The 233,490-nt window shown below is 35.6% G+C and overlaps 6 protein-coding genes, 2 long non-coding RNA genes and 1 other non-coding gene across 24 annotated transcripts in view; 7 read left to right on the top strand and 2 right to left on the bottom strand.

Moving 5' to 3' along the window:
* Window positions 1-1,026: 1,026 nt before the first annotated feature.
* Window positions 1,027-19,088, top strand: LOC125672245 (RWD domain-containing protein 3-like). Its single transcript, XM_048908427.2, has 7 exons — window positions 1,027-1,138; window positions 4,222-4,335; window positions 4,786-4,889; window positions 7,861-8,121; window positions 11,136-11,365; window positions 16,260-16,369; window positions 18,690-19,088. Exons 3-7 carry the CDS (start codon window positions 4,814-4,816, stop codon window positions 18,817-18,819), a joined length of 807 nt encoding a protein of 268 aa, XP_048764384.1. The 5' UTR covers window positions 1,027-1,138; window positions 4,222-4,335; window positions 4,786-4,813; the 3' UTR covers window positions 18,820-19,088.
* A 1,891-nt stretch (window positions 19,089-20,979) lies between these two features.
* Window positions 20,980-133,487, top strand: LOC125672244 (cAMP-specific 3',5'-cyclic phosphodiesterase 4B-like). Of its 12 annotated transcripts, none has more exons than XM_056164008.1 (15): window positions 20,980-21,118; window positions 38,878-39,845; window positions 93,450-93,626; window positions 116,862-116,963; window positions 120,019-120,086; window positions 122,619-122,731; window positions 123,224-123,317; window positions 125,086-125,261; window positions 125,993-126,091; window positions 126,750-126,914; window positions 128,020-128,119; window positions 128,506-128,660; window positions 129,308-129,430; window positions 131,284-131,466; window positions 131,980-133,487. In XM_056164008.1, the coding sequence occupies exons 2-15, from the start codon at window positions 39,760-39,762 to the stop codon at window positions 132,226-132,228; spliced, it is 1,890 nt and encodes a 629-aa protein (XP_056019983.1). In that variant the 5' UTR covers window positions 20,980-21,118; window positions 38,878-39,759; the 3' UTR covers window positions 132,229-133,487. The 12 variants fall into 12 exon arrangements, 11 of the variants coding, with proteins under 11 accessions (XP_056019983.1, XP_056019982.1, XP_048764379.1 ...); XM_056164007.1 differs by lacking the exon at window positions 20,980-21,118 and adding an exon at window positions 23,846-24,185; XM_048908422.2 differs by lacking the exons at window positions 20,980-21,118; window positions 38,878-39,845 and adding an exon at window positions 46,570-60,117.
* On the top strand, window positions 44,631-48,746 carry LOC130054402 (uncharacterized). Its single transcript, XR_008802711.1, has 2 exons — window positions 44,631-44,978; window positions 48,154-48,746. It is a non-coding gene; the product is annotated as an uncharacterized LOC130054402 (long non-coding RNA).
* Window positions 133,488-144,397: 10,910 nt separating the features above from the next.
* LOC125669780 (digestive cysteine proteinase 1-like) lies at window positions 144,398-163,618 on the top strand. The gene is made up of 10 exons (XM_056164006.1): window positions 144,398-144,465; window positions 147,097-147,237; window positions 152,843-152,994; window positions 155,504-155,744; window positions 156,279-156,474; window positions 157,481-157,674; window positions 158,035-158,126; window positions 158,417-158,578; window positions 160,422-160,608; window positions 162,745-163,618. The coding sequence occupies exons 1-10, from the start codon at window positions 144,420-144,422 to the stop codon at window positions 162,927-162,929; spliced, it is 1,596 nt and encodes a 531-aa protein (XP_056019981.1). The 5' UTR covers window positions 144,398-144,419; the 3' UTR covers window positions 162,930-163,618.
* Window positions 163,619-169,254: 5,636 nt separating this feature from the next.
* On the bottom strand, window positions 169,255-185,881 carry LOC125669779 (digestive cysteine proteinase 1-like). Its single transcript, XM_048904538.2, has 10 exons — window positions 185,739-185,881; window positions 179,994-180,134; window positions 178,010-178,161; window positions 177,262-177,502; window positions 176,191-176,386; window positions 175,411-175,604; window positions 173,329-173,420; window positions 172,658-172,819; window positions 172,016-172,202; window positions 169,255-170,069 (listed from the first exon to the last, which is right to left on the bottom strand). The coding sequence occupies exons 1-10, from the start codon at window positions 185,782-185,784 to the stop codon at window positions 169,885-169,887; spliced, it is 1,596 nt and encodes a 531-aa protein (XP_048760495.2). The 5' UTR covers window positions 185,785-185,881; the 3' UTR covers window positions 169,255-169,884.
* Window positions 185,882-187,625: 1,744 nt separating this feature from the next.
* LOC125670925 (uncharacterized) lies at window positions 187,626-189,903 on the top strand. Its single transcript, XR_008802710.1, has 2 exons — window positions 187,626-189,534; window positions 189,811-189,903. It is a non-coding gene; the product is annotated as an uncharacterized LOC125670925 (long non-coding RNA).
* A 12,047-nt stretch (window positions 189,904-201,950) lies between these two features.
* LOC125670923 (D-amino-acid oxidase-like) lies at window positions 201,951-211,575 on the bottom strand. Of its 5 annotated transcripts, XM_048906362.2 has the most exons (13): window positions 211,524-211,575; window positions 209,062-209,149; window positions 208,927-208,954; window positions 206,621-206,818; window positions 206,441-206,552; window positions 205,894-205,973; window positions 205,240-205,305; window positions 205,060-205,114; window positions 204,884-204,985; window positions 204,704-204,780; window positions 203,772-203,889; window positions 203,317-203,409; window positions 201,951-202,564 (listed from the first exon to the last, which is right to left on the bottom strand). In XM_048906362.2, exons 3-13 carry the CDS (start codon window positions 208,941-208,943, stop codon window positions 202,451-202,453), a joined length of 1,032 nt encoding a protein of 343 aa, XP_048762319.2. In that variant the 5' UTR covers window positions 208,944-208,954; window positions 209,062-209,149; window positions 211,524-211,575; the 3' UTR covers window positions 201,951-202,450. The 5 variants fall into 5 exon arrangements, with proteins under 5 accessions (XP_048762319.2, XP_048762325.1, XP_048762321.2 ...); XM_048906368.2 differs by lacking the exons at window positions 205,894-205,973; window positions 206,441-206,552; XM_048906364.2 differs by lacking the exons at window positions 208,927-208,954; window positions 209,062-209,149 and having other exon boundaries at window positions 211,524-211,572.
* Trnas-gga (transfer RNA serine (anticodon GGA)) lies at window positions 204,000-204,073 on the top strand. Its single transcript has one exon. It is a non-coding gene; the product is annotated as a tRNA-Ser (tRNA).
* Window positions 211,576-213,735: 2,160 nt separating the features above from the next.
* The window catches only part of LOC125669698 (receptor-type tyrosine-protein phosphatase kappa-like), a 34,148-nt gene continuing 14,393 nt past the window's right edge, over window positions 213,736-233,490 (top strand). The window contains exons 1-14 of the mRNA XM_056164005.1: window positions 213,736-213,879; window positions 215,134-215,271; window positions 216,522-216,803; window positions 217,708-217,839; window positions 218,735-218,869; window positions 221,674-221,808; window positions 223,753-223,887; window positions 224,315-224,449; window positions 226,822-226,933; window positions 229,501-229,610; window positions 232,056-232,216; window positions 232,689-232,776; window positions 232,977-233,053; window positions 233,225-233,261. Coding sequence (XP_056019980.1) covers window positions 213,813-213,879; window positions 215,134-215,271; window positions 216,522-216,803; window positions 217,708-217,839; window positions 218,735-218,869; window positions 221,674-221,808; window positions 223,753-223,887; window positions 224,315-224,449; window positions 226,822-226,933; window positions 229,501-229,610; window positions 232,056-232,216; window positions 232,689-232,776; window positions 232,977-233,053; window positions 233,225-233,261 — 1,744 coding nt within the window. The 5' untranslated portion in view covers window positions 213,736-213,812. The remainder of the gene's footprint in view (window positions 213,880-215,133; window positions 215,272-216,521; window positions 216,804-217,707; window positions 217,840-218,734; window positions 218,870-221,673; window positions 221,809-223,752; window positions 223,888-224,314; window positions 224,450-226,821; window positions 226,934-229,500; window positions 229,611-232,055; window positions 232,217-232,688; window positions 232,777-232,976; window positions 233,054-233,224; window positions 233,262-233,490) is intronic.

Here is a 233,490-nt window from a genome sequence, read left to right as displayed (position 1 = left end):
GATATAGCTACACATGAACCGGTAATTTTGTCTGTAAAAATAATAGTAGCGGTATATACTATACCATCCCCTAATAAATAAAAAAGGGGGTGGTATAGTATAGATCCCTACTATTATCATTACAGATGAAATTACCGGTTCATGTAATGGCTAAGACTTCCAGAAAATATAACACGAAGAACTGGAGTAGTGGGCGACACATAACTGATTGGTATACACAGTACAGTCCAAAATACACACAAACTCTCGGAAATAACTGACAAAGATACACTCTAAAATTATTGGAATAAAATGGGTGAGATCACTAACAATAGAAATGAAAAATTATACAATACTTATGAAAAATTATACTCTGTTAATGAAAAATTATACAATACTTACGAAAAATAATACTCTGTTAATGAAAAATTATACAATACTTACGAAAAATTATACTCTGTTAATGAAAAATTATACAATACTTACGAAAAATTAGACTCTGTTAATGAAAAATTATACAATACTTACGAAAAATTACACAATACTAATAAAAAATTATAGTAATAAAAAATTATACAATACTAGGTCTAATGAAAAATATATAATTCTAATGAAAAATATGCAGTGCTAATGATTTTTTTCTTCAGTACTTTTAAATGAATGAAAAATTATACAATGCAAAAAAGATGCAAAAGAGATGATTAATATACACCACAAATGAAATATATATAATACAAATAATTCTTGCAATACAAATGAAAAATTCAATTGCACATGGAAGAAGAAATATTACATCCAAGGGCCGCTTTTCTCAACTTGACGGAAATGGCCGAGCGATGCTCCGATTGTTTTTTCCGGTGCCATCAAACAATAGATAAAGAAATCGTTCCCGATTAAATCATTTTTCATTAGATTTTACAAAATTATTTTTGTTTGTTTTTATAATTCCCCATTTTGTAATAAGTAATTCTTTGAAAAATCACATATCTCCGGAAATCCGTTGCTTTTCTGACTGTTTTTATTTTTATTTCACATTGGTGAATTTCCAGTTACGGTTTCTGACATATGCTGTCAAGTGATATCAGATATGTACACAACACAGTTACCGTGAAGCTGCTAACTTTTAGTGGAAGTAGATCTTGAAATGATTAATCATGAGGTAATACGTAATCACCGCTTGTTTAGACCTTGTTTACCGAAATTAAACACCATTTAGTATCTGCCATAAAATCGCTAGCTATCTAGACTTTATTTACTAATAGCTTAAAAAATTTGCCATACAATCGTTATCAGCTGTATATAGCGGCCTAATGTCAGCCCAACTTATTCACGCATACTACTGTTTAATTTTTTCGTCTTTTCGTACAACGTGTGACATTTGAATGAAATTAACAGCTGATTAAGTGTTGACAACATCGTGATGTTATTAATCAGCTGTTAATGAAAATATATAGAATTAGAAATTATTATTTAAACAGGACCTATTCAAAGACTATTTCTACCTCCGTAGCTAATATGTATACGGTGTGACCATTGAGACGAGCAAAGATCCATGGCATCTTACAACACGACTTTAGGCATTTCATTTAACGCAGGAAATATAACGCGTTTGATGTAAACAGTGCATTGTGACGTCATCATTAGCTGTGTTATTTTTCTTCTTTCAAACCAATCAATCATTCACAACAAAACGTACGAAGATATGGGAAAACTTGTTTGGAATTTAAAATCATTTGTGGTACTTTCCAAACTATTTATTTGTTTTATCTACGGGGTTGTCAATGAAGTATACCGCATTGACGGCGACATTTTTCCGGAGGCATTATGGGATAGTCCCCATCATTTTTCAGCTGATGAAGAGCAAACCACGTGACTCAATTGCGTAATCATTGGAGCGAGCTTCGCTCGCTATTAATAGCTACCTAGGTATTTAAACCTACTTAAAGTAGCTACCTCTACCTACTTTTACCTGATTTAAAAATATAAATAAATAATAATTAAGGTGCATCTTTTAAACAGGTCAGTCGTTAAAAATATGCATCATGTTGTGCATGTGCACGGCAAAATTCGGAGTGTAAGTTTGAATACTTTACGAGTGTGGAGAATGTAGAGGAAATGTATGAAAAATTGCCCCAAAAACCTTTATTGTAAAATTGCATGAAGGTAAACTTAAACTTGAATACAGATTTGTAAGACATTCTAGACTTCTTATCACGTAGCTTTGATCCCAAGCTCCTACAAAATGGAACTGTGTGCAGTCAATGCAAATTTAAAAGGTTAGAAAGTAATCTTTTTTTTTGTGCAACACTTTTATGGTATTCATTGTGAGTGTAAGTGAATCAAGAAATTTGGTACACACCATATTGCGCCGTTTCTGCGTTTGGCCACAAAATTCAAGTAAAGGAAAAAGTAGGTAAAAATAGCTACCTGTAGTAGGTTTAAATACCTAGGTAGCTGTATAAGTAGCTACGTAGGTAGAAATAGTCTTTGGACTGGACCTGTTAAAGTCAATATGCAGTAGGCCCTATTTTTAATGCAATTTTTTTTATGAAGAATGAGTCTTATTTGTAATGTACATCAGTAGTTCTGTATTTTACTTAATCAATTTATGGAAACAGTGCATTAATATTCACTTCGTAATAAAATTTGCAGTGTGGATATGTCTGCTCTTTATTTGAATTGTAATCAGGTAATGTAAAGGAGATGTGTGACATTAAACAATCACAGACCTCAGTATGGTCATTGCCAAACCATGAAGGGATGTAGGCTGTGATATTGATACCTGTTATCTGTCATAATTAAATTACACTTATTAATTGATCATCTAATTATTTGACCATGCTTTATGTGATGGATTGCTTGGACAGAGCACCAACATCACATATCACATGAATATCACATATTAAAGTTTTATGTGGTTCATTTTTACACTCAATGGTCAAAAGTATTTCTGCACTGCTAATTTTCACTATATATTCATTACAACTTCCATATTTTAAAAAATTCACCAAAATTTGATTATCAATGTTATCATTATGAAATTTTCAGAATATATGTAGAATTTACTAAAGATTCATGACAAATGTTACTTTAAGTATTATTTTATATATAGAAAAAATTGCAATAGCAGATTTAAGTGGTTATGCATGATTTGTGAATTTTTTTATAGTGATAGCTGTAGCAGAATTAGTTTTATCAGTGCTTTTGAAGTTGTATTATGGAATGAATTGTATAATGAAAATTAGCAGTGCGGAAATACTTTTGACCCTTGGGTGTAGTTCCAATCACCATGCTAAAAAAGACAAAAACTGGAAAAAAGATACTTTAAAACTTATTTTCTTACTTATTCAGTGTATTTGACATGAGGTTAGTAAATACATGTACACAACAAAGAAATACAACTCTTGCTAGAAAATAGGTATTAAGTTGACGGACAGTCTGATAAAAAAGTCTGTCCAACTTAGAAAAGGCCTAGAAAATTCTTCAAAAAAAAGGGGCACTTGTATGTGAGTCGACTTTTATGCGGTATCTATGTTACTGACATTGCAAGCTCCTGTGGAAGGTAGGGGGTGTGTCTCTGTGTGACTGACACAGCGATGAATGCATTGATTGGACTATAAAGTCGAGTGCGAACCTTTGCAACAAACTACCACAACACATGACACTTTTTCAGTCTCCACATATTTTTGAAAATGATGTAGAGAAATACATTATCAGTTGCCATACCACTATTTTAACATGCTTTTTTTCTTCTCGTATTCATTTATGTCAATTAATTGCAATCTGGAATATTAGATTTTGTGATTGTTTGTTACTGATATTTGATAATAATAAATGATGTAGACTGAATCTTGTTACATAATCTTGTATTCATGCTTTTGAGACTCTGTTTTAAATGATTATTTGTGTATATATTAATTTTGAATGTATCAATTGGAAGGCCATAGGGAAGAATAGTGTGTGGACTAATCAGATCATCTTCTTAAAATAAAGTATTATTATTATTATTAAACAGACTACAAAATAAGGGTGTGGGGACAGTTGCTTTTCACAATTTCAGCATTTTAATTTCGTTGTTTGATGTCATGTCAGAATAAATATGTGTATTGCAAAACATTGACGTTTTATATTAATGTGTAGCTATGCCTTCATTGAGATGCTCTGAAGGTATTTTTTCCTTCATAAATAATAAGGATAAACATTGTCAGACACTATGTTCAATATATTTTGCATTTCTTTCAGATGTTGCTGACATGACCAAAAATTTTTCATTACACTACGAGGAAGCAGATGGTACAATACAACAGGCATTGATAGTTTTGGAACATTCCTAAACTCACAAGATTACAGAATCAGGTATTCAGTCTGTGTATTTTGTAGAAACTATTGTAAGTAACGTTGGTTTTATTTAATTTCTTGTTCATTGTTAATCTTGCAGAAGGAAAAAAATTGTAAAAATGATATACCGTACTATAACCGCATCATTTACAAAAGTTGGAAATGGATTGAAAATGGATTGAACCTGAAGATAACCTGGAAACACACAGTAGTACTTATCTCTTGTATACTGTGGAAGCATTTTAATTCAGGGGGGTCAATGTTCGTGGGTAAGCAAAATTTTGCTGGTTCGTGGGGGCGTAATTTCATGGGTAAGCGATATGATGTTACTAGGAGAGATAACTCTACTTGGTTTCAAAAAAAAGTTCAAGGACATGTAAATTCGTGGGTAAGAGTGACCCACGAAATCCACGAACATCAATCCCCCACGAACGATGATGATTCTACAGTAGTTATTCTTTTTTCAAGCTTTCTCCTTATTCACTGAAACCTTAGTATGGCAGAAGATCTACAGGAGGAACTGGAGGTTGTTCAGTCTATTTACTGCCGGGAAGGAGAGTGTGTCATCACTGGTAGGGAGTATAAATTTATTATTTACTGCTGGGAAGGAGAATGTGTCATCACTGGTAGGGAGTATAAATCTATTATTTACTGCCGGGAAGGAAAGTGTGTCATCGCTGGTAGGGAGTATAAATTTATTATTTACTGCCGGGAAGGAGAATGTGTCATCACTGGTAGGGAGTATAAATTTATTATTTACTGCTGTAAGGAGAGTGTGTCATCACTGGTAGGGAATATAAATTTATTATTTACTGCCAGGAAGGAGAATGTGTCATCACTTGTTGGGAATATAAATTTATTATTTACTGCAGGGAAGGAGAGTGTGTCATCACTTGTTGGGAATGTAAATTTATTATTTACTGCCGGGAAGGAGAGTGTGTCATCACTGGTAGGGAGTATAAATTTATTATTTACTGCCGGGAAGGAGAGTGTGTCATTGCTGGTAGGGAGTATAAATTTATTATTTACCGCTGGGAAGGAGAGTGTGTCATCACTTGTTGGGAATATAAATTTATCATTTACTGCCGGGAAGGAGAGTGTGTCATTGCTGGTAGGAGTATAAATTTATTATTTACTGCCGGGAAGGAGAGTGTGTCATTGCTGGTAGGGAGTATAAATTTAGACATTTGTATGATTGATCTTTGGTAGTGCAGAGTCAAGTTTGTATGAACCATGGTCCCAAGAGATAAGATGGGGTCACAATAAGAGATTAAAATTTTACATGGGAAATATATACATGTACATGTATTTAAAAATTTTCAAAAAATCTTTCTCTTCAGAACTACTGGCCATGATTAGTCATATTTATATGTAAGCATACCAATGAAGTACAAATTTATATTTGATCAAATCATGGGCCCTGGGGCTAGGATGGGATTAAAATAGAAATACAAAGTTTTACTTGAGAATATGTAGGATATATTAAATGATTCTTTACAAGAGCCACGCTAACTTGTTGAATGAACTTGACCTATATTTAGAATTTGACCTATATTTAGAACTTGACCTATATTCAGGTTTTACAATTGAATCACTTTAGATTTGTTTAGAACTTGATTTATATCTAGAACTTGACCTATATCTAGGTTTAAAACTTAACAATTGAATCACTTTAGACTTATTTAGAACTTGATTTATATTAAGAACTTGACCTATACTTAGGATTTACCATTGACTCGCTATAGACTATACATTGATTCTTGAATTTTTTTTTACCTTCCTTGTGGATTTTTTTTCTGGTTTTTCTCATTTTTTCCGGAGACAAGCACTTAAGGTCAAGGTCATACATGATGTTTCTCAATAATGAGACAATCGCTTAAGGTCATACTTGATGTTTCTCAATAATATCTAATATTTGGTGACATTTCTGGTACAATTCATTTGTATCCTAATTTGTTTCTACAAAAAAAAAAATATATATATAATAATAATAAATAAAACAAGGTCTGTTTTTGTAGAGTTAGCTAATTTTGACAAATCCTAGTTGTTACAAGTGAATTTTATTACAGAAGGTTGTATGCAGTGTATATGGACATTACTAAGGTATTGTAGCCAAGAAAGGGAGACAAATCTTGGGATCAGTCGTAGATCAAACCTGGGACCCTTGCATTACTAGTTAGGTGATCTAACCATTGAGTTAACCAGGCTGACATATGAAATATAGTAAACTACAGTATAAAATTTAAACCTACATCTGGTATCATACAAGAACTCTTCATATCAAGGAGATAAAAAATCGTGTCAGAAAAATTACAAACTTTGCATATGACCTAAATATACTAATTGGACTTCGGGGTCAGGGTGGAGCTAAAATTTTACAAGATATCTGGAAAAAGTCTTCTCCATAAAACCAAAGCCTTGGTAGTGATATTGATATCGAAGCATCCTTATGTTGTGAGAATTCAAGTTCAGGTAAGTGATGATTTCATGGGGCTAGGGTGGTATCATAATTATACCCCCCGCAACAAGTTGTTGTGGGGGGGGGGGGGGTGGGGGGGGGGGTGGTATACTGGAATCGGGTTGTCCGTTTGTCTGTCTGTCCGTCTGTACACGCAATGGTTTCCGGGCTCTAAAGCATTATCCTTTCCACCTACTGTCACCATATCTACATATGGACTACTCATGGAATGAAGATGTTCCCTATCGATTTTGGGGTCAAAAGTCACGCGCACTGGACATCGAAGTAGCAATATGGTTTCCATTTAAAAATTCTTTAACTGCTTTTTTCATCGCATGGAGATGCTGTGTTCCTAGATACCTTTTGGATCATAATACTGAAGTTTATTTATACCTATTAACGACACCCTTTGGGAGATTGGGGTAAGCGGGGGGTATTCTTAGTGAGCATTGCTCACAGTACATCTTGTTTGAAGTCAAATTAGAGGGTAAAAAATCTATTTAAAATCTTCTAAAGAACAGCAGGTTCAAGATGTCTCAGGTTAGCATTGTGGCACATGGGTCCCTCTGTTTTCTGTTAACTATCAATAATTATCATTAACTCCTCCAAAACTTTACATCTTTGTCTTTTATGAGTTTGATTAAGGAAAATCGAACCAGCAGTGACTGTTTTGTGTAGAGTGAGCGAGGGGATTTGATAGAAAGGAGTGAATTGCTGTTTTACATTTCTGTTTTGTGGAGACTTTATTTTTGGGATTTTTTTCCTGAAAGTTCAATTTGTCCATTTCTGTGAATGTACCAGTATACAAAATTATTCATCACAACCTTATTTCCTTGTCAAAGCAACTTTGAGAATTTATACAAAAATAATGTTCTTGTGAATATATATATACATGTCTATATTATAGATTTAATAACATTCTTGTGAATATATAAACATGTCTATATTATAGATTTAATAACGTTCGTGTGAATATATATATATATGTCTATATTATAGATTTAATAATGTTCTTGTGAATATATATATATGTCTATATTATAAATTTGAAGAACATTTTCAGAAATGGCTGTATTGTATTTCAGACACATTAGGCAGCCTGGAACTGACAGTCAAACTCCAGAAAGAGGGGCAGCTAATGCCAACAGTCACAGTCAGAATGCAGTTCTCTTCCTTGTATCCAAGGCAACCACCCACCATTTCCTGTCAGTGCGAGGACAGGTCATTGTCTCATGAACTCGTAACACTCCTCACGGAACTGAGCTCCCAGCTACAGGGAACTCCAATGGTCTCAGAGTTACTGACGCATGCTCAAGAGATTTTAAATCAGCAAACTCCTGTTGAAGGTAAGGAGGGATGTATCTCTGTGTTACTGACATAGCTAGCTCCTGTTGAAGGTTATGAGAACTAGTCTCTGTGTTACTGACATAGCTCCTGTTGAAGGTCATGGGAACTAGTCTCTGTGTTACTGACATAGCTCCTGTTGAAGGTTATGGGAACTAGTCTCTGTGTTACTGACATAGCTCCTGTTGAAGGTTATGGGAACTAGTCTCTGTGTTAATGACATAGCTCCTGTTTAAGGTTATGAGAACTAGTCTCTGTGTTACTGACATAGCTCCTGTTGAAGGTTATGGGAACTAGTCTCTGTGTTACTGACATAGCTAGCTCCTGTTGAAGGTTATGAGAACTAGTCTCTGTGTTACTGACATAGCTAGCTCCTGTTGAAGGTTATGGGAACTAGTCTCTGTGTTACTGACATAGCTCCTGTTGAAGGTCTTGGGAACTAGTCTCTGTGTTACTGACATAGCTCCTGTTGAAGGTTATGAGAACTAGTCTCTGTGTTACTGACATAGTTCCTGTTGAAGGTTATGGGAACTAGTCTCTGTGTTACTGACATAGCTCCTGTTGAAGGTCTTGGGAACTAGTCTCTGTGTTACTGACATAGCTCCTGTTGAAGGTTATGAGAACTAGTCTCTGTGTTACTGACATAGTTCCTGTTGAAGGTTATGGGAACTAGTCTCTGTGTTACTGACATAGCTCCTGTTGAAGGTTGTGAGAACTAGTCTCTGTGTTACTGACATAGTTCCTGTTGAAGGTTATAGGAACTAGTCTCTGTGTTACTGACATAGCTAGCTCCTGTTTAAGGTTATGAGAACTAGTCTCTGTGTTACTGACATAGCTCCTGGTTAAGGTTATGAGAACTAGTCTGTGTTACTGACATAGCTCCTGTTTAAGGTTATGAGAACTAGTCTCTGTGTTACTGACATAGCTAGCTCCTGTTGAAGGTTATGGGAACTAGTCTCTGTGTTACTGACATAGCTGCTGTTGAAGGTTATGGGAACTAGTCTCTGTGTTACTGACATAGCTCCTGTTGAAGGTTATGAGAACTAGTCTCTGTGTTACTGACATAGCTCCTGTTTAAGGTTATGAGAACTAGTCTCTGTGTTACTGACATAGCTCCTGTTGAAGGTTGTGGGAACTAGTCTCTGTGTTACTGACATAGCTCCTGTTGAAGGTTATGAGAACTAGTCTCTGTGTTACTGACATAGCTAGCTCCTGTTGAAGGTTGTGAGAACTAGTCTCTGTGTTACTGACATAGCTCCTGTTGAAGGTTATGAGAACTAGTCTCTGTGTTACTGACATAGCTCCTGGTTAAGGTTATGAGAACTAGTCTCTGTGTTACTGACATAGCTCCTGTTTAAGGTTATGAGAACTAGTCTCTGTGTTACTGACATAGCTAGCTCCTGTGTAAGGTTTTGGGAACTAGTCTCTGTGTTACTGACATAGCTAGCTCCTGTTGAAGGTTATGGGAACTAGTCTCTGTGTTACTGACATAGTTCCTGTTGAAGGTTGTGAGAACTAGTCTCTGTGTTACTGACATAGCTAACTCCTGTTGAAGGTTATGAGAACTAGTTTCTGTGTTACTGACATAGCTAGCTCCTGTTGAAGGTTATGGGAACTAGTCTCTGTGTTACTGACATAGCTCCTTTTGAAGGTTGGAGTTTATGTTTTAACGTTGATGAGACATTACCCTGAATGTTGGTGAGAGATGATGCTGAATGTTAGTGAGGAGGTTTTCTGAATGTTGGTCAGGGATGTCCTTGAATGTTGATGAGGGGCATAATTACCAACCTCCAACATGTAAAAAGAGGGTCATGTTCCTCTTTGAAAAGCAAAAAATCTGGTCAAAATGCGTAAAAGCATTCACAACATATTTACTAGGATTATATGTGTTAGAAGTGTTAAAATTTCAAACGTATTTACAACAGAAATGTGTGCATTGTATACTATTTTATGGTAGAGAGGCATTGTAACTGATAGTGCACATTTTGAATTTTTCAAGACTGATGGAGATGGACAATATTCAAAACAAGACACAGATTGATTAAATATACATGATTAGAGGACATTTATAGGTTTCGTTGTTTAGTTCAGATCTGAATTCAGCGTGTATTTTCTTTACAATTTTTAACATCTGAAGATGATGGCTGAAATGACGACTGATTACATGACTTTTGTGCTAACCTTTTTACATGATTTTGTGTTTCGGCATTTTTAGTTCCAGACCCAAAAGACAAGTGAGAGTTACACAATGGACAACAAGCTTCATGCTGTCCTCAGTAACATTTTGTATCCATAAAAAGTTGTTTTTTCAGATTTGTGGGTAGAGTACATTTATAAGTATCATTTTGTTGTTGGTGGTGTGTCTACTGGCCCTGATAAGGATCTCTTCCTGGTGGATGCCAGTTTACATAATGACTTCAAACCCTTATTTGACAAAACAACTTGCAGATAATTGTTAACGTCTGCTTTGATAACTTATCTGTATTGCACTTTGCCATCAGCATTGTTTACGTAGATCCAAGCTTGTGTTGCAAACTGGAAATTACATGCATGATCTAATTTACAAAACCAAACCTGGAAATCAGGTGAAAGGTATGACCTGCTGGGTCATAAAAAATAATCAGTTACCGATAAAAAAAAATTGGGTGTAACCCGACAAAATTGGGTGTAACCTGACAAAATCGGATGTAACCCGAGAAAATTGGGTGTAACCTGACAAAATCGGGTGTAACCCGAGAAAATCAAGTGTAACCTGACAAAATCGGGTGTAAAATCAGGTCGGGTGTAACCTGACAAAATCGGGTGTAACCTGACAAAATCAGGTGAGTTGGCAACTATGTTGAGGGAATAGAAAGTACACAGGAGATCAACACGTTTTATGAATATTCTTTACGTTGTGTGTAAATATCCTTTGAAAAAAAATACTTAAAAAATTCATATATCCCTTACATATTGTTAAGAGCAGCTATTTGAATTTTGTTCCTCAAATCTTGATCTAATGTGTCCATGGTTGCAGCTGAGGTCAAGAAATCTGAGAAGTTCGGAGGTCAGCAAACAGACACACCAACAGACAAGTTCAGAGCTGGGTCAGTTACGGCAGTTCTTGTGCTGGACCATATGCGGTCCAGAGCTCGCTACGTCCAGACCATTCAGAAGTGGGTGACCAGTCTGTCCTTACAGGGCTGTCTTGTCTTTATTGGGAAGGTCATCTTCATTGTTATTCAAGGACACTCAGCTAATGTCAAGGTAAAAAACTCAACATTACAGGGATCAACACTAGCTAGACCAGACGGACCAGTAGTAAAATTATACGAGACCTGACCACCTGACCTCAGTTACATTTCTTCTTTTCTCACTATCTCAGTGTGAGGAATAACATGCTCTGTATATATTAATTATTATGAAACTATTTTCATCAGAAGGATGAGAATGCAAGTATCTTCAGAGAATGAAATATGAGATGATTTTCTGAATATAACAGGTTTATCTCAGTAAAATGAATTGTGCTATATTCATTCTGATTGTTGTACATATTCTTTTTCGTTTGTTTGATATTGTCCTTTGTTTATCCAGGATTACACAAATTAGCATAACGCTAGTTTTCACTGTGATCCTGCATTAAAGCACGTTCTGTCTTTTGATTTCTTTGAGGGAACCCTTTATAACTCCGCTTTTGCCTCCGCCCAAAAAACCACAGTAGAATAGTGATACTGTCAGTGTAAACAAATCAACATAAAAAATCGGTGTAAACTGGTAGAGATGTTAAAACTAACATACCAGTATATTATCTATCAATTTCATCATATATTCAGTCAGAAAGCCGATATCAAATCCATGCTTAGTTTTATAGTTTTCTTAATTTTGTTTTACACTCAAATATGTACTGCACAGCAGTTGTCATCAAGAAAATGACTTTCAGTGTGCCACCAGAGCACGCTTTACATTAGAGAGCATGACAGGAAGGATAACTCTGGAGAGAACATTGAAATCTATCGAAAACGAAACACAATAAGTACTGTAGATTTAAGAGTCACAGTGAAATGAATGTTATCTTATAAATCATTGATATATACTTTTATAGTTAAACATGTGATATTTTGACATGACTACCTTGACCCAATATAAACTAGACCGGACCAAGCTTTTACTAGTCTGAGTGGGTCGGATGTGCCATAGTGTTGACCTATTTCAAATACACTCAGCTAATGTAGAAGTAGAAACCTCAGTATTATCACAATTAAAGTACACTCAGCTAATGTCCAAGTAAAAAACTTAGTATAATCATAATTCTAGTACATGTATACTCAGCTAATGTTAAAGTAGAAAACTTAGTATAATCACAATTCGAGTGCACTCATTCATAGAACATGGCAGCAAATTGACAACAATCGTGGCTCCCGGTTTTAAACGTACTAATTTCAAGTTTTATTCTGGTTTTATTGTTTGTATCGGTAAAATAAACTTACAGTTGATGTATATCATCGAGGGATTTAGCAAGATTCTATTTCCTTGAAAGCAAGCTATTTCCCTCGGCTTTGCCTAAAAAAAATAGGCTTGCTCTCGGGGAACTGAAATCTTGCTGACTCCCTTAATGATACACTTTAATTGTAGACTGTAAACTTGATGTGTAGATTTGTAAAATAAGCAGAATTGTTGGTGAGGATTCAGCTTTGACGTCTTTAAGATGGTTGTTAAGATAGTTAGAACTGGGTAGTATGAATGATTCTTATTATTAGGACAAATTAGCTTTCTTGGCTGCCACAATGAAATGATAACTCATTAATTAGCTTGGATGACCAGTATTTTACATACCAGTAATAAAGTAGATAATGTAAAAGACTTGTGTTTTTTATTTTCTTAAGAACCACAGGATATAAATATCGATGTGACAGAGAAATTCTTAAGATCACAGAACATTACAGCGTCGTCTGCTGCAGTCAAAATGTCTGACGTCACAAAGGTAAACGACAGGTATGATTCAGCATGGACGACCGTGAAAACATTGGATTGAAATTGTAGTTTTTGAAGTTGATTTCTATCCTATTTGTAGCTGCATGTGTCATAACCGAAATAATGGGTTAACATGTGATACCTTCTAAAATGCATTGATGATCATGGAATACTTGTACATGTACTATAAAGTTTTAAGACATATATATGGATATCATATAACTCTTGTAAAAATGATTGTCACTTTGCCCCCCCCCCCCCTCCCCCTCCCAAAAAAAAATCCACAAGAGATTTTTGAAAAGATCAGTATCATATATTTTGTGTGCATCAACTTTTCATAGATAATATGCATATGCTTTATATCAATTGTTACCAATTTGTTGTCGGTTCCTTTTTATTTCCGTGCAGGATTACGGGTATTGTCCACACTAGTGGGCCCCCTTCCAGGTATCTGGCTAGCTGCACACATGGCAGATCTCACCTCATATCTCCATTCTTTCTGGTCTTGAGGGTCGGCAGTGGAGAGCTTCCATTCTCTACGATCTTTCTCCATTAGCTCTCTCCATGATAGCATTGTTCGACCAACTCTACGTCTCCCAGGAACTTGTATGTTTAAAGCGCATTTGACTGCACTGCTGGATCTGACAACGTGGCCATACCAGCGGAGTCTCCTTTCCCTTAAGATGAGGTCGAGGTCATTGATGCCAAGCCGCCCCAGCAATTCAGTTGAACCTACCATATCTTCAGGCTTGATGTTACAGATCTGTCTTATCATGGCCCTGTCATTGTGTAGTAGGCGATGAAGATTTGGCTTGGTCAGTGCCCAGGTCTCACTGGCATGGAGCATAGCGCTCCGTACACAGGTGTTATACACTCAACCACGGGTCTTATACAACAGGTGGTGTGATGTCAGGACTGGTAGCAGCTCCCTGAACTTCTTCCAAGCGGTCTTCACACGCGTAGTGGTTGCAAGGTCACAGCCACCAGCTGCGGAAAGCATGTCTCTGAAGTAGCAGAAGGAGCCTCAATTATCAATTTAGTTGTTTGAACCTATTGTATATTATTTTTGTAACAAATAAGTGGATTGAAATTGACTTCAAAAACTATAATTTCAATCCCATGTTTTTTTTAAAATTCAAAATTGTCCATGCTGAAAAATATGTTCCCACCCGTACAGTGATAGAGCTAGTAAATCAATAATTGTCTGTACTGACTCAATGTCAGATTTATCTTACTGTAACAAATGAAAATCATGGATGCTGTATATTTCATTTTTTGTCGATTAATGTTCTGCGGTCTTAATGAAACACACCTGATACTAAAGTGCTTTAAGTCGCATATTCACTCAAATTCAACACTAATACATGTGCCTAAATCAGCAATATATTTATGCCGATTTTTATCGTACAGCTGATTTAGTGTTGTAATATTTATACTGTACACAGGTACACAAATGTCTCTGATGATTACACATTGAAAGCAATACAGTTAATTAGAAACATAGTTCTCAGGACACAGGTATTCACCTGGAAGAAAACAGAAAACGCACCTATTTCTGTGTCCTTACAGTACATTGAGGAACACTAAGACAATTTACTTCAATTGCTGTAACAGAAGTTTGACTGGTCTACACCAACTTGTGTGATATGAATGTCATCAGTAAAGGGAGATAAGCCGGGAAGCTCTAAATCTGTTTCCTCTTTTAATCAGTTGTATTTTTACTCTCTGTGCATAAAAATTATATCAGCAAAGGGAGACAAGCCAGGAAGCGCTAATTTTTAAAAACAAGCACTTTTAATCAATTATACTCTTGTTTCCTGTGCATAAAATTTATACTTTTATTATACATTCATTGTTTTATGTTGTATACATATAAACTGACTTACCTGAACACACGATTAGTAGTTTTCTATCACCTTTATAGCACTCTTTACATTTGGTTGGATTGAGGAGGTCTGGGGTTGAGGAGGTCTGAGGTTGGATTCAGGAGGTCTAGGGTTGGGGATTGAAGTCTGGGGTTGGATTGAGGAGGTCTGGGGTTGTATTGAGGAGGTCTGGGGTTGGGGATTGAGGAGGTCTGGGGTTGTATTGAGGAGGTCTGGGGTTGTATTGAGGAGGTCTGGGGTTGTATTGAGGAGGTCTGGGGTTGGGGATTGAGGAGGTCTGGGGTTGTATTGAGGAGGTCTGGGGTTGTATTGAGGAGGCCTGGGGTTGTATTGAAGAGGCCTGGGGTTGTATTGAGGAGGTCTGGTGTTGTATTGAGGAGGTCTGGGGTTTGGGATTGAAGTCAGGGGTTGTATTGAGGAGGTCTGGGGTTGTATTGAGGAGGTCTGGGGTTGTATTGAAGAGGCCTGGGGTTGGGGATTGAGGAGGTCTGGGGTTGGGGATTGAGGAGGTATGGGGTTGGGGATTGAGGAGGTCTGGGGTTTGGGATTGAAGTCTGGGGTTGGATTGAGAAGGTCTGGGGTTGGATTGAGAAGGTCTGGGATTGGATTGAGGAGGTCTGGGGTTGGATTGAGGAGTACTGGGGTTGGATTGAGGAGGTCTGGGGTTGGGGATTCAGGAGGTCTTGGATATGGGAGGTCTCAGGTTGGAATCTTGATTTCTGTGCTCAATAAGACCAAAGATGTTTAACCTAAGTAGTGATATTTCTTCACATTGCAAGTAAAAGTCACAGGTCTTTTGGATATGATGTGAAAACCGGAGGTCCCGTGTCATGGTAGGCTTTGGCATGATATAGATCCCTCTCTTCTATGTCCCTGGATGTCATGCCAAGGTCAAACTTTTAGGCACTCTACTTAAAGCTGGTGAATATCTCTATGAGTGAAAAATTCTGGAATGGAGGTTATTATGACAATCTCAAGGATACTGAGGAGAAACTAAAAAACTTTGTCCAGGTCAAATATTTGCAATAGAGAAACTTTATACAGTCATACTTGATCCAAAGTTTGCTTTTAAGTTATCATGAATTTGAACATCTATCACAAGGGCATAATGACAGGTCAAGGTCACAGAAATTAGAATTGTAGTCTGATCATATCAGTATAATGCAGGGATTGTAGATGTTTCCGAGAATGTGTTCCAAATGTCCCAGTTTTGATTGCCCTGGCTGGGGATATTAGTCCCTTTAAGAAATGTGAACCATGTATTTGTAATTTTGTTTGGATAATGATGTGCCATGTTTTTCTAGGAGTACATAAAGTTACAGAGAAGCAGCAATGTGGATGTTGACAGTCGCGGGAAGAAGTGTAAAGAGAGAATGATGTCTGTTGTCCATCAGGGGATAACTGAGGGGAGAGGGTGAGGTTATTTATACAGGGAGATCACTGAGGGGAGAGGGTGAGGTTATTTATACAGGGAGGTAACTGAGGGGAGAGGGTGAGGTTATTTATACAGGGAGATAACTGAGGGTAGAGGGTGAGGTTATTTATACAGGGAGATAACTGAGGGTAGAGGGTGAGGTTATTTATACAGGGAGATAACTGAGGGGAGAGGGTGAGGTTATTATACCCCCGCAACAAGTTGTGGGGGGGGGGGTATACTGGAATCGGGTTGTCCGTCTGTCTGTACGTCCGTCCGTCCGTCTGTAGACGCAATGGTTTCCGGACTCTAAAGCATTATCCTTTCCACCTACCGTCACCATATCATATATATGGACTACCCATGGGATGAAGATGTTCCCTATCGATTTTGGGGTCAAAAGGTCAAAGGTCAAGTGCACTGGACATCGAAGTAGTAGTATGGTTTCCGGGCTCTAAAGTGTTATCCTTTCCACCTACAGTTACCATATCATACATATGGACTACCCATGGGATGAAGATGTTCCCTATTGATTTTGGGGTCAAAAGGTCAAAGGTCAAGCGCACTGGACATCGAAGTAGTAATATGGTTTCCGGGCTCTAAAGGGTTATCCTTTCCACCTACAGTCACCATATCATACATATGGACTACCCATGGGATGAAAATGTTCCCTATCGATTTTGGGGTCAAAAGGTCAAAGGTCAAGCGCACTGGACATCGAAGTAGCAATATGGTTTCCAGGCTCTAAAGCGTTATCCTTTCCACCTACAGTCACCATATCATACATATGGACTACCCATGGGATGAAGATGTTCCCTATCAATTTTGGGATCAAAAGGTCAAAGGTCATGCACACTGGACATCGAAGTAGCAATATGGTTTCCATTTAAATTCTTTAATGGCTTTTTTCATCGCATGGAGATGCTGTGTTCCTAGATACCTTTTGGATCATAATGCTGAAGTTTTACCTATTACCTACACCCTTTGGGAGATTGGGGTAAGCGGGGGGTATTCTTAGTGAGCATTGCTCACAGTACCTCTTGTTTATACAGGGAGGTAACTGAGGGGAGAGGGTGAGGTTATTTATACAGGGAGATAAGTGAGGGGAGAGGGTGAGGTTATCTATATACAGGGAGATCACTGAGGGGAGAGGGTGAGGTTATTTATATACAGGGAGAGGGTGAGGTTATCTATATACAGGGAGATCACTGAGGGAAGAGGGTGAGGTTATCTATATACAGGGAGATCACTGAGGGGAGAGGGTGAGGTTATTTATACAGGGAGGTAACTGAGGGTAGAGGGTGAGGTTATTTATACAGGGAGATCACTGAGGGGAGAGGGTGAGGTTATTTATACAGGGAGATCACTGAGGGGAGAGGGTGAGGTTATTTATACAGGGAGATCACTGAGGGGAGAGGGTGAGGTTATTTATACAGGGAGATCACTGAGGGTAGAGGGTGAGGTTATTTATACAGGGAGATCACTGAGGGGAGAGGGTGAGGTTATTTATACAGGGAGGTAACTGGGTGAGGTTATTTATACAGGGAGATAACTGAGGGGAGAGGGTGAGGTTATTTATACAGGGAGGTAACTGGGTGAGGTTATTTATACAGGGAGATAACTGAGGGGAGAGGGTGAGGTTATTTATACAGGGAGATAACTGAGGAGAAAGGGTGGGGTTATTTATACAGGGAGATAACTGAGGGAAGAGGGTGAGGTTATTTATACAGGGAGGTAACTAAGGGGAGAGGGTGAGTTTATTTATACAGGGAGATCACTGAGGGGAGAGGGTGAGGTTATTTATACAGGGAGGTAACTAAGGGGAGAGGGTGAGGTTATTTATACAGGGAGGTAACTAAGGGGAGAGGGTGAGGTTATTTATACAGGGAGATCACTGAGGGGAGAGGGTGAGGTTATTTATACAGGGAGGTAACTAAGGGGAGAGGGTGAGGTTATTTATACAGGGAGGTAACTAAGGGGAGAGGTTATGGTTATTCCAGGTGTCTGTTGAAGGAAAAGTATAAAGTAATGTTGTTTGTATAAGGAGGAGAGGGGTGAGGAAAAGTGGTAACATCATTTTCAAACAGGGGGTCACCAAGGGAAATTGGTGATGTTGATACAGGGGTGGGGATCTTCAAGGGATTGAAGAAGACATTGCATTAATTAATAGATCATTTTCAAAATTGATATTGTTCATTCAAAATCTAAGCAAAATTTTAATTTTAGATAGATTAGATTTTGATGAGTAGCTTGATATGCAAGTAGTTTTGTGAATTATGTCCCAATTATTGCAGACAAATAATTTTTTTGTCTCTTACAGATTTAAAGACTTCAAAGTTATGGAGTGTTCATGTCCAAGACATGTTGAGGACATCTTCCTCCAGTCAGAGTTGCTTCCCTTGTATCAGGAACACATCCAGCCTCTCCTCAAATCTTCAAATATCTCCTGATCACATGATTTATAGTTTTAAATACTTTCCATGATGTGAATATGGCAACTGAGTAAATTACTACTTTCTGGATCTCATCAAACACATAAAGTTAAACTTTTTACTTCCAATCAATGGAAGTTAACGATGCATGTTTATGGGAAACAGACGGAGCCATTTCCAAATTTTCCAGATTATAGCCATCTCTCTCATCCTCAAAAAATGATTTATATAGATTCTGAAGAGGATTTAATTCACAGAATACTAGTGAAAAAAAACCCAGGAATATCGTAAATTCTAACTACCTGGTAAATGGAAGGCTGACCTGTATGTACTACTGTGACCTGTATGTACTACTGTGACCTGTATGTACTACTGTGACCTGTAAGTACTACTGTGACCTGTATGTACTACTGTGACCTGTACGTACTACTGTGACCTGTATGTACTACTGTGACCTGTATGTACTACTGTGAGTTACGTCTGTGTGGAGGCAGGAAGGAAAGTTTGCTAGGACTATAGATATGATACTGTCTATTTAGATTGCTAGGACTATAGATATGATACTGTCTATTTAGATTGCTAGCACTACAGATATGATACTGTCTATTTAGATTGCTAGGACTATAGATATGATACTGTCTATTTAGATTGCTAGGACTATAGATATGATAAATAGATTGCTAGGACTATAGATGTGATACTGTCTATTTAGATCACTAGGACTATAGATATGATAAATAGATTGCTAGGACTATAGATATGATACTGTCTATTTAGATTGCTAGGACTATAGATATGATACTGTCTATTTAGATTGCTAGGACTATAGATATGATACTGTCTATTTAGATTGCTAGGACTGTAGATATGATACTGTCTATTTAGATTGCTAGGACTATAGATATGATACTGTCTATTTAGATTGCTAGGACTATAGATATGATACTGTCTATTTAGATTGCTAGGACTATAGATATGATACTGTCTATTTAGATTGCTAGGACTATAGATATGATACTGTCTATTTAGATTGCTAGGACTGTAGATATGATACTGTCTATTTAGATTGCTAGGACTATAGATATGATACTGTCTATTTAGATTGCTAGGACTATAGATATGATACTGTCTATTTAGATTGCTAGGACTATAGATATGATAAATAGATTGCTAGGACTATAGATGTGATACTGTCTATTTAGATTGCTAGGACTATAGATGTGATACTGTCTATTTAGATTGCTAGGACTATAGATATGATAAATAGATTGCTAGGACTATAGATATGATACTGTCTATTTAGATCACTAGGACTATAGATATGATAAATAGATTGCTAGGACTATAGATATGATACTGTCTATTTAGATTGCTAGGACTGTAGATATGATACTGTCTATTTAGATTGCTAGGACTATAGATATGATACTGTCTATTTAGATCACTAGGACTATAGATATGATAAATAGATTGCTAGGACTATAGATATGATACTGTCTATTTATATCACTAGGACTATAGATATGATACTGTCTATTTAGATTGCTAGGACTATAGATATGATACTGTCTATTTATATCACTAGGACTATAGATATGATACTGTCTATTTAGATTGCTAGGACTATAGATATGATACTGTCTATTTAGATTGCTAGGACTGTAGATATGATACTGTCTATTTAGATTGCTAGGACTATAGATATGATAAATAGATTGCTAGGACTATAGATGTGATACTGTCTATTTAGATCACTAGGACTATAGATATGATAAATAGATTGCTAGGACTATAGATATGATACTGTCTATTTAGATTGCTAGGACTGTAGATATGATACTGTCTATTTAGATTGCTAGGACTATAGATATGATACTGTCTATTTAGATTGCTAGGACTATAGATATGATACTGTCTATTTAGATTGCTAGGACTGTAGATATGATACTGTCTATTTAGATTGCTAGGACTATAGATATGATACTGTCTATTTAGATTGCTAGGACTATAGATATGATACTGTCTATTTAGATTGCTAGGACTATAGATATGATACTGTCTATTTAGATTGGGATACACACAGATGACAACAGTTTTGACAGCTGATATGTTATAATAACAATTTCTAAACAACACAAGTTCTCAGCATGACAGACAACGGAACAACCAGATGTGCCTGGGACAACAAGAACTGTCGGATTTGGTGGATCAAGTTTTTCAGTCTTCAGTCCTCTGTGTTAATGAACTACTGCATCACAGGAAAGTAGCAGCGCCAAAACTGGGAATTTTCGTGACAGAATTCTGATTTTGTTATCATGTGAGTTACTTTAGTCATTATCAGACAATCTCAAGCCATTGACCAATTTATGGTTCTGTGAAGACAGGGGCCATTAACGCCGTGAGGGTGATAATGTTTTAGATTTTTTGTCAGAAAAGTCAGTCAGTAGGGGCCTGGTTTCTGTATACCTGAGATTGCTGAGGCTGACAAAGGTGATCTCCGTTCTTTTTTCATTGCTGCTGAAAATTTTGATTTAAACACATTTTATTGATAAACTCAAAAGGATCGGGCAACAGGCATAACCTATAAAGGCCCTCTCCCAATGCCACTGAAGATGACCAGTCCTCATGATCACTGTGAGAGTATCTGTCAAATTATCTATTCCCACATATTTACATTTTCTGTTTTTTCCGTAATATTGTTAACAATTGAAACCAAAGCCTATTTTCTCATAGTTTTAATTTTTCCCCATGGATTTAAAAAAACTAGCATCTCGGATGTCCCAATCTAAACGTGGTATTTACAATGTTATTGATTGTGACATCACAGTAGAAAACATTGAAATGAGATACTTGTTGTCTTTCAAATGCTGAATAACAAAACAAAGTGTAGTCAGCATAACACTGTATATAACAAAGTAAATACAATAGAAAATGTAAAAATAAGAAATTACTTTTCATTTTTTATACGCCCATCTTTAGACGAGACATATTATGGTACAGCGATGTCTGTCCGTCCATCCGTCCGTCTTACCGTCCGTCCGTCCGTTCGGGGTTTTCTCTTTATAATTTCATTTCCCTTTCACATATCATGCTGAAACTTGCTGTGTAGCTTCTTTGTGGGTCACTCTGGATCATACTGCAATTTTGATCCATTTCGACCTTTTTTCCAGGGGTTTTGGCCCATTATTTGGAAATAATTATTATATGGAGGGTACATAATTTGTCCACCCTACTCCTCCCACAGTTTTCAAGTGAGAGCCTTCTTATTATGTGGAGTGTTTGTATGGGTATTGAAGATGTGCATGTGGGATGGATTTTGATTTTCTGCAATTTTTGAGAAAATTACAGGTTGTTGAACTTAGTCTATTTATAAATTAATATTCTATGAAGGGTACATAATTTGTCTGCCCAACTCCTCCCACAGTTTTCAAGTGAGGACCTTCTTATTTTGTGGAGTGTTTGTATAGGTACTGAAGATGTGCATCTGGTGAAGGATTTTGATTTTCTTCCATATTTGAAAAAATTGCAGGTTGTTGAACTTGGTCCATTTTGAGAAAATCTCAATTTTTAAGCTAAGACCCTTTGTTGATATGAAAGTTTGTCACAGCCTCATGATGGCTGATACTACCTGAAGAAAAGTTATACAAATTATAGCACAAGAAAAACACCCTATGTAAGCATTTCACGGGCGTATTATGTACCGTTTGCGGTACTCTTGTTTTAAATGTACTTGAAATGATATATTGAGTTGTTCTTCACACCCACATAATTTTTTATAGAGCGCTAACACACTTCTTTCAATACATCAGGGATCGAAATTAACTTTTTTCACTACTAGCAAATTTTAGCTTGTGGATTATTTTCCAACTAGCAAAATTGAGCTTTTAATAGCATTTTTCAATCGATTGCTGTTTTACAGGAATTTAAGAAAACAAGCATGTATCTATATCAAAATATAGGGAAAATCTTTAAAAATCTTCTTTAAAGTGCAATGATAAAAATAATATTGAGAATTCTTTCATTTAAATTGTAATGAATTATCAGACAACATACATGTATCATTGGTGCATGATGAGGGTCATAGGGTACACTTGTGCGGCGAACTCACTGTCCAGAGATCTACCACCTATTTACAACATCATGTGGTTTGAAATCTTAAAGACTGTTTGCGTCAATTCAAACTATATCTTCAAAACTTTTGGAAATTTCATCTAAAAAATTATAGTTGAAAAAAACCCGCAAACTCTTAAGTGTTTGACTATAGACTACAGAAGGACACTGCGTGAAGCATGACACTAACACTTCCATGTGTTGTTTCATGTAAACACGGACGACATCAACATGATTGCTATTTAAATCAGACGTCTCTGAGACGCCCGAAGTGTGCATGAAGTAGGCCATCTTCGACATCACTGACTGAGATGATCTTGGCCTTAGTTATTTATTCGATCAACGTTTACTTTTTCAATACTTGTATATTCATTCTGTAAAGCATTTCTATGCACAAGACAAAATTATTGTAAACTTCAAAGTACAGTCAATAAACCAAGGAAATCCAGAAAAAAGATCGGGGTTTTTTTCACTCGCAAAAAGCTGCGATCACTTGTGATTTTGCACTCGCTATGTCAATTTTTAACTCGCATTTAGCGAGTATTTCCCCTTAATTTCGTTGCCTGATACATTTTTCATGGAGCGCTAATGCACTTCTTTTTTGCACTACTTTTTCAATACGCTGGTGTGAAGAAGCTTGAGGTATATTATCTCATACGCTTTGAAAAACTGTGAGACATTTCCTAAATATGTCTAAAACTTGCTAATTGACAACATATAGAAATGAGCATAAAGATAATGAATGCTCACAAAGTGGAAATGTGCATGGAGCAAAAATCAGAACACATATCTATAGCATTATATAATGCAATAATTTCTGTCAAGGAAGCAAAAATTATATAGCCATTAAAGTCATCTCCTTTGTAGAGAAATGTTCATCTGTTCTTATAAAAACATTTACGAGTTAGCAGAAGTACAGCTGCCACCCTAGGTTGTTGTTTGTATGTGAGAGAGTAGGGGCTGTGTTGATGTAGACATGTAATGTAGAAAAGTTGACAGTTTGCGTCTGACATAACAGTTTCCGGGATACGAAGGTGTGCATTTGTTAACAATATATCATGCACTGTCTGTGGAACAGAGTGAAATTATCCAAGAGAGGTAACTTCAGCCTGTCTTTATCTAGTTATTTTCTATCTGTTTCTGGTACTTGGATATAAAGCTTTAAAGATTTGTTGGTCTATAAACTTGGACCATCTTCAACATTACAAAGGATTCAGAGAGCACACTGGGAAGGCAATTTAAACTTCTTCTTTTTTAATCTGCTGACTGAACAGGTAAGCTGTGTTTTTAAATCAGAACAGGGTTTTATCAGGATAGAGACATTCTGACAGGCATGTCAAAACAGACCTCAAATTCTTGTATAGTGAAACCGCTTTGTATAAAATATGTACAAAACAGAACATGTACAAAACACAACAATGCGTACAAAACACCGCAACATGTACAAAACACAACAACATGTACAAAACACAACAATGCGTACAAAACACAACAACATGTACAAAACACAACAATGCGTACAAAACACAACAACATGTACAAAAAACCATGTACAGGAGACACAGTATGTGGAAAATATAGCATATATGGTAAGGACATAATATGGCCCCATAAAGTGACTTTTAATTTTCTGGAAGCGCCGTGGTGACCTAGAGGTAAAGCATTAGCCCCACATGTGGAAAGTCAGGGTTCGAATCCTGGCTGCGACAGACCTAAGTCGTTTAATGAGGTAGTGACAGTTCCATTACCAAACGCTTAGCATCAGGTGTGAATGTCATGGGTCCTTGGAGATGACCATAAAACGGGTGTCCCGTGTTACAGTAGGTGTGGCACGCTAAAGAACCCTCACTGCTCTGAATGGCCGTAAACGCGAGCATAGGCCTAAATTTGAAGCCCTTCAAGGGTATTGGTGAGGTCACCATATGAGTGAAAAATTCTCGAGAGGGATGTTAAATAATATACATTCAATCAGTCATTTAATTTCTGGTTACCTTAATTCAAATTTCTTTGGTGAATTTCACCAAAAAAGATAATGTGGAGTAACTATTCAGGCTCCTTTAGATGGACATTAAATGCTCATACTAGGCAGAAAGACTAGGCAGGGCATCAAGGTGTTGAGAGGACAGGGGTCATTTTGCCAAGGGCAAGGGGACTAAAATAATTACACTCTTTGTCCTATTGACTAAGACCAAGGTCACCAAGTACATGTAGAAAGTTAGAAATATTTCTCAGGGCGGTTTTTACTTGTAGTTTAAGTAAAAAAAAAAAATACACCTCCCCTCCCTGCTAGACTTGAACCCACAGTCGATATGTCAGCAGCCAAACACATTGACCCAATGACCTATCCACCTATGCAATTAGATTTAAAACCAAAGATTATAGTAGTAGGATTTATTTTTGTATATCTGTCAGAAGCCAGCCATTATGACAATGTGTTATACCTCTGTTTAATTCTTTATTGGCACTAAAGCACATACAAGTGTTGTTAGCCATGTAACATAAAACACACAAATACTGTGTTACATAGTATTCTAATGGTAACATCCTTAGTTTCTAAGGTATAAAGGTGCTTTAAACAACCACATTTATCAATGAGAATCTCAATAGTATGTCAGAACTAACAAGACGAGATAAATCTAACATCACTTGCAATATTCAGATCTACAGGAATTTAAATTCATTTCTCTCCTTCCTCTGAATTTTTATCCCCTTTTATTGAAATAGTGCATGTAATTGAAAAGCAATTGGAATTGCAGACATTTTTAGAATAGCTCATTTACAAGTACATTCCATTACTTCTTCAAAAAATAATTCATCACAGCCAATTACAATGGCTGATTTCAATTGTTCTGTAATGGGTTTCTGCTCATTGAATTCAAAATGAACAACCTTATTGTCAAACTACACTCTAGCATACTTAGAGCTTGATTTTCTTTTGATAAATTTGAATATTTCCAAGGCTGAATTTTATGCCTGAACACAATAAACTGATTATGTATTTCTGATAGTTAACCATGTAATATGATGTCCATACTGCTCGTTGAACCTCTCGTCCATAAAAAAAAATCGATTTTGTTTTGGGGGCAAGGAAGAAATTAAGAAGAAATGAAAATCGTATACATAAATCTCTGTCGGTGGTCAACGTTTTGGGGAAGATTAAAAAGAGTGCTCAGTAAGTGCTGGTGATTGATGAAGCTGAGGATCGATGAAGAGGACAATCTAAAGTTAGGAGAGAGAGATCGTTAGGAGAGAGAGAGAGTGTAACAAATATCGGTGTGACAAATCGCCTCCCCTCCCTTCAGTAAGTACTGGTGATTGATGATGCTGAGGATCAATAAAAAGGACAATCTACAGTTAGGAGAGAGAGAGATCGGAAGAAAAGCTGGTGAGACAAGCCCCCCCCCCCCCTAATGTCGACACAGCCAGGTACACTGTGGGGTCAATACTCCTCTCAACCATTGATCAGGTTTCTTCTCAGATAAATGATCATATGATTAAAGATAATCAAGAGATAATTAAATGGTCGGAAATGACTTTGTGTAAAGGACAATGTAATCGGACAGATAACAGAAAACTGATTTCTTCTCGACAGAAACTCAGACTTCCTCAGCAAACACTGCCATCGATAGCCCCACAAACACTGCCATTGATAGCTTAGCTTGTATAGGAATTATTTTCTCCCTCCAAGGAATCCCTAAGAAATTAGCAATATGATGCTTTAGTTGTCTTTTTGCTATAAAGATGACTTAAACATAGATATTATATAGATATATTTCAGTTGTATAAAATGTAAATGATGTATGCAGGTGCCCCTTTATGGTGTAATGGGAGGTAATAACAGCAGTTTAGTCTTGTCAGACAGAATCACTTAACTGTGATTAAGTGATTCAGAGATTCATTGAATTTTATATCTGAAAGGGACTCAAGTTTTATTATGCCCCCCTTTGAAAAAGAGGGGGCATATTGTTTTGCAACTGTTGGTCAGTCGGTCGGTCGGTCTGTCGGTCGATCGGTCGGTCTGTAGACCACATGTTGTCCGCTCAATATCTTGAGAACCATTCACTTGATGATAATGATATTTCATATGTGGGTTGGTTATGAGTGGAAGATGACCCCTATTGTTTTTCAGGTCAAAAGGTCAAAGGTCAAGGGTCAATCTACTCTGGACATAGGAATATAATGTCCGCTCAATATCTCGAGAACCCTATGCTTGAAAGACATCAAACTTGGCACACTGGTACATCCTAAGAAGTAGATGACCCCTATTGATTTTGAGGTCATATGGTCAAAAGTCAAGGGTCAAACTGGACATAGGAATATACTGTCCGTTCAATGTCTAGAGAACCCTTTGCTTGACAGACATCAAACTTGGTACACCAGTACATCTTCAGAAGAAGATGACCCCTATTGATTTTTAGGTCACATGGTCAAAGGACAAGAGTCAAACTAGACGTGGGAATATACTGTCTGCTCAGTATCTTGAGAACCCTCTTCTTGACAGACATCAAACTTGGTACACTGATACGTCTTCAGGAGAAGATGACCCCTAATGATTTTGAGGTCACATGAGCAAAGGTCAAGGGTCAAGCTGGACATAGTAATATACTGTCTGTTCAATATCTTGAGAACCCTTTGTTTGACAGACATCAAACTTGGTACACTGGTACATCTTCAGGAGAAGATGATCGTTATTGATTTTGAGGTCACATATTTAAAGGTCAAGGTTCAACCTGGACATTGGAATATACTGTCTGCTCAATATCTTCAGAACCCTTTGCTTGACAGACATCAAAATTTAAATAGTACACTGGTGTATATTCAGGAGAAGATGACTCCTATTGATTTTGAGGTCACATGGTCAAAGGTCAAGGGTCAAACTGAACATAGTAATATACTGTCCACTCAATATCTTGATAACCCTTTTACTTGACAGACATCAAACTTAGTACATTGGTACATCTTCAGGAGAGGATGACCCATATTGATTTTGAGGTCAAAAGTCAATAGTTGAACTGGACATAGTAATATATTGTCTCCCATATTTTAAGAATTATTTGCTTGATTGACACGTACCAAACTTGGTACACTGGTACAGCATAAGGAGTAGATGACCCCTATTGAATTTTAGGTCACATGGTCAATTCACTCTTGACATAGGAAGATATTGTCTGCTCAATATTTTGAATTGATCATAATACTATCAATTAAATGAGGTGTGTGTATAACCCTTTTCAATTTTGCACCATGGGGGGCATATGTGTTTTACAAACATCTCTTGTTGAAATAAACAGTTATGTCCCCTTCCAAGGGGAGACACGTGTATATTGTAATTGGAAATATCAACAACAAAATTGTAATTGGAAAATATAAAGAAAAAGTTTTGGTGAAATTCAAAAGTATTTTCTGTGAGAAGCAGAAATGTTCAGATTGTAGTCCTAAGACAAAGGGAGAGGGGAGTGGGGGTTCCACAATTTCATATGGAGTATATGTAAGAAAATTCCTTAATGCCAACGTCCTTATTCACAGTAGTGTGCATTCAAGTTTGATCAAATCATGACCCCCAAAGATGAAATTGGGACCACAGTAGGGGTTCAGATTTAGACATAAGAATACGCTGCAGTACTGTAGAAAACACACACAAAAAATGTCTGCTCTAGATTACCATAAAAACGAAAATAGATACAGGCATCCATAGGTCATAGTGTTCAGTTTGTTTAAATCATGACCTCTGGGGATCAAGATGAGGTCACAATGAGGGTGCAGAGAGCCAATAAAGGAATTCTTTTTTAAGGAGGTATGCTACACCAGAGAAATTTGATGTGGATGAAAAGTGGAGGATATGTACAACATTATTTTGAAGTTGAAAATTTTCAAATGTACTTTATTTTGTCAAAAAATACAGTTTTAGTAGAAAGTAATCTGAAAAAAATTTAAAACCCCTGCTGGACTCGAACCTGCAACCTACAGTTCAGCAGTCGGACATTCTAACCTACTGAGCTACTCGGCTATGTATTTATATTGAAAAGGAAAAGTCAAATATTGCTGATATCGATTTTTTCATCCATGTTTTTAAAGGAAGTCGGCCATTATGACGATGTAGAGTACTACCTTAAATAAAAATCTTTAGAAGATAACATACAAAGATGATTTTTTAGTCTAATTTAATCCATATTAGATGTTAGATTTATTCAAAATAACTAGTTAAACAAATATAGGTCAATCTAATGAAAATTAGATGTTAGATCTATTCAAAATATCTAGTTAAACAAATATAGGCCAATCTAATGAAAATTGGATGTTAGATCTATTCAAAATATCTAGTTCAACAAATATAGGCCAATCTAATCAAAATTAGATGTTAGATCTATTCAAAATAACTAGTTAAACAAATATAGGTCAATCTAATGAAAATTAGATGTTAGATCTATTCAAAATATCTAGTTAAACAAATATAGGCCAATCTAATGAAAATTGGATGTTAGATCTATTCAAAATATCTAGTTCAACAAATATAGGCCAATCTAATGAAAATTAGATGTCAGATTTATTCAAAATATCTAGTTCAACAAATATAGGCCAATCTAATGAAAATTAGATGTTAGATTTATTCAAAATATCTAGTTCAACAAATATAGGCCAATCTAATGAAAATTAGATGTTAGATTTATTCAAAATATCTAGTTCAACAAATATAGGCCAATCTAATGAAAATTAGATGTTAGATTTATTCAAAATATCTAGTTCAACAAATATAGGCCAATCTAATGAAAATTAGATGTCAGATTTATTCAAAATATCTAGTTCAACAAATATAGGCCAATCTAATTAAAATTAGATGTTAGATGTAAAATTAGATGTTAGATCTATTCAAAATAGCTAGTTAAACAAATATAGGCCAATCTAATTAAAATTAGATGTTAGATCTATTCAAAATATCTAATTCAACAGATATAGGCCAAATTCTAATCAAAATTAGATGTTAGATCCACATGCATAATTGATATGTGTATCAAGTTATGACAGCAGATTTAGGGGGATCTAATACTTTGATTAGATTTTAGTGACTAGATTCAATTTTTAACCAGGATAGGACCACAGTGGAGATGCACATCAGTTTTCACAGGAATATTCAAAAATAAAAATCTTTGAATTTCTCTCCAGAACTAATGGAAGTACACATATTTTCGAAATACTTCAAAAAAAAAAATAATTCTAGCATTTTAATATAGTACAGATTTAAGCTGGTACTAATGATCCCCTGGAGCCAGCGTTGATCTACAGTAGAAATCCGGAGATTTTCCATAATCTTAATAAAAAAAAAAAAAAATAAAAAAAAAAAATAAAAAAAAAAAATAAAAAAATTCATTCATTAAAACGAATGGCACTGGACAGCAGGTATGCCCCGTCTCTCCTAAACCTTTATCTTAAAAGCAACAAAGGGATTGCTAAGTTTGTGAAAATACATCTTCATTAGACAAGGTTTTGTAATCTGCTCCACTCCATATAAAGGCTTGGTAGATCACATTTATAACTGGCCTGATTACAGCGCCCTCTTTCGAATGACACAAATATTAAATATCCTGAATGAAAATAAACAGCCAGAGAGATTGCATGTTTGAAATAGACATATTTTGATGTAAACATGAAAAGGAGTAAACAACACATGTTCTGAAAGATTCTCTCAAAATTTCTGTAAATTGTGATATCACAAGAAAAGACTTTAATTGGAACTTCTTAGTCTTTGAGATCAGTAAATCTTTGAGACTTTATATCAGTAAATCTATTAGTTAGTCTTTGAGATTATATCAGTAAATCTATTAGTCATTGAGACTATATCAGTAAATCTATTAGTCTTTGAGACTATATCAGTAAATCTATTAGTCTTTGAGATTATATCAGTAAATCTATTCGTCTTTGAGATTATATCAGTAAATCTATTATTCTGAGAGACTATATCATTAAATATATTAGTCTTTGAGATTATATCAGTAAATCTATTAGTCTTTGAGACTATATCATTAAATCTATTAGTGTGAGAGACTATATCAGTAAATCTATTAGTCTGAGAGACTGTATCATTAAATGTATTAGTCTGAGAGACTATATCAGTAAATTTATTAGTCTTTGAGATTATATCAGTAAATTTATTAGTCTTTGAAACTATATCATTAAATCTATTAGTGTGAGAGACTATATCAGTAAATCTATTAGTCTGAGAGACAGTGTATCATTAAATCTATTAGTCTTTGAGACTATATCAGTAAATCTATTAGTCTTTGAGATTATATCAGTAAATCTATTAGTCTTTGAGACTATATCATTAAATCTATTAGTGTGAGAGACTATATCAGTAAATCTATTAGTCTGAGAGACTGTATCATTAAATCTATTAGTCTTTGAGACTATATCAGTAAATATATTAGTCTTTGAGATTATATCATTAAATCTATTAGTCTTTGAGACTATATCATTAAATCTATTAGTCTTTGAGACTATATCAGTAAATCTATTAGTCTTTGAGATTATATCAGTAAATCTATTAGTCTTTGAGACTATATAATTAAATCTTTTAGTCTTTGAGACTGTATATCAGTAATTCTATTAGTCTTTGAGACTATATCATTAAATCTATTACATAGTCTTTGAGATTATACCAGTAAATCTATTAGTCTTCGAGACTCTTAGCACTATCTGAACACACTTCTTATTCTGTGTCTAAATACCATATTCATCCTCTTGAGCACTTCGGGCACTTAGAAAATTAGAAAAGGAGGGGGGGAGCAGTTATTTAGTTCTTTTTAGGTCACCTGAGCAAATTCAGGTGACCTAGCTATTGATATTGGTCATCATCCATAGTGCATTAACATTATTGAACATTTTTATCTTCTTGATAACAACTATTCCAATTCTTTTCAATTTGGTATGAAGCATCTTCTTCTCTACAACCATGTACATGTGTAAGAAAAACTAAATGCATAGTGATATAGAGCAGGAAGGCCTCTACCAAAATTGTAAATGTCATGATTCCATGGGTAGAGGTTCTGACTCCAGGGTGGGGAAGGAGCAAACTTGGTATATAGTATCTATATGTGTAAAACATTTATAAAACACCTTTAGTGCTATTGACACAAAATTCAAACTAAAGGGGTATTTAGAATGAGCTGGTAGCCCTTTGTAAATTTGATGATCCCCGGGGTAGGGGTTTTGGTATCAGGGTGGGGCCAAAATGGTCAATGACTATGTGTTAACAATTGAACAGTTTTAATTTCTTCTTCATAACTACCATTTCAATCTATTCAAATTTGATTTGAAGCATATTTTGGACAAGGGTGACATAAATTGTGAATTTCAGGACTCCTGCACCCCTTGGGCCTTAGGGGTGGGGCAAAAACTGTCAAAAATTCATGACCAGTATTTTCAAAAATCTTCTTCTCTACAACTGCACGTATTTAAAAATTAATGCATAGTGATGTAGAGCAGGAAGGTCTCTACCAAACTTTGTATTTAATTTCATGATGTCCTGGGTAGAGGTTCTGACTCCAGGGCAGGGCCAAACTTAATTGGTACATCAAGTATTTATGTGTAATGCATTTAATTTTTTTTTTTTATGCTATTGATACTTTAAATTGAAATGAAGATTTCGAAGGAAGTAGTCCTTTACCAAGATTGTAAATTTCATGATCTCAGGGGGTAAGAGTTCCAGAGTGGGTCCCAGGGGGTAAGGGTTTCGGTTCCAGAGTGGGGCCAAAATTATTATAGTGATAATTGTCTTTTTTGATTTGAAAAACTTCTTTAAATTTACTGATATGGTAGAAAAAGTAAATGCATATTAGGAAAAGCATAAAAGGAGTACCAAAAATTGTGAATTTGGCAACCCAAGGGGTTTGACTCTAGGATGGGTCCAATTAGTCCTATCATGGTAATGTTACACATATTATATAAAGTCTATCATCAGTATAGGCACTTTTGGGGATATATAAGTATTAAGATCATGTCTTAATTTAGCTTAGATATTCAGAACATGTAAATGACCTTCTAGTGCTAACTTCCATGCATCAAAAGGACCCCTTTGGAAATAAGCTTTCGAGCTTTCATGGGTTATCCTTGGTATTTATGTATGTATGTTTGTATTTATTTATATACCGAATGAACATTTATTTATTTAAGAGGATTTTTTTTCTCTAGATTCCATAGCCCTTGGGACTAATTAGTGATACTTTTAATTAATAATCAGGTGACTGATAATTAAGACCTGTGGATGAAATTTTGTTCAAATAAATATTAAATTCTGAATGAGTTTATTGCTGTGTACAGTGGACCCTCGCTATTACATTTCTCATTTTGTCATGATAAAAGAACGTAATACCAGAGGCAATATGTAATAAAAGCTGCCAGTGAAATCCAATAAAAACATCATGTAGAAATTGTATTCTCCGTATTAGGGGTGAATATTTTTTTTATTCAATTTCCTTTATTGACACTTGAATTCATTTTCAGCTTATGTTAAATGTCCGTATTTCTTCCTGTTCTTAATTCTGTCTTTTTTTTTATTACAAGTATAGGGTGCATATACATATACAACATATTTCACACTATTTTTAACTTTTGCTTTCTTACATATTGCATGCATGTAAACTTGTTGGTATTCAATATTCATACAACAATTAATCACTAAACATTTGAGTTTTTTATTACTTTATTTAGCTATATTTTTTAATAACACTGTTCAATACACAATTGTAGTGTTTTTGAAATAATAGGATCCACGCCTCGCACCTTTTGTTATAGATCTATGTGACAATTAACTCTGCATCCGCACTACACAGATTTGAGATCCTATGTAAATGCTGTATGTTTTGTGCTGTTGCTTGTAGATAAATTGTTTTTAATTCGTGTTCAGTGCTCTTCAGTATATTTAACTGCGTGAATCCCCTTCTTCCAGAAATACAAGGCTAAAATGTTTCTAGTGTCACAGAAGAGTTTACCCAAGCGGACCCGTGATAATGTGATGTTTGGTACCCAAACTGTCCGCTGAAATAGATTTATAGAGATGAAATAAGTACAATTTATGAATAAACACAATTCTCAATTATTTATTAAACAAGGTATTCACCTGTATTGACTCTTATAGATCTAAAACTCATCAGTGGAGCATCACCATCCTTCTAATGGACACTGACAGCCCAGGGCTGATTGTAGGGTGCACCTCCACTTGATTAACATTGTATATTCCTTTACTATGATAATCATCCACTGAGATCTCAAGTCTATTGATTTATGACTTCAAATCTTGAGTACTTATTATGGGTAGTAACTTATACTGTATATAGGAGGGGGGCACTTAATTTTTGAGATTTGAGAAAAGTCCCAGGGGGTGCTTATGGGGTAGGAGTGCTTAATTTGATGAATATGGTAAAGGAATTATTTACACTATCTTCCAGCCAAAAGTTTCTCTGTGTATTATATTGATGATGTCAAACTGTTTGTAACACACATTTTGATTGGTTCCAAGTCTCAGACTTGGATCCAATTAGAATTAGCCCAACTTTTAAGAACACGATCTGCCTTGGGTCTTTAGGGAGTGGCTTGGCTAGTGAAGATTATGAAGATGAAAAAAAAAATTGTAATTTGTTGAGAAAAGAGTCCAATATCAATTTTGATCTGTGGAGATAAGACTGCAATATGAATTGTGATTTGTAGATGGGACTTCATTATGAATTATGATTTGTGAATTGTTGTCTAGTAACAACAATCTTACGATGGAACTGCTGTCTGAGGGTTTTTAAGTTTGTGAATAAGATTGAAACCGTCACTCAGGTGAGTGTCGGGGCCCACGCAGGGACCATTTGTTTTATGATATTGTATTGGTTAGCACACAGATATTTTAATTGTTGTATAATTGTAAATATTGTAATTGTAAAAACCAAGATCATGATCTGCAGTACGGGTCTTGACCTACTGCAGGACTCAGGCCACTTCCCATGTGCTGTCTGTCGTACAGGTGTAGGCAGCAACAGTATTTTCTGCAATGGCTGCAAGCACTGGGTACACAAGAAATTAAGTGGGCTGAAGCACCTGTCTGTTGACCCTGACTTTAGGTGCTCAAGATGCAGGGGAACGGCTCACCCTCTTGACGACAGGCTGCAGAATGATGTCCAAGTTGGTCTGGACAAGTTTGAGGTTCCTTCTGCTACCTAGGTGACATGCTTTCCGCAGCTGGTGGCTGTGACCTTGCAACCACTATGCGTGTGAAGACCATTAGGAAGAAGGTCAAGGAGCTGCTACCAGTCCTGACATCACGCCACCTGTCGTACAAGACCCGTGGTCGAGTGTATAGCACTTGTGTACGGAAAGAAGACTCCGCTGGTATGGCCACGTTGTCAGATCCAGCAGTGCAGTCAAGTGTGCTCTAAATATACAAGTTCCTGGAAGGCATAGATCGAGTTGGTCGGCCATTGATATCTTGGAGAGACCTGACGGAGAAAGATCGAATAGAATGGAAGCTCTCTACTGCTGACCCTCATGATTGAAAAAAATGGAGATCTTGGGTGAAATCTACCATGCGTGCAGCTAGCCAGCTATCTGGAAGGGGGCCCACTAGTGTGGACAATACCCGTACACCTGCATGTAAATAGAAAGGAACCGTCAACAACAATTGTACCCTGACATTTACCCTTTCACTTAATTCAAACCTGATGGTTTTCAGTAAAAACTGAGGATAGCTAAATTTCATTTTGATTTAAAGGACACATTTGTAAGTGCATATATTAGGTAGGTAAAATAATGTTTCCCCAGTGAAGAGAAATTATGCTGTAATAAATTGATGTTTGTGGCATAGCATTATGGGGGTTACTTCATTATAGTGTTTTTGTTAATAAAGAATGAGATATTATAAAAGTTTATATCCTTATAAGAAAATTATAGATCCTCCCCTCTAGTTGCAAATTGTAACATAAGAAAATTCCAGTTTTTTGGTCCTAAATCCTTGATCCACCCCTGGTTAGCACACGGTATTTTTCTGTACAAACATCAAATTCATGAAAGTCATTTTATGGGGACATTAACACAGACTGGCATGTGTGTAGGAACTTATCACTTAAAAGACAAATAATCAACTGCAAATTATCACCTTCCTAGACTGCAAGTACTAGCAAATGTTTTCACTTAATTAATCAATTCAGAATGCAAGAATTGCCAAAGGAAGGAGAGTGGAATGAAATTTCTGGTAGACTCCATGCTTTTTGTGTTTTAATACACGCTATGGGCTGTCTGTTTTTAATGTTGCAGTTATTTGCGAACTTTTATCAAAATATCGACGGAAAACTTCTTTGATTGCCAATTTCTTTTCTTCTTTAGTGGAGATTTACATGCTTTTATGCGCAGTCTTTTTGACATATTTCTAATAACCTGGAGTTTGGCTCACCCGAGCCTGGGGTTCAGACTAGATGTGAAGATAAAAGTTTTATGTATCTAATTTTTACGAGGTAATAATTCATGTTTTCCATTAAGGTTCTTGTGCTTATATATTCACCATTATTACATGTATATAAGTGAACTTATGTAAATATCGAAAGTAATTTTAAGGTGAAATTTTTAAAATTTAATTGTTGGCCAGTGAACTCTTTTTTGAAAGGATAAATTTTTGAATAAGGGTACAAACTTGTTTAGTGGTTTGTAGGCCCATTTGACTTCAGGTAAATGATTGTAAATTGTAAGCTCTAATAGACGTCTGCTTTCAGATCCCAATGCTGTGACGTACGTGTCTTTAGTGGTCCCCTGTTTATTTTATCTTGGTGGTTTCAGGGCTTTTGGGAAGAGTTAATCACTGGAAAATATCGTGAATTAATTGCAGTATTGTTTACAATACTTTAGAATGTATCATAGATTGTGGGGGGGGGGGGGGGGGGGGGTCATGACGTGAAGAGTATGTGTATTTCCCTTCCTTGATCATGATCAAGCCTCTATACCAATTTTTATGTAACAGAATGCTCTCTATCATACCATTGTAGTGTAATGTCAGCTGATAGTTGCTCTCTATCATACCTTCTTTGTAGTGTAATGTCAGATCAAAGTATTTTTTTATCTTATAGAAGTCTTAGAGTATCACAGACAGCAGTCTGGAAACGTTTATTGTAAAATAAAAAAAATGATCAGAGCAACATCAGCAAGGTGAAGATAACAAACAGTGATCAATCTCATAACTCCTATAAAGGTGAAGATAACAAACAGTGATCAATCTCATAACTCCTATAAAGGTGAAGATAACGAACAGTGATCAATTTCATAACTCCTATAAAGGTGAAGATAACAAACAGTGATCAATCTCATAACTCTTATAAAGGTGAAGATAACGAACAGTGATCAATTTCATAACTCCTATAAGGTGAAGATAACGAACAGTGATCAATCTCATAACTCCTATAAAGGTGAAGATAACAGTGATCAATCTCATAACTGCTATAAAGGTGAAGATAACGTACAGTGATCAATCTCATAACTCCTATAAAGGTGAAGATAACAGTGATCAATCTCATAACTGCTATAAAGGTGAAGATAACGAACAGTGATTAATCTCATAACTCCTATAAAGGTGAAGATAACAGTGATCAATCTCATAACTCCTATAAAGGTGAAGATAACAAACAGTGATCAATCTCATAACTCTTATAAAGGTGAAGATAACGAACAGTGACCAATCTCATAACTGCTATAAAGGTGAAAATAACAAACAGTGATCAATCTCATAACTCCTATAAAGGTGAAGATAACGAACAGTGATCAATCTTATAACTCCTATAAAGGTGAAGATAACAGTGATCAATCTCATAACTGCTATAAAGGTGAAGATAACGAACAGTGATTAATCTCATAACTCCTATAAAGGTGAAGATAACAAACAGTGATCAATCTCATAACTCCTATAAAGGTGAAGATAACAAACAGTGATCAATCTCATAACTCCTATAAAGGTGAAGATAACAAACAGTGATCAATCTCATAACTCTGATAAAGGTGAAGATAACGAACAGTGATCAATCTCATAACTCCTATAAAGGTGAAGATAACAAACAGTGATCAATCTCATAACTCCTATAAAGGTGAAGATAACAAACAGTGATCAATCTCATAACTCCTATAAAGGTGAAGATAACAAACAGTGATCAATCTCATAACTCTGATAAAGGTGAAGATAACGAACAGTGATCAATCTCATAACTCCTATAAAGGTGAAGATAACAAACAGTGATCAATCTCATAACTCCTATAAAGGTGAAGATAACAAACAGTGATCAATCTCATAACTCCTATAAGGTGAAGATAACAAACAGTGATCAATCTCATAACTCCTATAAAGGTGAAGATAACAAACAGTGATCAATCTCATACTCATAACCCCTATAAGCAAGTAATATTTCCCAAGAATATCGCAAAATAATTCATTTTAACGTGTAATGGAGAATGTGGGCCCCGGGGGGGGGGGGGGGGGGGGGGGGGGGGGGGGTCATTATATTTCAACATGGCCTTGATGGGATATGATTGGCTGGTTTTTTTTAAATAGCTGCTTGATTTAATTTGACACAAAAGTGAGCTAATGTATGCATTTGGGTGCTGCCAATGGTCTATAGAAGAGTCTTTAAAATAAATATCTGTTGTCAAGGAAGTCATTGACAGTAACCATTGCCAGGTCTGCAACATGGAGGTAGAAAATGGCAGATTTCCTTGCAATACTTTTATGGTGGGTTTATAGAATATTTGATTTTCGTGTGAGCATATCACACCACAGGCCTCATCTCTTGCATATGTGATATTAGCTTTATCAAAGATTTTGCTGCACAGTCATTAAACATTTAGTTTGCAGATTCTCTAATTGACTAGAACAGTTATTGCAGTTGGAATAATCAATGAAGTGCAGAGTGTAATTTGTTTGGCAATATGTATTAACATGCTGTGCATTTTTTTTTCCAGGTTGCAAGGGAATTTAATGAGTAATTTTTTGCCTCTATGTTGGACTCTCTACGTAAGCTGCAGAGATGATATGGAATCCACCCCTGGTTCTGTCTGTGTGATCCACACCCCATGCCGCTGATTAGATCCAGCCATTCTGTTTTTCTGATACAGACCAGAGGCAGATAGAAGTGTTATAAACTGGCAGTGGGGACATTTGGTCTCAACTTAGTGAACGTTCAACTACCTTGTAGTGGCTTAACATCATAACGGATTAATGGATTAATGGCTTAATTACACAAAACTCTCTTGTATAACTCTATTTCTGTCTTTTCATGGGTGCTTAAAAGTAACATGTAAGAGAGAAAGGAACAAAAACAAGAATTCATAATCCTCATTTTGAAGACGTGTTTATATAGATTTCCATATGTCATAGTGTTGATGGACTGTCATTTGTCAACTGTTCAGCATTTGGAGATAGTGACACAGTTTTTTTTCAGGTGTGTGATTGAGATGGAAGTGTATACTGACATGGGCCATTAGAAATCGGGGATTTCTGTCAATCGCAGGTCACAGGTGACCAGGGGAGGTGCCTTGGGGTTATTGTGAGATGATGTGTGTATGCTGTCATTAAAACCAGTATCATTTTGAGAGCCTGGGTTATCTTTGCTGGACTAAACTGTTCAGCTGACAGAAACAGGATTTTTTATTTTTACATCCGAGACTGAAAGGATTTAAATGCTGGACAGGACTGACCGAGGTTCACTGAATTTCAGACCCCATTACTGTGCAGTGAAAGGATACAAAGACCAAAGTGATCATAGAATCTGAGGACTTAGGACATATATATAGTGGTGTGATCCTAGCTGAAGATTGAGGAGATTCTAGGGGGGAGACAGGCGGATGTTGGGGAAAATGCAGGTGGAAAGTGGGGATATTTCTAAGCTGAGGGTGAATCGTAGCAGACGTCACACCCTGGCAAATGTTCGGTAAGTCACTGACGTATTTAATCGATACAAAAGAAAATTGTAGATTAAAAACTTATATAGGGAATGCCATAACGAGGTGAGACAAACCGAATGATTGCCCAGAAAGCATTAGCTTAAAAACCGTCAGGAACACAACAGACTGTTTATCATTCTTTAAAATACTGTACAGTTATTGAGTAAAACACTATAATAAAAAGAGTTTGTAATCATGTGGAATCCTGCCATGTGATGCAGTCATTTGTTTAATTACTTATATGTTTTAGATAAAAGGGAAAAGCGGAAAACGGCATACATTTTAGAAATTTCCAATGTTGGAGTAACATAGCAGGTTTAATACATTGTATGAACTTGTTATTTTTCTGTGGAACTTAGTACAGAGTCTCCAAACCAGGTCATTTTTTTTTTTTATAAAGCTTGTAACCAGAAATCGAAGGGTAATACATTGTATATTATACATGTCTGTGGAAAATAAACAAAATTTCATAACCCTTAAACAGAAAAGGTGACATTTTTTCAAGCAAGACAATTCTGTTAGAGGTTAAAGTTGTCCAAATGTTGATGTGCACACATTATCTTTAGTAAATGACTTACAGACCAGAAAGTGGTGATGTGAACAGATTTCTGCTACATCACACATTCCGAGTAGTGAACAGATTTCTGCTACATCACACATTCTGAGTAGTGAAATCGAGTTATAATTCCCTCCTCTTCCTGTTTGAGGTTGCCATTGGAGAAAGCTTTCATTTTATTAGTTTTAGAACTGTCCCAATGATTGATTTAATCCTGAGCATTCTGAATCTTTGTCTGCTGTGTCACATAAAATCGAGAACTTTCAATGGGGACCCATGACCAGATTGTTATCACTTAGCGATTTCAAATGATTGTAACAAATATGGACAAATGGTTTTCTAAGACTACAGAGGTAAAAATCTATACAGAAATATACAGGTTATCTCAGTTTGTTTTATCCAAGTCAATACATGCGATTATGTGTATTCTATTATGACAAGTATACCTGCATCTTCACACAGGAAATGTCGATGTTCACGGAGAGCAGTAATTTGGTGACAATATTTGAACAGGGCTTTTTTCAGTTTCAGGCAAAATTTATCCCTCAATGACTTCTTCATACGAAAAGATTCGAATAGATTTCTGATATTTAGTATTTGCAATTTGGTCGTTTTCAGATATAAATTAGCCCCCCCCCCCCCCTCCCTCACCCTTCCTCTGTGAAGGTCCTGAATTCTTTCTGTCTTCAAGTCTGGAAATTGACAACTCATGTAGGGTTTAAATTGGAATGAATTCATACATTTCATTGGGCATTCAAGGCCACATCTGTGTCAAATGTCAGATAACGTCTGTGTGCATGCCAAGGCCAAAATCTGCAAACCCAGAGTTCTTCTTGAATCTAGTGTATCTTATGATTAATATTGTGTAAATCTGACAAGAATATCGATTACTGGTTCGACATCTGTCAACAGCTACCAGTGGTTAAGTGCTTTTAAATGGATATATAGGTATTTTATGTAATGTTAATGGATAGAAACTTCATATTTAGGGAATAAAAGCCTCTACACTGATAAGTCGACCTTGAATTATTTACTGTACTGCAGTGCACTCCCTTGATCATGTCTATTGACAGTATCAACACAAAATATATTTTAATGATTAGCAAATTCATTTTGATAATCTATAGCTTCCATCTAATTCAAGATTTAAGAAAACTAAAGACTACTTCTCGAGTATTTGTACACAGTTACCAGCAGTGCATACATTGGTGCTGATTACCTTTAGACATTTGCTACTCTGGCACTGTTGTACATTGTGACATTCTTCCATTAAATGTCCTCTCTCTACCTCTCTGAAGGAACTGTCGATGAAGAGTGTTTGAGTGTAAGAGTCAATGATTGATGTGGTCTATTGGTTGTTTGTATATAAACGATAGAAGTATGGAGAATTTTTGTATATTTGGTAAATCAGCATAGATTTATGGCAGACAAAACATCGATGATGATAAATACACGATATGATTATCCAAGTATGAAGAATTTAAAACGACTGTCTCGAATACCTAATTTAATCTTGCTGTATGATCTATGTCAATTTCAGTTTGATTGTTACAATATCACAGTGTATTAGTACGATGAATCAGTGAAACTCATTTAATACTTGAATGATATTTTCATGCACCCTCCTCTCTCTGCGCATGCAAATCCAGTACATGGTGGTGGGGCTATGTGTCTCTTAGTCCATACAATATTGAGACATCGTCCTTGATAAACTGAAATGACAAGGTCAAAGCTATGTAACTGATTTAGGTCAAGGTGAAATTTGCAATATTGAAACTTGGCCATGTTCTGAGGAACAAGTAAGAAATAAATTTCAGTTTCGAAAGTACATGAGGGTATGAAATGCAACACTCCACGCTTCATACTTCCTGAAGCAGTTGCTGGAGTTTTCACAACTGCAACACATTCATGAGGAAATGGCTATCATATTTTACTTTGTAAGGATATCAAAGGCAAAAACATTGGGAATGTAAATATTGTTTAATGAATGCATCAACCACAACTATTTCTGTTTGTTTGTATGATTAAGATGAAAGTGGTGTAATTTATAACATCCGCAGCCAGCGAATGCCTGAGACCTGATTCACATTTCATTAGTAAAAATTAAGCTGTTCTTTAGAATGAGAGAAGTCATTAGAGTGAGAGAAAAGTTTGGTTATTTCTCTTGGTCCCAGCCTTCAGAGAGAGAGAAAAGTTTGGTTATTGGCCTGGGTCCCAATCTTTAGAGAGAGAAAAGTTTGGTTATTTCTCTGGGTCCTAATATTAAGAGTGAGAGAAATTTGGTTATATTTCTCTGGGTCCCAGTAAAGTGAGAGAAGTTTGGTTATTTCTCTGAGTGGGGTGCAATCTTTACACGAGATGAGAACTCAGCCATGAACAAGTTAATATATTTTACATTCAATGGCAACATACATGTAATCATCGCTCTGATTTAAGCTACAGTACTGAATACTTGGAACACATCTGTCTACAAAGGATTCTGTAATAAGTGGAAGAACTGCGGCTTTTGCTGTAAAAATGTGAGGATGATAAAATATAAAGAATGATTGTAGCATTGAGTGATATCATTCTCAATGACGTCCAGGACAACCCAATGCAGACTGAGAAATACGTTGTCAGTGACATCCAGGACGGCCCAATGCAGACTGAGAAATACGTTGTCAGTGACATCCAGGACGGCCCAATGCAGACTGAGGAATACGTTGTCAGTGACGTCCAGGACGACCCAATGCAGACTGAGAAATACGTTGTACTGATGATGCATCAGAGTCTGTGATTGGTTAACTCTGTGTCCCATTCCATCTAACATTTTACATCAGAGTCTGTGACTGGTTAACTCTGTGTCCCATTCCATCGAACATCTTACATCAGAGTCTGTGATTGGTTAACTCTGTGTCCCATTCCATCTAACATCTTACATCAGAGTCTGTGATTGGTTAACTCTGTGTCTGATTTTATCTAACACCTTACATCAGAGTCTGTGATTGGTTAACTCTGTGATTGAGTTCATTTAACACCTTATCTTCTTGTGACTGGTGAGTTTTGATTCCTAGTTTGTCTTTTTTCGAGTGTTCCTAGTTCTCAGTAGAATAAATCCAAGTCTCCTTGTTAGAACACCTGTTATAATGGTTTTTAGTAGTCTCCCACCAGCTGATAATTATCCTTATGAAATGAATGAACACTGGAACATCTCTGTCTGTGTTCATGATAAGTGAACACTGGAACATCTCTGTCTGTGTTCATGATAAGTGAATATTGGAACATCTCTGTCTGTGTTCATGATAAGTGAACATTGGAACATCTCTGTCTGTGTTCATGATAAGTGAACACTGGAACATCTCTGTCTGTGTTCATGATAAGTGAACACTGGAACATCTCTGTCTGTGTTCATGATAAGTGAACACTGGAACATCTCTGTCTGTGTTCATGATAAGTGAACACTGGAACATCTCTGTCTGTGTTCATGATAAGTGAACACTGGAACATCTCTGTCTGTGTTCATGATAAGTGAACACTGGAACATCTCTGTCTGTGTTCATGATAAGTGAACACTGGAACATCTCTGTCTGTGTTCATGATAAGTGAACACTGGAACATCTCTGTCTGTGTTCATGATAAGTGAATATTGGAACATCTCTGTCTGTGTTCATGATAAGTGAACACTGGAACATCTCTGTCTGTGTTCATGATAAGTGAACACTGGAACATCTCTGTGTACATGGTGAAATATCAAAAATTTTGAAAAAGATACTGGAATTGCTAGGTAAATGAGAAAATGTTTCAATATAAACTTACATGTTGCCACACAGGACCACATAAACCCCTCCACCCCGTTCCCTAAACCCTCCACCCCCTCCACCTAAACCCCTCCACCCCTCTCTCCTAAACCCCTTCACCTCTGTACCCCCTCCCCTTTACCCCTCCCCTAAACCCATCCTCCCTTTCCCTTAAACCCCTCCACCCCCTCCCCATAACCCCTCCACCTCTCTATCTCCTGCCCTAACCCCCACCCCTCCCTTTAACCCATCCTCCCTCTCCCCTAAACCCCTCCACCCCCTCCACCTCCCATGTCCTGGATCTACACAAGTATGCTTTTGTAAGTTGAGTAATTTCTGTGTGCAAATGTTTGTGTTTTATATAGTACAGTGGAAATATAAGTGTATGGTTATTCACAGACATGAATGCATAAACTGTTCATGACTCTGTAGCTATATTTTTATCCTTTAGGTTAAACTTTATCACATGAAATGAATTATTAAAGCTGATCAGATTCTAGAACACACTGCAGGGTTCCATTGTTCATACAGTCACTGAGTATATATAAAGAAATACCCAGAGCTGCTGGAGGAAGGAGGGGGTGAATTCCGAGGAAGAGGTCTCAGGTTCCCTATGTTGATTAAATTTTGATCAGAAAAAGTATTCAGATCGATACATAATCAGAATTCTTCCAGTTTGTGCATTGGGAGACTGTCAGGGCCCAGTGAGAAATTTGTGAGACTGAGGGTCTGCTGAGAAATTTGGGAGACTGAGGGTCTGGTGAAAAATTTAGAAGACTGAGGATCCGGTAAGAAATTTTGTGAGACTGAGGGCTCAATGAGAAATTTGGGAGACTGAGGCCCAGTAAGAAATTTGGGAGACTAACTGAAGGCCCAGTGAGAAATTTAGGAGACCGAGGGCCCAGTGAGAAATTTGGGAGACTGAGGGTCCAGTGAGAAATTTGGGAGACCGAGGGCCCAGTGAGAAATTTAGGAGACCGAGGGCCCAGTGAGAAATTTGGGAGACTGAGGGTCCAGTGAGAAATTTGGGAGACCGAGGGTCCAGTGAGAAATTAATCAGTCATTGTATGTATCTGAGTGAGTTAGGAAATCTTTGTTTATGTGTCTGAGTGAGTTAGGAAATCTTTGTTTATGTGTCTGAGTGAGTTAGGAAATCTTTGTTTATGTGTCTGAGTGAGTTAGGAAATCTTTGTTTATGTGTCTGAGTGAGTTAGGAAATCTTTGTTTATGTGTCTGAGTGAGTTAGGAAATCTTTGTTTATGTGTCTGAGTGAGTTAGGAAATCTTTGTTTATGTGTCTGGGTGAGTTAGGAAATCTTTGTTTATGTGTCTGAGTGAGTTAGGAAATCTTTGTTTATGTGTCTGAGTGAGTTAGGAAATCTTTGTTTATGTGTCTGAGTGAGTTAGGAAATCTTTGTTTATGTGTCTGAGTGAGTTAGGAAATCTTTGTTTATGTGTCTGAATGAGTTAGGAAATCTTTGTTTATGTGTCTGAGTGAGTTAGGAAATCTTTGTTTATGTGTCTGAGTGAGTTAGGAAATCTTTGTTTATGTGTCTGAGTGAGTTAGGAAATCTTTGTTTATGTGTCTGGGTGAGTTAGGAAATCTTTGTTTATGTGTATAACACATCAGAGTTGGGAAAGTTTGTGATGATGTTAGCTAAAAAGGGAAGAATTTTATGAATATCAAATTTGAGATGAATTTTATAATGCATTATATATCCAATTTTCAAGAATTAGGAGGTGAGGGCCGTGACCTTCTCTGTGCTGATCATTATGTAATTTGCAAGGGGGATTAAAGGTTTAACATGTGATACGTTTTAAGATAGGTACAAATGTAGATATCACTGCTGTCAATGTGAATGGAGAATTTGTATTTAACATCTCTGACAGTTCAGGGAATTGCTATATTGTTTTGATCTCAGATTTTGGATTGAACATCTCTGACAGTTCAGGGAATTGCTGTGTTATTCTGGTCTTGTTTAACTCCTAAGGAAACAAAATGCAAGGAAACAAACTCCAACAAATTCATCAGCCATCTCTGGGCCAGAGAACTCCTGAATGACTTTGATTTTTGTCTATATTAGAACTCCTGAATGACTTTAATTTTTGTCTATATTAGAACTCCTGAATGACTTTAATTTTTGTCTATACTAGAACTCCTGAATGACTATGATTTTTGTCTATACTAGAACTCTTGAATGACTATGATTTTTGTCTATACTAGAACTCTTGAATGACTATGATTTTTGTCTATACTAGAACTCCTGAATGACTATGATTTTTGTCTATATTAGAACTCCTGAATGACTTTAATTTTTGTCTATACTTGAACTCCTGAATGACTATGATTTTTGTCTATATTAGAACTCCTGAATGACTTTAATTTTTGTCTATACTAGAACTCCTGAATGACTATGATTTTTGTCTATATTAGAACTCCCGAATGACTTTAATTTTTGTCTATACTAGAACTCCTGAATGACTATGATTTTGTCTATATTAGAACTCCTGAATGACTTTGATTTTTGTCTGTATTAGAACTCCTGAATTACTTTGATTTTTGTCTATATTAGAACTCCTGAATTACTTTAATTTTTGTCTATAATAGAACTCCTGAATGACTTTGATTTTTGTATCATAGAAATCCTGAATGACTTTTTGATTTTTGTCTGTATTAGAACTCCTGAATGACTTTGATTTTTGTCTGTATTAGAACTCCTGAATGACTTTGATTTTTGTCTGTATTAGAACTTCCGAATGACTGGTTTTTGCAGAAGAAGGAAGCAGGAAGAGATTCTTATTTATTTTGGAACAGGAGATAGCAGTATTATTTACATCTGTGATAAAAACGATTTTCATGTATAGTAATTGGAGTAAGCTTCTTATTAAGAAGGTGATTGTATTATACAGGAATCTCATCATTAATGGCACGCTCCCTTCTCAATCTGTTTGATCTCCCAGACAGCACATATTAGGTGGTACAGGATTTAGTTCTGTCAATCTCTTGTTAATTATGTTCTCACTGGCTCAATAAGGGAAAATGTACAGAATATCAAAAAATCATTTTTTACGGAAATGTCAATAATGTTAAATATCCTTGTCAATTTTTTTGTCATTATAAATCTTTCACTGTCATCTAGTAATTTGATAGTATGTGCATATATTACAGTGAACTCATAGAATACAATCGATTGTATATGACAGTTACATGGAATTTTGGTGTTTTAGGAAAAGATTTTTCACGTATTATTATTATGATTCCTTCGTTAAATATTTTTTAAAAAGAATGAGGAAATACAAAAATTTTAATTTTTCCTGTCATTGGAATCACGACAACAACAGCACTAAAAAAATTTTCATGTCCAAAAATATTAGTTATTCTTTCATGTATGAAATGGGGGTTATTAAATAGTATTTAACTTCATCAGGTTAAAAATCACATACCAGCGAGCAATCCCTGGAGATTTTCTAGTGGAGGGAAAATATTACTGAGCATTGAAACATGACATAATCTAATATAGACTTATTAGAGTGGAGATACTGCTAATTTGAACTGACTGAGTTAGTATCAGAAAAATCCCACAGTCAGATAAGATCAGCGTGTAAAGGTTGATAACTCTGGCAGTGGAGATTTTCTGCCTGCTCTGACTCCAATGGATCAGAGTGTGATTTGGTATCACAGTAGATTAACCTTAGCTGTGAATTTATCTCGCTCAATGGGGGCATAATCTAACATCCCTAACTCCATTACAAACCAATCTATTACAGGGTAATTACGTTAGTAGGGTATTGGTAAAGACTCCTCCATTCAATCTGACGCGTTGAATGCTGCATACATAAAACCTCTGTTCCTCCGCACAGATGCCAGGGGGCTTCTGATCCTCCCAGTAAATTATCGCTAATTATTTTGTTCATGTCAGCATGCAATTTCAACCTTTGGAGAATTGTAGTTTCTCATTCCTAGAAAAGTGAACTGGAGATGGAAAATGAAGAAGATCCCATTATGGGTGGACATGCAGGCTAATTAAATTTCTCCTGATTAACCCAGAATCAATCATTGCATCTCTGTAGGGATAATAGATGGAAAGAGAGAGATCTTCACCACAAGTGCACATGGTTACCCCATTGTTCATAATTGCTCTGTCACGTCCAATTACGAGGAGAGAATCTGAGGACTCCTGTACGACACCAGAAAAATTCCTAATATTGTGTCATATTCTCAGATGTAGACCTGAATATAAAAACTCACCTCATGGGCTCTGCCAATAACATGGGATGATAACAGGATGACAACATAGGATGGAGGTTATGCCAGGATTTTGTTTTATAGCTTTACTTATGATAAACTAGAACCAGTGAATCCATACAGTAAAACATTCTTATAACAAACTTCATCATAATGAATTCATGCTTATTGTGAAGTGAAATCAATTTATTCTATATAACAAAGGTTGCATGGTTATAATGATTCAGAACTATAATTTTCTCTTGCTGTTGAGATTCGCTATCATGAACTGCATGTATTTTACTTTATAACAAAATTTGTTTGAAAATTTTGATTATTTGAGTTTTTATCATATGCTCGCCTTTAGAGGGGATGTATTATCATGATACAGCAATGTCTGTACGTCCATCTGTTTGGGGTTTTTTGTTTCTAATTTCATTTCTCTGTCACATATCAAGCTGAAACTTGCTACGTAGCTTCTTTGTGGATCACTCTAGATTTTATTGCAATTTTAATCCATTTCGACTTCTCTTGCAGGAGTTTTGCCTTTGTAGTCTGTTGAGAGATGTGACATGACTCACAGTTAATGTTATTTCTGTAGTGAGAGATGTTACATGACTCACAGTTAATGTTATTTCTGTAGTGAGAGATGTTACATGACTCACAGTTAATGTTATTTCTGTTGAGAGATGTTACATGACACACAGTTAATGTTATTTCTGTTGAGAGATGTGACATGACTCACAGTTAATGTTATTTCTGTAGTGAGAGATGTTACATGACTCACAGTTAATGTTATTTCTGTTGAGAGATGTTACATGACTCACAGTTAATGTTATTTCTGTAGTGAGAGATGTTACATGACTCACAGTTAATGTTATTTCTGTAGTGAGAAATGTTACATGACTCACAGTTAATGTTATTTCTGTAGTGAGAGATGTTACATGACTCACAGTTAATGTTATTTCTGTAGTGAGAGATGTGACATGACTCACAGTTAATGTTATTTCTGTTGAGAGATGTTACATGACTCACAGTTAATGTTATTTCTGTAGTGAGAGATGTTACATGACTCACAGTTAATGTTATTTCTGTTGAGAGATGTTACATGACTCACAGTTAATGTTATTTCTGTAGTGAGAGATGTTACATGACTCACAGTTAATGTTATTTCTGTAGTGAGAGATGTTACATGACTCACAGTTAATGTTATTTCTGTTGAGAGATGTTACATGACTCACAGTTAATGTTATTTCTGTAGTGAGAAATGTTACATGACTCACAGTTAATGTTATTTCTGTAGTGAGAGATGTTACATGACTCACAGTTAATGTTATTTCTGTTGAGAGATGTTACATGACTCACAGTTAATGTTATTTCTGTTGAGAGATGTTACATGACTCACAGTTAATGTTATTTCTGTTGAGAGATGTTACATGACTCACAGTTAATGTTATTTCTGTTGAGAGATGTTACATGACTCACAGTTAATGTTATTTCTGTTGAGAGATGTTACATGACTCACAGTTAATGTTATTTCTGTTGAGAGATGTTACATGACTCACAGTTAATGTTATTTCTGTAGTGAGAGATGTTACATGACTCACAGTTAATGTTATTTCTGTAGTGAGAGATGTGACACGACACACAGTTAATGTTATTTCTGTAGTGAGAGATGTTACATGACTCACAGTTAATGTTATTTCTGTAGTGAGAGATGTTACATGACTCACAGTTAATGTTATTTCTGTTGAGAGATGTGACACGACACACAGTTAATGTTATTTCTGTAGTGAGAGATGTTACATGACTCACAGTTAATGTTATTTCTGTTGAGAGATGTTACATGACTCACAGTTAATGTTATTTCTGTTGAGAGATGTTACATGACTCACAGTTAATGTTATTTCTGTAGTGAGAGATGTTACATGACTCACAGTTAATGTTATTTCTGTTGAGAGATGTTACATGACTCACAGTTAATGTTATTTCTGTAGTGAGAGATGTTACATGACTCACAGTTAATGTTATTTCTGTAGTGAGAGATGTTACATGACTCACAGTTAATGTTATTTCTGTAGTGAGAGATGTTACATGACTCACAGTTAATGTTATTTCTGTAGTGAGAGATGTTACATGACTCACAGTTAATGTTATTTCTGTAGTGAGAGATGTTACACGACTCACAGTTAATGTTATTTCTGTAGTGAGAGATGTGACATGACTCACAGTTAATGTTATTTCTGTAGTGAGAGATGTTACATGACTCACAGTTAATGTTATTTCTGTTGAGAGATGTGACATGACTCACAGTTAATGTTATTTCTGTTGAGAGATGTTACATGACTCACAGTTAATGTTATTTCTGTTGAGAGATGTTACATGACTCACAGTTAATGTTATTTCTGTAGTGAGAGATGTTACATGACACACAGTTAATGTTATTTCTGTTGAGAGATGTTACATGACTCACAGTTAATGTTATTTCTGTAGTGAGAGATGTTACATGACTCACAGTTAATGTTATTTCTGTTGAGAGATGTGACATGACTCACAGTTAATGTTATTTCTGTTGAGAGATGTTACATGACTCACAGTTAATGTTATTTCTGTAGTGAGAGATGTTACACGACTCACAGTTAATGTTATTTCTGTAGTGAGAGATGTTACATGACTCACAGTTAATGTTATTTCTGTTGAGAGATGTTACACGACACACAGTTAATGTTATTTCTGTTGAGAGATGTTACACGACTCACAGTTAATGTTATTTCTGTTGAGACTCACAATTAATGTTATTTCTTTTAATGTTGTAATAGAATGGTTATGATCATATATTTAAATGTGTTGAAAGCTGGTGGGTTTTTTTTTTTACCATTTAGAATGAGACTTGAAGAATGAAATAGATTTGTTTTCATTTCACTGTAATTTACATAAACTGCTCCTGTCATGGACAGAAACACTTACAAACACCCACTGCAATGACTCGCAATTTAAACTTGGGAGACTTTCATGAATTTTCATTAGTGGAGTTTGTTTTTCGTTCCATTTTAAGCCTGGAGGATGGAGCAATCATTGTTTAGGATTAGTTTTGAGTCCTTTACAATTCTCACACTTAGATCGGTGACGGGCATACCAAGAAGGCTCAATCAATTCGGGACACAGGAAGACATTTTTAGGCTCTCACAAATTGTCAGCATTGATTTGTTGCTTGCAGTACATCTCTGATTTTTGTGTTGGCCATGCCGGGTCAGTGAAGGGATGGAGATGTTTTACAATGGCTTTGTTATTGACAGCATTTGTTTATTTATTGGTTTATCAATCCTCCCAACAAAAGGTTTTATAAAATTTCAGAAGGAAAATAAAAATTTTGACACGTGAAACTCTTTTCTTTTAATGTAAATTTTTAGACAGGATCATGACCTTGGATTCTGTGTCAGATTTGTAAGAAATATTTCACACTTTAAAAAAATCCAACTTTTTTCAGTACGCAGCAGTAACAGGGTCCCTGGTTACTAGGAAATCAAACACCAATAGCACAGAATAAGGAAATATTTCCAGTGAGATATTGGTATATAATATTTATTTCCTCCTTTAAAAAAATAGTAGTAAATAAAATTATATTCTGTACATCGTTTCCTTCTTCCATGGAAAATTTATTATTTTATGTTCGTAAATCTAAAAATAAAAAAAAAATGCTGAATTGATAAACCCTGATAGAATCACTGGCAAAACTTCATTCTTCTGAAATTCACATCAGTAAATTCCACAATTGTTAGATTTTGAATAACATGAGAAAATATTTTATTCAGTCCAGTCGGATTTCACTGAATCTTATAAATATTTACATCTCAGATGCCATCGAAATGAATTTTATATACATTTGAGCTGTGTAAATTAAAAACAGGAATGGAGACAGAGGAAAGCTTTCTCCTGCTATACAGTCAGACTCGTCTCTAAGGTGCTTCATATCTTAGCACACAGAGTTTACTAATTAATTATAAGCTGATTAGAAATGTAATTAATCATTTGTCAAGAATATTTAAATGCCCTCTACCTCACAATAAGCAGTGCAAGTAATTAGGTTAAGTGTTACACATAATGTAAATAGCAGCCTGAGAATGTTAAACATCAGTGAAAATTTGGTGAAAGATAATCCCCCCCCCCCTCTGCATTTTCTTTTGTTGTGTTTTAGCTGAGTTACAGTCCTTGGAGTTAGAGATTTCTTTTCCCTTTCTCAGTTCAATGAAAAAAGGCCACATATGTGAGATTACAGTTTAATTAATTAGAGCTCTTAATGAACCAGAAACAATATATTTGAGCTTAAGGTAACTATCATTTTAGCCAGGTTTATTTATCTCGAGCCAGTTTAAATTAAAATCTGACAACAAGTAGGCTGCTGCAATGAAAGTCATTGAGACGGAATATTTCGGAATTGATTCAATGGCTACTCGGAGATTGATGGGATTAAGATCAGAAAGAGTGTATTCTTGTCAGATTTTCTGACTCAGTAACGAGCAAAATAATCAATTTTTGATTTGTGGGATTCTGATAACTAGGAAAGTTAAACTAGCAATTTATCAGCTGCAATTAATAGAAATTAAGCTGTTATTTTTTCTGTCCAGAATACTTTTTTTTTTTTGGATCTGCATGAACAGGGCATTGTCAGTTGACATTACACAAATGTTTACATGTTTTAAAACTGCTTCAAATATTAGTGGATCTTGTAAATAAGGTCAGAATTACAAAATGTAAATAATGGTTTGTTTGAATTATGGAAATATAGATGCAGTGAAAGTATGAGGGTCATTTCTCCTTATTTTAATTAAAATCACTTTCAAGTTATTCCTTAATTTTCATGCTTTTATTAAACAATGAGTTTTGTAGACTTTTAATTAGTGATATGTTTTTAATAGATACCAATAGTATCAAAGATATGGAGCAAAACTTGGGTTCAGAAATTTAAGGTATTGAAAATAAAAGGTCCTTTTTTTCCTCTGCTTTAAACATCAAAGCATAAAGCAATAAATGGCTGCCTGCAACGTTCCTCAGGAAATTAAGGGAAGTAAAAGAGACAGCAAGCTGTGTGTTAATAGTGGATTGGACTTAGTTTTTGTAAGACTCGGTAAACAGGACTACTTTTAAAAAGGAATTTTACGCCGAGAAGTGGGAAAATGAGGGAAATAATGGTGATACTGCAAATTAATATTATTGCAGTACAATGGAACCTCTGGTGTTCCTCGCACATTCTTCGTCTTTATAAGTGGAATCAGGACAACTTTTCCCTGTAACATCCATACATTTAAAAATGTCTTAAAATTTTACAGATTTTTACAATGTACTTATTCAATGTCCCTAACACCATCGAGAGGGACATTAAGCAAGATACAAGCAATCAATATAAAGGTACAGAAGTTTTGTAGACTGGGAAGGTTGATGTATAAAGGTACAGAAGTTTTATAGACTGGGAATGTTGATGTATAAAGGTACAGAAGTTTTATAGACAGGGAAGGTTGATGTATAAAGGTACAGATTAGTTTTTTAGACTGGGAAGGTTGACTGTGTAAAGGTACAGAAGTTTTATAGACAGGGATCTCTAGGAAGGTTGATGTATAAAGGTACAGAAGTTTTATAGACTGGGAAGGTTGATGTATAAAGGTACAGAAGTTTTATAGACAGGGAAGGTTGATGTATAAAGGTACAGATTAGTTTTATAGACTGAGATCTCTAGGAAGGTTGGTGTATAAAGGTACAGAAGTTTTGTAGACTGGGAAGGTTGATGTATAAAGGTACAGAAGTTTTATAGACTGGGAAGGTTGATATATAAAGGTACAGAAGTTTTATAGACTGGGAAGGTTGATGGTGTTAATGGACTTCCTTTCTTTGGACTCGATGATTCATCAATGTACAGGATATTAGCACTGTTTGTTTCTGGTTTTATGATTTTTCCATTATACGTAACATTAATTTTATGTGGTAGATGAGCTGTCCTGTCAGACCTGTATTGTATGGTATTAATTGCTCTCCTGTCTTCAATTCCTCTATAATTAAATTGATATAACAAATATTGGGAAATATTGCTGTTGATAACTTTTAGGCCTAATTGCACTGAAAGGTGCCTTTTTTTCAATATTCACATTACAAAATTGTCAGTTTGTATTATCCGTAGTAAAGTCTTGATTTTATTACTTCTGTTGATTGATGGTGTGCCTGGGCTTTACCCAAATTTGCCTGATGTTTCAACTGTATATATCCATTTAAAGAGCAGAAGATGAATCTTCTCGGCACGAAGAAGTACCATACTTTGTTCAGAAGAGGGCTTTAATGTTCTTCAGATTCTGCGATGGAGAACTTGCATCGATTTAAGTTGTTCAGCATGAGATAGACTTCAAAGATCCAAGATGTCTCTCAATCTGGAATAGAATTTCGTCAATACTAACAAGATTTCCATTTTTGTTTATCAATAAAACAGTAAGACCATATTTTATTGCCATGCAGTATATCAAATATAAGGATATAATGAAGCCCTCATATGAACCATCACACAAAATACCTAAACATAGAATGCCACCAACATAACCAGGAAATATGTTAAACATTAGGAATGCCTTAAACATAGAATAAAATAAACTTAAAATACTTTAAACAAGGAATTTATGTAAAACAAATTCCTTTATCATAAAACATCTTAAACATAATAATTAATAACTTTAACATAATATACCTTAATCGTATATGAAATGCCTTTTAATAAAATACCATAATCACATGAAATACCTTTAACATAATATACCTTAATCGTATATGAAATGCCTTTTAATAAAATACCATAATCACATCATATACCTTTAACATAATATACCTTAATCATATATGAAATGCCTTTTAATAAAATACCATAATCACATGAAATACCTTTAACATAATATACCTTAATCGTATATGAAATGCCTTTTAATAAAATACCATAATCACATGAAATACCTTTAACATAATATACCTTAATCGTATATGAAATGCCTTTTAATAAAATACCATAATCACATGAAATACCTTTAACATAATATACCTTAATCGTATATGAAATGCCTTTTAATAAAATACCATAATCACATGAAATACCTTTAACATAATATACCTTAATCATATAAAATACCTCATAAAATCAAAAAACACTTTTATTATAAATACTTTAAACATAAAATCCCTTAATCATAAATTACCTTATTGCTTAAATACCTTAATATCAAAATACCTTAACAATAAATTACCTTTATTACAAAATACCTGAATCATAAGATATCATTAACATGAAATACCATAAACATACTTTAATCATAGATTACCTAGATAATAGAATACCTAGCTGTAGATCTGTAGCTCTCTGTGAACTTGTTGGGACATATAACAGAGAGCTACGTATACAGCCTCCACTTCCTATTTAAAACCCTTCAATGTACAGCAGTTTTTTCTGCACATGAGTGAGGTCTTGATATTATCACTGAATTCTTGCATCGCTATCTCAAAATTTTAACATTAAAAAATGCTAACACAGCTTGTGTCCGAACATACCTTCAAACATTCATTAAAGCCTCATGTGAACCGGAAACTCAGTTTCAAGTAATTTCATTTGTTGCCCTGTCGGGTTGCCAGTAAAATGAGACCTCTCAATAATGTGCACAGGAAAAAAAACTGTGCTGTACATAGAGGGATTGTATAGGGGTGGATCTGGAGCTCTCTGATTTGTCCAAATATCTTCTTAGAGAGCTACAGGTCTGCAACTATAAAATCATTCTTCTCAGGAGGAGGGGGAGGGGTTTTGTGCATGGCATGTGCTTCTCCCAGGAGGAGGGGAAGGGGTACTGTGCATGGCATGTGCTTCTCCCAGGAGGAGGGGAAGGGGTACTGTGCATGGCATGTGCTTCTCCCAGGAGAAGAAGAAGGGGTACTGTGCATGGCATGTGCTTCTCCCAGGAGAAGAAGGGGTTTTGTGCATGGCATGTGCTTCTCCTGCAGGATGAGGGAGAGAGGTTTCTCACATTATCACCAGTGTGATATTATCAACTTTACCCATGTGAGACAGCCATGTGAGATGTTTAATTCTGTCTCACACTGCTGCGATGTCATTTGATTGTGACGTCATATATTTTCTATGATTTACGTTACACAGTGAAGATTTACGTTACACGGTGAAGTAAAAATATTTTGCATTGTTATCTTTAAATTTTAATGTATATAGCTTTCTGGTGGACAACCTTGGGTTTTTTAGTTTACACTTACAGTGTAAATCATTTACGGGTATGCTCTTTCTGCCTATCTAATTAGTTTTTGCATTGAAGTTTAAATGAAGATTTTGATAATTTAGAATTTTCTCAAAGCTCCTAAAATGCACTAAACTGTAGGTAAAATGTGAGAAAAATAATCCTTCATTATTTCCTTGTGTGGGATTGGGACATTCCACCGAGGGGACAAGATTCGATGTGTAGGACTCGGCAAAGTCTCGTCCTAAGACTGTGAATCTTGTCCCCTCAATGTAATGTCCCTATCCTACACTCCTACTTATGAAGGATTCTATTAGTCTCTACCAGAAGATGAAGCAGGCACAATGTCGCAATTTACATTGTTTCACTTAGTAGAACTAATTTACATTGTTTCACTTAGTAGAACTGAAACGGTCATGGGTTTTGATGTCTGCATGGCATGTGCTTCTCTCAGAAGGAGGGGTAGGGGTATTTTGCAAGACATATGCTTCTCCCAGGAGTAAAAGTAGCAAAAAGCTTAAGTAAGTGATTTAATTAGCAGATATTCAAACTACATAGTGTCAATCATGTGTCTGTTATTCAACACTACACATTATAAACAGATATTATTTTATGTAATTTTGTTTTGATTTGAGTCGAGGCCAGCAAACATTTGAAATTTTGAATTCTCCTATCAAGTTCAATATGTCAACACAGATTGTTAGAAATCCATTTGATACAGAACATTTAAATACATTTACTACCTACCGTTTATTTTCGACTTTGCAATAGGAGTTTGGATTTCTATGAATTAGTTGTACTTAACCACTGGTGTTTACATTTAAATCCTGATTAAATAAAGGGGTGCTAATTGTCTTCTCATTCCAATAACAATTTCTCTGTTATTGTCAGATCCCAGTAGTTCCTAATGGATTCTATCCATTCCATATAAATGTGGTCATTGTTCTATTATGAGAAGTACGCAGTCTGTGGGGTGGATTTTTATTCAGTTGGTTTGTGTTTTCCTGGAGGATATTTTCATGTCGAGGTCGTGAACCAATTGGAAGCTACGAGCGGCTGTAGGACAGTTAATCCCGAATTGTCCGCATGCCATGTGTCTGTCTGGACCAAGTAAGGACAGGGGGACTTTCACAATATTCAATGGATGTGATAAAATTTAATGCAAGACTAGATTGTGAAGGATTTATATAACCGAAAAGCTGAACAAAAAATTCCTATTGCATACTGTAACTAAAATAGTTTTAATCAGACACTGTTTTATATGGTTAGAATTGCTGGCACATTTTCTTGACAAAAATAAATTGAACATTTGTGAAATTTTAGGCAAGTATTAAAACAGACTGCAGTGTGTTTGGTCAATGAAGTGCATGGTCACATTGGACATCTAGGACAAAATAATTTCATAGGATAAATAATTTTTTTCTGAATTAAAAATTGGGAATCTAGACTGTATCTAGATTCAAGTTGGACTTGGTCCATATAGTTGTCGACATCTGCACTGCATGGGTGAAATCTGCACTGCATGGTTGAAGCCCCTTGTGTAAAAATAATAGCTGGAGAGGGAAGTTTTTGTGACAAAACATAAAGAATTCAACAGAAATACCTACAATTTTACAGATCGTTTCATTGAGTTTTACCACTGAGTGTGACATGGAATTATCTTGAAAAAAAAAAGAAAGTTGGTAATTACCATATAAATCCCTCTGATATCTGACAATATCTCTGCCAAAAAAAGTGTGTTGTACAGCAGTGTGATATGATATCAGTTGTGCTGTTGAACCCTGATTTAATTACCTGTGACAGAGTTACGTTGGCACCAGGAAATGATTGCTTTATGTGATCCTTGCAGAGGGAAAACGGACATTAGATATTGAGGAAAAAAAATCATGGTGTTGCGGATTGAATTTAAGGTATCTGTTTCTGACAAATTTTTTTGGGAAGTAGCATGATTTAAGATTAGCATTGTTCACCTGGGAATTTACTGACTCCATTAAACAGTGGATGTGACAAATTTGTAGACAGTATACCAATATAATTGGATAGTTTTCATCTTGGATTGTCCTCGTGGGAGTAGTTTATTTCTACCAATCACGTCAACCACTGCAAACCAGAGTTTTTAGCACAAAAAATGAACTTGTTAAATTTCAACTTTCTTAGATGGTGGGAATGACTATTTTTGTTCTGCTCTGAAAATTCCTAATTGTTGCAGCATATTTTGTGTGATAACATATACCTAAAACTGTGTGTACCCAAGGCAGACGGGAATTAACCATCCACTTTCTAATTAGGCCAAGTTACCCTGAATTGATATTATGAAAAACTCCAACATGAGCCTCAGAGACTTGGAATATTAATTAAATCTCGTCATATTATATTTTCCTTTTGCCCATTATCGTGTGGAGATAAGGATAATATTGTGATAAAGTAGCCGACTGGGCCATTCTAGAATTGGCTGATGCAAATTAAAAGAGAAATGAATATTCTATTGAAGCTGATTGATAAACTACAGCTGTATTTTTCATGTTTAAATGATGGCTGTGACATTTTTTAATGGTCAGAGCTACAAATTTATTGAAGGGCTCCATTGATTTTGAAATGCTGCTTGGATGATTTTTTTGTGGGTGACGTAACTCACAACAGGCTTTTATACATATTGATCTCTCATTGGAAGAAGTTTGTTCTTGCTGAATTTAGGAACTTGGGCTCCCCTATAGTAGATCAAGTCTTTCCAAAAAACCATAGGTGGATCTAGCTTTGTGATTGTCATGTGAAGTGTAAGGCTGGTCTTAAGCTTCATTGACAGATAACACTGAGTCTTTGCAGTGTTTAGTCAGTTTGTCGGTAAACAGAGGACTTCTTCACTATATACATATAATACTTAGAATCACAGTGAAGGAGGAACACAGAACTGGATCCAAAAATGTTGGATGTTTCAAGAGTGAATTACATTTTCTCATAGATATTGATTGCATCGTCAATATAGACAATCATTTCTAATCACGGACTTAGTATGAAAAAGTGCATAAAACGAACAACAACAATCCCTCCCCCCAAAACTCTATCAATTTAACAGTGAGATAATTGTGGAGAAATCCGGAGGATTTTTTTTTACCTATAGTGGTGAGGATCCAGCAGTTGGAGGGGCATTTGACCTGAGCAGCTGGCAGTGAAATAAATTGTCTCTATTGTCTGTTTCACCTGAGGTTATTTACACGTTGTTGAAGTTGGAGCTGAGGTTGGAGGGTGTTATACTGTTTGCTCCGTGTGACAGATTAGTGTTTGTCCTCAGCGGACTTAAATCTCCTCTCTGACGTAACCGCTACAGTTTGTCTCCGACGACTCTGTGAGCCAAGGAACATTTTTTGTTTTCTGATTGATGATCCGTGAGGATGCTATCCGTTCCTGTGGATATTGTTCCCCCGAGGAGACATTCTTGGGTGTGGTGTGTATACAATTTTTATTATTTTTATTATTTTAATTCAATGCATTTCTTTCAGGGTAAATATTCAAATAGTCTTTAGAAAATAGTTCTGGGATGGATGTCTTTGAATTTTTGTAATAATTATGTATGACTGTTGTTATTTGAAAAATCAAAAATTTAATTCAATAGAATTGAAGAATCCACAGTGATTGAATTAATTATCATCCATACACATATTTCAGGTGGGTTTTTTTTGTGTGTGTAAATTCTGGTGAATTTGTTTTCTCCAGTTTCTATTTTAAAGTCCATCTAACCCTCACCCCACCCTCAGCTTCGTACAGGGAATTAGGTGGACTAATCTTGAAGTTTGACAGTTATATTTGCTCCATAGTTATTTCTGCTGATATAATAAGATAAGATAGGCTTCAGTCGTGTGACTATTTGTCAAATCCATACATCGGAAACAGATGAAGGCGAAACAATGAACGTGGTACTAAGTGACCTATCATTTGTCAAAGATGTTTGATTATTTATCACAAAATCAAACATCCTGTATTAACTTCCATTATGTTCCCAAAACCTTGTCTTTCCTTCCTTAAACAAGGTTGTTTGTTTTTATTTGACAAAAATTCAATGTTTGATATTTTTAAAACCATTTTATATTATTAAATAACACTTAAACAAAAAACAAAAAAGAAAAAAAAACCTGCACACCTTCCCTCTTCCCTATACAAACTAAAAACTTCTGGAAATGAGACAAAAAAGGTTGAATTGATCTAAGGAAAAAAGAAATTGTAGTGTGACACAGTGTATTCATATCTTCTATTGTTGAACTGTAGCCTGCAGTCCTGTTTAAGGACATCTGTTTTGTTCTGGATAATTCAGACAGTTCCTAGACCTCTGCTAATCTCTCCTCGGGTCACTTCTGTCTGGAATACCGCTTTTTTCTTTTGTTTTCCACACATCTGTGATTGTATCTCAGGATTCTCAAAAATGATTGAATTAGGAGGGAGAGAAGAGAACTCCATAATCTATTGGCAAATAAAAGATGGCAATTCTCCAAACACTCAGTGACAGAAAATCCATGCAGTTCGTTAGGGAGTCATTCTATTGCAATAAGCATGGAACATTATATAATATGTATAGAGACTAATTTCATTGCATTTATATGACTACAGCAAATGAGGTCAAATTTGATGAACATTTGTGGGTCACTAAAACAATACAGAATTTTATATACAATGAGTAGATATGTGAATTCACAAATGATAGATGATGGTTGTTGAGTTATTTTTTGTTTTATCTTTTGACTTATGAAGATAAATTATAATGACACTGAATTAAGCTGTTTATTAGTGACAGTAGAGGATTGAAGTCCCTATAGACATGAGGGTGTGTTAGAGCTTTTGATTCGGGTTTTTGTTGGAATATAATGTGGCAGTTTTTCATACTCTGTTTGCTAAACTAAGCTGGAGGAAGCCCAATCTTGAGTTTTCTAACCTTTGAAGTCATATGAGAATTGCTGTTTACCTGTTGTAGTGTAGCAAATTTAAAAGTTTTTCTGTCCGAAAATGACAAGTTTACATCGGTCCTGAGACGCGAGGGAAATAAAAGTCATCTTTCAGCTGTCAGTTTTGTTGGACTATTTCACGAGGCAGGATGCATCGGCGGAAAATCTCCTTTTTCTTGCAAAGAGAAAAGTAAGTACGGTGGGTTTTTTTAAAATTTAGGTTGAGAAATCTGGTGAGTGTGTTAAAGACCAGTAAATGTGTATTCAGGATGGAATCTTTGGGATTAGAGAGAAGTTTGTACACATGAATGAGGACAATCGAAGGTCAAGGTGAATACAAAGTTTGCAACTAGTACATTCTGAAAGCTAAAATATTATGGTCAATCTCACAACTAGTACATTCTGAAAGTTATGTGTATGTTCTGAGAGGTATGCTGGTGAAACATAGTACATTCTCAAGCAAGGACAGCACTTGAATTATAGCAATTATAAATATATCTACAAGATAAATTGAAAGAATACATCAACAATTATCCACACAACAGATTGATGGATATACTATTTGACAATTATCTACAGTACAGATCAATAGTATATACATCTATTGAACAATTATCTACAGTACAGATTAATATGATACATCTCTACAGAACAATTATCTACAGTACAGATCAATAGTAGGTATCTATTGAACAATTATCTACAGTACAGATCAATAGTTAATATATCTATTGAACAATTATCTACAGTACAGATCAATAGTATACATCTCCACTGAACAATTATATACAGTACAGATCAATAGTATATATCTATTGAACAATTATCTACAGAACAGATCAATAGTATACATCTCCATTGAACAATTATCTACAGTACATATCAATAGTATACATCTACTCAACAATTATCTACAGTACAGATCAATAGTATACATGTCTACAGAACAATTATCTACAGTACAGATCAATTGTATATATCTATAGAACACTTATCTAAAGTACAGATCAATAGTATACTTCTCTATAGAACAATTATCTACAGTACAGATCAATAGGGTACATGTGATTTTTTCTTTGTGAATTTATCTTATTCAAAACCCTGACAACTGATCAGTGATGTTCTGTTGTCACAGATGACTGATCACTGTGGTTCTATTGTCACAGATGACTGATCGCTGAGGTTCTATTGTCACAGATGACTGATCGCTGAGGTTCTGTTGTCACAGATGACTGATTACTGAGGTTCTGTTGTCACAGATGACTGATCACTGAGGTTCTGTTGTCACAGATGACTGATCGCTGAGGTTCTATTGTCACAGATGACTAATCACTGAGGTTCTATTGTCACAGATGACTGATCACTGTGGTTCTGTTGTCACAGATGACTGATCACTGAGGTTCTGATGTCACAGATGACTGATCACTGAGGTTCTGTTGTCACAGATGACTGATCACTGAGGTTCTATTGTCACAGATGACTGATCAGTGAGGTTCTATTGTCACAGATGACTGATCAGTGATGTTCTATTGTCACAGATGACTGATCAGTGAGGTTCCGTTGTCACAGATGACTGATTGCTAGACAATTGTTATCGGGTCATTGATCTTTAGAGAAATTTGTTCTGTTGTTCTGTGTGTTTATGTGTTTGTGTGTGTTTATATGTGTTTGTGTGTGTTTGTATGTGTTTGTGTTTAATGTGTATTGTCTTAAGTATCTGAAAGTAAGGGAAATATGAAATGAAAAGAAGTGCATGTTAGTCCCACTGCCTGTTCCTGATTAGTGAAGCAGTATAGCTTTATGTGGCTGTTACTCTGTTAGCATAAGGAAAAAAAACTTTAAATTGTTTGACCCAACATAGATCTCCAGGAATGGGGAAATATTTGTGTTTGAGTGACAGGACAAACAGTTTAGCATTAACTGAGACTTCAGCTGGTGACAACAACAGACTCTCGATGAGGACCCACCGCTGTTTTCACCACAGTTTTGAATTAACGCTGTGTACTCTTAAGGTCTTACAAGTCTTGATCTACGAATTATCAGATATTCAACAAATCCACAAGCTTAAGGACTAGCTAATGGGGTTGATTTTTAGGATAAAGACTTGAATGTTTACACCATACTTGTATATCACCAAATGAGAGTCTGTTGAAGGCAAAATAAGTTCAGTTAGGTAGCTAAATTGTGCTATATATAATCATGACAAAATAAGTTCAGTTAGGTAGCTAAATTGTGCTATATAATGACAAAATAAGTTCAGTTAGGTAGCGAAATTGTGCTATATATAATCATGACAAAATAAGTTCAGTTAGGTGGCTAAATTGTGCTATATAATGACAAAATAAGTTCAGTTAGGTAGCGAAATTGTGCTATATATAATCATGACAAAATAAGTTCAGTTAGGTAGCTAAATTGTGCTATATAATGACAAAATAAGTTCAGTTAGGTAGCTAAATTATGCTATATAATGACAAAATAAGTTCAGTTAGGTAGCTAAATTGTGCTATATAATGACATATAAGTTCAGTTAGGTAGCTAAACTGTGCTATATATAATGACAAAATAAGTTCAGTTAGGTAGCTAAATTGTGCTATATATAATCATGACAAAATAAATTCAGTTAGGTAGCTAAATTCTACTATATATAATCATGGTATTATTAAGGAGGGGAACCCATGTATCAAACAATTGCCTGTGAATAGAATGACAAAATAAGTTCAGTTAGCTAACTAAATCATGCTATAAAATGACAACTGCATTCCTTATTCAATGTCTGCTGTTGACTTATGTTGCTTATGATCTGATGAACATTAGTATCAGACTATATGCCCCTAAATAGCTGCCTGTTTCTCTTATTTTGTGTTCTTCCTTGTAAGAAGTATTACATATTCGAGTGAAATGAAGAAATCTTCAGGCACTTTACTGCATTAATTAGACATCTATGGTTGCAGAGAAAATGATAAATATGTGAATTGTACTATGTAGATATTTTTCCTGATCTTGGATAGATGAATTTGTGCCTGAAAGAAGTATATATGTTGAGTGAATTTTATTACAACTACCTTTTTTTATTATGGATAGCAGCTTAGAATACAGTTTTTTAAATTATGGATAGCAGCTTAGAATACAGTTTTTTAATATGGATAGCAGCTTAGAATACAGTTTTTTTAAATTATGGATAGCAGCTTAGAATACAGTTTTTTTTAAATTATGGATAGCAGCTTAGAATACAGTTTTTTAATATGGATAGCAGCTTAGAATACAGTTTTTTATCATGGATAGCAGCTTAGAATACAGTTTTTCCAAGGTTGAAAAGTATTGATTGAATTCACTCAAGCATGATTGTATTAATTAGTGTTTGGTCTTGTCTCAGGAAAGGACAAAAGCTCCTGGTGTACACCAATTTCCCCCCATTAATGTTAATATTGGGGTGTATGGATTACTAAATTCATATCATGTCCCTGGTCTCCTCCTGACTTAGTAGTTGTCACAAGACTGATCGCTTATTAAAGACTCCATGCTATAAGGCATGTTTCAAATTGGTTGCCAGGAAAGCATTTTAAAAAACCCAGAATCAGATAATGCATTAATCAAACTCCGATGAGAACACTTAGGGACACTTTTACCGGGAACCCTGGGTAATATGATCCACACCGGGGAAAGTGAGCGCCACTAGGCCTGCTTTTGTAATTTTTGCAATGTGTGATTCACAGAATTATGGAGAAAAAGGCTGACCTAAATGAATTTAATGTTAAACATCAACCGTGCCCGTAGGTTTCATGAAATTGTTGGTCAATTTAAAACAATAATAAATTTTGATGTCAAATTTGAATACAGAGGTACAAATTGTTCTTTAAATAAGGAACTAAAGAAATAATGATTTTAAGTAACAATATTTAAAAAAAATTCCCAGTGACTTAATACATCCTTGATAAAAAAAATAATTAATGAATGAACGTGTTCTGACAATTGTGAACATGCAAATTATTGTAATCTTATCCTTTATTTTTAAAATAATGTATGAATTTTAACAGAAGAAAATTAATTTTCCAAATATTGAACATTTCTATGAACAATATAGAAAGTGTAATTTTTTAAACAAGTATATCTAAAGTGTGCCCATCCACTTCATATGAGGAATTCTTTTATTTGAATATATGAAATCTTAGTTATTGTACAGTATGATTGACACTCTCCCACAACTGTTATAATATGTAAGTTACAGTACAACTGTTATAATATGTAAGTTACAATACAACTGTTATAATATGTAAGTTACAATACAATTGTTATAATATGTAAGTTACAGTACAATTGATATACTCTGTAAGTTACAGTACAATTGATATACTCTGTAAGTTACAGTACAATTGATATACTCTGTAAGTACAACTGATATACTCTGTAAGTTACAGTACAACTGGTACACTCTGTAAGTACAATTGATATACTCTGTAAGTTACAATACAATTGATATACTCTGTAAGTTACAGTACAATTGATATACTCTGTAAGTACAATTGATATACTCTGTAAGTTACAGTACAATTGATATACTCTGTAAGTACAATTGATATACTCTGTAAGTACAACTGATATACTCTGTAAGTTACAGTACAATTGATATACTCTGTAAGTTACAGTACAACTGGTACACTCTGTAAGTACAATTGATACACTCTGTAAGTTACAATACAATTGATATACTCTGTAAGTTACAGTACAATTGATATACTCTGTAAGTACAATTGATATACTCTGTAAGTTACAGTACAATTGATATACTCTGTAAGTACAATTGATATACTCTGTAAGTTACAGTACAATTGATATACTCTGTAAGTACAATTGATATACTCTGTGAGTTACAGTACAATTCATATACTCTGTAAGTTACAGTACAATTCATATACTCTGTAAGTTATAGTACAACTGATATACTCTGTAAGTTACAGTACAATTGATACACTCTGTAAGTTACAATACAATTGATATACTCTGTAAGTTACAGTACAATTGATATACTCTGTAAGTTACAGTACAATTGATATACTCTGTAAGTACAATTGATATACTCTGTGAGTTACAGTACAATTCATATACTCTGTAAGTTACAGTACAACTGATACACTCTGTAAGTACAATTGATATACTCTGTAAGTTAGAGTACAACTGATATACTCTGTAAGTACAACTGATAAACTCTGTAAGTTACAGTACAACTGTTATACTCTGTAAGTTACAGTACAATTGATACACTCTGTAAGTTACAGTACAACTGATACACTCTGTATGTTACAGTACAATTGATACACTCTGTAACTTACAGTACAACTGATACACTCTGTAAATTACAGTACAACTGATACACTCTGTAAGTTACAGTACAACTGATACACTCTGTAAGTTACAGTACAATTGATACACTCTGTAAGTTACAGTACAATTGATATACTCTGTAATTTACAGTACAATTGATACACTCTGTAAGTTACAGTACAACTGATACACTCTGTAAGTTACAGATTTCTGATAGGATTGATTTTCTCCTTTCTTTTAGTTACAGGTTTTGTTGTCACAGTTAGTTATAGTACAACTGATATGATTAACACAGTGGTATATTCATCAGGAATTTTTCTGATGGAATTCTGAGTCATATGCCAGCACTCCTGGTGTACTTGGGGTCAATGAATATTATTACACAAGCAGATTCTTTTCTGGAGGCTATAGTCAGCTGAAGATGTTTTGTGTTGTTACTTTATCAATATACTGCTTGTCTGAGTGACCCATGATTTCATTGTGTTTACTTTGACACATGTGTCGTGATGTCATCACAAAATAATGAAAACGTTTGACTGATGCTAGGTCATCAGATGATATTTACATTCCAACATGTTAAATGTCTTTTGAAATCTTCAGAATCTTTATGATGTTATGGGACAATGACAACAGTTTTACATCATGATACTGAAGCACCAATCATGTGAAAATCGAGCTGCAGATCTGTAGCTCTCTGGGGAAATATGGAGACAGACCAGAGAGCTACAGATCCACCCCTTATAAAAACCTGTAATCTATGGTGCAGAAAAAAAAAGAAATTAAATAACACCAAACTGAAGGTTTTTGTGATGAGGTGTGACAATTAGTGGCCAAGTTTGACCTTGAGTCTTAAACATTCTTTGATTTCCTTGAAAAATTGCAAATTCCCATGGTGTAATACTCATTATCATCATCCATTTTGATTATCCAGACCAAATTAATCCTTTTGCAAGGGTGAGGCCTGGCTGTCCTGTTGAGGTCGAAGTTTGTTTTTCCATACTTGGCGATCCAGTGGATTGATCTTATCCAATCCTGTAGACTCTAGGTTTTGTTTTACTAACTCATCCCATGTCAGCTTTGGTCTGCCTAGAGCACGATATCCAGTGACATTAAATGTACGAACCTGTGATATACTGTAAAATGAAAATAAGAATTTAACCCAACTCCCCCCCCCCCCCCCCCCCTTCGTTTTTGAAATTGAATAATGGTACACATATTGGCCATTTGAAAGAGATCAGTGAGAGGCAGGCAATACACAAAATTGCGATGTTGTACAAAGGGAATTTAGAATTCAGAATAATGATTTGTTTTACAAATACTTATGTATGACGTAGTTTAAAGTGACCTGTAAAATTTCTCTTTGGAGTGCATGGTCAATATAAATACAATTACACTGTTTTCTAAGCTCCGTGGTTTCAGAAAGTAGGGACCACATGCGTCAGACATGATGAATATTAAAACATATGCTATCTTGTTCATATCAATGATGCAAATACATGAAAATAATTTTGACAATTTACGGGCTGCAATGTGTCTACTAATTTATAGAAAATGATGAGAGTATGATTTGTAACTGTTTAATAATAAACACTTAGAGGACTGTCATTGCAGGTTTTTGATGTATTGCCTCCCAGGCTAAACTAACTGCCAAGCTTTATAAGGGACAGAAATCTTCTCATTAGGTTACTCATCATTCAGTCACAAACTCAGACAAGCTAGGTCTTTTTCAAGGGGTTGATAAGTTTATCAGAAATCATTTAAACCCTGATCACCGAAATGATTTGGAATTTGTTCTCTGTAAGGTGTAATGTACTTTTCCATTAGGGCTAGCTCTCTCAATACACTTGATTAGAGAATTAATTTTATTGGAGAGAGAATTTATTTTTTACTGCCAAATCTGAGATTGTAAGGTCAGTGTTCTGGTGGGATGAGGTTAAGTCAGACTGGGTTTTTTTCTTCCGAGAGATTTAATCTGCTAGGTTTAGATTTGAATTGTGCTTGGATAATCTCTGATCAACCATGTTGATTTCACTCACAGGAGCAGAAGAAACAACCAAATGTTGATTGAGGAAGAATTTTATATAACTTAGTTTTCGTTGATTAGAACTTGTGTATCACTAAATGACAACATTCACAAACTGGTGCTTTTTTCAGGGAAATCTGGAGATTTAATTTCTTTTGTATATGTGAAAGAGTGATTTCCTTAAATATTAAGAGAGTAAGATTCTATAAACAATGCTTCATGGACCGTGGGCCGAGTATTTAAGGAAGAGGGGAATGTAAGTAAAGGGAGACAACTATGTTTCATGATTCATTCATTTAGATGATTTTTTGGCAGGACACAATTTGGCGGATTTGTGTCTACAAGGTATATCATTAATTTGGGTGGATATATATTAAATTTTTTTGTGAATTTGTTTATTTCTATTTTGGTAAATCTTTGGGAATCTCCAAAATAGCCAAAATTATACACCCGCCAAAACAAACAACCTATACAGTATTTGATAGAGTGATGGATTGATCAGTTTTATACTGCATGTATAAGACCAACATTGGAATATTTCACTTGTACTGTAGCTGTGGATTTCTCTGTGGACTGATCAGGTAGTTGTACTTTAGCTGTGGATTTCTCTGTGGACTGATCAGGTAGTTGTACTTTAGCTGTGGATTTCTCTGTGGACTGATCAGGTAGTTGTACTTTAGCTGTGGATTTCTCTGTGGACTAAGGTTTGAAATTGCATTGTCTATATGTCAACAACAATTTGGGTGTCTTCTTTCTGTGACAAACACAATAAATGGAGTCGGATTATTGATGAAAACCCTTAACTGATTTAGACTCCTGTCAGAGTCCAGCAAATGTTTGAACACAGAACAAATATTGTTACAGTAAATAAATGGGTAATGATCAAGGCCCAGGAGTCATTTTCCTATTCCTGGAGAGTCCTGCTACAAGTATTCTCTGTGGGATTATTTAAAGTTTAGAAAAACTTGTGAGTTTCCTCCACAGCAGATTTTTGAATCCTGCTTTTATTCATTTGAATATTTGATTAATAAATCTTGGTATATTTTGCTGTTATCTGACAGTGTTGACTCACAATCTACATATTTTGTGATGAAATATCAATTTCTGCAGATTTCATGTTCAGGTGATACACCTATTTTAAGATATTCAATGCGTATATCGAAAGTATGATTGATTTAAAACAAATATTAAAGTGTTTATTGTTAAATAATTATGAAAGTGATGTACATAAAATTCACATGACTGGTAACCTTTGTGCACTTGAGACTTTTTTAAAGAGTTATGTGCCCTTCATAAAAAATAAGATAATTTTAATTTACTCAAAATATGTGCAGTAAATGATTACTTTTATTTCATATTTTCATAAAGAGAAAGTGTATGTAACTTTTTACCAAGAAATTTGTATGAAAATATATTTTCTTTTAAAATATTTTAATGTTTTTCCCATAGAAAAACTAATGTAAAATTCTGGGTGAAATAAATCAAGCAGTTATCAAAATTTTGAAAATTCCTCTGGTGGTTTTTTTAATTTGATGAATCCTTCAAAATGATACCATGATTACAAAAATCCCATCATCCATTTATTAGATACCTTCAGATCAAGTGTCACAGCATGATGGATTAATAGAATCCTTCATTAGTACAAGTGTGGGATAGGGAAATTCCACCGAGGGGACAAGATTCGCAGTCTAGGACGAGGCTTTGCTGAGTCCTAGACAGCGAATCTTGTTCCAGAGGTGGAATTTCCCTATCCCACATGAGTAAATATTGAAGGATTATTTTTCTCACATTTTACCTACAGTTTAGCGCATATAAATTTAGGAGCTTTGAGAAAATTCTAAATTATCAAAATCCTCATTTGAACTTCGGTGCAAAAACTAATTAGATAGGCAGAAAGAGCATACCCGAAAATGGATTACACTGTAAGTGTGAATTAAAAAAACCCAAGGTTGTCCAACAGAAAGCTATATACATTAAAATTTAAAGATAACAATGCAAAATATATTTACTTCACCGTGTAACGTAAATCTTCACTGTGTAACATAAATCATAGAAAAGACGTCGCAATCAAATGACGTCGCAGCAGTATGAGACAGAAAAATCTCACATGGCTGTCTCACATGGTTAAAGTCGATCGATCTCACACTGGTAATAATGTGAGAAAAAATTATGTTATATAAAAAGCTCATAATTTAATAAAATTAAGTTTTTCTGTAAGTAATACTTAATCTTTCATATCAAGAAATTGATATTATATGTAAGTCTTAAACCTCAAAGTTAGGCAGAAAGAAGGCTGTAGGATTAAAATATTGTTATATATATAGTTAGGCAGAAAGAATTTAAGGCTGCAGGATTAAAATATTGTTATAGTTAAGCAGAAAGAAGGCTGTAGGATTAAAATATTGTTATAGTTAAGCAGAAAGAAGGCTGTAGGATTAAAATATTGTTATAGTTAGGCAGAAAGAATTTAAGGCTGTTGTAGGATTAAAATATTGTTAAAGTTAGGCAGAAAGAAGGCTGTAGGATTAAAATATTGTTATAGTTGGGCAGAATCAAAGCCCTAGCTAACATTGAAGTACCACCCCTTCTCTGGCCCATCCTTTTGACCTATGGGTATAAGTGGGTGGGAGTATTTTGTTTGCCAGTAGAAAAATGTAAAATGGTGACAATTAACATTCAACTCTGTGAACAAATCATTTCTGATGCAATTTGTAGAAAATAAGCCAAAGTTCAAAAAGCACAAGTAAACAAAAAAAAAACAAACAAACCCAACACTCGCATGAAATGAGAGAATTTGAGCCTTGACATTTTCTCTGTGTCAGAAAATGAAAACAAAACTGGTCACTATTTACTTAATGAATACACTAATTTTTTCAATATTTAACAAAATTAAGTTGATAATTAAGATAATTCATGAATTAAATCTTTTCTTGTTTGGCAAATATTCAAATTCTGATGTGCATTCATTGCCCTTTTGCACAGGAATTGGAATAAATTCATTCTTATGAACATTAATCTGAGTCAATACTGTGAATGTTTGTTGTGGGATAATCTTATATCAAATAATTACTCCTAAAGGAAAACTGGAAAGTCGACTGAGTTTACAGGAGTGGGCCCCGATTAAGTACACAATATTGTTTTATCAGGATATATTTGTGATCTCGAAAAGCTCTGATTGATTTATTCCCTGTATGGCCTGACTGAGTTGACTTTTGGGGGCAAGATTGCAGAAAAGATGGAAAATTAGACAAAAACAAGGGAATCTGATTTATTTTCTGTCAGACTGTGAAAGATTTCATTTCATTTTCACTGTGAAATACTGTAATTCATACAATTAAAGTTGATATCAGGGTAACAACAGTTGTTATTTTCACATTGGGAAAATAACAAAAGTAATATCGTCACTGTTTGAAAATAGCAATAGAAATTATAGTATATTGCCGGAATATTTATCCGCAATATAGAGAATCACATTTCATTTTCTACTGCTGTATATAATTAAATTTTTCAAGTTTCTTATTTGCATAAGCAAAATAAAATTAAATCAAAGTTATCTTATTGTTTAAATTAATGTATTGATTTTTATATCTAATTCACATCTTTCTTAATTAGGCACTACATTTTCTGTGCAATTAAGAGACAGCTAAAATGGGGATAAGAAAAATTTAAGAAAATGTGATAAACATAAAATTCATTGTTTTATTGTTGGATATAAGATTTGTTTTACTTGTGAATCTGGAGGGTTTTTTTTAAAATTTTCACTTGTTCTTTGAACTAATGAAAATATTTTAAAATAAATAAATAAAAAATTACTCGTGAAATAAATTCTATTCCAACAATAAAGCATTGAATATTCTCTAAATTGAGCAACAGAACAATGTACACTATATATAAACATTGATGCACAATGCAGACTCATATACCTAACGATCCTCTGCATTGTAAAGTTATCTTTTACTGCTATGACCATTTCTTCTTTAGCTTGTGAGGTCCATTTTGTGGAACCATTAATTTCTTCGTTATAATGATATGTTGCGTGTGAGGTTCATTTTGTGTAGTCAGTTTCCTTTAAAATATCTTCATTGATTTTAATAGATGTTAAGTACTAAGATGACTCATAAAAGCTTGACAGCTTATAACCCAGAGAAGTCCTTATTTAAGCTTGACAGCTTATAACCCAGAGAAGTCCTTATTTAAGCTTAACAGCTTGCACCCAGAGAAGTCCTTATTTAAGCTTGACAGCTTATAACCCAGGGAAGTCCTTATTTAAACTTGACAGCTTATAACCCAGAGAAGTCCTAGCTATTTAAACTTGACAGCTTATAACCCAGAGAAGTCCTTATTTAAGCTTGACAGCTTGTAACCCAGAGAAGTCCTAGCTATTTAAACTTGACAGCTTATAACCCAGAGAAGTCCTTATTTAAGCTCGACAGCTTATAACCCAGGGAAGTCCTTATTTAAACTTGACAGCTTATAACCCAGGGAAGTCCTTATTTAAGCTTGACAGCTTGTAACCCAGAAAAGTCCTTATTTAAGCTTGACAGTCCTTATTTAAGCTTGACAGCTTATAACCCAGAGAAGTCCTCATTTAAGCTTGACAGCTTATAACCGGGAGAAGTCCTTATTTTCTGGTTCAGCACAGAGACTGACATAAGGGATCATTCTATTGAGATTTGTTTTATTTTAGGTCCTATTATTCCTTGAGATTTCGTCCTATGAGGTTCATTTTCTGAGGTCCATTTCTTGCATAGAATGTTTACTTTGATGCCCATTTCCTAATGAGGTCCATTTCTTGCATGGAACACAGGGGCTTGTGCATGGAATGTCTAATTTGAGGTTCATCTCCTATGAGGTCCATTTTTGAATGGAATGTTTACTTTGAGGTGCTCTGATTTACTTTGAGGTGCATTAATTTCCTTTGAAATGATTTTTATGTAGGCCTGTGTCAGTGTGGATTATTTCTGAGGATGGCTGTGTGTCCATTTCATGTGAGTCTGTTAGAGATGACTCTGCATTCTGCAGTAACGATGACACTTAATGGGCTTACAGGTTGTTAACATGTAGGTCCAAGGTCATTCAGAAATAACCAAGGACATTGAAGTAGGTTGAGACGGCCTCCTCCCTAGGTGACAGGAGATGTGTCTTTTCACTGTCTTGTTTTAAATCACTGTATCCAACACTCTCTTGGAGGTTTTAATCAGTAATTTATCACAGTGATTCTTATTCTAAATCACTGTGTGTGACACACCATATCAAGCTCTTGAAGTTTTAATCTGTAACTTATCAGCATGGTAATCAGTGGATTTAGAATTTAACATACTTGTAGCTCACAGACTATTTGTTGAACAATTTCACAAACTATTTGCTGGACAATTTCACAGACTATGTTATGGCAATTTCACAAACTATTTGATAGACAATTTCACAGACTATTTGATGGACAATTTCACTGACTATTTGTTGAACAATTTAACAAACTATTTGATGGGCAATTTCACAGACTTTTTGTTGAACAATTTCACAAACTATTTGATAGACAATTTAACAAACTATTTGATGGGCAATTTCACAGACTTTTTGATAGGAATTTCAATTATTTGATGGACAATTTCACAGACTATTTGATGGACAGTTTCACAGATTATTAATTTTGATGGACATTTTCACAGGCTATTTTATGGCAATTTCACAAACTATTTGATAGACATTATTTCACAGACTATTTGCTGGGCAATTTCACAGATTATTTGATGGACAATTTTACAGATTATTTGATGGACAATTTCAGACTATTTGATAGATAATTTCACAGACTATTTGATAGACAATTTCACAGACTATTTGCTGGGCAATTTCACAGATTATTGATTTTGATGGACATTTTCACAGATTATTTGATGGACAATGTCACAGACTATTTGATAAACAATTTCACAGACTATTTGATGGACAATATCACAGACTATTTGATAGACAATTTCACAGACTATTTGATAGACAATTTCATTGATTATGTGATAGACAATTTTATACAGATTACTTGCATTCTCATGATGTGGTGGGGGGCCTCCGTGGCCGAGTGGTTAGAGCATCATGCTCAAAATCACACTACCTCTCACCTCTGTCGGCGCGGGTTCGAATCCTGCTCACGCCGGTAAGTGAGAAAGTTTCCCAGTTTACTTTCGGAAGGTCGGTGGTCTCTTCCCAGGTGCATTGTATCTGGGTTCTCTCCTCCACCAACAAAAACTGGGCGCCACCATATAACTGAAAAATTGTTGAGTGTGGCGGAAAACATAAAAAATCAATCATGATGTGGTGATCTGTGTTTTAGAATTCTTTAAGTTTATACTTTGGATACAGCCCCTGTTGAATACCGCATGCCAGGTATCCACTCGTGAGAATCTTCCATAATTTTGACTTTGTTTATAGACTATTTGATGGACTTATTGAAGTACTATTTCATGCGAGTCATGAATTTGTAGTATATAAACACTTGTATTCTGATTATATGGAAGTGATTATATATAATAGTGCACTAATGTGTAAATAGTACACTCTGAATCTCTAGATTCTTGTTTCAGAGCTTCAGGTGAAGTATCAGGGATTCTTCATGTATCAGATTATTGTGGCTGACTAGTGACTAATATCATGCAATGCTGAGTAAAGCTCACACCTATTGGAGCACTGCTGAAGTACGGTGCCACTCCTCTCCGATGAGAAAACATTGAATTGCAAAAACACCTCAAGTTCCCTGTCATATGGGTGGGAACCATAACACCTCAGTCACCTTAATGATACAGAATTTCATATTAAACCATAACACCTCAGCCACCTTAATGATACAGAATTTCATATTAAACCATTACACCTCAGCCAGCTTGATGATACAGAATTTATATTAGATTTGTCAAAATATTACTAATTGCCCCCACTCTTTAACACCTTTGAATGCTTAATAATTTGATCAATAAAATAGTGCTGTCTCAGCTGAGTTGATGTAATCGTTTTAAAGTAGCTGCTATCAAAGATGAAAATTAAAAGTCGAAAGCCCCTAATTACCACACGTATTGGACCTTGCTGAAGAAACGTTTAGCGGAGGATATACGTACATCAACATCTCTGATCTGTCTCATTTGAATTCAGTGAATTGACGTGCTTCATTTAGATGGAAATCACCTCATCACGTTTTCATTGAAATCATAATACAATACTTTCAAAAGCAGGCAGAGTCCATAAGTTTATAGGGAAATGATGAATTGAGTTAATCTGTCGTATTGACAGCTTGTGGTGAAATAACTACTGTCTGCAAATCGCCTTTAAGTTCATTGAAATGGTTACAATTTTAACCGGGTAATCCTACAAAATAAAAGAGATAGAGATAATCTCTCACCAAGTTTGCTGCTATTGACAAATTTCCAGACAAATTCCTCTAATTAATGGCCTTCCGTTTTTAGTGACTTGATCGAAACAAACGAAGAATGGCCAGTTACCTGAGTATTGATGTGGATAATGCAGACCTCATCTCTGTAGAGAGCCGCCTTAATTGTCCTGTACAGCTCTGTGGGGGTTTTCTGTGGAGAGCTGCCTTAATTGCCTTGTACAGCACTGGGGGTTTTTTCTCTGGAGAACGGTCTTCATTCCTGTACAGCCCTGGGTTTTGGGGGGTTTTTTCTGTGGAGAGCTGCCTTAATTGTCCTGTACAGCCCTGGATTTTTTTTCTGTGGAGAGCCACCTTAATTGTCCTGTACAGCCCTGGGGGGTTTTCTGTGGAGAGCCGCCTTAATTGTCCTGTACAGCCCTGGGGGGTTTTCTGTGGAGAGCCGCCTTAATTGTCCTGTACAGCCCTGGGGGGTTTTCTGTGGAGAGCGGTCTTAATTCCTGTACAGCCCTGGGTTTTTTCTGTGGAGAGCGGTCTTAATTCCTGTACAGCCCTGGGGGGTTTTCTGTGGAGAGCGGTCTTAATTCCTGTACAGCTGTGGGATTTTTTTTCTGTGGAGAGCCACCTTCATTGTCTTGTACAGCCCTGGGTTTTTTCTGTGGAGAGCGGTCTTAATTCCTGTACAGCCCTGGGGGGTTTTCTGTGGAGAGCCACCTTAATTGTCCTGTACAGCCCTGGGGGGTTTTCTGTGTAGAGCCGCCTTAATTGTCCTGTACAGCCCTGGATTTTTTTTCTGTGGAGAGCCACCTTAATTGTCCTGTACAGCCCTGGGGGGTTTTCTGTGGAGAGCCGCCTTAATTGTCCTGTACAGCCCTGGATTTTTTTTCTGTGGAGAGCCACCTTAATTGTCCTGTACAGCCCTGGGTTTTTTCTGTGGAGAGTGGTCTTAATTCCTGTACAGCCCTGGGGGGTTTTCTGTGGAGAGCGGTCTTAATTCCTGTACAGCTGTGGGATTTTTTTTCTGTGGAGAGCCACCTTCATTGTCCTGTACAGCCCTGGGTTTTTTCTGTGGAGAGCGGTCTTAATTCCTGTACAGCCCTGGGGGGTTTTCTGTGGAGAGCCACCTTAATTGTCCTGTACAGCCCTGGGGGGTTTTCTGTGGAGAGCCACCTTAATTGTCCTGTACAGCCCTGGGTTTTTTTTTGTTTGCTTGTATTTTTTTTTTTTTTTTTTTTTTTTTTTATACAGAATACTGACTGTCCATGTTGTTAGGTTTATTTGGAAGGGGGGGGGGGGTGAGAGAGATGGTTATTATAGGAACCGCTGACTTTTTGAGTGGGAGGAATATGTTCTTAACCTGTATTTACATGTACTAAGCAACCAGGGCTGACAGTTATGTCTTGTTAATTTGACTTCATGCAATACAAGGATGGATTTTCCTTTCTGATTCTCGACTGCTGCTACGGGACGAATGTTTGTGTTTTCTTGAGCTGGGTCAGTGTTGTGACAGCTTGTGATCATTTGTATGGTGACAAAGGACCTTAAATCTCAGATTTCCCACATCACATGATGGCAGCTTCAGTATATCGGAAGTTTAAGGGATTCATCCCCCACCGACGTAAAAAAGGGCCCTGCTCAAACCATCCCGAAAACGAACACTTTGCCTGCTATTGTCCCGTGCATCAGAAGCGGTAAGTCTGCTCTCTCTCGTCAGGCTGGTAACTCCATCAATTTATCATTGTGGCAGTTCTGTAACATCTGCTATATACCTGGCATTAATCAGCTGTGAAGTCCCAGGTACTTGTGTGTTCATTACTACGCTGTATTAGAGAACCTTGCACTTGTGTATTCATTACTACGCTGTATTAGAGAGCCTTGCACTTGTGTATTCATTACTACGCTGTATTAGAGAGCCTTGCACTGCCACCTGGATGGTTACAGCAGAAAGAGGTCCTGTGTGTATGTATACACTGAATCTGTTTTGTAGCTGTCAGATTGAGGTACATGATGAATTGGGCTGTGTAAATGTGGATATTAATGAAGAGAAAACAAATGTTTACTATTGAGGACTATGGAATTACCAAAACAAAATTGTTCTGGGAGTTTGATAAATAATAATTATCTGCTAAAACACACATCCTGAATTCTTCCCTTGAATTCATCTAATTATTGCGATGTGACGTACGTCCTATTGTGTTGTATGTTGTAATTCTTTTTGTTTTATACTGACCTTAAGTGCATGTTGTCAGTTTGTACAAATAAAAGTAACCCTCCCCATCTTAGTCCATGACAGGTTTCTATTGCTTATTTTCTAAATGAAGCAGGTAATTAGTTGCTGAAATCTGATGATGTTGTTCCTATGAGAAATTAGCTTGGCCCTCCAAAACCTGAGCAGTGTTTTGGAAATTCACTCCTCTAACATATGCATACAGAAAGGGGAATAATTGAAGGACGGGGTTTTAAAGATGGGCCAGATCAGTCTCTCCACTTGTGCACTCTATCAGTTTGTATGGGGTGATGCAGCATGGTGACTTTGCTGTGGACTCTATCAGTTTGTATGGGGTGATGCAGCATGGTGACTTTGCTGTGGACTCTATCAGTTTGTATGGGGTGATGCAGCATGGTGACTTTGCTGTGGACTCTATCAGTCTGTATGGGGTGATGCAGCACGGTGACTTTGCTGTGGACTCTATCAGTTTATATGGGGTGATGCAGCATGGTGACTTTGCTGTGGACTCTCTCAGTGTGTATGGGGTGATGCAGCACGGTGACTTTGCTGTGGAAGTCTATCAGTCTGTATGGGGTGATGCAGCATGGTGACTTTGCTGTGGACTCTATCAGTCTGTATGGGGTGATGCAGCACCGTGACTTTGCTGTGGACTCTATCAGTCTGTATGGGGTGATGCAGCACGGTGACTTTGCTGTGGACTCTATCAGTCTGTATGGGGTGATGCAGCACGGTGACTTTGCTGGTTCTCATTCTGTCAGTATAATACTGTAGGATTTATCTTCCTTGATACATGAAGTTATTATGGGATAAATTTATAGCTTTAAACATAAAAATATTTGGCTGCAGTTGGAGTGCAGAGATATTGTAATGAATATGTTAGCACTTTTTGTGGTAAAATTGCACTAATCATGTTAAAAAATGTACACTGCTAATTATGAACCAATGTACATTTATGTACCAGCTAGTGTACACTGTTAATTATGTACCTGTGTACTCTGTTAATTATGTACCTATGTACACTGTTAATTATGTGCCTGTGTACTCTGTTAATTAGGTACCTGTACACACTATTAATTATGTACCTGTGTACACTGTTAATTTTGTACCTGTGTACACTGTTAATTATGTACCTGTGTACTCTGTTAATTATGTACCTGTGTACACTGTTAATTATGTACCTGTGTACAATGTTAATTATGTACCTGTGTATATTGTTAATTATGTACCTGTGTACACTGTTAATTATGTACCTGTGTACACTATTAATTATATACCTGTGTACACTGTTAATTATGTTGTTAATTATGTACCTGTGTACACTGTTAATTATGTACCTGTACACTGTTAATTATGTACCTGTGTACGCTATTAATTATATGTACCTGAGTACACTATTAATTATGTACCTGTGTACACTGTTAATTATGTACCTGTGTACATTGTTAATTATATACCTGTGTACACTGTTAATTATGTACCTGTGTATATTGTTAATTATGTACCTGTGTACACTGTTAATTATGTACCTGTGTACACTATTAATTATATACCTGTGTACACTGTTAATTATGTTGTTAATTATGTACCTGTGTACACTGTTAATTATGTACCTGTACACTGTTAATTATGTACCTGTGTACGCTATTAATTATATGTACCTGAGTACACTATTAATTATGTACCTGTGTACACTGTTAATTATGTACCTGTGTACACTGTTAATTATATACCTGTGTACACTTTTAATTATGTAAATGTGTATATTGTTAATTATGTACCTGTGTGCAGTTAATTATATACCTGTGTACACTATTAATTATATACTTGTGTACACTTTTAATTATGTAAATGTGTATATTGTTAATTATGTACCTGTGTACACTATTAATTATATACCTGTGTACACTTTTAATTATGTACCTGTGTACACTGTTAATTATGTACCTGTGTGCAATTAATTATATGCCTGTGTACACTATTAATTATATACCTGTGTTCACTTTTAATTATGTACCTGTGTATATTGTTAATTATGTACCTGTGTGCAGTTAATTATATACCTAGGTACACTTTTGATTAAGTACCTGCCATTGTGCAGTATTATCACTATTAATTATGTGCTTATGTACACTATTAATTATACACCTGTGTACCATTTTCATTATGTACCTGTGTATATTGTTAATTATGTACCTGTGTACACTATTAATTATATACCTGCGTACACTATTAATTATATACCTGTGTACACTATTAATTATATACCTGTGTATACTATTAATTATATACCTGTGTACACTTTTGATTATGTACCTGTGTACACTATTAATTATATACCTGTGTACACTTTTGATTATGTACCTGTGTATACTATTAATTATATACCTGTGTATACTATTAATTATATACCTGCGGACACTATTAATTATATACCTGTGTATACTATTAATTATATACCTGTGTATACTATTAATTATATACCTGTATACACTATTAATTATATACCTGTGTATACTATTAATTATATACCTGTGTATACTATTAATTATATACCTGCGTACACTATTAATTATATACCAGTGTATACTATTAATTATATACCTGTGTACACTTTTGATTATGTACCTGTGTACACTATTAATTATATACCTGTGTACACTTTTGATTATGTACCTGTGTATACTATTAATTATATACCTGTGTATACTATTAATTATATACCTGTGTACACTTTTGATTATGTACCTGTGTATACTATTAATTATATACCTGTGTATACTATTAATTATATACCTGTGTACACTATTAATTATATACCTGTGTACACTATTAATTATATACCTGTGTATACTATTAATTATATACCTGTGTACACTATTAATTATATACCTGTGTACACTATTAATTATATACCTGTGTATACTATTAATTATATACCTGTGTACACTTTTGATTATGTACCTGTACAGTATTATTACAGCTGTTATGATTATCATAGAAGTGCACTAAATTTATACTGACAGCAGAAAAAGTATATTTGCAATGTTTTATCCTTTATCCCTTCATAACGACATAGGGGAGTAGAGGGAGAGGGGGGAGGATTTCATCTGTACGAGTCCATGATTGCATTTGTGTTTAATATTACCATTATAAAATGCATCGGGTACAATGCGCACTTGCAGGTATACCCATCCTGAAGGGTAATGCTTGCTTGTTTTTGAAGGTCTCCTTTTATTGACATGATATTTACCTGTCGTATCAGTTTGAGAGGAATCTTTGTAATTTCAGATTTAGAGCTTTTCGTGCTTGTTAGTCAGCATGATGTAACAGCCAAGTAATAGCCAAAATTACTCTCTTGAGCATTATAGATGAGATAGACATTGTGATGTCAGTGTTATTGGTAAGGTTGGCATTGTGATGTCGCACTAATGTTATTGTCCAACATCATCATTCAGATATCAAAAATTTTCTATTTTTTAAAACAAAACATATCAAATGTATGCATATTTAACATATGTTGCATATAAGTGTAATGATTTCCTAAGATACACTATGAAGTCAAGGGGAATTTTAGAATTGTAATTGAAATATCAAAAAGAATTGTCTGCAGAGACATTTCTTAGTGATTGTTAACAAATCTCCATCAGGCATACTGGATAAAATTAATGGCTGTTGTAGTGGCAGACTTTGTTTCCTGATACACCTTGTCACAGAGGTTTAAAAAAAAAAGTCAACTTGCCCAGTAAACTTGATACATAATGTCAGTAAGCTGGAGTACTAAGGGGGAAAACTCTGACAATCTTCAACAATGACTGGAATGCAGAATCCTCAGAGAGCATAGATTAATACATCAGTTCAGCGTCATACATATTCATTGACGCATTACCGGGGCAGAACAAAGCCAGATTTCTCAGATTCCAGGGGACTTTATCAATAGCTGTATTTACTTAGAGTTTTGAATTATTTTAATCTCACATTAGTTTAGGGAACAAAATCACTTTTAAATTGATAACTACAACTTAGAGAGGTGAATCGGTCATGCAGTCAAGTGATGTAACTGCAGATGGAATAATTATGATACAGGGAAAAAACTCAGAATTTTACACTCTGTTGTAGTAAAAATGTCAGATGAGTTTCACTGTAATGGAATGAACAATTTTCTTTAAAAGAAATGTTTTTGTACATAAGACATTGTTATAGACAAAATGTTATCAAATTTGATGAGCTTAATTATATCTTCAACAAATGTTTTAAAAATTTACTTTAAACGTTGTGTAGATTTACCAAGAAAATTCCTTGCTGTCTTCTAATTAAGTTTATTACACCTATTCAGTCCTGGGTGATTCTTGTTCTCTCTGTATATAACTTTGTTTACCTCGTGTAACAATGTTTTAGTTAGAGTTAATAAAGGAGAGGGCTGCAGCTTGTCTTTTGATAAAGATAAGATGAGATTATAAGCCTGTAAATTTCAGCTGACCCATCCAGTGGTTCTTAGTAAAATCCCAATAAGATTAACAGTGACTTGTTATTAGGATCAGTTGTCATTTCCTGCAGAGAAAGCTATAGATTTTACTTGTTTGCATATTTTTTTAAATCACAAATTCTTTCTTCAGTTACCATAAAGTTTTGAAAGAAAACGACAAGCAGTTAGATTTTGTTCATATTTGCGTCATTGGAATAAAGAACTCCGTAGGGGATATAACATAAATTTTATCATTTCTAATCTTGATGCCGGAATCCCTCAACCATTAAATCATCGAGCAAAGAAAAAAATGTCTTCTGCCACTCTCATGAAGTGGTTGATGAAGAGTGAAAAAAAAATCCCTCATTTTCTCGAGCTTGACCCCTCAGGGTCATGTTTACATTGTCTTAGCTACCTGGCCTGCTGTTAAATCACCTCCACATGTTTCTCCTTTATCTTGACAGTAAACACACTCTTGTTGTTTAATTGAATGTTTCTATAATAAGTTAAAGATTCCTTATCTAAAGGATACACCGGAGCAATGAAACGGTAAATTCTGACTGTATCTGGAAGGAGCAGGTTGAATCTCCATTTTGATCTGTAAACCTGTGAGTGTGTGGTTTGTGTAAGAAAGCCGTGAAAACATCTGTTGCCAGGAAGGAAGTCCTTTATAGATGGCGGAAAATGATGATGTTTTTATTCGTCCAAGAGTCACAATGGAGGCTAGTGAAAAGGATGATGATAAATCAGTGTTGGAGGAAATTGTGAAATTTAATGTGGAGAAATCAGAGAGGTTGGAAAGGTCGTGGGGCAGGCGAGCCTTGTCCTTCAAACTACCAAGGTCGTGGAGGACCACCAGCAGCAAATCAAGGTAACACTGTGTCAGTTATGCCCTCGCAAGGACTGACAAAATTGTATGGGATCAGGATAAAATTTTATGCTTAGCAATGGGTTTAATTTCTAGAAGTAGGGAAATGGATTTTCTTTCTTCTTGTTTGCCCCAATTAAAAATTTGATAAGCTATTTCTTGGGTTAAACTTTTTCATTACTGTTAGAAATCTCTCTCTCTCTCTCTCTCTCTCTCTCTCTCTCTCTCTTTCCTTTTGACTCTGACTCTCTCTCTCTCATTAATATTTTAATGCCAGTTTTTGGTACTGGTATGCACGGTGTTGTCATACTACATGATAATGTCCCAGTAACTTGTTAAAATTCTGAACCTCTTCTGAATAATCTACATACCGCGGGATGTCCCCTTGAACAATGTGAAACACTCCATTAGACTTTAAGAAAAGTTTAATGTAGGTGTACAGTCAGATGAATACAATGTCAGAACATAAATTAACTCCTACAGCCATGTTATGGCTTGAATTCAGAGGAAAGGGGAATTTTCTTAGTTATGATGAAAATAATTATTCTGTTTTGATTGTTTTTCATTGTTGTTCTCTGCTTCTACAATAAGTTTGTGCAGATGTTCTTGACAGAAAAAGTGTTTTCCAAGTAATTATAAGGAACACTTCATAGTCTTAATTAACCGTTTTTAATCTAAACACCTGAGTTGCTTTAAAGCTTTACTGTCATGAGGGGCTGCTGAGCTAATCCATCTGTCCATCTGTCTGTTCCGTTTCTGTATAGGTTTACCTATCTATCTGTCTGTCTGTCTGTCTGTCTGTCTGTCTGTCTGTCTGTCTATCTATCTATCTATATATATATATATATATATCTGTTCTTCTGTCTATCAGTTTATCTGTCTATCTATCTATTTATCTGTATTTCTGTTTATGATTCCGAGATAAAAAATCACGACTGACATAATGAAAACGCTGTCTGTCTGTCTGTGCTAGTTAAACATGTGGAAGTAAAATGGAATTATCAGTCTTATAACTCAAGCATTAAGTTCACTTCATTTTGACATTCTGTTATTTCAATCAATTATTGACTGTTAAATTTGGGCAATTGGAAGTCAATCATTTCATCTGCTGTGCTCCGTCAGTGACACAAATTCTTGCTAAGAGTCTGATACAATGAATATTGCCTTTATAAAAATGTTTAGTAAATACAAGTTTTGATAACTATTTTATTATTAACCAAACAGCTTTTGATATGGATTCTTGATTTATTCACAATGAATACAAAATTTCATTCAACCTTTCAAATTGAAATCAATATGTTACATCAACAGGTGATGCTGTATTTATCTTAAAATGTACATACCCAGCAGGTGCTTACAAAAATGTATGTACCCAGCAGGTGCTTACAAAAATGTATGTACCCAGCAGGTGCTTACAAAAATGTACGTACCCAGCAGGTGCTTACAAAAATGTACGTACCCAGCAGGTGCTTAGAAAAATGTACGTACCCAGCAGGTGCTTACAAAAATGTACGTACCCAGCAGGTGCTTACAAAAATGTACGTACCCAGCAGGTGCTTACAAAACTTTTAAAAGAGGAGAGATGTGGATCTTTCTCTGAAAAAAAAACCCCGAAGCATATCCCAGTTTGCTTGATAAAAAAAAAAATAGAAATATGTACATGCATTAGATATGATTAGTTAAAGTAAGTCACTTTACCGATCAGCTGAGAACGAGGATACTTCTTTGAAAGTGAGAAAGCTAGTTTATTGTTAATTAATATATAGAATATCGGCAGCAGTTAGTTCTAGCCGTTACATTTATCTGAAAAGAATCGGAAAATTCATATGAACACAATTCTTGATCGATGGAAATTTAGATTTTTGTTATAGAAATAAAGTTAATTGTTTTATAAATAAATGGTTTAAAAATAATTATACACAGGATAAACTTTGTATTTACATTAAACCCAGCTCCCTAAATTATGTTATAAACACGGTGTTGATCTATATGTAGAGTGAGATGAATTTCATTGGAGGCTCCCACAAATTTATTTAAAAATTGAAAATTGCTTGAATTGACCAATCTAGTTCTGCAGCAGAAGTCCCCCCCCCCCCCCCCCCCCCCCCGAATTTCGAATTCACCTGCCGCTGTTCTAGCTACTATATATTGGGTAGCCATTTTTGAAGCCATTGAAATTTAAATCTCATTTTTTTTATGGCACAATGAAAATCAAAATGATTTGGAGGATTTAAAGCATGTGTTAATGACAGCGATAGTGGTACTTGATTTCAAGGATTTAAAGCATGTGTTAATGACAGCAATAGTGGTACTTGATTGGCTATACCATTTGCAGGGACTGACACTAACGGCTGTCCGATTGTCCGGGACAACTTAAAACGGTGGTCGGACAACTAAGTTCTGTAGTTTACCTGTCCGATGGGACAACCAAAAATAAATGAAGGGTATCCGTGAAATTTTAATAAATTCTACGTGAAAAGAGTCCTTAAAGTTTTTGAAGTACATCTCGTCGATAGAAATAATCTGATAATCAATATGGCGTTTTTCTGGTTTTCCCTGATCTAAATTTAGATTGTTCATTAATATCGACCAATCAGCTTCACGGTGTATTTTAATCGCGCCAATCAGATGTCTCTATTGTCGCGTGATTCTTGTATATAAAAATGTATATACATAGATTGCTGTCTGAGTGACAGGAGTTTTGAAACCATTCAATACATTATTATTAATTAATGATTTCACATGGAGATCACAAGAAAACCAGGGTAACACTATTAATAAAAAAACACTCATGAGAATGCAATGCATATACATTACAGTTTTTTGTTGGTCAGTTTCGGACAAGTACATTTTCCATTCGGACAACCTAAATTTCATGTTAACTTGTCCGAAGGGACAGGTTGGTATTAAAATTAGTGTCAGTCCCTGATTTGTTGTAACGTTGTGGATAGTCACATCATGATTTTATGATACAGTCTTATGACTCCAACCTTATGTTGAAGTCCCGGCCTTATATTGAAGAATCTGTTATATTGAAGTAAAAATAAATCGCCAGTAACATTATATATATATAGTTCAACATCAGTTATATGGATATTTGGATATGATGAACATTCAACAATTTAGGTTGTTCCTCTTAATTTCAATATATCCAGAGTGGACTGAATTAAGTATATCAATATATAGAAAATTTTCAAACAGACTTTAGGTCAGACATCAGTATAGCCACAGTATAGAATTAACAAATTACTGTCAAACATAATCAAATAGTTATAGATATTGTATATATGAACAAATTACTGTCAACCAAAATCAAATCATTATAGATATTGTGTATATGAACCGACAGAGCTCAGGTTAAAGATAGGATGCTCTTCATCGGTAAAACCAGTGTAAATTATGTTTAAATGTAATAAATGTCAAGCATTTTGATGTCTTATTCATGAACGTGATTGTGCGATATGTATGAAAAACACCAAAAATTGTGCCGAAATGACTTTACGGGATTAATCTCCCTCCTATTAATCTCCCGGCCTCGTAGACAAGATTCTGTGCAGGAGATATATATTTCCCTCATAGACATTCCTGGAGGTTGACAGGTATGTAGATAAGGAGGAATCTCTGGAAGTTCAGGATACGCAATTGCTGTTTTTAAAGAAAATGGTGCAATTGTTTGAAGTATAGAGGTCATATTGAAATGTTTTGTAACCAAAATAATCATTGCTCTGAGAAGATGTTGATGTTGCATAGTGTCAGAGAAGTAAAAATATCATTGCTCTGAGAAGATGTTGATGTGTGAGAAGTAAAATTACCATTGCTCTGAGAAGATGTTGATATGTGAGAAGTAAAATTATCATTGCTCTGAGAAGATGTTGATGTGTGAGAAGTAAAATTATCATTGCTCTGAGAAGATGTTGATGTGTGAGAAGTAAAATTATCATTGCTCTGAGAAGATGTTGATGTTTGAGAAGTAAAATTACCATTGCTCTGAGAAGATGTTGATGTTTGAGAAGTAAAATTATCATTGCTCTGAGAAGATGTTGATGTGTGAGAAGTAAAATTACCATTGCTCTGAGAAGATGTTGATGTGTGAGAAGTAAAATTATCATTGCTCTGAGAAGATGTTGATGTGTGAGAAGTAAAATTATCATTGCTCTGAGAAGATGTTGATGTGTGAGAAGTAAAATTATCATTGCTCTGAGAAGATGTTGATGTGTGAGAAGTAAAATTATCATTGCTATGAGAAGATGTTGATGTGTGAGAAGTAAAATTATCATTGCTCTGAGAAGATGTTGATGTGTGAGAAGTAAAATTATCATTGCTCTGAGAAGATGTTGATGTGTGAGAAGTAAAATTATCATTGCTCTGAGAAGATGTTGATGTGTGAGAAGTAAAATTATCATTGCTCTGAGAAGATGTTGATGTGTGAGAAGTAAAATTATCATTGCTCTGAGAAGATGTTGATGTGTGAGAAGTAAAATTATCATTGCTCTGAGAAGATGTTGATGTGTGAGAAGTAAAATTATCATTGCTCTGAGAAGATGTTGATGTGTGAGAAGTAAAATTACCATTGCTCTGAGAAGATGTTGATGTTTGAGAAGTAAAATTATCATTGCTCTGAGAAGATGTTGATGTGTGAGAAGTAAAATTATCATTGCTCTGAGAAGATGTTGATGTGTGAGAAGTAAAATAATCATTGCTCTGAGAAGATGTTGATGTGTGAGAAGTAAAATTATCATTGCTCTGAGATGTTGATGTTGATGTGTGAGAAGTACCAGTGTGTTATGAAGTTTATTTGAAAACTTTTATTGCACGATAGTTTATGAGGTCAAAGAAGTGTCCTATTCATTGCTGACTAAAAAAGAACCCCAAGAGCACTGATAGGGGCAGGGACACTTCTGGGGTACTTACAGAGGCAGGAGTACTTACAGGGGTAGAGGTACTTATAAGGGCAGTGGCACTTTCAGGGCAGGGTCATGCTAATGATAAAACACATGTAATCCATGTATTTATAATTTATTTAAACATTCACTATGCAAAATGCAAAAAGTAATATCTTCTACAACTTTTGATTGCTGTCTCTTTCTGTCAATGAATCTACATTAATTTCAATTGCATCATTTGGAGCATTTAAATGATCAGGGCAAGGTTAATTGTTGCACAAGATGGACAGTCAACTTGAGTGCACAATGAGAACGCTATTTTCAAATCATGGGACAACTACCCCCATTATTGACTATTTCACAAGTATCAGTTCAATATGACCTTGATCTTTGACCCCAAATTCAATCACAATTATTTCCCAGTGTTACAGACCTGCAAATGATTGTCTTGTATAGTGCCCGTTGTAGCGTGGTGTTTAGTATTCTATTAATATTCGCATGGTAAAAAATCTGACGTAGAGAGGTATGCTAGACTTAGATGCTGAATCCAGACATTACATAATTTGTTAATTAGGTAGAATTTGTATACTGCTTTCTCCAAAGTGTTTAAATTTTGTTTATATGTATAATGTACGTACCGTTTCACCTCCAATTTATCGAAGAATGCTAAGGTTACACATATGTTGGTATTCATAGTGTCCTAAATTTCATAATGTAAACAATGTATGTCTTTTGTGATAGGAGGTACAAATAGTCTATACTGTCCATTCATCTGTCCATGCATCCTTTTAAATCTGGCAGAATATTACTAGTAAATTCTTGGGGGAAATATGCATATAAAAATATAAAAACTCTGAGAATGAGACTGAGATTTGTTATTACTGTTTGGAATTACAGTGATAATTGACTGTAGGCATCTACGTAAATGAAGTCGGTGCACCTCATTACAACAGCCATGAAATAGTTGGCTAGGATTTATATGCAAGAGGCAAACCAGGCCTTCAGTCATCTCCACCTGTGAATGTTCAAATAGAGGCTGACTATAGAACTCGCAGGTATACACCAAAATAAATAGATGTAAAATAGATCTTCTGGAGACTTAATTGTTTGTACAGAGCGCTTGACCTGAAGCAGTCAGGAGTGTTTTTGGTTTTTTTGTTTGCTATTTCTCGGCAATTGATTGGTATGGAAATTGGAAGAATTCAGATAGTGTCACAAGGAAGAAAAATAACAAACTCCAGGGCCTTGATAGATCCATTGTGTAGAAATGTGTAGTCAGGGTCAGACAAGAGGAGATGAAGTGTTGCTTAGGGATGTTTAAAGGTTGTATGTAAATATGATTACCGTATTTTGCCGAATGTAATACGCACTTTTTTTAGGAAATATTTTTGTGCCAGAAAGGGGTGCGTATTATATACCACAATAGGTTTTTGACCTTTTTTTCCAGATGAAACTCGGCGATTAACTAGTGTAATATTTCACTCAAAGACCAAGGCTCACGTTCACCTATTTATTAACTAGAAAATTCGACCTCAAGAAAATTACTACAGAAACGTAAAATTGCAGAAAATGTGATATATATACTTACAATATCTAAATAATTCAATTATCATGAAACAAACAGCCAATGAAATTGCATTGGATCTGACTATTCATTACATTGCATGCTGCCATTATTGAAAGCATGTGTACACAATAATGCCTTGTCACATGCTAAAATTGTTGGAAAATAATTTTGTCACTTGCTAAAAGTTGGTTTACTGTAAGTTTTATGAATAGGCCTAATTTTTAATGAAATACTAATTTGAATCTTTGAAATAACTATTCTTGTGTAAAAGAAATAATTACCGAGAGGGTGCCCAGAGCGTGTGTTTTACGAAGCCATTGTTGTGTACACTGTGCTTTTGTTAGATACCCCCTCCGGGTAAAGAAATATCTAACAAAATTTTTTTTCACACATTTTAATAGTCATCGTAGTTAACGAGGAGTTGATAATTTGCATCTTTGTACCTACCATGGTGTGTTGATTACAGTAAAATAAGCAATATTTTAATTGTTTAATTTTATTTTTATAACATCGGCTATTTGATTGATTTTAAGTTTCAACAAAGGAAATATCGAGTCAGTTAAGACTTTAATGCTACAAAATCTCGTGCTTTGCTGAAATGAACAGGCTTGTCCGGGTTGATATTTCCCTGAAGATTCTCATTGAAGATTACCGCGATGTAGACCTCATCTCAAAAAGTTTGCAAATTATTGTGCGTTGTTTAGAATTCATTATTTCTGCAAAAATATTAAGTGAAAATTAACACTAAGTATAAAATAAAGATTACCGCTTGGTCAAAATTTTTGCTGCGTATTATACACCCGAAGTGCGTTTATTCACCAACTTTTAGGCTCAAAGTGGGGGGTGCGTATTAAACACCACTGCGTATTATATTCGGCAAAATACGGTAAGAAGTGTAAAATGTTATAAAAGACTGCTGAACACTACTCACTGCACTAGATGTCAGAGACTTATCTGTAGCTCTATTGTTATATAAGTTATAACATGGATACTGCATCATTGTCTGCTGCTTCAGTGAGGGCAGGGAATATAGATTTGGGTTGTGTCTTTTTTTCTATCCATACATCTGTCTATCTGTAACACCGTGGTTTCTAAACAAAATCTCCAATACTATTTGAGCTATAGAAATGAAACTTTACATGAAGAGGCTATAAGACAAAACAATGACCTCTTCTTGTTTTTAGGTCAAAGGTGAAAGATCAAGATTACCAGGTCACACATTCCTGGATCTAATCTCTATTTCTATTTTGAACCCTATTTGAGCATAACAATGAAGAGTCTTTATCACAGAAGGATGACCCTGATTGTTTTTTTAGGTGAAAAGGGCGGTCACATATGGCGAGTAATGTTCCAGGATGATAAATATGGTTTGAGCCTTACCAATGAATCCTTACATAGAGTCTCAGGTTGACTAAAGGATGAATGCTATTGCTTGTTAGGTCAAATGGTGAAAGGTCATAAGGTCACATTAGTAAAGAATGGTTTCCCTTGCAAGTGACACATGTTTCTTGGAACAATGGTGTAAATGTTACATCAGACTCTCATAACCAGTTATGGTAGCTCAGTGGTAGAGCGTTCACTTCGTAACCTGGGGAGGTCGTGAGTTTAAGCCTCATTTTTCCATGGCCATGTCAAACCTAAGACATAAGACATAGGTAGTGAGGCAGCTCCTTCACCAAAAGCTTAGCATTTAGAAGTGAGAATCACGGGTCTTATGAATATGACCTTAAAAACGAATGTCCCATGTTGTGGCAGGCATTGTCACATTAATTAACCCTCTCTGCTACAGCCATTACAATTAAGCGCTAAGCATAGGTCTAAATTTGTGATACTTCACCTACAACTGGTGACATCTCAAAATGAGTGAAATTTCTCGATGGGACATAAAACAAACAGACTACCAACTTTTGTAACAGAATAGATTTTACGTACTGTAACTCCTGTGAATGTGAGATGTTCATGCTAGCTTTAAAAGTATTGTTTTGTTGTACTACCCTGTGTTTTACAATGAAGTCTTTGTTCATCAATTATTTTCTGTAGAGGTTCCCTTTCTTATTATCTTGACTCCTGTAATAAATATTCCTCCACGTTAAATGTTTCCAATTTGCTTTTGATTTTCGGTGCACTGTCTTTGAGACAGCAATAGATGCCAGACTTGTGGTTTTATAGAAATAACAAAGAATCTATCATCATCTGCTTCATATGAACGTTATTACAGCTGAGCTTCATCTTTAAAAGAATATTAGGAATGGTTTTCTGCAGTCATTAATATAAGACAGCTCTGCATGGACGTAATAGTAATGTTCATTAACGGCTCTAAATTGTCCGTAACGTCTATGAAGCACACGGATTGGAGAAAGATATCGATCTGAACAAGCCTCTACTTTTCAAAAACAAAAATTGGAAAAATAGCATGATAAGTAACCAAGGTTTAAAGACCCTGTATTTGACTCACTAAAACTCCACATTTTCAAAGATAAAAACTGGGGAAAATATGAGTAGGAGGTATCCAACATTTTATGGGATGGATCTCTAGGAGTGGGCCGCTTCAGGTGATGTAAAATTTTAAGGGATGGATCTCAAGGAGTGGGCCCCTTCAGGTGATGCAACATTTTATATGGAATGGATCTCGAGGAGTGGGCCACTTCAGGAGATGCTGTGATTCACGGATTTGGTCTCATCCACTGTATGTGTACTTTAATATCTTGAAGGCATTCAAAATGTGATGCAAATATAGATCATGGAATTTCTGGTAAAGTGATGAGAAAATCTGCTGTTACTGTCGATCTATATTAGTTTTGGGTTATAACTGAACTCAGTATCATGAATGGTACAATAGGTGCCATTTTATAAACATACATTTTATAATGTAGAGTCACTTATTCTTATGAGTCAAATTTTGGTAGAAATTAAAAACTTTGACTGGTTTGTGGGATTTTCATGAGCTTAGTTTTCTAAGTTGTGATATACCAAGTACAGATTTCCTAGAGAATGTTAATACATGCTCACCCATTGAAACAACAATCATTGAACTCCCAACACAAATAAGTGAATCAATTCACAGTCATCCATGTTATTTGGTGTGCTTATGTTACTGAATTTGTTACTTGCAGTTTCGATGTGGAAAATGGAACAGCTGGACGAGGAGGCTTGGAGGGGACCAGTCCGTCCAGTCGACTGCTGTTACAAAACCCTCCCCAGCGCAGAGATTCCTTTCTGTACCGACCAGACAGTGACCACGACCTGTCCCCCAAATCCATGTCACGGCACTCCTCCATACAGAGTGATGTGTAAGTATTACTTGAAAAGGAAATACCATCTACAATTTTCTTATAGTTTTTGAAAGAAAGAAATGATTGCTGTATTACTTTGTTATCCACCGGGTGTATAACAAGTTGTGTTGTGGAGATCGAACCCATGACCACATACACCGATTGATTTGCTTGCTGAGAGGTGTACTATGTTAGGCTTACAGAGTTTTACAGGAATTTGTACGTATGAATTATGTAAACAATTCTTTAAGGTGCAACACAGAATACACATTAAAGAAAAGCTAGAGTCAATCTCTCCACAAAAAAAAGCCCCCCACCCCACCCCACCCCCACCAAAATAAACTACATGGCAATGCTGCAGCGCAGAGACAGAATCTGCAGTCACAGCAGAAATGATCAAGGTGAGGGATGATGGTAACCCATGTGCCTTCTTTTTTTTTTTTTATCTCAGCATCACATTGTGTCTGTCTGTAAATTCACCCCTGGATATTATCATTGACATAATCTGGGATGTAGTATCATTCACTGTAGATGAACGAAAGTTATGATCTCTAAGATTTATGTTCCCATAGAGCTTTAAGGAGGTACTCTACATCATCATAATGGCTGACTTCCTTTTAAAACATGGATGAAAATATAAATATCAGCAATATTTGTCTACTCATTTCAAACATTAATGACTAGCTTAGTATCTCAGTAGGTTAGCACGTCAACTGCTGAATTGTAGATCGCGGGTTCAAATCCAGCAGGGGTTTTAAATTTTTTTTTTTTAAGATTGCTTTTGACTAAAACTGCAATTTTTTTTTACTAATTGAAGTTGCACATATCCTCCACTTTTCATCCATATCAAATTTTTCTTGTGTAGCATTCCTCCTTAAGGTAGTACTCTACATCGTCATAATGGCTGACTTCCTTTAAAAACATGGATGAAAAAATCGATATCAGCAATATTGGACTTTTCCTTTTCCATTTAAATACCTAGCCGAGTAGCTCAGTAGGTTAGAATACCGACTGATGAACTGTAGGTCGCAGGTTCGAGTCCAGCAGGGGTTTTAAATTTTTTTCAGATTACCTTCTACTAAAACTGTATTTTTTGACAAAATAAAGTAAATTTGAAAATTATCAACTTCAAAATATTGTTGTACATATTCTCCACTTTTCATCTACATCAAATTTCTCTGGTGTAGCGTACCTCCTTAAGGATGAGGCTAAAACCTCCAAGTGTAATGTATGACAATCTCTTGTTCTTATATCCTGAGCATCTAGCAGATAAGTGGAGTTTATATACCAAACTGTGAAATCCATGGCCCGGGGGTCAGAGCTCAGGCTGGGCTAAATTAGTCATATAGTGAAGATGCATTAAATGTCAATTCTGGCCTACAGAAAATTCCTCTGGTGTCATTAAGAAGCCATATCAGTGTAATAAGGTGTACTCTACTTCAAAATTCAACAAGATTTATGATGAAGAAGAATACGTTTAATCAATAAAACCGAAGTCAGGCATGGCTAGGGAGCTTTATAAAGGCTTATCTCATTTCTACACGACTGAAATTGAAAAAAAAAAATTCAATCTTAAATCAATAACTGAAATGCTTAGAGAAAATATTGGAGAGCAGCTGAGTAGATAAATGATCAGTTCTCTCCGATATCTGAGGATTTAGATAAATTTGATTTCTTAGTCTTTAACATCTACATCTTTTGCCACACAGTAAACTGTTCACCTTGGCTAAGAATAGCCTCCATGTCAATTATAAGTGTTTTGCTTTCTGTGGTGGTGAAGTGTTATATGTATACAACATATCTCACAGATTCCTCTTGTTGGATTCAAGAGAATAATCACTGCTCATGTCACAGCGCTCTGGAGTAAGAGAGGTAACTCTCGAAATATTGTTCACTCAAGATTATATTGATGATCAACTCCTGACAAACTAGTGATATATAATAATAAAAATGAAACCTGAAAAAAATCAAATTCTAATTCTGATAGAAAGCATCCATTTCAGATGAAGATTTAATGAATCTTTTTTTTTCAAAAATCAAGATTCTGTGGCATATTCTTTTAGAATTTTTTTTTAAATTCCCAAAGAATTCAAAAAGGCTTTGAATGAAGTAAAACTTTAGATAATCACTACCTAGGACTGGTCATGATTGTACAACAGGAAATTCAATAGCTTTGTGCTTTACATCTCGAGTGATACTGATAGGGTGTCCCTCCTTCCCCCTGCCTTTTTATAATGATCTTGAAGAATAATATGATCTTCATTTACATAGCTATTGTTTTGATGACAAAGTATAAAATGGTACCTGTGGAAATATAACTGTCAGTCATTTTCTGCCGATTAAATGTTTCAATTTCTGAGTAGTGTAGAAAATCTGCTTTAATATCTGAATCAGTGTAGAATTTTTTTAAATTTGTAATATTAATTCAACTATCACAGTTTATATCAAATTAATATATCACATCTACGTTCATATACACGTCCCCATACAGGTACATACATATACACCTACACACACAGACATATATATACACACATTAATGTGAAAGTTGTTTTTAATATAGAGGAAAAAAGAACAGAAAAAAAGAAAAAAGAAAAGAAAGGAAAGAAAGTTGAATATACATAATGATATAAATGGGGCACATCTTCATTTGGGGGTAGTAAGCAAAATTGATTTTCTAATAAAATGTTACATACATATCCCATATATTTCAAACGTTTCGGTTGAGCATCACTGAAGAGACATTATTTGTCGAAATGCACATCTGGTGCATCAAAATTGGTACCGTATAAGTTTTACGTATATACTGTCAGTTGTTTTTAAACTCTGTATATTTACATTGTTTTAACAATGAAAAAATGTCTATCATGATTCTTTCTTCCTTAATTGTTTTTAGAACCCTTGTACTTCGCACTGGGTGGTTTTTATACTTATTTGAAAATATATAATTCTTAATTATCAAAATTATCAAATTTTGTACTTGATAAGCAGTCTTGTTCTTAAAGATACAGATATTTTAAACTTGTACAAAATCACTCTTCTATATCATTCCAAATCTCCTTTACTAATTAACACTCAACAAATATATGTTGGATTGATTCAATTTCATTATTGCAGAAACAGCATGCTGGGGATTTTTTAATATAGATATGAATTTGTTGGAACTATTCTATGTAAAATTTGGAACTATAACCGAAGTTTTGTTTCTTGTGTGACTTTAAAAGGGAGTTCAAAAATGTTGCTCCATTCACTATTGAAGTACTTATTTATTTATTTCTATCAATGAGAATATTATACATATCTTTACATCCATCCATATTTATGTAGTCTTAAGAATATTCTCAAAGAGCTAGGCATAATTGGTCCATAGGAAAGCATCAGATTTTTTTGTTTTCTATTCAAAAAACTGTCCATCACTGCCCGTTTCAGACCAGCATTCAACAAGCATTTGTTCAGTAGAGAAAATTTAATATTTGAATCAGAGTAGAAAATTTAATATCTGAATCAGTAGAAAATTTAATATCTGAATCAGTAGAAAATTTAATATCTGAATCAAGAGTAGAAAATTTAATATCTGAATCAGTAGAAAATTTAATATCTGAATCGGAGTAGAAAATTTAATATCTGAATCAGTAGGAAATGTGATATTTGAATAATTAGAAAATTTAATATCTGAATTGGAGTAGAAAATCAAACAGGGGGCTCTGACTGTACTGTGACAGCTGTATTGGGTTATATAATTTCAACAGAGAACTCAAATTTGGTCATTCACCTTTATGAACCTGATGAAATCTGATGACAACATTTCAGTTCTTGAAAAGACATAAAACAAACACACTCCTGAGTCAGACAGCCCTGTACATAAAACAAACATACTCCTGAGTCAGACAGCCCTGTACATGAGTCAGACAGCCCTGTACATAAAACAAACATACTCCTGAGTCAGACAGCCCTGTACATAAAACAAACATACTCCTGAGTCAGACAGTCCTGTACATAAAACAAACATACTCCTGAGTCAGACAGCCTTGTACATAAAACAAACACACTCCTGAGTCAGACAGTCCTGTACATAAAACAAACATACTCCTGAGTCAGACAGCCCTGTACATAAAACAAACACACTCCTGAGTCAGACAGCCCTGTACATAAAACAAACATACTCCTGAGTCAGACAGCCCTGTACATAAAACAAACATACTCCTGAGTCAGACAGCCCTGTACATAAAACAAACATACTCCTGAGTCAGACAGTCCTGTACATAAAACAAACATACTCCTGAGTCAGACAGTCCTGTACATAAAACAAACATACTCCTGAGTCAGACAGCCCTGTACATAAAACAAACATACTCCTGAGTCAGACAGCCCTGTACATAAAACAAACACAGTCCTGAGTCAGACAGCCCTGTACATAAAACAAACATACTCCCGAGTCAGACAGCCCTGTACATAAAACAAACATACTCCTGGGTCAAACAGCCCTGTACATAAAACAAACATACTCCTGAGTCAGACAGTCCTGTACATAAAACAAACACACTCCTGAGTCAGACAGCCCTGTACATAAAACAAACATACTCCTGAGTCAGACAGCCCTGTACATAAAACAAACATACTCCTGAGTCAGACAGCCCTGTACATAAAACAAACATACTCCTGAGTCAGACAGCCCTGTACATAAAACAAACATACTCCTGAGTCAGACAGCCCTGTAATATTTCCTCTGGTACTATTTTTTTAAAATACAGATTATTCCTTGATTTGTCAATTAGTTTGGTGACTATAGCTGGTAATCCAGTTTATGGAGAAGAGAACAAGTTTGACCAGAGTCCAGGAATGAGGTCATAGAAGTTTGTTTTAACCTTGACCTCTAGGGCAGCAATATGATTTTTTAAGATATACTCTTTTTAAGTATCCCTAACTGAAAGAGTCTTTTAGTTATTTCTGTTATGGGCTAGTGGACTCATGGGAGCATTGCGGCCTATAGGCATCTTTTATAAGGTTTGTCAAATGTCATCTGAAAATTGAAATATTTAGGGAACAAATTGAGTTTGTGAAACAAACATTGTAAGCAAAATTTTTACATTGTAGACATGGATAAAAAAGCACCTATCAAAGTTGAACAAATGAGCAAATAATGGCAAATTATTTTTAGCATTTAAAACTGATAAACAAGAAATGAAGCAAGGAAAGAGAAGTAAACACTATCACAATGAGTAATGATGATTGGTGGAAACACAGTTGTCTCCCATCACAGATAACCAGGATAATTGGCAGTCCAGATAAAAATACATAGGCACCAAACAGGTCCGGAAGAATTTAAAAATAAATAATAAGGAAGATCTCTGTCTGCTGAAAGCAGGAAAATTTATTTTCGCAGAACATGGCAATTTAAGCAGATGGTGCCATAATTAATTTTGATTTTAACTACAGTACCGCAGGCTGGGTTTAGGGTCGTGAAGGGTTAATGTGATTTTTTTTTTCTTTTTATGATTTTTATACTCAGACTGTTCTTTTGTCAATATGGATTATGCTTAATCAATATGAAATATCCGTACTTCATCTCTTGTACGTTTTTGTTATTTCCACTAAACATTGAATTAGATTTCATATTGATATTGAGTTTCTTGTTCAAAATCCTAAAGAAAATTAGAGATTGATTAGTCAGTATAAAGCATGTCGTTCTAAAAGCGCCCTCAGAATTGACGAAGAATAAGTACTGGCCTTGTTAGGGAGGTGAGATAAATCGGAAGATGACAAACAGCTTTGATTAAAAAAACTGTGTAAAAGGAGATGTATCAGCAGTAATCTTTTCTACCTCATCAGCTCTATTCACTTGTATTGACCTCTGGGCTATTCACTTGTATCGACCTCTGGGCTTGGTCCAGAGCCACACAACAAGATTCGTGTTGGATACGGTCAACCAAGGTCATTTTTCTTCATCCATTGGAAAGGAGAGTAGGATTAGTTTAATTCCAGTATTGACTGGGGGGGGGGGGGGGGGGGGGGGGGGGGGGCTACTGAATTTATCAGGACTAAAAACAAGAGAAAATTATAGATCATTTTAAGAGTGTTAAATTTTACAGATCAGGAAAATTGTGGAACACTGGCAATAGGTAGACAATTCTACTTGTTTTTCCTTCACACTAATCTGCACACACTAGTACATACTGATAGATTTAAACTTAATTAGATCTGAGAATAACTGAATGTGGTTTAGAGGATTTTTAATTTTTGTTATTTTGGAATATTTTCATAAGATCACTAAAAATCTAAAATTTTGTTTTTCAATAGAAAAATTTAATGACTGTAAATTTGTGATAAAATTTTTCGGATAAGACTTGGATGTTATGCTGATTGGTAGTCAAGATGTTGCACGATAAAAGATTGTCAATTAATGGTGTACACGATTTGCAGTCCATATAGACTCTGTGCCTGTTATCGCTTCATCAATTTACATATAATTAGAACGGCACATGTTTTGTCCAAATGAAATTATAAAATCTACATAGAGATACAACTAAAATTAGGGAAAAGGTAAAGCATACTTTGATAAGTTTTAGTATGAGCATGCAGAAATCTCACAGATTTTACTATGTAAACCATTTACATTTTAAGTGATCAATTAGACGACAGTTGCTTTCTTTGCTAAATTTTGGCCGTTTTCTAATTGTAAGTATTGTAAGCAACCACTTTTTCTGTGAAATCATTAGATTTTGTGGGGGTGTAAATTTTGTGGGTACGTCTATCCCACAAATTTCAAACCATAATACACAATTCAGTCATCAATGTCTTATGACAGGAAATCTCAGCAATCCAAGACCAAAGGGAAATCACCCTGTCTGGAACTAATAGTAACAATAATTGGTCCCCTTTATCATTTTTCTTTGCTCTATATTTAACCAATTCTAGCTGAACATATATGAGTTGTTCCCCTTCTAGTTTAGTTTATATGTATGAGTTACTCCCCTTTAGTTTAGTCTATGTATGAGTTGTTTCCCTTTTTGTTTAATCTTTGTATGCATTATTTCTCATATATAAAGACAACTCTACATTTTTGTGAGTTTAAGAAGAGAGCTTTACATCTTTAGGAGATTGTTGTTTTATCTTGAGAAGACAATTCTATGTCTTTGGGAGATTGTTGGTATATTTGATTGACATTAACAACAGTTATTCCCCTTTCATCTTCTCATTTGAGCTGTGTTTGACATGCTGCCCTGAGAAGGACAGAAGTCGTTCTCCTCCCTGACGTCAGAAGTCGGCCAGTGTTTGTCTTGTCTGACGTCTGCTAGTGGTCAATAAGCTAGTACTATTCCTGGTCACTAACAGCTCCATTAGTACAAAGTACTAGAGGCGTCGTGCCAGAGAAAACGGGGAAATAAACCCACAATCAACAAACCTCATCTAGAGCTGATGGCTGCCTACCAGTGATCTATCTTGGCAGGATATTGAAATCTGGGAGTCAGAACCCGAGTTGTAGATTGACCCTATACAATTAATGACCTTCTGTCAGATCTGTAGATTGACCCCATACAATGATCTTTAGTCCTTCAGTAGTTGTCTATCCTTGCTTTCTTATAGTGGCCACTAACCTCCTAATGGCAGAGTCCATTTCTTACTGAAAAGGAAATGAATTTCTCAAATAGTAAATTATTGTAGTGTTGGTTTCGTGGTATAACATTCTTAGAAATATCAAAACTCTGCCTTGTTTCCTCTGAAGTTACATCTACAGACATCTGCTTTCAGAAATGCACCACTAAGATTCATCATTTTATTGGCAAAACAAACTTTTCATGACTGTTCAATTTTTTTATCACTATATAATTATATAGAATCATTCATGTGAACCTTCTTGTTGCTTCTATGTACTAGCTATAACGTAACTGAGTGAATTTTACACAAAAATAAAGTTCTCGCAAAAATACATAATTTATCGTACTCCGTGACTAAGTGTACAGTAGAACACTGCAGATGTAATAAACATGATTATCAATATTTCACCATCTACAACAACATATCGCTAGGCACCCAGACAACTTCAGTGAAGATGACGTACTCAGATTTTGTTTGCGTGTCAGGAAAGACTAGAAGCATCGTGAAACATCAGATTTCACATGGAAATTGAAACAGAAAAATATTGATTCAATTTAGATAAAAATATTTGTAAAGGAAGTGGAAGATCATTATGTTTAGGGTAGGCTATCCAGTATTTTATTCTACCCTTTTAATAAACAACACCCCTTGGGGAATTTCTGTTTCTAAACTGATTTTTTTCAAATAATTTTTTCATCAATGCTTTTTGCCCTTTGAAACGTTTTGTCAGACATAAACGAATTTCAGAAAACCCCATTAGCGTTTTTTCAGAAGTTGGACAAGGAAGACATTTTTGCAGAGCTTACGTAATCAAAGAGTAGAAAAGAGAATTAGGAAGTTTAGGTTAATTACTGAAATGTGTTTTAGAGAGAGATTTATGTATGGATCATTGTAAACTTGTGCATAAACCAGTATAGACTCAACACACACAGAAACAAATGTCAGGCAATATACAATAGCTGTGTGCTCGGGGAATAGAAATTGGGGAATAGAAATCGCATATATGGTAACAACTGCATTCAGCCTGCTACACAGAAAGATATTGTAAGCAATGACACCATTACTGGTTAGCTGACCTTTAATGACTTATTTTGACCTATGACCTTCTAATCCTGAAATCAAGGTACATTTAACTGCATGAACTCTGAAATCAGTAGGCATCTGGAATAGCACTGCTTAATGGTGTTGGTAATGTTGACCAGATGCACATTATGCACAAACATGCATAAGGGATTTGACTTAATAGTAAATTGTTTGGGACTTTGTTTCAAGGCCAATCTGGATAGTATATATCATAAATTTAGAAATATTCAGTGTCATGAATTTTTAGCAATTTTGTGTAACCTCTGGATTTGCGAAAATATTTTTTGTAAAAATTAATTGAAATAAAATGAATCAAAATTGTGATGTTTTGCTGTTCAGTCTTGGTATATTGAGATTCACCTGCATGAAGGGTGAAGATAATGAACAGTGACCAATCTCACAAATCCCACAAGCAATACAAAACCAATCTCATAAATCCCACAAGCAATACAAAATAGATAGCTGGGCAAATATGGACCCCTGGACACACCAGAGGTGGGATCAGGTACCTAGGGGGAGTAAGCACCCCCTGTTGACCAGTCACACCTTCTGTAAACCTTATATCTTGATCAGGTAAACGGAGTTATCCGTAGTCAAAATCAGTGTGCCATGAACGGTCTAACAATCGGTATGAAACACGTCAGACAGCATTTGACCCAATGATAGGTTAATGTATTAAAATCACTCATACAAAATCACTCATGCATGACCATATAGTGCTGTCTCCTGTAACCAGGTAAGGCAGATTGTTTCTCTGGCATTGAAAGTTTATAGAATGAAATCAACACAAAATTTTCCAGATTTAGACTTTAGGGGTGGGGGGGGGTGTGCTAAAGTCTGCAAATGGTTTTCTGCTTCTTGGTTAGATTCATAACCAATATGACTTGGCGTGGAGTTAGCAAATTTGTCTGAGTCAAGAATTTAAGGAATCAAGAGGATAGATCTTGTATAGCTGTGAACTAAATGACCTCAATTGTGCTTCACTAAATGACCTTGTGTATCGCTGTGGTTAACTAAACGACCTTGTGTATCGCTGTGGTTAACTAAACGACCTTGTGTATCGCTGTGGTTCACTAAACGACCTTGTGTATCGCTGTGGTTCTCTAAACAACCTTGTGTATCGCTGTGGTTCACTAAACGACCTTGTGTATCGCTGTGGTTCACTAAACGACCTTGTGTATCGGTGTGGTTCACTAAACAACCTTGTTTATCAGGGTGGATCACTGAATGACTTTGGATCTCAGACTAGGGTGGATCACTAAATAGCCTCGAGACATATCAGAGTGGACCACTGAAGACAACCATCGTGTTGATGTGAGAGACATGCATTTCTCATGGCTGCTAAACTTCAGATCTTGCGTATTGTAAATTTAGGTAGACAAAAAAATAATTTTTTACTTTTTATGTCAGGTGAATTTTAATACAGTAACACAAAAAGGAGTGAAAATATATAAACAAATTAGATTTCTAAACACTTTAATGAAATATATAAACCAATTAGATTTCTAAACACTTTAATGAAATATATAAACAAATTAGATTTCTAAACACTTTAATGAAATATATAAGCAAATTAGATTTCTAAACACTTTAATGAAATATATAAACAAATTAGATTTCTAAACACTTTAATGAAATATCTGTTTGTTATGTATCCAATCACAACCACCAAGTAAACTTACAAATTAGAACTCTAACCTATCACAAATTAGAACTCTTAAAGGAATTTACACCTATCACAAATTAGAACTCTTAAAGGAATTTACACCTATCACAAATTAGAACTCTTAAAGGAATTTATATCTATCACAAATATTAACTTTTTTGTAAAGTACGTGTTATCTTGAAACTGAAATCTGATTTCAATGATGGCAAAGTGCACTATTTTTTAAATTGGGTCAACTTTGAATGATCGACATGAAACAGAATTTATGTAGGTTGGCCTAATGTGCAAAAACCGAAGTGTAAAGTTGGCTTGATTTATGAAGATTGTCGCATAATGATAGCATACTTTAACTGTGAGTTAATTTAAGGACAGTGTGACATAGGAAATTTGGACTTCCTGCTGATAAGAGTTTGTTGTTGATGGGTAGCAATAGGCTGCAAGTGCTGCAAGGTTATTGCAATAATTAATAATGTATAGAAAAATGAGGTCCATAAAACAAAATTATTTACATAGCTGGGTGTTTTAATGTAGTTTAATGTTTTAATGTAGTTTGAAATTTTTCTCTGGGAGGTGTGTATTACTATCATAGCTAGCACTCCAGTCAGAACCTCACACGATCTGTCAAAAGAGAATGTGTTTGGAACGATTACATATGAATTATTACAGGGCATTATCTCGCACACCAGGGCAACAGAGTTTTCATCAAATTCAGCATCCAGGCAGTTAGCGTTACCCTTCTTGGCTCTGCGTAACTCTTATCGTAAAAATTCCACGTGTTTGCATGAATTTCAGGGCCAAGTAAAAAGCAAACTTATGAAATCAATTACCATGCTTATTGATGTGTATATCTGCACCAGCACAGGGGGAAAATGGAGCTAACACGGAGATGATTATATATGTATCTTAGCCTTCACATCACACGAAAGGAAAGGATTTTGATTGGTGACTGATAGCAGTTAATGAGTTTGTAAGTTTTGAGATGTTGGTGAATGATTGTTTGACGAATGATTATTTGGCATGATGATGTTACCCCCCTACCCCCCCCAACCTCCTTTCCTACCCCTTTCTCCCTCTCCTCCCCTGCCCCCAGGCTGGTGAAGATCATTGATGTGATTGTCTTTCTAGGATCTCTCAGAAGCTAGGACTACAAAAAAGAAGGCTAAATAAAATCTAACCGTTACTGTCTGAATATTGATTGGGAACATCAGATCATTCTCTAAGTTTGCAGATGAAGGTTAATTTAACTGCAGCATCGTTTACTTAAGTCACTCCATTCCCGATAAAGCGGAGCTCTTTATGAAAATTTTATGAATTTTTTATTGAATTTCTAGGTAATATAACTCGACGTTTTGATACTGCAGTTTTCCAAATGCACAAGAAATCAGAGCAACACAAATCTCCATTCCACGGAGAACAATTCTATTAAAACAAATTACAGAAAACGTTCAGACTCCTTTAATCCACTTATTGCTCATTAAATGATATTCCTTCTCTTTCTGCAGAATGATCAGAGACATATAATTGCATACTGTGCGTATTGCTACCGTTTTCATAATCCACTTAGCTTGATTCACTAAGGAAATTTAACCTTCTTCAGCAATAATTGGTTATTGATATATTTGTCGTACATCTCAATGCTTTGCCAAATGATTTTTGTTTTAAATGGGTTCAATTTTCGGCCACTATGAGATGCACATGTTTAGATATATATTTTTTATCTTATTAGTCTTATTTTACTTCCTGTCAGTAAGTAGATCCAGGCGGACTGAAGGATTTATATTCACGTGTGAAGTATTTGAGAGAACATGTAAAGTGCCGGAGTATTTTTATTGGATAAAATCATTCCCCTCCAAAACACATTTTCAGAAGTGGAAATTGAATGAGGATTGCTTTATTGGCAAGGAGTCTTGGTTTTGTTTACATACTTTGTTGATATCGGGTGAAGCTGTGTCGGAGTGGAGAGGTTTAATTATAGACTAGCGAGGAGTCAGTAGCAATGACTGGTCCTGTAAGTGCGGTGTATTTTTGGAGGCACCCTGTACACATATGTAACACAAGGGTGGTTTAATAATATTGACAGAGTGCAGTGAGGTGTAGCAGCATTGTTTAACAATGTATTAAATAATCTGCTTGTTCATACTTAAGGATTATACAAGGCTTGTATCCTGAGTTATACAAGGTGAATGTTCGGGATACACATCTCACCTGTAATTAACAGGTGGAAAAAAAGATGTAACACCTGGCGTGTTTACCTGTGTTTGAGGTGACAGCTCTGATCTCATGTTGTGATCAGAGGGCGGTACAGAGTGTGGGGTATAGATTTATTCTCAGCAGAGACTGACGCGAGTTTCTGAGGGATCTGACAATCAGTGATTAGGTTTGTTTTCTAACTGGCCTAACAAAACCCGGCTCAGGTAACCTCAGGTGTTCCTTCTCAAAGTTCCCCAAGGAATGTTGGACAGTTGAAAAATGGCCACAGAACCAATTCACAGGGTCCACAGTACCAGTGCTCTCCGAATTCCCAAGCAGCGGAACTCATTCTGGAGAAGGTAGGTCACGGAATAATCAGTTTTCAAGTGAGTTTTTGTCCGTTTCATCATTGATTTCCCGTAATGATGCAGGATAGAATTATTCATAGAAAATCTATGAATTTATAACCTGATCTGACTAAATGGGGAAAAAACTTCTGCTTGAAAAACTGATCTCCCTAATATTTAGAGAATTTGCTTCCCCTCTCTCTCTTAATAAAAAAATAAATGATTAAGTAACATTATGCTGCTAGCCTGGGCAGGATGACAACATTGGAAATGTGTCTTTATTAACCACCTCCCCGACTAATTGACGACTTTGTCTTAATTAAGCATGGTGACACCACATTTCCCCCTCTTACTCTGGTGATGATGTAGATAACTTGCAGTGGTTTTGACAGAAACATGGCAGGAATGTGGCGTACAATTCACCAGCAGCATGGAGCAGTAATTTATGACCTAGAACTATGTTTTGTACTGCTGTACATCCCTTTTTGTTGACAAAAAATGTGTAATAATCATGAAAATGTGAAGCTGTAAAATATAATGGTGTTAAATATTTTTTAAGTCCATAAACTTCTTTTTTCTATCTTTGTAAATGATCTGTATAATGCATAGGATTTGTATGGTTGATCGGATTAAAGTAATCTTGGATTGTTAATTTGAGATTTACGACACAAATTTTACACATTAAAAAAACCACTGGTGCAAACTAGATTGTCATTATATTAATCGATGCCCCACAGACAAATGATCTTGACATTTTTTAGGCTGAGCTCACAGTTTTTTATTTGCTTTCTCATTAGTTTTGACAAATTCTTCAGGTCAAGGGACTATTAATCAAAGGTCCGTTAATTCAATTTTTACAGACGAGAAGTTTTATTTGGAGAATAATCAAAATTGTTGTCCTCTGGCTTGAAAGGGGGAAAATGTTAATCATTTCCACTGATTGGAAGAAAAAATATACTCAATCATTCAATGGCATGCTTTCTGAACAGTCAAATACAATTTTCGTGCTTGAATTGATATTTTTGATATATGTTTTGATAATTCTGAGTTAGAAATTAATATTGATGTGAAGCATGAAAAAATAAGTGCAATTAAACTATATGTATAGAAGCTCAAAAGTTTTAATCACGGGCATTAACTAATGGTGTATTGAACAGAGCAATTCAGATCACCTTCTGGTAGGCATACTGGCTTAGAAATATATAAAAAAGTTTTATTAATTCGGCATTATCTTTCTGGTATCTTTAGCGGGGAGTTAATCAGACTTTATGGTACACATAAGCTAACTCGACTGTCACCAATTTTTCTCTTATTGAGCATGTGGTCTCCAGGTTTTTTATTCTTCGACAGGAAGTTAATTCATTCAAGGTGGGGAGGAATTGCAGGTTCGTCGTTTGTGAGTACTTTTACAGGAGTTTTGAGGAACAGCTGAGGAGCAGTATAAATAGCTGTGAGAGTGCAGACACTGGTTTGCTGAGCTTGTTGATGTTCCCGATGTCAGCTGAATGAGATTACAATCTGGGTACATCCTCGTATAGTGCTTTAGTTTCGAGCTCTGATTCATAGTCTATTTCGTATCCTGTGCTGACACTTGTAGCTTGTATTTCAACATGACTTGACTGAAACCTGTGTTAATTAGCTTTCCTTCATTTTCATTTTATCTTGTTTTAGTGCATTCATTTGTCACTAAATTGTTGGATGAAATATTTTCCAAGATTTCTTTTCTCTTTTAAGTGAAAATTAATTTTCAGTTGATCAAAAGATACTGCGTAAATGTGAATGTCTTTAATCCTGTGAAATTCTTATAACTTGCAATTCATCCCCGGGTAAGGAAACCTTTTTATCGCAAACAAATACCAAGTACATCATTCCATACTGAGGTCTTCTGTCTCCATGGCAACTGTGATGTCACTCAGGAAATGTTTTTAACTTTGTATCAATTATCACTTAATTTTCAGGTGAAATGAATCCAAAATATACCTTGTTCATACGCTGGCCCGCAGGATCTGCTTTCCTCTCTGAATCATTAAATGGCTTTGATGTTTTTATTTTTTGATACAAGTCCTCAGTTGCTAATTTACTTTTGAATTATTCAGATTTCTGCAAAAATGAATCCTAACTTTATTGGCCTTTTGGGTGGGTGAACTAGTATGAGGAGCACTATACTGAGATTTTCTGAGTGATTCCGTCTGCTATCAATAAACTTTTGCCATTTTCTGAGCCATCTTAAGGACACATTATATGTTACAAACAAAAAATTGGATGCATGGATTGATATTTTTTGGACATATTTTGGTTGTAAATGGTACAACTTCTAAATTCTTAAAATATAAGGAACATGTCTATTTTGTATGATGTTCAAAATTTGTGATAAATTGCCCTGGTATTGTTAACTAAATTTATTGACATATTGCTATGTCACTCTTTACAAAGTTTTCCCGACTGTATTGACATATGAAAAAGTGCACATGGTCAAAATGTTACAATTCCGTGCATTGAAATTTTTTCATTTTACATATATAAACATAAATTTCTTATCCATTTTCATCATTTTTGAAAAAAAAAATTGTATATATATAACCTATATAACTTCAAGCCTAATGGGATTTTCTGAGTGACTAGTCATGCTTCTAGCCTAAAGGGATTTTCTGAGTGACTAGTCATGCTTCTAACCTAAAGGGATTTTCTGAGTGACTAGTCATGCTTCTAGCCTAAAGGGATTTTCTGAGTGACTAGTCATGCTTCTAACCTAAAGGGATTTTCTGAGTGACTAGTCATGCTTCTAACCTAAAGGGATTTTCTGAGTGACTAGTCATGCTTCTAGCCTGGAGGGATTTTTTGAGTGATTATAGTCACTACCGTGGTGGTCAGGAGGTTAGAGCATTTGCCTCGCATGCGGTTCGAATCCCGGCCGCAATAGACCTAAGTTGTTAAAACAGGTAGTGACAGTTCTATCACCAAATGCTCGGCATCAGGTATGCATGTTACGGTTCCTCAGAGATGACCTTAAAAACGAATGTCCCATGTCACAGTAGGTGTGGCACGCTAAAGAACCCTCAGTGCTCAATGGCTGTAAGCGCCAAGCAAAGTCCAAAATTTGAAGCCCTTCACCGGTCTTGGTGACGTCTCCATATGAGTGAATAATTCTCTCGAGAGACGTTAAAACAAGATACATACAATATAGTCATTAGCTATTGTATCTTACTACAATGTGTATTTTGTGAATGACTTCATGTAAATATTGAGCTAACATTAACAGATTTTCTAAATGTTCATGTGTAGTCACCAGGTGCTTTCTGAGGTTTTGTCTGTGTCTGTTCCGAGTTCATTTACTGAAAGGACCCCAAGTTCACTTAGTCAAATACCTCACTCCTTGACCCCCAATCCCCATCAGCATCAACTTTGAAATCGGAGGAGCAAATCACAACTGAGGAATGGGGAAATAGCATTATTACTGGTGTTGGATTGTTTTGAACAGATGTTTTCTTACAGACATGAAATGAAAAAAGATAGATTATGCATGTAGTATTTTAGAGATTTTCTGACTAGATACTTCAGTTGCCGAGATTGAAACTTGAATGCGTGTTCACAATCACTGAATTTTGTTCAACAAGACTGTAAATCTTGTGATACCAAGGGAGAACATATTATTCTGTTCCTAGTGTATAATATGGAGCATGGGGGGAGCAATTATTTCTTTATTTCCAGAAACAGATTCATTTTCTTGGTGGAAACCATTACTTGTTCCATTGAAAATGTAATTTTAGCTGGGTATGTAATTAATGCCTTTTCCAATTAATCTGCAAGACTTTGAAAACTGATATAATGCAACTGATTAAGAATCCTCTGGATCTCACAATGGCACAATATATTCCCAGGTCTTTGTGTTGAACTTTTTTTCAGTAAATCCATATTGATATTGTTCACAATGGTTAATATCTAGGTGTAGATATATAATGAAACAAGGAAAACATTAAACAGCAAAAAATCTTTGGATTATTTATTAAGGCAAGTTTGGCATGCATATTTTTCTTGCATAGTGACTGCATGCCTCCTGTTCATTGAAATGATTTGCTTTAGCAAAGGTGATTGAGAAATACATATTGTTGAGAACCCTTTTTGACCAACTATATTCATTCTTCTGTAATGTTAACAAAATATATATATGTGCTGGTTACTGTCCCTGTCCACAGCACTGAGCATGCTCACACCGTGCCCACAGCACTGAGCATGCTCACACCGTGCCCACATCACTGAGCATGCTCACATTGTGCCCACATCACTGAGCATGCTCACATTGTGCCCACATCACTGAGCATGCGTACACTGAGCACACAGCACTAAACACTCTTGCACTGAGCATACCCTTTCAATAGCCCCCCTTATGTTTCCTGGTTCTTGGCAATACATGTCGGATGTACAACAAACCCCACCCAATAATCTATACTGCATTCCTCAAACTTAAGTAATCTGACTAGAAATTAAAAAAAATTATAACGAAAGGAAGTATATTGTTATTGTGTGTATTGAAAGTCAAGATCAATGGTCGATTTCTCTGTATCTTATTCACAATGTGGACAAAAAGAAAAATGAAAAAATGTTTGAGAAAAATGTGTTTTACATGGATTAAATGCTTATTTAGGCCCCAAACTACTTCACAAAAGAAAATATATTGTCATTATGTGTATTGAAAATGAAGATCATTGGTCGATTTCTTTGTATCTTAGTCACAATGCAAATAAAAGAAAGAAAAACAAAAAAATGTTTGAAAATTATATGTTTTACAGGAATGAAATATTTGTTCAGGGCCCAAACTATTTCAAGAAAGGAAGTATTATTATTGTTATGAATTATATTATCAGTGTAGAGATCAATGTGGAGATTTTTGTATAACTAACACAGTGCCGACAAAAAGAGCGCAGAGAATTACGTTTTATAGCCTCGCAGTTTATTTTACACTGACAGGAAATAATAAACGTAATTCAATTTACTTCTTGTTCTGTTGACCGAGAAATCAAGCATTTGACAATTTGACTCGTGTAGAATTTTCTCTTTGAAAATAAATCATTTATCACTTCAAAAAGAAAATGATTTATATTTGAAAGCCTATAAAGTAGCTGACTTTATATTTTCAAAAACAAGATATTTGATTTGTTTACAACAAAGATTTATAAATTAATATTTCTAATCATTTATTGATAGAAAAGGAGGTTTTGTTCTCCCTTGTGAAATAGAAGAAACACGCACTTAGAAAGTGACATATTTGGTCTATAAATACCATGCTTCATTTTTGATGTCAAATGAATGAAATTATATTTATTACAGATGGTGCCACATGGTTTGGAAGTTTCATAAGATAAGCATTTTAAATCTTGAAGATCAAATTTAGTTGCCAAATTAAGCTCTCGTGATATAAATCTTTATATAAATCTTTCTCTTCACCTTTCATATTAACCAAACACTGACCAATTAGATATTTGAAAAATGATTTTTTATGTACATGTATTTAAATTATTTCTGAATTTTCTTCGAGACCTGAACTAGGATATCATTTTCCAATTGGTCCTTGAAACATACAAAACATATAATACTGTGATTACGCCTGTTACAGCTATTTATAGATATTCGGTACAGCACGACCACATAACTGTCATCAACATGGTCCAATTCGCTTCACAACAAAGTTAATGGCCGGCCTCTTAGGGGAGACTAGATTGAATTTAACGGCAGTCTGTTAATTTCTTGGTGATGAATGATAGCGTATAACCCTAATTGTCAATAACCTCTGCATTATGTCTTGTCGATGGTTCGAGTTTAAGTAAGATGTCGGTACAACTCCTCATCGTTGGAGATTTGGACCGGAGTGGTTTATGATTGAGGTATATTGATCAAACAATAGAGGATGTCAGTTTTATTTGTAACATATTTAATGGCGTAGCTACATCGTGATTTAAAGCTCATTGTTATAGGGGATGGTTTATAGCCACTGGCCCTGCAGAATTTTCATTCTAGGTCTGATTCTGAAATTTTCCATTAATAATGGTCAAGACTGTTCTGTGGTCAAAACAATTGCTGATGTAGTAAAATTTCATTAAGGTGGCTCACTACAACCTGAAATAGTTTCTCAAATGAGTACGAATTGATTTAATCATAAAAGATATGATGATTTATAATATGTATATATGCCATAAAGGCAGAAAATATGCAAATTTGGATAAAAACCTGGTTATCCAAAAAAAAATTACTTATACACATATGATCAAAAGACTCTTGCGGATTTGAACTTGAGATCTGCGGTTCACTAGCCAAATGCTTTAACCACTGAGCTACGATGTTAGGCAAACAAATCGATCGATACAAATAATTTCACAAAACAATTGAATCACCATATTGTGATGTAGTGTCAGAAAGAGTATAAGCTTTAGTGTAGTGAGCTACCTCAATTGGTGGATTTTTTTTTTAATTCTAACACATAGGAGCCAGCCTTGTCCACAGCTTTAAACTCGTGAATTTTTTTATATTAGATTTAAATCATAGAATGATAATGCGTAAATGACTCTTCTTTGATTGTCCCGCAATATGACGATGAAAGGTAACTTTGATTTTGTTGTTTCTGTTTATGTGCTTTGTTCAGTCTCATGGAGGATGTTCAATAATTACACACTCATCCTTGGAGTAAAATCAATGGGTCATGTAATTGTTTGAACCCATCACGAGCACCAACAGCAATTTGCCAGCTTACAAACATCAAGCAGATTCAGATGAAAGGCCTGCACATCATTTCTCCCTAGAAATTTTACTAACCTTTATAGTTAAATTATGATACATAATTTGTAAATAGGGGGATTATTTTTAGATCAGCATTTAAAATAAAACACTGATGCATAAAATTGTGTTGGAATGCATTGACGTGCTTACGAGGATGAGGTACATGTCAAAATGCTGAGGTATTTCTTCAACATATTTAGCATGTCACAGGGATGATCATTTTCTATATTTATATCAAAAATTGCTGCAGGGGGATGGCTATTTCAGAAGGGGTGGGTAGTGTAACAATTAAGGAATTGGGGAAAGAGGAGTTTATTTGGGAAGTACTGCAATTTATTCATTTAAACTCTACATTGATGAAGGTTGAAGCTGTTACATGTTAGAGATGTATTGCATTTAGAGATTGTTTCTCAAAAGGTGCATGTTAAAAATAAAAGGTTACTTAAAGCTCAAGAGCATCTTCACAGTCTTCAGGGTCCTGAGTCCATTCTAGGGGCATTAATTCTTACAGTGCCTCGGGTCCTGGGCCCACTTCTGCTCCACTGCTTGATTTGATTTAAAACTTACTTATTGTGAGGATATCTCACAACTACAAGTAGATTTAGGGCCCCTGACATTGTGAGGGTATGTAGATTAAGGGCCTCTGACATTGTGAGGATGTGTAGATTAAGGGCCTCTGACATTGTGAGGGTATCCCATAGCTATGAGTAGATTTTGGGCCCCTGACATTATGAGGATATGTAGATTTAGGGCCCCTGACATTGTGGGGTTAATGACTGGAGACTTAGTGAAGAAGATGCGGTATATCTCAACATGGGGGCATGTTTAAGTGTCACTGTGTAATGCGGATATGTAGTGAAGAGTTCACCGAGAGTCAGCCATTTGTCAACACATCACAGACTTGACAACACTTCAGAAGCACTAGATGACAATTGTGGTCTGGTATTTAACATAAAAAATTCACCTGGTAAAAGTAACATTGCTTGAATGCCAGAGTGCAGTGTGCCAAGGCCTATCTGTCATAGCATACCAAGGTGTAGGAAATATAGCCAAGCATTGCCTGATCCACCTTACGTGAAAAACTTTCAAGAATCTGATGTGAATGAATTTTACGTCTCCTTTCACTGTGGTCTAATGGCTGATTTACCAACTGTCACCATGGTGATGGATGACACATCAAACTTTTACTCCCTCCCCCTTTTCCTCGTAATTTTCATAACATAAAGTGCTTCTTTAGAGCAATAATTTAATAGACATGATAGTGTTTGAGCCATTAAGGACTACGTAAAATTATTTGTGTTTTTGCTGATTGAAGGGAAGTTTTCAGGTTATTGCATCGTAAAAAATAATTTCCCTGTTTCCGTAGATTGTTCTGATTTGACATTTTTTCGGGATGTATACAAAACTTTTTGATTACGATGGACATTTTCTGCAGACAGTATTTGTGCAACTCCAGTTTCTGAAAAGTTTCGCTGAGTAAGTTAATAATATATATACATAAATATAATTTGTAACCTTATTTGAATTTTCCTGATTTTGATTGGAAATGTATATAAAAAAAATTCAATCATTATGGAGACTTTTTTTTTGGCGGATCTTCTATTCCTTCCACCTCTGAACAATTCCACAGAATAATCAAGTTAAGCATGTTGGCCACTATTAACTAAAGCATTCCATTGCATTTCTCCAACATGGCCCTGCTTAATAGGCATGGATTTAAATGTGGGAATTTAAAAGCTGTTCAATGGCTCTTTCCCTCATTTCAGTCCACCTGTTTTTCCATCTAAAGATAGCTTATGTAATTTGCGCATATTGAAACCACATTTAGGGAGGTATCTAATTTTCAAGTTCTTTGTGGCTTTAGAAATGAAGGTCAGTTTGAAATACCAGCTATTTCTGACAGAGGTTATTTGGAATAGCAAAAGTTTTGGGGAGAAAATATGAAGAATTACTTATTTTTTTCAGGGAAGCATTTTTCCCATTTGTTATGACACTTCCTCAATATGAGGTCATTTATATATCACATAGAAGATTAGCTACTATTCTTGATGTTAGAGGAAAAAATCCTTGAAATTTGAGGAAAAGTTTTTACAAAACACAAGAAATAATATTAATTTTTTCAAGTGGTATTTTCCCAATGATATAACAGGAAAACGATCTTATTTGACCCGATTAAATATGATGCATGTATGCAAATCAAGAATGCTATATATATAGTCTGTAAGAATAAACATTTTATAAATGCTGTTCTGACATCTGAGCAGAATTACAGTAATTTAAGTGAAAATATGTATCTTTTACAATTTCATAAAATTCTCAAAACTTACCCATGACATGACAATATATTGTTTATGCATTATTGGGGGGGGGGGGGGCAACTTATTAAACACATCACTCCCACCATCATCAGATGAAAATGGTGATCACAGATCTATTCATTTCCAGATTATCAATTTTTTTTTTAGAAATAAACCTGGGCAAATGTATTCTATCTCTTAACAAAAGCACCAATCTTTCACTAAAAATTAAAACCTATATATTTATTGCAAAAGAAGCAGTTAAATTATAATGTGTAAGTATAGACGTTGTATGATGGGGACTGTAAAAACAATGGAGGAAAGGAGGAGTAATTTCTGCAGAATTTTTCTTCCTAAAGTAAAAAAAAAAATTGTGCTGGCCAAATTACTATTGTCTACTTCGCAGATCATTTCCAACATTAACAAGACCAACAGTATATTGCCTGCACCATGATTTCACCAGTAGAGCATTCAGTGGAAGAGATTAGGCATTGTTATGATGGCTATCTATTATACTAAAACGTCGTGATGTAGGGAATGTTAAACCTCTGTAATGCAGGGGCATATGTTTATTCACATCTACAAGTTTGTTTTGAGAACTTGAACAACTGGTTCAATGCACTATTTTCAAATTGAAGAGTTGAATTAACTGAGAGCTAATTTGATAAACTAATTTCAGTATCACAGTCAGCAGAAGAAGTTTATGGTTGTCAGTAAGAAATCAATGGAGCCCGAACATTTCTTCTTGTTAGAGAACATTACTCTGCCCCCGACTTAATTCTGTGGTCTTTCCGTCAAGTGTGTGAGCTTTCCAATCAATAAACCACTATTATCTTAGTAAAACTGTTCAGTTTAAATTGTTCCCAGCTGTTAAAAAGGGGTGAAATAAACAGTAGTATTACACAGGTATAAAGAATATCATTTCTCTCTAGTCTTATCTTATGAATAAATGGATGCTGCTTGGTAAATCAGTTCATGCATTGTTTATAGGAACACGTCATAACCACACTATATGTCATTTAATGTGCATGTTACAAGTTAATGAAGTGTGATGTCGTAATGGAAATCTCGTCATGTTTTAATGCTGTCTTTACCAGCTTTCTGTTGATTTGGTTGTAAATTGTGAGCCTGCCCACTAGTGATGGGGATTTGGTGAGTTTATATTGATCTTTGGCCAAGGCCCGGTGTCTGTGTCTCTACAGGCTTCAAACACAGACACGATGCAGAAAATTGTCAAATATCTCCGGCCGTCGTTTAAGGGAAATGGTCGCCGTAATACTCAGTTTTCTTCTTGTTTCCATTCCAGACATGCTGATGATTTGATCGTCACACCTTTTGCCCAGATCCTGGCGAGTTTGAGGAGTGTACGCAATAACTATGTGATGCTGACCAACACATCTAGGGATCGGTGAGTAGCTCTACGTATAGTTAGGCTACGTATTCACACGAAATGTAGATCTTTCTCTGATTTCATTTGGTGCCTGTAGAATTCCCATGAGAGGAACACCATTATGATATGTGATAAAAGCCCTCTGCATGGGACATGCTTCCTAGTTCCATTTGATAAAGGGGTTAAGATTTGTAGCTTACCATTTCCACAACTGTTGTTTTTGTGTGGAGATTTGTCACTTTGTGTCTATTTCCAATTGGTTCTGGAAACATGCAAAATAGCCTTAGACACAGTCACACTATTATTAAGCCAATATAGACACAGTCACACTATTTGTAGTCTAGAGATATTGCATAGACTGGCACTATTAGTGTTGAATTTTCTTCCCCACAAGATAAATTATTTTGTGTAAGGTTATTAAGTCAAGGTTGTGTTCAAAACATTTCAGAAAGGTCAAGGTCACAAAGCAGAATTCATGAAAATTCTTTTGCTATATATAGCATCGTAAAGTTTTGAAATTCTTTTCCTATATACAGCATATAAAGAAAGCGTAGATTTTTTTAATTTGTTTTACCAAGAGGAACAAATACTCAAATATTTGGTAACTGGCTGGGTTTTTTTTTTTTTATCTGTATATGTCTTGCTATACTCCTGGCTTGGATCTATCGAAAACATCTCCAACTTAATATTGAGTTTTCTTTTATTTGAGCAGTCAAAATTCGAGTAAAATCTCAGATTTAAGTCTAAGTTATTTCAAGAAATCCAGGCCTGGAAAATATACTCTCATAACAAACACCCTTAAAAAGAGACACTTGTTAGTTTAAAAAAAAAAACTTTTTATGTCAATAATCTGCAAAATCTATGTGTAAAAAAAAGAAATGATTATGTCCATACTTTAAATCAACTGTGAATGAAATTTACTAATCGGAAAACTTCAAGTATCACTGGGAAAATGACGATACATATATAAAGATACAACTGCCAAGAAATAAGACAAACATGATTTAGTTTTATTCTCTCGACTTGCGTAGAAAAGGTGTCTGCTCATGGATACTAAATGTAGAAATAACACTGTGGCCTATATATCATAAGTAGCAGTTTTGTGACAGTATGTAGTAATGACTAAAGCCCAAAAGAACACAGTTAATGCTAAAATACTGAATACATAATGGATGTATTATACAGTAGATCTCGACCTTGACTCAAGGTCATGTGAAGTAGGACAGTGTCATTAAATACTATTACATCCCTAACCAATCCTGAACTGGCTTCAATTCATCAACAATATCTCATGCTAAATTCATTACTAACACACAGCATGCATAACATGCACTCTGTTCAAGAAGTTTAGAAGAAAATATGGGGGGGGGTGGGGGGGGGGGTGTAGAAGCCATTATCTCAGACTACCAAACACTCAGCTGTTTTAATTTGCCTTGTACATTCTGTGATGTCTTTGCAAATCAATTAAAGAATCATTTAAGAAGCTGTTTTTTTCTCTGTCATTAGACATTTCTGGAAGTCTGTTTTAAATTTTTCATGTTATGATATCGTCCTCTCTGAAAATCAATTTTAATTTTTTTCTTTGAATGAATGTGGAGACATTTACATAATGACACCACTGTGATCAAATGTTTCCTGGAGGTTGACTTTTGTGAACAAGTCTGACACCATGTATAGATCCCTCAGGGTTTTTTTTCTTTGAGATTTTGGGAAAAGTGTAGGTAGTTATTGGAAATTTTAACTTCCTGTCACCACGCCTGAGGCCTATAGAATCGTACATCTGATGACAGTGGAGCTTCGGTATCAGGACTTCCGTCTACCACTCGCTTACAATAAGTTTTATGTTATCTGGCAAACAGGGAATTATAATTGCAATAAAGCTATATTTTTACGACTCTTTAATGCATGCCTCGTAAGATAAGTAGTGCTATTCGTTGAAAATAAAGGAATCATTTGAGGGAAGTGTTATTTGATTGATTTTCAAATAAAACTTCTGGCATTGTATAAAATTATTGATTTAAAAGTAAAGAAACTGATAAAACTTCTGGTATTATTGTATAAATTAGTACCAAGAATCATAACAATGTGTAAAATTATTAAGTTATAAATAAAGTTTGTGTTTAGTAGCAACTGAAAAAAAGTCTACAGTTTTCTAATGCCAATCAAAATGTGTGTTCAATTAAGAGACAAAACCACACTCCACAAAACCTCTGTTGTCACTTTAAACTGAGCAACTTCATGAACACAAAACCTCTGTTGTCACTTTAAACTGAGCAACTTCATAAACTATTTTTAAATGACATGTGAAGGAAAAATTCAATTATCTATTTTTTTAATGTTTTGATTCTTTTTAAAAAATAAATATCGGCAGTTCGCTAGAAATGATATAATATTAGATTCTCAAAAGTTGAATCCTTTGTCGTGTACGACACTGGAAATGATAATAAAGTGGAATCCTTTGTCGTGTGAGACAACCTGTTTCTTTCATGCAGACCCTCTGACCCAGAGTGTATAATTGACTGTAGAATCTTTGTATCATTTTTGAAGAGAACGTGCAATATGAAATGAAATTCGATATTTGTGTCGTGCCTTTGGATTTTCATGTATTGATTTTTAAGCAGTTGATGTGAATTGTAATTACTGCGACACAAAACATCCAGTGCTATCAGACTAGTCAGAATTCTCTAATTCAGCCAGAGGAATGCAGAGTCACCTTTGAGAATTGAAAACAGTTAAAACTTTTATTCATGATCATTTCAAACTGGACAAAGTTCTCTGAATTTACAATTACCCAAACAGCACTCAGTTCATTCTTTCAAAACAATTTTTGAAAAATGTATTTTATAAAGTTATTTATTAAATCAAACCATATTCTGTCTCTCATACGGTGATGTAGATAATAACAGACAAAATAGCTGCTGGTGCTGTTGATGGTGAAGGGGGAGGGGGGGGGGGGGGGGTGTTCTGTAGGAATCAAATATTCTTATACCAATTAAGTTTAAGACTTTTTAAATCATTCATGTTTTCTTTGACATACCTGTAATGCTGATATTTATTTGGATTTCTTTTTCAGGTCTGGTACAGGTGGAAAGTTAAACCCAATTCCACAGGCATCACACCCTTCTACCACCTTAAAAACAGGTAAATACACCCCACCACCTTAAAAACAGGTAAATAATACCCCACCACCTTAAAAACAGGTAAATAATACCCCACCACCTTAAAAACAGGTAAATACACCCCACCACCTTAAAAACAGGTAAATAATACCCCACCACCTTAAAAACAGGTAAATAACACCCCACCACCTTAAAAACAGGTAAATACACCCCACCACCTTAAAAACAGGTAAATAATACCCCACCACCTTAAAAACAGGTAAATAATACTCCACCACCTTAGAACAGGTAAATAATACTCCACCACCTTAGAACAGGTTAATAACATACCTTTCAATCATCACAAGGGATCATATCCTGTCTACTTTTATCCTGCCAGTGTTTTGGACATCAAAGGAAATGAAGATTTCTCTATCATTACCAGGTGTTTTTTATTAGACAGCTGCCCTATGAAAGATTTTTCTTGTACTTCAATGCCTAATACAGTGGTCTCACGAGACCTGGATGGGGATATGAGGGGTTTAAATTACTGACATTAGTATTTTATTGAGGATTTCACTTCTCTCAAGAAGTTGCATTAACAGTGTAAGAAAGTGATGCTGTATTTAGTGGGTCAGTATTAACAGTGTAAGAATTTAGTGGGTCAGTATTAACAGTGTAAGAATTTAGTGGCTGGTATTAACAGTGTAAGAATTTAGTGGCTGGTATGAACAGTGTAAGAATTTAGTGGGTCGGTATCAACAGTGTAAGAATTTAGTGGGTCGGTATTAACAGTGTAAGAATTTAGTGGGTCAGTATTAACAGTGTAAGAATTTAGTGGGTCGGTATTAACAGTGTAAGAATTTAGTGACTGGTATTAACAGTGTAAGAATTTAGTGGGTCGGTATCAACAGTGTAAGAATTTAGTGGCTCGGTATTTCAGGAGACAGTTTATGAGTGAATTAGGAAGCTAAAGCAAGCCTTATTGTTTACAGAGTATGGTGTAATATGCCTTATTGTTTACAGAGTATGATGTAACATGCAGTAACATAAACACAGTCCCTGTGATAGCCTGGTGTTTATTCAATCAGTGCGGAAATTTCCTTTTATCCCTCCACTCTCTGTTGCTGAGACAACAGACAAATCCTCAGCAATTTTAAATACAGCCAAAGAAATTATTTGACATATTGTTTTATTTTCATCAGCCTATTTAATTGAATGGTCACGAATCACTGAAATTTGGCCAGTTTAGTTCTCTCTCTTACACATCTGACAGCTGTATGTTGATTATTATGTGATTGATTGATTGATTCTAGCTTAACGTCTCTCTTGAGAATTTTTCACTCATATGGAGACATCACGAAGACCGATGAAGGGCTTCAAAGTTAGACCTTTGCTCGGCGCTTACGGTCATTGAGCAGTGAGGGTTCTTTAGCATGCCACACCTACTGTGACACGGGACATCCGTTGTTAAGGTCATCTCCGAGGGCCCGTGACATTCACATCTGATGCCGAACATTTGGTGATGGAACTGTCACTACCTTTTTTTCTACCTTTTTTTTTTAACGACTTAGGTCTGTTGCGGCCGGGATTCGAACCCCGGCCTTCCACATGCGGGGCGAACGCTCTAACCTCTAGGCCACCGCGGCGGTTATGTTATATTTATTAAAGGCTTTAGAAGTTATGTCACATATATCCTTTGTTTTGTCATTGATCTGAAGCCCAAATATTTTGTTATTTTCACAGAAAGATATTAATACATGTGTGATAATAGACGCCTCGCCTCCGTTTTCATTACATAGTGGACAGATCTGACCGAGAGCATCCGATTTACACAAAAGAAACGAAGCACATTCAAATGTTACTAAACATGATATCAAATAAATCACACTTCACCTGAAATTTGACTTACTAATCCACAAAACATTTGATAGATAGTAATGGTGGGTACTTAGATTTATCTTTACATTGACACTTGGTTACAAAACACGATAGACACAGCTCCAGTTCTACAATACGCTGTTCTCATTTTCATCAACTTTCAAACAGAATTCTCTCCTCAGTAGAAATGAATGAAAAAATTACCAACACTCTCAATACCAACAACTTTGTATTTTGTCGTACGTTGTAAAAGAGACATTAATCGTCAACATTACCTTTGTAAAAATCTCAAAGATCCATGTTTTGATATTCTTCATTCCTCACACTCCATCACATATTACCAAACAATGCACAGACCACTGGTAATGCGCTTGTACAAAATTCCAACATTTGTTACATTTTTTTAAATGGAAATTTCCAAATAATTTCAAATGAAATACGTAACAAGACATTCGTCTCCTTCTGTTCTCGTTGTACATGTAATTATCATTGCCTTACGTGGTTTGAATCACTCACGCACTGTATACACTCATGACACATACCTCACCCACTCCACTGATGTAATTATTACGCAGATAATTAGAGATAATCATTTCTTACACTGCATTTCCTACAGGGTATATGGCACGTATCTAAGATGTCTAATTTTAATTAGATTGTTGTAATTACAGATATGCGATTTATAAACTTTCAGATGAGAGCTTTTCTCAACTCGCCATGGAAACTCTGGAGGAACTGGACTGGTGCCTGGACCAGCTGGAAACGATGCAGACACATCGGTCAGTTAGTGACATGGCGTCCAGCAAGGTAAGTAACTCTCGGGGACTTTTTTCAACTCTCAAAAATTAAGAGTCCATCTGCCTTTGAATTAAGTACAACTTAATATTAACCGGTATTATATATCTTTGTATATTTACTATGTTATTTTGATAATTTGAAATAAAAAATCAATAAATAAAGACCTGAGTGGATTATATTATCACAAAGGAAAGTATTACAATAACTCGTTTAACATTTGATATCTGTTTCAACATTCTCAAAGTCAAATTTTCAAAACACAGCTCTAAATACACCCCCCACCTCCACCCCCCCACCTTCTAAGTGCCCAAAGTGTTTATTAGGATGAATACAGTATTTCATTAAAGAAATACAGCATTTTTTAGTATGGTGTTATTGGGGAGATAACCTCTGTATGGGTTAAAATATCTTATCCTTTATTCATATATATAAAGTAACAAGAAAGTAAATTGGTTTGTGTATTTTCAATTCTATATATCTAAATTTTTATTTTTATTTCAGTTCAAACGAATGTTAAACAAAGAGCTTAGCTCCTTCCGAGAATCCAGTAAATCTGGAAACCAAATTGCGGAGTTTATCTGCAGCACGTATCTAGGTATGTACGGAGAGCAGAGTTTATTCATATCATGTGTAGCATGTAAATTGGTATATATGGATAGCGGAGAGTGTTTGTAGCATGGTATATTCAGATAGCAGATAGTGTTTGTAGCATGTAACATGGTACAGTGAAACTTCTCTAAACTGGCCGGCTCTCGGACCAAAAAAAACAGCTGGTTAACCGAGAATTTAGCATTTAGAGACATTTTATCTCAATATTCACAAAGTAGGTACTGTTCCCTTTGTTCTGGTGATCTATGATCAATTATCGGCGGAGATCAGATTAGTCCGCTTGTACCTACAGGTAATTATACATCTGTAATTAACACGAAATATTCTCACTGAAATCATCTAATTTTAAACTGAAAATCTATAACAGGATTCTAATACATAAAGAAAACAGAGGCATATTGGAATTCCTCTTACCTATAAAAACTCTGTTTACATGCATCGCTTATATCATTAACAAATTTGTTTTGAAATTTTTAAAAGTACAGTAGTAAATATGAAATTTGGATTTGAATATTTCTTAGGAATTTTAAGTCTATGGAAACCAAGAAAATTAAGTTATCTTTTGATAATTATCATTAACAGTCATGGGTTTGTTTTCTGTATTAACTACCACTTATATCCATACGATAGAATGGTGCAACAATATGGTGTTTGATACTGTATTCATTCAAGGATTCATTCTCACTTAGCTAAAATTCAGAAATTGTTATTCCCACTTAGCTAAAACTGTGATTTTCACACCTGTGTGGTCCCTGGGTATAGTCTGTTTTAGACTAACTACCTGTAATTATCAGTCAGGCCTATGAAAGTAAATCATATACATGTACATATATATCATAAGTATACCTTTATTGTTTATCCATCTTATCAATATATCAAAAAGAGGAAATACAGGCAGTTATAGACACACAAATTCAGCAAGATGCCGCATCTCATCTCATTCATTTAGACTGATGTGTTCCTTTTTTATGTACATGCATTTCTTTATGTATTTCATCATTATCTTTTGAAACGAAATTTTACTGCCCAATTTTAATATTAAACCAAAACAGACTATAGGTTACCTGTAATTATTTCCCTTTGTTCTTTGACACCCTTACCTGTGCACCATTCCCACCTATCTAAAACCAGTCACCCATACAGTTTTCAGAATTTTAGCTAATTGGGAAGACACCCATTTGATAATCAGATTTGTTCCTGTTTCTTATATTTTGTACTGAATTTGGAAGGGTCACTTGGTTTAGCCAAGTGTCACTTAACCCCCTTGAAAACACAGGTAAACAATAGAAATTAAAGAGGCCACTTTTGTTTTTCACACCTCCTGTGGATGATTTCCCACCTGGTCAGTTGGTCTGTCCAATTTGCAAACCTGGCCAATCTAGATCACCCTCTGGCCACAATTTTCTTGTCTTCAAAAAGTGGCCAGTATGACAAGGGTAAAAAAGAGACTGAATTCCAGTTTTCAGGGGTGGCCAGTGTTATAAGACTTTCTTTGTAAGGATGTTAAGATTTTTGCCGGGACTTTAAAAATTGGCCAACATTCAGGGACAACCGGTTTTCTGAGGGGCCGGTTTGGAGAAGTTTCACTGTATATATACTGACAGTGGATAGTGTTTGTATGGACAGACATAATTACCAATCACATCCACTGTATTGTGAGCATCGTTAGGCATCGTTGTAGAAAATTGAGACTTTATGTTTTCTGTTTTGTAACTTATGTAAAGAATTTATGAAATGATTGATCACATTTCCAGATAAACAGCAAGATATGGATGTTCCTCCTCCAAATCCCGAACAGAAAGAAAAGTCAGCGGAAAAATCTTCACCCATGACAAAAATCATAGGGGTGCGTAAACTGAAACACACCAACAGCTACAAGACAGTGCCAAAATACGGGGTGGAGACCATGCACCCGGAGGAACTCGGAAAGGTAGGGAACATGTCAAAATAGCAGGGAAAACATCCGGACCATGTCAGGATGTACAGGTCTGTGGGGATCATACATTACAAGATACAGTACAGTGTAGTTGTTGAAATTTACAGGGGTAAGCTACACTGTATCAGATGTGTTGTAATACAGAGAGAGAGGAAGCGCAAACAATGCTTCAGGAAGGAATTTTTAACTATTTGATGCAAGGAAATGCTGTAAATCTTTTATTCATCCTATTTTTACATGAATTTTCTGGGTTACATTTAGGTAAAACATGTTTTCGTATGTAAATACATAGTTCTGAAAAAATTGAATGTTACAAAAATTATGTGTCACTTTTAAATCTCATAGAGCAAGATAAAGTAAATAAAGTCTCTGATAAATAAGTGATTTACATTAGTTGGGGAAAGTCTCAGAATCCAAGAGGATACAATAGAGGAAAGTAGAAAGTATACAGAAATAAAATTGGGAATGTTTCAAAATGTCTCTCTTGAAATATAGAATTAACAAACAAAAAAGTTCCCTAAGTAAACAAAACTCTTCCCAAATGAAATTATTTCCATAGATGTAGCGATGTTAGAAAACTTAATTTGATGCTGAGAGGGTAGTGGGGGGAAGGAGGGGACTGGCAGAATTTGAAAAAAGGTAGATCACATTACTTTGTACCGAAACAAAAGATGTCCAGCTTGCAGAAATAAATGATGACTAAGGTAGACGTCTCTCTTTTCCAGCATTTAGCCGACATAAACAAATGGGGAATGGATGTGTTAAGGGTGTCAGAGTTTTCCAACAACAGATCATTGACCTGTGTTACCTACACAATATTACAGGTAAATAAATGATTGTTAAGTACACAATATTACAGGTAAATAAATGATTGTTAAGTACACTATATTACAGGTAAATAAATGATTGTTAAGTACACAATATTACAGGTAAATAAATGATTGTTACCTACACAATATTACAGGTAAATAAATGATTGTTAAGTACACAGTATTACAGGTAAATAAATGATTGTTAAGTACACAATATTACAGGTAAATAAATGATTGTTAAGTACACAATATTACAGGTAAATAAATGATTGTTACCTACACAGTATTACAGGTAAATAAATGATTGTTAAGTACACAATATTACAGGTAAATAAATGATTGTTAAGTACACAATATTACAGGTAAATAAATGATTGTTTCCTACACAATATTACAGGTAAATAAATGATTGTTAAGTACACAATATTACAGGTATATAAAGTGCAGTTGCCCTCACAATACTAGACAAATTGTGGGACAACATGCAAGACGATTAAGATTTTAAAAAGAAAATAGATATGTGTTAGACCAGCTTGTTGTCTTGTTCAGAATTAGGAATATTTCATTTTGTTCAAAATAAGTAATATTTCATTTCGTTCAGAATTAGGAAGATTTCGTTCAGAATTAGGAAGATTTCATTTCATTTAGAATTGGGAATATTTTATTTCAGGAACGTAATTTACTGAAGACATTTAATATTCCTGCACAAACGCTGCTGACTTTCCTTACACATCTAGAGGACCATTATCACCGTGACAACCCATACCACAATGCTGAGCATGCAGCTGATGTCACCCTGTCAACACATGTCCTACTTAACGCCCAGGCACTTGAGGTTTGTATCATTTGATGGAGGGGAGAAAGCTTTTCTTATCATACATATGAGTGAAAAGTTCTCGAGGGGGACGTTAAACAATATACATTCAATCAATCAATTTGATCATACAGCATCAAAACAACATTTAATGTGAGTCTTGAAGAAAAATGTTTTTGAGACCATTGAATTTTATCACTATTATTACTATATCATACTGTTTGCCCCTGTAACATAAAATTCAGATGTTTGGTTGTCTGCCCCTGTAACATAAAATTCAGATGTTTGGTTGTCTGCCCCTGTAACATAGAATTCAGATGTGCGGTTGTCTGCCCCCAGATGTGCGGTTGTCTGCCCCCGTAACATAAAATTCAGATGTTTGGTTGTCTGCCCCTGTAACATAGAATTCAGATGTGCAGTTGTCTTCCCCTGTAACATAGAATTCAGATGTGCGGTTGTCTGCCCCTGTAACATAAAATTCAGATGTTTGGTTGTCTGCCCCTGTAACATAGAATTCAGATGTGCAGTTGTCTTCCCCCGTAACATAGAATTCAGATGTTTGGTTGTCTGCCCCTGTAACATAGAATTCAGATGTGCGGTTGTCTGCCCCTGTAACATAAAATTCAGATGTTTGGTTGTCTGCCCCTGTAACATAGAATTCAGATGTGCAGTTGTCTTCCCCCGTAACAGAATTCAGATGTGCGGTTGTCTGCCCCTGTAACATAGAATTCAGATGTGCGGTTGTCTGCCCCTGTAACATAGAATTCAGATGTGCGGTTGTCTTCCCCTGTAACATAGAATTCAGATGTTTGGTTGTCTGCCCCTGTAACATAGAATTCAGATGTTTGGTTGTCTGCCCCTGTAACATAAAATTCAGATGTTCAGATGTTTGGTGTAGAAGATAGATCCTCAATATCCATTAGCCTTCACTTCTCAAGAAATCAGAAAAATTGATTTTCCTTTGCCCGCAGTTGGTTGATTTAGCTAAAGATCCCTCTTCCATTCATTAAACACATGCTTTCCTGATGACAGTCAGCTGATCAACATGTTTTCTGTACATGACAAATCTTGTTACGCTTGATTGAATAGATTAATAAATTGATTTTTTTTTTTCTTCTTGTTTTAGAGTGTCTTCACTGATCTGGAGATATTAGCAGCAATATTTGCCTGTGCCATTCACGATGTGGATCATCCTGGGCTTACAAATCAATTTCTGATCCAAACAGGTAGTTATCTCACCAAATATCTCATCAACACAATAGCTACCCCATATATCTCGCCAAATATCTCATCAACACAATAGCTATCCCATATATCTCACCAAATATCTCATCAACACAATAGCTACCCCATATATCTCATCAACACAATAGCTACCCCATATATCTCACCAAATATCTCATCAACACAATAGCTACCCCATATATCTCACCAAATATCTCATCAACACAAGTAATTATTTCATTACCTCAACAAATATCTCATCTGTACAGGTAGTAATCTCACAATATAACAACTTCAATAATCATTTCATTATCTTAACAAATATCTCATCATACAGGTAGTTATCTCACAGTATATCTCAACAACCATCTTATTTTCCCTATGAAAGGTTCCGAGCTGGCGTTGATGTACAATGACGAGTCGGTGCTGGAGAACCATCACCTGGCGGTGGCGTTTAAACTTCTCCAGGAGGAAAACTGTGATATCTTTGTTAATCTCTCCAAAAAGCAGTATCAAACACTTCGCAAAATGACTATAGATATGGTAAGTGTCAAGACAAGAGTCGTCACATTGTAGCAATGTTCACAATGAGAAAGAAAAGACTGTCTTACTGACAAGAACTGTCACATTGTAGTAATGTTCACGATGAGAAAGAAAAGACTGTCTTACTGACAAGAACTGTCACATTGTAGTAATGTTCACAATGAGAAAGAAAAGACTGTCTTACTGACAAGAACTGTCACATTGTAGTAATGTTCACAATGAGAAAGAAGAGACTGTCTTACTGACAAGTCTTCACTTCTATACTGGGATGAGATATGCAGTTGTCAAATCTTTTGTAATGTCCAAATCTAGGATGTGATCACATGACAAATCCCTACGACATTATGGAAATAAAAATGATATTCTACAACTTGAAGAAATGATCAGGGCAGTAGCAGTGAGGGTTCTTTATTTTGCCAATGTCTGCTATGATACAGGACCTCGGGTCTTTAAGGTTTCGTCTGAAATTCCCATGACTTTCACTTCTTATGCTGGGCGCTTAGTGACGGAACACTGTCACTACCTTTCATTAAAGTTTTAGGTTTGACATGGTTACTTGGGACTGAAACCAGGAATTTACCTGTCAACATATTTACATGTAGGGCTCAAATAAATTTACCTGTCAATATGTTTCATTTTTATGACAGGTATTGGCCACAGATATGTCTAAACACATGAGTTTGTTAGCTGACCTTAAAACCATGGTAGAAACAAAAAAGGTGGCGGGGTCCGGAGTGTTACTGCTGGACAATTACACTGACCGTATCCAGGTGAGTTCTGTTCACAGGTGTAAAATGTGATGGTTTCCATGTGACATCTACTTACAGGTGTAAACTAGGTTTCCTGGCCATACAACATGCAGGGCAATAAACACAAAAACACAGTGTGAGACATACAACACACAGGTCAATAAACACAAAAACACAGTGTGAGACATACAACACACAGGGCAATAAACACAAAAACACAGTGTGAGACATACAACACGCAGGGCAATATACACAAAAACACAGTGTGAGACATACAACACGCAGGGCAATATACACAAAAACACAGTGTGAGACATACAACACACAGGGCAATAAACACAAAAACACAGTGTAAGACATACAACACACAGGGCAATATACACAAAAACACAGTGTGAGATATACAACATGTAGGGCAATAAACACAAAAACACAGTGTGAGATATACAACATGCAGGGCAATAAACATAAAAACACTGGACAATACAAACATAGTGCTGGACTAAATACAAAGTGTATTACATGCTATGTTTTCTCTTCATTTACACCTGTGTGATAATAATTGATTTACACCTGTGTGATAATAATTGATTTACACCTGTGTGATAATAAATGATATACACCTGTGTGATAATAAATGATATACACCTGTGTGATAATAATTGATTTACACCTGTTTAGTAATCTTCGTTGTTATACACCTAAAAAGATTTCTTGTATAAAAGTAATACAATTTAGAAGTAACATTTTTACTGTTAAACCAATTCTCACACTTGTGGTCTATTGACCAGTCAACAGTTTATGAACTGTTGACTGGGCAATAGTCTGTTTTATTTCTATTGGCTATGAAAGTCACGTGGTTCTCGGTCTGCTGCTTTGTTTATGTAATTGCGAGGTTCACTGATTTGACTGATGATAAAATACAGAATTCATTAGATGGAACACAGAACAGAAACACGAAAAATGTAATTATTGATTATTAATTAGAATATTACGTAGATTTTCTTTTAAACTAGTGGATGCGTTAATAAATGTATACAATTCCTCTGTCATGTTAAAAGTTTGAAGTCAACAAACCATATGCATCTATAAAAACATCCTTAAAATAGAAAGTGTATAACAAAACAGTTATAGGCTGTGTCCTCGGACAACAGCTGTTTTGTTTGACCCTCGAACGGATCTGTTGCCCGAAGCCGTAGGCTGAGGGCAACAGACCCGTTCTCGGGTCAAACAAAACAGCTGTTGTCCTCAAGCCCAGTCAATAACTGTATACTATTTCACACCAGATAAGTTTACTATATGTCAAGATAACATTGCTGCTGTTTGTGTCAATAGATAAACATGAGGTAACAATATACAGGGGATTTGTCAAGTTTCATAGTGTGACTTAGTGTCAGATCTCTTTTCTTCAAACTTACAGGTTTCTGTTTGAAATAACAGAAGTACTACTCTCTGTGGAGTTAGGAGACAAAGCTGTTCTTTATTTGCATAATTTCAGTATGTCTTAGTAGTTTACGAGGGCATAACAATAGCAGATTTTCTTTTGAGGAATACATGTACATGGCTCCATATGAATACATGTAGTAATTTTAGTTATCTGATGACAAATTTACAGTGGTGACTTTGTGATTAATCAATAACTCCCATCATTTATCAATTATTTAGCTTAAACAATGACTCCTGTCATTTATCAATTATTTAGCTTAAACAATGACTCCCGTCATTTATCAATTATTTAGCTTAAACAATGACTCCTGTCATTTATCAATTATTTAGCTTAAACAATGACTCCTGTCATTTATCAATTATTCTGGACAGTTTTATTCTTCACTCCAAAATATGCTTACAGTTTGATTTCCACATCCTTGTTGCAGGTTCTGCAGAACATGGTGCACTGTTCAGACCTGGGTAGTCCTACCAAACCATTGGAGGTCTACCAGAAGTGGGTCAATCGGCTTATGAAAGAGTTCTTTCATCAGGGAGACATGGAGCGCGAGAGGAACCTTGACATTAGCCCAATGTGTGACCGCAACACCGCCACAATCGAAAAATCTCAGGTAAGCAGAAGACATGATCTGTACAGAAACACAATGCGTAATGATCCTAAAGATTGACGACATTCTGCAAATGCTGTCATAGAAATAGATATGTCTACAATGCTTGATCAGAGGCCATTTTCATCAAAGATTTTTTTACCATGATCCAAATTTTAGAAAAGTGATTGAATCTCTGAATGATCAAAGAAAACATATTGTGAATTCCACACTCATGCGGCACTGTGACATTTAATTGGGCAATAAGAAAAATGAAAAGTTTAAATCTTCCATGAAGTATTTTGAGACAAGTCGTCAGTGTGTATCATGCCTGTACATAGCGTATTGTATCGTGCCTGTACATAGCGTATAAGCTTTTATCTAACTCATCCTCTAGCCATTAATATTGCATATGCATATATATATATATTGGAAAGTTTTATCTAATTCATCCCTCATCCACTAGTATTGTGTATAGAGGTAGGTTATATCACACTTATCCTCCATCTGTTAATATTGTGTATTTCTTCGTTACAGGTGGGCTTTATCGACTACATCGTCCACCCGTTGTGGGAGACGTGGGCTGACCTGGTTTACCCAGATGCTCAGCACATCCTGGACAATCTCGAGTATAACCGAGACTGGTACCAAAGTCAGATCTCGATCTCACCCTCTCCAAGCTTTCTTCACACCCCCACAGAGAACTCTCACTTCAACTTCATTCAGGAGGAGGAAAATGAAGGGAACGGGGTAGTCACCATCAGTGTTGGGGTGGACTCGGGATAACATCGGGAATCTTCACCGGCTGGAGAACAGCCAGCCCCGAATAAAGTCCTGCTTCTGTAGACAGAGCCGACACACACTCATGAAGGACAACACATTTTCATGCCATATAGTGGTGTTGCCATGGAATGCGTATTCCCTATACAAAGGCATGTTGGTGGGAAGAAAAAACATGTTGTTATAGCAACAGCTTGTGTAGACAAGGTCACATAGTGGTGTCTCCATGGTGATTTCAAGTAGAGCACAACAGAAATCTCCCATTTAGTGACCAGACTTTTCATGGCTCCCCCCCCCCTCCATTTTTTGAGTTGCTCAGACATTTAGATATTCATTCCAAACATACCTCAGTGTGTAGCACATGAGCTACAATATATAAAAAAAACTGCTAACCCCACAACTGTGCCATAAAAAAAAGTGTGGACGAAGATGCACCTCAGGTTTTGAGGTGAATAAGGAATCGAGTAACCAAATAGTGTGTGTGTGATGTCGAGATTTCAAAATCTGTGCAGCTTGGTTTCAAAAGCTAAGAATATTCATCTCATCGTCAGGATGCTCACAGTTTTCCCCAGAAGTCGCTACTCTGCAAGATGAAAATCTCCCAAGCAATAGAGAAATTCATATCTTACAATTTGGCATGGTGCGACGGACATTGGGTTGTCTCCCATTTGTTATTTATTTTGCTGATGGTCAACACAATCAGTTTATTTATTTTACATTGTCCCTCTAATTCTCATTCTAGTCAACCATTTTGGATGAATGGAGACTGAAGGTATCCATGGTAACATTAGATTTTGTAAAGAAGGGTAGAAAATTGTAAAGGAACTCATCTTTCCCCTTTATTTTGTATACTGTATTTACAGACTGAGAGTGATAAATTGATAAAATAGTTACCTCTTATTCTAATGTCCATGAATGTAGATTTTGTAACTGTCCTTTGTATTTTGATCTGGATTTCTGTGTGCAAACCTCTTTCTGAATGAACCAAATGAGATTTCAGAAAGCATACTCTTAGTATACTGCCCACTGAGGTAAATACTTAAGAAAAGACAAAATGTGTGAAGATACCTGCAATATTCATCTATTGAGGTTTCATCTGTAACAGTGTATTGTAGTCTCCAGTTGTACTACCCCCTCTTGACGTTTTTGTACTTTTAGAACTGTTGTTTAACTAATGGTTAGTGTTATTGGCTGCTGCGATGGGAGTGTTACGCAGCTCGACGTTTTATTATCCCAATTCTCTGTGATAAAGAAATTGCTGCAAATCTATTGTTTTCTTTTTTTCTTTTGCATCTTGTGCATGCATTGTTTCAAAGTGTGTGCTCGATCAATTATCGTTGACAACCATATTCAATGTCAGCCAAATTACCTTGGAATACATGTAGGACCATGGCCCTCCCACATCTTATATGCTAGTTTTTGTCGTGTTCATTCGTATGCCACCTTTATGTGAAATGTTTATATGAAGATATGATCCAGATAAGTATTCAATATTTCTCTCCCCCATCACATTTTCCATTGACCTCAGGCTAAGACCATGAAATATCCTTATGTCATTAGCAAACTTTTGGGTCAAGTATGAATCTTTTATGGTCTGTACAACGCTTATATAATTTTTGTACCAGTGACCCTTGTCCAAATAACATTGGACCAAGAAGAAATATCTTCAAAGTATGAGCTTTTGACATGTCTCCCTTAAGATGTGGAATGTATTTAAGAAACAAATTTTTGAAAATATTTGTGGTTATAAACTGCGATGCTTCAAGCCAATATAAAGTATGCTGGCATGAAGTGTTGCAGTCCATTCCATCATGTGTTTACAGAACTGAAATTTAGTTCTTTATTCACATTTCCTTTGGAATTCCCAGCCATCAAAATAGACGAACTCTGATCAAGATTGATACGGGTATTGTTCACAACTGCTGTCATTACATGTACAATTTGTAAAGAACACTAGAACGTAAATATAAATGTATAATCCTACTAGCAACCTTGAAATGGTCAAATTGACCTTTGGTAGCAATTTGACACATCCTCAAGCCATAAATAAGTTTTGTAAAACATGAGCATGTTGCTTTTCTATGATCCTATCTATGTGAACAACTTGTTCTCTTACCTTTTTGTCCACAATCCACCCTATACATTTGCCCAAGATCTTGTACGGATCATGCCAGAATGAGGTCGGTTTTGCGAATCTTCCCAACCTGAAAGTATACAAAAACGATATTGCAAGGGAACACATTTTTCAAAGTTAAGCTTTCGATCATGATATGTCTTTTGCCGTCAAATAGCTTGCTTTGTATTTTCTCATACTATTTTGTTAGCTTCTAGGCATACCTGTAAATTCCAAACCCATTGGTTTCGAGGAGTGACTTTCAACTCTCCCAATAATTCATAAATGAGATTTTGGGGTGTAGATGTCTCTCAACTTAATATTAGAAAGTTAGAGGTGTAGCCAGTGGTCTCGTGAACTGCTGACCGATAGGCCTGCATTACATATGGTAGAAATGCATCTCAAAATGTTCACGTATGCATTAAGCATGGTGGCAAGGGTTTTATTAAACTGCTCTACCCTCCCATCACTTTGCGGTGGTAGGGTGATGTTCTGGTTTTCTCAATATGTAAAAGGACACAAAGTTCTTTAAACAAATGGCTTTCGTATTGCCTTCCCTGGTCTGAATGAAAAATTCTAGGCACTCAACATTTTGCAAAGACTTCTTCCACCAATACTCTAGCAACAGTTTGGGCGTGCATGTTGGGCATGATGAAACTTTCGGTCCACATCGTAAAGTAGTCAGATACTACCAATATATATCGATTACCCTGACCTGTCTTTGGCAATTCTCCAATAATATCCGTGGCCACTCTTTCCATTGGAATTCCAGATTCAACCACCTTCATTGAAGGTGAATATAGTGAACAGTGATCAATCTCATAACTCCCATCAGCAATACAAAATAGAGAGTTGGGTAAACACGGACCCCTGGATATACCAGAGGTGGGATCAGGTGTGTAGGAGGAGTAAGCATACCCTGTCGACCGGTTACACCCGCCGTGAGCCCTATATATTGATCAGGTAAACGGAGTTATCCGTAGTCAAAATGTACCAAAACGGCCTAACAATCGGTATGAAACACATCAAACAGCATTTGACCCAATGATACGTTGTATTTGCAAACTAGGTCGTTTTAACGATCATAGAATTTGCGAAATGCTGACTTTAAACGAGGCTGTTGAAACCCATGCACCATCAACTTGCTTGTCAGTAGTCTGCCCTGATTTAAAAACTGACCAGACTTAGATCAAACCCTTGCATATCGAATCAATTGAGAGATATAAACACCATATGCAAGTGGTAATGGAATATTGCTACATAAATATGGAAAGTTGAAATCATCCCGTTTGTCATAAAGATGAGTTATGAATGAAAACTATTATTGCAATTGTCGAATTTAAGGCCACAGCAAGATATTTTTTTCTCACGTAGAAGTTTCTGAATAAATTCTGCTTCATCAGAATATAAAAAAACAGGTCAGCTAACAAACGAGCACAATTCGTGCCCATGGCAATATTCTTCCAAGTGACCTAGACGTTTCAAATGACCTTGGGCTAAAATCACGATACAAGCATATATCATAAGCCACCTTTGAGTGAAGCATATTTGAAATCAATAAAAAAAAATCACAGTGGTCTCAAAATCTTGAACGATAGGGTACCCAAGATTTTGGATGCATCAAATGAAGGAGGATTGCTGTTTTTACGAGGGATTTTCCTTTATTTGTTCAAACAACAATGTAAATCAGTCACGAATACATGACATGCACCAATGAAAAGATGTTTTAGAAGGGTTTTAATTCTCGGGTAATGTTTTCCCATTGACTTTTCAAGGAAATATTTGTGAATAATGTAAACATAAAGATATTTTCATAGGAAACGTGTGTGGTAAATATGCGTTTTTAGCAATATTAAAACATTTACAAAGTGTTCACAAAATTCTATAACAAACTAAGGGTATCCTATGTCCTTAAAATCAGCAACCCCTGGGTATATAGTACAAATATCCCAATGATGTGCTGAAACACAGCAACCCCTGGGTATATAGTACAAAGATCCTACTGATGTGCTGAAACACAGCAACCTCTGGGTATATTGTACAAAGATCCTAGTGATGTGCTGAAACACAGCAACCCCTGGGTATGTATTACAAAGATCCCAATGATGTGCTGAAACACAGCAACCTCTGGGTATATATAGTACAAAGATCCTACTGATGTACTGAAACACAGCAACCCCTGGGTATATAGTACAAAGATCCTAATGTTGTGCTGAAACACAGCAACCTCTGGGTATATATAGTACAAAGATCCTACTGATGTACTGAAACACAGCAACCCCTGGGTATATAGTACAAAAACCCTACTGATGTGCTGAAAGTAAAGTTTCTCAAAATCAGAAAATTTTACGTACAAAGATTTACATGGAATTACACAATGGGGGAAATCAGACGATAAAGGTTTCTCGTTGGTCAGAAATGTTCCTCGTTTATTTAATGACGAGTTTCAAGACGCAATCTGCAGTCGATAAATTATTCTCTAAACAAAAGTGTTTGTTGTTTGCTTGATGAGTTTTAAAGGGGCATGGACATGATTTGAGCTGAAAAATTTCAAATTTTATTTTTCCATTTCAAGTGTTTAGAATGCTAAACTAAAACATTTCTAATGGTCAGCAAAAATTTTAATATCAGTTGCTGAGGTACGTGTGAGATACAGAACGAACAATTCTTTGTTATGTAAACAAGGCTCGTTCCATGTTTTTGTTTACATAGGTTAAATATACTAGTAAAAGTTTTGTTTCAAGCAGATTTTTTTTAATGTACAAGTTAATTCTGAACACTATTAAACAGTTTCTAGTGTTTGGCGCACCTCATTTTGTTTTATCGATGTTTTCTATTAAGCAATCTATATGTAAACAAAAACATGGCACGGGCCTTGTTTACATAATGAAGAATTGTGAGTGTTGTTTCTCACTTGCATTTGGAACTCAACAACTGATACTCAAATTTTTGTTGACCACAAAAGATATATCCTAATAAGATAGACATCAGGTATGTGTTCAGTAGACAATATTTATCAGGCACGCATTCAATGGATGATGGAATCAAGAAACCATAGCAATATTATAGGAAATTCAAAAATAAGGTTTTATTCATACATAACATAGCCTCTCATTTCAGAGGTATTTCAAACACAGTGCTACACAAAATACAAAATAAGTATTCACTACAGATAAAACTCTAGACCTCATATAGTATTTACCTACTGCTATTTACAATAGCATACAAATGGTCAAAGCTTGTAGTGATGGGAAGATATATATATATATATATATATATATATATATATATATATATATATATATGCAAGGTGAAGATAACGAACAGTGATCAATCTCATAACTCCTACAAGCAATATATATGAGCATATTAAGGAGACCAATCAATCTGCAAGGCTAAGTTCTCCTATCAATAAAGAAACTTACACTGTCCAAATAGTATCTTACTATAAATGAAAAGTGAAGATAACGAACAGTGATCAATCTCATTGAGAGTTGGGAAACACAGACCCCTGGATCTACCAGAGGTGAGATATATAAAAATCCCTCTCAGCAACGTTATTATAACAACCTTCAAAGTTTTCTTTTCTCTTTTTTAATGATAAAGTTCTTTTTTAACGATAATTAGAAATATGTATAACACACTTTCACAAGATGTAAATGTTCAGAGAATTCTCCCGTGTCACGTGTCAGAAATTACAGCATGACGAAGGTCGCATCCGTGGCGACCCCACAGTTGTTGTCTTTCTGTGACATCAACACGTAGCCATCGTTACCCCAGTGAGTGGATCACAAGTCTTGATCATCCAATAAGCTTGTCCGTTCATCACACCATATCCAACGGCCAAAACTGTGTGGTCACGTTCATCTGGCTTGTTACCTACGACAAACAATATAAAAGTTTGTAACGTGAAAACTGCCCAATATAAATGGCGACATCAGTACGGGTCATTCTCCTAATGTTCAATGTTACATTGATTGTAATCATACACATGTGATGTGTGTTCAGAGTTAACACTACAATCATAAACATGTGATGTGATGTGGGATGTCACAAGGATACGGATTTTAACTTTTCATCGGCTTTCGATTAATTCAACAATACAAAAACATACACCACACTGAAGTTCATATTAGACGTCGTTTGCATAGAAAAACAAAGATGGACGCGAGGCATCCATAAGAACCAAGACCGGACCTTGGTGTGCGATGGCAAACTTCAGAGCCTGCAGATCGCCGCTCGTCACATTCACGTAATTCTTCAACTGGACAACTGGAGTAATGGCTTTGTTACACTTCCCATCCTACAAATGTTAATAATTCACTGCTGTCAGGATTCATTTATGAACGGTTTGCAGACACGATAAAAGTAAAATTTCCTGTGAAACACTGTACCTAAACAACAAATTCAATACATGAGAGAGGTCCTCTGCGCTCAATACACGACAGAGTTTCTGTATTCTAAATGCAAGAGAGAGTTCCTGTACTCTCAATACATTAGAGAGTTCCTGTACTCTCAATGCATGAGAGTTACTGTACTTTCAATACACGAGAGAGTTACTGTACTCTCAATACACGAGATAGTTCCTGTACTCTCAATACATGAGAGAGTTACTGTACTCTCAATACACGAGATAGTTGCTGTGCTCTCAATACACGAGATAGTTATTGTACTCTCAATGCACGAGATAGTTCCTGTACTCTCAACGAGTTCTCACCTGTAGGATACAGCTAGAATACAGAAGTTACCTGTGTCAGGTACAGTCAGTACAACTACTCTTACAGAATACAGAGGTCACCTGTGTCAGGTACAGAATACAGAAGTTACCTGTGTCAGGTACAGTCAGTACAGCTACTATTACAGAATACAGAAGTTACCTGTGTCAGGTACAGAATACAGAAGTTACCTGTGTCAGGTACAGTCAGTACAGCTACTATTACAGAATACAGAAGTTACCTGTGTCAGGTACAGAATACAGAAGTTACCTGTGTCAGGTACAGTCAGTACTCTGTTTTAAAGTACACTACCCTGATTTAGAATACAGGAATTTGTTTTAAGATACAGGATTCTTTTCTTAGAATACAGGACTTTGTCTTAGAATAGAGGACTCTGTCTTAGAAAACGGGACTCTGTCATTTCCTCGAGTCACAGACCTGGCTGTCATTAACGAGATTCACAGAGCTGTCATTATTGAGAGTCACAGAACTGTCATTAACAAGAGTCACGGAGCTGTCACTAACGAGAGTCACAGAGCTGTCATTAACGAGAGTCACAGAACTGTCATTAACGAAATTCACAGAACTGTCATTAACGAGAGTCACAGAACTGTCATTAACGAGAGTCACAGAGCTGTCATTAACGAGAGTCATAGAGCTGTCATTAACGAGATTCATAGAGCTGTCACTAACGAGAGTCACAGAGCTGTCATTAACGAGAGTCACAGAGCTGTCATTAACGAGAGTCACAGAACTGTCATTAACGAGAGTCATAGAACTGTCATTAACGAGATTCACAGAACTGTCATTAACGAGAGTCACAGAGCTGTCATTAACGAGAGTCACAGAACTGTCATTAACGAGAGTCACAGAGCTGTCATTAACGAGAGTCACAGAGTTGTCATTAACGAGACTCACAAACTTAATGTAATAACACAGGTGCAATAAGATGATACAAAATAAAGTTATCAGATCGTATAATAGAGGTAACTATTTTCTCAATATTTTCGTAATAGGAAAATATCAGGAATAGGGTATTAGAAATGGCTGCAATAGAGGTTGCAAGTACAAGGCATTATACAAATTTACTAAACCATGTTACTTTTTGTTAGGTTTGACTTATTTTCATATAGTTTAAAAAATCTTTCCTTCCTATGATTCCTTTCTACTGAAGACAAAAGTCAGAAGTTTCAAATTTTACAAATATGGGAATAAAGTGATATTTTACACAGTCACCTGCAGTATGGACACTACTATCCCCTTCACATTTTTTGCGGCGATAACTTCTCCGAAATGTGTGGATTCCCTCTCTATTCCATCCCAATTGCGATTTATGTTGTCGTTTCATGCTGTTTGTAAGGTTTTGTATACCGGTAGAAGACCAATCTCTAAAGCTTACAAAACGATTACATAAATCGGGATGGGACAGACAGGGAATCCACATATTTTGGAGAAGTTATCACTGCAGAAAATTCAGAAATGGAAGGGGTAGTAGTGTTCATGCTTCAGGTGCCTGTGATATTTTACTACGCCATTGATTTCACTGAAAATATAGTCCCCGACAAGTTTCCTAGACATCATCTTTGCGTTTGTACGGGGCTCTGTGAACATGTGGTTCATAACTGAGCATACATCCACATGTGCTATATATTGGTATAATAATAATAATGTCATTAACTCATAAAGGATTACACAATTAGTTATAATACAAACTATTTACATTGTGGTCCTGTCTTTAACGTACCAATGAGCATGAAATTAGCATAGATAATTTACATACATAAAAGAGCTACCCCAAAAGAGACCATAAACTTGAGAATCATTGAGAACCACAATATTGTTGTTGATAAGCTGATTTAGTTTTCCTGACTTTAATTATTGTTGTGCAGTATGGCATGATGGCAAGAGCAAGACAAATATTAATAGACTTTTTAAATTACAGACCGGAGCTGCAAGATCACTTTACACATCAAAGTACCTCTAACTGTTTGATGTATCGAAAAAAATATTGATGTGTGTTAAGTCTTACATCGAATGACACAAGAATATTTGAATGTTTTTAGATTCATTAATAAGATAGACATAAGAAAATACAAGAAAGCTCTGGAAAAAAAATTATGCTACAAGAAGCAAAACATAATATTTTAGAAGAGTATAAAAACAGATGACCCAATATAGAACCCTGAAGGACTCCAATGGTAACTTTGAGATAGCCCTTCTACTTTTGACACATTGAGATCTTTCATGTAGATGAGAATAAATAATTAAATGTCTTTACATACATACATACCAAAAGATATAATTTTATGCATCAATACATCTTGCTTGACTATGTCAAATGTTTTGCTTACCAGGTAGATCATAAAATGAGCATCTGCAAGTCTCCCTTTATCAATGTTTTGAAGCTATTTTTGTCTATGATATGTAAAGCAGAACTTTCACATGAATGTTTTAGTCTAAAACCTGATTGATGTTTTGTTAAAACCTTATTGGTATTCAGATATAAATACTAGTATATCAACTACGCTGACAAAAATGCATCCGTAAGACCCAAACACTAGTGTCAGTAAAGCTTCGTCAGATCCATTCTTGTTCGGGGTATAGTCAGGTTTTTTTAAATCGAGGCAGGCTACTGACAAACAACTTGATGATGCAGAGGTTTCAACAATTTCGTTTAATTTCAGCATTTCGCAAATTCTATGGTCGTTATAACGATCTAGTATGTCAATACATCCTATCATTGGGTCAAATGCTGTCTACCGTGTTCATATCTATTGTTAGGCCGTTCTTGACACTCTGATTTTGACTACGGATAACTCCGTTTACCTGATCAAGATATAGAGATCACGGCGGGTGTGACCCGTGACAGGGTATGCTTACTCCTCTGAGACACCTGATCCCACCTCTGGTATATCGAGGGTTGCGTGTTTGCCTAACTCTCCAGTTTGTATTGCATATAGGAATTATGACATTGATTGTTCGTTAGCTTCGCCTTTCGTTAATTAACTTGTAGATAAAATAGTATATGTATTAGTCAAATAATTTTATTGGACAAATGTTTACTGAAATCAAGTTGTCGGAATTGGAAATAGCCTGGGTAGAGATCGCAATTGGACAAATGTTAATGATGGGTGCTGCATCCAGACCACAAGTCCAAAGAAGCATCCCGAGATTTATCATCCAGAAAATTTTCCCGTAAGGTGATAAAATGCCTATCAGCTGCATGATCATAACGTTATGTGTACCACACCACAGACGGACGGACAGATTGATGGAGAAATAGACAAATTTGGTGATTCCAGTTTACCCTCTATAATGTCTTTGCAAGAGGAGGGGGTATGATAACCAACTATTCATGTTTGATGAATGAAATTGACACAAAATAATCTGCCCGACTCTCGTTGATCGACAAATCTAGGAAATCATTATCATGATAGTAATTTAGAAGACTCTGGTTGATCGAAAAACTTAGGAATTCATAGGAATTCCCCAAAGGTTAGCATGGATCCTCTTCCGAGTGTTTTGGCACCTGCTCAACAACGGCATCCGCCATTCCCGACGACAATGAAACCACGTCCATACTCTACCTGAAGCAGGCATCCCACCAAATGGCAGAGTCACTACGCTGCCATCATTTTGTAACGTGTAGCGGTCACCCAGCCAAGTGATGATCACATTCGCCGTTCCTTAATTTGCGTAATCAAGAGAGAAACTCTACCACATCACTAGAAAAGCTAGCTTACTAGCGAGGCAGTATAAGTTCCCTCTATACTGTCCGCTCCACAATCAAATTTGGTACAAATCATTCTTGGGTGAAGGAGGTTCAGGTTTGCTATACGCCATTCAAAGGGAAAATAATTACAAAATGGCAAAAATAGGATGGGGCCGTTTTATAATATTATAAAACGGCCCCACCCTTTTTTGCCATTTTGCGGGGTTGTTGTTGTTGTTGTGTTGATGTATCATACATAGTAAGAAAAGGTACCCGAAAAGGACATTATAGCGGAGAGTGGAATATTTATGGATAGGTTGCCGTAGACGTCTTATGAAAATTACATACCAGTGATTATCATTTCACATACGCTGATTTACTCATGGGGTGCAAATTTTGCATATATGCAAAAATTGCACCCATGTGTAAAAGTATATTTGCTAAGCGTTCACGTGGTACTTAACAAATTAGGGTCAAATGGCAATGATTCTCGAAGTTTGATAAAGATGGCGGATTATTTTCGATTGAGAATGAGGATTTTCCCTTACTGTGTAGGCTTCGGTGACCAATTTGATTGATCAAGATATGTCTACAACATTCTATGCAATATGATGTTTGCAGAAATACGATGTATTTTATGAGAAAACCGATCTCATACTCGGTGATACTGCGTTTGCTCCTCTTCGGAGCCGAGCCCTCGTGATCCACAGTGACGATTCCTCGAGTGTGACGTTGTATACGGTGTGTGCGTTCACATGACGAAAAATACACTAGGAGTAAATATACACATATGCAAAAGTAAATTTGCATCTGGTCTGAGTAGGTGCAGATTTACACCCGGGTGTATATTTTCACATATGTATATTTACTTTTGCATATATGCAATGGCGTTCACATGCTCAAATTTACATCCAGGTGTAGATTTTGCATATATATGCAGAATTTGCATCCCATGAGTAAATCAGGGCATGTGAACGGGACTTTAAGATAGTCCCCCACCCCTTTAACGCGTAAAATGTTTGGTTATGGACAAGTTGTACCGGGAAAGATGCTACAACTACTCCATACAAGTTAATTTGACACTGCTATGAATCCAAGAACAGTCAGTCAAAATAAATCGATTGATGGGAAATTGTGCACTTACTTTATACTTAAAGAGTACTTTGGTTTTGAAAGTTATCGTGGTAATTATAAAATTAAACATTTTGATATTAGAAGATCTATTTGTAAATTACGGATATATCCTCATAAATCAATAGTGGAAGTTGGTAGATTATTCTGGCATTACTAGGAATGAACGAATCTGTAACAAGTGATGAGATTCATTTATTGCTTGAATGTGAAAAAGTTGTTGATGAAAGAAAATATCTTTGTGATGTTATAAAAAAAAACCTAATAAAGACTTTTACTACACATAATGATGAACAAAAATTCATTTACATTGTGTTCTGAAGAGCCATCAATTCTAAATGTAACTGCATTTACATGTAACTATGCGTTAGGTAATAACTTCTTTCAGTACTTATACATTTATCTGTATATACAGTCTTTTCATGCTGCTTTTTGGGGGCCCTTGATGGGAAATATAAATATGTTCATATGATCATATGTTACCCAGTCACGTGACCTAATCATTTGCAAACTAACAAAGCTGGAGATGGCGTTCAGTAGGATTGTGTTGGTGGTGCTTTTGATAAAAACAGGTTTGTAAATCTAGGTTTATTAATTTATTTTACAGCCACAAACGCTTTCGCTTTGATGGGGAAAGGAATATTGATTACATATTGGCATGAACATTTTTTAAGTTTCCAAAAGCACTAAAATACTATTAGTATATAACTAGTACTTGCTTTGATATATTGTATGCAATGGTTTTTGTGTGTGCAAAATTAAGAGGCATCATTTAAATCACCTTCAAAATATGATATGTAGGAAAGGCCAGGAGAAAATCTATGGATGGACCGGGAATCGAACCCGGGACCCCTGCATTACTAGTTAGCTACCCAGGCTGACGTTCATGATCCGCATAGCTCTAACTAGTACATAAACAACAGACATTTTCTGTAACGTTAAGTTCTCTGTGTAAGTGACTGGCAGTGCATAGTAAATATTAGTAATAACGTTAAGCTCTCTGTGTAAGTGACTGGCCGTGCATGGTAGTAGTAAATATTAGTAATAACGTTAAGCTCTCTGTGTAAGTGACTGGCCGTGCATAGTAAATATTAGTAATAACGTTAAGCTCTCTGTGTAAGTGACTGGCCGTGCATGGTAGTAGTAAATATTAGTAATAACGTTAAGCTCTCTGTGTAAGTGACTGGCCGTGCATAGTAAATATTAGTAATAACGTTAAGCTCTCTGTGTAAGTGACTGGCCGTGCATGGTAGTAGTAAATATTAGTAATAACGTTAAGCTCTCTGTGTAAGTGACTGGCCGTGCATGGTAGTAGTAAATATTAGTAATAACGTTAAGCTCTCTGTGTAAGTGACTGGCCGTGCATAGTAAATATTAGTAATAACGTTAAGCTCTCTGTGTAAGTGACTGGCCGTGCGTGCTAGTAGTAAATATTAGTAATACACAATCAAACATATCATAAATTGGTGAAACCATTTTGATTTTCTTCTTCTTCAATTTTCTAAAGATCAATAACCCTACTACCAAATTGGTTTCTGCATTGGTCTTTGCAGCTACCCCCACCCTACCCAACTGCATGTGATTTCTGCAGTTATCAATCATTAATTGAACAGTACATTCTGAGAGATAACCTAGTATTGACAAGTATCGTATTTAGTGTGGCCAAGTCACATGACTTATTTCATTTTTTCTCAGTTTTTTAGGATGTCACAATCATAGGATTAGTATTTCCTGTAATGAATAACTTGACCATCATTGACTCCCCCCCCCCCCCCCCCCCCCCCCCCTCCCCCGATTTTCATGATATAACGATAGTTCGATGATACTGGTTATCTGTTCTTTTGTTTTTTGGGATTATTTTTTTTTTTGGTCAGGTTCATAAAATTGTATCATTTTGCTGTAGAAATATTTTCGGCAATAACTCGACTGAAATACAGGGCCGTAACTGCCGATGAGGCAGACGAGGCAACTGCCTCGTCTGATTTTTTGGCAAAAAAGAAAATAAAATTATATAAATGTTATATTATAGGATATATGTTTAAAATGAAGACAAGCACCTTTGTCTTTGACACCATATTACGATTCTTTACATAGTACAAATGAAACACAAACATGATAAATTGGGATTTAAAAAGTGTCATTTTCAGTCGTAAAGTCAATCGGCGGCCCCCAATCCCCTGCCTCCCCTGATTTAGAACCCTACTTACGGCCCTGAAATAAATTGTTGTGCAGACTGTTGTCAGTTTTCTGTTGCACTGCTGTAAAATTATATAAAATTTCGTGTTTTGAGGGAAATGAGTGTGGGTTTTTTTTCATGATTTGACGAGTTTTCATGCTTCAAGAGTTGTTATTTATCAAAATAAATGAATAAATGCGATACTTCATATCAATTCAGTTCCACTTGTTCAGGAAAATTTTGAATTTGCCAGCATGTCTTTAGCATTAAGCTCCCCCAAAATTAATTATTTTACAGTATTTCTTAAAGGTTGGATTAAGGACATTATAAACTTTATTACATATTGATTACAAATTCTGCCGTGACTATACATATCAGTCACCAGTCTGTGTGTATTGATCATCAGTCTGTGTTCAGACACAAACTGAGCAAACTGGTGTATATAGTGAGAAGGGAGCTAAGAAAGAAGCCATAAATTCTCGGTTGCTCGCTTCAAACTCTCAAAACTTCGGTATTAATCGTGATAATGCATAAAAAGTTTTCCCAGTTGAAAGCCAGAATATTTTTCTGTTTTGTAATACATAGTTTTCCTGACTTCACAGAAACTTTGAAAAAATAAGTCCAATTTCAGAGAATTAGTTCGCCGTCGTTAACCCTACACCGTTTTCTCCATGCAATTTCCCTTCATTACGTTCGATTTTGTGCATTCGTCATCCGTTGCAGTCCAACTTAGAATTACCGTTTAAAACATAGCTACTTGTGGTCATCCTCACAATATTTGAATGAATGTTGATCGTCCGTTTTGGCAGATTAGATTCGTTTTCACCAGCTATTAGCCCCAGAGTTCATACGAGTCAACTATATTATATTTGTTCAGCACCAAATGACTCAAGTTCAAAAGGTGCAAAACGATTGGACAATATTCCTACTTTTGCTGCGGATCTTTACCGGAAATTCAAAGTTTCAATATGGTTGACTCGTATATATATATATTATCAGGAAAAAACTTGCATTGTTTTTATTTTAGTGTTGAGCGACAAAGCTCCAACATGGGCAGATTCGTATTCTGTGGAGGGCGTTTTACAGCTTCCGTACGCCGAACTGAAGGAACCATTCAAGGCGTATTACGACATATCGACCAACCAAAGTCGTGTAGATTACTATGACAGTAAGTTTTCGAGTTTTAAATTATGACACATAAAATAGTCTTATTACTATTACAGTAACTTCACAAGTTTTGTATTACGACATATCAAATACTGTAGAATCATTTTAATTCGCAGTGGCCAATGTTCGTGGGTAAGCAAAATTTTGTTGGTTCGTGGGAACGTAATTTCATGGGCAAATGATGCGATGTCACTAGGAGAGATAACTCTGCTTGGTTTTAAAAAAGTTCGTGTACACTAAATCTATGGGTAAGAGTGACCCCTGAAATTCACGATCAATCCCCCGACGAACAATGATGATTCCACAGTAATGTTATTGCTAGTACAGTAAGTTCATAGATTTATCAACCAGAGTCTTCTAAAGTACTATGATGATAAGTTCCTAACTTTTTGATCAACCAGAGTCGTGCAGATTTTGTGTCAATTTGATGAAACATGTACAGTTGTTTATCAACAACTCCTCCTGCAAAGACATTATGGAGGGTTAACTGGAATCACCAAGTTTGTCTCTCTCTCCATCGATCTGTCCATCCGTCTGTAGTGTGGTACACATAACGTTATGATCATGCAGACGGTGGGTATTTTATAACCTTACGGAAGATTTTTCTGGATGATAAATCTCGGGATGCTTCTTTGGACTTGTGGTCTGGATGCAGCACCCATCATTAACATTTGTCCAATTGCAATATCTACCCAGGCTATTTCCAATTCCGACAACTTGATTCCAGTAAACTTTTGTCCAATAAATCATTTGACCATTACATGTATTATTATATACATGTATATGAGTTAATTGATGAACAACATGAATGGATCTGACAAAGCTTTACTGACACTGGTGTTTCGGTCTTACAGATGCAGTTTTGTCAGCATAGCTGATATATTCATATCTGAATATCAATAAGGTTTTAACAGAACATCAATCAGGTTTTAGACTAAAACATTAATATGAAACTGCTTTACATAATATCTTAGATAAATGGCTTCAAAACATTGATAAAAAGATTCTTTATTGATCTGAGCAAAGCATTTGACACAGCCAAGCAGGATGCATTGATGCTTAAACATTCATTTTTTGGTATGTATGAAAGGGCATCTAATTCAAAGGGACAAGATGATACCATTGGGGGCCCTTAGGGTTCTATATTGGGTCTTCTGTTTTATTCTCTTCTAAAGTATTCTGTTTTGGCTCTTGTAGCATAAATAAACTTTTGAGAGCTTTCTTGTACAATTGTATTTTCTTTTCATTCCTCATTTATGAATCTAAAACATTCAAATACTCTAACGTTATTCGATGTAGAATTTCCACACATGGATAAATTTTCGATAGATCAAACAGCCAGAGTTACTTTGATGTGTAAAGTGATACTTGCTGCTCTCGTCTGGAATTTAAAAAAGTCTATCAATATTTGTGTTCTTTTTGCCTTCAAGCCATACTGCAGAACAATCATTCGAGTCAGGAAAACTATAGTATTTATACATAAATTTTGAGGAGCGATGCTTTTGACAAAAAAAATATTAAATGTCCTTATGTCACTTAGATAAGAGGATATATTTCTTTTATCATTTCAGCAGCATTTTATCATGTTTATGGTATTCTTTACCAGATTTGATTAGAAACTGCACAAGTTTCACATCTATTAAATCAGCTTATCTACAACATTATTTTAATTCTCAACGATTCTCAAGTTCGTGGTCTCTTTTGAGGTAGCTCTTTTATGTATGTAAATTATCTATGATAATTTCATGTTTATTGGTAAAGGTATTTTTAAATACGTATATATGTTATAGACAGGACCACAATGTAAACTAGTTTGTGTTAAGACTAATTGTGCAATCCTTTGTAAATAACGGATATTATTATGTGCATGTATTTTCTTCAGTTATGAACCATATCCATATGGTGTCAGACCCCCACATAAATGCTAAGACGTTGTCTGGGGAATTTGAATTATAGGGAACTATATTTTCAATGAAATCAATGGCGTAGTAATATATTACAGGCACCTGAAACATGGACACTGCTATCTCTCTCCCCTTCTGAATTTTTTCGCGGCAATTTTTCCGAAATCATCCAATTTCGATTTATGTAATCGTTTCACGCTTCGTGTAAGCTTCAAATATTGGCCTTCTACCGGTATATAAAAGCTTACAAAAGGCGTGAAAAGACTGTATAAATCGAAATTGGGATGGAATAGAGAAGGAATCCACACTTTTTGAAGAGATTATCGTCGCAAAAAAGAATCAAAAGAGGGAGGGTAGTAGTGTAAAATATCCCTTTATTCCCACATTTGTAAAATTTGAAAGGACTGAGTATTGTCTTCAATAGAAAGGAATCACAACAATGAACGCTTTTTAAAAGTATCATGAGAAGAGGTCAAAACTAACAATTGTAGCATAGTTTATTAAATTTCTATAATGCCTTGAACTTGCAACGTCTCTGAGGAGTTATTTCTTATACACTACTCCTAATTTTTTCCTATTACGAAAAAATTGAGAAAATCGTTTTCTCTATTTTATGATCTCATAACTCCTATAAGCAATACAAAATAGAGAGTTGGGCAAACACGGACCCCTGGATATACCAGAAGTGAGATCAGGTGTCAAGGAGGAGTAAGCGTCCCCTGTCGACCGGTCACACCCGTCGTGAGCCCTATATTTTGATCAGGTAAACAGAGTTATCCGTAGTCAAAATCAGTATGACAAGAAGGCCTATCAATCGGTATGAATCAAGCCAGACATCATTTGACTCAATGATAGTGTTGTATTCGCAAACTAGCTCGTTATAATGACCATAGAATTAGTGAAATGTTGATTTTAAACGAGACTGTTGAAACCCCTGCACCATCGAATTCTTTGTGAGTATTCTGCCTCGATTTAAAACTGATGATAGGCAGAACAAACTCTTGCATACCGAATCAGTTGAGATATATAAACACCGCATGCAGGTGATAATATATAAATATTACATGTAGTTGAGAGTAACATTGAAAATTTTCACCCCGAGAAAACCATTGTCAACCGAGGCGTAGCCGAGGCAATGTTACCCTCAACTACATGCAATATTTGTTTTATTAATACTGAATGCTATATAAACAGAAAAGTAGAAAACACTTATGTCTGTTTACATTTGATCAGTCACTGTCATGCGATATCTCGTATATCGATATGGGTATTCACATTTATCACAAACGCTCAAACGACGTCGTTAACAATGTACGGCGAACTGTATGCGCATAAATTTGATGCATGTGATAATTTTCTATAATATCACCCGTTGTCACAATCCGACTAAAGTACAGACCTATATTATTATTATTATTATTATTATATATATATATATATATATATAATAATATAGGTCTGTACTTTAGTCAGATTGCCGTTGTCAAGTACTGTTACCCGTCGCTAGATACTATCACCCTGGAGCGCGTGCTTTCTGTTCTCGGAGGGTAACAATATGTTTTTTCAAATGCTTCTCGACCAATCATATTCGAGTATTTTACATGAAAGTTTAATAATGGAATATGCAACATAACAATGAGAAGTTGACGATGAAGAAGCTGATATCATCCCGTTTGTGATCAAGTTGAGTTGTTAGTTTTCCTTTGATATCTATTGTCAATAAAATATCTAAGCATGGAGCAGAAGAAGACGACTCTGTGATGTCTTTTATTTCGCGTTCACAGGGGTATATCGAATCGACATATGAATGAAAATTATCATTGTTAATAGATCAAACATCGTCGATATATCTAAATGTCGAATTGTTCGAATGTTCACGTAGAAGTTTATTTTAATAAATCCTGCTTCATAAGAATATAAAAACAAGTCAGCTAACAAAGGAGTACAGTTCGTGCCCATGGGAATTCCGACAAACTGTTGGAAGATCTGATCACCCAAGACTACGAAGATATTGTCATTAAGGAACTCCAGCATATTTTTTATTTCAACTTCAGAGTACTTGTTCATGGAATCAGAACGGTGTTTAACAAAGTAATTTTTTAGATGATTGATCACTTGATATGAATATTTCTGTTTTCCATTTTTGTTGACGAAACAACTGTTTATTGTGTCAAAAAGTATAGTCTTTAATTCATCGTGAGGAATGGTCTTGTAAAATGTTGAAAAGTCTTACGTTTTGATATTGTTGATTTGAGAATAGTTAATGACAGCTTTGTGACTCTTATTAATGACAGCTCTGTGACTCTCGTTAATGACAGCTCTATGACTCTCGTTAATGACAGCTCTATGAATCTCGTTAATGACAGCTCTATGAATCTCGTTATTGACAGCTCTGTGACTCTCGTTAATGACAGTTCTGTGGCTCTCGTTAATGACAGCTCTATGAATCTCGTTAATGACAGCTCTATGAATCTCGTTAGTGACAGCTCTGTGACTCTCGTTAATGACAGCTTTGTGACTCTCGTTAGTGACAGCTCTGTGACTCTCGTTAATGACAGCTCTGTGACTCTCGTTAATGACAGCTCTGTGACTTTCGTTAATGACAGCTCTGTGACTCTCATTAATGACAGCTCTATGACTCTCGTTAATGACAGCTCTGTGACTCTCGTTAGTGACAGCTCTGTGACTCTCGTTAATGACAGGTCTGTGACTCTCGTTAATGACAGCTCTGTGACTCTCGTTAGTGACAGCTCTGTGACTCTCGTTAATGACAGTTCTGTGACTTTCGTTAATGACAGTTCTGTGACTCTCGTTAATGACAGCTCTGTGACTCTCATTAATGACAGTTTTGGGACTCTCGTTAATGACAGTTCTGTGACTCTCGTTAATGACAGCTTTGTGACTCTTGTTAATGACAGCTCTGTGACTCTCGTTAATGATATCTCTGGTACTCGAGATGATGTCAGCTCTTACGTGAAAGGTGAAGATAACGAATAGTGATCAATCTTATAAATCCCACAAGCAATACAAAATAGATAGTTGGGCAAACACGAACCCCTGAACACACTAGAGGTGGGATCAGGTGCCTAGGAGAAGTAAGCATCCCCTGTCGACCGGTCACACCCGCCGTGAGCCCTCTGTCTTGATCAAGTAAACGAAGTTATCAAAATCTTACGTCTGTTCTTTGCTATATGACAAGAAAAATCCAAACAAATCTTGTTCAGATGACACATCATGCTTCTTCTGCCCAACACGCAAGGATAAATATCAAGCACAACTGTCGTTGATTAGAGGTAATGTGTTGAATGTAATTATAATGTGTATTGTAACCAGATTGATAACACAAAGGTCGTTAGAAGGACATGAGAATTAAAATTATGAAATTTGGTTTTGAACAATAGTTTAGCAAGGTGTCTATTGTAGAGTCTCAAGGCTGCACTAAATGTTATGTAGAAAGAATAGGATATTGAATATGCAGTTTTTCAAATATATTTAATTTTGGTGTGCCTTGCAGGGAGTACATAGTCCGGTAAGGACAGCTCTAGTTTTGAAACTAATGTAGAATCAGCAGTTTTTGTAGCAGTTGGAATTTCCGTTGCTTTGATATTCCAATGAATATTCATCATCATATTCCAATAAATATTCATCATCATATTTCCATGAATATTCATGACAATATTTCCATGAATATTTGATGAACAGGTTTGGTGGTCACCATGCAGTTACAGAACCAGAATAAAAGCATCAAAATTGCTTACATAACAACTGAGACGGTTTTAAACAAGCGGTCCTGTTTTCTCCTCCAAGGAGATTCTCCAATTCAAGCTGTCCTCCCAAATCTGATAGGTTTTCAGGTAATTACGTCATGTACATAATATCATGTATGGTCAGTAGTAGGGAAAGATTATGTACAGTCAGTGGAAACAGATCAGCTGCGGTCAAGACAGCTTTAGCATTTAAAGGTAGGTAAATACTATTAGAAAATTCTGTCAATCAATTTTTTTTCATTTAAATAACTTTAACAACTCATAAATTAAAAAACCCATATTAGACATACCTTTGCGGGTTTATTTTTATACTATGTGCTACAGAGCATATATACCCCCAAATGCAAAAGCCAAATTTTAACACAAGGATGTGTGATCTTACGTTTTATTAATTTATGCATGAAAGCACATCATATTAAGCTACAATTTATAACAACCAATAGATATTCATTTACTGAGAGATTTTTGAAGATATTCAATTGAAAACATACACAATTGCTGTTTAATCTGCTCATATCCTTCAGGAAAAAAAATCAAAAAATATCGAAATTTTGAAAAATTCTCAAAATCTAAATTGTTTACGTGCCAGTTTTTCTTTTAAAATATTTAGAATTATATCTAAGGTTAACAGGAAAACATATTTTACCATAGTTGACCAGAAATATTTTGCAAAATGGTCTCTTGAATACGTAAACCCCCCATTTTGGTAATTTCAAGTTTTACAATTATTCTTTGCACACTTTGAAAATAGTAGAATGTAACAGCAAATATAGTCTTAAATCAAGATTAACTATATGTATATAAAACATACTGAAAACTTTGTCCTTCCAGACAATTAGAATACAAGGAGGTGGCACTCCTTCCTTTTTCTCAGGTTTAAAAATATTTTTTTTTGCTATCAATCATATCATACATGAAAATACATACATGCTATCTCATACTTCAAGAAAAAATAAATGTAGTGTAGCATACATGTAGATTAATTCTAGCAACTACAGCTCATGTTCAAATAATTTTGTTTCTTGAAAGTACTATGAAGAAGAGTTCAAATATTCAACAACTTTGCTGATGATTTTCTGAGACTGTAATTCCGGGTTTATTTGAATCAAACACAAACTCACTAAAACAGTCTGAATTCCACTGTGAGGGTCACGCCAATGTTTTTAACTTTTTTTTAAATCGTTCAGGCTTAGATTGCAAGCTATGAGCCTTTTAGAGATCAGTGTAGATATTACATTGCTTTGTATCATTGGAGCTAGTGAGGACTTGACACTATAATGATTCATGGTAAATATATATATATCTAAAGATTCACATTCGAATGCTAAATTGCACTCGTACAGTTCTCGTAAACTACAACCATCAGACAAAGAACTTCCTAGTCGGCGTTTAAAATTTAAAACAGGATATGTAAAAGTACGGCCTTTCCTTAACAGTATTCTAACCAATCTCTCACCAGAGGGCGTATTGCGCTATGCTACAACACCTCTGTCAACGTCTGAATGTCAAGATTCTTGGCAAAACTTACTTTTACCAATTGCATCATATAAATAATAATACAAGTTTAAGTTTTAAGCTTTAAATCTTAAAGTAGGTTCACAAAAACAACAAATTCCATGATTATTCTAGTATTGTTGAATAATGAATATCTATATAAACTTTTTAATTCGCTCAGGTGTCTCATATTTACCATCTTCTGTTTTTTATAAAAAATCAGACAAGTGTTTGGTTTGGTTAGATATGATCATTACAGTTTGTTTTAGTACATTTTGATATAACTCTTAGACGTTCACAGAGGTATTAGTGGAGCGTAGCGGGAACGATAACTCTGGGTAGAGATTGTATTCTAACACGTAGTATTGTAGTCCACAACAGACAATTATCTACCGTATCCACACTTTACAATGACAAGAATTGAACGTAGATTGCAAAATGATCACTCTCATTTTATAATATAATGATATATGATATTGTTAGTTTTAGCATTTTAGGTTAACAGTATTCTAAGACAGAATATTGTATTCTAAAGCAGAATCCTGTATTTTAAAACAGAGTCCTGTATTCTAAGAAAAGAGTCCAATATTCTAAGACAGAGTCCTGTATTCTAAGACAGAGTCCTGTATTCTAAGAAAAGAGTCCAATATTCTAAGACAGAGTCCTATATTCTAAGACATCCTGTATTCTAAAACAGAGTATTGTCTTAAGAACAGAGTCCTGTATTCTAAAACAGATTCCTGTATTCTAAGACAGAGTCCTGTATTCTAAAACAGAGTATTGTCTTAAAAACAGACTCCTGTATGTTTAGATAAGAGTCCTGTGTTCTAAAACAGAGTATTGTATCTTTAACAGAGTCCTGTATTCTAAGACAAAGTAATGTATTTTAGAACAGAGTCCTGTATTATGAAAACGAGTTCTGTATTCTTAAACAGTCATATACCCCATAACAAATCATTCTTTATCTACAGTACAAATATGTACATCCTTTAACAATGACAGAGTTGAACGTAGTTAACAAAATGATCACTATCCTTTTATGATATTGTTACCCAGACTTCAGCATGATTACAGAAATGTCAGATTCTTTATACTAATCCAGAAAGTAGGTCAGGAACAAATTGGAGCCAAGGCAACAGATAAATGGGTCAAGGTTGTAAAAAATGGATGGAAGAAGAACACGTACACGATGTGGGTGGACTCTAAGAGTCAGGCCCCGGTCAGGTATGAGATGATGGGATACGACACGCTGCTGGATTCTCACTATGACAAGTACTATCTGGACTACACCAACTATACAGCCGGCCCGGTCAACGCCACAGTGTTTAACTACAAATCGTTTGGTAAGGGGATAATTCTGGAGAGAGAAAAAAACAATCTAAATTTCTTTTAAGGCGCAGTTCCCATTTGAATCCTGCGAACATTTGAATTCTATGTATCATTCCAGTGAAACGTCAAGAAAATCTATTTTAGATACATTTATGCCATTACCATAAAGAATTCCATTCTTGATCGAGGTTTCTAAAGGATGGACTTCGGGAAGTTTAACTTAACCTCCCCCTTTATTTTTACCTTCGTTTGGTTACGCTTGGCATCAGGTGTGAATGTCACGGGTCCTCGGAGATGACCTTTAAAACGGATGCCCCGTGTCACAGTAGGTGTGGCACGCTAAAGAATCCTCACTGCTCAATGGCCATAAGCGCCGAGCATAGACCTAAATTTGAAGCCCTTCACCGGTCTTGCTGACGTCTCCATGAGTGAAAATTCTAGAGCGAGACGTTAAGCAAGATACAATCAATCAATAAATCTTTTGCTGGAAGTTTAGAGAAATGGTAACTAGATGTATACGGGGTTTTTTTTTCCTTCACTTTTTAAAGGCCTCACCTGTTCTGGTTTCCCGGGTCTGGATGTGGCTCAGAAGAAAGTGCTGATGAACCCAATGATAGAGTATCTCCATGACTACGATGATCACGTGCATGAAATGTTCGCTGCACACAAAGTGAAACATACCCCGAAGTATAGCAGCATCAAGGAGCATGCTCAGAGACAACACATTTTTAGACAAAATGTTCGGTAAGTTGAAGAATAATGTAGGATACTGAAAGGTAGCATACCAATTTTTTTCAATTGAAATTACGTGCAATATCCAAACTTCTCCAGAAGTTATATATCTCAGTAGGTTATAACTTAAATATCAGAAATATTGAAATAAGTTGTGTCAGATTAAAGATGAATTGGATGTAGAATACTAAAGTAACTGTATCAAGGGAAGAGGGTTTTCTGGGGGGAATCCCAAACTGTACTATGATAGTAGGATTTACTGGGTAAAAATTCTCAAACTGTACCCTCATAGTAGGATTTACTGGGTACAAAAATCCCAAACTGTACCCTGATAATAGGATTCGACATTTAGATATATCGACGACGTTTTGTCTATTAACAATGATAACTTTCATTCATATGTCGATTCAATATATCCCGGTGAGCTCGAAATGAAAGAAACCACATATTCGTCTACTTCTGCTTCATACTTAGATATTTTATTGAAAGTAGACATTGACGGCAAACTGACAACTCAATTGTATGACAAATGGGATGATTTCAGCTTCTCCATCGTCAACTTCCCATATTTATGTCGCAAGCTCGTGCATTTTGACAGCCAACTCGTGCCAATATTCACCGATATAAGTTCAATAACCCTATATTATTGGGTAAAAAATATTTCCAGACTTCCCCATGATAGTAGGGTTTATCGGTTAAAGAAAGGTTTCAAACTGTCTCATTTATTGGGTAAAAATTCATTATAATTGGATTTTTTTTTAGGTTAAAAAAATCTCAAACTTTTCCATAAAAGATTTACGTGTTCAGATCACTGCTTTGTTCAAGCAAATATCTTAAGTTGGTGTCTCTGGTATTGAAGAAACTGGGATTTAAATTTACCATGATAAGAGGACTCACTTTTTCAGATTACTGCTTTGTTCAAGCAAATGTGTTAAGTTTATTTAAGAAACTGGTAAATGCACAAGTACTTCTGTCCTACATTACAGTAAAATGAAAAGTAGAAATGATATTTCCACAGATTTATTCACTCTAAAAACCGAGCAGCCCTGGGCTTCAGTCTGGCAGTCAACCACTTGGCGGATAAATCGAGGGAGGAGATCCAACTAATGAACGGCTACCACTACACACCAGGTCCCCATGGAGGTCTGGCCTTCGACACGTCGAAATTCAACCTTAAGGACCTACCCGACACCATGGACTGGAGGTTACATGGTAAGGTCAAGGTCAAATTGTACAAAATGATTACCTCCCATCCTAATGAAATAAAATGAGTCTTTGATATTGCGTAGCATTATGTACCAGTGAAAATATATTTCATTTTATTTTCACTTTTTCTGACATTGCCTCTTGAATTCATTTTAGAGTTTTGATTTTAAATTTATCATAGAAGATTATGATTATATTTCGTATCATCTATAAAATGAAAAAATTCTGTTCGATAATTAAGTTTGGGATTAGCATCGCAAATTATTTTTTAATATTATCATCAACTTAGAGTTAAATAAGAAAGGAAATGAGTTGGATATTTCAAACCACAGTGTTTGAGTTGATCGAGTCCGTTTTGTAATTCAGGCGCCGTAACTCCAGTGAAGGATCAGGGGGCATGTGGTTCATGTTGGAGTTTTGGAACAACAGCGACTATTGAAGGGGCTTACTTCCTGAAGGTGGGTGATTGTTATAGATTACTATGCAAAGGTAAGTTATCAAATGAATGGCATCGGGGTGGAGGAAACATGACCTTTTGGGTTTATTTTCGAAGGTCAGTGTTCATCATTTGGGGGGGGGGGGGGACTAGTAGATAAATATCAAATAAACATATTCATATAGAACATTGATCTGAAAATGGATGTTGGACAGCTAATTTTGAATATCATTCATGCATCCAGATATCAATGTCTTGTTACTAAGTATGTTGCCCTGTCACTAGGTGATTGATTGGTGATTTTTTTTCCAGACAGGTGAACTGGTACGGTTGTCAGAGCAGCAGTTGATGGATTGTTCCTGGGGGGAGGAAAACAACGGGTGTGACGGTGGGAATGACCACGGCGCCTACCAGTGGATCATGAAGAATGGGGGGCTGACATCAGAGGAACTGTACGGACCTTACCTGGCTCAGGTAACTTCTGTATTCTGTACCTGACACAGGTAAGTTCAGTATTCTGTACCTGACACAGGTAACTTCTGTATTCTGTACCTGACACAGGTAAGTTCAGTATTCTGTACCTGACACAAGTAACTTCTGTATTCTGTAAGAGTAGCTGTACTGACTGTACCTGACACAGGTAACTTCTGTATTCTCTACCTGACACAGGTAACTTCTGTATTCTATACCTGACACAGGTAACTTCTGTATTCTGTAAGAGTAGTTGTACTGACTGTACCTGACACAGGTAACTTCTGTATTCTGTACCTGACACAGGTAACTTCTGTATTCTGTACCTGGCACGGGTAACTTCTGTAGTCCGTACCTTACACAGGTAACTTCTGTATTCTGTAAGAGTAACTGTAATGACTATACCTGACACAGGTAACTTTTGTATTCTGTACCTGTCACAGGTAAGTTCTGTATTCTGTACCTGACACAGGTAACTTCTGTACCTGATTCAGGAAAATTCTGTTTTCTAGCTTTATCTTACAGGTGAGAAATAGTTGAGAATACAGAAACTCTCTCGTGTATTGAAAGTACAGTAACTCTCTCGTGTATTGAGAGCACAGTAACTCTATGGAGCGCCAAATTAACATAAACTCATATAATTGAAGATATCTTCAATTATTTGAAGATACTATCAATTCATTTGATGTGCGCAACAATTTGATTAAAGATCTCTTCAAATGATTAATGATATCTTCAATTCTGAATTATTGCGCGCATTAATTAAATTTATGATAGCATTAATTCTTCAGCTGAATTGATGAGCGCTTTAATTGAAGTAATGATCTCTTCAAATGAATTAATGATATCAACAATTGAATTGATGCGCACATAAATTCAATTCAAGAGAGCAATAATTGATATACTGCGCGCATTAAATCAATTGATGAGAGCAATAATTGAATTGATGCGTGCATTAATTCATTTGAGAGAGCAATAATTGATTTAATGCGCGCAGTAATTCTATTATTGCTCTCTTCAATTGAATTAATGATATCTTTAATTCATTTGAAGAGAGCAATGATTCTTTTAGAGAGAGCAATTATATAATTAAAGATATCTTCAATTCAACATATCCACAATTGAATCAATGATATCTTTAATTGAATTGTTGCTCTCTTTAAAAGAATTGATGCGCACATTAATTCCATATACAAAAGCATTGTAAATAATTAAAGATATCTTCAATTGAATTAAAGAGATCATCAAATTATTTATACCGAGCTCTAAATTAATTATTGCGAGCAATATTTCTACTAATTGATGCTCTCATCAAATGAATTGAAGAGAGCAATAATTGAATTAATGTGTGCATCAAATCTATTATTGCTCTCATTAATTGAATTAATGCGCGCGTCAATTGAATTGAAGAGAGCAATAATTGAATTAATGCGCGCATTAAATCAATTATTGCTCTCATTAATTCAATTGATGTGCGCATTAAATCAATTGATGAGAGCAATAATTAAATTAAAGCGTGCATTAATTCATTTGATGAGAGCAATAATTGATTTAATGCGCGCATTAATTCAATTAAAGAGAGCAATAATTGAATTGAAGATATCTTCAATTATTTGAGTTTATGTTAATTTGGTGCTCCATATAAATCTCTCGTGTATTGAGAGTACCTGAACTCTCTCTTGCATTTAGAATACAGAAACTCTGTCGTGTATTGAGCGCAGAGGACCTCTCTCATGTATTGAATTTGTTGTTTAGGTACAGTGTTTCACAGGAAATTTTACTTTTATCGTGTCTGCAAATAATTCATCAATGAATCCTGACAGCAGTGAATTATTAACATTTGTAGGATGGGAAGTGTAACAAAGCCATTACTCCAGTTGTCCAGTTGAAGAATTACGTGAATGTGACGAGCGGCGATCTGCAGGCTCTGAAGTTTGCCATCGTACACCAAGGTCCGGTCTTGGTTCTTATGGATTCCTCGCGTCCATCTTTGTCTTTCTACGCAAATGGCGTCTACTATGAACCCCAGTGTGGTATATGTTTTCTAACTGTTGAATTGATAGAAAGCCGACGAAATGTTAAAATCCGCATCTATGTGACATAATTATTCAAATCACATGTTTATGAGTACAATATTAACTCTGAACAAACATCACCTGTTAATGATTGTAATGTTAATTCTGAATACACATCACTTGTCTATCATTGTAATGTTAACTCTGAACTTACATCACATCTGCATGATTGTAATGTTAACTCTGAACACACATCACATGTCTATCATTGTAATGTTAACTCTGAATTTACATCACATGTGCATGATTGTAATGTTAACTCTGAACACACATCACATGTCTGTCATTGTAATGTTAACTGTAAACACACATCACATGTCTATCATTGTAATGTTAACTGTGAACACACATCACATGTCTATCATTGTAATGTTAACTCTGAACTTGCATCACATGTGCATGATTGTAATGTTAACTCTGAACACACATCACATGTCTATCATTGTAATGTTAACTCTGAACACACATCACTTGTCTATCATTGTAATGTTAGACATGTGATGTGTGTTCACAGTTAACATTACAATCATAGACATGTGATGTGTGTTCAGAGTTAACATTACAATAATAAACATGTGATGTTTGTTTACAGTTAACATTACAATCATTGACATGTGATGTGTGTTCAGAGTTAACATTACAATAATAAACATGTGATGTTTGTTTACAGTTAACATTACAATCATAGACATGTGATGTGTGTTCAGAGTTAACATTACAATAATAAACATGTGATGTTTGTTTACAGTTAACATTACAATCATAGACATGTGATGTGTGTTCAGAGTTAAGATTACAATAATAAACATGTGATGTTTGTTTACAGTTAACATTACAATGATTGACATGTGATGTGTGTTCAGAGTTAACATTACAATAATAAACATGTGATGTTTGTTTACAGTTAACATTACAATGATAGACATGAGATGCGTGTTCAGAGTTAACATTACAATAATAAACATGTGATGTTTGTTTACAGTTAACATTACAATGATAGACAAGTGATGTGTGTTCAGAGTTAATATTATGTAACAGAAAGGGAGAAAATGCATCGGACCAGACCGGGATTCGAACCCGGGCCCCCTAAATTTCTAGTCAGGTGCTCTACCAACCGAGCTATCTGGCCACCGGTGATCAAATCCGGCTGACCGCTACATTCCTCCCCCTTAAATGTCTTCACACTTGAAGACATCAACCCAGGATATTAAACCCCTTGCCAGGGGCTGGTCATGGCACCAAATGTAACAGGAAGGGAGAAAATGCAACGGACTAGACTGGGATTCTAATGCAGGCCCCCTGAATTTCTAGTCAGGTGCTCTACTAACTGAGCTATCTGGCCACCGGCGATCGAACCCGGTTGACCGCTACATTCCTCCCTCTTTAAATGCCTTCACACCTGAAGACATCAATCCAGGATCTTTATCCCCTGGCAGGCATTTTCACATGTCAGTTCCACGGTGTTTGTCACGGCACCAAGTGTAACAGGAAGGGAGAAAATGCAACGAACCAGACCGGGATTCGAACCCGGGCCCCCTAAATTTCTAGTCAGGTGCTCTACCAACTGAGCTAACTGGCCACCGGTGATCGAACCTGGCTGACCGCTACATTACAATGACAGACATGTGATGTGTGTTCAGAGTTAACATTACAATGATAGACATGTGATGTGTGTTCAGATTTAACATTACAATCATTAACAGGTGATGTGTGTTCAGAGTTAACATTACAATCATGCACATGTGATGCAAGTTCAGAGTTAACAAACATCACATGTTTATTATTGTAATGTTAACTCTGGACACACGTCACATGTCTAAGATTACAGTCAATGTAACATTGATCATTGAAAGAATGACCCGTACTGATGTCGCCATTTATATTGGACAGAATTCACGTTACAAACTTTTAAATTGGTTGTTGTAGGTAACAATTTTTATATTGCTTGTGGTAGGTAACAATTTTATATTGCTTGTGGTAGGTAACAATTTTTATATTGCTTGTGGTAGGTAACAATTTTTTATATTGCTTGTGGTAGGTAACAATTTTTATATTGCTTGTGGTAGGTAACAATTTTCATATTGGTTGTCGTAGGCAAAAAGGCAGATGAACTTGATCACACAGTTTTGGCTGTTGGGTATGGTGTGATGAACGGACAAGCTTATTGGCTGATCAAAAACTCGTGGTCCACTTACTGGGGTAACGATGGCTACCTGTTAATGTCACAGAAAGACAACAACTGCGGGATCCTCACGGAACCGACCTTTGCCATCCTGTAATTTCTGATACGCGACACGGAAGAATTCTCTGAACATTTACATCATGTGAAAGTGTGTTGTACATATTTTCAAATTATCATTCAAAAAGAACTTTACTGACATTTATTATACCTTGTAAGATACCTGAACTCTGGTAATAAAAATTTAAAGGTTGTTAGAATGATCTTTCTGGGAAGGAATCTTATAGGGAGGGGGCTCATATAGGATAAGCCTGGTGCTAAATCCCATCAAATTAAATCAAGGATTTTTATAAATATAAAGAAAGATACCATTTGGACAATGTAGGTTTTTTATTTATAGGAGAGCCGAGCCTTGCAGATTGATTGGTCCCTTTAATATGCTCAGATATATATCTTCCCATCATTCCAAGCTTAAGCCATTTGAATGCCATTGTAAATAGCAGTAGGTAAATACTCAATGAGGTCTAGAGTTTTATCTGTAGTGAATACTTATTTTGTATTTTGTGTAGCACTGTGTTTGAAATACCTCTGAAATGAGAGGCTACGTTATGTATGAATAAAAACTTATTTTTGAATTTCCTATAATATTGCTATGGTTTCTTGATTCCATCATCTATTGAATGCGTGCCTGATAAATATTGTCTACTGAACACATACCTGATGTCTATCTTATTAGGATATATCTTTTGTGTATTGATTGTTCGAATGCTTAATGAAGTTTTAGATACATTTTTTGAGTTATTTTATTTAAGATAATAAATTATCAAGAAAGGATCAGAGCTCACATGGATATATGAACTGGTTCTTCCTAGCTGCAGATTGTGTCTTAAAACTCGTCAAACAAACGACAAACGCTTAAATGCTTCCTTCTCTAAAGAAGTGGTCCGGATAAGAATTGAATATTTCTCTCCTCCTTGGCATTTTCCAATTGACCTTAGGTTAAGACCATGAAATATCTTGATCACCTTTCATGGTCTGTTCAACGGGTTATATAATTTCCGTACCAGTGACCCTTGTTCAAATAATATTGGACCATGAAGAAACATCGTCAAAGTATGAGCTTTTTATATTTCTTCCTTAAGATATGGACTATATTTAAGAAATAAATTTCATTTTCTAAAATATTGAAGGGTAAGAACTTCGATGCTTCACGCCAACATAAAGTATGGCGGCGTGAAGTGTTGCAGTTCTTCCATCATATGTGTTTCCAAATGGATTTTTAGGGGTAAATTCCTTGTTCATGAGATATTTAAACTTACCTGCCTTCTTAACAATTGCAATTTCCCTAAGCTATATTTAGAATACAATACAGTATCACCTCCAGTTATTCACCTTAAGTATAACTCTTCAGATTTTCTCGAAACAACATTGAAAAACTCAACCTCTTAATTTCCTCGAGAGGGAATGCGGGCGGGTGAGGCAGGCAAGTGTAAACATCTCATGAACAAGGATTTTACCCCTAATATCCAAGTTCATTTCAATATTTTTACTTACCTGCCTCCTTCAACAATTTGCAAAAGAATTTGCAGCCCAACCTGGAGGTGGAAGAGGAAAGGTAAAGTTTTATCATAAAAAAATGATATTTACCTATCTCTGCTTCCCTCTTTTTGATGAATCCAAAATTGGTGCCTAGGCAAATATGGACTGATATTCTGGTACATCTTTTAAGGTAGATCGATTACCATGAAAGGTGAAGTGATGTCATAGGTTTCTGCAAAAATCTTTATTAAATAAAACTTTGTGTATGATAGAAATCTATCTTTTATAAGAATTTTATTCACTGGATGAAATAAAAAAAAGTTGGTAAACTGTTGATAGTGAAAAAGTTTGTACTTTCCATAGATAATCAATGATTTATGATTTAAAGACTGTTGTCAAGGGCAGTAACTCCTATGCTGGTAATTACTTTACTGCATGTCTATCATACATTGATTTCCCTAATATCCACAATTTTCAATACATATTCATAACTCAGCAGTTTTAAAAAAAAAAAACTATTGACATAAAAAGAAATTGTCATTTGAACAAGTTTTTATCTTTTTTTATTTTTCTGATTTTCCAGAATGTATGATTTTCTTATGTTGACCTATACTTCTGTGTTGGTATGTCTGACATATTAAAAAAGATGGTAACATACATATTTTCTTTGCTTTTTAATTAAATTAAACTTTATTGAGTGGAAATTAATACATTTTTTCCACTTTCAACCATTGATATTGATACGAGTCACAGGAGGGTGGAGCTACCTTAAATAAAATGATGTATCTACGTCGATTTTGACGTCCAATGTGCTGCCCGCACATCAGCTGACACACCACAAAACAAGGTGACAAGTTGATAATCGTCTGGTATCATGGGCTCTGACAATTTTCAGCGTTTTTGATTCTGCATTCTCACAAGCAAAGCTAACCACACTAACAATCTATCTTGCAATAGTATCTTTATGGTGATTTTGTTGATATGTTACCGACAACCTACTAGTCTTTTCAATATAAATCTTCGAGGCACGACAAGGACAGATTTCAAGTCTTCTGAACCTGTGGCATACAAATCAAATGCTGGAATAAAAAAGAGGTTCCCAAGGTGTATTTAATGTTTATCTTTTTGCAAGAAACTCCATATTTGGTAACATCGAAATTCCTTTCTTTTCTAAAATGACCTTCATCCAAAGATAGGCTATGAATTTCACTGACTCTGGAAGCTGAAGCAATTTCCACCAGGAACACGGTCTTTAAAGTCATTTTTTTTAAATTCTGCTTTATGCAGTGGTTCAATTGCTACTTTTGTCAATGTTATAAAACCAGTGGTACATTCCAATTTGGTGTTAATTGACGTATGGAAGAATATTTATCAAATAATCCTTTTAACATATACGAGAGCTCTTAACTTGAACCAATACTGTTCCCATTCTGATGAACTATATAACTATTGCCGACTTGTATCCAGCTATCGTCTATGGTTTACACCTCCTCACCTTGAAAAGGAACATAAAAAAACTCAGCTATTTCTGGAATAGTTGCAACAATGGGATTGATACCATGTTCTTCACACCAGCTATTATATATTCTGAGTCTTGCATCATAAACTGTTTGTGTACAAGAATTTCTGGCATTAGGATATAAGGCTCACGGCGGGTGTGACCGGTCAACAGGGGATGCTTACTCCGCCTAGGCACCTGACCCCACCCCTGGTGTATCCAGGGGTCCGTGTTTACCCAACTATCTATTTTGTATTGCTTATGAGATTGATCACTGTTCGTTATCTTCACCTTGCATTTGTCACAATTTCTTCTGAAAATCCTTTTGACATGTAATGTAATTTGACAGTTTCCATGCTGCAAAATTGAGTGTTTCTGGATGTTGATGAAATATTTGATTTTGAGATAATAGGTCTGGCCACTATGGTACTTTTATTGGTACATCGATGAGAAAATGATGCCCGTTTCTTCCTGAATCTTTTGTAAGACTTTCGGAATGAGAATTGTAGGAGGGAATGCATAAGCATACATCCCTTTCGAACTGATCGACAGAGCATCGACTTGAAATGCATTCGTGTCTGGGAATGGACAGCAGTATTTTGGTAACTTCTTGTCCTGAGCTGTTGCAAACAGATCTATGCAAGGAGTTTCCATTTGTTGAAACAACATATCCACCACTGTGTTGTTGAATAACCATTCCGTCATGTGATGCGTACTTTCTTGGGAATCAATTTCTTTTTCCCTGGAATGTGTACAGCCCTCAGTGAGACCTTGTGTTGAATGCACCACTGAAACTCTTTTGGAAAAAAAATTCCCGACTCGTCCATCAATTTAGAAATGGTATTAACACACATTATTAAATGTGTAAGCTGATGGATATACGGCCTCCATATAGCCAGTAAGTACAATTGTAATGGCCGTATGTTGTAATGGCTGTATGTGCAATCTGTCCAGTGATAAATGGATGAAGCCATCAGACCTAGTAGTTTGATTATTACATCTTCAGCTTCAGTGTATTAAATAATCACAATTTGGAGACACACACACACACACACACACACACACACACACACACACATATATATATATATATAAAATCCCGTGGGGATCCGGGTTAGAATAGATCCTCAGTAACCCTTGCTTGTCGTAAGAGGCGACTAAATGGGGCGGTCCTTCGGATGAGACCGCAAAAACCGAGGCGCCGTGTCACAGCAGGTGTGGCACGATAAAGACCCCTCCCTGCTCAATGGTCATAAGCGCCGAGCATAGGCCTAAATTTTGCAGCCCTTCGCCGGCAGTGGTGACGTCTCCATATGAGTGAAATATCCTCGAGAGGGACGTAAAACAATATTTAATATATATATATATATATATATATATATATATATATATACAAAGCACTAAAATGACCAATGACACGAACAACCAGATTGTCAAATTTTCGGTCCCTCCTTCAGGACAAACGAAAAGAATTACATAATGTGGCCAATATCAACAGCGCATAATAACAAAAACTACATATAAATACATCTAGCACTACAACTACACTAATCTACAAACATATTTACAACGCAGACTACATGTTTTTTGGTCTTTAGGCTTGCCAATAGACTGTTGGAACCCCTGCACCATCAACTTGTTTGTCAGTAGCCTGTCTCGGTTTAAAAACTAACCATACGCAGAACAAGCTCTTGCGTATCGAATCAGTTGAGAGATCTAAACACAATATGCAGGTGATAATGGAATATTGCTACATAAATATGGGAAGTTGACGATGGAGAAACTGAAATCATCCTGTTTGTTATAAAGTCGAGTTGTTAGTTTGCCGTTAATAACTACTTTCAATAAAATGTCTATGAAGCAGAAGTTGTTAGTTTGCCTAATAACTACTTTCAATAAAATATCTAAGTATGAAGCAAAAGTGGACGACTCTGTGGTGCCTTTCATTTCTAGTTCAATGGGATACATGTATGTATATCGAATCGACATATGAATGAAAATTATTATTGTTAATAGACAAAACATCGTTGATATATCTAAATGTCAAACTGAAGGTCCCAGCAAGAGATTTTTTCCCCTCACGCAGAAGTTTTTGAATAAATTCTGCTTCATAGGAATATACAAACAGGTCAGCTAACAGAGGAGCACAATTCGTGCCCATGACAATTCCAACAGACTGTTAGAAGACCTGATCACAAAAGACTACGAAGATATTGTCAATGAGGAACTCCAACATATTTTTTTATTTTAACTTCAGAGTACTTGTGCAATGAATCAGATCAGTGTTTAACAAAGTAATATTTTGGATGACTGGCCACTAGATATGAATATTTCCGTTTTCCATTTTTGTTAAAGAAGCAACTGTCTATGATGTCAAAAAGACTATAACCTGATTCAACACGAATATAATAATGTACAAGAATAAAATTATTCTCCCCAGTGACCTTGATGTTTCAAATGACCTTGGGCTAAGATCACGATACATGCATATGTCATAAGCCACCTTTGAGTGAAGCATATTTGAAATCATTAAAAAAAAAAATCAGTGATCTCAAAATCTTGAACGATAGGGTACCCAAGATTTTGGATGCATCAAATGAAGTAGGATTGCTGTTTTTACGAGGGATTTTCCATTATTTGTTCAAACAACAATGTAAATCAGTCACGAATACATGACATGCACCAATGAAAAGATGTTTTAGAAGGGTTTTAATTCTCGGGTAATGTTTTTCCATTGAATTTTCAAGTGAAGACTTGTGAATAATGAAAGAATAGAGGTGGTTTCAAAGGGAAATTTTGTGGTAAATACCTGTATGGGTTTTTAGCAATATTAAAACATTTACAAAGAGTTTTACAAAATTCTATAACAGCTTTCTAGGGGTATCCCATGTCCTTAAAATGATGTGCTGAAACACAGCAACTTCTGGGTATGTAGTACAAAGATCCTAATGTTGTGCTGAAACACAGCAACCTCTGGGTATATAGTACAAAGATCCTAATGTTGTGCTGAAACACAGCAACCCCTGGGTATATAGTACAAAGATCCTAATGTTGTGCTGAAACACAGCAACCTTTCGGTATATAGTACAAAGATCCTAGTGATGTGCTGAAACAAGTTTCTCAAAATCAGAAAATTCTACGTGGAAATGTTTACATGGAATAACACAATGGGGAAAATTAGACGATAAAAGACACTCTCTGGACAGAAATGTTTATCATTTATTTAGTCACGAGTTTGATTACACAATCTGCAGTCAATGAGAATACTAGACAAAAGCGTTTGTCGTTTGCTTGACACAATCTGTCACTAGGAAGAACCAGTTCATGTGATCATGTGAGCTCTGACCCTGTTCAAGATAATTGATCATCTTCAATAAAATAACTCAAATCAGTGTATCTAGAAATTTATTAAGCATTCGAACAATTGATACACAAAAGATATATCCTAATAAGATAGACATCAGGTATGTGTTCAGTAGACAATATTTATCAGGCACGCATTCAATAGATGATGGAATCAAGAAACCATAGCAATATTATAGGAAATTCAAAAATAAGTTTTTATTCATACATAACATAGCCTCTCATTTCAGAGGTATTTCAAACACCGTGCTATACAAAATACAAAATAAGTATTCACTACAGATAAAACTCTAGACCTCATTGAGTATTAACCTACTGCTATTTACAATGGCATACAAATGGCCCAAGCTTGGAATGATGGGAAGATATATATCTGAGCATATTAAAGGGACCAATCAACCTGCAAGGCTACGCTCTCCTATAAATAAAAAAACCTACACTGTCCAAATAGTATTTTTCTATAAATATATAAAAATCCTTCCCAGAAAGCTCATTTATCAACCTTCAAATTTTTTTATCAGACTTCAGGTATGTTACAAGCAATTATAAATGTCAGTAAAGTTCTTTTTAAATGAGATGAATCGAAAATATGTATAACACATTTTGGCACAAGATTTAAATGTTCGGAGCATTCTGCAGTGTTGCATATCAGAAATTATAGCATGACGAAGGTTGCATCCGTGGCGACCCCACAGTTGTTGTCTTTCTGTGACATTAGCACGTAGCCATCGTTACCCCAGTAAGTGGACCACGAGTTTTTGATCAGCCAATAAGCTTGTCCATTCATCACACCATATCCAACGGCCAAAACTGCATGGTCAAGGTCATCTGGCTTGTTACCTGCAACAACCAATATAAAAGTTGTTACCTACGACAAACAATATTAAAGTTGTTACCTACGACAAGCAGTATAAAAGTTGTTACCTACGACAAACAATATAAAAGTTGTTACCTACGACAAACAATATAAAAGTTGTTACCTACGACAAACAATATAAATAAAAGTCTGTAAACAGTTAATTAACACTGTCCACTTGAGAGAGGGCTAAAAAAAGACTATGGCTGTTGGCCCATCCCTTTCAATATTTGTGAATAAAATTATTATAAATTAACACCGTCCACTAGAAATGGTGACATCAGTATGGGTCATTCTGTATGGGTCATTCTTTCAATGTTCAATGTTACATTGACTGTAATCATAGACATGTGATGTGTGTTTACAGTTAACATTACAATGATAGACATGTGATGTGTGTTCAGAGTTAAATTACAATGATAGACATGTGATGTGTGTTCAGAGTCAACATTACAATGATAGACATGTGATGTGTGTTTACAGTTAACATTACAATGATAAACATGTGATGTGTGTTCAGAGTTAACATTACAATGACAGACATGTGATGTTTGTTCAGAGTTAACATTACAATGATAGACATGTGATGTGTGTTTACAGTTAACATTACAATGATAGACATGTGATGCGTGTTCAGAGTTAACATTACAATGACAGACATGTGATGTGTGTTCAGAGTTAACATTACAATGATAGACATGTGATGTGTGTTCAGAGTTAACGTTACAATGATAAGAATTCCGGAGATGTCAGATTTGCAATAGCAAAACATCCTGTTAAAGAACGTGGGCATTCAATCTTGTTGGGGTAAAGACACTGGTTTACAATCTAAGAAAAGGATAAACTATGAAGGAAGCCTTAAAGGGGGCCGTTTAAGATATGATTCACCCACGGAGCGTCCGTGGCTCAAATATGAAGATGAGAAAATGTTTTGTTCTTGCTGCCCGCATAATATCCGACTTTATTCAGGGCTCCATATCGTTCGGACTTTAAGTTGTAAAACGAAATATATAACCTACCTATTCCAGACACAAGACAAGAACAATTGTATACTTTAAAGACAGAAACATCGGTTGAAATTTAAGTTGAAAGAAAGTGAAAAATCTAAGAATGAAAACAGTGTTTGGTTCAAATTTCTTTTTTTTCAATTTTGGGTCCATTAAGGCATTTAAGAGCATGCAAGAACAACAAACATACATTAAGTAAACTATAGAGAGGGGGAAATCTAAAATGATAGACATACATAAATTGTCCATTTGAAATATAGTGGGAATGAAATTGCGAATAGGTGAATGTTACTCAGAGTGTATGTGAAGAGAATGCAGTGGTAGAGAGCATGGAGAGTTTTGGAGAGAATGAAAGTGATTATAAGGAGATGGTTGAGAAAGCGATGTTTGCAAGAAGAGTGTTATTGAGATTCTGTATGACACTGAAAAAGAAATGCAATAAATTTTAGGAATGCATTTATAGTACTTTTTGATTGGGCAACCTGAAACCCATTCGGGCAACCTGAGATTAGTACCTAGGTTGCCCGAATGGTGAGTCCAAATTCTGATGAGTGTTGAACCCTGGGCTTATATAGGCAATGCCTGCTGTTTAATCCATTTATGTTTATACATAATAAAATATTGTTAAAAATCAAATTACAATTATGTTTGCATAACAATTTTTGAGAATAAAAAATTGTGATTCAACCTCAAAGAAACCAATTGGTAATAATGATTGTAAAATTAAGATTATCAAAATACATAAAATGAGAATATGACTTTGATAAATACAATTAATGAGATTAGAAAAAATAAATTTCTCATGATTACTAGGAAGGTAGACAATGCATCCAGAGTGATCTACCTTATACAGACACAAAATATGTCAACACGAGGATGTGGATTCTAACATTCAATTCATTCAATAGGACAGAAACACATACCACACTGGGGTTCGTAGTAGACGCCATTTGCATAGAAAGACAAAGATAGATGCGAGGCATCAATGCCAACTGAGATTGGACCTTGGTGTGCGATGGCAAACTTCAGAGCCTGCAGATCGCCGCTCGTCACATTCACGTAATTCTTCAACTGGACAACTGGAGTGATGGATTTGTTACACTTCCCATCCTACAAACGTTAATAATTCATTGCTGTCAGGATATATTTATGAACTATTTGCAGAGACACATGATTACGGTAAAAGTAAAATTTCATATCATACACTGTACCTAAATAACAAATCCAATACACGAGAGAGTTCCTGTGTCAGTACAGCTTCTCTTACAGAATACAGAAGTTAACTGTGTCAGGTACAGAATACAGAAGTTACCTGTGTCAGGTACAGAATACAGAAGTTACCTGTGTCAGGTACAGAATACAGAAGTTACCTGTGCCAGGTACAGAATACAGAAGTTACCTGTGTCAGGTACAGAATACAGAAGTTACCTGTGCCAGGTACAGAATACAGAAGTTACCTGTGTCAGGTACAGAATACAGGAGTTACCTGTGTCAGGTACAGTCAGTACAACTACTCTTACAGAATACAGGAGTTACCTGTGTCAGGTACAGAATACAGAAGTTACCTGAGCCAGGTAAGGTCCGTACAGTTCCTCTGATGTCAGCCCCCCATTCTTCATGATCCACTGGTAGGACCGGAAGTCCTCCCCACCGTCACATGCATTGTTTCCCTCACCCCAGGAACAATCCATCAACTGCTGCTGTGACAACCGTACCAGTTCACCTGTCTGTAAAAAAAAATCAGGAATCAATCACCTAGTGACAGGGCAACATACTTAGTAACAAAACATTGATATCTGGATGCATGAATGATATTCAAAATTCGCTGTCCAACATCCATTTTCACCTCAATATTCTACATTAGCATGTTTAATTGATATATATCTATTAAATCCAACACCCCCCCCCCCCCCCCCCCCCCCCCCAAGAAAAACACTGAATTTTAAAACCTTCGGGGAAAAGAACCACAAAACGTCAGGTTTTCCTCCCTCCCAATGTCATTCATTTTCTCCCAATAAATATCCCAATTCCCTCTAAATTGTTCTTTCCATTTGAACTCAAAACGCAAGATCCATTGCAGTATTCACTCTTTCACTGCTTATCATACTGACAGTCAGTGACCATATGACCTAGATTTTAATCACCCTATTAACTTAAAGGTACACGATGACTGTAATAACTTACCATCACATAGTAACACCCCTCTCCCCCGAAATAGTCCCTAAAAATCACCTACCTTCAGGAAGTAAGCCCCTTCAATAGTCCCTGTTGTTCCAAAACTCCAACATGACCCACATACTGCCTGATCCTTCACTGGAGTTACGGCTCCTGAATTACAAAACAAACTCGATCTACTCAAATACTGGAGTTTTAAAGGGTTTTTACCACGATTTTTAATGTAATAAAATCAGAGTGAGTAACCTTAATAAAGCACGTTTCTGCTGTTGTATTGTTTCATTACTCCCAATAATTGATACAAACATGCATTTTATCTGCATATATTCAAAGCTTCCACTTCACAAATCGTCACTAATGAGCTATCTAGTCACGTGATACATCATGACGTCATACATGTCCATTGCTGCAGCAGCTATGTATTATCATGTATGTGTGTGTGAATAGATTGTATTGAAAGTCATAAATTATACTGAATGGATAGTTAATCTTCCGACATCGATTGCATCCCGTTAGTATTTAAGATTCAGCCATACATATTTGAACCTGCAGCTGTGCCAAATCTAAGAGAAATTCCGTCAGCAAACATTAATATTACAACGACATTGACGGACTCGGATGGAGATCCCGGTCACAGAAAGGGTGGAACGTTTTGGTAAATATCTATCTTATCATAGAATGAAACTTTTCGTTCGCAAACATTTTGTGTTCTCTTGTAGATCATAATATTCTTTTTATAGCATTAGAGGTCTGTACATGTAGAGTGTAACATGCATTAGCCAATCTAACTAAAATCAGTTCTTCTCCAACCGTTACACTGGAGAAGGTAGAGAAGATTTGCTTTTAATTTGATTGATGCATTAACCTACATGTCGAAAGAAACAGCCAATTTACCGATATCGATGGGAAGGCTACCGGATTTTAAAATCATTACCAATCTGAAAATCTATCGACTTCTTAAATCGTATAGTGTGTGTTTAAGAGGGAGAGAGAGGGGGGACTTGTCATTTAATACATGGGACCAATAGTCATAACCTCTACTGTTATTCATTATATAGAAAACTGTTGTCATTATTTTCACTATGTTGACATGCAGCATCATTTTACATGTAAATAAAGCCTCCGTATTGTAATTGAGGGGGGGGGGGGGGGTCATTTCGCACATGGTGTCAATACTCAAAACTTCAAGCTTGGGGGGGGGGGATATCATTGCATATGAAGTCAAAGGTGCATATATATAAAAAGTGTATGCTACACAGAAATTTCTGTGGTTGCCAGACCCATGGCGACTTTGATTGCCTCAATACCTGGTAGGATATAAGAGTTCTCGAAGTCAGTCTGATTATGTCCAGACTGAAGGACAATGAGCCTATTACATGTATTTGTAAACAGAAAGGGTTAGAATGCAATATGTAGGTTCGTCTCCATTGGTTTGAAGTATTTCCAAGTTTACTTCTAAGTTTACAAAATTTCTCTCACTTGCCTCGTTGGTAAAAGTAAAGAAACTCTTCTTTTTTGTGCTGATTATTATACAGCTATATACTGTACAGCACAATATAATGGGACTTGTTACTGTTGAATCTCTCCAATTTGTATATATAGCCTGCTGTATGTGCTGTTCACAACTTGTTTAAATGTTTTCATGCTTTCTCACTTCACCACAATTGACACATATGATGTCACATACTCATGGCGTGAAAATCTCCAATGAGAATATGCATATCTGGCGTTTTGCACTTCCAATACGAAATAATCACTAAAGCACGCTTTATATCGAAAAGATAATACCAGTACAATTCAAAACACCACATTTTCATATAAATCTACAAGCAATAAAACTAGTGGTAAAAATCCTTCAAAAATCTAAATCATTCCCTTTCTCACTGAATGATGGATGATAACATCAAAAAATTCTTTGCAATACCAATCCCAACCAAACTGAAATGTTTTCATTTTATAGACAGAAATATTTATACTCATCATAATCTTCTATCATGAATTTAAATTCAAAACTCTAAAATGAATTTAAGAGCCAATGTCCGATAAAGTGAAAGTAAAATGTTTTCACTGGTACATCACCCTACACAGTATCAAAGATTCAATCTTTTTCATTACGATGGGAGGTATTTGACCTTGACCTTACCATGTAACCTCCAGTCCATGGTGTCGGGTAGGTCCTTAAGATGGAATTTCGATGTGTCGAAGGCCAGACCTCCATGGGGACCTGGAGTGTAGTGGTAGCCATTCATTAGTTGGATCTCCTCCCTCGATTTATCCGCCAAGTGGTTGACTGCCAGACTGAAGCCCAGGGCTGCTCGGTTTTTGGAGTGAATAAATCTGTGGAAATATTTCTTCTTCTTTAAACATTTCTAATGTAATATAGAACAGAAGTACTTGTGCATTCACCAGTTTCTTAAATAAACTTAACATATTTGCTTGAACAAAGCAGTAATCTGAAATTGGTAATTTTTCTTATCATGGGGCACCTGGGATTTTTTTAACCCAGTAAATCTGATCATGGGACAGTTGTGATTTTTTTACCCAGTAAATCTTCCTATCATGGGACTGTTGGGATTTTTTACCCAGTAAATTTTCTTATCATGGGACAATTAGAATTTTTTTAACCCAGTAAATCTGATCATGGGACAATTGGGATTTTTTACCTAATAAATCTTATCATGGGATAGCTGGGATTTTTTACCCAGTAAATCTTATCATCATGTACCAATTATCTTTACCATTCCACATTCTATTCAATCTAATCTGGCATAACTTGAATATGTTTGAACATTTCTGATATTTACACAAATGCTGTGGCCTATATAACTGCTGGAGAAGTTTGGAAAATACAGCTTATATCAAATGGAAAAAAAAACTAGTATGCTAGCTACCTTTCCGTATCCTGAAGTATTCTTCAACTTACCTAACATTTTGTCTAAAAATGTGTTGTCTCTGAGCATGCTCCTTGATGCTGCTATACTTCGGGATATGTTTCACTTTGTGTGCAGCGAACATTTCATGCACGTGATCATCGTAGTCATGGAGATACTCTATCATTGGGTTCATCAGCACTTTCTTCTGAGTCACGCCCGGGCCCGGGAAACCAGAACAGGTGAGGCCTTTAAAATGTAAAAAAGGTTTACATCTGTTACCATTTCTCTAAAATTTCAGCAGAAGAAACCCAAAGTAAGGTAAATTTAAAAGAGGGGAAACTTAAATTAAAATTTCCCACACTCCATCCTTTAGAAACCTTGACCTCTATGAATAATGGGACTCTTTATGATAATAGCATAAATTCATCTGAAATAGATTTCCTTGAAGTTTCATTCGACTGATACGCAGAAGTCATTTGCTATTTGGTAGTCTGACTTTCTACTAGAGATTTCATATGTATACTTAGTTTTCAAATGGAAATTGTGCCTTAAAGGGAGTGATTCACCATTTTCCTCCAATTTTTGTTTTTCACTTTAAATGATCAAAATCTACAGTCTAATATGTTTAGAAGGTTTCACCAAAAAAAGTAAGGTTATTCATCATGACAAAAGCTCATTATTAAGAGGTTATTATTTGTTTTGAAAACAAAGATTGAGGTGTGTTATTGTTTACGGGTTTTCAAAATAAATGGATACTGGTCCAAGTTTATTATATACATGTATATCACATTTCAAGTATACTTTAGGTAAAATGTGTCATTTAAAAAGTTAATATTTGTGAATGTACAAAATGAAGATGCTTTAAATTACAAAATTAACATTTCACTGATTTGTTTCTTTACATAAAAAGACTCGAGTCTTTGTTTACATAACACAGAATTGAAACTAAAGTATTGCTCTTATCCTTGCATTCAGACAGTCCAAATTTTGGTTGTCAGCATTAAATGAGCTATATTTTTAATTTTTAACATAAAAAATGAAAAACATTTCTTTTCGAAAAACGTGAACCAGTCCCTTTAAAAGAAATTTAGATTGTTTTCTCTCCAGAATTATCCCCATACCAAATGATGTGTAGTTAAACACTGTGGCATTCACCGGGCCGGCTGTATAGTTGGTGTAGTCCAGATAGTACTTGTCATAGTGAGAGCCCAGCAGCGTGTCGTATCCCATCATCTCATACCTGACCGGGGTCTGACTCTTAGAGTCCACCCACATCGTGTACGTGTTCTTCTTCCGTCCTTTTTTTGTAACCTTGACCCATTTATCTCCTGTGGTGGCTCCAATTTGTTCCTGACCTACTTTCTGGATTAGTATAAAGAATCTGACATTTCTGTAATCGTGCTGAAGTCTGGGTAACAATATCATATATAATTTTATTATACCTCAGAATGTTTTTGCTATTCTGTGCATTTCTGTGATGTCAAAGTCTGATAACTCTAATTAGTTTACTTCACTGGTATGTCTGACACAAGTCAAGTCTACTTGGTATAATAAAACACCTATTTACTGACTATTCGGACAATAGCAAGTTTATTGTCCTCCTCGACAACAACTATTTCCCTCAGTTGTGCCTCGGGAAATAGTTGCTGTCTTGGGGGACAATAAACTTGCTATTGTTCTCATGGCCATCATTTTGCAATTTACGTTCAACTCTGTCCTTGTACAGTGTGGATACTGTAAATAATTGTCTGTTGTGGAATACAATACTACGTGTTACAATACGGTTAACTTTAAATGCTAATACTGTCTTGACCACAGATGATCTTTTCCTACTGACCATACATGATATTATGTGCATGACATACTGACCTGGAAATCTGACAGATCTGGGAGGACAGCTTGAATTGGAGAATCTCCTTGGAGGAGAAAACAGGACCGCTTGTTTAAAACCGTCTCAGTTGTCATGTAAGCAATTTTGATGCTTTTATTCTGGTTCTGTAACTGCATGGTGACCACCAAACCTGTTCATCAAATACTCATGGGAATATAATGATGAATATTCATGGAGATATGATGATGAATATTCATTGGAATATGATGATGAATATTCATTGGAATATCAAAGCAACGGAAATTCCAACTGCTACAAAAACTGCTGATTCTACATTAGTTTCAAAACTAGAGCTGTCCTTACCGGACTATGTACTCCCTGCAAGGCACACCAAAATTAAATATATTTGAAAAACTGCATATTCAATATCCTATTCTTTCTACATAACATTTAGTGCAGCCTTGAGAATCTACAATACACACCGTGCTGAACTATTGTTCAAAACCAAAGTTCACAATCCCCATTCTCATGTCCTTCTAACCCCCTTTGTGTTATCAGTCTGGCTACAGTACTCATTATAAATGCATTTTAGAAAACATGAATTTGCACAATGTCAAAAAGCTTGCATGTAAATCTCAGCTTTTCTGGCCCAGTTGTTCTTGAGAAGAAGATTTTTAAAGATTTTCTCTATATATTTGCATGTAAAACTTTGATCCCCTATTGTGGCCCCATCCTACCCCCGGGGGCCATGATTTTAATAAAGTAAGCTTTTCTGGCCCAGTTGTTCTTGAGAAGATTTTTAAAGACATAGGGTCTAAGATATTGGTGAAATTTTGCATGTTGCATGTTCCAAAAAGGTGGCGAAATTTAAGATCATAATTAGAAAATCACAAAAAGTTCTTCAGAATGGTCTTGTGACAAGACTATTTATCTGGTGGTATCAAGATGGTTGATATAAGCAACTTTATTACATCATTGAAATGCTCTTGGATTAAAAGGCTTACTAGGTCCAACTGTCAGAAACCATGGATGAATATTTTTTTTTGCCATGTATGGAAATGATATTTTAAAGAAATTATATGACTTTGGAGATAGTTTTATTGTGGAACACTTAAGTGTTAAAAGCAATGTTTTTTGGAAGGATGTTTTTAATGCTTGGTTTTTTATTTGAAGACTAGTCAAAATCTTCCAAATATTAAAAATAATTTTCATAATATTCCAGTGTGGTACAATTCTAATATTAGAATTGCGGGAAAACCTGTGTTTTATGAGAAATGGTATGAAAAGGGGATTAAAGTTGTTCAAGATTTTTTTGATACTGGTTGTAACTTCCATACCGTAGAAAAATTTCAGTGTTTATACAATCTTCAAGAAGTATGTGTAATGAAATACAATAAATTATAACATTATTACTGCAATTTCAAAATATTTAAAATGTCTGTCAATTGATAGACACTCAACCAAACAAAATGTTAATCCATGTATGCCTATATTTTTTGAACCAGTTTTATTGCATGAAAGATGTTCTAATATTATTTACAATATTTTAAATGCAATGTATTGTATGTGACCAAAAAAATAAATAAATTATAAAAAAAAAAAAGAAAAAGAAAAGTTCTTTAGAACGTTTACAAACACATTGGATATGATAGTAATTGCAAAATAATTATCTTGTGTGACATGTCTACTACACTGCAAACGGATGGACAGATTCCTAGGAACTTACCTAGACCCTAGTTGGTCAATCATGTGTTGTAATAAATAAATCTAGGAACTTATTATGATAGTAATTAATTTATCATAGTTGATTAAGAAACCTTGGAACTTATAATTAAAGTAATTTAGTAATTCATAAGAATCTTGTTGGTCGATGTGTCATAAATACATAAACCTGTAAACTTAGTGTAATAGTAATGAGACTATTCGATGTACGTGTCATAAATACATAAACCTGTAAACTTAGTGTCACATGAATAAGACTATTATTTTGGTGTGTCATAATACAAAAACCTGAAAACTTACTGTCATAGTAATCTACACGACTCTGGTTGGTTGCCGTGTCGTAATACGCCTTGAATGGTTCCTTCAGCTCGGCGTACGGAAGCTGTAAAACGCCCTCCACAGAATACGAATCTGCCCATGTTGGAGCTTTGTCACTCAACACTGAAATAAAAACAATGCAAAATATTTGATGATAATATATATATATATATATATATATATATATATATATTATTACTATAAAAGTAACTTAATTGTTCCGAAGAGTCAAATCATATCGAGTTGACAGGCGTGGATCATCAGATCACATGAGACGCAAAGTGTCAAGTTTGATCTGATGATCCGCACCTGTCAATAAGAAATGTGATCCAACTTTTTGGATCAAGTTACTGTAGTAATGATAAATTTAATACATGTATATACCCCCTTATGTATTTTTAAATCCACTTTTATATAAAGAAACATACAGTAAAATTATTTTTTGCACATACACAACGTGCTGTTGTGTACACCAGGACTCCGGATTTACCGATTTTATATCCTTCCCCAATAGCGAAGACAGATCATTATATCTTTATGCATTTTGCCAATTCTTGTTAAATCAAGCGTATTGAATCCTTTTATATATGTTGTTATTTTCCACAAAAAATGTTGCATTGTGACATCATCAGTTTCTGAACAGACATGACATGGATTCAGATCACCACAGTGTAGTGATCCGTGACTGATGATCCGGAAAATCGGATTACACTCTGTGAATTTAACAGATTTATGTGAAATGAAATTACTTGAACTTTAAGGCTTAAACATGATAAACTGCAATCTTCTTGAAATGGTATTTTTTCCAATTGCATGATATATATAGTTCCTTGAGTAACAATTATTATTAACCATTTTCCATTCCTGGATTCAATTTATTGGATGTTGAAGAAATGGTTCATCAACAATAGATTGGGTAGAAATACCATTCATTAAGGGACCACTCCATTCTAGAGAACACTTTCAGAGAGATGTTTTAAACTCCTGTCACCATACAGAAACACAATGACAAACGTTCATGAGCTTTGTTCGTCAATCTCCTAGATATTTATTGTCAAGTCCAAGTAAACTGATTGGATGGAGACAAAGTAAACCAACTTATATTCATGTAGAGGAAATTTTCACAAGATTCGTAACAACCTCATCATTGAGAATATTTTACGCCACATAAACCAGGCCTTTCATGTTTCTTGTATTTATTTAAGATGATCTCAGTCATGAAAATTTAGCTGTTGTGATCCAGTACATCACTTGTAAATCACAAAATAAGGTTGGGGCTAATAAAAGTTGGTTTAAAGTTAGTGAACTCACACCCAACATGTAACAATCTAAATCATAACAAAGAACAGGTATTGAAATATTAATAATGTAATTACAATATAACTAATTACATCCAAATTTTATCAAAAACACTTATACAGGCAGGGTGTGGACGAGATCATTTAAGACAGGGTGTGGATGTCAAGAGTTTATCGACCTCAGGGTATGGACGAGATTATTGACCTCAGTGTGTTTATGAAATTATTGACCTCAGGGTATGTGATGAGATCACTGACTACAAGGTGTAGATAAGATTATTGACCTCAGGGTGTGGATGAGATTATTGACCTCAGGGTATGGATGAGATTATTGACCTCTGGGTGTGGATGAGATTATTGACCTCAGGGTGTGGATGAGATTATTGACTTCAAGGTGTATATGAGATTATTGACCCTAGGGTGTGGATGAGATTATTGACCCCAGGGTGTAGATGAGATTATTGACCTCAGGGTGTGGATGAGATTATTGACCTCAGGGTGTGGATGAGATTATTGACCTTAAGGTATGGATGAGATTATTGACCTCAGGGTGTGGATGATATTATTGACCAAGGTGTGGTTGAGATTATTGACCTCAGGGTATGGATGAGATTATTGACCTTAGGGTGTGGATGAGAGTACTGACCTTAGGGTGTGGATGAGAGTACTGACCTTAGGGTATGGATGAGATCAATGTCTACAGGGTATGGATGAATTTATTGACCTCAGGGTGTAGATGAGATTATTGACCTCAGGGTGTGAACTAAATTATTGACGTCAGGGTATGTGTGGACCAGTCAGAGGATGAGTTTTTTTTACTGCAAAGTGAGAATAAGAGTATTGACTTCAGGGTATGTGATGAGATCATTCACTACAAGGTGTGGATGAGTTTACTGACTGCAGGATGTGTATGATATCATTGACCTCAGGATGTGGACAAGATCATTTACCTCATGATGTCGATGAAATCACTGACCTCAGGGTGTTGATGATATTATTGACCTCAGGGTGTTGATATTATTGACCCCAGGGTGTTGATGATATTCTTGACCTCAGGGTGTTAATGATATTATTGACCGCAGGGTGTGGATGAGATTATTGACCTCAGGGTGTGGATGAGATTATTGACCTCAGGGTATGGATGAGATTATTGACCTTAGGGTGTGGATGAGAGTACTGACCTTAGGGTGTGGATGAGATCACTGACCTCAGGGTGTTGATGATATTCTTGACCTCAGGGTGTTGATGATATTATTGACCTCAGGGTGTTGATGATATTATTGACCTCAGAGTGTTGATGATATTATTGACTTCAGGGTGTTGATGATATTATTGACCTCAGGGTGTTGATGATATTATTGACTTCAGGGTATTGATGATATTATTGACCTCAGGGTGTTGATATTATTGACCGCAGGGTGTGGATGAGATAATTGACATCAGGGTGTGAATGAGATCACAGTGGATGATGAATTGAAAGAATAATTTTTAAACATGTTACATTTTAATTCGCTATCTGAATTAACTAGTTTACTTTAGAAATGCAGATTTCTTTTTCAAAATCTCCTTGCCACATGGATGCTTAAATGAAGTCAAATTGTGTCAAGTTTGTTTGAAATTGGCCTTGTGGTTCTTGACAATGTTTACACTTCCAATGACACATGAACATGTGATAAATAGAGAGACTGATGATCAATACACAGACTGATGACTGATATGTTTAGCCACGGCAGAATTTGTAATCAATATATCATAAAAAGCATATATTGTCCTTATAATCCAACCTTTAAGAAATACTGTAAAATAATTAATTTTGGGGGCACTTAATGCCGTAGACATACTTATAAATTCAAAATTTTCATGAACAAGTGGAACTGAATTGCAGTGAAATATCGCATTTATTCATTTATTTTAATAAATAACAACTCTTTCAAGCATGAAAACTAGTCCAAACATGAGAACAAACACACTCATTTCTCTCATAATACATGTATTTATTAAAGGTGGAATAACACGTGTTCGAGTTTATTTATACGTGTAATCTATTGGTTGTAATGCTGGTCACCTTGTCAGGTGACATTTAAATATTCATAGCACGGGTTTTAACTGACCGCTGTTAGCGCAGAAAGACTTATAGCCATTCGAAGGCTCTTTTAAGTACAGATAACTGAATACCCACCCACCCGCCCTTGCTTTACATGTTTTTTAGATTGTTACTTAAAGTTTGTTTTGTTTTGTAGATAGGAAGATAAAGAAGATATGAATATTGTATATAGTTGAAATAATTAAACTGCACTATCAGAGCGCTTCACATCCTATTATACGTGTTTGTGTTTATTTTATAAATTATTTATGTTCATTTGAGTGGAACGAATAAGAACATAAAAAATTTTATATGATTTTACAGAAGTACAACAGCAACTGGTGACAGTCTGCACAACAATTTATTTCAGTCGAGCTCGTCGTACAATTTCTACAGCAAAATGATACAATTTTATGAACCTGACCCAAAAAAACTGAGAAAAGGTATTAGCTGTTACAATAAAAGTCACATGACACTGATATAACATGAAATAAGTCATGTGACTTGGTCACACTAAATACCATACTCGTCAATACTAGATTATCTTTCAGAATGTACTGTTCAATTAATGATTGATAACTGCAGAGATCACATGCAGTGGGGTAGGGTGGGGGTACCAATGCAGAAACTAATTTGGTAGTAAGATCTTTAGAAAATTGAAGAAAAAATCAAAATCGATCATTTCACCAATTCATGATATTGATCATTTAGTTACTACTATTTACTATTACTACTATTTACTATAACTAACATGCACTGCACAGTCACTTTCCCAGACAGCTTAGTGTTATACATAATGCCTGTTGTTTCTGTGGTAGTTAGAACTATATGGACTGTGGATGTCAGTCTGGGTCTAAGCTCTGTGGTTAAAGGTCTGACTAAATTAATGCTGGGGTCCTGGGTTCAATTCCCAGTCCAGCCCAGGGTTGGGGTAAATTACATTGAAATGTAATTAATTAAATTACGATTACTTTGCTATTTTCTTCAATTAAATTAAATTACTCATTTTTAGAGCATGTAATTAATTAAATTACAATTACTTTGCAAAAGTAATTAATTAAATTACAAATTACTTTCTCAAATTTTATTAGAAAACTAGTGGTAAATTATATAACATAATGTATGAATGATAACACATTTACAAATTTATCTCAGATTACTGTTTCATTCAGCTATTACATTTGGTCATCAGCAGTTTCTCAAAGGTGCTATCATTTAAACAGCATCTGTCCAGCCGAAAAGCTTTGCCCACAACACTCCAGGATTTCAAAATATCGGAATAGTGGAGATCTACTAGACATCTTCCTTGTTCAGGAACATTCAAGAATGATATGGCTTTACCTGGGGCTCTGAGAACAATACACTCCCTGGTGGCTTGAATTCACCTGTTCAATTTTCTCCATGAGATTTGATCAGCTTAAAAACACATGCACTGCCCTTTGAGACAGAGAGAGAGAGAGAGAGAGAGAGAGAGAGAGAGAGAGAGAGTTCTTTGCAAACCACAATGTATAGTATACTGGTCTGTGAGATTTGTACCTGTAGATCAAGCTTAAATTTCATCTACTACAGCTTATATAAAGACTGCCAAGAGAGAAAGAGAGAGAGGGAAGTATTTTGGTTTTTAATACACATAATAAAAAATTGACTCAAGTATCAAATAGACTTGAGCAATATTGCAATAAAATCATGCTAAAACAAATATTGTGGTCCTGGATTATAATTAAAAGTAATTGTAATTGAAAGTAATTAAAAAAGTAATTGAATTACAGGGTGTTTTCCTCAGGTAATTAACTAAATTACAATTACTTGTAATTAAAAAATCTTCAATTACAAATTACATCCAATTACTTCAAAAAATGTAATTGCAATTAATTACAATTACTTTTTTAATTACCCCAACCCTGGTCCAGCCATAGATTTTCTCCTGGCCTTCCCTATACATTTCCGTTCTGATAGTTTGAGGGTCATTTAGGTGATCTTAATCTTGCAAATAAATCATTGCAGACAATATCTTAAATGCAAGTGTAATGATATAAGGAAGTCTCCAGGAATCATATCTTTTCAACTTCCTGGTATGAATTGATAAATAACAATATTGATAAACAATATACAAGCACATATCTGAATGATTCCTAAATACATTAACATGTCCTCATGCACTAGGAGGGATCACTGCCAATCTTAGTATCTACCGGCAAGTGCTAGTTATATACTAATAGCTAGTATTTTAGTGCTTTTGGAAACTTAGAAAATGTTCATGCCAATATGCAATCAATATTCCTTTCCCCATCAAAGCGAAAGCGTTTTGTGGCTGTAAAATAAATTAATAAACCTAGATTTACAAACCTGTTTTTATCAAAAGCACCACCAACACAATCCTACTGAACGCCATCTCTAGCTTTAGTTTGCATGTGATTAGGTCACGTGACTAGGTAACATGACCGACTATTTTTGGATACATACCACATGAACAGTTGTCGAATTAACTTGTACGGAGTATAGGTGTAGTTAATTTATTCAGTTGAAGCGGAAAGCTGTATTCCTTATGTTATCTTTATTGCGAGAGTTATCGCCCTTGTCATTTTAATTGCTTATTAGACATACTCAAATAAATATTTCATGATGGTTAGTTTTGAATTAAAGTACATGCAATTATAATCATTGTGTGTTTCTATAAAGATTAGCCAGTTTGGGTATGATTAGTATTTTGTTTTAATTTATAAGTAATTATACACTACGGATCATTATGGTACTGCGGATATATAGGATTCTTCTATACGATGGGTACGGGGGAGAACGGTTCTAGAGGTTAAACTCGACAAACCCTGTTAGGTATGTATAAGTGTTCGGACTTCCCTACTTATACTGTACGTCTTAGTAATAAGTGTGCGGTCATTCCTGCTTATTACTGCCAGAGTGTGTGGTCACACCCTGCTCTGGATTTGGCATCTCATAGCTACAAGTGTGTGGACATCCCTGCTTGTTGCTGCGCAAGATCAGGTGTGAGGACATCCCTGCCTGTCTTGTGGTAGAGCTCTGGTGTGCGGAAATCCCTGCCAGTGTCTCTGATTAGAACCGCTATTTATATAGTGATAGGTGTGCGGTCATCCCTGCCTATCACTGCGCAAGGGCAGGTGTGCGGACATCCCTGCTTGTCCTTGTGGAGGTGCGCTGGTGTGTGGAATTCCCTGCCAGTGCACTTGTTCGCTACCAGTCAATGGATCCTATATAGGCGCAGTACAACTGATTAAGTCTGCGCATTGTACATATTGCAGCATCTCAGGGCTATCCGTTTCTATCACGGGTACGAGCCCGCGGGGGTTCACAGGCAGTGACCTCCCTTGCACGTTACACAGTTATCCACTTTGCATTTGTATAAAATGGCAAATATATCGAAGATAAATTAAGTGATCAATCATGCACAACAATGCAAACTTATCATAAATAAGCTGTATTAGAGTCTAGATAAGTTGTTTTAGTGCTGTTATATGTAACCAGAGACAAATACTATCAGTCTGAGGGATAAGTTTATTAAAACTTTTAAGTGAAAACCTGAAATAAAATGAATAATTAGAAATACGTTTAAATATGACAATGAATATCACAATTACATATAGTTAACATTATCATGAATAATTACCAAACACCGGTACATATATTTCCTCAATAAGAAATATGAAGACTAAATGCTATGCAGATATTCAATTACATCTGTTCCCTTCAAGGGTAGCGCCGAGAGTGCGGACCTGGGTTAGTAAAAGCGGGAAAGTGAGTGAGTATTAGAAACCGGTTAAACAAGTATAGGGAAGTCCAGTGGTCAGTTATAAACACATACACACACACAAACACACGTGGTCTGTCACACCTGAGCGCAGAAATAAAAACATATTTACACTTATGCAACAATGAGTAATAAATGATTAATGATAATTTATTTACATAGGTTACATATATAAAGCTATGACATATCTATTAGGTGCGTTCTCTCCGTAGTAATAGTTGGTGGATTTTCATTTATTCTAAAAGTCACACACAAGAAAACCATTTAACTAATTGAAGCCAAATAGCCAATCTCTCACCAGAGGGCGCGCTACGCAAGCTTCACTTTCACGTGTTGTGGAGCATAGCGTAACGCCCTCTGGTGAGAGAATGGCCAAATAGCAACAAGTTTAATCTGTCTTTTTAATAGCAATGATTCAGTATAATCAAATATTCCCTATAATTATATGAATTAATTCCCCCTACAACTCAGTTCACTTATATTAAGACAAAGTACATTGTACATCTGGGTAATCAGTAATTGCTTAAGCTTGTGACACGAAAATATACTGAATTCCTTATCGAACATTCTCTCACCAGAGGGCGCGCTACGCAAGCTGTTGTGGAGCATAGCGTAACGCCCTCTGGTGAGAGATTGGTAAATCGAAGTCGAAGTACCATATCTACTTTGTCATCAATGTGACATGTGAAATAACTATATGTATCACTAATAACTGTCTTCAATGTTATCATTTTTGCTACATGTATGGGAGCAAATTTCTTGTACTGATTTCTATCTGCAGCGTAAAACCACGGTACAGCTTCGAAGGTGGACTGAAGGTGCAGTTCGAAGTTGCCCTCTCGCTCAGCACGAAACATGTGGAGCAGAACATCTCCGGTTAGAAAATTATCCCAGTAGCTAGGCAACTGTTTCGGATTGTGTTCTTCTATAATTCCGACTTCACGGAACTCTTCTATGGTTGTCGTACGAGCCACTACCTCCTTCCGTGGCTGATTCTGGTGCCTTTACTGCATATTTTAGGTTCGATTTACTGTGCCCTACAAGCCTTATGAAAAGATACAGGATAATCGCTGGCCAGAATTTGGTCTTTGATGGGTAAAAGTCTCTTGGCGAGATCATCTCTACGTACCCCACAGGTGTGAATTAGGGACAGTAGGCCGATTTCTGATGGATTTTTTCACAACTTGGCCAGTCAATTGCTTTAGATATATGATACATTGCGATGAGCAGTGTTTCTTCAGAGGAGGTTCTCCGAGCTCCATGACTGTTACACTTTAAAGTCCATCAGCCCAGTCTGAAATAAACTGTTATTTACTACTTATAGTTGTTACAAATCTGTGAAAAGTGTACACCTTATTCAATTGAATAACACGGGAGGCATTGTTTTCAGCGCTTCACAAACTTTCACATACAACTGCATGTGCGTTTGTAAGACAGCTACAAATATATCAATATGAACATATGTTACTAAAAATCCACGAACATGCAAAGTCAAAATGATTAGCCTAAATTTTGATTTAAAACTGTTACTTATACAGTGCCACATGGTACCATGTAACACAGAACCCTCTGGGTATTGTATATAAACTCACATGTCCTAATTTGTGCTAATTCATGTTGTTGTGCATATAATAATTAACCACTTTAGTTTTGATATAATTACCATAGAATAACCTTTGTACAATTTATACAAATTCACAAAATTTTTAACGATTTCTCAAATTTGAGGGGGTGGGTAACATTTCGCAGTCTTACAGCCTAATGAATTATGCCATACATGCAAACTATATGTGGTAGAGCATCCTTACCCGTCTGGAATAATAAAATGTTTAATTTATATTATTACATGTGTTCAGTGTTTTTAATTTTACGATAAATAATATCAGCTTAATATGTGCAATAAATACACAAACAGGTTTCCATAGTTGGTATTGAACAACTTTTAATATTTGAGTATTTCCCTTATGGCCAGCTATAGTTTAGGTTGGTTACGGATTGTTTTTCATGGTTCATCGGTTCGTTTCTTAATTATTGGTCACATGACAGTTCTTGGTCAGTGTAAGATTCAGTTTGAATTTAGAAATTGAATTGGGCAGTTGTGTCATACTTTAGTTGAAAACTTTGGACATTTGGACTTACAGACTACAATCTACTAATCAGGTCAGTTACTAATTATGTTAAGGATTTTATGCATAGAGTGAGTGAGAGTAAGAGTAGTATGATTATTTTATTTCTATTTATTTCATAATGAGTGTATTGCTTCAGAAATCTGAGTAATATATATGTTTGTATTAATTGATAGATATACACCAGATCTACACATTACTATAGATCCATCCGGATTCTAATACCACATATTTGGTAAGAGTGTGTTATGTATTGTTTAGGTGGTGTTTGATATGTTTGTCTTGCCATTATATGTTCTGGACAGGTTCTTAGTTTAAATGCAGAATATTAAGTAAATTGGATTAATTATGATTTTATATTAATGATGTGATCTGATGAAGAAAAGGCAATTCTATTTATGTGATTAATGAAGATTAATATGGAATTATTTCTTTGTCATGTCTGTCCGTGATTTTATGTCGTGTAATATGTAATGTGTGCATGTTTAATATTTGTTATTACTTGTTGTAGAATCTTTTGGATGATATTTATTGGATAACATTTGGATGATCTGTGAATGATGTTATTCTGAGCGATTGTGATAAATAAACCTTGTGACCGGTATACTTGTTTGAGTTATCACCCGGTAACAAATGGCGCCCACGTAGGGACTACATATTAATATTAATACCACATATTAATGGAATTACAGCATCGACTCTCTTAGATACAGGATCAACAGTATCTACAGTTAGTAAGAAATTTTACTTGGAATATTTAAACAATATCCATATCCAGGAATTAGACAATATAATGAACATCGAGTGTGCAGATGGAAACCCATTGCCATATGAAGGATTCATAGAAGTAGAACTAGAAATTCAAGGCATAGAGAATCCATTGAATGCAATTCTATTAGTTATTCCAGACAGTCAATACAACAATCGAGTACCACTTCTTCTAGGAACCAACATTCTAAAATCATTGATTGAGAATTGCAAAAGAAAATCAGGAGATAGGTATCTTCAAACTTCGAACTTCAAGACGCCATGGTACCTTACATTTAGATCTATCCACTTGAGAGAGAAGGAATTAAGGCGGAATAATTTTCGCATTGGCATAGTCCGAAGTGGGGAATCAGGAATAATCAAAGTACCTCCAAATACAAACATGGTATTAAAAGGATTTATAGAAAACACAGTGCCATACCATCAGACATCTGCTATATTGGTTCCAGCAGCGAAATCCAGCAGTCCAGATTTAGATATTGAGCCATCTTTACTTCAGTATGATAATAAATCTTCAGAAATAGATGTTTATATAAGCAACATAACAACAGGGACAGAAATTATTAGACCAAATTCTATACTTTGCGAAATACAACCAGTTAGTATTGAGGAAATAACAAAGAAATCTACAGATATTCCAGAGGTATTAAGCAAGATAATTGTAGATCAAGCAGATATCACTAAGGAGGAATTCAAACAGGCAAATGAGTTTATATCGAGATACAAAGACATATTTTCCACTGGAGATACAGATGTAGGACATGCAACTGATGTAGACCACAGGATTGAATTAACTGACACTCATCCATTCAAACAACGATATCGGAAAATAGCGCCATCTATGATTAATGATGTTAGGGAACATATACAACTTTTACTACAATCAGGAATCATCAGAAAATCAAAATCACCATGGGCTTCAAACGTTGTATTAGTTAGAAAAAAGGACAACACATTGAGATTCTGTGTGGATTTTAGACAGCTAAATAAACGGACAAAGAAAGATGCATACGCACTTCCAAGAATTGAAGAGATGTTGGATGCCATGGCAGGAAATAAGTATTTTTCAGTCATTGATATGAAGTCAGGATATCACCAGGTAGAGATATGCAAAGAACACAAGGAAAGAACTGCATTTACAGTCGGACCACTTGAACTGTATGAATTTAATCGGATGCCATTCGGATTGACAGGAGCACCTGCTACATACCAGAGATTAATGCAAGAAATATTAGGAGATTATCATTTGAAAATATGCTGCATATTCATAGATGACATCATAATATTTTCTAGGACATTCAAAGAGCATCTTCATAGATTAGAATCAGTATTTGACAGGATAAGATCTGCAAACCTGAAATTATCGCCCAAGAAATGTCAGTTTTTCAAAACTAAAGTGAAGTATGTAGGCCATATTGTTTCGGAGAGCGGAGTGGAAACTGACCCAGAAAAAGTGGAAAAAGTAGTAAACTGGCCTGTTCCATCAACACCTGAGGATGTAAGGAGATTTATAGGATTCACAGGATATTATAGAAGATTTATAAAAAATTTCAGTCAAATTTCAAGACCACTGACAGAATTGATGCCATCAACTAGTAAGAAAAAGAAGAATAAACAGACTAAACAGAAAACATGGGAGTGGGGAAGTAGACAACAGGAAGCATTTGATCATTTGAAAAAGAAATTATCTTCAGCTCCAGTACTTAGTTATCCTGATTATAATAAGCCATTTGAGATACATACAGATGCCAGTGGCCAAGGACTAGGAGCGGTATTATATCAGGAGCAAGCAGGATTTAAGAGAGCTATTTCATATGCAAGTCGTGGATTATCAAAGGCAGAGAAAAATTACCCAGCACACAAGCTTGAGTTTCTTGCACTCAAATGGGCTATTTGTGACAAATTCCATGATTATTTATACGGCAACCAGTTCATAGTTCTTACAGATAACAATCCGCTTACATATGTTCTTTCCACCGCCCAATTAGATGCTACTGGACATAGATGGTTGGCTTCATTAGGTGCATATAATTTTGAGATTTTGTACAGGACAGGCAAGAACAACCAGGATGCAGATGCACTCTCAAGAATTCCAGCTAAATCAATCAACTCGATTTGTAACAGAACGCAGATACCATACATAGAGACTTTGTCATGCAATCCTCAAGCTGTATCAATGGCAGAGATTGACCTACACATGGGAGTCAGTGATACAATACAGTGGGATTTAGTTCAGATGAATGATCCAGAGTTAAGATCTTGGAGAACATTTGTTGATAAAGGTACAAAGCCAAGGAAAGGAGAATTACCAGCTAGTCCACTGTATAAGATTTTTGATCAATTGGAAATGAAGGATAATGTACTATACAGAAAAGTGAAAATCCAGGAACGAAATCGACTCCAACTAGTAGTTCCAAAATCACAAGTCAACATTATTTTGCAAGCTGTACATGATGAAATGGGACATCAGGGCAGAGACAGGACAACAAATTTAATTAGAGATAGATTTTATTGGCCAGGGATGACAAAAGATATTGAGCAATGGATAAATAATTGTAGGAACTGTATCAAGAGAAAAACCCAACCAGATTTGGCACCTTTAGTTAATATTCAAACCTCACAACCACTGGAACTAGTTTGTATAGATTTTTTATCTTTGGAGCAGTCAAAAGGAGGACATCAGAACATATTGGTTGTGACAGATCATTTTACTAAATACGCACAAGCTTTCCCTACAAAGAATCAAACGGCTAAAACTACCGCAGAAATTATTTTCAACCAGTTTATTCCAAATTATGGTATTCCAAAAAGACTACATTCAGACCAAGGAGCAAATTTCGAGAGCAATTTAGTAAAAGAACTGTGTACTTTATTAGGAATTAAGAAGTCCCATACAACTCCATACCATCCAATGGGAAACGGTATCACAGAACGGTTCAACCGTACACTACTTAGTATGCTAGGAACATTGGATTCTAACAAGAAAATAAATTGGAAATCTCATGTAGCTTGTTTAGTTCATGCGTACAACTGTACTCGCCATGAATCAACAGGACAATCGCCATTCTTCTTAATGTTTGGTAGGGAACCTAATTTACCAATTGATATTGCTTTCGGCTTAAAACAGAATAAAACAGAGCCACAGACAAAATATGTAGAAAGGTTAAGAAATAGACTTCTAGAGGCATATAAATTAGCATCGAAACAAAGTAGTCAATCACAGAACAAACAGAAGGATAGATATGATCTAAGGACACGGGGATCAGTTTTACAGATTGGAGATAGTGTTTTAGTCAAGAAAGTAGCTTTTGATGGTAAACACAAGTTAGCTAATCAGTGGGAGGATGATACTTATATAGTTTTAGAACAACCTAATCCGGATATTCCAGTTTATGTAGTGAAGAAACAAACAGGAGAAAGTAAGAGAAGAACATTACACAGAAATCTGTTACTCCCAATTGGTTATATTCCAGAGGACAATACCAAGGATATAAATCAGATTCAGGCAACAGAAAAGAAGACAAAGCAACGACCTATTCCCAAACCAAGGAAACTGAAAAAGAAACCAATTCCAGAAGTGCATGACTCATCATCAGAGGAAGACATTTTGGTAATTACTGATCATCAGACCTCAACCGGTCTTGAGGAGCAGCAGTACACTACTCAAGATGATATTTCAGAAATAGGAAGCGCTTCAATAGTAGCAGAGGAAGAACCTAGTGAAACTTCAACAGTTGCAGAGGAAGTAGCTAGTGTAAATGATGACACCGGTGTTATGGATGATGATGAGGAGGAGGAAAGCCAGGAAGTTATGCCAAGAAAATCTACAAGGATCCGACGACAGCCAAACTGGTTGACAACAGGAGAATTTGTATTAAAATCCCGGTAACATATATACCATTAGAGAGAAGGGATAATGAGACAAATTTTGATGTGTAGTATGTGCCACTTCTATGGTGAATGGGTCTGTCAGACGCACGAAATGGGGGTACTCGGAACGAAAAATGAAGACGTTTTTGACAATTTAAGTCCATATTTCATTCATTATCCAAAAACCCTGCACAGTATTGTCATATAAAATGCATGATACAATTGGCTGGGTTAGACTACGTGGTTTAGAACCATTTTTGTTTGATTTCCTGCATAAAGTCAGCCATAATTGGACAAAATGCACTTACTATTTTTTTTTCACAAAAAATAGTGTGACTTTGTGACAGAAATTCCAAATTTAGGCTAAGTCAAATACATTTTATCAAACTACAAACATCATTTCCATAATCTAGACAAAATTCTGCATCAAACCATACAGGTTGTACTTTGTTTTACCCTAGGTTGGGGTTACTCCCATTTTTAAGCCCCTTTTGAGGAATGACCACCGCACGAGAGCCGTAGAACAGAATCGGCATACATTAACCGAGCCGGTAGCAGACCACACCAGTAAACCACAGGAGCTAAGCCCGTTTGGGCCCGAACTCTGTGATACCATAAATATAGATCAAATTTTTCTGTAGATAAATAATTTCTTTGGAAACGAGGGGCTTATTTATATCCGAATATGAAGAACCCCTCGTTTCCACAGAAGTTAGGCAGACACACCAGGGATGGCCATCGGATCAGGTGCCTAACAGAAGTAAACATCCCCTATTAACCGGTCATACTCGACGTGAACCCTATATCTTGATCAGGTAAACGGAGTAATCCGTAATCAAAATCAGTCTGTTAAGAACAGCCCATCAATCGGTATAATCGATTGATTGTATCTTGCTTAACGTCTCTCTCGAGAATTTTTCACTCATATGGAGACGTCACCAAGACCGGTGTTCAAAGGGCTTTAAATCTAGGTCTTTGCTCGGTGCTTACAGCCTTTGAGCAGTGGGGCAATCTGACTAAAGTACAGACCTATATTATATCTAATATAGGTCTATACTTTAGTCAGATTGAGCAGTGAGGGTTCTTTAGCGTGCCACACCTACTGCGACACGGGACAACCGTGTGAAGTCGACAGACCTAAGTCATTAAAACAGGTAGTGACAGTTCCATCGCCAAACGCTCGGCATCGGGTGTGAATGTCACGGGTCCTCGGAAATGACCTCAAAAACGGATGCCCCGTGTCGCAGCTAGAGAACCCCCACTGCCCAAAGGCCGTAAGCGAGCATTTGTCTAAATTAGAAGCCCCTCACTGGTCTTAGTGTCGTCTCCATATGAGTGAAAATTTCTCGAGAGAGACGTTAATCTTGATACAATCAATCAATTATTTGTGAATAAACAATAAAAAAAGGTATGCAGAATGTTATGTTATTACCTGTTAATCGATTAGTTTCAACATTCATCATATTCAATTTTAAAGGGGAAGGGTGGGGGTGGGTCTTAGTGAAAACTATGTGAATTTTGTTTTTTGTCAGACATTGAACTTTTGATATCGCCCCTAACACTATTACGAGCAATACTTCGGGCTATATGGAATTTGATCACGTGACCAACCCGTATCTATATCCCGATAGATATTTTTAAAATGATACCTTATTTCTTAAACAGAGAGGTTTAGTTACAAATAGTTATTGAAAGTGTACCTGTAACGTCATCAAAATTTGTGTACTTCGGCGGTATGACGCGATATTTTATGTGCAGCTACCAGTTGTGCAATCTCTACCCAGAATTATCATTCCTTGCTCACATACATGATATATGAGTGTAAGGAACGATAACGATTAACTACTACACGTACTTCCGGTAATACGCGTAACTAAACGTTTTGTGTGAAGTCTATGCCGTGTACGTGTAGATTAAATGTACACTCACATGATGAAATTCATGTAACTGAAGCTTTCTGATAAGAACATTATAACAACTGGTTTTTTAATCATATGTAGAACATGCTCTCGCGTTTCATATCATTTAAGACAAATGATAATATAATGATTATTAATAAATATGCAAAGTTAACAATGGAAAAGCTAAAGTCATCCCGTTTGTCATAAATTTTAGTTGTTAGTTTGCCCTTAACAACTGTGTTCAATAAAATATTTAAATATGAATTGAATTTAAGCAAATATGGAAGACTCTGGTTGGGGCAGTAACCCCACTCCCTCCCCTCTCCCCACGTGCCTATGTTCCATAGAATATTTAAATATGATATTAATTACATACCACTTTATTTTTCTTAATTTGTTTAAAATTACATAAACACTTCATTGATATTTTGAATCATAATTAAAAATTTATCTCGACCTGAATTTCATTGACTTATAAGACATCAATATTTCCTATATTAGATTTACATGTATTTCAAAATTCGAGTTGGACCTATCGGTATTCTAAATTTATGTCATGCCTGGATACCTGTGTGATCCCATTTCTACAGTTAACTATTTTAATATAATGTCCCTGAAGACCTAGCATGCATATTTTGACAACTCGTACTCCACAACCTGAATCAAATATTTTGTCACAAGAACTTTCGATTTTGGTACTTTTTTGACGACCCATTGTTTCCCTGATGTACTAGTATGTGCTTTCATCGTTTCCTTTAACTCCCACGCCCACTAGTCATCAAATGCACCGATCTCTCGGAGTATTTTCAATCTTATTCTAAGTATAGTGACAGTGACATGTCTGATATACGGAAGTTGTGCACATGCGAGTGACGGCTCTAAAGAACTTGCTAACAACGCCTGGTTAAACATTACACTGGATTCTTATCACTTTACATACGGTAAAAAAAAAATTCCATCGTTTTTGCCAGCATCACGAAAAGGGGTACTTTCATATCATCGCCCCTGGTCAGATTGAAAATCATCTGACGGACACTTAAGCGGTCCATGACTTCGGTATAGAGGAATTTTCCTATTAAAAGTATACTTTGTGAAATATATAGCGTATAAAAATTCAACATCATCAGTGGTATGTAATTTTCATAAGATTTTTATAGCAACCTGTCCATAGGTATTCCACTCGCAACTTCGTCCATGGTGCGGGGACCTTTCCTTACTATATATGATACATTATCGTCCGTGGTCGGAACTTCTTTTCGGGTACCTTTTCTTACTATGTATGATACATTACCGTCCGTGGTTCGGACGTCTTTGGGGGACCTTTTCTTACTATGTATGATACATTACCGTCCGTGATCTGGGCTTCTTTAGGGGGATGTTTTCTCAATATATATGATACATTATTGGTCAACTATCTGGAAGTGTATTTTTTCTCATTTATTTTCTAACGAGTGACAAATTACATTGTAAACAGCAAAATACCCCACCCACCCCCCATGCACACACACACACACACAACCCACGTTCATTAAACTCGTTCGCCTTCACAATGGCGACATTACAGACATACGCATCAACATCCTTAGTTGACGCTTAGTATATCCAGGGTACGCAGTTTAAATGCCAAATATCCTTATGGGATATTGAACCAGAAACACGTTTTGGGCCCGAACTCTGTGAAACTATAAAAATAGATATTTATATTTATAGCATCACAGAGTTCGGGCCCAAACAGCAAAATACCCCACCCACCCACTATGGAGCGCCAAATTAACATAAACTCAAATAATTGAAGATATCTTCAATTATTTGAAGATATCATCAATTCAATTATTGCTCTCTTTTATTGAATTAATGCGCGCATTAAATTAATTATTGTTCTCATCAAATGAATTAATGCTCGCTTCAATTCAATTATTGCTCTCATCAATTGAATTAATGCGCGCATCAATTGAATTAATGAGAGCAATAATTGATTTAATGCGCGCATTAATTCAATTATTGCTCTCTTCAATTCAATTGATGAGAGCATTAATTTCGTAGAAATATTGCTCGCAATAATTGATTTAGAGCTCGGTATAAATAATTTGATGATCTCTTTAATTCAATTGAAGATATCTTTAATTATTTACAATGCTTTTGTATAAGGAATTAATGCGCGCATCAATTCTTTTAAAGAGAGCAACAATTCAATTAAAGAGATCATTAATTCAATTGTGGATATGTTGAATTGAAGATATCTTTAATTATTTAGTTGCTCTCTCTAGAAGAATTATTGCTCTCTTCAAATGAATTAAAGATATCATTAATTCAATTGAAGAGAGCAATAACTGAATTAATGCGCGCATTAAATCCATTATTGCTCTCATCAAATGAATTAATGCGCGCATCAATTCAATTAATGCTCTCATCAATTGATTTAATGCGCGCATTATATCAATTATTGCTCTCTTCAATTGCATCAATTCAATTGTTGATATCATTAATTCATTTGAAGAGCTCATTAATTCAATTAAAGCGCGCATCAATTCAGCAGAAGAATTAATGCTATCACCAATTCATTTAATGCGCGCAATAATTCAGAATTGAAGATATCATTAATTATTTGAAGAGATCTTTAATTAAATTGTTGCGCGCATCAAATGAATTGATGATATCTTCAAATAATTGAAGATATCTTCAATTATTTGAGTTTATGTTAATTTGGCGCTCCATAACCCACCCCCCATGCACACACACACACAACCCACGTTCATTAAACTCGTTCGCCTTCACAATGGCGACATTACAGACATACGCATCAACATCCTTAGTTGACGCTTAGTATATCCAGGGTACGCAGTTTAAATGCCAAATATCCTTATGGGATATTGAACCGGAAACACGTTTTGGGCCCGAACTCTGTGAAACTATAAAAATAGATATTTATATTTATAGCATCACAGAGTTCGGGCCCAAGACGGGCTAAGTCCCTGTGGTCCAAATAGGTCACAAAATTCCTCACCATAAAAGAAGTCAGACAAAACTGCTACCCTGGTAGTATTTAACTGCAATTTATTGGATATGTCAGAGTTTTTGTGCGATCTTACGCGTAGATTAGGGACGGGTCCAGGAATTGCGGTTAAGGGGGGGGATCGCAACTTTATGAGGTAGGGGGTCTGAGGGCCGCCTTTTAGGCCCCCCAGTGGGTCTAGGGCAAAGCCCTGGTAGGGGTTGAAATATATCTTCTACGTAGTTATTTTTGCTATTTTCTGTCAGTTTTAATAAAGTGAAATTAATAAAATGACGAAATGAATTACCTAAAAATTGTCTGGAGATGAAGACCGTTTGACCGAGATTCATAGATATATCTATAATAAACTCAAGGCCACGAGTAGCCCCTATCAGAAACTTCCACAACACACCCGTCTGCATGGGAAAGGAAACAAGTTTGACAGAAATGAAAGAAGAATTTAAATCATACAACACACAGCGGGAAAATCTAGAAAATGCTTTTACGAAATAGAAGCAGTCAATAGACAACATATATGAAAGTCTTCCAGATTTGATTCACACTTTGTGAAACACATGTTCCGCGATATGACTTCATTCGTGAAAATATAAATCATGAAACATCTGAATCCTTCCAAAATCAACAAGAGGTTGATATTCTTGCTATTCACAATCAGAATTGGATTCAAACAGAAAAAAGGGCAAGACTCAAGAAGGCGGGGCTCGGTACGGGGATTGATGTGTTTTTGGTGACTAATCCTTCCGTACACTCAGATAATGTTAAGGGGGAGGGAACAAGGACCAGGAAGGGACAGATGGTCCCACCATATCCTTCTACGCCCCATAGGCAGCAAGATCCACCACAGAAAAATAGTACCCACAGTGTCCAAAACACGACAGCCGCTCCTCCCAACTATGATGCAGTTCTGAGAAACTCACTAATGATGAAATTCCCCTCACTGTTAGTGACTGAATATGCTGAAGATGATATAGAAAAAATAGCACTACCAGAAGAATCATCTTGTCGTCTACGAAATTCATTCGCCGTCAAGGAATTCTGTGTTGATACGGCCGAAACAAGTAAAACGATTAAGGACAACGATCCATGTAGAAAAGCGGAAGTGGATTGTTTAGGGATGAATGACGATCTTGGTGCTATGCGTAACATCAAAGTTTTTGTTACGACATGATATAAAGCTCAAAGTAGCAAAGAACTCGATCTTAAGAAAGGATGAGTTATAAAACAGATAATGGGAGATATCAATGAAACGATATGGGTGGTACCCCATCAGTGTCGTGTCCCTTAAAAAGGTACTGGTTCACGATTTTTGATAAAAATATTTTTCATTCTTGTTGTTAAACATTAAAAATATAACTCATTTAATGTTGACAGCCAAATTTTTGATCTTCTGAATACAAGAATTAAAGCAATATTTTAGCCTTAAATCTGTGTTATGTAAACAAAGACTCGAGTCTTTTTATGTAAACAAACAGACAAGTGAAATGTTGATTTTGTAATGTAAAGCATCTTAATTTTGCATAATCACAAATTTTAACTTTTAGATGACACATTTTACCCCCAAAATGCTTGAAATGTGAAAGATACAATAAACTTAGATCAATATCCATTTCTTTTGAAAATGTAAACAATAACATACTCCAATCTTTGTTTACAAAACAAATAATTATAACTTTTTAAAATGGGCCTTTGTAATAATGTATAACCTTGGTTTTTATGTGAAATCTTTTAAACAAATTAGACAGTAGATTTTTATCATTAAAAGTGAAATAGAAAATTTTGGAGAAAATCGTGAATTAGTCCCTTTAAGCAAAATTGTCACAGTTAGAATTCACGATAAAGTACATTGTATCTAAAATATAATATTAAATGAAAAAATAAAGTTTTTGAAGCATTGAAAGTTATCACACGTTATTACGTTATGTAATGCTCTCAAGTACGTTGTGACACGGGGACTTGATTCCGTGAAAATAGTAAACAATACGATATTTTAAAAGATTTTTACAACTGTTTTTAGACACGAGCAAGTCCCTGTGCTTAGAACGCAAAAAGTACTCACATCAGAACAGAGACGGCGAGAAACCCAATGAATATGAGTGGGAGGGGAAAAGACAACACATCGTAAAATGGCACAAATCAGCCACCATACCTAGCCCCTTGGCTAGCCGCTACGATCTTGAACGCAGCCCTGGCCATGTGTCTACGAATGTACTGGCGTTGTGTAGGCTAGCTAGCCATTAGGTCTAGGAATGTACTGGCGTTGTGTAGGCTAGCTAGCCGATAGGTCTACGAATGTAGTGGCGTTGTGTAGGCTAGCTAGCCGATGGGTCTAGGAATGTAGTGGCGTTGTGTAGGCTAGCTAGCCGATGGGTCTAGGAATGTACTGGCGTTGTGTAGGCTAGCTAGCCGATGGGTCTAGGAATGTACTGGCGTTGTGTAGGCTAGCTAGCCGATGGGTCTAGGAATGTACTGGCGTTGTGTAGGCTAGCTAGCCGATGGGTCTAGGGATGTACTGGCGTTGTGTAGGCTAGCTAGCTGATAGGTCTAGAAGAATATACACTAACAAAGTCGCGGTGTTGGAATTCTCATATTGCTTCACTGGTTACGTGTGACATATCGAACGAAATATAAAATCCTATTGTGTACTTTCAAGGCTCTGCATGGATTAGCTCCAGCATACATCCAGGAACTAGTTCAAGTCTACCATCCACAGTGAACACTTCAATTTGCGGATTCGTTATACCTTATAAAGCCACGCGCTCGCACTAAACTGTATGGTAAAAGACGGTTTGATGTTCCTTCATCAACTTTATGGAACTGTCTCCCACTGGGTCCTCGTGTCGTTTTTAAAAACAAACTTAAAACTTATCTTTCTAAACTTGCGTTTTTTCTGTAATTCGGTTTTATGGACTCGTATACAGTCTTTAAAAAAAACTATTTAAAAAACCCAGTTTTATAATTATTTTATGCCCTTTTCTATGTATTTATTGTTCTTTTAGTTTGTTTTCATTGTTTTATATGTAAAGCGCTTTCGGGTAATTGTCTTTATTAGATATAGCGCTATATAAATGTATAATATTAAATAATGAAAATAATTCAATATTGACCATGAATAATATGATTTATCTTTTTATTTCATTATCATATATTAAAAAGAATCGAGTTATACTTCGTCTACAATTGCACTGTTCCAATGACTACACCTTTATCAGAAACTTATTTCTGTTTTATTTATAGATTATAATTAACATAAGAGTGTTCGATTGAATTTGAATACACAGTAAAAAGCACACTGAACACATTTGTACAAGTTTTGGATTAGACAGATTTCATGATCTACAGTAATCAACTGATCACGTATTGAAACGTTTGCTTCCTTTATTCTGACATATCAGAGAGTCAAATAGTCTCTCGTCATCCACAGTCTAAAAATAGTCTCTCGTCATCCACAGTCTAAAAATAGTCTCTCGTCATCCACAGTCTAAAAATAGTCTCTTGTCATCCACAGTCTAAACATGTTTCTTGAAACACGGTTTGTTTGATTCTCTGTAAAATACTTGAAATCTGTCATTGTTAGAAATAATTAAGATGACTAGATTTTCTTAAAGTCTCGAAAAGTTTGGCGTAAAGGCCGTCCGAATTTCTCTGACGACTTGTCCTGCACAACCCCAGTGTAACGTTACCCCCGCTCCTCCGTGTCCGTAATTATGTACCACCTATCAAATAAATACAAACGTATTCAATCTACCAAATAACGATATATACATGTACACGTATTCAATCTAACAAATAACCATATATACACGTATTCAATTTAACAAATAACCATATATACACGTATTCAATCTAACAAATAACGATATATACACGTATTCAATCTAACAAATAACCATATATACACGTATTCAATCTACCAAATAACCATATTCAATGTTTTGTTGTTGGATACAGATTACATGTATTCATTTCACGAGTGAGACGGGCTTTTTTTCTTTTCTTTTTTCCCACGAGTGCGAAGCATTGTTCAACTTTTCCGTTTATTACATTTTCTTCGGTTTTTTCTTCAGCACTTTTAGCTGTCTCTGTATAAACACTAATGAATAGAGATCACTTGCACCGCGCAAGGACATACCGACGAAGCCAATCTCTACCCAGAGTTATCGTTCCTGACACTGTATCCGAGAGCAAGGAACGACAACTCTGGGTAGAGATTGCGACAAAGCGAGAAATCGCCATCTTGGTTCTTGCGTATTGTATTTTATTGGTGGAGTTTGCAACGAGTCTTGATAACAGAAGATATGTGTAGGCTGCACATGTAGGCCTAATCCTTCACAGCACAAGATCGACCTTCGAGTGGCTTTGACAGAAAGTACACGTACTCAGTCTACTACAAGTATTCAACATAATGATAACTATGATTAGATGATTATAGGATGAAAAGTTGGTGTAAGCTATATGTTGGAATTACCAATTTCCCCTTTGCGAGTCTCTCTGTTTCCAGACGTACTCCGGAAGTTCTGTGGGGACGTAATCCGGTCCAATGTCGCACCACTTCTGCTTCCTACACAGGGAACCAAACTTCATAAATATTCAGGAGTACTAGCATAATTTGAGAATGAACGACGAATTTGTAGCAATAGTAATAAAGTCAAGATACATGAAACACGTTAACTTGTTCTGTGACTTATATACATAGTTAAGGTAACCAATGTCAGATGTACAAGCGTGTGTGTGTCTGTCGAATTCAGATTTTGTTAGACAATTTAGGAAAATAAGCACATACCGGTACTAATAATCGCCTACGTAACGTGACCCTCGGTTTTTGTGCACAGGAACAATTCTCGAACCGTCGCTTGCTGAACCGAGAAGATCGCTCGTCCGAGATGATATTCCATGACTAGTTATTCAAGATCTAATAATTACCTTCAGACTAGGCATCATTTCCACGCATCCCTCCAAAATCATTTTGCGGTCCTCGTCATCAACACCTGTGTTCCAGTTTCCCTCCTGACCAGTTCCACCAAGGACCACCGCGTCAGCTCTGTGGATAAAGGAAATGAAACAGAACTTATTACACGTAATTGTTTACTCTAGTGGTCATCTTGTGGTATAGTGCTCATGTGTAGCGGTCAGACAGGTTCCATCACCGGTGGCTAGATAGCTCAGTTGGTAGAGCACCTGACTGGAGATTCAGGGGGCCTGGGTTCGAATCCCGGTCTGTTGCATTTTCATGTTACATTTGAAGACATTTAAGCCCATTTTAAGGAGGAAGGAATGTAGCGGTCAAACGGGCTCGATCGCCGATGTCAGATAGCTCGGTTGGTAGAGCACCTGGCGAGAGATTATTAGGGCCCGGGTTCTAATCCCGGTCTGGTCCGCTGCATTTTCTTACTGTTAAGCATGTAATTGATCCCGTAGGCATCCGGGCTAAAATAGATCCTCAGCACACCTTGTTTGTCGTAAGAGGCGTCTAAATGGGGCGGTCCTTCGGATGAGACCGCAAAAAACCGAGGCCCTGTGTCACAGCAGGTGTGGCACGATGAGGATTCCTCCCTGCTCAAATACCCTAAGCGCCAAGCATACGCCTAATTTTTGCAGCCCTTCACCGGCAATGGTAACGTCTCCATAATTATGAGTGAAAGATTCTCGAGCGTCCCGTTAAACAATATTCGATCAATCACACATGTAATTGTGGTACGCTTCGGGATTCACAAAGATAATTGAGTTTACATCACAAACACTTATAGATAGTGAAGACTGACAACCCCAATTTACGTTTAACCATCAAAAAAGAAAAAGCAGAGCAAAAATGTGGGATAAAAATTGGTGGTTAAACATGTCCGTATTAAACATACCCTGGTAAAATGTAATTCTCGCAGTGTCCATGCGTTCCCTGGTAGGTCATAAAAAGTTTCACCCATGGGGCTTTGACCTGAGGAACAGAACAAATGTACAGAATACGTAGCACCGTGTATAATGTGAGAATATGTAGGATAATCTTATGAGAGTTGAGAAATGTTAAATGGCGTCCTTACCCTCGTGACCTGCCCGCGGATCGGTGTGACGTCATGGTCGTTGATGAGTTTCCTGGCTCCCAACCCCGTACAGTTGACAATTACGTCATACTCTTTCACTAACTACACAATCAAAATTTCTATTAGAACAGATGTGTGACGTAATTAAAACATGAAAGAAACAGAAACATACGTACATCCTCTAACTTGTCGATTCTTGCGTCAATGACATTACCATTGTTGTGTTTGAATCTGCAAATGAAAAACACCAAGCAAACGTATTTACAGCAGTACCAGGGTTGAACATTTTAATCCCCATGCACCGGTACAATGTACCCAAATATTTGTGCAATATTTCGCTGATTTATCACACTGACCTTGACATCAGCCAGGACAGATAAGCTTTGACATGGATCATCACGGTAGTATAGAACATACCAAATCTATGTATTAAATAGAATAAGAAAACAAAATAAGTTTATTGCAGCTAAAAAGAAAAAGTCTTTGGGTAGCCAATTAAAATAAAGCCTTTTAAATAAAAATAGAAAATTCGTCCAGTCAGAGAGCAGGAAATGGCATGGTGTGTAACCTGAAGTCACTTGAAGTAGATCTTTTTAATAGAAAGCTTTTCTAATACAGCTTGTAGTAGGTAATCTCGGCAGGATTCGTCGAGGCTGGATATTTGGACTTACGCCTCTTCCGAATTCGTCAGTCCAATCGATATATCCCAGTGAACTCGAAATAAAAGACACCACAGAGTCGTCCACCTTTGCTTCATACTTAGATATTTTATTGAAAGTAGATATTATCGGCAAACTAACAACTCAACTTTATGACAAATAGGATGATCTCAGCTTCTCCATCGTCTATTTCGAATTGCTTATAGGAGTTATGAGATCGATCACTGTTCGTTATCTTTACCTTCCAAATACATGTATGCAGCGTTGGCGAATCGCTCCGAGATTATAGCGCAGGATACAACGAAAAATCAAATAAATCACTTGTGTTAAGTAAAGTACATGTTCGTATACCTGGCCCTGGGAAAGAGCAGTTTGATCTCCCGACTGTCCACCTCTCGGTAACCTAGCACCAGGTGTCGCCACTCCGGACACTGTACAAATAACAACAGATCAGTTCCTTCACCTGGTTAAATCAACACCTTGGGTACTCCTGGGTGTTTGTTTTTTCAAAGAAGACACCGGACAGATTAATGATATTATTTAATGAAAACAAATATCGTCTTAAAATTTAACTGACACATTTCATGATACATTTTAAACTATCTGTAAAACGAACCTGGATATAAAATATCAAGTACGTATTGTTTAATCATGGTACATGTTCACACACATTGTAGCATCAAGTACGTATTGTTTAATCATGGTACATGTTCACACACATTGTAGCACATTCTAAGCATCTTATAGCTGGATATCGAATCATTATTTAATGCTAGACGGTGGATATGGTAAATGTCTGACCTTGTGCAGTATCATTAAGACGTTGGATATGGTAAATGTCTGACTCCGTGAAATATTAGAAAGGTCGAGGAATCCGAATTGATTGTTTCTTGCCTACCTGTGGTTCGGAGAAGAAAGAGTAGCCGGAAACCATCTGGGCCCCGAGGCGATTCGCCAGTGGTGATGTGGCTAAATAAAATAGGTAATTCAAAGTGTCGCGACCCCACTGTCTGCAATTAAAAGGGTTAGTAAGTCCTGCGCAACGTATAGAATCACCACAAATAAATAAAGTTCTCACATGACCATATCCTGATTGTCTCCGCCCACTAGATGTGGCTGCCAGAATCCACCCGACCCGTCTGATGTGGTGTCCGGACTGAAACGGTCAGCAAGGACCGTGACGTCATAGTTGGGCAGTTCATTCTGGATCCGCACGGCGGTGGACAGGCCTATCACCCCTGCCCCCACTACACAAACTCGGGGTTTCTTCATCAGCCTGGAAATAGTAATAGTGTTAGGTAATGTCGGTTTTGTGCGGATGAAAATGGAATAATTGAAACCCACCTCCGTGAATCAGTCCGTCCTTGCATAAATACATAGAATTTACTAAAGTAAATTTTGACATTTTGGACTGTGTCATGTATGACACTGTTCAACAACATTCTTTTAATTTTCTTAGAAAAGTATTTCGCAGAATTTGAGAACGTAAGAAATGAAAAAGTAAAGATAATGAACATGCACTGATAAATCTTTCGATCGTGACTCCTATAAATAATACAAAATTAAGAGCAGGGCAAACACAGACCCCTGGCCACACCAGAGATAGGATCAGATGCACAGGATGAGTAAGTATCCTTTGCTGACAACGTAATTACAATCGGTTTTAATCAATATTTTGGTTTATTATATGATAAGATCTTCAATAGTCCAAAAGACAATGTCTTATCATTTAATCAACCAATCGATAGAATAAAAGCGCTTATAATTACGTCGTTTAGAAAACAAATTGCAACATTTACAACCGATTTCATTAAGTCGTTTGGTTGATTAAATGAGAAGATATCGTCAAATGTTAATGGAGTAATCCACAATCAAAATCAGTGTGTAAAGAACGGCTGAACAATTGGTATGAAACACGTCAGACAGCATTTGACCCAATGACAGGTTGTATTGGCATACTAGATCGTTATAACGACCATAAAATTTGCGAAATGCTGATCTAAACAAGACTGTTTGAACTCCTGTAACATCAACTTGTTTGTCAGTAACCTGTCCCGATTTAAAAACTGAACATACAAAGAACTAGCTCTTGTGTATCGAATCATTTAAGATACATAAACACCATATGCAGGTGATAATGGAATATTGCTACATAAATTTGGGAAGTTGACGATGGAGAAGCTGAAGCCATCCCATTTGTCATAAAATTGATTTGTTAGTTTGCAGTTACCATATACCGATGTTCAATAGAATATCTAAGTACGAATTAGATGTGAAAGATTATGTGGTGTCTTTTATTTTGAGTTCACTGGGATATTTCGAATGAAAATTATTATTGCTAATAGATAAAACGTCGTCAATATATCTAAATGTCGAGTTGAAGGTCTCAACAATATATTTTTCTTCTCATGTAGCTTTTGAATAAATTATGTCGCGTAAGAATATAAAAACAGGTCGGCTAGTAAAGGAGCACAATTCGTGCCCATGGGAATTCTAACAGACTGGGAGGGGAAGAAAGTTTAGACAAACATTACATGTACGGCCGAGTCTCTGTATAAAGTATAAATTTAATGAACCAATGTTAACTGAGCAATCTAGTGAAAATAAAATTAATATCAGTTTCAAAATAGCGCAGAGGATTTACTTTGATATACAATTAGTTTGTTAGAAATGTTCCACTCCCAGGAATACTTTCTGTACTTTGATTTTCTTCGCCCAACTTTTCGGCTCAAAAGGGGTTTAACCCCTGTGCGACTAATGGGTTCAAGTAGCAAGTTTAAAAATAGCTCATTAACTTGATTTTAAGTGCAATCTAGTTATCTGAAATAAGAAATTATTTTTGCTTCTAAATAGAACGTACAACCTACCTTTCAAGTTCAGAGATAAACAAAATATTTGGGTCAGCTCTCGGTAAATACTGTTTTGTATGGTTTACCTATGGTGAAGTATTACCTGGCCTCGTTATATCAACAGAACGAGTCAAGCATTAAGTCACTGGATTATTTTCTTCCTCCAAATAACATTTTGATATTTTATAACACATGTAAGTTTCCAGTAACCCTTAAATATCTCTAGATGACAGGTACCAATTCTGTATATTTGCACTCACGAGGAGGGACAATCAGAAAAAATGCAAGTAATGCTATTCCATAGCCTGTTCTTATTCAACGTCACGCACGTTTTTATAAAATATCTAAATGTTTTATTCACTTATTCAAAAGTCACAAGGCCAGCATCGTCGCAAACCACGGGTTATTGTTTCATTCTATTTCACAAATAGTTTGTGAAATAGAATGAAACAATTAACCCGTGGTTTGCGACGATGCAAGGCCAGGTAGTCGTACATACTGACCATAGAATTATATCCTGTTGATGAGGACCTACCTAAAAGTGAGAGCCATTCTTGAAATACCTATAAAAGTAATTTAGATAAAACAAGTTCATGATAATATTTTTTTTTTATTTCAAAAGAAGAAAAAGCTCCTTTCCCCCCAATTTCTCCGGTAAAATGAACTATACCCTTTCATGTCCTTTGAAGCAACATAAGGATCAAACATACACTGGTGCTTCCTACTTGGCTCACACCAAAATGACAATATGATGCCTCCTTCAAAATCAATAAAGAGTATTTATTAGAAGATAAATACCAAGATGAATACAAGCAAGTAATCAAACTTTTGTGTCCCATCTAATATGTATTACTTGATTGTGATTAGATTTTTTTTTTTTTAAATAAGCTCTCTGAATTAATGATTTCACAAAAGTAAGCTATGGTGTGTAATTTCTATTTAATTTTTAAGTAAAAAGTTATTGGTGATTGGCTCAGACTCTTATCAAATTACGTACAATAAAGTAAAAATTATTTTCATTTTTGTTAACTTGAAGAGTTTATCATTATATCGCATACTACAATTCATATTTACAAATTACAGGCATGTGTCTACTTGTTCTCCCCATATGCCATCTACATAGATCTACGGAAACTCCATGCAGCTGCAAAATGTTTTCCTTAGATTAAATGTTTGAATGAAGCCTTATTCAAAACCTTTTCTTACAATAGGTAATAACCTTAGTTACTTACTCAATATATGTATACTTCTCTAGGTTCAGTTTTAGCTAAACTCTAAGGTGATTATTTTTTTTTTAAAATTATGTTATGTAGATGTTTCATTCATGCGAGATTCGTTAAAATCTGTGGCTATGCGTGCAGAATTTTTTTTAAGCGGTTACAGAGAATGGCCCTGCCTCTTGTGTCCCCTCGTGTATATGAAGATACGCGACAGATAGTACGATCTGTCACGGGGATATGAATTATAGACCACGCAGCAGGGTTAAGGTGTCCCGAGTAAAGTTAAAATAATCATCATAAAATGTACCTCGGTGCACTTCATACTATATGACGTCACAATATAAAAGTACGTCACGACGTACAGGTCTATAGTTGTATCACGGGGAAAATGTCATAATATTTTCTCGCTATTTATTGCCGTTATCTAGTGTTCAAGCTGTATGTGTTTTAATCTGTTTGTCAGATGATCCCCCCCCCCTAAATTTCTTCAATAATATATAAGTCTCATATATTTATATATAATATGTGAACGAAAGACTGTAAAGTAATCTTTACATCACTTTGTGACCTTGATATCGCCCCCGATGTGTATAGTCATTTAGAATAAAGAAAACCAACGCATGTACATATCGACTCGTTACAGGTGAAAGATGACGATATTTTATTTCGACCTAGGCATATTCAGAAAGGTAACTAGTTGCAGATTTAGGATTTTGATACGGAAGGTACAATATTTTGCCTCGTTTAGATACGATTTGGATGTGAATGTGGAAAATGCCCAACATTTGAGTTGAGATTATGGAAATTGCTATATTTGAGAGGATATTGTACCGATCCGTATCACTCTTTAAATTTACTATATTAATGTCGACATATCAAGCCCAAGCTGCAAATGGTTTGAGTGCATCTTTCACCTGGAACGAGGTGATAAACAACTAAAAGTCTAGCGGATAAAAATAGCTCTACGTCACTTGTATGACGACGTAATAGGTAAGCAAAGGATTTCCCCACGTGATACGATGTTTGTTAATGTATTGACAAACGATTTTTACTAAAAATATGCGACGCTTGAAAGAATTTTACTTTTATATGAATATGCTGTTATTGCTTGTTATTTTACCCGGGACACCTTAACCCCGCTGTGCAAGAAAACGATGACTGGTTGATTGATGGACAAATGTACATATGCCCTAAATGTCTCTGTGTAGCACCCCCCCACCCCCCACCCCCACCCCCGGCAGATGTTCATCGGCATTGTATACGGAGAAAATGAAGAAAGAAAATATGCCGGCTTCATGCTTAAACGCTGAGCCAACATTAATGTTTACCTGTTCCGCGGAGTTAATATTTATGGAGCATGAATTTACATTAACTCAAATAATTGGAGACATTTTTAATTATTTGAAGATATAATAAATTCATTTGAAGCGCGCAAAAATTATGTTAAAGAGATCTTGAAATAATTGATAATTTATCTTCAAATCTAAATAATATGTGTGCATTAACTGAATAGTCGGTAACACTAATTATTCTTCTGAATTTATGTGCGCTATATAATATTGAATTGTTTCTTATTGATTTGATGCGCACATTAACGATATATTTGAATTATCAATGATAGCCTTCAATTATAATCCCAATGATGCGGCATACATAGAATTTTGTACATGTATGTTCATTTTTAAAAAGTTTTAATAACTATTTTAAATTCAATATTGTATACGTATTTAAAATGTAACCATGAATATCAGTAATTTAAAAAAAGTTAGCAATACAAATCACAAATCAAAACAGTCCTGATGCGACCTATCTTCCCAAGTCAAGGGTTTCTGATCCGTATGTGGAGCGGAGCGGATCAGAATTGACTTGGGAAGATGGATGCGACCATAATTATATAAAACAGGATACCTACTCACAAACCGTAAGTATCCGACGATTTCCTGTTTCATTATAGGAACGAGTTATCCATTCCACTAATTCGAGATGATAGTTGGTAAAATGGGTAGTAAAAACCGGGCCGGGACGGGTCAGATCACCTTCGTAATCCGAAGTTTTTAGTTTTCTTCGTTGATATGTCATTGTTTCTTTTGAAACTTACGGAATATATTCTCAATGATACATTAAGTCTTCGCCACAAATTTTAGCACATAATATTACCTATAGGTAAGGAATTCAATGATTGTATGAAATCTGGTTGGTAAAATGGGTAGCGAGACCAAAACACACATTATTGCATATTTTCTGTATAGAATGCATCTGCTGCTGAAAACCTAGCATTTTTTCAATTCACATAGAGTTGAATTTGATACTTAATGCATTATTTGACCATTTAAATGCCTTTTATCTTAATTATCGGCGATTTTTCCAAACCCGGGCCAAAAGGAAACCGGATGCGGTCGACCCGGGACGGCGTTATTTATTCCGATTAACCAATAATAATGGTCCTAAAAAAATATCACCGACTGATAAATTATGCCTACTTTATGAATATTTAAACTGAAGAAAGAGTTTAAAGAGGATTATATGGAGAGCAATTAATTACTTTGTATACCATGCCTGATTAAAATAAAAATAATAAAAAATGGCAATTTATTAAAAATTAAAAACATTTTAACCATACTGATTATGATCTGTATAATAATGACTTAAAATATTGTATTTATAGTGCTAGTATTCATTTCTTCATTAATAAAAGATATATAATTTAAAAACATCTTAACACATCAAGATATGAAGTGTGCATATTCATAATATAAAATGATGGTATTATATATCTAATTTTTAAATGAAACAATTAACAACACAGTATATGTACATAAATTTTGTTTTCAAAATGGCACGCAAGTAAGTCTGCATATGCTTGTTAAATTTTAAGTTAAATTTGAGGATCATGAAAATTGTAATTTTGGTAGGCCTTCCTGCTCTACATCACTATGCATTTAGTTTTTCTTACATATATGTGGTGGTAGAGAAGATTGTTGAAAATTATTCAATTCTGTGACAGTTTTTGCCCTGCCTTTAAGACCAGTCCTGAAATTTACCATTTATGTCCCCTTTGTCCCAAAGATGCTTCATACCAAATTTGAAAGGAATTGGAATGATCATACTTATCAAGAAGTTAAAAATGTTGAATTGTTAACGCACGATGACAGACGACAAGCAATTGCAATGTCACCCGAAACCTAAAAATCGTAGAAACGACTTTTTAAATCGTAGAGACGATTTTTTAAATCGTAGAAACGATTTTATAAATCGTAGAAACGACTTTTTAAATCGTAGAAACGACGTTTTAAATCGTAGAAACGACTTTCTAAATCGTAGAAACGACTTTCTAAATCGTAGAAACGACTTTTTAAATCGTAGAAACGACGTTTTAAATCGTAGAAACGACTTTCTAAATCGTAGAAACGACTTTCTAAATCGTAGAAACGACTTTTTAAATCGTAGAAACGACTTTCTAAATCGTAGAAACGACTTTTTACATCGTTTCTACCATTTAATAAATCGTAGAAACGATTATTTTTATTTTTTCTGCTAGGTTAAATTGGCACGAATACGCCGTCGTAAGTAACTTAATGATAGTTAGGTTAAAATTTAAATTAAAAAGATGGTTCTTATGAGGACACCTCCAAGTGATAAGAACCGTGCAATGTCACGTTTCATGAGATCGTGCACGTGATAGCTAACATCCTCACTTTATTCGGAATTTTAATATCTGGCCCGGGTTACCGTATCCGGTTTCCTTTTGGCCCGGGTTTTAATAAATCATGAATATTAAATATATAAGACTCGCATAACAAGTGCTACAGCATTTTGGTGATAAATTATCATAATATTTATCTAAATCATGTGTAGTTTCATTGTTGTGTCACATAGTTCAACCGTAATCGCAGAAAAATGTGTATTTTCCCTCGCTACCCATTTTACCAACCTGAAATAAATAAACATTGATATTTTCACAGTGAATCAAAATTATGCGGTATTTTTTGTAGCGAAGATCCAATGTATCATCCAGATTATGATTAAGAAGTTTCACACCAAACGAAAATAAAATAACGAAGAAAACTAAAAAATTCGGATTACGAAGGTGATCTGACCCGGCCCGGCCCGGTTTTTACTACCCATTTTACCAACTATCATTCGAGATAGGTGGCGCAAATGTACTTCCTGTAAATTGAGACGATAATGGAATAATGACACAATGTGCAACAAGTGGTCTATGATCTTAATTTTACTTTTGTTCGTTCATGTAACCATAATAAATTCTGGTGAGTGGTTTAATTTTTTGACAAGGATCCAGGTTTTAATCGGGTGGTGGCACTAGTTGTTGAGACGTTAATGAAATGAAATTTCTCGTCTGTCACCGAGTGCAATTTTACTAAATTATTTTGATCATTTCTCCACAAACATCGATTTCTGTAAGAAATTATAGTATGTTTGACACTATGATGACAAAGGTTTTTAATGTTTACAGTTAACGAAGCACCATCAGCGTAGTGTTTTCTGAAATCGCATAAACAGACCTAATCTCAGACCCAGCTGAATGTCGGATGTAAACATTTTGTGAAAAAATGTGATAGTGTACTTTTTAATAGAAACAACTTTGATTTAACACAACATTTTAGCATTATTTAGTTTTTGAACATGTATATGGCGTTTCTAGGGCTGAAACGATACGCCCCCTTCACGATTCGATACATATATTGCAATACTTATGCCACGATTCAATACTTTCAATACGATATAGTTTACAGAGGAAACCAATAATAACGCTGAAGAAAAATTTAATTACCAAAATTCAAAATCATAATTTTAAAAGCAAAATGTTGCCAAATTGTAAGATGTCTGTTAGCTGTAGTTTAAACTGATAAAGTTTTATTATCATTTTTGTCAACCTCAAAGCAAACAACAGTTTGAACATTATGCGACGCTAATTTGTCTCTCATGCAAGTAGAAATAATATATACAGGCTGAGCCTGGTGTATTTTACTGAATCTGTTTGTAATAAACATATCGAACCGAAAATCGAGGCAATGAATCGAACATTGAATCGAGCGTTTACATTGAACAGTATCGATATTTCGGTGAATCGTTTCAGCCCTAAGTGTTTCCCACTGGACTGAGTTCTACATATGGAACGTCATCTGATTGTCATCATGTATTATATACTGTAGATGACTGATGTCATAACAAAGATTATATGTATACATAGTGGGCAAATTGTGGCAGCATATTATCACAGAGTTACATGGTTTTGGAACCATTCAAATGGACTAACTAAATTTTCGTTCATTGACACTGAATTATTTTTTTCTGTTCATGAATGTTGTTGAGCTTGGTATTGATTTCCATGAACAGATGAATTGATAAATCTGACCTATTTCATTCTTAAATCAATTAGGCATAAGACTTTAAAAGTTTTGAAAGAAAGAGATTCTGTTCACTATATAATCAGTGCTTCTTTATTTTCGGTGAATTAGAAATGATTAAAGAGAATGTGTTACTTTTGTTTTCCTTTTCAGCTCGTGTGTGTGAGCCTGGTAAATTTGGTTGGCACTGTAAGTTTTCATGTTTCTGTGCCGAGGGCAGCTGTGATCCCGTCACTGGGGCCTGTAGCTCAGGATGCAAACAGAACCGCTATGGACCAGGATGTCAGCTCTGTAAGAAATAAACGACAACAGGTCAAGAGATAAAAAAAAAAATCTTTTGGAATATATGTGCAGAATTCATGAAAAGAGAGTTGAATTTGCAGATACAGTAAACATCTTCATTGTCTGAAAATGAAAAATGCTTTATTGGTCTAAAAGTATATATATGTAAAGATAGTAACATTTATATATCCGGAAATTTTTAAACCTACTTTATTTAAAATTTGTTCCCAGATGTAGAGTTACAAAGAAACTGGTGGTCTCAAGACAGGAAATATTTCTTTTGAAAAAGAAATGAAAAATAAAATATTACATTTATTTGTTGAGGGTTGTTATTGTGAACTGCTTAGGACCAAGGAAAGTGTGTTATGTATTAGGTCCAATATACTTCTAGATGTTGCTGTTCCATATAGAGTGGCTGTTTTAAAATGTCTTAAGACTGTAGTCAACTGTTGAAGTGATCAGTCAGATGTAGTTGTCATCTGCCTATTATCATGAGATGGAAAATACCATGTTGCGAAATTTTTCTATGGGTGTAAACTTTGGTGATTTTTTAGTTCATACATATAATTTTAGTGGAATGTATTTTCAATTGGCAGACATTAAGTTCCAAAACTAAGAATTGATAAGCAATGTAGTCTTAATTACTTATCATTACTGTTGTCAGAAACAACTGACACAAAATAAATAGCCCAGTAGTTTATTTACCTCCCAAGCTGAAGAGTGCTACATGTTCCTATGATATAAAACCAACTGCTATGACATAGTTATCTTTCCTTTGAGAATACGTATTATGATTGCAGACACATTTTGGTGCAAATTTAGCTTTTAAAGATTTTACTACATAATACCAAATTGCTAAAATAAGGCAAAATTATCATCCAGCAACCATCTGAAGAAAAAAAAGGTTATAAGGTAAACTATTAGACTTTCTGAGACCCAGACAACACTTTTAGGAAACTTTAAACTTGATGGATTTTGTAGTACATGTCTTTACTAAATTTTATTTTACTTTCCATTATTCTTCACATATTGTTTAACACACACCCACACACCGGTATATGTGTAGTAGGTATGAATTGATTCAACTTATTAATCATCAGATGAAAAATAAATTTCAATCTCTCTGAGACTTGGACACTTTTCTGGCCAGGATAGATCCCATAGTCATGGTAATTTGAAACCTTGTAGTTTTGTAGAAGTAAACCAAATCTACTGTTTCAGTTATTTGCTTATGTGACTATTATATTTCTTTTCCTCAGTATCTGTGTTTCGGTACTCTGTGGAGGCACATGGATATTTAGGGAACACAGATAGGACAGGAGATGCAGAAAGATGTGTCCAGTGGAACAATCCCATCTTTGTCCAGATGTATGGCTTGAAGCCTACAGATTTTCCAGATAAGAAGATTCCTGGTGCTGTCTGTCGAAATCCACTGAACAAAAATCTCCACAACTTGGGGCTGACAGAGAAAGGCCCATGGTGCTTCACCAACTTCATTGAGAAACCCAAGTACTTCGGGTCATGTGATATTCCATTACGAGGTCAGCAGTAGATTATAAATGATTACAGTAATGTGATGGTTCAATGATTACAGTAATGTGATGGTTCAGTGATTATTGTAATGTCATGGTTCAATGATTACTGTATTGTCATGGTTCATAGATTATTATAAAGTGATGGTTCAATGATTACTGTAATGTCATGAGTCATTGATGAGCATTAAGATATGGTTCAATGATTACTGTAATGTGATGGTTCAATGATTACAGTAATGTGATGGTTCAATGATTACAGTAATGTGATTGTTCAATGATTACAGTAATGATTATTGTAATGTGATGGTTCAATGATTATGGTAATGTAATGGCTCAATGATTATTCTAATGTGATGGTTCAATAATTATTGTAATGTGATGGTTCAATGATTACGGTAATGTGATAGTTCAATGATTATGGTAATGTCATCGTTCCTAGATTATCATAAAGTGATGGTTCAATGATTACTGTAATGTCATGAGTCATTGATGAGCATTAAGATACGGTTCAATGATTACTGTAATGTGATGGTTCAATGATTATTGTAAAGTGATGGTTCATTGATTATTGTAATTAAAAAGAGAGTGATTGCTTTTGATATTATATGGAAATATGAATTTCAAAGTAGATTCTGCACAAAGAATGTTCTTCTAATATATTGAAAATTTCTTAAGTTGTCATATTTTGATTGAAATTACGAACTTATAATTTGGGAGATCTCGGAGAATATATGTAAATATGTCAATTTATTAAGGTTTGTTGGTGTAGTAAACAATTGTTGTTTTTCCTCCAAGAAGGAACATATTCTACACTAAAGAATTAGCTGAGATCTCAAGAAAAGAAGTTTTATGTTGTATTTAGTTTGTGATGCTGGTAGATTAGTTGAGATACGTGCCTTTTATTTTGTAGGTTGTGATTCAGGACGATTTGGTGAGATGTGTGAGTTTGAGTGCCACTGTAAAGATGAGAAATCTTGTGGTCGCCTCGGAACCTGTTCTTCCGGATGTCATCCAGGCTGGATGAATACGACCTGTCAAACAAGTAAAACAACTCAGCAAATTCTACACTCTGCATGAAATTTAAGTTACTGTCCCAGTTATACATCATACATGTGAAAAATAAAATTCAAAAATTATGGAAAGAGCACCTGGGCTTTGACTGAGTCATAAAAGCCTGTATTGTAAAATGTCCATGGACTACTCTAACTCAATTGTGATGTCACATCTGCGAACATAGCTTGATGATTGTGATGTCACATCTGTTTACAAATGATAATGTATGTAACACTTTGTCTGCTACTGAAAATATAATCAAATGAGTGATTCTAAAATTAGAAGTGCACTGAATTTGAAAAACATGAAAAGCTTATTGACTGAAGACTGGGAAATATGTCTCAGTCAAATGCATAGAAGCGGATCTTGCAAGCTAGGTCCATATTCCAGGCAAGATCTCTGGCTGGCATATTTTCCGATATTCAGTCGTTAACAGATAAATTACATATTTTGTTTACTATGCATGCACTAAATGGCTATTCGAAAGAAATCCAATTTTGTTATATAGACTAATTTGCTGCATGAATTATAAGACTTGTTACATTGTAAAGACTTGTTACATTGTAAAGACTTGTTACATTGTAAAGACTTGTTACAATATAAGATTTGTTACATTGTAAGACTTGTTACATTGTAAGACTTGTTACATTGTAAGTCTTGTTACATTATAAGACTTGTTACCTTATAAGACTTATAAGACTTGTTACGTTGTAAGACTTGTTACATTATAAGACTTGTTACATTATAAGACTTGTTACATTATAAGACTTGGTACATTATAAGACTTGGTACATTGTAAGATTTGGTACATTGTAAGACTTGGTACGTTGTAAGACTTGGTACATTGTAAGACTTGTTACATTGTAAGACTTGTTACATTGCAGGATGTAATGCAGGGAAGTTTGGAGATGGCTGTGTGTCAACCTGTGGAAGCTGTAAGGTTGGACCCTGTGACTTTGAGACTGGTGAATGTGACGAAGGATGCTCATCAGGATGGAAAGGGAAACTCTGTAAAACTGGTAAGTGGTGGATTTTCAGGGGTTGATTAATCACTGTACAAGGCTTGAAACTAACTTTTCATGTCACCAGTCCAGCCTGATTAATAGGGTATAACTATACCCCCAGAATGAAGTTCAGGGGGGTATATAGGAATCACTCTGTCTGTCTGTCCGTTTGTCTGTTTGTGCAGATTCGTGTCCGGGCCATAACTTCTTTGTTCTTTGACTTAGGCATACCATATTTGGCACACAGGTGGATCACCATGAGACGATGTGTCATGACCTCCATATGACCTTGACCTGAAGGTCAAAATCAAAGGTTTTTACAATGGATTCGTGTCAGGGCCATGACTTCTTTGTTCTTTGATATAGGCATACCATATTTGACACATGAGTGTATCACCATGAGACGATGTGTCAGGTACCTTCATGACCTCTATATGACCTTGAACTTTGACCTCAAGGTCAAAATTGATTATAGGGTTTTGACATAGTCATACCATAAGACATGGGTGTATCACCATGAGACTATGTTTCATGTACATTCATGACCTTTTTATGACCTTGACCTTTGATCTCAAGGTCAAAATTATAGGTGGATTTGTGTTCGGACTATATCTTCCATTTTCTTCTACAAAGGCATATTATATTTTTACACTCAGGAAGGAGGTAATCTATACCTATTAACAACACCCTTTGGGAGATTGGGGTAAGCAGGGGGTATTCTTAGTGAGCATTGCAGTGATTCCGAAGGTACGTCGGACATTGGCAAATGTCTGGTAATTTTTGTTTTGGTCCGATCAATATCAGTTGTTGGCCGGACCAAGTGTCCAATGATTTTTTTCCCAATGAAATACATGATCGGGATAATTTTTCAATTTTTAGCAGCATGTCCCAAATTTACTCTGTTTTTTAGTCAATGCAAACAGAAAACCTGTTTACGTTTAACTCAAATATTTATCAAACTTGTAATCATCTTCAATTCCCCCCAAGAGGGTGATAATACAATTGAGCAATATCCCTTGAAATTACAGACGTCTTTGAAGCATTTCAATTAGGTAATAAATAACAAGTAAATAAAGCGTTTAAACTGACAAAAAGTACTTGAACAACATGGACATGTTTGATTTGAGTTACGCGAATTGCTCGAGTTTTAAAAAAACGTATATTTCATAACACTGGTGTTGAACACGGGTTGGAAAAGTTTACTCCACTGACGAATCTGAAGTGAAATGCTTGGGCTAATAAAGTACATCGCCGATGCCATTCTGGGACAGAAATTCAAACTTAAATGAAAGCTTCCTGACATTTTGTTAAAATCATGGCCCCCAGGGGTAGGGTAGGGCAACAATAGGGGATCAAAGGTTAACATGGGAATATATATGGGACATCTTTAAAAATCTTCTCAAGAACCACTGGGCCAGAAAGTTCAAATTTACATGAAATATTTTAAAGCTTCCTGATATAGTGTAAATTCAAGTTTGTCAAAACCATGGCCCCCAAGGGTAAGGTGGGGCCACAATAGGGGATTAATTTGCAGATAAAATTTTGGTCTGGTAAAATGTGATTTGGTCCAGTAATAACTCGACCATTACTGGACCAAATGTCCAGTAAGTACCAGAAGACCTTGGGAAGCACTGGCATTGCTCACAGTACCTCTTGTTTCAGTCAGTTCGCAGAAAATTTTCCAGTCCACCAGAGTTTTTTTAGAAATAAATAAACATATTTCGTTCATGTTATTAAAATAAAATTATAACGGAATTTAACTTGATATGCCTCAGGCAATATTGTATTGGTAACACTTAAGTGAGATTTATATTTACTAATCCGGTTCATCTGATATCTACAGAGGAATGCCAACATAAGTATGTTTTCTAAAATGAGGTTTTAGAAAATTGACCAGTCCCATCAGACTGACTAAAACAAATGTCAGTCAGTCCACCAGACTTTTAACTAGTCACAGACTGACGGGCATATGTTAATTTTGAGCCCTGTTGTAAAACTGGTAAGTGGTGGATTTTCAGGGGTGGATTAATCACTGTAAAACTGGGAAGTGGTGGATTCTCAGGGGTGAATTAATCACTGTAAAACTGGCAAGTGGTGGATTCTGAGGGTTGGATTAATCATTGTAAAACTGGTGGATTCTCAGGGGTAGATTAATCATTGTAAAACTGATAAGTGATGGATTCTCAGGGGAGATAGAGTTCAGATAGGGGTCGTCTGTAGCCCATTTCACAGAAGAAAAAATTTTGTTTTAGTCTTCAGTAATTGTGGAATTTTCCTACATGAGGAAATAACTTCTTTGTACAATCAGAAATATTCATTTCTGACCTTCGTGGTACTTAATGTGACATGAATCGATTTGTTTTTAAGAATTTGTAGATTTTAATGGCAGTATGTATGACATGCATACAATTCATCATTTGATCCAGTTAGATCCCACATATCAAATTTTTAGTTGTATTTGATGACTTTACTAGAGAAAGAGAGTGTTAAGTTTTGTTTGTGTTTATTTTTAGTTGTATTTGATGGCTTTACTAAAGAAAGAGAGTGTTAAGTTTTGTTTGTGTTTATTTTTAGTTGTATTTGGTGGCTTTACTAGAGAAAGAGAGTGTTAAGTTTTGTTTGTGTTTATTTTTAGTTGTATTTGATGGCTTTACTAGAGAAAGAGAGTGTTAAGTTTTGTTTGTGTTTATTTTTAGTTGTATTTGATGGCTTTAGTAGAGAAAGAGAGTGTTAAGTTTTGTTTGTGTTTATTTTTAGTTGTATTTGATGGCTTTACTAGAGAAAGAGAGTGTTAAGTTTTGTTTGTGTTTATTTTGCAGGCTGCTCTGAGGGGGAGTATGGGGAAAATTGCGCCAATGTATGTGGGGCGTGTCTCCGGGACCCATGTGATGTTCATACCGGTCATTGTGTCCATGGATGTCAAGACGGGTACAAAGGACGCCTCTGTAAAACAGGTCACTATTAATTAGATACTTGCTAATTATTCTGTAAAATAGGTCACTATTAACTAAATACACACTAATTAGAAACTAATATGTAAACCACACAGCCATTTACCAAATACACTCAAGTTGCCAATCAATATGTAAATCACACAACTATTTTAAAATACCAAATACAAACTAGTTACGAATCAATACGTAAATCACACAACTATTTCATAACAATTACACACTAGTTACAAGTCAATACGTAAATCATTTGTCCAGAGTATATCTTTAAAATCATTGAATAGATGTCATTAAAACTTTATGTATATCTTATCTGAATAGTGAACTTGTGCACCTGCCATTTGATTGAGATACAGGTAAACTTCAATATCTTGAACACCAATATGTCGAATACCACGAATGTCTTAAATTGAGTTGACGGTCCCGGCCAGTTTTACTATATTCATGGTTTAAGAAAAACCCTGTTATCTTGAACACGGAAATCTCAAATACCTGGCTTATCTCGCAGTAGATTTACTGTCCCAAGTGCTTCAACACATGCGTTATCTCGAAGTCCAAGAAGTTTCTCACTTTATTGACTTCACACCTAAAGTACACAATCATCCCCTTATGCTAATTTTACGACTTGTTGGACATTTCTGTTAGGTCTACCACAGGCTTCATGGAACTATTGCCAATAATCATGCCTTATTAGTCCCAAGCTGTTGATTTGGGAGCTTTATTTAATTATGCAAATAAGGTGTTTGGAGGTGATCATGAAATGCACACTTATATGTAAGATGACACGATAATTTAACAAGCAGCTTGGGGACGAGTACTGAAATAGTAATTAATTTTGTCTTAAAACACACTTATACATGCTATTACAAGTCAAAGTAAACTCTAAACACATCAAAGTGATATAGAAATCAAGAATTAAACAATAAAAGACCTTATTTTTTTTAAATAAATATCAGCACCAAAATTAGAAATCTTCAGTATCTAATAAGCAATCTACATGTAACGAAGAACCCGGTATCCAACCCGGGGTATAGTTGGATTATCTGGCAGTGGTATAAAAAGGAATCGTAAAGTTCATACAATGGAAACAAAGTTCATAACTTCAAACCAAAACTTTTACCTCATTTAAAAAGTGTGTTTATTTACCTGTCAAATAAAACATGCAACATAAAACATTCATTGACTCGATTTTTCGAACCCTCAGATATCTAAGTTTTTCTTCTGTCCTAACAAGTTGGAGATATCAAAGTTTACCTGTATTTTTAATGTTCAAGGAAGTTAAGGATATTTTTTTCCATTTAATCATTTAATTCTTGTGCATTATATTTTACAAGACAACAGAAATCATTTAGATTTACAGGTAGTCTTTTTAATGATTGGAATCTAACTACAAAACTATTAAATGTCTAACTGAATTGTTGTAATTGTTCAAAATAAATGGATATTGATCCAAGTTTATTATCACATCTCAAGTATACTTAAGGTAAAATGTGTCATTTTTAAAAAGTTAAAATGTGTGATTGCACAAAATGAAGATGCTTTAAATTACAAAATTAACGTTTGAATGGTTTATCTGTTTTATACATAAAAAGACTCAAGTGTTTCTTTACACAACACAGAGTCAAAGCTAAAATATTGCTCTTATCCTTACATTCATACGGTCCAAATTTTGGTTGTCAACATTAAATGAGTTATATCTTTAATTTTTAACATAAAAAATGAAAAACATTTCTTTCGAAAAACGTGAACCAGTCCCTTTGATAGCCTAAGGCCATGTGATTTTTAATTGTGAATTCACTCGTGCATGCTTAGTGGGTCATTAAAATTTTCAGTGGTGGATCCAAGTAGAAAAATTGTGAAAGCATAAATTAAATGGCAGACACCAAAATACAATTGTAAGTGCTGATCAAATTTAAGTGCAGACATTGTGTCCATTTCTTTAAACAGAATGTGAACCCGGTCATTTTGGGACAAACTGCAGCAGGACATGTGGGCATTGTGCATTGGGGAGCTGTCATTTTGTAACGGGGGAGTGTTCTACAGGATGTTCTCCTGGGTGGCAGGGAGCACAGTGTCTGGATCGTAAGTACCAGGGCAAATAATGGGATAATCAGTAAGGAATTAACAAAGAGGTAATAGTTTCTGATATACCTATATATAATAATCCTATCCTAGAATAATCTATATTTCCTTAAATGCAGTCGTCTAAGAAAAAAAATGCTTTGAAGAGTTAATTATATGTGTCTGTAGATCTACTAGGCACTAATGAGTTTACACAATATTGATGATATTTCATATTTCTTAACATGTAAAAAAAATGATTAATTAATGGTTTCCCAAGAAATAATACTAACCTTATCAGATAATTATGTATATTTAATTTTTTGCTGATTTTTCTTTTGAATTCCAAAGATGGGTAGAAAACTATGCAATGCATTTTCATATTTCGACACATAGTGTTCACGAGTATTGATCAGTTCATGATACTAATGTGCTATTTGATTGACAGCTTGTGATGATTTTATGTTTGGCGAGAACTGTTCAATGAAGTGTGGTGCATGTAACGGCATGTCCCCGTGTGAAAAGGATGCAGGAGAGTGTATAGATGGGTGTGAACAGGGATATAAAGGCAAGCAGTGTCTAGGTAAGGGGAACAGGGATATATAGACAGTCTGTGTTTAGGTAAGGAGAACAGAGATATATAGACAGTCTGTGTCTAGGTAAGGAGAACAGAGATATATAGACAGTCTGTGTCTAGGTAAGGAGAACAGAGATATATAGACAGTCTGTGTCTAGGTAAGGAGAACAGAGATATATAGACAGTCTGTGTCTAGGTAAGGAGAACGGAGATATATAGACAGTCTGTGTCTAGGTAAGGAGAACAGAGATATATAGACAGTCTGTGTCTAGGTAAGGAGAACAGAGATATATAGACAGTCTGTGTCTAGGTAAGGAGAACAGAGATATATAGACAGTCTGTGTCTAGGTAAGGAGAACAGAGATATATAGACAGTCTGTGTTTAGGTAAGGAGAACAGAGATATATAGACAGTCTGTGTTTAGGTAAGGGGAACAGGGATATATAGACAGTCTGTGTCTAGGTAAGGAGAACAGAGATATATAGACAGTCTGTGTTTAGGTAAGGAGAACAGAGATATATAGACAGTCTGTGTTTAGGTAAGGGTAACAGGGATATATATAGACAGTCTGTGTTTAGGTAAGGGTAACAGGGATATATAGACTGTGTTTAGGTAAGGAGAACAGAGATATATAAACAGTCTGTGTTTAGGTAAGGAGAACGGAGATATATAGACAGTCTGTGTTTAGGTAAGGAGAACAGAGATATATAGACAGCCTGTGTTTAGGTAAGGGGAACAGAGATATATAGACAGTCTGTGTCTAGGTAAGGAGAACAGAGATATATAGACAGTCTGTGTTTAGGTAAGGAGAACAGAGATATATAGACAGTCTGTGTTTAGGTAAGGGGAACAGGGATATATAGACAGTCTGTGTCTAGGTAAGGAGAACAGAGATATATAGACAGTCTGTGTTTAGGTAAGGAGAACAGAGATATATAGACAGTCTGTGTTTAGGTAAGGGTAACAGGGATATATATAGACAGTCTGTGTTTAGGTAAGGGTAACAGGGATATATAGTCTGTGTTTAGGTAAGGAGAACAGAGATATATAGACTGTCTGTGTTTAGGTAAGGAGAACAGAGATATATAGACAGTCTCTGTTTAGGTAAGGAGAACGGAGATATATAGACAGTCTGTGTTTAGGTAAGGAGAACGGAGATATATAGACAGTCTGTGTTTAGGTAAGGAGAACGGAGATATATAGACTGTCTGTGTTTAGGTAAGGAGAACGGAGATATATAGACAGTCTGTGTTTAGGTAAGGAGAACAGAGATATATAGACAGTCTGTGTTTAGGTAAGGGGAACAGAGATATATAGACAGTCTGTGTTTAGGTAAGGAGAACGGAGATATATAGACAGTCTGTGTTTAGGTAAGGAGAACGGAGATATATAGACAGTCTGTGTTTAGGTAAGGAGAACAGAGATATATAGACAGCCTGTGTTTAGGTAAGGGGAACAGAGATATATAGACAGTCTGTGTTTAGGTAAGGAGAACAGAGATATATAGACAGTCTGTGTTTAGGTAAGGGGAACAGGGATATATAGACAGTCTGTGTTTAGGTAAGGAGAACAGAGATATATAGACAGTCTGTGTTTAGGTAAGGGTAACAGGGATATATAGACTGTCTGTGTTTAGGTAAGGGTAACAGGGATATATAGACTGTGTTTAGGTAAGGGGAACAGGGATATATAGAGATTTAGCTACTCATCGTTTAAAGAAATTTAGATGGCATTTAATAGATGAGTTTTATTCAATGACAGACTGTCATTCTAGTCTGAGGTAAAGTTTTACAAACCTCTTCATGTTGTATTTAAATGAAGATGTGCCTCATCCAATACTTAAGTAACCCACTATATGTAGATGAAAATTAACAAGTCTTTTAAAATTTGTGTTTATAATTCAGGTATGTGTCATGATTCACTGGCACAGTGGGGAATCAGCTCCAACTATAACTAAAAATCAAGCATCAGAATGCTTCAAACCCTAAAGACAATATGCAAAAAATCTAACCCTTTTCTAAAGTCACATGACTATAAAACACATCAAACACTCACCATTCTTTTGGTGGGAAAATACTAATGGCATCAAATTTGAAATTTATAAAAAAAATCAGAGGTGCTTACCATCCCACTGGCATGTTTTGAGTTGAACTTTATTATACAATCTTATCAATTGCAAATTAATTTCATTCAAACATAAAATTGACAAGTTATTTAGAAAATTTTCATACTGCTACATATACTCACTCTGAACTAAAAAAAAAAAATCATTGCTGACAGCATTAAATCATAAATTATTATAGTCACATTGCTGGTGGTCCATTTGTACCCCCATTACATCAGGAAGTATTATCAAACTGTCAATCTTATTTTTGAAGATTTGGTCCCAAGGGAGCTAACTGATGACAAATCAGTGGGGAGTGCTGTTGGCGGCATTATAGCGGGATTAGTCATCATTGCTGCCATAGTCGTGGTGGTTATCCTCATCAGGTAGGTGTATATAGCAGAGTATTCCTTATATAGCAGAGTATTTCTTATATAGCGAGAATATTCCTTATATAGCGAGAGTATTCCTTATATAGCAGAGTATTTCTTATATAGCGAGAATATTCCTTATATAGCGAGAGTATTCCTTATATAGCAGAGTATTTCTTATATAGCGAGAGTATTTCTTATATAGCGAGAGTATTCCTTATATAGCAGAGTATTCCTTATATAGCAGAGTATTTCTTATATAACAGAGTATTCCTTATATAGCAGAGTATTTCTTATATAGCGAGAGTATTCCTAATATAGCAGAGTATTCCTTATATAGCAGAGTATTTCTTATATAGCGAGAGTATTCCTTATATAGCAGAGTATTTCTTATATAGCGAGAGTATTCCTTATATAGCAGAGAATTCCTTATATAGCAGAGTATTTCTTATATAGCGAGAGTATTTCTTATATAGCAGAGTATTTCTTATACAGCAGAGTATTTCTTATATAGCAGAGTATTTCTTATATAGCGAGAGTATTTCTTATATAGCAGAGTATTTCTTATATAGCGAGAGTATTTCTTATATAGCAGAGTATTTCTTATATAGCGAGAGTATTCCTTATATAGCGAGAGTATTTCTTATATAGCGAGAGTATTCCTTATATAACAGAGTATTCCTTATATAGCAGAGTATTTCTTATATAGCGAGAGTATTCCTAATATAGCAGAGTATTCCTTATATAGCAGAGTATTTCTTATATAGCGAGAGTATTCCTTATATAGCAGAGTATTTCTTATATAGCGAGAGTATTCCTTATATAGCAGAGAATTCCTTATATAGCAGAGTATTTCTTATATAGCGAGAGTATTTCTTATATAGCAGAGTATTTCTTATATAGCAGAGTATTTCTTATATAGCAGAGTATTTCTTATATAGCGAGAGTATTTCTTATATAGCAGAGTATTTCTTATATAGCGAGAGTATTTCTTATATAGCAGAGTATTTCTTATATAGCGAGAGTATTTCTTATATAGCGAGAGTATTCCTTATATAGCAGAATATTTCTTATATAGCGAGAGTATTCCTTATATTGCAGAGTATTTCTTATATAGCGAGAGTATTTCTTACAGAGCAGAGTATTTCTTATATAGCGAGAGTATTTCTTATATAGCGAGAGTATTTCTTATATAGCAGAGTATTTCTTATATAGCGAGAGTATTCCTTATATTTCTGAGTTGCTCTACACCAATATGTACCAAAATCAGTGAAGGAAAAATAATTATACACAACTAATTATAACCCGACAAAATAAGTAGTTCCTGTCATTTTACTGCAACATAGTTTCAGTGCATAAGTTTATCTTGTATGTTTTATATTTCGAAATTCGACATATGAAATACACAACAAAGAGTAATTTACAAGGAAAGATGATCCCTTTCAGTGACCTTGACCTTTAACCTTTTGAATTCATAGCAATCAAGGTCTTTTTCTGAAGTACCATTCCAACAAGTTTGATAAAAATCAGAGAGGGATATGGCATTGGGATAAATGAGCACATGAATAGTAAGAAACAAAGAAGCAAGTTATAATATGCCCCTCCTACTCTGTTGTAAGGGGATGATACATGTGTTAAAACAGCTGATGTAGAGCTTTAGGAAGACTGATGTAGACAGTGAGGGTTCACAGTCCTGACTCATAAAACTCCCACAAACGGGAATCAAACATCCCTCTAGGATCACCTCATAAAACTCCCACTAATGGGACTCAAACATCCCATAAAACGTCTGCAAACGGGAATCAAACATCCCTCTAGGATCACCTCATAAAACTCCCACAAACGGGACTCAAACATCCCATAAAACTCCCACAAATGGGAATCAAGCATCCCATAAAACTCCCAAATATGGGAATCAAACATCCCATAAAACTCCCACAAATGGGAATCAAACATCCCATAAAACTCCCACAAATGGGAATCAAACATCCCATAAAACTCCCACAAATGGGAATCAAACATCCCATAAAACTCCCACAAATGGGAATCAAACATCCCTCTAGGATCACCTCATAAAACTCCCACAAACGGGAATCAAACTTCCCATAAAACTCTCACAAATGAAAATCAAACATCCCTCTAGGATCACTGACTCGGAAAACTCCCACAAATGGGAATCAAACATCCCCTAAAACTCCCACAAATGGGAATCAAACATCCCTCTAGGATCACTGACTCATAAAATTCCCACAAACGGGAATCAAACATCCCATAAAACTCCCACAAATAAAATCAAACATCCCTCAAGGATCACTGACTCATAAAACTCCCACAAATGGGAATCAAACATCCCTCTAGGATCACTGACTCATAAAACTCCCACAAACGGGACTCAAACATCCCCTAAAACTCCCACAAACGGAAATCAAACATCCCTCTAGGATCACTGACTCATAAAACTCCCACAAATGGGACTCAAACATTCCTCTAGGATCACCCCATAAAACTCCCACAAACGGGAATCAAACATTCCTCTAGGATCACTGAGAGAATATTCATTTTTTCTGTTTGTTTCACTGCAGGCGTAGGAAGATGCAGAGCGCATTGCTGGGTAAGAAGCTCGGACAAGATGCAGAAAGACCGACTGGTGAATTTAATCTGAGCAAGGAGACAGATGGCCTGATAGCTAATGGTAGGCTTATAGTTGTTACTGTAGTACTGTGTGTGTGTGTCTGATAGCTAATGGTAGTGTTGTAGCTGTTACTGTAGTACTGTGTGTGTGTCTGATAGCTAATGGTAGTGTTGTAGCTGTTATTGTAGTACTGTGTGTGTGTCTGATAGCTAATGGTAGTGTTGTAGCTGTTATTGTAGTACTGTGTGTGTGTCTGATAGCTAACGGTAGTGTTGTAGCTGTTACTGTAGTACTGTGTGTGTGTCTGATAGCTAATGGTAGTGTTGTAGCTGTTACTGTAGTACTGTGTGTGTCTGATAGCTAATGGTAGTGTTGTAGCTGTTATTGTAGTACTGTGTGTGTGTCTGATAGCTAATGGTAGTGTTATAGTTGTTATTGTAGTACTGTGTGTGTGTCTGATAGCTAATGGTAGTGTTGTAGCTGTTATTGTAGTACTGTGTGTGTGTCTGATAGCTAACGGTAGTGTTGTAGCTGTTACTGTAGTACTGTGTGTGTGTCTGATAGCTAATGGTAGTGTTGTAGCTGTTACTGTAGTACTGTGTCTGTCTGATAGCTAATGGTAGTGTTGTAGCTGTTACTGTAGTACTGTGTGTGTGTCTGATAGCTAATGGTAGTGTTGTAGCTGTTACTGTAGTACTGTGTGTGTCTGTCTGATAGCTAATGGTAGTGTTGTAGCTGTTATTGTAGTACTGTGTGTGTGTCTGATAGCTAATGGTAGTGTTATAGCTGTTATTGTAGTACTGTGTGTGTGTCTGATAGCTAATGGTAGTGTTGTAGCTGTTATTGTAGTACTGTGTGTGTGTGTCTGATAGCTAATGGTAGTGTTGTAGCTGTTACTGTAGTACTGTGTGTGTGTCTGATAGCTAATGGTAGTGTTGTAGCTGTTATTGTAGTACTGTGTGTGTCTGATAGCTAATGGTAGTGTTGTAGCTGTTACTGTAGTACTGTGTGTGTGTCTGATAGCTAATGGTAGTGTTGTAGCTGTTACTGTAGTACTGTGTGTGTGTCTGATAGCTAATGGTAGTGTTGTAGCTGTTACTGTAGTACTGTGTGTGTGTCTGTCTGATAGCTAATGGTAGTGTTGTAGTTGTTACTGTAGTACTGTGTGTGTCTGATAGCTAATGGTAGTGTTGTAGCTGTTATTGTAGTACTGTGTGTGTCTGATAGCTAATGGTAGTGTTGTAGCTGTTACTGTAGTACTGTGTGTCTGTCTGATAGCTAATGGTAGTGTTGTAGCTGTTACTGTAGTACTGTGTGTGTGTCTGATAGCTAATGGTAGTGTTGTAGCTGTTACTGTAGTACTGTGTGTGTCTGATAGCTAATGGTAGTGTTGTAGCTGTTATTGTAGTACTGTGTGTGTGTCTGATAGCTAACGGTAGTGTTGTAGCTGTTATTGTAGTACTGTGTGTGTGTCTGATAGCTAACGGTAGTGTTGTAGCTGTTATTGTAGTACTGTGTGTGTGTCTGATAGCTAATGGTAGTGTTGTAGTTGTTATTGTAGTACTGTGTGTGTGTCTGATAGCTAACGGTAGTGTTGTAGCTGTTATTGTAGTACTGTGTGTGTGTCTGTCTGATAGCTAATGGTAGTGTTGTAGCTGTTATTGTAGTACTGTGTGTGTGTCTGATAGCTAATGGTAGTGTTGTAGCTGTTATTGTAGTACTGTGTGTGTCTGATAGCTAATGGTAGTGTTGTAGCTGTTATTGTAGTACTGTGTGTGTGTCTGTCTGATAGCTAATGGTAGTGTTGTAGCTGTTATTGTAGTACTGTGTGTGTGTCTGATAGCTAATGGTAGTGTTGTAGCTGTTATTGTAGTACTGTGTGTGTCTGTCTGATAGCTAATGGTAGTGTTGTAGCTGTTATTGTAGTACTGTGTGTGTCTGATAGCTAACGGTAGTGTTGTAGCTGTTACTGTAGTACTGTGTGTGTGTCTGATAGCTAATGGTAGTGTTGTAGCTGTTATTGTAGTACTGTGTGTGTCTGTCTGATAGCTAATGGTAGTGTTGTAGCTGTTATTGTAGTACTGTGTGTGTGTCTGATAGCTAATGGTAGTGTTGTAGCTGTTATTGTAGTACTGTGTGTGTCTGTCTGATAGCTAATGGTAGTGTTGTAGCTGTTATTGTAGTACTGTGTGTGTCTGATAGCTAACGGTAGTGTTGTAGCTGTTATTGTAGTACTGTGTGTGTGTGTCTGTCTGATAGCTAACGGTAGTGTTGTAGCTGTTATTGTAGTACTGTGTGTGTGTGTCTGTCTGATAGCTAACGGTAGTGTTGTACCTGTTATTGTAATACTGTGTGTTTGTCTGCCTATTAGCTAATGGTAGCGTTCTGTCTGCATCATTTACTTCCCTCATCATTTTCTGTGATAGTGAATAGTGACTCTGTGCAAACATTTATACTTTATACCCGGAATCAAATGTGATTAAAATTATACTCTTCTTTACTCAGAGTCCTCAACATCTGATGACATAGATCCCAATCTGAATGAACCGATCTATGCCAATGTCAACACCAAGAAGCAGAGCAGCCCCATCAAAGTCGGGAACCTGTTTGACTACATCCGAGACAACAAGAAAAACGAATGTGAGGGATTCAAGAAGGAGTTCAATGTAAGTGCCGAATTTCATTTCAGTGTTTATAGAAATTTAAAAATATGTTTACATTATTTATAGATATTGAGATATTTTTTTTTACATTATTTATAGATATTTAGAATTTGTTTACAGTATTTATAGATATTTAGATTTCCTTTACAGTATTTATAGATATCTAGATTTCCTTTACACTATTTATAGATATCTAGATTTCCTTCACAGTATTTATAGATATCTAGATTTCCTTTACAGTATTTATAGATATTTAGATTTCCTTTACAGTATTTATAGATATCTAGATTTCCTTTACAGTATTTATAGATATCTAGATTTCCTTTACAGTATTTATAGATATCTAGATTTCCTTCACAGTATTTATAGATATCTAAATTTCCTTTACAGTATTTATAGATATTTAGATTTACTTTACAGTATTTATAGATATCTAGATTTCCTTCACAGTATTTATAGACATCTTTGTTTACAGGAACTTCCTCATGGATTGATGGCACTGTGTGATGAAGCAAAGAAACCAGAAAACAAACCTAAAAATAGATATGGAAACATTACTGCCTGTAAGTGCTCTGTAAAAATAACAGAAGCCACACATAATACATATGGCTGACTTCAAAAGATACACATTAATACTTCGCTGCCTTTAATTGCTCCAAAAATACACATTAAAAAATCGTCATTGCCTGTAAATCTTAAAAAAATATTTACAGCAGAACAGTGTTGGTTTCAGTTTAGAGTGATGTCTTTTTATTTGTTACAGATGACCACTCCCGTGTTGTGTTGGATCCACTCCCCAATGATCCCAGTTCAGATTACATTAATGCAAACTACATTGATGTAAGTCAAATGGCCACTGAAAAATTAAATTTTCTAGTGTTTTCTTGAAAGTTTTTGATCTATTAGCTTTGTGTAGAAGTAAAAATTTGGGAGGTTTTTTGAAAAAAAAATAGAATTTGTGAATCCTTTAGGAAATGGATTTATATATGTGTAGTATTTACTTTTGTGCAGGGTTACAACAGAAAAGGGGCGTACATAGCATCCCAAGGTAATACGGCAATCCAACACTAATGTTAACAGTTCATCTCTTAATGACACTTACTACAAACAAAACTTTTGTCAAAAACAATGAAAAGAAAAATTTATTTTATGTTTTTATAAGTAAATTAAGTACAGTTTACCCTATGGAATTTAAATTATTCCCATGATTTCTGAATTAAATCCAAAAGAATGAGGAAAATTTATATAGTTATATAGGGAGGCATGATATATTTCAA

The sequence above is a fragment of the Ostrea edulis genome, chromosome 4, assembly GCF_947568905.1.
Source record: "Ostrea edulis chromosome 4, xbOstEdul1.1, whole genome shotgun sequence".
In the NCBI taxonomy this organism is placed as follows: domain Eukaryota; kingdom Metazoa; phylum Mollusca; class Bivalvia; order Ostreida; family Ostreidae; genus Ostrea; species Ostrea edulis.
Note: the sequence above shows the minus strand (reverse complement) of the source record. Positions and strands in the feature narration are given on the sequence as shown.

Bases quoted from the DNA above. Each gene is read 5' to 3' on its own strand.
- LOC125672245 (XM_048908427.2), top strand. From the start codon at position 4,814: ATGGCAGAAGATCTACAGGAGGAACTGGAGGTTGTTCAGTCTATTTAC. The intron at 8,122-11,135 runs GTAAGGAGGGAT...CCATGGTTGCAG, and splicing joins TCAGCAAACTCCTGTTGAAG to CTGAGGTCAAGAAATCTGAG. The intron at 11,366-16,259 runs GTAAAAAACTCA...ATGTTTTTCTAG, and splicing joins GACACTCAGCTAATGTCAAG to GAGTACATAAAGTTACAGAG.
- LOC125672244 (XM_048908419.2), top strand. From the start codon at position 83,693: ATGGCGGAAAATGATGATGTTTTTATTCGTCCAAGAGTCACAATGGAG. The intron at 125,262-125,992 runs GTAGGGAACATG...TCTCTTTTCCAG, and splicing joins ACCCGGAGGAACTCGGAAAG to CATTTAGCCGACATAAACAA. The intron at 128,120-128,505 runs GTAGTTATCTCA...TCCCTATGAAAG, and splicing joins TCAATTTCTGATCCAAACAG to GTTCCGAGCTGGCGTTGATG.
- LOC125669780 (XM_056164006.1), top strand. From the start codon at position 144,420: ATGGCGTTCAGTAGGATTGTGTTGGTGGTGCTTTTGATAAAAACAG. The intron at 147,238-152,842 runs GTAAGTTTTCGA...TTTGATGAACAG, and splicing joins TCGTGTAGATTACTATGACA to GTTTGGTGGTCACCATGCAG. The intron at 156,475-157,480 runs GTAAGTTGAAGA...ATATTTCCACAG, and splicing joins ATTTTTAGACAAAATGTTCG to ATTTATTCACTCTAAAAACC.
- LOC125669779 (XM_048904538.2), bottom strand. From the start codon at position 185,784: ATGGCGTTCAGTAGGATTGTGTTGGTGGTGCTTTTGATAAAAACAG. The intron at 180,135-185,738 runs GTTTGTAAATCT...TTTTTATTTCAG, and splicing joins GGTGCTTTTGATAAAAACAG to TGTTGAGTGACAAAGCTCCA. The intron at 175,605-176,190 runs GTAAGTTGAAGA...ATATTTCCACAG, and splicing joins ATTTTTAGACAAAATGTTAG to ATTTATTCACTCCAAAAACC.
- LOC125670923 (XM_048906362.2), bottom strand. The intron at 205,306-205,893 runs GTATACGAACAT...TTTAATACATAG, and splicing joins CTGCTCTTTCCCAGGGCCAG to ATTTGGTATGTTCTATACTA. The intron at 204,986-205,059 runs GTACGTATGTTT...TTGATTGTGTAG, and splicing joins GAATCGACAAGTTAGAGGAT to TTAGTGAAAGAGTATGACGT.